The 288,358-nt window shown below is 37.0% G+C and overlaps 1 protein-coding gene across 1 annotated transcript; it reads right to left on the reverse strand.

Annotated features, from left to right (window-relative positions):
- Positions 1-23,244: 23,244 nt before the first annotated feature.
- LOC134539633 (KH domain-containing, RNA-binding, signal transduction-associated protein 2) lies at positions 23,245-207,404 on the reverse strand. The gene is made up of 7 exons (XM_063381819.1): positions 207,386-207,404; positions 206,433-206,632; positions 108,579-108,695; positions 76,578-76,724; positions 59,102-59,396; positions 55,491-55,656; positions 23,245-23,374 (listed from the first exon to the last, which is right to left on the reverse strand). Exons 1-7 carry the CDS (start codon positions 207,402-207,404, stop codon positions 23,245-23,247), a joined length of 1,074 nt encoding a protein of 357 aa, XP_063237889.1.
- Between the last annotated feature and the right edge of the window lie 80,954 nt (positions 207,405-288,358).

Consider the following 288,358-nt stretch of genomic DNA (forward strand, 5'->3'; position numbering starts at 1 on the left):
CGAAAGAAACAGTACGTTGTGAAAAAAAAACTGCGTTAAAGTGATTACATGCGGTAAATTGTACGGAAGACAGTATGACTAAATGGGAACACTTTTTTTCTTTCCCACGATTGCTCTGAATCCGTAGTGCGCATGAGTAGCAGAAAACGGATGATTTGCAACGGTTTTACTCCTACTGTTACTCGTACTCGTAACTTTAAAATACGAGGTAACACGCAGGGGCGTAGGAAACGGGGGGGGGGGGGGGGGGGGGGACGTGTCCCCCTGAACTTTTTGGATGGAGGGGACTGTCCCCCTCAACTTTCTAGACCGTGATATTTTTATTTTATAATATTATTCCGCATTTCTGTTATGCTATTTGAATAAATCAATAATCTCAGCAATTTTAAGCGAATCGGGTACCATGTATCAAAGGTTCATGTGCAAGAAATATGTTCAGCATCGAAATTATAACATTCAAAAACCAACTTTACTTTAAAGGCAAAGTTTATGAATTATAAACAATTGTTTTTAATGTTTCCAAGTGTACATGTTTTTTTAAATTTAGATTGAAAATATCGTAAATGAATTAGTTGTAGAAAATAATTTATAAAAATATAATTATGATTGTAAAATAATACTATTTAATTCCATTCGAGTAAAAAAAAAAAAGAGAGCTTGTGCCCTCCCTGCCTTCCCCCAACTTTATTTGTAAATTCTTCTCAAATCAAATTTTTTCTTAAGGAAACAATAATAATTTTTACATCGATGTATCCATTGGTTAGATACAAAAACTGCTAAAAAAGCGCTATTTTGCATTTTTAAAATCAAAATTTTCCGTGGGAGTACCACCGGACCCCCCGTCTTAGTAGGAGGGGAATGGGTTTACATGACATCAAAATCATTATTTGTCCCCCCCCCCTACTTATGAACACAGCTACGCCAATGGGTAACAGACTGGAGTCGTCCCAGCACTGAACCTCGCGCGGTGTTGGAGCTGACATACACACCCCAGGTGAACCCCGAGCCGGCCGTGGGTCGAATGGACTCGTCCCATCCGCAGACCTGGCCCCTGCCCCCGTCAAAGAGGGAAGAAAGCTCAGTGACCCACGGGTTTGTGGAACCTCGCACGCAAACAACACCTAGCAAAACAGAACCCAACCAATCCTGTTCCAACCCTTAACTAACAAGAAATTAGACTTGATGTAAGCTTTCGGACATACGCCATTGCTAAGCACTTTTTCTGTAGGAGAACTGAAAAAGTGCTTAGCATTGGCGTATGTCCAAAAGCTTACGTCAAGTCATGCACTCACATTGCACAAATATTTCAAAGATAATAAGAAATTAGACAAAGTAAAACCAGCTCTAAGACTTTAAAGACCCGAGAAGAACGGGCCCGCTCCTCGGAAACCAATATAACTCATAAAATTCACCTCCTGAAGGACGGGGAAAACCCCACGCAGTAGAGTATCATACCACCGCCTGTGCGACTCTAAATTAAAAATGTAACCTAATAGAGTCGCTTTGCTTCAACTCTTCGGAACTATAAGTCATGTTTAGGGGCAGGCAATTTTCGCGAAAAGATCTGAACACTTATTAGACTGCAACAAGGTATACCTTAACATGTGGTTTATTCCTTGTGATTGGCGGCCGTCTGCGAGAGAAGTCGTTGCCTTATTTGGCCGAGCGACTCAGGACGCGTTTGCTTCCGCACTGAATCACTGTGATTGGTGTTGTAACAATCGATATGTACCTGGGAGAAACTCACCCAATCACGAAACACAGACGATGCTATAGTGTTTTAACTTTCATCTAGTCTCGAAAACTTTTCGCGAAATTTGCATGCCCCTAGTCATGTTCCCCAAACCCCCTTAAAAAAAACGTAAAGTAATAAAGGAATCGTCGCTGGAGGTTATCGGGCTAGAGTCCGCAGCCTGGTACTACTAGCGGTCCCAGGGATCGATATTACGTTCGAGCATTCCGCCCCCGGGGTCGCCGTGGTCATGATGACATCCCTGCCTGGGATTGCTTCATTGAGCAAACTGATATGAGCCGTATTGGCCGGATTTATATAATATTTAATCTCATGGGTAGAGACCTGCAAATTTCGCGGATTCATTGTCCTCTAGGACAGACTCCACAGTCCTTTAAATACTCGCAGAAATGACACCTGTTCATTGGCTACTGACGCGTGAGACGTCTCAACTAGGCTGTCCGTAATTCGGCACTTTCTTGGTTTAGTGTTTCCCATTGGCTCACAGTTCCCCGGATAAAATGTGGGCCAATCGCAGAAGCGGCACGAAGGTATAGTTAGTTGTTTTGATGCTAGCCTATCGCGAAATGAATCCGCGAATTTTGCATGTCTCTACTTATCATGGGGTGTTTTAAATAAAGCTAACCTAACATAGCTAACCTTTCATTTCAGTTACGATAGCCCAACATAACCTAATCTAATCCAAACTCCCGTAAATTATAAAGAACTATTTTTTTTATTATATTGTTCAAACCTAACTGTACTTTTTTATTTTATTTTTTACTTCGGTAAACTTCGTAATTGGTTGGGTTGTGTTCGTGGCTTTCATCCCTGTGAACTGTTGGGTATCCGTGGGCGTGTACCTGAAATAAACTCAACCCCACTGTCAGGAAACCAGAGGCTGGACGCGTCTGCATGATCACGTGGTAAAAGCGTGAGGACACTGCCCCCCCCCCCCCCCCATTATATACATAATATTGGTCAGACTCCCAAAACTTTAGCTCAAGTGTACGATTCGCATTGTGTAAATAGTTTTAAATGACTTTTTCTTTAAAAAATGAAAGTGACAGCTTTTAACGCAGAAGATTCATGTCAAATAACCATCATTTGAAGTCATCAAGCACAATTTACCTCAATATTTTTAAGCGGTACAGTGGTACAGTGTGGTGATGTCGAAGGATAAAAAGTGACTTCAACCTGACAGTTCACAACTCCTTAAACTTGCTCGTAGACTATATAATTTACTCGCAGTTGAAATTAATTTGAAAGGGCGGGTAGTAAAAAAAAAAACTTGTTTCTGGCGTGAATATTTCACAGCGGGATGACGAAAACGCACGACAAGAAGGTCTCGTCGGTTGATGTGCAAGCGTGCCTGTGTTGTTCGCGTGAGCCGTTGCTTTGTAGCTGGGTCGTTGTTGTTGTTTGTCGACGGGACCGTCTGGGCGAGATGCTTCCTCGGGAACGGAACCCTTCTCTTGTCGCGGGGGTGTGGGGGGGGGGGGGGGGGGGGGAGAAGGATGGTGGAAGGGTGTTCTCTGGAGGGGCGCTTATGCGGTGGTAATTTCTGCGCTCCAGCAGCGAAAGGGAACATGTTTACGGTCTCGTCGGGCGGTTTGCGAAGGCCCCGGCCCACCCGTCTGCATCTCTCTTCTTCCAGCATGCTGACTGCGTGCTTATATGAACGAGAGAGAGAGAGACACACACACATCGTGTGTGCGCATGAGCGCATCGCACCACCCCAGCTGTGCGCCTGTGTTAATATTTGGAGGGATTCAAGTGTCTAACAACGCCCCAACACACACGCGCACACACACTTACTTCTCCCCCCCGTTATTAATCCAAACAACCATTTTAATATCCTCAGACAGCTTTCGTGTTGTTTGACCCTCTGTTCCGCAAGAACCTTTCGTCGTGTTTGAGTTTGGAGGGTAAATAAGTCGTTTCGCGCGGGATGACAGAAGGCTGAATCGTACGGGATTTCCCCTCTTTTTAAACGTTCGCTTCATGAAAATTTACATTGTCTTCGTCTTTCCTTGTCGCTGTGCATCGCTTTGCAGTCTCTTCACCAGTGTAAATGTAGTTTAATAATCTACACCCTTTGGTGATTTTTTTTTTTTTTTTTTTAACTCTTGCGCTCTGAAGTAACAACGAAATGTGTAAAAACAACCATTGGATTTATTTTATAAATATTCCGTAGATGCTCATGTATTTTACCCTTCGTGGTAAGTAACATTTACTTGGTCGTACTTAACTTTTACATCGTAGTTTGCAAATTTAGTCTCACAAATTGCATAAAACTACAGTTTACTAATAAAAAAAGTCATTTATTTGTTTAGTAATTTTTGTGTGTATAGTTTTACTTACTGGTCCAAAAGTCTGAATCAAAAAGTTTGTTATTAAAATAAAATATTTATTTTTGAATCCTTTACACCAATATAGTTTTCTAGAGACATTTGTGCAAAGTAACAAATACTGTACTTGATTTTTGAAACGACAAGATTAAAATATGAAACTGCACACTTAAGACGAAATTACCTGCCAGCAAGTCTGGTATATGCCAGGCTACAATGTTCTGGACGCCGCTGTACTGTATGCCTTCCCTCTCTCCTCCCCCCACCGACAAACATAACCCTTCCACAGAAGAACTACCTGCACTGTTTCCCGGAAAGGAAATACAACTGAAACCGCAAAGCGAAGCGGACATAGACAACAGAGCATGCGATCACATACTTGACAAAGAGTCAGCCTCGCATTGACGATTCCAATGCAAATTCCAGCTGAATCACAGCATCGCTCAGGGTAGCTACCTTATAAACCACTGTACGATATTCAAATGAATACTAAAAATGTAGGTTTTTCCTAATCCTAAACGACATTTAATTAAAAAGGTGAAATAGCACTCCGTTATACCGAAAAGGATCGTTGTCACAAGAAAGCGAGATTCAGCAAAATTGAGAAGTAGTTTAGTTTCGCCGGTCCAACAAGTGAGTATACTTTATTACTGTTCCCTCACGAACTCGCGGCAAATTTTCGCCAAATCTCGTTCAGATATGAAACCAATATTTGAAGGGCAACTCAATGATGGACATGAAGAAAAAAGGCTAAGTAAATTTACACAATATAATTATGACACCCTGGATTTTATGTTACAGCAAAGACGAACCAATATAAAAAAAACTAACGAAATATAAATATATTAAGACTGTTAGTGAGCAAACTAAACTGTGATACTTTTGATAAAAAAAAATATTATCCTGAAAATGTTTGTACGGCTGTGTTTGGAGAAGTATTAGAAAAAACCTTCGTAATAAAAGTTTGACCGCAAGAAAGAGAGATGCAGAATAAATAGGTCTAATTTATTAACGTAGTCCAAGCATAACTTTAACATACCGCATATTTAGTGCCGGCGCAGAGACCGATTAACTGCAACGGTGATTCTGACAACAGAATGGTATAGAAACATAAGCTTGCTGTATGCATTTCCTTCAAGAAAATTAGTATATAGATATATTTTAAAAAGTCTTCTCCAATTTTTAAAAATAGTTTAACGTATCTGTGTTACTGCAACCAAACATAATACCAAAAAAAAATTTGTTAAATTGTTTCCATACAAATATATTTTTATACTAAACAGTATAATATATACGCTTTAGTACATATAAAGTTACTTATGCCTTTTAATATTTCAGGAGGTTCAAGATTTTCAAATTGCAAGAAATCATTAACCTCACAGTAACATATATGTAGACTAAATACCTTAATTATGTTTTGTAATGTACAGTAATACCTAATTCTGTTCATTTTAAACTTATTTATGAGATTTACATTTTCAGTAATCGCTTAACTCTAGTTTTGTAGAATTTCAACGTGAATTCTATATATTCTACAGCAGTGTGTTCTAAATTTTAAAATATTTATCTTGTATTACAAAAATAATAATTAATATTTTTGTGCTTACAAAATATATATACTTTTTTTCGGAATAATTTTCACCTTAAGTCGTAAGTTCATAAGCAAGCAGTAACGTTTTCTTTCAAAATTCGCTCAAATCTGTAATAAATTTAAATAAGTTCCTAAACAGCCATTATTTCCAACAGAAAATAAGTGTCGTTCTAGTTTTGCTAAGTCATTTACAAAAACATTTTCTTTAAATCCAGCACCCATTTTAAATTAATTAAAATATTTAATACACATTTGAAATCCTAAAACGAGACAAGTATCACCATAGTCATACTAAGAGTCAGATCAAGCACACTTTATAAAACCTTTCCTGTTATAATCATCTCGGACATGATATAACAGGAAGCTAATGTGCAAGATAAATTAAAGAGATAGCAAGTACATAAATGCCGGAATTTTCTTCAATGAAAACACTTTCTGTACAAAACTCAATCAAACCAAAATACTATTAATTAATTTTTTTTTCTCACAATATATGGTTGGAATGTTCATGGCAGGAGATGAAAAAGTACACACAAAAGTTTCTTTGCTATAATTATTTATAAGATAATCTTATCACTTTGTGATAAATCGTTGCCTGTAATTATTAATTCATGACATCGTAAAATCTGGTTGCATCTGCAAGATTTTAACAATATAATTATACGAATAGAATTTCTCATCCTTACAAAAATTCCACCTAACTAATGTCGAAAATTGTTCAAAAAGTATAATTATTAAATACTGTAAAACAAAAATATGTTTTCTCCCTTCATTAATGATTTAAGATTAAATTAAATTTTTTATGAAAGTTCTTATTAATGTGACAGTTTTATACAGTAATAGTTAATGTTTAATTTAGAAAAAAATGTGAAAAGAAGACTTCTAAACTAATTCAGTTGTAAATTTATTTTCTAAGGATACAAAACTATTCATTTAATTTTTTCCTGTATTAATAATGAGTTCCTAGGTTTTGAATTAAATGTAAATAAAGACGCAGGATAAGTAATTCTAAGATCAATTTTTTTTTGCTCGTCAGCCAAAAACCTCTAAATCATAAACCTGTTTCCAAAAACTAAAATGTCAGTTCCTAACTGAGTTTCTGACAGAACCGTTACTTTCACCTAATGAGCAACAACTGAAAATAATCTAATCTGTTTCCGCGACGCCTCCATTAAACGCGAATTATAGGCAGGAAATCGCATTTGTTTCCAGTTTTGGATGGGCGCCAATTAGATGCTGCCAATTTCGCAAGCAGCGAGAAATGGGGGGAAAAAGGAAGAAAAATAAACAAAAAAATTAAACCCATCCATAAACAACTTCGTGGCTGCTAAAATACGGAAAAATATTATGTCCTCCATTATCACTATTTACTATTTCATGAAATATTTTACCGTAAAATGTTGCTAATGGACATTAAATTTTTTTAAAATCACAGAAAGGTGTTGTCTTTATCCAGTAATTAGAATGTTATTTTTTAAGTCGTGCGTTTAATATAGTGGTACTAAGTATATAAGTGCATTTTATATTTAAGTTTTTTTCAAGAGGATTTTTTTAACCTTTTTATATTTTGAGGTTCCAGAAAGCAAACAGCTGATCATAATTCTCTAAATTAATAAAACATTTAAATAGTTAATCAAAAATCATACAAAGGAAACACCAATCAAAGTTCGATACAGTTCTCCAGAGAGTTTGTGTGTTTGTGTGTGTGTGTGTGTGTGCAGTAGATACGTTTGCCAATACAATAGTTATAAATTTCAGTTTTAAGATATATTTAATAATACCATTATAACATTGTTAAGTTCAAGAGGTATTGAGTATTATAGTTGTTCATCGCAAGACAAATTTTTATCGTCAAAAAGATTGTTAGATATGTAAACTTTATTTTAGAAAACTTATTTTTCAGCGCATTACAACTCAGTTTGCGAATAAAGTAGGTAGACTCCTGTAAGATGTTTTGTATCTATTAGCTTTTTTCCCCATTTTAAAGTGAAAAGATCTAATTTTTTTACAAGACGTATATTTTCCTGAACTTAAAAAATACAATATATAACTGTGTGCTTAGTTAAGTTTAATGATACATCTGATCTTTTAAAAAAATGAGGACTTTCATAGACTAAAACCAAAAATTTTAGTGTTCTCAAATTTGTTTTATTTCTAAAGTATTTTCATTAAAATTTTTAGGCTGGAAAATTATACATCACAAACACCTTAAATATATAAAAAACAATATTACATCATAAAACAAAATCTTAACACAAAATTTATATTATTAAAGATACATTTAATATTCAATTTAAAAAAACTCACAGTAAATTGCGTTAATTCTTTACAAGTATTAATTTGTTTAAAAGTTAAAGAAAGAAAAAGAATGAGAAAAATAAATATCTAGTAAATATAAATCCAAAAGACTTATATAAATGATGCTTTAGTAATCAGACACGTCAGAGTTAAATGGGGAAAATAATTATTGAAATGTAACTAAACTGATGCAATTTAATTTATTTTTCGTAAATATAACAAAAAAATACGTGTCAAATTATAGATAGTTGTAAATTTAAATGGAAACACCTGTATCACCACATAATAGTGTTCGCAGTGATACTGGGTTCGGATTCTTACCCGAGCATTTATGCTTTGTGTTGTCCTTTTTCCTTCAATATTTAAATTGATTGTAAACCGTTCCCTGATTGGCTTTCAAATATTAACTGCACACATTAACAAGAATGATAAAACAAAATAAAATAAAATAATTGAATATTCTATAATCTTCTTCATGGTTTAAATAATTATGCGTGAATTAAATATTAAATAAAATATTAAATTATGAACTAATTTTTGTAAGAAATACTCAGTACTATCTCGCCGAATGTGTTTCATATATGCAAAAATAACGATAGATATTTGTTGTACATTGTAACAATATTTTCTTGTAGCATTATAACCTATATCTTGACAACTGGTGTCCGCAGTAATCTTTTGTGAAAGTACAGAAATATTTTTTTTTTCTGTGTGCAGTCGTACAAGGAGGAGTCATCAGCGAGTAACTGATGACTCATTGCGGACGAGCTAAAGGTAAATATCTTACGTCGCGGCTTTTTCGCAAATTTAAAATGAAATTAAGAAAATAATTTTTTTTTAAAACTAGAAACTTTTCGGTAACTAACATTTAAAACAGCGTTAATAAATACGTAATAGTTATTGAGAAATCATACTTTCAACTTGCATTACAATACCTATGCATGGATGGTGCCGTCGCCATTTATTATTTACTTACTCGGGTTTCTGTGCTCTTTTTGAAGTAGGTACTTTAGTCAACGGAGGTATTGTGTTATAATAAAAGTTGTTAATATGACGGCGTATTGCAGTTGTAGGGGAATGTTAATGTTTCTATTTTCTGTTTTCTCGTTGTTTGTCAAAATGGCATTGATATAAAAAAGTTTTTTTTTACATTTAATTTGAAGTAGAGGTATGAATCACTTAATAACGAACGATTCATAGGTTACTTTAGCGACGTAAAAAAATACTGTGAAATCATGTGAACAGTAGATTGGGTCATGACAGCTACATCTTAAATTTGTAATTCCTAAGCAACAATAAGAAATATTTTGTAGTATTTTTAATGTAGCTATACTAACCAAACCAAACGTCCACAATATTCGAAAGTATTGTTTTTTTTTTAAATTTAGCTAACCTTAACTAATCGAACATTCACAATATCTATATGAATAAAGTTCATCAGAACAAACACACAAACCGACGCGGGTGAACAATTAATGACGGCTTCAGCGACAATGCACAGGTATTGAAACGTGAGCTAAAAACCTGCGATTTCTATGAAGTTGTTACGTGTGCTCCCGCACTACGTACATGATGACGTCTACGCGTCGCCTAAGCGCGCGCCCGATGCTACCCGGGGAACAGGGATCATAAAACTGTTTGCCTAGGGAACGACGACACAGTTAAGGAAGCTTTACCAGTCGGAGTAAAACATAAAGAAGAGGGGAAAGGTTACAAAGTAGTGGGAATTTATTAACGCTGTCTTCAGGATAAGCACAGGAACGTCTTTAGTTGTTGCAAAATTGTGTTTTCTTAATTTTTATTTTATGTTTGCGGGAAAAGCCGCGACTTTGGAAATTTACCGAAGTCCAGCCGCGCCCGCAGGGCCGTGTCGATCACTGCCTGGAATTTCAAAGGAGCGACGTCGTTCGCTGGTAGACGTGTCGGAAGGGACGGATGGCCGTAATAAAATACCCCCCCCCCCACCTCCTTGCCGGACAAGGGTCAGCTTGAGGGGTGGGGGATGTTTTTCAGGACGAGCGATATTGGAAGGCCTTCGGAGTCACCGCAATATCTGCCGCCCGTCGAGACACAACGTGGAGAAATTTGACAGGCATTTTGCGACGGGAGCAGGAAGGATCACTTTCTTTTTTTATTACTATAGCTCGTCTCATCCTTAGGTCGCAGTATGCATTTTAATGGGCATTTACTCTCTCTAACTCTCTCCTTCCAATGCACAATATCTGCAATTAGCGACGTCCTTCTTTAAGCGTGCTCTGTTGCCTAATACACGCAAAGACCACAATATTTAAGACACAACTTTATAATTAAAAAATATATATGTTTTATTTAAGTGTATCAAAGGAAAAAAATTGTTTTTAAAGAGTAAAATTTGGAATGAGATTTTTGGAATTAAAATTTCTTGCTACATTTCATTAAGATCGCCATCTCTTTTCTAAGAAAATTTTATCATAATGACCATCTTTGTTTCAACCATCTTAGTAATTAAATTTAAAAAAATATATAATTCAATATAAAAGATTTGAGCTCTGTTCGACCATATAAATTAATAAACGAAATGCCTTGGTTTTAATAGAGACCGTCTGCTACACATAGTTTCTCCTTTAAATTAATAATTGGTGTTAAGAATTGATAATTTTTTCTTTCATTATGTGCATATAAAACTGTAAAAACTATCAATATGCACAATTTTATGGTCTTAAAAAATCAACAAACTGGTGAAATTTAAAATATAAAACATTGGTTGTCTGTAAAGTCGGTTTACGGATGATAGTTTAACAAAACTTTGATGCAATGATTGCATACTTTTATGAATAAAATTGAATCATTTTTATTGAATTATCATTATTTTATATGGATACAAAGAAGGAGTGAAATGAAGTTACAATTTAATTGATAAATTTACTTTTATTTGCAGTCATTAATTCAAATATGTTTATTACTTTAACGAAGAGATTATTTTAACTATAACTTTTATACATGTTTGCTATTTAACTTCTTTCAATCTGTGTTATTCTGTTAAGGATAGGACGATGATAGGAAAAGTAGAAAACGAATGGGAGTGTTTCAAGTTTAATGCGCCTCGAAAAAGTCAAATCGATGGTTGTTCCAATCTAGTGGAAGAGATATAGATGCGGCGCAAGCGTACAATGAGCGTAACGGGACACAGCGTAACGGGACAGTGTGCGTAACGGGACACTTTTTCGTGCGTGCAGCCGGTGTTCGTTGATTTATTAGACGTTGTCACGTCAGTATAATTATCAAGAGTATTTGAAATAATAATGTTAATTTTAATGAGCTGGGCAGTATTACTCTGGCAACTGAGGGTGCCATTGGCTCTATACTGCAATCTAAGAATGAGATTGACTTTAGGGGTGATGGAACCAAAGCTGAGCATCCCATAGTTGCATACTGCACGAAAAAAAATGACGTGAATTCCAGAGCGTCATACGTAGAGGCGATGCACATATTCCCTACGCCAGCGAATGCCAACTTTACGCGCAATTGACACTCAGCTTCGCACAAAAAATATGCGAAATTCCTTAACGATTATGGATTCAAAAAGATTAAATTTTATGGGACGAAAAACCCGGAGTTTATCGCCCCTTTTAGAGATTTCTAAGAAGTGTTATTGTGTGCTCTTTACCTTATCCTAATTCTCGCTACTGCGTACTTATCTGACACATCAAAAGCACCATTTAAGTGCTTATAAAAATACTTACTGCCCGACAGCTGTTATAGAAGTATAGCTGTTATAGTATAGTAGTTATAGCAGTTTCATCCGGGGGATTTTTAGCCCAAACGATTTTACTTTTTGGGTTATTTTTTCGAAGTTTAATTTTTTTAACGTGCGAGCAATTCGCGGCCTTTACATCCACGACCTTCATTCGTTTTCTCTCTTATTTTCAAGGAGGTTTCAGACGAAGATGGGCAAGGCTATCATCTTTGTACACTGTTAGAAACTAAAGTACATTTACGGACATTTCAATGAAGAAATGACTTGAAATAAACGGAGAATTCTTCGTGATTTCGTATAGCTGAATCTTCGTGGAAACTAGTCCGTATTTCAACTTCAGAGTTGTGTGTTTCGTTCTAAAAATTGGTAAAAGAGCACATGGACAAAATAGTGTTCTTTCTGTAGACTAAACCAGTATCTTAAAGTTTTGTCAACATACCAAGAATATTCTTTGGGATTCATGTATGTTCGAAGTGAGTGAACTTAGTGTCTGTAAACTCGCGAAGTCAGCCGTAATCCGTATCCAGGTCGGTTGTCTTTCTGTACTTAACTGTTCTTGTCGCAACTTTCTTGTCATTGACTGTGTTTGTCTGTGCTGTATTTTTTTCTTCTGGCTACCTTTCTTCCACGGAGTTATCTGTGCTGTCCAGGAGTACAACATTTGACACCAGCTGATGCCGTCATGTTCTCAATGTGTTACCCTGGAGAAATTTTAACCAGCGTTCTTTCGTAAATTGAAGGTGACTTTTTTAACAGTGTATCGCCAAAGTGGGCGGTACAGGGATGAAGTGCTTTTTCCTTCTGCCGCCCGTTTGTTTATGTCGTCTTTTCAAATAAAATAAAACAAGCTTTACGGCGCGCTATGAAGGAGGAACAGTTTCAAAGTGGAATTAACGACCGCTGCTACTTTACCTTCTCGGCGATCGCCCGGTGGAGCAAAAAAAGCACACACACGCTTAGTGGGGTAATGTCTGCAGGGAACACCCTTAAACAACCTTAGGTTATATGTTGCACAGCTCTCTTTAAGCATGCGAGGTGTTAAGGGTCTAGTCCAGGAATTAGATAGATAAGATAGTACGCAAAAAGATGTCGCTTCTACAAAAGATTCATTTGGAAACCGGTTGCCCAGAAGTAATATGTAATAATACAAGAATTATCGTACAACACATGGCTGACGGTTTTTTTTGCACACATGAAATAACACCTTTTTCCCCCCGTAATAATACTGAGTTATTATTTTGAAAAATTGGTGCATAATTTTATAATTTATTTGGTTCAACCAAGTTTTTTTTTAATCATTGGAAAAAATAATCGAATACTCGTCTATTTTTTTTATTACGCTTATTAATATGCGCAGTTAATACTGGAAAGCTATTCAGGGATCGGTACAAAGCATAAATGCCCGGAACCCAGTATTTATCCGCACACTATTTTGTAGCGATACAGTTGTTTTCATGTTAATGTACAAATACGTGTAAGATTACATGAATATTTCTGATGTTTTAAAAAATTTAACAGTATGTGTTTGAAATCGACCGACGGAATTCGACTGAAGATTCATCACAAAAGAAAATATCACAAGTGTTTCCCCACGGCTGGTATGCGCAATTTGAAATTGTAGCTCAGCAGCTGTTTTGTTGCAGATATTACAGAAAGTATTGTTACCGGTGCCGGTAACTTTCTTCATTGTTTAGTTAGCTTCTTTTTAATTAATCTTTTTAATTAGAAAATATTAATTTTTATTGGTTTTGACCATTTTTGTTAAAGTCATTTCTTTAAGATGCTAAAATGAAACTGAAATCGTTTTGCTAAGTGGACGCCAAGTGTTGATTTTTTTTCCTAGCCTAAATTAATCTAAGTGTGTAGGGGAGGGTCCAGGTTAGGGGAGGACCTAAGTGTGTTTCAGGCCGAAGCCTATACACTCTACCATGCGGGTTTTTAACCATGCAGGACAAGGGCGCGTGCATCGTGTGCTATTGGGGTTTACTGGCCAGCCATGGCTGCGATTGGCGCCATGACTGACGCCCCATTGGTCGCCTAGCTTCAAAGCTAGCTAATGTGACCCAGGTAAAACCTGCATAGACACAAGGAAAACCCTGGGCCGGGTCATGCGGGGATCAAATGACATGCATTAAGCAAGCAGGTAACTACTGGACAAGAGGGAAGAAGGGTCCAGGTAAGAAGAGTTGGAGGGGCTGAAAAATCAACCATGCTGGAGTTGGGTGCTTGGGCCTTGCGGCCCGCATTTAAAGTTTGGGAACTCCTGGGTTGTTATAAACCAGGGGCGCATGCGCCCCCAGGGGCGGGCGACTTCACTCGTCAGCCAAGTGTTGATTTTTTTTTTTTTTCCTAACCTAACTAAAACTAAGTGTATTTTTGGAGGGGTCCGGGTTAGGGAGGGACCTAGGTGCGTCTCAGGCCGAAGCCTATACGCCTAGTCATGCTGGGATTAGCCATGCAAGGAGAGGGTCGCATGCATCATGTGCTAGGAGGGGATTGGCCAGCCATGGCAGCGATTGGCGCCATGACTAACTCCCCTCACTCTTAAATCTAGACTATAACTAGAGATAGGTTAGGCCCAGGTAAAACCTGCATAGACACAGGGAAAACCCTGGGGACATTCATGCGGGATGAAAATTGGCATGCATTACGTGTAGGAATTTACAGGAGACAGAGGATGGTCTGGATGAAGTGTTGGACAGAGTAGAAAAGAGTCTACCATGCGGGGGTTGGGCACTTGGACTCGTGGTCCGCTTTGCTAATTTTCCAGTACTGGATTTAGTGACCAGGGACGCAAGCGCCCCTGGTGGTGAGTGGTTGCACTGACCACTCACTCCGCCGCCAGTCAGCACCTAAAAAACTAAGAAACTAAGACAGAAAACAGATAAATGACTTACAAACTAGGCATTTCGTTACGAAATATGCAAACACCCAACTCATGGATGGGCGTGCAGTGCTTAAGATGAAACTACAATAATAACTATAAATATTATTTTTTATCATTTTTATTTTATTTATTTTATTTTATTTTTTTTAAATTATTAATTTCGAAATATACCTATATTTTTTATGACTATTACTTAGTATCTAGGACTTATTACTAATTTACAAATCTCTAATATATACTACTATACTACTAGTTAAATATAGAGGAACTGTCGGTGTATAAAGTTACAGGTGAATTAAGTCAACACCTATTCGCATTTTGGTATTTGTTGCAAGCTTGCAATTCAAAATCCCATGCCTTTCAGAAACACAACCGGCACTGGAGGTGAAGCCTGCCAGGCGGGCCATGCCCATCGGACATAGGGAGTCAGCCCTAACAGCACAGGCAGTGAACTCCCGGGAGTCAAACCTACACCTGCGTGCTTCGGACCATTTTGAATTAGCAAATTATTTCATTAATGTCTATAATTTAAGTTTCAACTCGCGGGAGACTGATTGGCCGGTCGCTCAGCCAGCCACAGCACACTACGGAGGTCTGTGAGCCAAGATTGAATTTGGCATTTTATATTTTCCATGCAACTCTGGATCTTGTTCGCCCAGTGATGAAATATATGGGTTTCTGCTTATGGCACATTTATCATAGAATTTTTGCGCAGTTCGGAAATAATAATGTTTTAAAAGTTCGAGTTTGAGCTCTCTGTGCATAGCCCTTACGGGGCAATACACAGGCGCATCTGTCGCAATACGAATACTCTTATTCTGAATTCTCTGCAGCTTGATTAAGTGAGATTCCGCTGCTGTTGCCCACACCGGCGCTGCATACGTGATTATTGGTTTTATTAGTGCGTTATAAATTATTATTCCGTTTTTAACAGAGCTACCTAAACGTCTGCTCATGACGGGGTAGAGGGCCATGAGCCTAGTGAAAGCTGTTTTTCTTTTCGCCTCTACCAAGTGTTGAGTGGGAATTGGGTGTTCCGAGCAATCCCGAGGACGGTCGAAGGTGCACGACGATGACGTGGCGGAGTGACGCGCAGAGCTGTGGCGCGCGAGCCTGTGAGGCGGGACTTGCGAGCCAGCGACGACAGCAACATGGGCCGGCGAGAGCTGGCGGCCGCGACCCGCGTGGACGACCAGCTGGGCCCAGTCAACGCATATAAAGTAAGGAGTCGACGCACATACACCTTGTTGCCAGAAGGGGCCCGCCCGTGTCTTACTACTTTTGAACTGGACGTACTTTCTTTTGGATGTTTTTACGAGCGGTGCAACCTTACCCACTTAGTCCGTGATTGCTCGAGACAGACAACAAACGAGTTCATGCATAATATCTCAAAAGTTCGCGCACAGGAACTATACAGACTCAAGGACCTTTCATTTAATATTATGTTTGGCCAATCAAGTGAATTTAATGTAAAATGTAAATATAGAGTTATAGTTTAATGTTCTTAGGAGTAAGTTTGAATCATGCTACTCAGTAACAGCCATGAAAGAATTAAAGAATTTGAATCGTGCCCTTACATTGTTTGTTTTAAAGCATCTCACACTTGCGGAATATAAAGGGGAACTATATTTTGTACAGTCGCGTGCGGTGGGATCGTGCCACCCGCGTGAAGTTTGACCCTCCTTGGGGCAAGAGTGTGAGGACAGATTGTTGACCGCGGTGTTGCTGGAGTAAAGCAACAGGGCGGTTACAGTATTCAAGAAAAAAACATTAAGCGTCTGGGTAATATGTAATTAAGGGTCCCGCCTCGTCAAGGCAGTATTTGTGTTCGTGAGGCGGGATGATAAGTGCGACTGTCGCTGGTGCTTCTAGCGCGGTATCGCCTCTAAGCGCAAGGCTCTGAACTGCCGTGCAGCCTTCTCGTCATGCACAGGACAACTATAGCAGTGAAATGGAGGCCTTAGTGTTTAAAAAAAAAAAAAAAAAATCTGTATTAGGTTTATTGTGTCTAAAGATTACTCCGAAATCACGCGTTTTTAGCTATTTTCACAATTTTTGAAATAACAGTAAATTTATAGTCTTTTTCAGAATATTTGGCCTGAAATAAACGAAGAGTTATTCGTAATTTCAGATAATTCCAGCTTCGTAAAAAAAAAAAACGAATCTCGTCTTCCGAGTTCTATTTTTCGATAGAAACTGGGCAAATACACACTTAGAATAAAAATTTGTGGTTTTTTTTTAGTATCCAAATCAGTTTTTGAATGTCTTGCTTTTATGCCAAGAATATTCTTTGTAGATTCATTTCCAAAGTAAGTGATTTTAGTACCATAAATTTACGAATATAACAGTGCATTTACGAAGATACCTGGATAATTTGGAATCAGCGTTCTTCGTAAATTTAAAATAAAAATTTCTAACATTTCACACTGCTAAAAAAACATTTTAAAAACGGAAAACGAGAAACAGAACCCCCGTCCGTCCCCATCGCATTCTTAAATTATTTCTTTAAACAGATACAAATGGGATTCATCGAGCAGTTTAAAAATCACATTCTGCGTGAAAGTACTATCCAACAAACACACTTTTGCATTTGTAATATTAGTAATGATTAAATTATTTTTTAAATAAGTAATTAAAATCTATAAATTAAAACAAATATTGAGTACATTTATTTATTTTCATTGCAAATTAAAATTTATCACGTTTATTTTATTAAACTATTAATTTTACACACATGTTTATGTTAATATAAATATTGAATATTTATTAATTTTTTTTAAATTTGATTAAATTTATACTTTATCAACCGTATTCATGATATCACTATAGTCCTTTTATGATTTCAATTATATTTATTGTTTACATGCAAAATAAAGTATAATTTCCAACGCGAGTACATAATTACAAGCACAAATGTTTCTGTTTATTATATATATATTTTTAATTTAAGGCTATTTCAAATTATTGACTTGGAAACCTCCGAATCAATTAATCATTTGTGGGGGGCTGCCACAAATATTTTCGACAGGTTTGCCTATTGTAATATCATGGGTGCAAAAGGGTGCGCAAGTTTTCTTAGTTATCATCACTTGTGCAACATTATATTATACTTAGGAGATATCTGTTTGATATATTATATTTGTGGCAAAACTTCAAATGCAGGGAATGTATCAAGTTATAAACTTTGGAAAAAAAAAAAGTTAAAAAAAAAATAAGTTGTGAAGAGGAAACGGAATAAATAAACCTAGCGTGTGAGACAGAGCATTCACGCACGGGGCAGTTATGAATTTTTTTTTTGAAAATTTTTAGGATGGGTGTTAAAATTAGTTTTTAAAAAGGCGCCTACCAGCGGCGTTCATTAAAGCGGCCAGGGAAACGCATTTACTCTATACGAAGTCGAGGAAAATTTATTCTTCTCTTTCCTAACCATTTTTTTTTTTAATTTTGTTATTCTCCCACAGTCTCGCTTCTCTCGCAACTTGCCAGCTCATCCCCGCCGCCAGCGGTTTTTGGGTTCTTTCTCCAACCCCCCCCCCCCCCCCAATCGCCAACCTTCTCGCGCAGTTTCGCGGAAAACATTTCGCCCGCCCAGAAACGCAGTTTATTCCTGTGCTCAAGTTCCTCGTCTTGCAACTCCTGGTGGAACTGCCAGGCGGGCTGGCGGTTTGGAAACACCTACGGGACTCCACCAGGGATATATTTGTCTGCCCCCCACCCCCTCCCAACCCCCTGGCAGCTTCCGAGAGACTTGTTCTGCCTGCTGTGGTCCAGCCACTTTCATCCCCCCCCCCTTCTTTAATTTCTCGCTGAACCCTTTCCCTCCCCCCCCTTGTCTTTTCGGCCAAGAGATTGTGTCTGCATTCGAACGGACAACACTGTAACAATTTATTTTTTTGTAAACGGAACAGAATTATTAATGTAAAATTATACACATTTGTAAATTTTTGCATTTACATGAAAACAACTGTAGCACTGTTAAAAAATTGTGTTCGCTATTTACACTGGTTTCGGAATCTTACCCGGGAAACTGCGCACATTAATAAGCAAAATTAAAACAAAATTGGATTATCTTTCCCATATTTTAAAAAAAAATTATATGCTTGGTGAAGCACCAACTAAAATATAAAATTATGAGCCAATTTTCGTAGGAAATACTCAGTATAATCTCAAAAAACGTATTGTATGTATGCAAAAATAATCGTAGCCATGTAATGTACAAAGTTACAAGATCTTTCTTGTAGTATTACAAACTATTTCTTGGCAACTGGTTTCCAAATGGATCTTTTTTTAAAATACAGATTTTTTTTCTTTGAGCGAAGTAACCTCTCAGCTCTTAACTATGGCGGATGCAAAACCACTAAAATGAATTGAGTGGGACATTTATTTTTGATCATTATGGAAACACTGTGCAACATTCTGAAACGTCAAAAATGTCCAAATATTCCTTGCAGCCAAAATGTTTAATGTTTTCTATTCAATGCATCAGTGTTATTAAAATACTTTTCAAAAGTTTGGCATTTCTCTAAGGAGGTTGGCATTAAAAAACTTTAAATGGATGCAAAATTTGAGATATGAAGGTAGTTGTTGTTATTTAATCCATTAAAAAAAACTTACCTTATCAAAACCATTTTAACAATTTTGCCCATCAACGACCTCGAACGAGTTATTTCATCGCTTTATTTTATGCATCAGCGTCTAATTAATTCCTGGTTGTATGGGCTCGATAAAATGGATATACAAACATAAATTTAGTTTGGAATGGTTTAGAGGTAATGAAACTGCAGGTGAAACAGTTGCAAGAAATATTACTAGTATTTGGTAAGTAATTTAATGTGACCTCTCATACCGCAGTTCACCAAATGTAAAATACTATTTAAATTTGACTAAATGACAGTAGTTTCTGCACATATATCTATGATTCGACATCACATAGTTACTTGCACCATACAAAGCCTATAAATTGGCAATAATAATTAATTATGTTCAATTAGAGAATTATTTTGACAATGAAAATACTTTTTTTTTTCATTTGGTATTTCATTGTTTCCATAAAAACTTTACATTAATCGCCCGAACACAATAATGTTACACGGATTTGTAAATATTGATGGCGATAGGAATTTCTGTGTAATCTACGAAAGGTACAGGATGGGGCAAAATGTGTGTATCGGTTTTGAAAGGATATTAAAAAAAAGGAGCCAATTACAGAGATGAGGTTTATTTTATTGGAATCAGAATACATCCCCATATTTTGATCAAGTACTTAAGAGCACATCAGGAAGATGGTGGTCAGTAGCAGTGATGCATTGATGAAGGTGATTTCGGAACTCTTCAACTTCTTTTCGGCTTCATTTCCGTCTGAAATCTATCGGACGACTTGACAGCAACGTCAGGTTTTCACAAGGAAATTTTGGAGTTTTCGATTATTACTATTATTACTTGTATCAGTCTCTTGTGTATTTGATAGGCCGTTTGTTTGTCAGCACAACATCAGGTTGTAAATGCGGAAAGGAAACTGATTCCATACGAGCAAAAAATATATATGTATACTCACTCCTTTGAGCAACCACACAAAGAACTCTGACCACTAGCCCAACCATTCGAAACTGATGTACATGAAAAAGAAATGTTTCAAAGAGCCGTGGATACGGAACCTCCACGTGGTTTTTCGTTACCTCTGAGGAAGCGGAGTGTTTGAAGTGTGTGTGTGTGATTGAGAATCCATTCCCGCAGCCATCCCACGGTACAAACAACTCGTGTTTGGGGAATTGGTGGTGGGGAGAGGAGGGGGATAGTTTACTTTTTCCGGGGCCGATATCAAAAGAACGCATCCCCAGTAGGCGGTCGTCGATACGACGAGCTAATTTCCTTCGGGCTCGAACCCCACGTTGACCGAGGATGAAGGGGGTGGAAGGTTGGTTTCGGATTTGGCGAGAAGCTGCAAAAGTGGTTTTGGTGGAGGGAGGGTGTGTGTGTGTGTTGGGGAAATTAGTAGTTTGCCCGCGGGATGACGTCATCGGCACCGCGCAACCCCCCCCCCCCCCCCCCATTGGCTGGTCGGCGGCGGAACCTCATCACCTCCGGGCTAGTTGCCGCAGCCAATCGGATTACCCGGTGCAGGCGTGCCGAGTGCATAGGGCAGTCACCGGATGTGCGAGGGGGTCATCCGAGGCCGGAATCAGGGGCAGTGGCGTGCCACGATTGCTACTGCGGGGGGCAGGGAAGAAACACCCCTAATTGGAAATAATAACTACTCAAAACTAGAGATATTGTCATTATGATGCTCTCGAATAAGTTTTATTCAGTGACAACATTTTTCCAATTCATAATTCATTTTCCATTACGTTATCCCATTTCATATTTATTAACTATATAATGGCTATTTGATTTATTTTATTCTTGATTTTGACCAAAAAAATTATATTTCTTTATATTTTGTTTAACACATAATTTTCTTTGTTGAAATAAAGTTTCATTTAAAGAAACAATCGCAAACTTACCCAGTAAGATACTTGTCGTAGCCTACTATCTTATCCCGACAATGCAAGGTTGTTTTTACAATGCACGTAGAATAATACACACAAAACATCAATTTTTTTTAGCAAACTCACTTTCAATATGATTCATTTTTAAAAAAATAATAATAATTCGTTTTGTCGTAACGAAAAATATTTCATGGCAAAGCGAGCAATTTTTTTTATTGTGTACGAACAATCTTGAGTTATTTAAGCCGAGTGCCGTGTAAAAAAAAAAAGTTGCAATGTGGCTAGAAAAATAAAAAAAAGAGTGCGTTTGCTAATATTCAGCTCGGATGTTCTAAAGTGGCGGCGAGGCAGCGGCGTAGCTATCGTTGTCGCAACCCCCCAACCCCCCAACCCCCCAACCCCCCAGGCTGCACTTAGGCGCGCAATGCTCTTAGCGGGGAGATTGAATATGCAGCAGTACCTCGATACCTTCGGAGGAGGTTCGCCGTGAATGTGGTTAAGATAACCCCAACTCCTCCCCGCCTGGCACAGCTAACAAGGGGAGTTAATTTACCCAGGGGATTACACAGAAAGGAACCCACTGCGTTATTAATACGGAAGAGAGATGGTAAGGGGTGTATCTTACGCTCGCTCAGAGTGCTGTTGGCTGGACGAGAAGAACAAAGACCCGGAGAGAAAGTTAACTCTGTTGAGAGAGAGAGAGAGAGAGAGAGAGAGAGAGAGAGTGAGAGAGAATGGGACAGTAAGTAGTTTACCTCTGCCATACCATGTTTTATATCCCGTTTAGGTTCCAGTTTGTTGCAGCAAGGTATTCAAAACACATTATATTTTTTTGTTATTGATTTATAACTGGAGCTACTAGAGTTTAGAACAAGAAAAATATTTTTCTTCCTTTAGAACAAGAGGTAGGACAGTTAGTAAAACCGAATTTGTAATAAATGATAGAAGTGAACATCCTTGTTACACTTAATTGTCTAACGGTTTTTTTCTCAAATAATTAAAAAGCTCAATAAACTATTTATAAACGTGGTTGTATTCAGTGAACTAGAAAACTGAAGTCATTTTTGTGTTTGTCTAATTGCAAAGTTAAATATATCTTGAAATGGAATGTTGGAAAATGCAGTTTCATTTGACTTGATATCAAACCAATTTAAAGATCCTGCTGGCATAATTCATAAACTGTATTTAAATACTCAGATCTGTTTTCGGCTGTGAGTCGTCTGCAGACTATTCTAGTCCCTGTACAGAACTACAGACCCAAACTGTAATTTTTTTTTGTAAATGGAACAGATATATAATGTACAATTACATATATTTATAAATTTGTACATTTTCATGAAAACGACTGTCTCACTACAAAATAGTGTTCAGATTATTTCCCGGGCATTAAGCGCTTTGTTTTGTCCAATTACCTGTAATAGCTAAAAGTTGTTTGTAAACCGTTGCCTGAATAGCTTTCCATCCAGTATTAACTGCGCAATTAATAAGTATGTCACAACAAAATAAACTTAAAATATTGAATATTTGATTATATTTTCTTTACTTTAAAAAAATTATCCTTTAATGAAATATCAGTTAAAATATAATATAGTGTGCCAATTTGTGTAAGAAATACCTATTATCTCTTAAATGTATTTCATATACGCTAAAATAACCTTTGCCATGTGTTGTACAGAGTACCAATATCTTTCTTGTAGTAACTTATTACAAAATATTTCTTGGAATATAGTTTTCAAAGAAACTTTTGCTGTTGTTGTAAAAGTACATAAAATATATTTCTGTGCGCGGTTTCTCTTGCACTGAGCAGGAATACTATGCAAACGACTCTTGAGCAAGGTTAAACTAACCTATCTCACGAACATGGTGAGTTAAAAACAACTTGAGATTTGTTGTTATGCCATGCGTACTTTTACGGCAGGGAAAAAAAAAATCTTCGAAGTATAACAACGATGCTGATAAGTGTTTAAGATTAATACTAAACGAAGAAAACTCACATTAGTGTGCTTGCGATAATTTCTCTTTTAATCTCAATCCTTTTTTTTTAGAAGTCTGTCACAAAATTTCTTAAACAATCATTTAATTATAGAGTTACACACGAAGTGATTTGTTCGGATTCAATGTTCTGTAGACCTCTCACTGTCGGCTTGAAATTGAAACGCGCAGCCTAGTTTATGAGCGCCTTGCGCGTACGGTCGACTGGGCACTGGACGAGCGAGCCAGAGTCGCCCTTCTGACGCCTCTTCAGCATCTCGGCTGCAGGGAGCGGCAGGAATAGCTCCCGGAAAAGACCGCACCTGGAGTGGAGGCGCGTCAATCTCCCGCCGTCTTCATCTGGACTTCTGGAAGGTGTGTAAGGAGGGGGGCGCGTTTACACAGCAAGCCCTTGTGGGCCTTAAGGGCCCCACCTCGTCAGTCCTCATTAAGGAGAAAACCAGACAACGTCTTTCAAGAAGAATCATAAGTAAACTTGTACTTGTAACCCACCTACCTTTTGAGGTTGGTAGAAAATTGAAAGTAGACAGCAAGTGTCGGCTACAAGTTGTTTATAATTGACAAGCAAATAACTTGTAATCTTGTGATGATTCACTTGTCATCGCAAGTTTACAGAAGGGATTTAAATAACAAAAAAATATAAGAATATCTTTGTTTTTGTCAATCATCTGTAATAACTCAGAAAATGAATCTTAAGTAATTGAAACTGATACAATAAGCCAGGTACTAAACTTGACAGAAATGTATTATAATTTAAAGCAAAACTTTTTTGTGGGAGGTGATCTGACTGTACTACGTTTAATTAAACTTGTACTGCAGAAATGTAGCCCATAGTTGCCTATGATTAAGCTTCATATGCTAATACTTTTTTTTTTCAAAAGCACATCACCCGAAGTTTGTATCGTACTTAATGGTTTATCTATTTTATTGTGGTTTTAATTTAATTTTAAATTTGTATTTACAACGGCATGTAAAATATAACCTCACAAAGAACTATGTAAAAATATTATGCATCGAGTAAAGAGTTATGTTTTATTTGGCTGTATCATGATACTAGCTCCTAACTCGCGGCTTCACTAACGTAATCTCAGGGTATTGCTGATATTTTACCACTGCAACAAATGTATATGTTAATAAATAATATACGAGAATGAAATAATAAATTTCTGGAGCGATATTCTAAATACAGTTGGTAAATAGTTGTTCCATAGTTGTAGCAGGCATAATGAGGCAGTTTTGGAAGGAGGGGAAAAAGTGTAAATAAATACTCGTATTCATGCGATCTTACACAATTATTTATTTTGAAAAAAAAAAAAAATATTCAACACAGCAGGGCGGCAAGACATATTTAATGCACATAAAACGTGACAGGGAAATTTGGTGTGCTTGGGTGGAGAGTGGACAGACTGCGAAGAAGTGACATCACAGGAATCGTACGCGCATTAAAGTACAGTCAGTTTGAATACTATGACATCTTACTTTCGAACTTGTCGACAGTAACACGTAGGAGCAACACAGGTGCTTAAATAGCTGAGTAAATAGTCCACATGCGTTTAGTTACACTTGGTGTCCATGGCCTTAAATACTACTTTTAAGTGCTCCGATAAACTCCTATAAACAAAAACAAATCCAGCAATTTATGCACTATATCTCGCGTGCCTTAATCAGTCGTTAATTTATTTTTAAGCATTTCATTTTTACGTTATTGATGCGTTAACTGGTTCTGTTAAATTCTTAGTCTTTCACCCGTGAACAATTTCAAGAAAAAAATATGTGCTATCTCATACCTGCTTCACATTACTATGTTTCTTTCAGTTAAAACTTCAAGTTAAAATATGGATTTGTTTTTGCCTACTTATCACTAAAATTAGCACTAACAAACAACAATAATTTTATTCACCTCTTAACATAGATATCATATATATTTATTTGATTCTTGTAATTGATTTAATCACAGTGCACATTAAAATAAAAGTTGGGGTATATATAAGTATATAAACTCCAATAATCCATAACATTTACTTAAATATAATAGTCATTTAACGTAAATGTATTTACAATTTTATTCTTTTTGATGGATATTATTTATTATTTACAACAAATATAAGACTTATTGGAACATAATCTGACTCTGGAAGCAATAAAAAAAACATTATTTTCGAAATTTTTAACTTTCGTATGTTTTATAATTTCTAATTTGTTGATGTAATGGGATCTTTTTATTTTGTTAAACGATTTTGCTTTGCATCATTGCATTTAAAACTTCGACAAAATTCTGCAGAATATTGTATTTCTTAAATGAGATTATTTCATAACAGTTCCAAAAAAATGTAATCTAATAATTTAGAGATATCGGCTTCAGTTACTCAGTTACAACATTTTCCAATCATTATAAAATAAAATTTTTATTTCATACTTAAATTTTAAAATTTTCTAAATAATTAGATTTTTTATCGCTTAGAATGTGTAATATATACACTTTCATTTTATATTAAACTATAACGCTTGTAGAAAACACTTCTAAACTAAAAATTAACAATAATTAAAATAGCTAGTTACTTAATGTTAATATATATGGTTTGTTTACTACATTATTTACCAGCTGACAAAGCATATTAGTATATCCGCTAAAATGTTAGCCTTCAAGGATTTAAAATTCTCATGGAAAATTATTCAGATATGGCTGTCTAACATTTTATGCTGCAAAAAATACTGGGTGTCTTCGTTATGCGGAAGAGTAATTTACATTACTTAACATTTTATCTTATTAGTAAATGTGTTCTTTTTACGAATTAAAATAATCAAGAATATTACTTGGCCGGTGGTTTGTCTGTTGTTTGAAATAAGAGGCAACGGTGTGAAACACATCAATTTCAATTTGTATGTTTAAATAATTAAACGAGTTTGTGTACGAGTTCATTTCTCAGGGAGAGAAATAAGTATCAAGTATAGAACGTGAAGGATAGTATATTGAGACTAGTATAGGGAAATTTTTTTGTAAATGACTGTAACAAACTCTACATGTTGATTTACTCCATCTTTGCCAGCCAGTAGAAGTTGCTTTGATATAAAAGTTAGAAATTTAAAATTAAGCGGCTTTTACGCAAAAAATACATTTAAACTCACGTAACCAGAAAAAACATGTTCGGCATAGTAATTTTGATCGGAAATTCGTTATAACCTTGATAGTACTATCTTTCTTTCTTATAATGCCAATTTTTTTTTTTTCAATTTAATGCTTCAACCTGCGGACAAAAGTCCTAATATTAGAAAAGTGCTTTAGCTTGAACTATGCATGGTACGTTTGGCACAATTTTACTTTTATATTTCAGGTGGATGGTTCACATCTCCAAACTTTATGATTTCAGGGTTAGCGAGAGTTATTTTATATACTTATTGTCTCATAAAACTTGAAATATTCAGTCCAAACATTACAATAACAATTTTCTGCCACACAGGGAATTCAACCCAAGTCTTCCCGATCACAATACCTGCTGCCGTGCTTTATAAATCGATGAGCAAGCGCAGTAAATAGTTAAGTTTCGAATTATTTTCATTAAAATGCCCATTTTCCTGAATCAATATAATTTATAAATGTTATTAAACCATTTTTAAAAAATGAATTTTTCAAACCTGACTTAGAATAAATAACCCACATATGCTTTTACAAAAATAGTTTTTTTTATTGGTCAAGCTTCCATTAAATATTAAATGTTCAGGGTATTTTTCAGTATGTTTCTGCACGAAAAAAAATTAGATAACATTTGTTTTAAGAAATGTTGAATATTTAAAATAAAATATTTGATTATATTTTTATAAGTAATGAAAATTTATACAAAAAAGTTGAAATTTATTTCATGAATTATATTATGTTTTGTTGATTAAAATATATATATGTTTTTACGTTTTGTAGCCAATCCGCACTGAGATTTAAATTATTTCCAAACTCCTATATTATTGTGACTTACAGACTTCCTTAAAAAAAAGGATCCGTCAACTATTAAACAACTTTTAATTATTGATGCATGAAAAATTGTTTTTAATCGCTTTTGAGAAACACTTGACGTATCCGTACGTGAGTCTGTTTCTTTACAGTTTAACAAGTGAATGCTCAAATTAGCATTTCAGAAAGAGTTTACAGGAGAAAAGAAAAATGGACTGTTATTACATTGGAATATTTTTGTACTTACTGGGACGAATTTTCATTGAGGCGCAATGGAATTGCAGGGTAACTATTATCGTCAAATGGCGATTGTTAGACAGTTCTCCTTACTTACAGACTAGGCAAGCTGGAACGTGGTATGTGTCCTGTGGTTGTCCTTATGAGTCTTTTTCCTTAAGTCTTAAGGATCTTTCTCACAGGCCGAGTTTGTCATTTCATTTCCTTGCAAATACTGTTAACTAAGCACTTTTACCTAAATTTTATTTCTACAGCTCTCTTGCATAGTATGTTAAGTTTAGAGACAGGAAAAATTCGCGAATTCATTTCGCGAAAGGCTAAAATTAAAATAGTTATACCTCAGTGCTGCCTCTGATATTGGCTCACAACTCACTTGGATGACTCTGGGCCAATCGGAAACACCCGACCAAAGCTTTATCGAATCACAGGCTTCTACGTTGGGACGCTTCACAAGACAGCAGCCAATGAGTCGGTGGCATTTGACCGAGTGTACGTAGAACTATAGAGTTCATCCTGGAGGTAATTGAACCCGCGAATTTTTCCTGTCCCTGGTTATGTCTAATTTTTTTTTCCAACTTATATTTACTAAGGGCGGTATTCCAAGACGTTCGGGCGTGGTAGCGAATAAGCAGTGCCTTGTTGGCATACATCCGTAACTAAACTCAAGGTTCGTATTCCAGAACGTGTCCAAATCGAATCCCAGTCAGGAAATAGAGCGGCAACCTTTTTTTAATAAACGGTGCCCTGCGCGAGGCTAGAAATTGGTTCCAACGCATTCTAGCGGATGTTTCGCAACCATCGAAAACATTTTTACGGAGAACATACTAGACATAGCAGCACCATCGCAGAAAATTGCTACAACCTTTACAATTTTCAAGTACTTTTTAAGTTGAGATTATTTCTCGTAACGACAATTAAAGTGTACATAATGTATTGCAGGATAGTTTCGCTACTGTAAAGTATCATTTGGACACCAACACGCGTGGTACGTCCCCCGATGATCATGAAAGTATTATGTATGAGTTAGTGGCGCCAGGCACGAGTCCGCCTTCTGTACGAAATCATTAAAAAAAAGTGAACTCTGCGCATGCGCGTAATTTGGGCAACAGATCGGCCACAGATAGGAAACCAAAATCTGTTCCCTAAAAATAAGGTACTGGCCGTGTCCTATCGTGCACAGGTTGTAAGGTTAGGAAGCACAGGTGAAATATTCAAAACCTACGCCCTTTAATTTGGTGTCTTGGAATAATGGCCTGAACGTAGTTTAATAATGATAAAAGGTTCATAATTCCATGATCACTTGCGTGAACATTTCTAGCTCGAAAATAAAGTTTATAGCAAACATATGTTGAGAAAAATTTCTACCCAAAGACCAATTCGAGAGTGCTATTTTAAATAATTTTCGTTAAAAAGCCTTGTAATCACAAGAAAATGAAATTACCAACTCGGCGCGTGAGGACAAGTTGGCGTGCAAAACTTCAGGGGTTGACGCGGATTTTACAAACGGATCAAAGATTTCTTGAAAGACTCTGGTCAGGAATAATAGCATTAAAATAGCTTTTAGGCTTCCTTTTTTTACAATTTTACAGGCGTTTATTTTTTTCATGGAAGTTTTCGTGTATAAAACAAGTGTCGCATAGTAGTACAGGTAGGAGGCGTTTGAAGTTCGAATGGTTAGAACACTCCGGGTTCACTTCCTGGGAGATTTTTCGCACGTGGGAAAAACGTGGCGGGCGTTGCCGGGGTCTGTGGGTTTTCTCGGGGTGCTCCCTTCCTCCCCCCCCCTTCCCACCCGGACCAATTCATTCCGTCGCTGCTTCACGCCCCGTTATCATCTCGCCTCACGCATTCTCCAGGCTGGCAGGTCTATGTCCCTCGGCTAGGGACATCCATCCACGTGGGCCCTGCCTCAAGCGGGAAACTACATGAAGATTTTCACCTAAGTAGTGCAAGTAGTATATTGGGAAGTGCAGAGGGCCAAGCGCTTAGAGGTGTAGAGGCGTATGAATAGCGAGCCAGTGTAACCCTTAGCGCTCTCGCCCCAGCCTCCAGGCGGGCCGCGTAAAGGGGATTAAGCCGCCATTTTTTTCATATATTGCTCTAAATAATTATATTTTGAAATATCGACCCAAAATTGTTGCATGTCAATGCGTAAATAATAACTTCCACACCTTCTATATCGTGTTTGCAACCAGCTATCTATACTTACAGGCCCTAGTCTGTAAGCGTCACAAGGTAGTAACATTGTTTCCGGCAGGTGACTACAACTATCGTGATCAACCACACCTGTTCACAAGAGTTGACTCCAACAAGTAGCTAAAGCTCATTCCAATGCCATGTTAAACCAAAAAAAAAAAGTTAGCACGGAAGCTTTCTTGCAAGCGGTATGAAAATATTTGAAATGGCAAGATGGTGAGCCATATTCCCCCTTAAATTAAATCACGTGGGCTACGTGACTTGAATAAAAAAAATGCGTCTGATAATCGAAATGTAGTTATTAAAGTAATAACACGCTAGCTGTCAAGTGACTGTGGTGGGTCACTAATAGATTAAAAATGGGCCAAGACCTTTTTGAGAGAAAGATCTCATCAAGTTATTTGCACGATGAATGTATATTAAGATAAAAGTAATATTTAAAAAAAAATTACCGAATCCAGGCGAATTATTGAAACACAAAATGCAACATAAACTGGGAGTTTGTTTGTAGCTTAAATACAAATACTTTTATTAATGGTCAATGGATTTAAAATCCCTGAAATGCCAGCTTCATAAAGGTCTACGCGAAAAAATATCACCGATTGTTCTTTTATATAAACTTCTATCACTCACTACTGAAAAATACCCCACTCTTACCTGCGGATACTGTTTAAAAAGTATTCTAAATGTGTCGGCACGTATACAAAAATATAACATAATATAAATATACATTGTGGTACATAAACTGGAAGGATATATTAATCTAAAGAACTATACACACACTTGATTTACCTACAAATTTTAAAACTTTAAATTCTATATTAATTAAAGAAACCATATTTGGTGATTAACACTTTTTCTAAAGTTATCACTTTCTAAAATTGATTCGTTACATGCAGTACAGCAGTGCAATGACATTTAAATTTACTCTTTAAATATTAATTTATTATGTTACGTGCAATTTTATACAACATTACGATTCATCATTTAATAGAAAGCACAGTGTACACAAAATATTACAGCAAATAATTGACGAAAATTTATATATATAAACATAATTGCGTATATAGTTCGTTTCTTTCTTGATATGCCACAATTTTCCATTAAGTTCACCATTTTCACATACACAGTGTTTCATAGGGAATGTCTGGTCACTTTTAGATACTATATTAAGTTATACAACTGTAAATATTTTAATTTTTACTTTAATTTTTTATTAATGATAGCCAAGCAAATGACACAATTTAAATACATGTAAATTTTTTCCCAAATTTAAAATCACACTATTTTTTTTAACAAGAAAATAATTCTTACATATAAATATTTCAAAAGTAAAAAGAAATCCTACTAAAACAGAAGTCAACTAAGTAAGATGATTACATGAGGACACGTAATTCATTCCCAGAAGTTAACAGGATTGTCAGAGTATGAATGTGAACAAATGTTTACTCCCAAATAGTAGTATTTTTAAATTTCATAAAACATGGTAATGCGTTAGCAGTATTTGAGTTTTCTTCGATTAATGATTTAAATTAATTGTTCCAATATATTTCGGACAGTTCCAAAAAATTGGTCAAACTATCCTAAAATAAAATTTTTGCAAGTAAATTAATTTAAATTTTATGGCAATAAAAATTAACATTGACTAAAATAATTTCAAGCAATAGTGGCAAGCAGTGAAATCAATATAAAGCTGAAAAAATAACTCAAACATTACACCAACAACAATTTAAAATAACGAAATTTGATTTCATACGCTAAAGCTTCAATTAATCTGCATAAACTGAACCTGTTTGAAACAATTGAGACTTCAATGGTTACATATTTATGCGCAAATTAATATATAATAATTTTTGAAGCGAAACTTCTTTGGGCGCAATGAGAGTAAAATTTCAAGACCTATTTTTAATGTAACGTTTTCGTGAAACATTGTTTTGAAACGTTTCTGACGCGAAAACGATAGAGAATAGGTACTTATATAAAGACAGTACTATACTATACATCGTACATTTCTGGGTACGTTTTTGTTCTCTTTGTGCGATAATTTATCCCCGCCCCCTAAAAAAAATAGAATGAGAGAGATAGATGAACGAAAGACAAAGACAGATAGTATGCACAAGCGCTTGTTTAAGAATACAGTCAGCTGTGAATGCTTGAATTTTATATTTGCTACCAGCGCACTTGCATTCCTCCTTGTTCAACCAGCAGCGTAGAGAGAGAGCTGTTGTGACAGTCCCTGCATTTCCCGCATAGGTTGCGCCACCTGTTATGAATTTCATATTTCGTTCAGAGATTTGGCCAGTTCCGAAAGGCAGAATTGTTTGAAGAAACAATATCACGCACCGTTTTTTTTTCCTTTATGACGTGTGTATTTCACAAGTGAGTAATATTTATTTAGTAAACTTTCTTATTTCTCTCTTCACGCTCTCTCTCTCTCTGCCGTTTTACCCCTTTCAATATTCTAACGAGTAGAGGTTTGAATTGCCAAAGAAGTTTCTCTTCTATCACGTGTACTGAGTTACACGCGCTCTTTTTTTTAGTACTCGTGTTCGTGTCACGATGATGAGTTATTGGCAAATACGTTTCCTCCAAATTTATAATTTTTCCCAATGAAAGTTTCATATAATTATAGTTTGAATAATGTTATTTAACTTTATTTCACCACATTTGGCGAAAATCATCCAAGGAAAAATACTGGCTGAGAAACGCGTATGAAAGCGATTAATGTTCGTTTTATCAAAACTCATTTCAGAAGTTACTGTAGATAAATATATAATACATGGTATCAATTTTTATGTTAAAATTTCGTATCGAAAGAACAAAGCTAAGGACAAATTATCACGCTATTGTGAGGTTTAAAACTATAACCGTTTCGGTATCCATGTTAAATTTAGGTGACATTTATAAGCTATCTCGATCAATCAACGAGTATTTCGTAAACATTTAGGCCTAATACTAGAGTATTCGGAGCTATATAGCAAAATTAATCCTAATACAAAATACCATTTTTACCAAACACAAAAATGTGGATTATACTTATGGCACACTTAACTATTATATGTTTACAGTTAATAGTTTTATGCTTAAAAATTGACAGAAACCTAGAACATGACATTAAAAACTACAAAGAGATAATAGAATTTACAGTCTAAAAATCACAATGTCATGCTGGTAGCAAAGTATTCCTAAACATTCTAAAACACCAAAACATCCATTATTCCGCTAACGGTATATTCCGTTTTCTCGAACAAAATGTAACAATGTGTGTGATTGGTCCGTTGTAAACACCCATAATTCGTTATTTAACATCGTTTCTCGCTCATTGCTACAGTAAATTGCAAGATTTTTATGTGGTTGTTGGATATGATAGATAATATATTTATGGTAAAAAAAAATTGGCATTCCAGTAAAAATGTTTATAAACACTGAGAAATATATCTCTGTTACTTTCATGAAATTAATAAAATCAAAGAGATAAACTATTTTTTTTGTAATGAACTAAAAATAAAAAAAATTATATGAAATAAATAGGTTTTTTTTTTTTTGTATTTCTAAGTACACATATACAAACCTGAGAAACAATATTGGTGTTACAACCTTAAATGTTTTTCAGTTATTTTCGATCATAAAATTTATATAATTTTATCATTTGGAGTTACGTAGTTCATTAAGAAGGTACTTCGAATGTTTTAAACACCGCAATTGTTAATTTTAAACTCACATTATTATAAAAACTAAAATAATCATAATTATTCTTTATATTTGACTACAAAACTACCACGAATACTTAAACTTTTAACTGAAAGAAATGTTTTTGATAGTGAGCCACCACTGAGTTCTGATGCATTAATATTTTCAGCTCTCTCTAATCGTAGTTCGCGTGTATTCTGACGTAGACAAAACAGTTAAACGTAAAAATAACTCTCATAAATAAATTTAATAACTAATCCAAAGCGAATACCATAAATAAATTTAAGATTAACAACGTATACTTTTCTTTTTTCATGTCAAAAAAATACGGGGAGAAAATAAGAATATACGGAATACAATATACTGTTCATCAGATTTTTCTAGTCACTCCATGTGACCACGATTTTCATATGGGATTGACGGCATGGGAACAGTATATGTAACTGGACACCACATTACGTTATAAATCTGTAACACAGAAATAAAAATAAATAAATATTATTAACACCTGGAATTCCTGAACGATATAATGAATAAAATGTTAGATTCACATTTTTTTTCTTTCATTATGGATAATAATGGAACTGTTGTGCATACCTAACTGTATACATTTTTAATAAAAATAATATACCGGATACGGGAGGTATACATAAGCTTATGAATTAATGAATTTTCTTAAATTCTTATCGACATTGAGGTCATTTGAGTCGATGAGGAATAAAGAGATGATAATACAGCATTTACGGATTGACCAGGAAGAGAGAGGGGGGGGGGGGGGGGGCGTTACCTCGAAAAACCCACAGCTTTACCTCTAAGGGGACTAATCTTATCACGAAAATTTGTGGCGTGTTGGCTTGTAAACATTCGTGTGCTAAGACCAAAGCTTAACCTGTCGACAGGAAACCGGGTTTTACAAACCACAACCTCCTTAAACTATCGTTTATGGTATTTTTGTATGTTTTATTATACATGTGATCTTATGCTTATTTAAAAAAAAACATGAATTTGTTGTGAAACCGTACTTTATGTGAACTCATCGTAAACCATATAATTATTTTAAAAAATTACATTAGACCGTTAAAAATACTAAAGCAATACTGTTAAGCGGTTTGCATTTCTACGTGAAGAAATATTACTAGGACTTTCATGGTTTTAAGACGCAATATTGGTTTTCACATTTATTTTATTTTATTGTATTAATAAATATTATTGAGTACATAAATTATTTTATTTAGTGTAATATTTTTTAATGTTTCATACAACTTAATATTTATATTTGAATTATAAAAAAATTATTTCAGGATTTCCTTCCAAATTATTTTATCTACATAGTTTTGTGGTTCTGTTGCCTCAGGATCATAAACGATTTAAAACTCATCAGTACACGACTTTCCCAGAAAAAAAGGGGACAATATCTGCGCGATTGGAGCGAACAGGAGACTGGATCCCAAGACCAAAGTCATGTAGTTGCGATTCCTTGGGTCTTGCTCTCATTAGCTGTACAGTTTTACAATCCTTCGTCCGAGACGGGATTTGCGAGTCTTCTAGCGAAGCTTCATCGGAGCTGGTGAAACCGACGCGAAATTTCGCACAGCAGAAGAGAGAAAAAAAACTTGCGAAGAAGAAGAAGATATAAAATTCTCGTAATTTCTTGCGCCAGCGAGCGATCGCACTAAAGATCCGCAACAATTCGTCCGAAGCCAGGAGCAACCAGCCGCGTCACAGAACAGAAACGTGAACAGAAGCGGAAAAAAACTCTTGGCGCGGTCCCTGAATGTCTGTCTCAATACTTCCGAGGAAGAGGTCACTGTTTCATTCATTTATTTTAATGGGCTACGTCTTACTGCAGGGAGTTGTTTGCATGCCGGTTGGTGTCTGGGGGGGAGAAACGATAATCGCCATGGTTAAAAAGACTTGTCACACTCTGGCAATTCGTCTTCTTGTGCTTGCGTCGCGAAGAGTGCTGTCCGGGCTGCGCGTTTGCTTAGCTAATTATCTCCGTCGCACTTTATTCCCCACACCTCCTTTTTACAAACCCCATCCGCCAGCCCACCAATCAGCACGGCACTCTCAAATGGTGCGTCGTGTAAACTTCAGGTGACGTATAAAGCGGTGTGGAAATTTTTTTTTTCCGAGCCGTTCACCGGATCAGCCGCAGAAGGGAAGTCCTCGCGTCACCACGCGTCACGTTCGGCTGTCTTCGGGTGCGTTCGGGCGGGGGGCCGATCGGCGGGAGGATTGCCGCCGCTGAGTCGTGTTCCGTCGGGTGTTGGGTTGCCGCCTGGGCTTTCGGGAACGGGGGTTCTGTCTTCCCCGTCGCTCCTCTGCTGTAGGACTTCCGGAACCCGGCGAGGCAAGATGGCCGACTACAAGATGGCGGACTACAAGATGGCGGCGGGTGAGCGTGGTGACGTCATGGTGGCCGGTAGCGCCGATGGGGAGGCGAGCCCCTCCCAAGGCCGTCGCTCCTCCACTGTAGGACTTCCGGAACCCGGCGAGGCAAGATGGCCGACTACAAGATGGCGGACTACAAGATGGCGGCGGGTGAGCGTGGTGACGTCATGGTGGCCGGTGGCGCCGATGGGGAGGCGGGCCCCTCCCAAGGCCGTCGCTCCTCCGCTGTAGGACTTCCGAAACCCGGCGAGGCAAGATGGCAGACTGCAAGATGGCGGACTACAAGATGGCGGCGGGTGAGCGTGGTGATGTCATGGTGGCCGGTAGCGCCGATGGGGAGGCGGGCCCCTCCCAAGGCCGTCGCTCCTCCGCTGTAGGACTTCCGGAACCCGGCGAGGCAAGATGGCCGACTGCAAGATGGCGGACTACAAGATGGCGGGTGAGCGTGGTGACGTCATGGTGGCCGGTGGCGCCGATGGGGAGGCGGGCCCCTCCCAAGGTCTCCGGGAGGGGAAAGGAGGACTCGTACACGCCAGCACCTCAGGGGGTTCGTTGTCTGTGCGGGTCGAAACTTGTTCTCCTCTCTTACACCAGCCCGCTGCCTGACGGCATGCCCTCCTCCCGCAGTATGGACACCCCCACAGCTGTGCTGCGCCTGGAACAAAGCGAAAATCGACCTTATGATCTGTGTTGTCTCCAATAGTTTAAATTTATTTGTAAACCGTTCCATGAATTGCTTTCCAGTATTAATTGCGCACATGATAAGGACGATAGAACAAACGTAAGTCAAATTGTTGAATATTCGATTATTTTTTCGCAATGTTTTAAAAAAAATTGGGTTTGAATGAAACATCAAATTAAAATATAAAATTATGCATAAATTTTTAGTAAGAAATACTCATTATTATCTCTAGAAACCAATTTCATATACGGAAAAAATATCCGTATCATTGTGTCGTAAAAATTCACAATATCTTTCTTGTAGGATTACAAACAATTTCTTGGCAACTGGTTTCCAAAGGAAGCTTATGTGAAAGTACAGATAATGTTTTTTTTTGGGGCGCGCGAAATTCGCAATATTTTCTTGTACGATGATGAACCCCATGCAACTGTACACAAATAATTACAAGTCAATTATCCAGTGGCTGCTGCCGCATTTTACCTTCGGGTCGGATTGCGTGTGAGAGAATCAAATTAGTTTTGTAATATTGGAGCATGTTAAAACTATTTTTGGTCCAATGAGAAAGCAGTTAAAAGTGTATAATGAAATGGATTTCAGCTTCTTTGCAAATAATAACGTAAACTTGCAATTCTCTAGTTATTTAACATCCACAAACTGAAGGAAGCAGGTCTTGCCGTATTAATAAACTAAAGTGCACAGTTTAAAAATTTGTTGATTACTTTAACAACGAATGTCCTTGAAAACTTAGTTACCAACGGTATCACATGTAAAACTACAAGGCAGTAATTTTACAAAGCTTAGCCTTGCAGATTTACAAGTGATATCGTTGGCAACAGTTTTTTCAAAGATTTTCCTCGTAAAAGTACAAAAATGTTTTACAGTGCACGCAAAAGCAATTTCTTTCAAGGAAGATCCAAAGAGGACAATGCTTCTTCAATGAAGCCGTAAATTATGAAGATGAAAGGTGTTTATCAGCGAACTTTCTTTCTCTTTCTCTTTCTCTTTCTCTCCCTGTTAAGTGTTTCTCTTTTTATCTCATAAAAATAGAATTTCCTTTGGGAAAAAAAATTGTTGTATACTTTTAGTTGCTTTCTTAATTATTGTAGGTTCAAACTTAATGTCGTTTGAAATGAAAATGGGAACTTTATGTGTGTTACCATTTTCTCTGAATCAGACAACTATTTATAGTCGGCGTACTATGAAGTCTATGACGAAGAAATTTTTATTTCTCATTTAAAGCACTGTACTGCGACAGGTAATTTAATTTGGTTTGGAATAAAAATAATGACCCAAACATAAGCAGATAGGCGATATTAATTCTTGGTCATAATGAAAATATATCTGAAATCGTATGGTTAAAAAAATTAGCGTCGTAGTTACATAAAAAAATAGTAGGTAAAAACTAAAAACAAAATCGTTGCCAATAATTTATAGAGTTTTTTTTAGTAAAATAGGTAAATAATAATCATCATTCTCAACAAAAGCAATTATTTTAACTACATAAGATCTAACCACAAACATGCAGCTCTTAGGTCTAATGACATGTTAATTCCATTACAAATTACATGTTACTTTCATTAATTCTCTCCCTTCCCCAAAATAGCCTTTTCTACAAATAAATATAAGTTTGAAGATTAAAAAACAACACTAATATAAGAAACATTAAATACATAAATTTAAAATTGCCATTTTCTCTGCTCTTTTGGCGCTGGCTATAAAACTTACTGTTGTGAAACGTTTTGAATATTAAATTTCAGATTGTTGGTATTTCTCATAGTTAGATAATTATAACGGGAAAATTTTAGATATGATATAAGACTGGAAACCTTTACTATGGATAAATAATAGCGTTATCACATGAAAAACGATTAAGATTACACATCAAACAAAACACGACACATGAATTGAAAATAGAGTAAGTATTCACTAAATAAAAGGTTCTAACCACGGAGGTAGATGTATGCATTCACTTGGAATTTAAATAGTTTAAGCCGAAGTCAATGACCCTTCAAACCCTTCTCCATTTGAGTAGCGAAATATTTTTTTCCTATAATAAGTTTTCACGCTAATTTCTTGCTGGTGAGATATTAACAGCTTTATATAAGAATACTGACTTAATACTGGCACTTTTACGATTATTAAATAAATAAACCTTAATTTCTTTAAATGATTCATACAATTTGGAGTAATAATTTAATACAATTTCGTGGGCATACATCATAGCAGTTTTGCACTGTTTGTCACGTAAAAAACTCAAGAACGCAAATTAAGAATTCAAAATGAAAACATAAACCCACAGAAAGCAACACTAAATCAGCTTATGTCAAGCAGATAAACACAACTATTTTTATGTCGAGTTCTCTTATTGAAGGTCTTATTACCTTATTTCTTAAAAGGGGACTTGAAGGGGAAATAAGAGGTTAAAAAATAAGGTCTAGACATTAACTTTAGTTCCACTTCAATTTACTACAATATATTACTCTTGTACTTAATAAAGTTAAAAACAATATATTTGTAGATTTATTAATAATTAGAAAAATGATTTACATCCATTGATGAGGTATGAACCCATTAGCTTAGTTTTAGCTTATTTTTCTATATTTTGTTGTATGATGCATAAACGTTTTTGATACTTTACACCGTCACCCTTTGAGTTAAAATCTATAAAATACATTTAAGTTAATCAACGTGCCTATAAACCCGAACACTCGTTTTTATCCGAACCAGCGCCTTGCGTGCGCGATGACGCAGTGAATGCGTTATTAGGTCTCTCTTGTGTCCCCCTCCACGACAGAACGTTTGGAGTTGTAGACAAAAAAGACCCTGTACAACCCAGCGACAAACAGACGAAACTAACGATGAATACTGAACAGATAACACGGACAGCACGACGACAACACATCTGTGCACGCGACAAAAACAGATATTCTGAACCTCAACAGCATGTAAGTACAGCATAGACCAACGCAGTTGGTTTCCTAAAGCCTAGTACACACTAGTAGACATGTTGCGCGATTTTTGTCTCTGAGACATGTCTAGAGTTGTCTATGTAGACATGTCTATAGACCAATCGCCGTCTACGAGTCTGTTGCGAGACAAAAAATCGCAGGTCTATGGTCTACCGATTGGAATGGGAGACCATAGACTGAATACGACTGGTTGAAAAGTTTTTGTATCAAGTATAACAAATTTTTTGGTTCAACTAGTGTACTAAGAGCATTCTGTAGTCTATAAATAGGTTCAAAAAAGAGCATAAGTATCGTAGAACTGGATAATGGCCTCGCAGACCACTGGTACCATTTGCGATATTGCCTGCTTAGAGATTCTGAAGGTGTACATGAGGCTTGTGAAATAGGAAACGCAGGGTGACAGCCAGTCGAAGAGAAGCTGGAATAGTTTCTCTAAATTTTGTATATTTCTTCATTATTAGTCCTCCAACCCTCAGAAGCAAATCTTCAAAATCAGCAGATGTCAGCCGGGTCAAATTTCGAAAACCCATAGCGTCTTCCAGTCTTAATTTATTTAATAACGTATTACCGAACCTAGGTCCTTCTGCGAACACTTCACGCGTCCACCAACGTTTACGTTTTCGCGTTCTTTCGCTTGCAATTAGTACTAAGCAGGTACTCTTTCCGCACAAAACAATGTCCTCCATGAACTGACGGAGACGAGACGAGAAATTCAATTCGTAATGTGGACGCTAGACGAGACGAAGGACGGTGCCCATAGACGGTCTATAGACCATATCTCTAGACCGTCTATATACGGTCTGTAGACAAATCGCGCAACATGGTCTATTAGTGTGTACTAGGCTTAACACCACACTTGCGACGTTTCGGAGACTGACATCTCTTCCCGTCTTTAGACACAAACATATCTTAATAGAACACAGGTTATTTTATTACTGTACCTCCTTCATACTACAAGCGTTACCCTGTTATTTTCCCACGCGCCAAAACAGCAAAACGAATTTTCACGAATACAGTTAACCTTTCTTTTTCGAACAGAACAGCGTATTTTTAAGGGGATGACGAGATATAAAAAAAAAATTTTAAAAAAATCATTCGACGCAAAAAATTAATTTTGACCCATTCTCTCTAAAACTTTGGACTTCAAAAAACATCCCCGCGCAAATGCAAACAATGTTTATTAGTTATTAAAACAACCAGCTCGCAAGGGCAGCTGGAAATATATTCCCACAAAAATACTTTGGTTATGAAAACATACTCTCTTTTTCCGCGGTTGATTCTGGAAGACACTCTCCTATTAAGTTATTTTTTTTCGTAACCCCAGTAGAGGAAAATAATTTCCGCTTTTAGTTGCCCAGAATAAATAAAGTTTGAAAGAAACGGGAGGGAGGTAACCGTAAAAATTGCCATTTGGTTTTCTCGAAGTTTCTTTCCTCTTTAATAGAATTTCAAACTTTTATATAAAATGTACAAAAAGGGTAAAAGATAATCGTTATACAGACCATGGATAGCCAAATATAAAATTCCACAGTAACATTTAAAAAGAAAACAATATGTTATTTGCGCCCGGAAAAAAATTGTTACATGATGTATATAAGAAGTCATAGTTTATGTTCAGATGACATCACGCAAGATAAAACCAATATAAACCAAGATAAAGCCAAATTTTTCCCAAAAAATATAGTTTTTCAACTAAAAATTTTCTGGTAATCAGACACAACGTGTCAATTTCAATTAATAGTCAAAATGGTTGAAATCCTATTTTAGGTTTTTATTTTTGCTAGCTGTAAAAGAATTGTCCTCATATTTTAAAATATCAAGCTTTGCCCTGGGTTATAGCGCGTGATCTTTAAACATAAAAAAGGCCAGTTTAATGTCAGTTTTAAACCCAAATGTGAAACTCATCAAAACATGAATTAAAACCGGGCTTTTTTACACACTTAAAGCTTGTAAAAAAAAAGCTCGATTCTGTATCTACTTAAATACCCTTGGTATATGCATTGACGTGTTATTGTATTTTTGGAGTTTCAATGTTAAATTTTATGCACAAATATTTCCATGGAATTCATTTATTCAATAAAAGGGTTACAGCACAAACGAACACGGTAGGCTGAGAAATTTGACACAAAAACAGTAAATACAGAAAATTACAACTCCTGACAACAACCGCCATACAGGAAAATCCAGAAATAAAGAAAAAGCCAACAATATCTGGACGATCCAACGACTACAGAATAGTAGAAAAACACCGTGGACTTTTATCACGAAACAGTTGCGATGTTTTGCAATCTGGCTTCTTTTCCCATCAGCTCAGTCACAGACAGATTTGTTCAAGTATGTAAGATTTCACATCGGCTTTTTTTTTTTTTGGCTCGAACTCCGTGTGTTTATGTTGTCCATTCTTAAATTTTATTCTATGACAACCAGAATGTAAACAAACAATGGCGCATAACAGGTCAGCTCGAAAAGATATTTACATTTTTACCAATGGTAATGTAGACAACTTTTTAATAATGCACTAAAAATTACTTTTTAAAATGGTGATGAAGATAAAGTTCATAACACTATTATAAAGGAATAATGATCAATACACACTTTGTAGACATATTGAATATACATATTAATTTTGTGTTTTAAAAAGGTAGACGACTCTGTAAACATTAAATTTTGAATTATATTGCATGTGTGACTATTCACATTGTGTAAATATTTACGTTTTTAAGTCCGGGTGCGGTAGTGTCCATGTGGAATCTGTTTGAAATAATAAATAAATAAATAAATAATAATATAAAAAAATTAAAATGGTAAACAATTTTTGAACACAATATATATATAGGGTGTGATGGAATTCTCTATAAACCGCGAGCCAGGCACACGAGTAAAATCTTCTGAAGGATGCAATCCCACGTACTACATATGTGCTTTGGCTGAAAATTTGTCTCTATAATTTCAGACCAATCGCAGAAGCAGAGATAATAACTTGAAATTTTTTATTTCCAAACGCGATATTTAAAAAAAAAAATGAAAAAAAGTTCCCTATCTCTAACTACGTGTAAAAGGACGCGTATTCGCGTGACAGGAAATGTAAGAAATCTCAATGAATTCTGCAAACTTCTCAACGGAAACCTGAAACCCACCCAATTACTCTTACTTGGTCCCAGATAACCACATCTTCTTAGAAACTATACTCTCGCAAGTTCTGTGTTCCGTTGAAAATTAAAAAAAGGACCAAAACGTGCCCGTTAAGAGTAAGTATGTTTCTGCTGTAGATAAAGGTGAGCTCAGTTCGCGATTAAAATTAAAAAAAAAAAAAATTAAGACATCTAAAGATCCATAGATAATATGTAACAAGCGAGTTTATTATGAAAATTTTCTAACAGTTCGCTTTGGCGTATGACTTATGCAAGCCAGAGAGAGAGAGAGAGAGAGAGAGAGAGTAAGTTGGAATGACGGGCAAGGGGAAGGAAAATTCACCTTGGTGCACAGGGGCGGAAACGTAAGTTTACGCCCTCTCTTAGACTTCCTTGTAGGGCGTAGCTCGTAAAGTCTATAACGGGATGGTCGGGGCGTCTGTCCGTCTGGGCCCTCCAGGGGCCTAAACTCCACGCGAGACCACGAACCAGCGAGGTGGCGTACAACCTCCTGGCGGCCGAAGAGATATTGCAAAGATTTTATTTTTCTCTTTCCTCCCCGCTTCCCAACCACTTCGTTAAAAAAGAAAAAAATACCCGTCGTTTGGCTAAGAGCAAGGTCACGGGAAAAGTGTTTCCGAACGGTTTTTTTTATCCTTGCGAGGAGGAACCGATGAGGTTCAAGCCGCGTGATCCGGATCGAAAGAAAAAAAAATTGGTTTTCGGGGATGAAGGGTGGGGGGGGGGGGGGGTTGGGGGAAGCTAGCGCCGCGCAGAATTTCTTCTGGAAAATGGGGGAAGGAAGGTCAAGGTTCTTCGTAGTTCGTGGTGGGGTGGATTCGGATAGGTCGTAAACTCCCTGGCCCGCCCGATACTCCTCGCGGCATAAAAGAAACAAAGTACTTACTAAATAGTTACCATAAAGTTTGCGTTCCCAATATTTAATGAAAATCAAATTTAAAAATTTAACCCCCCCCCCCCTCGACTTTGCGTATTCTCACTTGAAGCTATTATTAGTAATTAAAATGGATTAAACACTATCGCCGTATTTTAACAATTTTTTTTAGTTTAGTTTTTGTAGTCCATAGAATATAATAAATACCTTTTTTCAAAATATTTAACTTCCAATTGAAGTATTATAAGGTTGGCTCCGCTTTGATGCAAGCATTACACAGCTTAACTCAGTTGCTGATGATACAAGGCATACATCTCTCATAGATAAGATATTTTCAAATATCTCCCACAATAACTAGTTACTTTTCTTCCAAGCTTAGACTATTCTGTCTATGTTCATAGAATCTTAGCTATAATTTCCATGACAATTGATACAGAATGTCACAGCGTTTCTCAAAATCACATTCATTAAAACACAGCTTGGAAGAAACTTTCCATTTTTACTTAATGATTTCTTTAAAAGGTAAAGGTTACTATGTCCACTCCAAGGACATCATAAATTACATTTTTGCAAAGAACACATTCCGAAATCTTTAAAGTGCTGACTTAAATAACATAAAAAAAATATAAATTGATAATTACTAACATGCTTAAATTTACACAACTATTTGTTATCAATATTAATATGAAATTGCGTAAACAACTTTTTCTTCGAGGTTGTGACCAGACTCTAAACTAACCTTAAATAACCAAATGTAATTGTATCTATTGTGTTGAATGATATTTAAAACTGATACATAAAAATATGTATATTTCGAATCAAAAATTATAAATGTACATTTACGCTTATTTTCGAGCGTCCCTGTTTGGTCTAAACCGAACAAAATAATTTTGAATGTAACAATAACCATGTAGCTGTCTCTGAGTTTCAATAATACGATTGGAAAGAATTTTTTTATAAATATCTAAAAATACTGTTGGATGTAAAACATTTAAAGGGTCTTCAAACCTCACACCTCACGTTCCACTTTCACCGCCACTGGAATCGCGTAGGCACGTTTGCCTGTTCTCTCGTTTCCCCCAAGAGCTTCGCCTACCGACATCCTGCTCAAATCCCCAAATGCTCAGCCCAGCGTCTATTTGCCGTGCCGGAGCGCGGGAACTCATTTCCCCCGGGCGGGACTAACGGGATCGCGCAACCCTTTGGGGTGCAGGGGGAGGGTGCGTTCAGCTTACCCCGAGGGTATCGTGTGCATCGCTTCCGCGGGGCCCGCCCCATTTCCGAGGGTTCTCTCCTGATCCCCTCCCCGAGCAATAATTGTGGACATCACGCCATATCCCTGATCCCCTCCCCGAGCAAGAATTGTGGACATCACGCCAGTAACCTGCTCCCCCACCGATGCCAGAATTGTGGACATGCTAGCTTCCCCCGATTCCCCCTTGTCGCAAGGATTCCGGACAACCCAGTTACGCCTTCCTTCGCATCCCCTTCTCCCCCTATCCTCCCCCTGCAGATGGACTTCTACCCGCACGACGATTATCGCTAGGTCCTTTCCTTTATCGTCACCTCTTTTCCCCCACCCTCCTCACCCTTCCCGGGCCGCGACCGAGGACCCGAAAAATACCGTCTATTCCGAGAAGGCTAAATGGCCCGTTATCGAGGCCGTCTCAATCTCTCTCCTTCCTTTCCCAAATGTACTTTCGGTTTATTTGATACCTATCATATGATTACTTCCATTCCTGGCTCCCATCTGATGGATCAGCCGTTCTGCCCGTGCTAAAGTTGAGTGTCCTGTTTGTTACCAACGTGGTTTTTTCCCCGACAAACCGCCAGCATACCTACATTCGTCGACGGTTTTTACCAATTATTTTACAAAGAAAGTCAGACACTACTTCCTTCTGAACATATTTTTTTCCTACTGAAAATCAAAGGTTTTCGCAAGTATTCATTCCAATTTTATTTTCTCTAAATTCTTAACAGTTTTAAATGACAATAACTATTTCCCTTCGCAGTATCAAAATATTTCACCACATAAAACGTAACATTCTGAAACTTTACATTATATTTTCTTTAGTTGAGTTTTATTTTGTAAAAAAAATAAGATATAAAAAACATAAAATTGTTTCATAACATTATGGATGATAGGTGATTGTTATCTGGGATATTTTGAATTTATCCATATTGCACTACGTTTTAATAATTCTACTTTTTCACATGTCCTTTCATATAGCCTAGCTTCAAATTTTTTTTAAATTCAAAGACAGCCATCAGTTTAACTATAAGAATATCTGTAGTTTTTAGCGGCTGTGAGCTACATACCGTCAATTCATACCAAGACGTAAAAGCATAAAACAGTTATTGTTAGGCAGGTTCTGCCGAGCAACACATTTGGATAAATAATTTTATATTTAAACTATATAGTACAATATTTTCACATTAAGGCAGGGTAAGGATCAATATTTATTTGATTAGAAAACACAGTACTTGAATTACATAGGTATAAAGTACATAGGCATAAAGTATAACTAAAAAAAAAGTTGCACTTCCCAGTTATGTCAAGGAAAAAATATATATTATGTACGTTTACGATAATTTTGGCTTTATTTTAATTAGGTTTTGTACAGTTATGGGTGCGATTGTATCACATTCACTTTTCGTAGTGAATTATTTACCACGTGTTCTGACAGAAATACGGATAGATAAAAACGTGTTTTGAAAGGAGTATCTCAATTGAGTTAATCTCTTTGCGTTCCTGTCCACTCGCGCAGCAGTTGATGAGGTGATTCGAGTGGGCTAATCACTCACGAGGTGATGATTATAATTCCCGGAGAGTTATTTTGGCAAAGTGTGTTTTTGGTGCTACTTTTCATCCCGCCATCTCAGTCCGTAATTGCTCCGTTTCACTGATTACGTCTCGTCTGCCTTCTAACGTCCATGTTACTCCTCACCATGATTGGTTTTTTGTGCATAAAGTTTTAGTTATTTATTTAAATTTTTGGCATGACATGGCATAAGTTATACTTTCCAAAGTTTTAATACAGGTTTTCAGAATTATACATACTAACTAGGTATGGGCAATAAAATCCTCTAATTCCATTAATTTCTTATTATTCGAAGGATTCGTTATTCGAGGAAAATGATACGAAGAAAAATGTTAGAAGAAATAAAGTAAATTAAAAAATTTATCACTGATAAACGCTGAAGTTTACTAGGTAATTTTTTTCTTAACTATCCTATTACCATTCCCCAAGATTTTTTTCCCAATATCGTATTTTAAAATTTATTATATAAATAAAATTACTATATATAGATTCTGTAAATTTAGTATGTAAAACAACCAATTAAAATGTATAATGTTTCATTACTTTTAATTTTTCATTTATTGTACGTTTATTTATTTTTGATCCTTGACACCTAAATTCGGATTCGATGTTCGGATTCGAGAAGATTGGGATTTGATCCAAAACTATTGGAATCATTTTCATGTATATACGCTATTGCTGGTTTCCACTGTATGTCATAGAGAAACCATAAACATTGACAGGAAATTGAATAGGCACAGACACTCACAAAATCACGCTCAAATCAGCAATTGTTTCGGCTTATGTATCCTACTGTGTTTGTGCCGTCGTCGTTGTTTGGCTGGAATATCTGTTTTTAATCATATTTGGGTTGATATGTTCGTCGCTGTATCGTCAAAGATTTTTTTCTGTTCTTGTTACAACTTTCTTGTTGTTTCCAGGCCACTGTGTTCTTCTGCGCCGTGATATATATATATATATTTTTTTTTCGAAATGATTCCTTTCACAGAATTATCTGTGCTGTCATTCTTGACATCGGGTAATTTTAACATGTTTTTTGTCCATTCTTGTGGCTTCACTGTGGTATACAGTGAAAACCAACAATAGCGTTTGTCCATAGAACTGTTTTAAATCGTAATTAATGCGGTAATTATTACATATGCAGGGATATAGCATTTTATTTTGTTGCGCATTAAGTTTATGAAGAACAGTCTTCAGGTTCGTCGCGACAAAATAGGTTGAAAAACTTTGTACGACTTATGATATAAAGATCTAACCCAGGCTGGTGAAATTTTTTATTGTAAACAATAGAAAAAAAATAGTATTTAAGATTGAACTCAGTCTGGATTATGTCTAATTAAATGAATTTCTACAACCACCACGAATTTTTTTTCGCTGTAGAAAAGTTATTTTATTTTCAAATAACGCGCCGCAAAAAAATATTTAACAAAATCCAATTACAATAAAATTATTGTTAGAAAGTAAATTTTAAGGCGAATGCCAGCTTTGGAAAGTACTTCAACGCCGTAAGTCGTACGGGAAGCCTTCTTTTGACAGACGAGAGAGCCAAACGCCCGATAGTGCATCTTCGTTTTTTTTTGTTCATTGTAAAAGGTTAGGTTAGCTACATTATAAATACTTTAAAACACTGTGGACGGTTGATTTGGTTAGGATAGCTACATTAAAGATACTGTGAAATCATGCACATAAACGGTTTCCTAGCCCTGGATAGCTACATGTTAAAAAGTTATTTGCTAAGCAACCATAAAATTATTTTATAGTATTTTTAATGTAGCTATACTCACCTAATATAACCAACCATCCACAATGTTTTAAAGTATTCATAATGTAGCTAACCTATCATAATCGACCGCAAAATTTAATGCCACACCAGTTTATACAATGAGATATAACGGGGGGGGGGGGGGGGGGGGGAAGCGAGCATGAACTTCGGGGAACTTCGGGTGTGGCTCTCTCGTCTGTGAAATGTAGGCTTCCCAAGTCGTACAGGTATCGAAGTTTTTTTTTTTTTTTTGCTATGAACCTACGACCCAAGTGTGGCGGTCGAATGCAGACTCACTCTGCATACTGTTCGAAGGCGGAAAAAGGTTCCAAGGGAGGGGGGAAGGAGGGGGAAGTATGTAAAGGTAACAGAGAGGGGGGGGGAGAAAGGTCCGTTGCCCTTTTCGGCACGCGCGGACGTATTTCCGTGCGGGCTCTCTCTCACTCTCACGCAGCACGGGCGCGTGTGAGTCGGTGTTGAATTATTCACGGCCCGAAGCGGCCGTATTGTGTTGCGGCTTTTGGAAAATGGTGTACCGAGGAGTGTCTGTGGCAGGGGGGGGGGGGGTTAGGGGAAACCCTCCCTTCACGAACCCGCAGCCGAACAGTTCCGAGAGAAAGTTATCCGCGCGTCCGTTGTGTCGCCTCGGCTTAGGGAGGTTATGTTCGAAGCGCGCGTCACCAACATATCTTTACCACACAGGAATATATATATATATATATAGATAGATAGATAGGTAAGCTTACGGTTCACGGGAACCTTTCTTTTCACAGACGAGAGAGCCAAAAACCGAAGTTCCCCGAAGTTCATGTTTTTTTCCCGTATCTTTAATGTAGCTTTTCTAACCAAATCAAACGTCCACAATGTTTTAAAGTATTTATAATGTAGCTAACCTAACCTAATTGACCATTAGTATCCTTTTATCAACACCGTCGTATTTATTTACAATGAACAAAAAAAAACCGAATATGCACGATTGGGCGTTTGGCTCTCTCGTCTGTGAAGAGATGGCGTCCCACGGTTCACATGGATGAGGGACACGTCCGAACTATTCCGAAGTTCTCCAAAGATGGCCGAACGCTCGTGAAAATAAAAACACACACACTCATGGCTTATTTTACAAACTTATGATAGCATACCTTAACTTCACTGTAAAAATTTTTTGTACATGGAACAGAAATATTCATGCAAATTTTTGACGGTATTTGTAAATTTGTACCTTTATACGTAAAAAAAACTGTATCACTACGAAAAAAAGGTTTTCGCTGTGTTACTGGGTTCACATTTTTATCCGGGCGTTTTATGGTTCTTGTTGTCTCAGTAGGTATCTTCAACAGTTAAAAGTTAATATTTAACCGTTCGTTGAATAGATTTCCATTAATAAATGCGAACATTAAGAAGCATTTTAAAACAAAATAAACACAAATGATAGAAATTTTGATTATCTTTACCGTGGTTAAAAAAAGTCCCCAAATAAAACTTTAATTAATATATAAAATATGCGCCAAATTTTCGTAAGAAACACTCAGTATTATCTCGAAAAACATATTTCATATACGAAAAAATTACCGTGGACATGTGTTATACAAAGTTACAACAGCTTTCTTGTAGTTATATAAACTATTTTGTGGCAACTGTTTACCAAAGGAAATCTGGGAATCTTTTGTAAAAGTACAAAAATGTTTTCTGTGTAACATACCCTTCCGGATAAACGTAAAGCCCGAACCTAAACTAATATTCTACTTTGGTTTTTTTTTTGGAACTGTTTAGGTTGTGATAATTGCTTTCATCAGTGTGAACCGCATGGTATATATATATATATATATATATATATATATATATATATTAGTTTGTATTATAGGTATATATTAATTTGTATAATACATTGCTATGGTAATTTTTGCAAATAAAAAAACGATTTTGGAAACAATACTGAATACTTCTGGTCGTGCTTACGATAATTGGCGCATAATTTTTAATTTTGCTTCATTTTTTATACAAGCAAAGCTTAATTTTTCCAAACCGCGGGAAATATAATCAAATATTTAACAATTTAGCTTTGCATGGTTTTATTATGCTTAACAACGTGCACAGTTCAATATGTAAAGCTAATTTATTGAATAGTTAATGCATGTACTGGAACAACACAAAACATTATTGCCTGGGCAAGAATCCAAACGATGTATTACTGCGATCATTATTTTTTTGGCGATACGGTTTTTAAAATGTAAATTCAGAAATGTGAAAAATATATTTTATTTTACAGTGTTTATTGATTGATTCAGTTCCATTTACAAAAAACTTCAGAGTGCAAATAAAGCATATACAACTTTCACCTTTAAGGTCCTTCTCACGCACTGAGTTATACATCACATTTTCTTGAAATAAAAGCTATTCAAAGGATTTTTTTATAAATTTATTTTGAAAACTCTCTTGAATTGGTAATAGAGTCACAAATTTTGTCGCCAGGTTTATTTTCTAAACATTGTATTGGAGATGTAGCAGGCCACCCGAGTGAACGCAGTTATGAACAACATGCACGACACTTTAAAACTACCAGATATAGGTGAATATGTGTCACAAAATTCTAAGACCAATCATAAAATGCTCTCGCGATAAATTTACAGGAAAAAATCCTCAAACGTCCTCAAACGAGACAACCCCGATGGCGTGTGAAACCAATTCTTAAACGTGTAATATCCTAAATTAATTTCATGTATAATTTCATGTTTTAAATAAATTATATCCATTATCGTTGATTTTTTACTGTAGGTTTTGGCAGTTTAATTATTTTTAATGTTTTTTTTAATTCAAAAGAATATTTATAATTTCAACCTAAAATTAAATGGAGCTATGATATTGGTATTATACCGTTTTAATTAATATTTCGTAGGCACCCCTTGCCATAATTTTTTTTAAATAAATCTTTTTAAATATATATAACAAATTAATTCCTAAATCCTATAAACCTGAGTTTTCACGTATTCAGCAAGCTTAAATCACACAAAAAAAATATTGTTAGAATTCCTCTCGACTAATTAAAATTTCTTTCCTGCAGTAAGCCCTTACCATTTATAAATTACTAACTTCAAGAGAACGTAAAAATTTACGTTTATATGGAAAACAACTTTTACCGCTTTATGAATAAAAACTGAGAATAAAATTTACGTAATTGCGAACGCAATTATTAAGAAAATGTTTTCCGAATACAATAAAAAATTTACTGTGTGAGTAAAAGGAAAATAAATCTTGCTTTATTGCTACTAAGTTAGATAATTAAAACCTGCAATACATAAAGGCTGGTGTGAAAATTTATTAATACCTTTAACGGAAATTAATTTATTTAACCTCTAATAAACAAAAAAAAATTATTGTAGATAATTTCTATTTCATTATCGTTTAATTAAACGTTCGTCAAAGCTTTGCGTCCATTAATATAAAGCACCTCGTAAGTCACATGATAATTGTTCACTCTAATAATGCTACTATTTTAAACGTTGCTACTAAGGAGCTAATGAAATTTTTTGGAAATAAAATGAGAAATTAAATAACTAAGATGACAGTGATTATAATAAAAATTGGTAAATAAGCAAACGTTTCTCCAAACATGTCAGTGACAACCAAACAATAACATTCCTACTCTAAAATTTTTAATGAAACCTTTAATTTCCTTTTTAGAGCGAGCAAACGTTTCAACTAAAACTCCGGGGTAGAATAAGTTTAAGTTTTCCATTCAAATTATTCTGATTTGGCAATAAATATTATGCATGAAACCATATTTTGTTATATACTTAATCTATTTTATCCGTCTCTATATAAGCAAAATAGAATAAATACATTGTATGGTTATCGATGATAAAAAAATCTTCACAATTGATTAAATAGTGACTTACAAGATATCTTCTCTAAAACTAATGACGGCTTTATAATATTCAAAATTCATTGATTAGGTGATATTTTTTGGAACAAACACAAACACAATAAACTGAAATGAGAACAGTTCTGAAAGTGAAAGCTTCCTTTCTCTTTCTGACAAAAAAGTGTTTTCATATAAATGTGGGTCCATTCTTAAATAATTAAAAATAAATTTGTTTAAAAAGGTTTTTTGCATTAAATGTAACGTAGTAAAATATAGTTATTAATTATTAGACACTAACGATTAAAGTATTTTCCATGCACAGAAAAAAAATTGTTTTGAAAAAGGTTTATTTGGAAACCATTTGCCAATACATATTTTGTAATAAGTTACTACAAGAAACATAGTTTTTTACAACACAAGGAAACATTTATTTAAGCATATATGAAATACGTTTTAAGCGATAACACCGAGTATTTAGCCCTATTACAATAATTGGCGCAAGATTTTATATTTTAATTTTTTTACTGTTTCACATAATCATTAATTGTTTTAAAAATTGGAAAAAGATAATCGAATACACAACAATTTGTCATTATTTTGTCGAATCATGCTTATTATTGTGCGCAGTTATTATCGGAAAGCAATTCACGGAAATGTTTACAAATAACCTTAACTACTGGTACCGGGACTCACACAAAGCATATATGCCCGGGTAAGAATCCGAACCCAGTATTACTGCGATTACTATTTTGCAGTGCTACAGTTGTTTTCATGTAAATGAAAAAAAAAAATATCTGTAATATCTGTTCCGTTTACAAAAAGAAATTATAATTTTACAGTGTGCACGTTTTTATTTTTATTTTTCTGTTAAATTATATACGTAGGACGACACTATTGACGTTAGTGATGCATTTCTGTTTCCGAATGAAGGGAGGGTACTTGACAGGTCCAGAATACCATTCCACCTGTCAGCTGCCAGCTGCCAGCTGTCAGCTGTCAGCACACGAGGGGTCACCGCGCATGCCGGTGCCGACAGGTTTCACCGCTCGAGAACCTCGCTTGGTCAAGAGAGTGTTTGAGTGGGGGGGGGGGGGGGGGGCGAAGGTATGAGAAGGGAGGGGGGTTAGTTCGAGTGCCTCCCCCCCCCCCCCCCAATTGATGATACGCGCACCCACTGACAGGTACAGACTGCACACCAAGTACGATACGGACGGGAAGCTTGCAAGGTGCGTAGTCGGAAATACGCGGCTTATTCCTACACTGTAAAAAAATATAATCGGAAAATGCATGCAGGATGTTCCATAGCTTAACGTCAAGCTGAGAAAAGTTGATAGGCCAGTAAAGTACGGTCATGAATTTAAAAAAAAATTCTGAAGCGTCTTATTTTTTGAGTTATAAGGTTTATATTTTCCCTATTAAAAATTATTGTTGCCTCGTAAGTCATGTGAAGAAATTTTGTGGTGTTCCAATTACTTAAAAAAGAACTTATAAGTGTTCACTATGGTCAATTGAGACTACAACAAAGAGTCGTGAGTGTGACACTTCTCTAAATCAATCAGAGTGTTATAAATTTTTTGAACAAATAAAGGTTATACATTTACAAATCGCTTGAAGGTTTACATCGTTAAATAACCACCAAAATCTACAAAATGATATTTATCAGAATAAAACAAATTAACATATTCATTTTCAATGTAATTTTACAAACGATGCAGTAAAATTAAATGACACTTTTAAAAATACACACCCATGCATATATATATAATTATATATCAGGAAGTAAAATAAAAGCCAACAGACTTCATATATTTACCAAATAATATAATTTGTACTTTTAAACATTCTAAAGTATTTTTACTTGAACACAAGAATAGAAGCACATCAACACATGTAGGTGTAAAATTACATCAACTTCTGTGTAAATATGCTGCTATGTATATTTTGAGTAAAATTACGGATCCTTTCACAGTGTACACAGCAAAATAAAATGTTTTGTACTTGTACAAAAGACTCCTTTGGAAACCAGTAGTCAAGAATTTGTTCGTAACACCACACTAAAGATATTGTAACTTTGAACAACACATGGCTATGGTTGTTTTTGAATAGTATTAAATACGTTTCTCGAGACAGTACTGAGTATTTCTTTCGAAAATTGGCGCATAAGTTTATATTTTAATTGATGTTTCATACAAAAATATTTTTTAAAGCTTATTTTTGTGCGCAGTTAATACTGGAAAGCTATTCAGGAAACGGTTTACAAATAATTTTAACTATTGCAGTTACTGGGACAACACAAAGCATAAATTACCGGTTAAGAATACGAACCCAGTATTACTGGGAACACTATTTTCGTAGTGATACAGTTGTTTTCATGTAAATGATCAAATTTAAAAATATCTTTTTTACATGAATATTTATGTTCCATATAGAAAACAAATCCCAATGTAAAGAGCAGTGGAGGCTAAATGTTTGAACACGCACAGACTCCTTGATCTCTTACTACACGCTCCAAAATGTCCGAGAATCATTACAACAACTGGATCTCTGAATAATGCGCCAAATCTCCGCGCTCAAAAAAGTTTGTCTACAATTTCCGTTTCAGTTTTTACTGCGCAGCTAGCGCCAGTCTCTCGCACAAAGCGAGAAGGGGACTGAAGATGCTCATCAAAATTGTAATCAAATAAGAAACTGAGGTACAGATAAAATTAAAACGAACTCGAGATAAAAAAAACTATTTATTCTCAGACATGCAGCGGTCTCTAATATGAGTTTTAGTCACTCCAAGACACATTATTGTCTCCTGAATAATTAAATAAATATTGTTTTAAATAAAACGCTGTTTTAACGTATCTTTATTCTTCCAAATTTACAATTTTAGAGATATTGGCCTATTCCTTTCTATATTTATAATAGATTAAATCTGGTCTGCGTTCCAATCATGAATAAAGTACGAGATTGTGAAGGTTTGCGACTTAATGAAAGCGCAAAATTTCCATTATCTCTGTCGTGGATTTCGAACAAATGCGTTAATGTTAAGTTCTGTTTGTGAAACTGAGACCAGAAAAAAAAGGGTCAGTGGCTTCCACATTCATCACTATAATGCGCCGCGACACTCCTTGCTTTTTATCAGCGAGTTTTTGAGCGAACAAATCCACATCCAGAAATGCTTCCGAATAACGGAATCAACATTGGGATAGGCACGCATCGCCAGCCAAGGAGTGTATTTTGAAGACGATTAATTCAAATATTCAAATGCACTGAGAGAAAGGTTTGTTTGCCTCAACAAAATATTTGTTTGGTATATGGCGAAATTAATATATTTTGTCAATTCAAACGAATATTTTGTAGTAGAAAAGATTATGTTGACCCAACAAATTAATGATTTTGTCAACTCAAATGTGTATTTGGTTAGGTGTAAGAAATTATTTTTGTTACTTACCGAGTTTGGTTAAACTAACAAAATATGAGTTGTGTATTTCCAAAACTGGCCATCTCCCTCAGAACAGTTTTGCGAGAAATCGAGGAAAACTGTTTACTCAATTCCATGTTGTGGCATTCAAGATGTTGTAATGTAGAAGTTTGTTAAAAAAAAATGCAACAATAATATTTAGTAAAAGTCCTACAAATATTTGAGTAAACAGTTTTGCTCGATTTCTCGCAAAACTGTTCTGAGGGTTGATGGCCAGTTTTGGAAATACACGACTCACATTTTGTTCCCACCAAGTAAATATCGTTTTCGCCATACGCAAACGAATATTTGCTTGATTCGAACAAACCTTTTTTTCTCTGCGTGATTCAGTGGGGGGAATGTGGACAACTGTGGCCGGTGTGGACTCACCCGTTGGCCACCGGGTGGTAGTCGGGCAGGTCCTTGGCCTGTGCGGCGCGGGCTCGGGCGAGGATGGACAGCACAGTCCGCTTGGTGGGCGACATGGCCAGCCGGGTTCCTCCGCCGGGCAGCAGGGGGCGCTTGCGGCAGACCAGCTGCGTGGAGCCCGCTCCGCCTGCGAGATCAGGGACACGAACCCTCGCCATCTCTCTCTCTATCTCTCTCTATCTCTCTATCTCTCTCTCTACTAGGGGCCGGCGTTCCTGAGACATCCTGGTTTAAGGCCAGTGAATAAGCAACTACCTTGCATGACCCTCCCACACACACATTCGATCACGATCATGTTCGATCGGCAGGGACCACAATCATCACCATCTCTCTCTCTCTCTCTCTCTCTCTCTCTCTCTCTCTCTCTCTCTCTCACGCATACTAGGGGCCGGCGTTCCTGACACATCCTGGTCTAAGGCCAGCGAATAAGCAACTACCTTGCATGACCCTCCCACACACACATTCGATCACGATCATGTTCGATCGGCAGGGACCACAATCATCACCATCTCTCTCTCTCTCTCTCTCTCTCTCTCTCTCACACGCATACTAGGGGCCGGCGTTCCTGACACATCCTGGTCTAAGGCCAGCGAATAAGCAACTACCTTGCATGACCCTCCCACACACACATTCGATCACGATCATGTTCGATCGGCAGGGACCACAATCATCACCATCTCTCTCTCTCTCTCTCTCTCTCTCTCTCTCTCTCACGCATACTAGGGGCCGGCGTTCCTGACACATCCTGGTCTAAGGCCAGCGAATAAGCAACTACCTTGCATGACCCTCCCACACACACATTCGATCACGATCATGTTCGATCGGCAGGGACCACAATCATCACCATCTCTCTCTCTCTCTCTCTCTCTCTCTCTCTCTCTCACACGCATACTAGGGGCCGGCGTTCCTGACACATCCTGGTCTAAGGCCAGCGAATAAGCAACTACCTTGCATGACCCTCCCACACACACATTCGATCACGATCATGTTCGATCGGCAGGGACCACAATCATCACCATCTCTCTCTCTCTCTCTCTCTCTCTCTCTCACGCATACTAGGGGCCGGCGTTCCTGACACATCCTGGTCTAAGGCCAGCGAATAAGCAACTACCTTGCATGACCCTCCCACACACACATTCGATCACGATCATGTTCGATCGGCAGGGACCACAATCATCACCATCTCTCTCTCTCTCTCTCTCTCTCTCTCTCTCACGCATACTAGGGGCCGGTGTTCCGAGACATCCTGGTCTAAGGCCAGCGAATAAGCACTACCTTGAACGACCTCCCCCACACACATTCGAACAGCAGGGACCACAACCATCACCATCTCTCTCTCTCACACACACGCACACTAGGGGCCGGTGTTCCGAGACATCCTGGCTTAAGGCCAGCGAATAAGAACTACCTTGCATGACCACCCACACACATTCGGTCGTCAGGGACCACAACCATCACCATCTCTCACACACACACACACGCATACATAGGGGCCGGTGTTCCCATACATCCTGGTTTAAGAGGCCACTCCAGTGTTTCAGGGGCACTACACAACCCGCGTTAACCTCATAAGATTCAATGCTATTTTAATTTTGCTTATAACTTATTAACTAATATATATTTCGAAATGATGCTTGCTTGATTTGTAAGACAACGATGCTCTTATCAAAGCCCCTTTCTTCAAAAATGTGCATAAATTATGGTTCAAACCTAGACAATACACTTATGCATATTAGTAAAGATTAGTATAAAACCATAATTTCTGCACGTTTTTGAAGAAAGGGGCTTTGATAAGAGCATCCTTGTCTTACAAATCAAGCAAGCATCATTTCGAAATCTATGTTAGTTAATAAGTTATAAGAAAAATAAAAAAAATAGCATTGAATCTTATGAGGTTAACGCGGGTTGCGTAGTGCCCATGAAACACTGGAGTGGCCTCTTAAGGCCAGCGAATAAGCACTACCTTGCATGACTTTCCACACACATTCGATCACGATTATATTCGATCGGCAGGGACCACAACCAACATCATCACTCTCTCTCTCTCACGCACACTAGGGGCCGGTGTTCCGAGACATCCTGGTCTAAGGCCAGCGAATAAGCAAATACCTTGCATGACCCCCCACACACATTCGATTATGGCCCCGGACCTAGGATGGGAGACGCCAACCCCCCCCCCCTCCCCACACACACAATTTTTCAGTCACGTGCTACACATTGTAATTGCATGGTTTTTTCTTACCTACATCAAACTTCACCTAGTGCAACGCTGGGTTCTGTAAAATAATTGTCTAAATTATCTGAAGCCAATTTAGAAAACCTTACATTCTTAACTTGCTCATCGCAGAACTTAATAAGACTTGATCCTTTACTCAGTCACAGGAGGTTAGTGCAAGGTAAGTCAAGTATGGCAGACGAAAAGCATTCATAAATAATAAATAATAAAATAATATTTAAAAAAGCAGTGTTTTTAAAAGGATTAAAAAGTAAATAATTATTTCTCATAGCTTCGTAAAGATTTATAACCCCATACGTATTCCTAATTCCGTACAGATTGTTCTAAAAATGTGTAATTGTTTATTTTTTAACAGCTATTAATTTGTAAAATTTAAAAAGGAAAAGACGTGGAGCACATGTGATCGATAATAATGAGTGTTAGAAATATCTGTCATTTTAGAAATACACACACCTGTTCACATCATTTACACTGCAATCAAATTTTTAGTGAACTAAATACATGCATCAATTATTGTCTATAGCATGCGCCCAACGTTTATGGTGCGTTATGCAATCCGCAACACTGAAGTGTTATGCTCGTAGCCTAATGCCACGAATCCGGGGGCTTTGATAAACTAAAACAAAACAAATTGTAACGAACAAAAAAAAACTGAAACAGAAGCGATTTAATATTTCACTCTCATAAGTTCTAAGCTATATTCTAAGTTTTAATATCTAGCGCATCGGGAAGTTAGTTTAAAATAGATTGCAAAATTTGTACCAAACAGTCAAGAAATAGAGTTTGAAAAAGTTTTAAAATAAATAAAGTGTGGGCAGTTTATTAATATTTGCATATAATACAGGAAATATTAACCAAATAAATTTTTGGCAAAATAATATCAAAGAGACTACAAAGTTATTTAGTATTACGATGTTTTATTTACGGCGAAAATAAATATTTATTTGTTATATATTTGAATGGAAATATATATATATTTTTTGTTATTTGCTGAAATATTTAACCAAATGTATGTCTACTTTAACACACGAAACATTAAACTTCTTATTATGTTTAAAATGCTGCCGTATTAAAAATAAAATTAGAAATTCGAATAATTAACTAGTTCCCTAAGATAGTTTTATAGCATATTATCTACCGTATCATGAAAATTGATTTAACAGTAAAATTTCCCTTTGGCTTTGTGAACTTTGGTTCGCGCCATTCGTCACAGATGGCAGCACCGTGGTCACAACATTTCCGTTCCGTTCTCGGGTAAATCACTCCCACCGACAGCTGTGATGTTACACACGAGGAGGGGTAAGGGGTAATGGGGGCGGGAGGTAGCTGCACGCACCTGCCGCCGCCGCCTGCGCCCTGGCCTCCAGCCCCCGCAGCGCCGGGTGCTGCGCCGGGGGCGGCGGGGAGGCGGCGACCAGGGGCGTGGGCGGGGTCAGGCTGCCGTTGCTGCACGGGCTGGCCGTGCCGGCGCCGCAGTCGGCCCCCGCCGCCCCCTGCAGCGCCGCGCCGCCCCCTCCGGCCCCGCCCGCCGCCCCCTGCAGCGCCTCAGCGCCGCCGCAACCCCTCCCGCGCTGCGTGTTGAGCAGCTGCATCTCCCACATCTGCTCCTGCCGGATCTCGTCGTTGTAGTCCTGAAGCAAGCAGAGGAGCAATCCTGAGCTCAGTCGGCGTCAAGTAACCAACACTCGTCCTTCACACGATTCATGCAATTCAGAATATCGATTTAATAAAAAAAAAGTGGTTGTCTGTAAAGTCGGTTTACGGACGATAGTTTAACGTGACAACGTCATAAAAAATTGATGAAATTATTGCATATTTTTATGAATAAAATCGAATAATTTTTATTGAATTATCACTATTTTTTATTGATGCAAAGGAGTGAAATGGAATCTACAATTTAAGTGACAAATTTACTTTTATATGCACTCATTAATTAAAATATGTTTATTACTTTAACGAAGAGATTATTTTTAACTTTAACTTTTATAAATGTTTGCTATTGAACGTCTTCCAATCTGTGTTATTCTGTTAAGGAGAGGACGATGATAGGAAAAGTAGGAGACGAATGGGAGTGTTTCAAGTTTAATGTGCCTCGAAAAAGTCAAATCGATGGTTGTTCCAATCGAGTGGAAGAGAGATAGATGTGGCGCAAGCGTGCAATGAGCGCAACCAGACAATGTGCGTAACGGGACACTTTTTCGGGCGTGGAGCCGGCGTTCATCGACTTATTAGACGTTGTAACGTCAAACATTTCCTTGTACATACGCCATTGCAGTTTTTGCACTGCTTGTGAGGAGGTTAAAACATAGACATCAACCCATATATATATATATATATATATATATATATATATATATATATATATATATATATCAACCCCCTGTTTCACAGTGTTCCGATATTGTTCTGTTCGTGCCTAATGACGGGAACAGACGACAGTTTCCGAAACGTCGCAGCTGTGTTCGTCTGTTAACTGCTATTGTTGTTGTTGAAACTGTCCGGTCGTTGTTAAGCCCGCTCAGTTCGTCTGTGCCTTTTGTTGTAGTTTTTTACCTCCTGGCTGAATTACTTCCACGGAGTTCTCGTGCCGTCTCGTGTTTGAGTTTGAGTTTGTTCGTATGTGCTGTCGTAGTTGTGTTGTATAGGTTCGTCGCTTTGGGTTTATATTTTTAATATTAGCTAATTGGGGCTTGTTTTCGAAGGGGTTTGTGTTTTTCTATGACAAACAGTGCAAAACTGCAATGGCGTATGTCCAAGAAATTGTATTATATCAACGAAAATATGGCTCAGTTTATTGTCACTTATGTACGATACAATACACTAAACTATTTTCAGATTTATTGTAACAAAAATGGTTAAAAAAATACTAAGTATTACAGTTATTTAAAATAAACTGTTTTTTTGGTTAAATAATTGAGATAAATTTTAATTAAAACTGAAATTCAATAAATATGCTGAATGTTTATTATATATTTTTATTATTTATTAAATAAATATGTAATCATTAATGATACAATAAATTATACACACATAAACATAACCTCACATAAATACACTTTCTAATACCTATATTCACAATAAATAAATGTTTATAATGATATGGACCAGTGTTAAATATCAATCACTAAATTATATGATTGAAAAGCACATATATAATTTTTATTTGTATGTTGCTTTTTTTTTGCATGTAGCTGTTTTTTTTCCATCCTGTGACAATTTCGCTGTGTGGTCCGCGTGCATCGTACAGATTAACTCAGAAATGTTTTCATAGTGCGCCTGAAAAAATAACTTCAATAATTTTCCTCGTAAAAAGGCACCGGAAAATTCCGCGGATTAATTTCGTGATAGGCTAGAATTAAAATATATACCTTTGAGTTGCTTCTGGATGACTATAGCCCAACGAGGAAACCTCAATCAAAGAAGTATCGAATTAATAGACTACCCAGGTAATAAGTCTCACAAGTCAGCAGCCAATGAACAGACAGCATTTGCTGGCACACACAATAATAACTGTGGAGTCTTTCCTGGAGTTCTTTATTCCCCGAGAGTTTTTCCGGTGTCTACTAATGAGCTATCGGATATATTAACGTAGAGAAAAATCTTTTTAGAAAATTTCACGTTTAAAAAATAACATCTCTTGAAGGTCATCAGATACGCAGAAATGCGTACTAAAGTTGAAAAATTTTAGTAAAACTATAAACTTCAAAATTAAAGCGTATTAAAAAAATTAAAATAAAATTTTTCGAAAGGGCATAATTAAAAAATTCAAAATATCATCAAAAGATTACCAGTGACGCTAACTTGAATTTCCTCAAAGTGAAACATTTTCACAGTTTTTAGTTTAGAGCCCTATGAATATGAGAAATATTTAAGGAGTTTTTATTTTTCCAGGAATGAATTTTTAATGACGATTTGAACGATTCTAGCTATTTATCATATCAGCTGGGAAAAAAATTATTTTCTTTCTGTTTTACGGGCAGATAATTGGGTAAAGGTTGGTAGAGAGGGAGAAAAACGGAGGAAAAAAAAGTTTTAAATTTCAAATAACAAAAAAAAAGAGGCGCTTAATGTAATCGGACCATGAATGAAGAGTGGCGCAATACTTCGTGCGTCTCGCAGGCAGCATGTGCGGAATCTGATTGCTGGTATAATTATTTTTTTTTCCCTCGCTTGGAGTGTTCTTTGCTACCCACGCTGTGCTTTTTTTCACTCAAAATGGGACGAACGACACGAGGCATTCGTTTTTGTTGGCGGTGTCTGTTTTCAGCCTGGCAAAAGAGAAGGGAGGGTTTTCAATTGCAATTGCACGGTTACGCAAGCATAGACGCGTGATGAAAAAGTAAGCTACCTGCTGTACGCAAACCGCTCGTGACATATTTATGTTATGACGATTAAGTATTATTACAAATGATTCCTTACTATTTGATTCAGTGATTTTATGAATTACGCTTTTGTTTTGAATTTTCGAGTGTCTCGTACAGTCGCTGTTTTGACTAGTCACAGAGAATCAAGAGCGTAGCTAACATATTGACTTTGAATCAAATGATCTATGTACATGATAATTTTACGATACTGTTTTTGTAAAACCAATAGTAATAAGTCAGAAATATTTATATATTTAAATGGTTTACGTTTGTTGTGTTTAGAGTTACGTTCTTGTTTAAGTTTGGTTTGCGTGTGCTGTAGTTTGTGGATGTGGTGACGTCATAGCAACAGCGCACGTAATTAATGAATGTTATGAATTTTCGTTATTAAAGTCACTTACAGCTAGCTGCTGTTTTGGTTTTGACGTCTACAGTTGTAGTGCAGCTGAAATCGTATAGTTAACTAGCACATTCAGCCATAAATATAAGGGAGAAAGAATCTGGAAGCTTTGTTTGATTGGTATACACGTAGTGTGATATCCAAAAATATTGTAATAAGGAATGCTATGAACACTTCTTGTAAAGCCTCCTAATACAAGTGAGTACAGCCATTTCTACTAAGTCCGGTAAATGAACAGCTACTGACACCAACGCAGTTACGCCCTAGTACACAACTATATTTCCCCAAAACACTATTAAACATAAAGATGAAGTAACTGGCTTGTGAATGACATATATTGAGTCGATTTAAGGATTTTAAATATTTCTAATTGAATTCTGAACTTTTCACCAGTGATCTATGGTTAGGACCACGTGATTTACGGCTATTGTAGGCCGGAACTTATATAATTGAACCATTTGAAATTATTATTTTATCGATAAATATTATTACTCATAATATAAATTCCCTGAGTACTTTCGAAACAGCTAGTGCCCAACGTAACTTTTCTGTGTTTTAATATACCGTTAAACCTAAACATACTAACTATTTGGACTTAGTCAAATAAGGAACATTTAAAATTATTTTCTGATTTTGAGATTAATTAAAAATTATTGTATAAATATTAAAAAAATGTCTTTACAGTATTTTTTATGTAGGTGGTGTTGCACCAAGTAACAATTGTAACAAGTGTTACGCAAAGAGTAACAATATCCAACAGAGCACAATTTTTTCATCGGTAATTTGTGCAATAAATACCTAGGTACACACAAGTATCCTTTTCTATTACCAGTGTAGAGTTTCCAATGCGCACGATTAGCAGCTTTCAAGATAGAGAATATTTAATTTAATTATTAATGAAACAAGTTCCACAAAATTTTTAAATGCTTGGAACAAGTAAATGCAAATGTAAAAATCAATTATAATTTATAAGAGAAAAAATCGAAAAGTTATAATATCAAAATAAGTTAATTGAACAATTAAATTAACTATTTGATGGTTTACTTGCCATTCAGCGTCATTTAACTCTGTGGCTCACTATTCTCACGTGTTTTTTTTGAAATTCAATCCGCACACAGAAAAAAATTAAATTTTACATAAGATCCCCATGTTGTCAAGAAATAGTCTTTATCAATACAACAAAGATAATGTAACTTTGTGCAAAACATGGCTATAGATACTTTTGTATATATTAAATACGTTTTTCGAGATAATAATGATTACTTCTTACAAACCGTTTTGCATAGTTTTATATTTTAATCGAGGTTTCATTCAAGCATTATATTTTTTAACAACGAAAAAGATAAAATAAAATAAAATAATTGGACTTTAATTCGTTGTATGTTGCTTATCAAGTGCGCAACTAGTAATGGAAAGCTGTTAAGGGAACGGTTTGCAAATGACTTTAACTATTGGAGGTACCGAGACAACGCAAAGTGCAAAATTCCCGGGAAAGAATCCAAACCCAGTATTAACGTGAACACCAATTTTGAGTGACACACTTTTTTTTATGTAAATTTACAAATTTACAAATATATGTAATTTCTGTTCTATTTTTTTTTTTTAAACAAATATGTACATAAGAGCGTCTCCAGAGGTTTAGAGAGTGTCAGGTGCCGTAAGGTTTGGAATTGTTAATAGGGGGGGGGGGGTGTTGGTGTGCAGTAAGTGGTCTCGACTTTAGTTCTATGTATAACCGGGCGCTCAGCCAAAGCAGTCAAGAAGACCCTTTCTCCTCTGATCCTCCGGTGTCACTACGTACGGTCCTGCGTTTGTTGTAATTGTTCGCACGCCCTTCCCCCGCGCAGCGCTTTCATTATTCACCCTTCTCCGTGCCCGACGCCTCGCGTCTTTTATTCATGGTTGTTCCTTTGTCACATTTGCGGGGGTAACCGCCCTGGGGCGATGCGGCAACCTTCGCCGTCAGCAGTGGAGCCCTCTGCACTCCAGGTCGCGTTCAGGTGCTTCTTGTATCCCTCGCGCATCGCCCGCACGAACCCGCGCGAGACTGCGTACCGTTCCCTGCTCCGTGCGCGCTTCGGTGCGGCGGATCAAGACACCCGTGTCTCGTGGCTAGAGACCGGAAAAATTCGCGGATTCATTTCGCGATAGGCTGAAAGTCAAACATGTGTGCAATTCTGCTGGTTCTGCTATTGGCTCGCAGTTTAAACTGGAGCTCTCTGGGCCAATGAGAGACTATCGACCGAAGAAGCGTCAAATCACAAGCCACCCAGTGGAGACGCCTCACAATTTAGTACCAACCCAATGAACACGCGTGTTTACTTGAGAAACGCATAGGATAATGGAGGCTATCCTAGAGGTCATTTAATCCGCGAATTTTTCCGGTCCCTACTCATGGCCGATACGTAGAGACCGGAAAAATTCGCGGATTCATTTCGTGATATGTTAAATTTCAAATAATCATACCATTGTGCTGCTTCTGCTATTGGTTCACTATTAATATGTAGGACTCGTGGCCAATTAGAGACCGTCAGTCAAAGAAGTATCCAATCACGAGTTACCCACTTGAGACACCTCAAAATACAGCACCCAACCAACAGGCGCCGTTTGCCCAAATAGGCAGAGGACCATGGAGTCTGTCCTGAAGGTCATTGAACTAGCGAATTTTTCCAGTCTCTACCGATACGAATGAATAGAGACCTGAAAAATTCGCGGGTTAATTATGTGCTATGCTAAAATTCAAATAAGTATACATTAGTGTTGCTTCTGCCATTGGTCCACTGTTAATCTGGAGGAAGGACGGCCAATTAGAGACCCTCACTCATGGAAGTGTCGAATCACAGGCCACCCAGTCGTGACGACTCACAAGTCAGCAGCCAATCAACAGTTGGCATTTGCCCGAGTGTGTAGAGGATATTGGAGTCCATCCTAAAGGTAATTGAACACGCGAATTTTTCCGGTCTCTACGAATGAACAACCTACAAATAATTTCCGAATACATAAAAGTCCATGAAATAATGTCCAAGCGTCGTAGAGTTTTGTCTCGAGCTCACGATTAAAGAATAACTCAAACAGTTTTAAGATATAGCTCTGTTTTCTTCTCCCCTGCAGCCCCGCCTAACACAAAATGGCGGCTCCCGAGCGTAAAGCAGTTTTGTGTTCTGCAATTTGCCAAGAGTGAATCTGTAATTTCATTACAACGTTGGTTTCGTTTAAACTTCGTTTGTGAGTTACCATATGGCAAAAACATCCGCCGATGTTTAAGGCAATTCGAGACGACAGAGCTCTTTTTTCGCTGGCCTCCTCGCGTTCACCTGACATAACGCCGTGCGATTTTTTTTTCCCTTTGGGGCTTTATAAATGATTGTGTCTACGTTCCGCCGCTGCCTAATGATTTCCCAGAGTTGAGACATAGAATTGAAGAGGCTGTTGCTGCCATTACTTTGGACTTGTTTGTAAACCAAAGTGTGGGAAGAATTGGACTTTTAAGTTGGACGTGTGCCGTATTACTAAAGGTGCAGATATTGAACCTTGTATATATTCCATGTTCACTGGAAACTGACGACCTTGAATGGGAAAATGTTACATTTGGTACTGCCAGTAGCCTATCTATTTAATAATTTACATTTATTCACGGTTGTATTCAAAGCAACAGTTTCTATTAAGCAATTAGTCTATTATTTTAAATAGTTAAAGTGTTTAAGCATTATTTTGTCATCATCGGCCAACAAGTGCGTTTGAATGACGGTTCTCTTTTTTTTAAGCTACAACTCAGCTTTTCAGAGGATTAATATACCGATGTATAATGTTATCTTTTTTTTTTTAATCTTAACTCATTTTTGGGAGAAAAAAAACGGTTTGTACCTTTCTGACGTACTAAGCTAAATAGCCAAACATCTGCCAAGACAAACATTCAAACTTTCACTCGCGAAAACTTTCGCTTTTTAGTACGCGCGTTTTCATCATAAACTTCGATATCTATGCAAATTGAGATCCAACTAAGCGGGAAAATCTTCTTGTGATGTTTAAGAAGATCCAGTGCTTTGTGTTGGCGAATGGAAGTTTTTGAAATATGAGTCCACCCCTCGTGATGTCGGGAAAACTCTATAGAGCAATGAGAAAGTGTGAAACAGGGCGTGAGAGAGGGTGAGATTGTACTATGCGTAATCGCATGGAGAATGTGATGTAACCTAGCCAATAGGGTAAAGTAAGGTAATTTTGCAGTAATTCTAATAAATTATGAATTATAATTGTAATATAAATTTGAAAAAATACAAAAACACTTGTTCATACAACAAACATATATAATAAACCTCATATAACAAAATGACGGCCTTAATACCCCAATTTCTTTAATTATTAAGAAAAAAGTCAACACTTGCGCAGTAAGGTAAGTTTGCAATAAAGGGGGTAATTTCGCAACACAGGTAAGGTAATTTCGCAACAATAAAATTGTTCACACATACTGAAATTACTTGAACATGCTGATGTTTAATCAGAATCGTCGAAGTCATATTTTCCACCACAAATGTCGCACATGTAGACTACGTCGTCGTTAGGACATTTCTGGAAATTTTCATGGTATAGTACTCTGCAGAAAGAACACTGAATCCATTTTGCGCCAGTCTTCTTCGAAACGTCCATTGAAAAGAACTGAGAACACACACCACACTCCCAATAATCTGTGATTAACTGATGTGTCTTCTCGATATTATGGCTAGGTCGACTCTGAAGTCCAAAATATCCAGGCTGAGGCTCAGGTGGGTTGAGACATTTAGCCGACTTATCTTTGATAAGGTGTTTAGCTACAGTCTTTATTTTCTTTTTTAGATTGACTTTCTTCTGCTGACCTATTCATTTTTGGAAAATGTGGCACTTCCAGTAATCGATTAATTTCTTCTTCCTCTGAAATAGTCCTAGGCCTGCATTGGTAATCATCACGTCTACTGCTTTGTGACTGTTGGACTATCTGTAGCCATTTCCTTATGTGGACAATTAGTAGAATTTCCCACTGAAGGCGCATGTGTGAGGAAATTATCTGTCAGTCTACTCGGAGCTAAAGCCTCACTTGCAACAGCGTCAGCATTAAAAAGACATGCTCCAGATTTCCTGAAAGAATTTACAGTATTTTAAGAAGAAAAACTTTCAACAAATGCTGGGCCTAGAATCTCATGAAAGTTAGAACCATCTGGCTTGTCATTGGGATGCAATAGCATGAATTCATTGAGCTCTTTTGACCATTTTCTCTTCAAAGGCTTGTAAACACCCACATCAAGCGGATGTAGCAAATGACTCGTGTGAGGAGGGAATGTCATAAGATAAACTTGGTTTTCTTTAGCAACTTGTATTACCTCTGGTCCGATATGAGCACTGTGGGAATCCATCAACAGAACATTTGGTCTTGCATCAGAAATAGAACTAATAAAAAAACAGACCACTCAAGAATCTTTTCTGAGTTTATCCAACCCTTTGGGGAAAGTCTGACAAGAATTGGGCAGACTGTTGTTTTTCAAGCTATCATTCCACCTCACCCCCTTAAATATAATCATAGGTGGAATAAAATTCCCATCAGCACAAGTGCAGCCGACTAGTGTATGGATCTGACCTCGTTTCCCATAAGTTCTCTTGTAAACATATTTCTTCCCTACTTGACAGACAACCTTATTTGGTTTGACCACATAAGCAAGTCCAGTCTCATCCACATTCCAGATTCTTGAAGGCTGATCTTTAATTCATAATTTACACAAAAGGGCATCTAACTTACTGAAATAGTCATCAATAATTACAGGGTTTGACACTGAAGCACGATATGCAGACAGATTTTCAGGAACCCTTAAGCAACAATTATAACGTTCCTTGAATTTTGACCCCCACCTTTTGCTGGCAATTTTTTTTAGCAGGATTTAACAAGTGTTGACGATTCACAGACTCGGCGAGGTCGTACGCGAGCTTTCTTACTTGTGTCACTGTGAGTCCAAATCCAAGTTCTTACATTTCAATAATGAAGTAAAACACATGCTGTTCAATGTCTGCAGGTTGTGCGTACGGCCTACCCAGTTTAAGCACTTGAGGAAGATCTAAGTCTTCATTATCTTTAATGAACTTTTTCAATGTATTATATGGTACACCAAACATCTTAGTAGCCTTGTAGATAGTTGTGTTTTCATGTTTCACTTTTTTTGCAACACTGAGTAACTCAGAAATGTCATAGTTTCTGTAGTGTGCCAAATTTTTATCACTAGACTTTATTGAAGACATTTTTCGCTCCACTTCACATAGGGCTACGGAAAATTCTCTGGCTGACAGACATCACACAAAGAACTGCACCTAAAAAAGGAATCGTATTTTATTAAATTCGTAAATGAAACATGGGTAATGTAAAACCATAAAACTGTGTATGATATGTTCTATATTACTTGCAATAAATCAGTTTACATAAAACAAAGCAAATGCAAATTGTGTAAATATAGACAGGTAAGTTCGCATGGCACCTTCAAATATGGGTAGGTAATTTGGCAATAGACCTAAACGTAATAACTGTAAAAATAAATTAAAAAGAAGACCTCCTTACATGCAAATGTAATAATTAAACAAACCTAAATAGCTCATTAAAGCTGGAAATAATAGTTGTTTCCGCACGTTCTACCATTACTTCAAAATTTGGCTCAGATTGCTAAGAAACAAGGCTTGATTGCTAACGCCATAGCGTCAACAGAATAAGAGAAAAAAGTTCGGAAATGAAAGGTTACAAATCTACGTTTTCGGCACTTGAAACTGTATGTATTATAGTCATTGTTACTGACATGCATGTGATTACAAAAAATATATTATTAAAAGATGTATAAAATGGTCTTCCATCACAATATGAAACGCCACCGTACATTTTCACGATTTCTGTGGAGCTACCGTTTAGAAAGAAGCGAGCAGATGTGTGCTCCGAAGCGGACAGTCTATGCTAACTGTCGGAGGAAAGACAAACTTCTAGCACGGAAGGGAAGTTAGCAATGGCCTAGTGAAAAAATGCTGCGAAATTACCTGTGCTGCAAAATAACCTTACTTTACCCTACACTCTAAAAAAATGCATTTTGTAATTTTTCACAGGATTTCTTTGGAATAAAGTTCCAATATATTTTATAATTTTTCAAATTTACAATTTTATTTATTAAGTAGTATTTTTTAAAAAAATCACAATATTAACGGAAAAATTGTAGGAAAAATTTTGTAAAATTATACACAAAAAGATCTGAAATTTGTTGACTAGATTTTTGTAGACACCCTGCAATTGATCAATTTAATGTGTTTCAGCTCCATTTGGATCCCCCAAAATTCCTGGCAACTGGATCATGGACACAAACTGGTGTCCCCCGGAGGTGTAGGTAAGTGTATTTTTTAAATTTTATTTTGGGTAATATGTCTATTTGTTAGTGAAGATGTTTCGCTAGAGTTTTAGTCCAAGGAAGTCCTGTCCCACACGTCATTTTGGGTTTAGTTTACGGTCGCGTTTCGAAGCGTCCTCATTCAATCAGTCAATTAACGCGTTATTTTTTTGTAACTATTTTCACCACTGTGAAAATTTTACTGGTAGACTGAACGAAGAACATATTTGAAGGGCATGCAAATAAAACAAAAATTTTCGTGAACACAACATTTTCACGTTATTTCCACATTTTAAAGTAAAGTATTTTTCTTCTAATAATTTTATGTTGTGTTTTATCTATTAATTTAAAGCCTTATTCCAAAGTAATTTGCCGTTTTTACTACTAAATTATTGAATAATTTTTGTAACACTTAGTAAAAATTTTTTTTTTAAAATAATAGAAAGGGTTTTTTTATTCTAACCTAATTAAATATGAAACGTTTCATATTTCAGTTGACTAGTGATAATGACGTGTTTAAAGCTTTATTAATGTCACACATTTAATTAAGATCGTAAACTAAAACAATTTTAAAACAATAGTCTAGAGTCATTCGATTATATAGAATTTAAACAATAATGCACCGGAATATTTTTGTAGAAAACAATTGTTTCTATTGTTATCTTGATTATTTAATATACATTTAAATTCATTTGGGGAAAAAGGCAAAATTACAGAAAAAAATTCTGTGCAAATATTACTGTAGGTTTAATAATGAATTTAATTTAAACTAACCCGTTTTGTCATTTTATTCATACCAATTATTCAATTTTAATAGTAAGCCTATGTATGATTATATTAATGTTAAATTAATCAACTTTAATTTATGGCGAAAAAAAGATCTTCGAGAATTCACAGATATCTTTGTAAAATTACGGATGCTCAATTAACCTAATTTGATCACGATATCGTAAAATTCATCTGGAAGTTAAAAAAACCTTTAAAAACCTTAAAAAATAAAAATACTATTTTTATCTATCTAAGATTTTTTTTACATCAGATAACAAAATTGGTAAGTCGTAATCTACACTGTAATTTTTTTTGTGAACGGAACAGAAATATTATTGTAAAATTACAAGTATTTGTACATTTACATGAGAATAACTGTACATATTATTACAAAATAGTGTTCGCAGTAATTCTAGGTTTGGATTCTTACCCGGGCATTTATGCTTTGTGTTGCCCCAGTATTTAACTTAGTTAAAGTTATTTTTAAAACGTTCCCTGAATATATTTCCATTATTAACTGCGCACTTTAATAAGCATAATAACACAAATCAAAGTCAAAATAATTAATATTCTATTATCTTTTCTATGATTTAAAATAATTATGCTTAAATGAAACCTCAGTTAAAAAATTAAATTTTGTATAAATTTTCGTAAGAAATACTGTCAGTATTATCTAGAAAAAACATATAAAACCCATATCATATATGCAATAACGACCATAGTCATATGTTGTACAAAGTTACAATATATTTCTTGGCAACTGGTTTCCTAAGGTTTTTTTTGTGTAAGCACATAATTTTTTTTTGTGTAGCGTAGTTTTAACGAAGATCCAGTTATCTTAGAACCACGAGTAACCCTTTTTTATGTGAGGTGACTTCCTCGTTTGAAAGTTCGTGAATTCACTGTAATCTTCAAAAGTGTACTACTCTCCATAATGTTGAGCTTTCCAAGATTCTTGCTCTGATTCAAGCTTTCCCAGAAAGGAAGTCGTCAGCCCAAGACACAAGTGGTAAGTTTTCTGGAGTTGGCTTTCACTCGAAACAGTTACTGCGGGGGATAAAGGAACACCTTGTTTTAAATATCTCGCATCTTGGTGATGTCAGCCAGTCTATTCTCTCTCTCTCTCTCTCTCCCTCTCCCCCCCCCCCTCTTAGTCTGTTCCTTCGTTTAACACTCGTTTCTGTCTTTTTCCAACTTTGCTTCTTTCGCTCTTTCGCTTTGCCTTTCAAAGACACGTACACCCTGTTTTGCTCATACAAGAAGAAAAAGTTATAACAATTTGTTTTGTGCACATACTGCTATTATAATTGGTATGTGTGTATGTCCATCTTGCTCTTGAATACAAATGCCATTATTTTTTTGAAAGAATAATTTTTTTTAAAAAATTTACATGCTCTTTTATAAAAGAGCGTTGTTTTTTATGACCTTTGAGGTTTTTTATGCTAAGTGTCCACTAAAGATATCCAAGATTATTTTTCTGAAATATTGGATTGATTAAAAATGAAATAATTTTGGAGGGTATCTAACGTTAACCTCGTTCGATAGTCAAACCAACTGCATTAAGTAAGAAATAAGGCACCAGGCTGACTTTATCCTTGGGGTGGAAATATAATTATACACTTAACCAAAACTCAAGATATTTTAAGAATTAACTCTAAACTCAAATGTTATTGATTCGTTTGTAAAAAAATTACTATGTTTTTATATTTAGTTTTTATACAATTTTAATTGTATTTCATTTATATAATTTTTTATGTGAGTTAGTAGCGATAAGCCTAATTTAGAGAACGGAAAACAAATAATTGTTTCAAAAATAATTTAGGACTTAGCGTTACGTTAACATGTTCTAATAAATGTTTTTATTTGTTAAATTACTTGAAGTCCCACCTTTATTTGCATTACTGTGATGTAGTCTATAATAACATTTGTTATAATATTTCAGCCTAATTACAGCGAATTCATAACATTTGAGTTTATAACATTGGATAAATTAACAGCCTTAAATCCTGGGGACAAACATCCCTATTATTTTTAACACATATCTAACTCAATCATATATCCGGTGTCTTAATTACACACGTCATCCGAAACATAAAAGTTCTACAAATTCATTCACAAAATAAAAGGCTTTTCTCGTTTAATTATCGGAATAGGAACTCGCACATTAAACAATTTGCAAAAAAAAAAAAAAAATCTCTGGCTTCACAATTGATTGCTTTTAACGTAACCCAATGTTTAAAACTTCCCCTAAAAAGAAGCAAAATATTTGGTATAGCACTGGTTGGTATAGCAGCAACCCTTTATGTTATTAACAGGTTCAAATTGGCTTAAAGCTTAATTAAATTGAATTATAATTCTTTGTCATAATATATTGTTTATTTTTAATACATTTTGTTACAATATACGATGTGAATGTTTATTACTTATGTCATGCATGTGAATGCGGCATAATTATATAAATATTGAAAAAGACAACCGTGAAAACACAACAAATAAGTAAAATAAAATTAAAGTCTTAAAAAAATTAGAAACCTTCAGAAATATTTTTTTTTTAAAATAACTAAGATACAATTTAAAATAAAAATTATTTTATTTTTTGAACTTTTTTTAAGGTTTTACATTCTACTTCATCCATGGGAGTTATAAAAAACATTCCAATGCGTCGTTGAAAATGCGTTGCTCCAATGCGTGCTCCGTAAACACACGTATGTAGTAATTCTTGTCGGTATTTCGTAACGTAAGATCATCAAGAAATTATAAGAACAAATTGAAATCAGATGCGCCCAAGTGATCCGCTGAATAATGCCTGAAGGGAACTTAATCAGTAAGCGCTGCCCGAGTTATGAATAGTTAGTTGCTTGTATCTTCAGCTTTATGCTTGACTGAGTATATTTAATTAATTCCTAGCGGTGGCAAGGCGAAGTTTGGGTATCTCTTTTTAGGTTCGCTGAAGAAGGAGGGGGGGGGGGGGGTTCATTAAGATTTTTTTTGTCTTCGGTATTGGGACAAAAACTCAAGCACATCTTACCCATTTTCCCTTTCTCTGAAGTTCTTCTCTCTCTCTCTCTGTCTCTCTCTCTCTCTCTCTGTCCCTCTCCCACTCTAGTAGAGCAACCTCTTGGGCTAGAGTGAAGACACTTGCCTGATAAATGAATTGAAGAACTTTTACGAAACTTACTTCACAATACAGCGTGTTTAAGCTAATTAAATCTTAGGAAGCCCCCCCAAAAAAATTTATATTATCTTTAATCTACAAGAGTAGACTTGCTATTCATAACACAACATTAAATTAGTTTCGATATACTTTTAACTTCTGAAAGCAGCTAATTTTGGCTTGTATTTCGTGGTTATAAATTTCGAACTATATTCCTAGATTTTATGTGGCACTAATTAAAACAGTGGTAAAATTTCTTGGGCTAAACAATGAGGAATATTAATTAATATTGAACTATCTTAACTCTCGCATCAACAAACTCACTTATTTCGCATTAATGCCAATTATGTGAGTATAAATTGTAACAAAAAATATGTTACCGATTCCAAAATGCCCTAAGATTCCATGTCGGTTGGAAACGATATATTTGGTTTTATGACGTTATGCACAAGACCGTTCGATAAAAGGGAAAAAAATCAAGAAATTAGATGTATTTGTTATGTTTGAAGTATGAATAGGTGAAGTGAAATGTGAGTCAATTTATATTTTGGTGGATTAGTGCGACAAATGAATATGTTTATAAAATGATAAAATATACTTGAATTTAGGAAACAACAAGGAAAGTCATTTTTTTATAAGTCGAATAGAAAATATATTCAGTATGAAAAATGAAATAGTTTTAGCAGTTAAATCATCGTTTTAAGTTCGTGTTCTCACGCACTCGAAGGAGTGATAGCCAAATTTAAGACGGGCAATGATTTTTCCAAGTATTTGGTTCTACGCCTCCTCGACATTAGAAACGTACACATGGCATTCAATGTCAGGGAGATAGCTGGAGGAGATTGGTCATGTCCTAACGTAAGGATTCATCATAATATTTGCCTGTAAAAGTTATGAAAAATAATGAAATAATAACTAAATCAGTATGGAAAAACTAAGATTCGAAACTGGGTCTTTCTTAACGTGTGTCCAATTCTTTCCCTTTGCGCCATATTGCTGTATCAAAATGTTCGATATTAGCTGAAATGCGCCGTGGCACTTCATTTGACATATGCTTAAAGGAACATTTGGATTTCGAAAGCTGATTATTAATGAGGTAAGACACAGCGCAATCACAGTCAAGCAGAAACAAACCAGCCTGTCATGTATCAATAATTATTTTGTTGATTTTAAAGATAAAACAAATAATTTTAGCTGTTGAAGGCTGTTTTGGTAAGAAGATCTTCATTTAATGACTATCACGATTTATAATTATAATTCAAAATAATCTTCGTTCAATTTTTTTATTTTCATAAAAAAAAACAAATTAAAAGTTTTTTTTTAAATTTTGGTTTATGTGTTATATACAACAAAGTCATTAGACACGGGTAGATACAAGTTAGGCCCGGTTAATTCGGGAACACATCGGCTGGTACTGGGACAAGGGTCCAGGGGGAGGAAGTGTATAGGGTCAATGACCGACCGGCCTCTAACGTAACGGCGGCCATCTTGGATGACCTTTACATCGTGTTTTATGCCACTAGAAAGAACGCCAAACGTTGGTCAGTTTTATAATGGAAAGTGCATTTTGCCTAAATGCGGACGTAGTGTCTTATGCCTCCGAGATACAGTTACACATTGATTTCCATCAAAACTATTTATAAATTTATGTCTGATTATTTTCTGATATAATCACCAAACCGACATAGCTGTGTTTTTGAAGGGGCCAGATGAAAAACCTCCCACTGCATTAATATTACATTGGCACGGGCATTCTGTAAGCTCCTTTGCAGCAACTGCTAAAAAATTCCTCGACCCATCTCGAGAAGAGTAAAAAAAATCCCTGTAATTTTACAAAATATTCTTTTAGAAACCAGTTGTCAAGAAATAGTTTGTAACACTACATGAAATGTATTGTTACTTTTTTGAACACATTTTTCATATATTAAATAGATTTTCGAGATAATACCTAATATTTCTTATGAAAATTAGCACATAAATTAAAAATTTAATTGATATTTCTTCATGTATGATATTTTAAAACAAGTAAAAGATAACAGAATTTTCAATAATTTAACTTTATTTTGTTTTATTATGCTTATTAATGTGCGCAATAAATACTGGAAAACTACCCAGGAAACAATTAAAAAATATTGGATGTACTGGGACAACAAAAAGCATAAATAATGCCTAGGTAAAAATTTTAACCCAGTATTATTGCGAACATTATTTTGCAGAGATATAGTTGTTTATGGTGTAAAGATAACATTTACAAATATTTGTAATTTTACATGATTATTTCGGCGAGAGTTAACTGTAGACTAAACAAAAATGTTTTTTATTCGTGGACATACACTTTAAGTATTTGAATTTAATTAATGGCGTGAAAAGTAACCTATACGTAAAACTGTAGTGAATTAATTGGGCTACCCTTTTCTAACATGTTTTCGCACACATAATATTCGATATCAAAAAAAGTGACAGCCCTATCAAAACCAAATGAAAAAAAATAATAATATATATTTATATTTAGACATATAAAAAATAAATTCAGTTTAATGAACTGCAGTTAGTATTAAATTAAAAAAGTTAGCTTTAGTTTTGACTGGATGTTTAGGCTAGGTCATAAGTGAACTATTGGGTAGTTAACACAAGATATGCGAAGGAGTCGTATACAGTGCACGTTGACTAGGAAGATACCAGGCGGCAAACTTAGGAACAAAATGTCCAATCACTTTGCTTGAGCGCATGGGCGAGGGTATCAGACTCACCGGCACCAGGAACCTGCGGACCTCGGCGAGCGCGTAGGCGATGCGCGCGTGCGCCTCGGCCGGCGGCGCGAAGGCCGTGATCTCCACGTGCAGGTCGTCGCTGAGGTGCGAGAACTTGGGGTCCCCGGAGCTCCTCAGCTCCTCCTCCTGGGAGAAGACAGAACATCACACCTCTCAGTTAGGAATCCCAAAGTGAATCTGCTCACCTCCTGGAAGAGGAAGAACATCACACCTCCCTTGTGAGGAATCCCAAAGTGAATCTGCTCACCTCCTGGAAGAGGAAGAACATCACACCTCCCTTGTGAGGAATCCCAAAGTGAATCGGCTCGCCTCCTGGAAGAGGAAGAACATCACACCTCCCTTGTGAGGAATCCTAAAGTGAATCTGCTCACCTCCTGGAAGAGGAAGAACATCACACCTCCCTTGTGAGGAATCCCAAAGTGAATCTTCTCACCTCCTGGAAGAGGAATAACATAACACCTCCCTTGTGAGGAATCCTAAAGTGAATCTGCTCACCTCCTGGAAGAGGAATAACATCACACCTCCCAGTTAGGAGTCCCAAAGAGAATCTTCTCATCTCCTGAGAGAGGACGGAACATCACAAACCCCCGTTGTGTATACCAAAGTGAATCTGCTCATCTCCTGGAATAAGACAGAACATCACATCCTCTAGTTAGGATTCCTAAAGTGAATCTGCTCACCTCCTGGAAGAGGACAGAACATCACACCTCCCAGTTGGGAATCCCAAAGATAATCTGCTCACCTCCTGGAAGAGGAAGAACATCACACCTCCCCAGTTAGGAATCCCAAAGAGAATATGCTCATCTCCTGAAAGAGGACGGAACATCACAACCCCCCGTTGGGTGTATCAAAGAGAATCTGCTCGCCTCCTGGAAGAGGACAGAACATCACTCCTCCCAGTTGGGAATCCCAAAGTGAATCTGCTCACCTCCTGTAAGAGGAAGAACATCACATCTTCCTTGTGAGGAATCCCAAAGTGAATCTTCTCACCTCCTGGAAGAGGAATAACATCACACCTCCCTTGTGAGGAATCCCAAAGTGAATCTTCTCACCTCCTGGAAGAGGAATAACATCACACCTCCCTTGTGAGAAATCCCAAAGTGAATCTTCTCACCTCCTGGAAGAGGAATAACATAACACCTCCCTTGTGAGGAATCCTAAAGTGAATCTGCTCACCTCCTGGAAGAGGAATAACATCACACCTCCCAGTTAGGAGTCCCAAAGAGAATCTTCTCATCTCCTGAGAGAGGACGGAACATCACAACCCCCCGTTGTGTATACCAAAGTGAATCTGCTCATCTCCTGGAATAAGACAGAACATCACATCCTCTAGTTAGGATTCCTAAAGTGAATCTGCTCACCTCCTGGAAGAGGACAGAACATCACACCTCCCAGTTGGGAATCCCAAAGGGAATCTGCTCACCTCCTGGAAGAGGAAGAACATCACACCTCCCCAGTTAGGAATCCCAAAGAGAATATGCTCATCTCCTGAAAGAGGACGGAACATCACAACCCCCCGTTGGGTGTATCAAAGAGAATCTGCTCGCTTCCTGGAAGAGGACAGAACATCACTCCTCCCAGTTGGGAATCCCAAAGTGAATCTGCTCACCTCCTGTAAGAGGAAGAACCTTCCTTGTGAGGAATCCCAAAGTGAATCTTCTCACCTCCTGGAAGAGGAATAACATCACACCTCCCTTGTGAGGAATCCCAAAGTGAATCTGCTCACCTCCTGGAAGAGGAAGAACATCACACCTCCCTTGTGAGGAATCCCAAAGTGAATCTTCTCACCTCCTGGAAGAGGAATAACATAACACCTCCCTTGTGAGGAATCCTAAAGTGAATCTGCTCACCTCCTGGAAGAGGAATAACATCACACCTCCCAGTTAGGAGTCCCAAAGAGAATCTTCTCATCTCCTGAGAGAGGACGGAACATCACAACCCCCCGTTGTGTATACCAAAGTGAATCTGCTCATCTCCTGGAATAAGACAGAACATCACATCCTCTAGTTAGGATTCCTAAAGTGAATCTGCTCACCTCCTGGAAGAGGACAGAACATCACACCTCCCAGTTGGGAATCCCAAAGGGAATCTGCTCACCTCCTGGAAGAGGAAGAACATCACACGTCCCCAGTTAGGAATCCTAAAGAGAATATGCTCATCTCCTGAAAGAGGACGGAACATCACAACCCCCCGTTGGGTGTATCAAAGAGAATCTGCTCGCCTCCTGGAAGAGGACAGAACATCACTCCTCCCAGTTGGGAATCCCAAAGTGAATCTGCTCACCTCCTGTAAGAGGAAGAACATCACACCTTCCTTGTGAGGAATCCCAAAGTGAATCTTCTCACCTCCTGGAAGAGGAATAACATCACACCTCCCTTGTGAGGAATCCCAAAGTGAATCTGCTCACCTCCTGGAAGAGGAAGAACATCACACCTTCCTTGTGAGGAATCCCAAAGTGAATCTTCTCACCTCCTGGAAGAGGAAGAACATCACATCTCACCAGTGAGGAATCCCAAAGGGAATCTGCTCACCTCCTGGAAGAGGAAGAACATCACACCTCCCCAGTTAGGAATCCCAAAGAGAATATGCTCATCTCCTGAAAGAGGACGGAACATCACAACCCCCCGTTGGGTGTATCAAAGAGAATATGCTCGCCTCCTGGAAGAGGACAGAACATCACTCCTCCCAGTTGGGAATCCCAAAGTGAATCTGCTCACCTCCTGTAAGAGGAAGAACATCACACCTCCCTTGTGAGGAATCCCAAAGTGAATCTTCTCACCTCCTGGAAGAGGAATAACATAACACCTCCCTTGTGAGGAATCCTAAAGTGAATCTGCTCACCTCCTGGAAGAGGAATAACATCACACCTCCCAGTTAGGAGTCCCAAAGAGAATCTTCTCATCTCCTGAGAGAGGACGGAACATCACAACCCCCCGTTGTGTATACCAAAGTGAATCTGCTCATCTCCTGGAATAAGACAGAACATCACATCCTCTAGTTAGGATTCCTAAAGTGAATCTGCTCACCTCCTGGAAGAGGACAGAACATCACACCTCCCAGTTGGGAATCCTAAAGATAATCTGCTCACCTCCTGGAAGAGGAAGAACATCACACCTCCCCAGTTAGGAATCCCAAAGAGAATATGCTCATCTCCTGAAAGAGGACGGAACATCACAACCCCCCGTTGGGTGTATCAAAGAGAATCTGCTAGCCTCCTGGAAGAGGACAGAACATCACTCCTCCCAGTTGGGAATCCCAAAGTGAATCTGCTCACCTCCTGTAAGAGGAAGAACATCACACCTTCCTTGTGAGGAATCCCAAAGTGAATCTGTTCGCCTCCTGGAAGAGGACAGAACATCACACCTCCCAGTTGGTAATCCCAAAGTGAATCTGCTCACCTCCTGAAAGAGGACGGAACATCACACACCTCCTAGTTGGGTATACCAAAGTGAATCTGCTCACCTTTTGGAAGAAGACAGAACATCAAACCTCCCAGTTGAGAATCCCAAAGTGAACCTGCTTACCTTCTGATTGAAGAACGAACCAAGTAAAAAAAAAACTTACACATTCATTATCAAACAAAACCTAATTTCTATGACGTTCAAACGAATTGCCAAATCCAGTGTAGTGGCGCTTTCTTTATCTTTTAAATTATTGTATTTAATTCTTTACAGTTGACTATCTATTCATAAAGTTTTGATTACTGCATCGATCATTTGATATATTTTCATTTATATGATTTTGTTTTTTGGGCATTTTTATTTACATCTTTTATTTTAAATTTTCCGTTTTATTGTGATTAAATGTTTTTGTCTTTCGTTTGTTTTCCGTTACTGCTTAATAGCTTTGTATGGTGATAGCTTTACACCATTAATGCTAGCCATCTCGGGTATTTCTTAAAATTATTCATGCAATGAGGAATTTTGATTTAATGCAATTTCTTGGACTTATACCATTGCAGTTATTCACTGTTTGTCATAGGAAAAAAAAAGCATGATTGCAAAATAAGTACTAAAAAATGAATACATAAACCCACAGAGAACAAGCATAAATCAGCTGATGTCAAACAGATAAACCCAACGATGAACCCAAACAGGTATATTTGGACAACGTAACGACAGAATAGAAGAGAAGAACCCATTCAAACATTCATATCAGACAGCACAAGAATTCCGTGGAAGTAATTTAGTATTGAAAAAAATAATAACAGCACAGACGAACATAGTAGGCTAACAAAAACGAGACATTTTCAACAGTAACAGTGAATGCAGACAGACAACAAAAACCTGGACACCGCATCAAATATACAAACACATCGAGAAAGCTGTATATTTACTTTGCCATTTTCATATATCTGCTCATTTAGTTATCTTTTGTGCTCAACATATTTGCATTACCATTTCCGTTTTTAATGCTCTGTTCTTTTTCTGCGCTCGATTTAAGAGTTTGAGATTTTAGGAAAATCTCTATGATAAGATTTTCCACCTGATCACTAGGGTTGATGCTTTTGCTTTTAAAGGTTTTGAATAGATTTTGAATTTACAGTAATTTTGGGCTTTTCTACTGTAGTTCTTTTAATTGGAAAATCCCAGGAGTCAAATTACCTTGAATAAAATAAACATAGCTTTTAGATATCAAAAGTTGATCCACGCACTTCTCAACGAATAATGCAACTCCAATGAACAAAGAGTTATTCGTAGTTCTAAATTAAATGTTCTTCGCAGAAACAGAGCTTTACTTGTTCTTTAGAGTCCTTTGTTCCATTTAGCACAAGGTACACAGACAATTGGAAGAAATAAAAAAATGAGTTATGTAGATGTACGAAATTTTTAAAGGATTTGTTTATCCTGAATGGCGATTGTATTTAAATTATGTTTAAAGTGTAAGCAAACACAATACGCGTAATTTCACTAAAACAAAATTAAACTTATTAACATCCCTGAACGGTAAGAAACCAGCGTTCTTCGTAAATTGCGCTCTTAAAATTAAGGTTAGGTGCATCTGCTTAATATTGTAGCTGTAAATATATATGGTGCCAAGGCAGCTCGCAAAACAATGTTCAGTTACCATTCACGTACCTACTTGCAACAATTTATAGCCAAACTAATGAACGATGCAGAGCCAAACAATTGCGCACGGCTAATACGGGCGTGAACAATCTCCCCGGCTTATTAATTACGCGACGCCGCCGTTCCCAAACGAAGCACATATCGCGTCGCGCGCTCCGGAGACATTTCCCCCGAAATTGACCCTTTTCCAACCTCGCACGAAACAAAATAACGGCCGTAAATCTTCGCGCGTAATCACGTCGAAACAATTGCGCGCCTCTTAATAATCCACTCTCGACCCCAATTCAACCCCTCTTACACCCCTCTCTCTTCCCCTTATTTCTTTTTTTTTTTGACGCCCTCCTCGTCCTTGGGAGAATTATTCATCCAGCTCTCTCTCCTAACCCTAATTTTGCTGGATTAAGAGGGAGACGTGTACATGCACGTGACTGTATCGTCCTGTAATTTTCCTGTCCCTGCGCCGCCGGCTCGAAATCTCACCCCTCCCCCCCTTCCACCGCTCTATTTCAAAACCGTCTCCCGTTTTCTACCTCACCCCTGCGTTACCTGGTGCGCCATGCCGTATTCTCCGTATATTTGAGTCCCCTCTTTACGTGAAAGGTGAAAGGAGTGAGAGAGGGTAAAGTGTGGGTAAAACTCCCCCATTTACCCTTTTTTACCTCTTTTTTTTTTCGTTCCCCTGCCTCCCACACAGTTATTAAAAATTACCCTCCCGTCAGTGACTCCAGCTGGCGTCACCCCTTTCCGTTCTCTCGACAGGATCGACTTCCATTTCCGCTCCCGAGATTTGCCGAGTCTTTATCCCTCCAGCGTTTATCCCCCCCTTCGACGTCCCGCCCTTTCACGACCTTTCTCCTGTTCCCTGGTCCGTGCGAATATTTACAAAAAAAAAAAAATAAGAAGAAAGTATCACCGTGATAACATTTGAGAAACCTGTTTTGCCATGATATGAAAAGAAGAGGGGAAAGCGAAAATGAAATAAGAACTCTCTTCCAAGGAACAGAAAAGCCGAACGAAAATTATTCTTCAGTCATAAATAAAAGGAAGAATTTTTGAAAGAAGACACAAAAGGGTTTGTGTCAATAAAGAGACGCTAGTAAATCTATTTGATGGAATAAAAATAATTTTTTTTTAACTTATCGAATATATTTATGGATGGATGGAGCTTCTTAAGGGGCCATATTTTAGTCTCATATTGAATATGACTTTTTTATGTGTACAACAAAAATTGCACACTGAATTACAGTATGAATAACAATTGCTTTAGTATGATACCCATATAAATTAAATAATAAGGAAAATTCAGAAAATGTTTTTACATTATTTAATAACCTAAGCTTACTGCGTTTTTGTCACGTTATCAAAATACATATGCAGTTAGTGACTCAAAATTCTTTAGAATTATTTATAACATTCTACCAAAGAATGTTGATATAACTGAGGGAAATTATAAACATGTATTTTCAGCAAAACATTTCATATCGTTCAGATATTATTTTGGCTATAGGTTGTTCCAAAACAAATTCTTTATATTTTTAACTGAATTTATTACACTTGACAAGTCAGCAAATTGAAAAATGTTAACTAAGGTAAGCTGAAACTTGCAGAGCCTTCTTAGGAGATCATGTCAGAATTTTACTTGATTATGTAAGCTCTCCCTGCTAACTGCATAATCTGCAGGTATACTTATAATATCTAAGCTTCAGTATCGTTTATTTTCATTTGGTGCCAAGTCGTATATTACCTTTTATCATTTACCTATAGTAGTTTTAATCGTGGTTACAAAACCTCGGAAACAAAAGCCGGTCACCAAACTAAAATAAGCAAACAAATTAAAAAAAAAAAACTTTAGAGACTTTTTTTGACTTCTGAATATTTTTTATGTGTAACATCTTATCTCTCGGTAAACAGCATTTCGTAAGAGTTATTTAGTAAATGTTACGGAAGTCGCATGGAACGGAAATGTGTAACAACGGTGCTGTCACCTGTGGCGGCTGGTGTGAACCAAAGTTCACAAAGCCAAAGGGGAAACTTAAAAGTTTTAACTGTTTGATAATTTAAAAAAAGATTATCATCATTTTAATAAAAACCTTGTCGAAAATCAGGTCCGAAGCTGGGTTTTTTTTTTTAGTAATTTTTTCAAGTTTTTCTCTTTTATCGGAGCCGTTCCAGTAAGTATATAGTTTAAAATTTTAGTGTACAAATGGAATTATTTGATGGTCAACGTAGCTTATCCTGCAGAGAATTCTAACGGTGGGTGAAGGAACTTCGTGTGATTCGCGTCCAGAAATTCAGTTGAAAACACAATTCCGTGTCCGAATTTTGCATTATGAGTGTATTTGCAACACGAGAACATATGGATTTGCTCTTTACCCAGGTTAGATATTATATATCTCTGGCGAGTACTGAAACACTAACTCGCATTTTTTTTTTTTTTGCCGTTTGCCGGAGAGGTCAGCATGGAAGGGTCGCACAGAGGTGACGACGCTATTTCCGGGCGGGGAGAGTCCGAATAGTAAAAAAAAAAAAAAAAAAAAAAAAAAAAGGCCTGGGGTTCAACACGAAGAGAGCAATCCACCGCTTGCCCTGTTCTCCCTTCTCACTCACCCCCTCCCCCACCCCTTCGTCCATCATCCTGCAGTGGGTAATGGAAGCTGGGAGGCCACGATGGGTACAGTCCGGTCCGCGGGAAATTGCGCACCTGCTGCTGTTGCTTTGGTGCGGGATCCTCGCATCTACTTAAACTGGCGCGTCTATAAGCACGACGTTTTGCACAGGAGTTGCTTCTATAACGAAACTGAATAAATCAGTGGTGACTCCAGCGGGTAGGCCTAGTCCAACCCAAAATTTTCAAAATTGAAAATTGTAAACAAGATTTTTTTTTATAAAAAAATATACACAATTCATACTAAACGTTAGGTTAATTTTGAAAATTATAAGAGAAGTAAATCCCATATTCATTCAAAACTGTACTCATCTGCCCCTTCTGAGAAGTGCAGTTTGCATTGGAATAAAACTATATACATTCGTCATTTTACATTAATGTGTGAGTTGCGTTGCAATGTTCATCTTATGTTAACGCAAGTTTAATCCTTAAAAATTAATTTTGTGACCTTTATAAGTATTTAATTGTATTTTTGTTTCCATAAGTTATTACGTTTATAATAATTGTTATGATTAATATGCTTTACATATTGGACTCCAGGGAGAAATAAAATGACCCTCAGAAAGCCACAAAACCTTCCAATTTGCATCTGAATTTTAAAAATTCCCTGGACCAGCCTCTTTATATCTACATATATACATATATACCTCCAACTATCTCTATATCTTCTATACATAAATCTCTATATGGCTCTATACATCTATATATCTCTTTATCTAACCCATTTCATTCTCTATACCTCGCTCTATCTCAGCTTATCTCTCTGTCTCTCTCTATCTCACTCTATATATATATATATAGCTCTATCTATCTCTCTTTTATATTTAAATAAATTGTGTCATGCGTGCGCACTTATACAACCAAACAGACGAAGTGCCACTATATAATATGAAATAGACACATTTTTTGAAAATATTCGTGCTCCAACTATTGCAAAATAGTTATACCGTCACAGAAACCTTCACTAAGCGGACTGGTCTCACCAAGGAGAAAAATATGTATTTGCCAGACCTTACTATGTGTATGATCGTGTGACAGAAATAGAGAAATGACACTCACTCACTATTTGTATGTCTATGATCTATGATTTTATGTCATAAAATGAAATTATCTCTTTTTTACTCACTTGGGGATGGAATTTCATATTAATATGTGGTCTATGTGTTAATCCGGGTTATGAGCTCGCTGTAGTCTAAATTTCATCCAGATCCGTTCAGCCGTTATGGCGTGATTGAGTTACAAACATCCATCCATCCAAACTTTCACATTTATAATATTAGTGGTATGTAAATTTCCCTTTTTTACAGCACATCTGAGATAGGACAAAAAGCCCTCGTATTAAAAAAAAAAGACTTAACATTCGGCTTTATGGTTTGTTTCGAACAGTATTAACGTGTGCCTCTTCTTTGCAGTTCACAAAAAAATTTTATAGTGCTGTAGTCACACTGTGTAACAATTTTCAACTTAGGTTAACATACGAAGAACGCTGGCCGAGAGTTATAACAAGTAATGAGCAGCTCAGGGAAGATATATTCAAACCTAGGAGTCCATAAGAAAACATTCAGCAACTGCTGAAATGAATTTTACAGAACTTATTTTTAATATGTAGGCCTAACTGATTTAGTATAAAGAATTTTATTATTATTGTTATAGCACCATTCTAAATGTTGGGTCAGATTCATTAGCAATATTTGACTTTTTTATTTTGGTAACTGCTTTTTCGATAAATAAAAGTATACAGATACGCTTTTTTATACAAATTATATGTTTGCATTTAATCAGGCATGAAGAAACATTCCACAATTATACATAGTAAATGAGATGTTCTATAAAAAATAATTTTATCAAACAAAAAAATAACTGCTATCAGTGTTTGTGTTTTAATTCTTCAGGACAGTAGAAAAAAAATCACTCCACTGAAAGTTTTGCATAGGAAGGTGATTAAACCCACGGTTTTATAACGTGTTAAAAGTGGATTTCTGTTGTGCCCATTCCTCTTTCGCGATGTGCAATACGGTGACACCACGGGGAAAGGAAATCCCGAGTTTTAATGGAAATTTGACGCCCCGGCTTCGCCCATTGGCCATATTTCGCGGTGACGAATATTGCGAAGTATTATCAGCGGTTGCGGCGAGAGTGTGGTTCGTTAATGAACTGTCCTGCTTGCGTCTCGTGAATCATGGCCGTGTGCGCAGTGGTTCGCGTAGCGGTTTAGACTTTCGAGTGAGTTTTTTTTTTTAAAAATAATATTTACATGATGTCACAAACTCCCTACTCCCTTCACCCCGAAGTTGGACAAATTTGAATCGTGGTTAACGAACACAGCAGGATATGAGGGGAAAAAAAGGAGGGGTAGGGGAGTAGAAATGCCGCATTGGTTATATGTCCGTTATCTCGTCACGGTGTTTTATTTCATGCCGAATTAATTATTTAAAAGTTATGAATGTGCAATGTCACCGCATGTTTCTCTGCGCCATCGTGTGTAATGAACAATAAATGATACTGTGGCTTCCCTAATGTTCCTCGCCAGCACACTCACAGTGGCTGGCTTCGACAAGTTGGTGTGGACTGAGGAGAAGCTACAGCTACACGTAATGCGCAAAAAATTTGAGTAACACAACTTGACTTAGTAATTTTCGGAATCATTTACCACCACGATCTTAGTGGATGTCTGCTTACATTAACTTATTTAAACTAAATATTCATGAAGAGTCACTATATTTTCGGCCAATAAAACGATTCGATAGTTACCGTAGCTGCTCCGGCAGGTAAATCTAGCAACGGGTGTGAAAACTACGTGTGATTTGCGTCTAGTAATTTAATTAAAAGCATAATTTCTATACTTTTTTCACGCTCGGAAAATCATGTTAAAGAATTCTACGTTAATTTAGTATTATAAGTGTATTTGCAACATGTAAACACATGAATTTGCTCGTTACCGAGGTTAGATGTTACTCATCTCTGGCGAGAACTGAGAGACTCACTCACATTTGCTTTTTTTTTTTTTTTTTTTTTACGAAGTGGTTCTGTGTTGCCAAATCATTTTACCCCTGCTCGCACTAGATAGGTGGTGAACTGGCTTTGAAGAGGGGGGGGGGGGGGGGGGTTGAAAAGGAGGAAAAAAAGTAGGTGGGATGGGATCCCAGATATTGAAATTTTGCCCCCCCCCCTTTTTCACCCCAAATCCTTTTTTCGAGGAAGGAAAAGAAATGGAGGAGGAAAGAGAGTAAGAGAGTTAGCGGGAAAGCAAGGCGCGCAATCCTTGAGTATAAGTGCATCCCAGTGGCCTTATTCCGAGCTGTATCCCCTCGTTTCCTTCTTTTCTCCTCCTTATATTTCCCTACACAGAAATATATATTTTCTGTGCTTTTACAAAAATGATTATACATTGGAGACCCGCTGCCATGGTACAGTTTGTAACACTACAAGAAATACATTGTAACTTTGTACAACACATGGCTATGCTTACGTTTGCACATATTAAATATTCATTTCCGAGATAATACGAAGTAATTAGTATGCAACTATGCGCATAATTTTATATTTTAATTAATGTTTCGTTCAAGCATATATATATTTTTTTATAAAACCATGGAAAATATAATCGAATATTCAACAATTTGAATTTATTTTGTTGTATCATGCTTATTAATGTGCGTAGTTAATACTGCATGGGACACGCACATTAAAGGACCCCTCCCACACACACACACACACCATCAGTCCAGCTCCCAGTTTGGACTGAATTGAGGCCCTCTGCACACGTCATCAGTCCAGGTACTCAGTTCGGAACGAACAGTCCGAACTGTCGGTTTGGACTGAATTGGAGCCTTCCTTACACACGATCAGTCTTGTGGTTGATGCTGCTGTTGGATGTATCGTTTCATCGTAGAATATGGTATAAACTTTGGATGTTGCAATTGCAGTTGCACTTTTAATAATGAAATGAAAAAAATAAATAAAGTAACCAAAGAGTATAAACAACGATGTCTGCCACGACACTCAGCTGATGGACTGACAGTTTGGCCTAGTGAACGGCAGTTCGGACTGAGGGGTCTCGGACCCAAAGTCCGATTTGATGGACAAGCCATCAGTTGGTTAGTCCATCTGTTCCGACTGATCAGTCCAAAGTCCTTGCTCACACACGGCAGTTCCGACTGTTCAGTTCCGACCGATAAGTCCGAACTGACAATTCGGTCTGTCGTGTGTGTGTGTGTGGGGGGGGGGGGGGGGGCTTTAGAGACGATTAGGTGAGAATGGAGCAATGACGGAAACGGGAGCACACAGAGAAAACCTCGGAACCGTTTGAGGCATGAAAATAGAATAGATAAAACATAAATCTTTGGATAATCTTTGGATATGCTTCGAGTTTTACTAGTACCTCCCGTAGTTACAGTCATTTGTAAACCGTTGCCTGAATATATTTCCAATATTAATCGCGCACATAGAAGCACGATACAAAAAAATAATGAAATAATGTCAAAATTTGTTGAATATTCGATTATCCATTTCCATGGGTTTTGAAAAATAAATTTCATGCTTGAATGAAACATTAATGAAAATACAAAACTATGTGGCCAATTTCATTTCATAGCAAATACTTAGTATTATTTTGAAGAAAACAAATTGTTTTTCATACGTGCGAAAATAACCATAGCCATTTGCTGTACTATTTCTCGGCCACTGGTTTGCATAGTAATCTTTAGTAATCTCATAGAATTTCTTTTTTCGTGTACTAAAAGCAGAGTATAATTTTTCCCGTGCATGGTTTAAATTAACCGCGGTGGCACACGAACGCGTGTCTTTTTTTTTCGTGTGCGTGTGACGTGAACAATATGCCTCGACCTTCGCCTCCCTCCCACCTCTCCCGCCCAAGCAACACGGCGTGTGCTCACCGGAGTGAACTAACGAGGTTAATAGCCCGTGGAGAGAAGTTTCGCGCTTGGTATCAACAGGCGGTTTATTACTCAATTTTGTGTTCCGCCGGCAGCCCGTGTGACGCCGAAATTAACAACGAAGACTCTCCCCGCGACTCGGCCGACCATCAACTAAACATTAGCGCGAGTTTCAACCCCTCCCCCCCCCCCCCACACCAAACATGCATCCTTTTTTTTTTACACGATTCCCACCCCCGTGTTTCGCCACAATGCTGGACTCACAACACTTTTTCTTAACTCGTGCGTGGAATTGGGGACGTACACGTTCACGTGAGATTGCAGACATTTCCAAAAAAAAAAAACATTTGTGCTTCAAGCGAACGCTCCCTATTTTGATGAAGACTTGGAGCGCGCGCGCGCCTGCAACTCTCTCTCTCTCTCTCTCTCTCTCTCTCTCTCTCTCTCTCTCTCTCTCTCTCTCTCTCTCTCTTCCCCTCTTGTGTTTCATCTTTTTTTTTGTCTTTAGTTCCCCTACTCCCCCTTCCTCAACAAACTTCTGATAATGAATTTTTACGACGCGCGTGCATTATGCCAAGAAATTTTCACACAAAATAATTCCACATAAAAATAAATACGATATGCATGTGTTTTTTTAATCTTGTACTTAAGTGATTGATATTGAATAATGGTACATATAATAAAAAAAAACATTTATTTACTGTAAATATTGGCGATAGGATTGGTTTAAAAAAAGTTTACATGTGTGTTTAGGCTTATATAATTGTGTTTAAGTTCCTAAATGTATAATTTATTTGCATTATAAATTATAACATTATAATTTAATAAATAGTTAAATAAAGTTATTAAATTAGAATCAACATTCAACATATTTATGATTTTCATTAGATATTATTTAAAATTAATCTCGATAAATGGTGGTCGCAGTAATACTCGGTTCGGATCCTTACCCGGGAATTTATGTTTTTGAGTTTTCCCAGTATCTCCAATAGTTAAATTTATTTGTAAACCATTCCCTGAATAGCTTTCCTGTATTAACTGCACATATAAATAAGCATTATTGAACAAAATAAGTTTAATTTGTGTATGTTTGATTATTGTTTTTCAAGTTTGAAAAAACATTATGCTGGAACGAATCATTATTTAAAATATAAAATTATGCGCCAATTTACATCCGAATTACTTAGTATTATCTCTAAAAGTATTTAATATATGCAAAACTAACCACTGTACAGAGTTATAATATCTTCCTTGTAGTATAACAAACTATTTCTTGGCAACTGGTTTCCAAAGGCATCTCTTGTAAGAGAAAATCTTTTTTTTTTCTGTTTATCATTTCACCATGTATTCTGCTACAATGCTTGATTAAACACTCCTTCTTAAACATGCGTAAGTATCTAGGAAGTGTTGGTATTTAAGGAAGGGGAGGGAAAAGCCAGAAAAAAAAATACTAAGAAGAGGGCAAGCAGGAGAGACATTCCACAGGTGTGTGAGAGATTTGGTATGCAAGAAGGAGTTTCCATTAAAATGCAAACGAGTGTCGTACAATACTGACTACGCGCTCATAGTCATTTATGGAGCAGAGACTTGGACTTTAGACAAGAGAGATGAAGGGAATATCGGGGCAATAGGTGTGTAGTTTATCTGAAGTATGCTGGCAGATACGAGGTGAGACAGTATCAGGAATGAGAGCGAGAGAAAAAGGAAAGGTCTTGAATGTGACCATGGAAAAAGCAAGAATGAGATGGTGTGTTCATGTGGAAGAAAACTGGGAAAACAGAGGCTACCTAGGAAAATGACGGAGTTGGAGTACACACGAAGCAGGCCCCAAAGAAGACTAGGGAGGAAGTCGGAAGAGCAGATATGTAATTAAAGACCCGGTCCGGCTGCAAACAGTTGAAGATGATGATAATTATGATGATGAAGGAGGATCAGATGATGATGAGATAATGATATGATGATAGAGGTGATGATTATGAGATGCTGATGAGATGAACACATGATGATATGGTGATGATATTTAAAAATCATGAAGAAAACCACGACATTATAAAAAGAAAGAGCAATTTTATTTACTTCCGCCTTAATTGATGGTAGTTATTTTTTATTTACTCTGTTAACTTTGTCATAAAACAGAGTGTGAAAAAGTTATTTAATTAATAACGTTCGGAAATTTTGTTTTTCAACGTCATATTGAGAAGAAAAAAGGTTTCAGAGATGCGCTCGAGCATACTCAAGCGACTAGGAGTCACATCCTGTGTTTGTCTCTTAGCACACTCCCTCCACAACCTCTTCACACGCCGACGATCTTGTCCCGGTTTTTTTTTCCTTCCCCACGTGTTGAATATCCCCCCCTTTTGTCTTCCGACCGTCTTCGTCCCGAATTTACGGCCGTTTCGTGAGGGGGGAAGTTTGGGGAGGGGGGGTAGGAAGAGAACGCAACTACGTCCGTTACCGGAATCGCATCGAGAGAGGGAATTCTCCAACACTATTTCTTTCTCAAGCGTTGGCTTGTGGTGGGGTTTTGGGGGGGGGGGGGAGTCCATCCTGACCCGCCCTTCTTGAAACTCATCTTCTAAAAAATTCCCCTCCTTCCCTTCTCCAAGAAAAAAAAAAGAACAATTTTTTCCTGCCGCGAGAAACACATTTTCCGCTGAGTTTCCCGCTCTCCTGCCTTCTTCTTTTGTCTGCCGCGGAATCGGAAGTTTTGTCCGGTGATTGAATCGGACGGGCTTCTCGCTTCTTTTCCTCCCGCGGACAATGGCAGTGAGGCAGCGGTAATAACATGCCGCTCGCACCGTACAAGAGTTTTGTGGAAGGGGGTGGGGGTAGTTGTACTGTGTTGGTTAGGGAAAAACTACGGAAAAGAATCGAAAAGCGACCGCTGCTCTCTCACGTGATCAAAACGAAAAGCTTGTGCCGCCTCTTGAGAAAAAAAAAATAAATAAATTGGTGTATGGGTTTGTAATGCGGAACACTTACGTCAGGCGTGGAACTTATTGTTGTTATTATTATTATTATTTTGTTTTTGACGTGACAACGTCTAATAAATCGATCAACGCCGGCTGCACGCACGATAAAGTAACCCGTTACGCACATTGTCCCGTTACGCGGTGTCCCGTTACGCTCATTTTACGCTTGCGCCGCATCTATCTCTCTCCTACTCGATTGGAACAACCATCGATTTGACTTTTTTCGAGGAACATTAAACTTGAAACACTCCCATTCGTTTCCTACTTTTCCTATCATTGTCCTATCCTTAACAGAATAACACAGATTGGAAGAAGTTAAATAGAAAACTTGTATAAAATTTATAGTTAAAATAATCTGTTCGTTAAAGTAATAAACATATTTGAATTAATGAGTGAAAATAAAAGTAAATTTATTAATTAAATTGTAGATTTCATTTCACTCCTTCTTTGTATCCATACAAAATAGTGATTATTCAATAAATATGATTCAATTTTATTCATAAAAGTATGCAATCATTTCATCAATGTTGTGTTATGACGTCACGTTAAACTATCGTCCATAAACCGACATTACAGACAACCAAATTTCGTTGTAAAACCTGATCTAAACGGAAAGCTTGTGCCGTCCTCAATGAAAAATAAATAATTTGGAGTATGGAGGAGTAATACGGAACACATACATACGTCAGGCGTGGAACTAATTTTTTTTTTTTTGTTTTTCGTTCTAAAACGACTCATTTGCTTGAATATACATTTAAAAACCAAATATTTTAACGGGTGCGTTTTATAAAAAGGTGTGCATGATAGAAACGAGTAAATGAAGGAAACTCATTGTAAACATCTTAGCTCTTTGTATACGACATTTGGATGAGTAGTTTCGTGAATGGGATGGAAGTCACAATAACGGAAATGTGTAACCGTATAGGTAATATCTTAAACGTTTGGAGACAAATGAAACTATGACAGTGTAACTACCCTGAAATGTATTGTCAAAGTAAAAAGTAATTGCGAGTTTGGAAATAGGTACTTAAGAAAACTGGCATTACACTGATAATACTACATATCTTCCTTACAAATTCCAATGGTTTGGTAGCATAACGGTAGAGCAAACGTTTTTAAAATTCAAGGGCAATTTTGTTGTCACATTTCAAATCTTATCAATTGAATTTTTTACTTTTTTAATAACATATTAATATATCATGTAACAATAATGTTGAATCAGCACAATACGTTTAATGTTTTTGGTAGGAAGTATTTACAGAATGATTTAATTTGTTTAAACAAAAAAAATATAAACACATACTTAGTGTTCTAATGTGTGTTTTAAAATGTTTTATATTAATATGTTAGTAATATAATAGAATTATAATTTCTAAAGTATGCGGAAACTTTAAAGTATTAACTTTTTAGTACACTTTAACAGGATGGGCAGTATTTTAACAGAATTCATTTTCGAAAACAAGGTCTAAAGCCGGGGTTATGATTTTTCAAGTCTTTTTCGCTTTTATTATTTGCCGTTTATAATAGTTAAAATTGTTGTCTGTTTCATGCTGATTCAGGCAATGAATCCTAGCGACGGGCACAGAAAGTATGACTGTGGTTCGCATGTAGAAAATTTTAATTTAAAAAAAGCATATATTTAATTTCTTAGTTGTTTCATTACGCTCGGCATAATTTTAAAGAGTTAAAAGTTTAATTTCGTTCCCGTGTTTCGTATTATTAGTTAATTTGCCACACGAACAACTTGAGATGAGAACACATGAATTAGCTTGTTGCCGAGGTTAAATGTTTACATATCACTGACCAGTACTGAGAAACTTGCTCACATTTTTATCTACAAAGCACCGATTGTCCACTTTCGGGTCGTTTTAGGTCTTAAATATGTTTCATACGCCTTGGTGATTTTTTTTTTGTTTTTTCTTGTTACTTTTATTTCAGAGCTATTTATAAAATTTTAACTCTATGCCCTCCTTCCATTTTTTGCCACAAATATGTTCAACACACAAACACGTAGTTTTATATCTTAGGTTTAATACGTGTAAGTGTCAAAAATTACGCAGTCTTGCGCGCCTTTTTTACACGTGCGATATTAGGTACACCATGTGAAATTCTGTTGAAAATTAACTGCGGCTGCGCATAAAATGCAAAGGAGGTATCGAGTTATAATTTTTTAGAAATGGCCTTTGGATAAAAGTAATGACAAAAAAAATTTAAAAAATCCATCAAGGCGTGTAAGACAGAAGCTTAAGTGTGGGACCTAGTAAATATATTTCACCATCGCGCAGTTTGCCACGACTAAGCATACTCATAAACCTCCCTCCTCGGTTTAAGCCCAGCGGTTTCGACGCAGGATGGAGTGCGTTCAAAACCACCGCTCGAAACATGCATTTCGCCGCTATTGTGTTCGAGGACAAAGGCCACGGGGTAACTATCGACTTCGGGCGGACAATCGATCTCTCATCAAACATCGACTCGCCTCGCTCAGCCTCCGGATCAGCACATGTCGCGGTGACTGCGCATTTGTTCAATGCTTCCAGGTGGGGATTTTTTCTTTTTCGACGTGGATCGCCGACGGGGGAGGGGGGGGGGGTGATTAAAATTCGCTCCCGGGATAAGCTCGCGAATATTCGCCGTCGCTCTTTCGAAAACGGGGCCGTAAATAAAGCTTGCGTCTTGTTTCGTCCGGCGGTGCCGCCATTCTGCGGGCGTTAGGGCGTTAGGGCGTTAGGGCGTTAGGGCGTTAGGGCGGCAGCGGCGACCGGAGAGAGGTGGTTTTTGGTGGATGCGTTCCCTTTCACTCCGACAGCGCGAAGCCTCGCATTGTGTTTCAGCGCTCGCGCGAGTAAATACATAGTATCCCAGCCGACGACAATGCATCTGAAAGACCGGAAACTCAATGTTTATTTTATTTTTCTGTAGGTACCCGCATACAATCGCCGATGTCACTGCCATCCATGAATCCACCAATTAACGTTATCGAAAGTGATAGAATGTAGGTATTGTAAATGAAAATCGATTGACTTTTTTTTAAAACCAAGAACGGAGGCACTAGATAACTATCGGTCTCGCACAGTAGAGTATAAAAAACAAAAAAAAAAGCCTCAATACTTGTTTATTACCAGGATGCTCGATACAAGGTTTGTTTTTGTTATATAAAAAGTAATTTTTTTACATTGTGAAATATTTTATACTTGCTAATTTAATTATCTTCAGTTATTAGAGAAACGATCAGACTCTAACACATTGTTGAGAAAAAGCAACACATTTTCAAGCATTAATATTAAATTTTTTTTTACTATTATTTATAATGGAATTCGTATATTTAATTCCGGCATAAACATTTCCATTAATAACTACTTATAATTGTAAACGCTACCTAGGAATTTACAAAAAAAACTAGCCAACTACAGCAGCGCTATCTACCGTGTCGATTTTAAACACTGCTTTTGTACAAAACGGGATATTTGTGTTGCCACCCGCTGGTACGAGCTAACCACACTATCGCCGCTTGCTATTGCAGCAAGAAGGGACGTAAATTTGGGAGGGGGGGGGGGAGGGGTTTGTGCCCCGGGCGCTACGTTGGGGGGGGGGGGGGGGGCGCTTAACTAGCAAAGCAATTCTTACTGCATATAATTTACTTCAATAGCGTTGTGCTAGAAAACAAAAACAACAAGTTGGAGGGCAGAGGAACTCTGAATTATTCGTACTGAAAGCTACATACATACAACGTATATCGTGAAATATTTAAAAAAATCGTATTTTCCGCGTACTACTATCCAACTTGCGATGTATTAAAGACGAAACGACTGGAAATAAATATATGTATTTACCATCTAATTGAATAATAATAATTTTTTTTTGCAATAGTGATATTAATGTGTGGTTGGCGATATGAGGTGTTGTCGGAAAAGGTTTTGGTTTGGTTGGTTTAAAAAAAAAAGTTGGGGGGGGGGGGGGTAGCCAAGATGAGTTCTTGTCCCAGGTGGAAACTGGTGTAGTTACGTCCCTGGCAGTGAGTGGGGCGCAAACAAACAAGGCACTGTTGCAAATCACGCTGTCTGTTCGATGCGTCCGAGAGGAGAGGAGAGAGACAGAGATAGAGAGAGAGAAGTAACGAGGAAGAGAAGGAGGGAAGGAACAGTGGAAGAAGAAGACGGAGGTTGGTCGCGGATGGCTTAACAGCGATGCCAAGCCGGCTGGAAACACCAACCCTCCCATCCGTCGCGACAAAAAAAAAATAAAAGCCACCCCGAAACAAGGAAGGCTGCATTGAAGCTCGCGTGCGCGAAAATGATGAAGTGACGCTGGGAAAGGAACATCAAACGAAAAGATAAAAAAAAAGGGTCTGCATGCAATAAAAAAAAACTCCCTCGTGTTGAAGATAATGCGGAAAAGAAGCAGCGGTAAAAATAAAATTAATAATTGCTGCAGGTTAAGCTACCCAGCTCCCGTCTACAACGTAAACAATTTCCGAAACCTGACTGAAGCTAAATAAATAAGCTCATTACATTAAAACCTTGACAACAAAGTTGAAATTATTTAATATTCCTTATGGTAATACTGTTTTTGTTTTTGTTTGTTGCCATATTCGTTGTAGTGCAAATCTTTAATGCTAACATCCCATGCTGTTCCTTTGGAAACATACTTTGGTACTTACTTACTCTGCATAGAAGTTTTTTTTTTACGATTTATTAATACCTGACCTTGATAAGAAATACCTATGCTAAAATGCTTAAAGAGTTCAAGTACGTGCAAATGAAGACAAGTTTTGAAGCTTCGTGCCTGATTAACTGGTCAGCGGTCCTGCGTTCGATTCCCAACCTGGTTGAGGCATTTTTTAAGTTGAAGAAAATTTCCCTCCGGAGCATACCTTGGTAAATCGCCGAAGAAAACACGTAGCTTAGGATGAATCACAGGATCTTTACTACAGATTAATCAACATCAATGCTAATTAAAATAAAGCTAGGGTGTCTTTGTGGTAACAAACTGGATCTGTTCTCAGGAAGATCTGTGTTTGAATTCTGTTATTTAAAATTTTATTTATTTCAGTAGGCCATAGCTGATAATTAGAGACCTGCATAATTCACGGATTCATTCGGTGATAGGCTAGAATTCAAACACATATACCTCTTAGATAATTTTGCTTTTGGCTTACTGTTCATCTGGACGAATCTCAACCAGTTATAAACCCTCAACCAAAGAAGGATCGAATCACAGACAAGCCAGTTGAGACGACTTACAAGTCGGCAGCCAATGAACTTGCGTTATTTGCCCGGGTGTACAGGGTTATGCGCAGTCTATCCTGAAGGCCATCGAAACCGCGAATTTTGCAGGTCTCTACAGTGATAACCTTTCCATTTATCTGAGGTGTCATATTGGATTGTATTGTGACGTCACGCCGGCCATCTTGGATGGACTGACCTTGAAATTTTATGGAGACAGTGACGAAAAGTGTAACGGTGACGTCATCGTCCAAGATGGCCGCCATGACGTAAGGCCAGTCGGTCATTGACCTCCCTAGCACCTCACGAGGATCTTAGCCCTTAGAGGATCTAGTCGGCCCAAGTCCCTCAGACAAAAGCCAGAACTCGCACATTCATTCATATTCTAATAATGGTTTTTGACCTTTAGTTACAGTTCAGCATGTGCGTACGCCAATTTCTAATTATTTGAATTTGGTTTTCTGTTTACATTTCATCTTTGTATATTTAGTTAACTTTCAAGTTTTATTTACATCAATTATTATCCTGCTTTACTTAATTATTTCATTTTTAAGTAGCTGATGCCCATGATGCGTTGCAATGCCTCAATCTTTTTTTTTTTTTTGGTAATTAGTTTGAAGTTGTTACACATACACAAATAATCATTCTATCCCTCTCCCTAATTCTCTATCTCTCTATGTTTACATCTATAGCGCTCTATATATCCACCTATATATCTCTTCTCTATATACCTTATTTATACATATCTCTTTATATATTTATATGTCAATCTATAATAATGAAAATATTAAAGATCTATGTTTTACTTAACCATTTTTATCTATCTTTTACATGTCACAGATGTTACATAGGTATACAAAAACTCGCGCGTATTCGAATGCAACGTTGTTTCACGATTTCAAAACAATCAGTGAAGAACTTTCTGAGATTTAAAATTTTGAGCGAACGGACATTTACATTTTTATTTATACAGCTATGCAAAGCTAATGTGGAGGTATGTAAATGATAAATATGATAAAGTGTAAGAAAAGGTGCATAGCCTTAGCTTCGCCACCCGTAAAGTCGGACAATAAACAAATAAATTTGTCAGTTTGATGGGCCTTTAGAATTTTTTTTTTCAGAGAAAAGTTTTTTCCCCCTGGTCATCGTGAATATATTTAAATATCACAAAATGAACACAGACGTTAGTAAATTGAACTTGTCCACAATCAACCAATGCGTGAAATTATTGTTCGACAGCTACGATAGCTTCGGGGTCAGAGGATAACGTTAAAAAAAAAAGAGATGATAATGATGCTCCGTCAACAGCAATGCCACAGGCGCTCTGTGGTCTCCTGTCAACCGAACAGCTAAATAGTTTTCGTGCCACGTTCAACTGAAGGTGAGCAGCCAACCCCCGCAAAAAAAAATTCCCTGATTGGACAGTGACCCACGCTGGCAGTTCGCTGTCACTTAACGTAAAAACAACGCGTTCCAGGTCGAACGCTGAGTGGCGTGATGTGGGGGCGAGATGAAATTTGGTTAGGCGCACATCTCCCGTCAATGATGAAAATTTGAAAATTTTGACCAGAACTGTATAGGCGGTTTTGTTGGTATGTCACCCGCGTGTTACTACAAAGGTAATTGTGACAGTATTTTAATTCCAAACGAGTGCCCCGATTTTTTTTTCTCTCGCAGTGATTATGCGGTAACAATTTGAAAAAGTTTATAAAGAATCCGTCTCACACAGAAAAAAAAAAGGTTCTGTACGTTTACAAAAGATTACTTTGGAAACCAGTTGCCAAGAAATAGTGTATGATACTACACAATTTATACAACACATAGCTATTGTTATTTTTTCGTACATGAGATACGATATTCTAGATTATACTAATTATTTAATTCAAAAATTGGTTGATAATTTTATATTTTAATTCATGATTCTTTCAAGAATCATTTTTTTTAAATCACGGAAATGATAACCGAATTTCCAACAATATGACTTAATTAAAACAAAATATAGTCAAAAGTGTGGAATATTCGATTTTCTTTTCCGTGACTAAACAATAATTGGCTTGAAATAAACATTCATTAAAATATGTAATTATTAGAGACCGGAAAAATTCGCGGATTCATTTCGCGATATGCTAAAATGCAAATAATTATACTTTGATGCAACTTCTGATATTGGTTCACTGTTAATATGGTGGACTGTGGGCCAATTATAGACCCTCAGTCAAAGCAGTATCGAATCACGAGTCCCCCAATTGAGACGCCTCACAAGTCAGTAGCCAATGAACAGGTGAAGTTTGCCCGAGTATGCACAGGATCGTGGGGTCTAACCTGGAGGTCATTGAATCCGCGAATTTTTGCAGTTTCTAGTAATTATGCTTCGATTTTCTTTACAAAAATGTATCGCATACATGAAAAAATAAACATAGTCATGTGTTGTACAAAGTTACAATATATTTCTTATAGTAATACAAACTATTTCTCAGCAGCTGGTTTCCAAATGAATCTTTTGAAAAAGTACAGAATAATTTTATTTTTTTCCTGTGTGTCCATCTGCAGTGACCAATCACAGCTCGGCTGTGTCGTAACACCAGGCCTTCTGTTGTCAACCACCCTTTAAGATTGCTGATAAGCCAGGAAAACCACTGTTTATACGGATGTGGTTTCAACCAGATGTTAAGTATTAGATCTATATTTAATATGATATTGCTTTATTACTATTTTCAAATAGTAACTTTTCAGTTACCTGAAATTTAAATGCAAATATTTCGATGTTAAACATTTTTTTTTTATATTATGAGCATTGTAATAGGAAATTTATTGATACTTCAAAGTATATTAGCTTTTATTTTGCGAAAACAAAGGTTTGTCACAGTAGGTTTATACGATAGTATTCAAATAATTACAATAAAAAGACAACAAAGTTTTGTTTTTTCGAAATAAGACTATAGCATACTTTTAAGGGAGAATATGCCTCGCCATTATGCAAATTACAATTATGTTTCGATACCGCTTGCAATAAATATTCTGCGCTAATTTTTTTTCCCATGCGAAATGGCATAGGACTTAGCTTGGGTTACTTGTCGAAGTGAGCACTTGTGAACTGTTGTGATTATCATGACAGCAGTAGTCGCCCGTAGTTACGCCGCTTAAAGACTACAGCCTGTTAGAAAATATGTGGAACAACCAGTTATAGCATGTCTGGGAGATACGATTGATGCATTGACATGAAAAATGTCCAAAATTAGAATGATAGCAAAAAAATGGAAGAATTGAAGATGGCGGGTCCTAATCCTTCTTAAGGAAACAATTATTTTAGAACCAAGTAACATTAAATCAATGCAAAATCATTTGATTGTATTTCAGGCAGATTGAGTTTAAAATTCCCAAACATATAAATGAAATAACTTGTCCAACGATGTTTAAATCTAAGTACTTCAAAAAATTCTAATATCCTGATTTTTAAAAATAATAATTTCAACAATTACTGAACCGAAAGTACCTCACAAAGAAAAAAAAATAGTAAATGCAGTTTTTAATTATTTACTTTATCATTTTATTGGAGTTCGTTTTTAGCACTGGTATGTATGTGACTACTAAACATGTTTTGAAACATGGCCGTAAAGGTGAAACGGTGAACCGACCCGCAGCATTAAGCTGCGGATCGGCGCAATCCCGACCTAGTTGCATAGCAGTCCCTGAACAACCCGAGAGACGAGAGACGTGAGGGGAATCAGATACAGAGAACGGGGTTAAGCCCTTTTACGCACCGACACAATACACTCAGCGGTAATTGAAACACGCTCGCTTCACTTTGTCCACCGTGAACCGCGAAACGCATTGTTACCACCTCTACATCCGAAAAAAAAACAAGTTACGGCCAGCTACATTTTTTTCTCTCTCCTAAGGGACCAAACCTCTATACCCCTGCAATGTTTACCTTAACGAAATAAATTCACGATCCTCGCTCGCGCTACGAAGTATATCCTTTCGTTTTTTTTTTTTAACGTTGGATCATCGAAAGCTTTCAGTTTGCTGTGCTACTTACACTAATATGATCACATTATTACGTTACTATTCTTTTACACCAAAACATTCCCTCCAACTGTTTGTTGCAGAGTCTCACATACAATATAGCTGGTGGAGAAACCTGGATGGTTGATATAACTGCCATGCAACACGGCTAAACATTTGAATGTATATATTTTGGTACGACTGTAATTTTTTGAACTACTTTCTGCACACAGGCATAAAATAGTTTTAGCGAGGTTAATAAATGACCCACTAAACGCCGGTAACATGACGTATCATTTGTAAGTTCACCAAACCAAAGAGAAACTTTTACAGTATTAACAGTTTAGTGAATTATAACACGACGGGCAGTGTTTTAATAATATTCTTTGTCGAAAATCCAATCCAAAGCCAGGATTTAGTATTTTTTCAAGTCTTTTATTTTCACTTTTATTGGAGCCGTTCCATTATATAGTTTTAAAATTTCGGTCTGCATCTGATGTTACACATCATTGGGGAGTACGTAAAGAATCTCTCACGTCTTTTTTACGTGACAACGTCTAATAAATCGACGAACGCCGGCTGCACGCACGGAAAAGTGTCCAGTTATGCACATTGTCCCGTTACGCTGTGTCCCGTTACGCTCATTGTACGCTTGCGCCGCATCTATCTCTCTTCCACTCGATTGGAACAACCATCGATTTGACTTTTTCGAGGCACATTAAACTTGAAACACTCCAATTCGTTTCCTACTTTTCCTATCATCGTCCTATCCTTAACAGAATGACACAGATTGGAAGAAGTTAAATAGCAAACATGTATAAAAGTTATAGTTAAAAATAATCTCTTCGTTAAAGTAATAAACGTATTTGAATTAATGAGTGCAAAAAAAATTAGATTTATCAATTAAATTGTAGATTTCATTTCACTCCTTCTTTGTATCCATACAAAATAGTTATAATTCAATACAAATGATTCAGTTTTATTCACCAAAGTATGCAATCATTTCATCAATGTTTGGTTATGACGTTTTCACGTTAAACTATCGTCCGTAAACTGACTTTACAGACAACCATTTTTTTTAAATTGTTTTTTTTTAATTGACTTTTATTCCTTTAGGAATAAATAAGGCAAGGTAAAATTATAAGTGTATTTAAAGTTTACAATTTTTTTTTGCAGTTTGGACCATCAGTGGAATGTAATTATTCCAAATCTCTCCTGCGAGCACACACTGGACCTAGTAATTTTTTGGGATGTCACCCAGACAACGTCACGTAGATGAAATTTATTCGCTGCGGGCTTGCCCTCTCTCGACCCCACCACGATGGGGGGGGGGGGGGGTGCTTCCGCTCTTCAAACTACGTGACGACCAGCGCGGGTGGCTGTCACTCACGCCATCAGCATGGTGATTAGGATCGACGAACTGGGTCGAAGTCTCCGAGCGGAATATTAATGATGCGGCTGCGCGGCAGCAGCGGCTGTATGAGTAACCGCCCAATAATACACCTTATGGGAGTAAAAATTTGTATGACTCCATTCACGGCTTGTATTTAAAAAAAAAAAAAAAACATTGAGCACTTTCTCCGTTGAGCGTGAAAACGTTCGAAATTGATTCACATCCCCAGAGAATAAGACTTCTTATATGTAAAAAAAAATCTAATGTAATTACTATAATCAATTATTTATTTTATATTATTCTACACATATCAATGTAAAATACTTTCGCTGATTTTATCTTTTTTTAAAATTTATATCAGTCCACTTTGTACGAAAATATAGAATTTAAAACTTGAAATAAATTTAAGTTTAAATTTATCACAAGAATGCTTAGAACGAATTTTTTTTTCACAGCGAAAGCGATAAATCTTGATCGAAAAACTGCCAAAAGTAACACTTCCAATGTTGAGTTTGAATGTTGACTTTCCCGACGCAACAAGACATTAGTGGGGTCGTGTATTTGTCGCAAGAAAATTTTGACAGTTCATTAAGCTGCGTTAGGTTTGCCTGTGCTAGCTATTATACCCCTACAATCGGCGGCCGTTTGCAAGAGAAACCACGGCCATATTTGGCCGGACCATTAAGGGCTCGTTTGTTCCATCCCGCTCCCCCCCCCCCCCCCCCCTCATACAAAACAAACTTGTTGGCTGTAATTTGTGCGCTGACAGTACACACGTACCTGAAATGAACCCAACCAACCACGAAACACACACAATGCTACAAAGCTTTGACACGCAGCTGGTTTGGGAATATTTTCGCGAAAAGTGCATGGCCTCTAGATGTTAGTTGATGTAGTGACAATATTTTTATTCCACAACTGACACTCTCGTGCACAATCGTTAGACACGGGAAAAATTAGAGGATTCATTTCGCGATAGACTAGAATCCAAATACGTTTACATTTTTTTTTGCCGCTGGAAAACTCTCAATTAAAGAAGTGTCGAATCACAGGCAAAACCAGTTGAGGCGACTCTCAAAACAGCAGCCAATCAACTGACGGTATTTGCCCGAGTATACGACTGTGTAGTCTACTCTGAAGGTCATCGAAACCGCGAAATTTTCTAGACCCTAACATTAGCAAATTTAAAATTACTGTCTGCGCTCCTTTTATGAAAGCAGTAACGCCAACATATGAGAAGCTCCAGAAAAAAAAAAACTTTCATCTTTTTTATAACTAGAGACCTGAAAAATTCGCGGGTTCATTTCGTGTTATGCTAAAATTCAAATAATTATACCTTAGTGAAGCTTCTGCCATTGGTTCACTGTTAATCTGGAGGACTGAGGGCCAATTAGAGACCTTCACTCATAGAAGTGTCGAATCACAGGCCACCCAGTCGAGACGACTCACAAGTCAGCAGCCAATGTATAGTTGGCATTTTCCCGAGTGTGTAGAGGATATCGGAGTCTATCCTGAAGTTCATTGAACCCGCGAATTTTTCCGGTCTCTAGTAATAACTTTATATTTTTCCACTGAAGTGTTAAATTATTATATGAAACGGATATTTTTTGCGAAAAAAAAATTAATGCCTACTGGACTGCAACAAGGTATACCCACACCAGCGGTTTCTCCCTTGTGATTGGCGGCCGTCTGAGAGAGAAGTGGTTGCCCTATTTGACTAAGCCACTCAGGACGCGTTTGCTTCCACACTGAATCACTGTGATTGGCGTTGTAACAACCGACATGTAACTAAACGAAACTCACCCATTCACGAAACACAGGCGATGCTACAGTGTGTTAACTTTAAGCTACTCTAGAAATATTTTCGCGAAATATGCATGACCTTTAATATTACTTGTTATTGCGAAACTACAAAATTCTTGACTTATACCACTACGTTCCGAAAGCACCATATTGAAGCAATAAACACCTAAAGATAATTACGTCCAGGACCTAATTAACAACGTAATCAACGCGAGCAAGTGCGTTGTTTGCTTTAAGATTCAATCTGAACCACGTGTATGTAATTTCGTAATTAATACTTGCGGGGCTTTTGACCAATAAAACATAATATCTGGTAAATATCTGATCATCACAGTGTGTAAAAAAACACACAAAATTATTGGGAGCAAATGTTATTAATAGAGACCGAGAAAATTCGCGAATTCATTTCGCGATAGGCTAAAATACAAATAGTTATACCTCAGTGCTGCCTCTGCTATTGGCTTACAAAACACCTGGATGACTCTCGCCAATAAAAAACACCCGACCAAAGCTTTATCGAATCACAGGCTGCTACGTTGGAACGTCTCACAAGACGGCAGCCAATGAGTGGATGACATTTGACCGAGTGTACGTAGAACTATGGAGTTCATCCCACAGGTTATTGAACCCGCGAATCTTTCCGGTACCTAGTTATTAATTTAGAGGAATTGGGTTTTAAATATTAGTTAAATCTTACTCCCACCTCTATACGCTATTCCTCGTACCTGTCATATGTTGTCCGATTTGCACAGTAAATACTATGTAAGAATTGAGAGTTTTGTGTTTTGTGCCAAACATTGAAGCAAGAAGTTATCTGTTATTTGTAGAGACCTGAAATTTTTGCGATAGGTTAGATTTCAAATAGGGTAAAGTCGGGTAAGAGTACGCACTTAAACTGTTTGTAGATATATATAATAAACTACTATAATTTTGCGATATGTGCACATTGTGAACTATTCTCTGCATATTCAAAAACAGTTTAACACCAAGCAGTAATATAATGAAAGTGTCCTAATTTTTATATATCAATTTAAATAAAACAATGTAAATGCGTACTCTTAGACTCAGGTTCGGGTAAGAGTATGCAAAGCATCGGGAAAGAGTACGCACTAAAAGTAGTCACAAACAAACATACTTATTCCTTCATAACTTGTGCAATCTTCATGCCACCACTCCGAGCAAGCGTCACACTGAATCCAGTCTTTAGCAATCCGTTCTTCATACATCTCCTTACAACCTGGATGATTGATTGACAGTTGAGAAGAAAGTGATACTTTAGAAGCAGGAAGAACTTGAGATGAGGGTCTTTTTCTTGAAATAGAACTAAAAGACTTTGATGGTCTAGAAAAATCCACTTTTTTCTTTAATGCTTTCTTCCTCTCCATTCTATCTCTTTTCGCCTTTTCTTCATCTACTGTATTATTTAACTTTTTAACAAGTGTATTTTTAAAAGGCGAAGCAGATGAAATTTCATATTATTTTGAAGTGGTTTTTCATGTTTTTACAACTATTCCTTTAGGCAATGGATGACGTTGCGCAACAGTAAGTTGTGTTGTAGTCATAGGGGTAGGCCTATTTGGTAAGTTTGAAACTGGCATCGTCATGAGAAATAATTATTAACCACCTGCTGGTTAATATGTTCTTCATCGGAAGCAACTGTTAGAGTTGTCACTTGTAAAGGTTCAATGGAAGCATTGTTTGCGATCTCCTGCTGGAAAGTCTGTTCATTTATTTTTTTTTGTTCACTGGCAGTAAGTTGTGATGGAGCGAAAACTTTTGGGTTGAATGTATGTATTCCAGTTGAGCGGAAAACGTTTTTAGCCTTCTCAAGTGTAGCTGTTCTTGAGTATGCAGCCCTGAATAATCAAGCAACTTACATTTATGTTATACATTTCCCTGGATTGTCTACCATAAACTGGTCAGCTTATGTACTGTAAGCAGTTTTAAGAGGCCCAAATAATCCTTTGTAGAGTGGTTGCAACATGTGACTCGCATATGGAGGAAGGGAAAGTAGAGTGATGTGATAATATCTGCAGAAAAGAACACCTTGAAGTGTGCAATGAGATGCGTGATTATTAGAGACCGGAAAAATTCGCGGATTCATTTCGTGGTAGGCTGAAATTCAAACATGTGTACAATTCTGCTGGTTCTGCTATTGGCTCGCAGTATAACTGGAGCTCTCTGGGCCAATGAGAGACTATCGACCAAAGAAGCGTCGAATCACAACCTACTCAGTGGAGACGACCTCACAATTTAGTACCCAATGAACACGCGTGTTTACTTGAGAAATGCAGAGGATAATTGAGGCTATCCTAGAGGTCATTGAATCCGCGAATTTTTCCGGTCTCTAGTGATTATCCAGAATTAACAAAACTGGGTATTTTTCAGTAGGCTTGGAATGTTGCACAAAATGTTTTAGCCACTGTACTGTTCATGAAACCTAGGGCCTCAATCAGGCAATTTATTTCAGTTAAAGGCAAAACTCTACTTACGAGAATTGATTTCAAGCTTGGATATATTTTATTGTACCTTGATTTAACAATATCATAGGCCTATGTATTTAACGATAAAACTGAATAGGCCTACTTACTGCTTTAAACCTTTTCCTCAGTGTACACTAATTTGTTCCCAGTGCTATTGCAACCTGCCTTTTACTTTCACCATTTTCTAGTCGTCTCTTAGCTTCTTCTAGGTTTTCGTTAGTGAACTCCAGCTTGCGGTCTGTTTTTCTTTTGTATTTACCCATACGTAACTGTATCTTCCAGATCCCCAAAGTAAAAACCACATTTTTTAGTGTACCACTAAAGAAATACTCACGGACAATATGGGATAAGAGTACGCACAATGTGCGGGTAAGAGTACGCGCGTACTCATAGCCTCACCTGCTGTGCGTACACTTAGCCTCATTTACCTTAGTTGAAGTATCCGCTGGTAGTTAGCATCACATGCCAGACATTTGGCTCGCGCCTAGTGTATAATAATTCACACATTTCAAGCTTTCATTTCATGTATAATAAAATTACATTCTTAATCGCTAGCTTATGCTGATGCTTAGAGTGTAGTGTCAGAAAATTATAATATTTATGAAAGAAACACAATTTTGCCTGCCACGTTGAAGAGAATACACGGAGATCTCGTATACAAGCTTGAAGATGATAGACAACTGATACACAATATAATTTATGTTTCACTACTATTTAACTCGTACACTTATTTTCCCTAATTAACATTTCCATTAATATTTATTTATAGTTATTAAAGCTCTCTGATTATTTACACAGGAACCAGCTAGCTATATTAGCGGTATCTAACGTGTCGATTTTAAACACTACTTGGGTACATGTGCTTTTTGAGTTGCCCCCCGCTGGTACCAACGTTATGTATGTCGGCAGCCACACACACACACACAGTTCCGCCTGAAAGGTCAGGCCTATTTAGGGGGATCTGAAATCCCAACTGTGTATGTGTGGGTGCTCCGTAGTCATTTACTTAGTTTCCTCAGCTGAAAATGTACCTCTTTAGTCCTTATTTTCAAAACATTTCTTCACAAAAATTCTTGAATCTGCGGGAAAAAAAATTAGACTCGTGAGATAACAAGAAACGAGAAACCGAGTCTTAAGGATAATTTGGACTTGCCATCTAGGAATTCTTTCCATATTTTTGGCATATTTCTAATTTTTAAACTATTCATCCGAATTTTTGCATGTCAAGGCCTTCTGTACCTCGTTGCGAACCTTATTTACCGCAAGCGCCACTAGGAAACAACTTTTTATTTCACGCGGGCGACAAAAACATTGTTCAAACAAGAGTTGACTTCAACAAGTAGCCAGAGCTAAGTCATATGCCACGTGGACCCAAAAAAAATAGCACGGAAGCAAGCGGGATCGAAATATATTTTGAAAAAGCAAGAAGGTGAATCATGATCCAAACCTTTTGAGGATGACCTCGGGGCTCACCTTGTGCTTGTCCCTCATCGATCCTTTCCCCAGGATCGCCATCTTGGTCATGGTGTCCTCCTGAAGCCTCTTCAGGGAGTTGCCCTTCGGACCCAGCAGCTTCCCCACGAAGTTGAACTGCAACAAAACACGGATCACTCGATTCACGCATGCTTGAAACAACACGGATCACTCGATTCACGCATGCTTGAAACAACACGGATCACTCGATTCACGCATGCTTGAAACAACACGGATCACTCGATTCACGCATGCTTGAAACAACACGGATCACTCGATTCACGCATGCTTGAAACAACACGGATCACTCGATTCACGCATGCTTGAAACAACACGGATCACTCTATTCACGCATGCTTGAAACAACATCGGATCACTCGATTCACGCATGCTTGAAACAACACGGATCACTCGATTCACGCATGCTTGAAACAACATCGGATCACTCGATTCACGCATGCTTGAAACAACATCGGATCACTCGATTCACGCATGCTTGAAACAACATCGGATCACTCGATTCACGCATGCTTGAAACAACACGGATCACTCGATTCACGCATGCTTGAAACAACATCGGATCACTCGATTCACGCATGCTTGAAACAACATCGCATCACTCGATTCACGCATGCTTGAAACAACATCGGATCACTCGATTCACGCATGCTTGAAACAACATCGGATCACTCGATTCACGCATGCTTGAAACAACACGGATCACTCGATTCACGCATGCTTGAAACAACATCGGATCACTCGATTCACGCATGCTTGAAACAACACGGATCACTCGATTCACGCATGCTTGAAACAACATCGGATCACTCGATTCACGCATGCTTGAAACAACATCGGATCACTCGATTCACGCATGCTTGAAACAACATCGCATCACTCGATTCACGCATGCTTGAAACAACATCGGATCACTCGATTCACGCATGCTTGAAACAACACGAATAACTCGATTCACGCATGCTTGAAACAACACGGATCACTAGATTCACGCATGCTTGAAACAACACGGATCACTCGATTCACTCATGCTGGACACTCCAACCAACGAGCCAAACAGACCAGACATGAAGGTGTGTACGTCCCGTTACAAATATGTTATTTGGTGTTTGCATAGTTCCACACGGTTGAACTTGCCGCCTTTTTTTTGATTGGCTGAGCTCTCACAAAATCAAAATAATACGTATCGCATCGCATCGCATACATTTTGCATAATTAGCTGACAAATTTGCCCTTGTTTTTTTTTAAACATTTTTGGTGCAGTAGGGATAACGAGAATTAAGTTTGAGTAAAAAAAAGAATTTTTAAAGTGTTAAGTCAATTTTACTGGGTGTTATGTGATAAGGTCTAATTTACTAAACATAATATTTAATTTTGCCTGGTATTTTGAAAACATAAGAATTTTAATGATTTAAAATGTAAAATAAAATAAAATTTATAAAAGATTTTAAAAATATTACGCACCAGTATTACCTTTAAACACAAAAATTTTCAGTTATTTTTTTTCCATTTGTTTTGTTTATTCAAATTCTTTATCCTTATCCATAATGCTTAAAAATGACAAAAATTCTACTTTGCCTGCTGACTATGTGACAAGTATGCACTCTATATTTTTTTTTATGAATTTCGACCACTCCAAATGTCTGAAAGTTTAACACTGTTAAACGTAGAAATAAAATGAAGACCTTGAATGGAACATACTTTACACCCATAACGAACATACGTGGTTTCTAGCTTAAGCATCCAGGGTTGCCAGGACTTTACACACTGGGGATAGGGGAAATTTTGTATTCGAAATATCAGGAAGACATTGGCGTTCTTCTCATTTTGAACGTCATGTGTGCAAATTCCCATCAATAAGTACCAACATTCTTATTTATGAGGTGGCAAAAATTGTGATGGTAGTTAACCGAAATCTCATGTAGACATTTACCTTCATCTTGTTCTGAAGGTCACATGTGGAAAATTTCATCAAGCTCAGAATAAAACTGCAGATTTTTTATTAAAAACAAAAAGAATCTATTATTTAAACATATATATGTGTGTGGCATTTTTAAACAAATCCCAACATTGACAACTAATTCGTTTATTCGTTTCAGGCTTTAAAAAAAGATAAATTACGTTCTTTAAAAATCTGCCTGAATGTATAGAATTTTTTTTGTGTGTAACAGCTGGGTATGTGGTATTTAACCAAAGTTCACAAAGCCAAAGGAAAACTTTAAAGTATGAACTTTTAAATTAATTTTAACAAGATGGGCAGTGTTTTCATCACATGCATTGTTAAAACCCAGGTTCAAAGCCGGATTTTAGTATTCTAGTTTTTTTTCACTTTTATCAGAGCAGTTTCATTTTATAGTTTAAATTATCAGTTTGCTAATAAAGTAATTCAGTAGTCGACAGAGATGCCCCGAAATTAATTCTAGAGGCTATTGGGGAAACTACGTGTGATGCGCGTCAAAAAATGTAGTTAGAAACACAATTTGCATACATTTATCACGCTCGGCATTATTCAAAGAATTCTACGTTAAATTTTGTATCAGAGTTTCGTATTATAAGTGTATTTGCAACATAAGAACATGAATTTTGTGGTTTACCGAGCTTAGGTATTATACATGTCTAGTGTGTACTGAAAGACTCGATACATTTTTTTAAACATTCTTAATAAAGCTTTATATTATCATGTCAGCAAGATAATTTGGGGGGCGGGAGCAGAGAAATCGGCCATGGCGTATAGAAATCATTGAAACATTTGCCTGGGGTGATTTTCAGAGAACTACAAAAAACAGGAAATCATGAAGGCCAGGCAGGTTTTTCAACCCGAATCTTGGAATGCGAGTCTATCGTCTTACTGCTTCACAACACACTACATAATGGAGATTTAGGTTCTAAAATATTCCAGAGCACTATAAAGCAATTTTTTTTAAAAAGTAACCCACATTTTCAGACAAAATCTAAACTATTTTCGAAATAAGAACAGTGTTAACATAATTAATTGTAGTCTTGAGTTTAATTTTTTCCGGTGAACAAATATTCAATTCCTAGAAAAACCGACTTTAAAAAACATTCTGATAATTTTATATAGCAATACTTTTTTTTAAATATTTATTTTGTTTGGCGAGCGACGGAACAGAAAGTAATTAATTATTTATTAATTAAAGCAGTATATTGGCGCATAGTTCAGTATCCAGGCAGACAGTAACATTATTAAATGAGACCTTCAGATTATTATTTTAAATTAACAAATTAATGGTTTAGTATCTACTCAAAATGTTATATATATATATATATATATATATATATATATTACAGTTTTAGATGCCATTCTTAAGGTTTCTGTTACATTTTCATGATTATTATATGGATGATAAAACGGAAACCTTTAACGTTTAATGTTCAAATCCAATGATGATGGTTATTCCATTATATAGTCTTGAATTTCTTTTAGGAAAGAAGTATTTTATTTGGCTTTTGCGTAACAAAAAATAAGGGAAAATAATAAAACATTCAGTTTATTTCTGTAACATTCTATTGCATACACAAATTATTGGTATCCATTTTTTGAACCAATGTTAGAGCATAATATAAATGCTGTGTCGGGAAAAAATACTATCGCAATGCTTGATTGGGTGTTATGTGCATAAATATTTGTGTACACAAATTAGATACTTCAATATTCATGGAATAACGAATATGCGCGGTTTAACCTTAAACGAAACATGATTAATTATCACGAAAACAAACATATTTTAATATTAAATAATTGTGGTCAAATAAATGTCACGTGATTTATTGGCCGCACACTAACAAATATTTTGTGGGGATAAACAGTATCGAATTGTTTTTTATGCCCCAGGAATGATAATGCTTCACGTAAACCAATTTATTATCTAAACGCAAAATGATCACTGCCAAACCACGAGGATTTTCGATAGTAAATTACAAGTAAAATAATTTAAAATATGGCATCGCTGCCCAAAACTTCAATCGTTGCTGTTTGTTATATTGATAAATTACCCTGCATTAAAATACTGCATTTGCTGATGTTGAATTAACACTAAACTTCTACGAGAAGACTAAAGCACAATATCTTATAAACTGTATATCTAGTCTTGGTCTATCTCAGTATAATACAATCCTATAATCCAAAAACCTCTTATATCTTTGTTTTACAAACATCTCGCAATGTTCAGTATCTCATGCGGATGAAGCACTCGTCACTGAAGACCCATATCATCCTGCCTTAATTATAAAAATAATATCTGACAGCATTCCTTATGTGGTCAGTTCTACTAGAGTCTCTAGGTCCTATATAAATGGTGACTATCTTGGTCTTTACAATGCTGTTAAAAATTATGATTGGTCAAATTTCTATGAATATACTGATGTTAACTATCTTGTTGATCAATTAACTACTTGTATATGTCACAATATTAATGAATTCATCCCCGTTTTAATTATCAAACCATCTAAATACCCTGTTTGGCTTTCAAAAGACTTAATTCAAGCTTTAAAATCCAAGAAACATTTTCACAAACTTTACAGAAGAAACAAAAATATGTACTATTATACTAAATTTTCATTCTTTCGAAAACAAATCAAATATCTTATCAAGCGTGATAAAATAAATTGGACCAGATCCACTAACAATAATATCAAGAACAACCCTAAGAAGTTTTGGCGCTATGTCAATATATGTGTTTAATAAAAAACGGTTATCATGAACAGCATTCGTTAAAAGTTAATGATGTATCTAGTAATCCAGCGGTGTTGACTAATGTATTTGCTGAATACTTTTCAAGAGTTTATGTGTCCTCTAATGTCAATTACCAAGTTCCCACCTTAAATTCATTCCCTGATACAATATCTGTTCCCTCTGTTTCTGACAGCCTTGTGCTTTGGGGCATAAGGGCTCTAAAACCCTCAATGTCTACAGGACCCGACGGGATTCCTAATTTTATTCTGAAAGGCTGTTCAAATTTATTAGTACCCCTATTAAAACATTTATTTAATACTAGTTTAAGAACCCAAGTTTTTCCAAATAATGGAAAATTGCAAAAGTCATTCCAATTCATAAAAACGGAAGCCAATTAAATGTGGTTAACTATAGACCAATATCACTATTAAATTGTCTCTCTAAAATTTTTGAAAGAATAGTTTTTAATATCCCTAATTTCCAACTAAAAAATCGTTTATCTAGTAATCAACATGGCTTTAGATCAGGAATGACCACAGCCACCAATCTAATTACTTTCCTCAATCCTATTTTTAATGAAGTCATTAGCAGGGGTCTGGTAGATGCCTGCTATTTTGATCTTGCTAAAGCTTTTGATACTGTAAATCATTCATTACTATTAGGCAAGTTACATAATTTCGGTCTTAGTGACAATTATGTTAATTGGTTTTCTAGCTACCTTAAAAATAGAACTTTTTTTGTATCTATCAACAACTTCAATTCTTCAAACTTTATAGCTAGTTCTGGAGTTCCTCAAGGTGGTATCTTGTCTCCTTTACTTTTTAACATATTTATTGATGATATTACTCAAATTCTGAATCATTCTTCTGGCATTCTATTCGCAGATGATCTAAAAATAAGTAGAAAAAATTTCTCTTTTAATGACTGTTTATTATTACAAATTGACATTAATGAAATTAATAACTGGTGTAAAGCAAATCTTGTGACCCTCAAAAAAAGCAAAACAAAAATAATATCCTTTACTAGAAAATACCTTCCTATCAAATATGATTATAAATTAGGCAACACCTTAATTCAGAAATCCTCTTCTCTCAAAGATTAAGGTATCATTCTAGATTCTAAATTGTTCTTTTACCAACATGTTCAACATTTAATTTATAGTTCCCGAAGAACATTAGCTTTAATTAAATATGTCACATGTTATGCTACAAAAACTGATTCTATCCTCTCACTTTATTTAGCATTAATTAGGTCAAAACTAGAATACTGCTCAGTAATTTGGAACAACATCAATATGTGCGATAATATGAAAATCGAAAATATACAGAATAAATTAATAAATATTATTAATTAAAAACATCTTCCTCTACCAAATCTGATATCTCTCTCAAGTCGAAGAGAATTACTTGACTCTATTTTTATTAAAAACTGTTATACTAACAAATTGAACTGTAAATATATACTTGACAACACCGGTTTAAGAGTACCTCCTTTTAACAGTCGTTTAACTTCCACTTTATGTACAGTTAATAGAAATAATGATCTTATCTTTAGGCTAATAACCAATTTTAATAAATTTGATAAAGACTTCAATTATTTTCTTTAGTTCTTAATGATCATGTGTGTTTCAGTTCTGTATTGTCTAAATTGTAACGTTTTAATTTTGTTTTATTGTCTTCGTTATGTGTGTTTTGTTTTTATATGTATTATATTGTATTGTTTTGTGTTTTTTTCATTTATGTTAATTGTTGTGAGTGTATTTTTGTCTAATTGTGTGCCAACCATTAAAGGCTTTGTCCTGTTAGTTGGCATGTTACAATTACAAATAAATAAATAAAATGCCTCTTTAATCTCAAATTTAATATTATATTTATATCGGCTACTAATTTTAAAAATATATAAACATTTTTGGCCAAATAAAGGTGAGTGAATTTTTGAAAAGAAGTTATGATATAAGTAAGAGCATTTTTTTAAATATGTAAATGAATAATACGATAATATTTTTTTTAGCAGGCTTACTAAATTGAATATCTTCTGCAGTAGATAAAATTACTTGACAGGCGCTATTTACGGAGCGAATAGAGTTTTTACGAATGTCTACAATTATTGCAATAATGTTATTTATAGTCGCAATTTGGAGGCCTACAAATTTTTTTATCCGTGTCTTCGTAGAAATCAGGTTCCTTAATGAACAATTTGAAACATTTGTTTAGTTCTGGAAGTATCTCAAAATCCAAAATGGCGTGTTTTGTGTTTTATCTTTCTTCACCTGCTCCCACCGCCAACAAAGAGAAATATTTCAACGCGGCATCGATAACGCGAAAGTAGTATCGAAAATGTGATCAGGCGGCCAATAGAGAGGGGGTATATTTCTTGTTTCGTAACATGTGTGTGGGAGGGGAAGAGGTTTGAAGGGGAGGGGTTGATATATGAGGACCTAAGGCGTGCAGTATGAGTATGCAGAGGGAGGGGGGAGTAAATGATGCGTTTTGTTTGGCGTCCGTATGCCAAACGTTCTACGAGAAACAATGCCCCAGGTGGCATAGCGGATAAGCGGGCAGTATAGATGGCTCAACATATTTCAATCATATGCAATATACAAACATTTTTTTCAGCATGGAAGAAAAACCGATACAGTGATATCGCACAAATTCCCTCCACATATTTTTCAAAGAGAGAATAAGATAAATACGAGAGAGAAACAAATACCCGCGTGAATGCCCTAGTGGTTTTGTTGGGATATTAAAAGTATGCACAATCTGTCACATGAGTAGTTAAATTCTTTTATACACACAGAAAAAAATGTGTAGTTTAATAATATGTGGCTAGTAGCATGGATTTTTTTTTTTTTGCGAAAAATTTCAAGACTAGCTGAGAGTAAAACACTGTAGAATCGTATGGGTTTTTATGATTGGGCGAGTGTCTTTCAGGTGTATGTCTAATTTTAGTTTAAACACAAATCACAGTAAAAAAAACACGAAAAGGAAAACTAAGGTCTTTAAGTATTAACGAACTGTTACACTCGCCATGAAAGTTAAAACTTTTGAATAAATCTTTGGTCCAAAGAATACTCATAAAGCTTCATCACAATAAAAATTTTATGTTCATTCTTTGGTGTTCAGTTTTATCTAAATATTTTTAACTAAAGTTTTTTTTTTTTTTTTTTTTTTTGCTAGCTGTAAAATGTCGCGTAGTTGCGAACACTTGCTTTAAAGTTTTACCGCTGTATGATAAAACTTTAAAACACACCAAGACAAAAATTTTCATGCTGCAAAAAGTGTGCCGTAATAATAATAATAATAATGACAAGAAAACGAAAAAAAAAACCAACATGGCGTCCGCAGGAGTTGTCGCAATTGTGTGCCGAGTTTGGATTACGAACCCAAACTGTAGTTGTCGGCAGCCTGCCGCGAGCGCGTGCAAGATACTGATAAGCCCTCGCGCCCTGTCGCTCATTGGTCGGTGTGAAAATGGTTCGGGGAGAGGGGGGGGGGGACAAGCTCCAAAGAGGAGAGTAAACGTTCCCCTTCTCCTAGGTCAGATACCAGGCTTGTCAGAAGAACTGTCCTTTAGTCCAGCAATTTGGGAGCGACTAGAGCCTTTTTTCTCTCTCTTAGCGGGTTTCATTCGCGAGGGCGTATCTCTTTGTCTGCCGGCTGGATGACAGTTGGGCGCATAATGAACAGCATTGGACCTGCTCCATCGCTATAATCTCCCTCCGAATTAGTCTCACTAGATCCAAGCGATATTTATTTTCGTGCTAGACACTACATAAGATTTATTAGCTTTTGAACGATAATAAAAGTAATGTGCTGAAATTCTGTAGAAAAATGTATCTTGCTAAGTAGTATACATTGGCCTGTCCTGCACCTTGAGTCGGAGTCATCTGTGAGGTGCCGACCACCATGTCACAGCGATCATCTTAGATGACCTTGGCCGTGACTGTTGACCTTGACCTTAACCCCAGAAGCCATTATGTATCCACCATCTTGGATAACGCCATTTTAAATTATGTTTTCTCTTGGAATCGAATGCCCTACTCCCTAAACGTTGTACTTTAAACTACGGCCGCCATCTTAGAAATCCGTAATTTTAATGCTAGAAAATCGGGGAAAATTTTAAAATTTATAAAAATAATAATAAAAAAATTCTAATATAAATACATGATTCCACCATTTTGAATATTGTGACATTTTTCGTTTCAACCTCCATCATGAAAATCCGTACATTTATGCTAGAAATTCGGGAGGAAATTTTTAAAATTCTAAAAATATTTTAATAATAAAATTTTAATAAAAAACGTTCTTGCGTTTTGGAGTCATTGGTTCGAACCCCAGTGAAGGCGAAATTAAAATGACGATGAATCCCTCTTCCACGATGGCAGCTGGCAGACTGACCCCCACCACCTTTTTTCATATCATATAACTTAAACTGAAATTCCCACTCCCCAACACCTATTTTTTTTTCTCGCAGACATTTCCCCCCCCCCCCCCCCCCCCGCCCCATATTATTGGCTGACACTCCGCCCCTCTTTTTTGCCATAATTGTACCTATGCTATAAATACCCACTCTATGACTCGTCACCCCTTCAGTTTGCAGCAGCTCACCGCTCAGTAACAGTTGGATACTAGAGATTACGAACATATGCAAGCCTCTGAAAAAAAAAAAACTTATCCGTATGTACTCTTTCGTTGCAATGTATTAGCGTTACAGTTTTTCCATAACTATGATTGAGCTCTACATTTAGCATTCTTAAAATTCCTGTTTGTGGTTATGTCAAATTAAGGTAGACGCGTCATTATTGTTAATAGTGAAAAACAATTTGTAAAAGTATAATTTCATTAGTACTTATTGTTAAATTAGCTGTCATGTGTTATTGAAAAAAAAATTAGGTTGTCTGTTAAGTCGGTTTACGGACGATAGTTTAACGTGACGTCATAACAAAACATTGATGAAATGATTGCATACTTTTATGAATAAAATTGAATCATTTTTATTTTAATAATAAAAGAATAAATACTTGAAACTGTACTAGAAATCATATTTTTAAAATGCAAGAATAATTAACCTTTATTGCCGAAATTGTTGTTGTAATAAGCGGCGCAAGCGTACAATGAGCGTAACGGGACAATGTGCGTAACGGGACTCTTTTTCGTGCGTGCAGCTGGCCTTCATCGATTTATTAGACGTTGGCACATCAAAAAAAATCACCCTGAAAGCCCGGAGTTAAGAGAAGGGCACTAATTATCACATCGAATTAGGTACGGCCGCGACAAGCCAAATCCCGAAGATGGAACTACCGTCAATTTCGGAGGGAAATGCGTGATCAACCCTAAGGCACCTCGCGACAGCATTAATCTTTCGACTTTACAAAGGATGAAAGTTTCGTCGGGTCTTCGCGTCCTTTTCTTCTCCTGCCTGGCATTTCCGTCGCTCCCGCGAGCAGTCCATAATCTCGCGATGAAAAATGGCCGACAGATTTCTGTGAAATATCACTCGGCTCAAATCCTATCAAATTTCACACGAAACTGCATTGGCATAGTGCAAAATAAATACCGTTTAGAGCCTTGAAAACACTTTCTGCGTACAGCTGCAACATCAAAGTAAAGTATCTGTAAACATCAGCAGAGTTGAGGAAAATATAAACCGTATTTTTCAAAGTGATATTTAGTAATGACATAATGGCCCTAAAACAGAGAAGTTTCAGAGAGAGAAGTGAGGAGGGAAGATAAAAATATTCTGTTGTGGGAGGAGACGGAAAAACTCATAGAAAACCGGTTGGCCAACGAAATCCTCCATCACGTGAACCAGACGAGAAAATATTTATGTTCTCTATCAGATATCTGCGTAGATCGTCTTAAGATAATAATTAAAACTTATACTAGTGATTTGCAATGGTTATAGAGTTTATGGGGAACATATTTTGCTAAAATAATGAGGTAGACGTATGTTTACTCCTAACGTTGTTTTTAAATATTTTAAGCACTTTTAATTTGGGAATTTCTGTGAAATTCAAGCAAAATTTATTTTAAGCTTTATTATTCTTGTAGATTTTAGTAACGTGGTTGGCTGAATAATTCACGTGGATGAACTTGGAGTTGGCATGTAAACATTTACGCTTTCTTTAGCGTGAGTCACAAACTTAACCTTTGCATAAGATATAATATAATTATAATCTCTGAGGATGCCTGATCATCTGCACTCCTCTGGTATTAACTATCTTAAAACATACGAAGAGAAAGAATTTGTACTGTTTTTACCTTCTTCTTACATTTACTCTTCTCCAGTTCCACAATGTTTTAGCAGATAATTTATTAATAGTAAAGATATGTTAATTTTCCCAGAAATTCACAAGACATACATAAATCTATCTTAGCTACCCTCACAATAACTAATGTTGTTACTGTGTCAACAATACATTTTTCCATTTAAAAAATAATTGTTTGTTATTTTTTGTTTAAAAACCAGTTTAAATTAAAAAAAAAATTAAATTTATATTATATATTGCAACGCTCTTTTGCTTTAAATTTGGTTTATTTTCCCAAATGTTTTATAAAATGTGTCGAAAAAAGTAAAGAAATTTACCTTAGCAAGTTAGACAAACATTTAAAATTTGCAATAATTAAACTTTTTAGCTATAAGAGCATATTTTACTATAGGAGATGCATTTTTTTTCATCCCCAAATTATTCCGAAAAATGTACCAAGCCAGGAAAATCGTAGTATTGTTAATAGAAGAATCGTCATGGCAACATCACTGTTAGAGATAATGGAAAGTCGTCTAAACGATATAGCCCCGAATAATCTTTATAAACACGTTTATTGTCAACGAAACTCTATAATACCTTATTGCCGACAAAACGCTATAATATTACCAATCAGCGAATTTTCACGACACCATCATTCACGTTTGTATTCACGATGGGACCAACGTGTGTTAATTTGTAAGCCATGGCCATAGACAAATACTGTAGAACTCAAAATCGGACCTAGGTCTGCTTAGCATGGAGAAACATGAACACTAGCGCTTCCTAATGAGAGATTTACAACATTTTATTTTTAAAAGTGGAGTAAAATTACGTAATTTCTTATGACTAGGAGAAATATTATTGCCACAAGCGTGTTAAGGATTTTGAAGCTGGGTACTTCAAATCGCAACCCCTAAGACTGTAGGCAAAGGTGAGGCGGCAAAAAAAAAAAAAAAAACGCTACCGATGAAGACATTCCAGTAAATTTGTGCTTCAGGTTTTTTTTCCCCCCCTGACGAAAGACTTGGTGCGTTGAATGGCGCTGTACATTCGGTGTACGCGAGCTGTATACTAAGAGATTTCTGCGCGCTCTCATCTCTCCTCTGTGCAGTGGAATGGGAAGGGTGGTTTTTGAAAAAGGGGAGGGGGGTGAGCGCGCAGACATCCAATCCTCTTAGAAGGCCCTCGGTCACATCTCCGCTAAGCCCGGACGAAATCCCTGATGCGCAAACGCGCAAAAGCAAACGGCGGAGTAAACTTTCTGGAAGTAGTTCCTCCTGTTCGTTCGATACAACCTTCCTTTCCCCCCTCCCTTTTTTTTTTTCTCTTTCCCGCTACTTTATCTGTATCTCATTCTTAGCTAGGCCCAACTGGGCGGGCGAATTGTGTCGGATGCGATGTTTTTTGAGCCGTGCATTTATCCTAAGCATTGCTCAAGAAACTACTACGTTAATTGGAATCGGTGTTTTTCTTTGCCTTACGCGAATTCATTTACTTGATAATGCTTTGTGAATAGACATGATAAATACCTGTTTTTTTTTTTAATGTTTAAACGTCTTAGCTCTCGGTAAACGATATTTAGTAGGAGTAATTTTGTGAAAATGGAACGGTAGTCGGTGAAAGGAACTGTGTAAACAAGATGGCGGACACACATGTTGCAACACAAAATTCCAGAATTTTCACTTCCGTAAATATTATAGGGGACCTACCATACCTACAGTTGTGCCAAATGAAACTTTATGATAGTTAAACTAACTTGTAATGTATTTGGTAAACTAAAATGATCACAGAATAAATTAATTTCTGTTTTAAAATACGTAAGAAATTTGGCATTTCAATGACTATAATACATATCTCCTTCCTGATTCCCACTAAGGATAGTAGCAAGCGAGGGAGCGCGTGCTTTGGTAACCTTTAAGGAAAATTGTGAAATCTTGTCACAAAAAAAACCTTTTTACAGAATTACAATATTATATATTATGTTAAATCAGCTAAATAAGGTAAAGGTTTTGTTTGTAGGAAGTATTTAAGGAATTATTACAGGCTTTTAAGAAAAATCTTATTAACAAATATATACTTAGTGTTATATTATGTCTTTCGAAATTTTCAGGTTAATGTTTTCTGTGTGCCAAAACCTTAAATTATGTACTGTTTAGTTAATTCTAACAAGACGGACAGTATTTTAATAATATTCCTTGTTGAAAATCAGGTCCAAAGCAGGGTTTTAGGATTTTTTCAAGTCTTTTTAGCTTTTATCGGAGCCGTTTCCAATAGTTTAAAATTTCCGGTTGTTTCGTGATGCTATCTGCACGTAATGGTGGCGAGCAACTTTTACCATTCAGGCCGCCAATTCTACCGGCGGGCACAGAAATAGTGTGATTCGCGCCCAGAAAAATGTTCATTTGAAAAGCGAATAATTTATTTTTCAGTATGTATTTATGACGCTGTGAATAATTTTAAAGAGTTTATACGTTATAATTCGAGTCCGAGTTTCGTATTATAAGTTTATTTGTAACACGAACAACATAAGAACACATGAATTTGCTCGTTACGAAGTGAGATGATTACACATCACTGGCGAGTACTGAAAGATACACTCAATATTTTCTTCTTCTGATGCCTGGCTGGACTCCACAAACGTGTGCATAGTCAAATATAAATTTTATGTGTTAACTGTCTGATACCACTTGTTTACTTTCTCTACCCTACAATCAACGGTTTGTAAGAATTTGTTCGGAAACTGAAGAAACTACGAATGGAAAATATATTGCTAGGGAAAGATAGCGAGACTGTAGCTGAGCGTCAAAAAAATGTAGGTATACGTAGTTGTCAGTTTTTCGCGTTTGACTGGGTTTATTTTCAGGTTGCGTGTCCACTGTCAGCACACCAATCACGATAGTTCGGCGTGGAAGGAAACGCGTCCTGAGTGGTTCGGTCAAAACAAGGCGTTGTCTTCTCTAGCAGACGATCGCCAATCGCAAAAACAAGTATTCGCTGGCGCAGGTCTTCATTACTGCAGTCTAATGGGCGTTCGGAATTTTTTTTTCGCGAAAAAAAAAATATATTACCTCTAGATATTTCCCATGCATCCATTTTGCTAACTCAATACTCACTTTGGGAAGTTCATCACGTTATGATTACAAACCTTTCACACAATTCCATTTCACGATTATGTAAAATTACCACCAATAGTTTCAAAGGTTGTTGGATATTTTATTACAGATAGGGCCAAGCGCCCACAGCTCCGAAGGTGAGGTTTCTGGTAATGACTTCATTTACCGAGGACTCATTCTCACCTGGGTGCTTCTTCTCAAGCTGGAGTGCTTCTCCCTCCTCGGGCGAAACGGGGCAGAAGCAGGCAGAAGAATAAGAAGCGGGAGGCCAGGAGGAGCCTAAGTAAGACTAATTGCCGCGGTTTCATTTAATTCCCCTTCCCCCCCTACCTAACACTTCAGCTGCGCAGCCTGAGCCAGCTGCGAAGGTAACCTTTAAACGACCCCCCCCCCCCCTTCTCTCCTTCAGGACCGACCCACCGCTCCACCGGTTGAGGATCCCAAATGAAGATTGCGGCTCGCAAAACAGCGAAGCTCTCGCGCGAAACCGCTTCTCATCAGCCCCATTTCGGGCGGGCGACCGTGCACAATGGGGCTGCCTCCCGCAGATTCGCGGATGGCCTCCTCCCCCCCCCCCTTACCATCTCACCACAAACCCTTGCGAGCGACGATAAGCGATTCGTCACGCTGCGAGCACGCGCAATCTCCCTCCCCTCCTCTCCTCAACACCACCCCCCGCTACAACAACCGCACTATCGTTTAGCTCCAGTCGTTCCCAACCTCCGGTTTTTAGCCGACGGGAATGATCGTCGCCCGAGACTGGGCTCAAGACCCTATCGGGGACGCGGCAGTTGGCCGAAAATCGCGTTCGATCCATGCTCAATGTGATTCCTTCAACTCCCATCCGAATCCGTATCTCCAATGCCTTAAAATAGTGCATTTCAAATAAGCCACGGTCGATTACGTTTGTTAGGAAGTACTTTGACTTCTTTGTTTTACATTCTTAAACTTTTTTTTTGTAAGTGAAATATTCTTGTGCTGAGGGGGCCTAACATTTTCGAGCGTTACGAAAATTCCGATCGTATATGAGGGGAAATAGTATTGATGCAGCATACTTACACACTTGTACACTTTCATACTTACACATTTTTATACTTGGATAATTGCATACTTGTACACTTGCACACATGCACACATGCACACTTGCACACTTGCACATTTTTATACTTGGATAATTGCATACTTGTACACTTGCACACATGCACACTTGCACACATGCACACTTGCACGCATGCACACTTGCACACTTGCACCTTTTTATACTTGTATAATTGCATACTTGTACACTTGCACACATGCACACTTGCACACTTGCACATTTTTATACTTGGATAATTGCATACTTGTACACTTGCACAATGCACACTTGCACATTTTCACACTTATATATACTTGAATACTTGCATACTCGCGCAATAGCGTTTCCACTTCTTTTTTTTATCTGCGACCTCAGCCAAAGAGAAACATGTTTCCTACGCCTAATAATATAACAAGCGAGAAGTTTCACTTCTGTCGCGCGTGTACTCCAAGCACACGCTTATCATTCGGGATTAAAGTCTCGTCGATAGCGAGGTTAATGCAGGCGGGTAGTTAACGACTACACAGACGGACGAAGGTTGACTGGGAAGGAATCGGAATCCTCTTGGATCGACTTCGGTGAATCTTGGAGGACCTTAACCCTTTCAGTCACACTTTGTCAATCCCTAATTTTAAATTTTTGACTGTAACTTATCTAATTTTTTTTGTGTGTTGCAATAATCTTACCCTATAATTACAATATTAATGTATAATTATTTATTATAATTAATTTATGTGTAAATAAAATTTTGTTATTTCATAGCAACAAAGAATGACGTCCTCTAGAATGTAGGTACACCTTACCCCACACCTTCATGGTTTAACTACGTGTTTCATTGAGATATACATTGTCCACTTCAGTGGATGGATAGACTGAAAGGGTTAACCAGGAGTGCCTGGACTGACATGCGAAGACTTTTTGAAGCGTGGTGTCTCGAGACACCATCGGGTGAGCTCGGCCGTCGACCGGGAAAACAGCTAGTTGCGCGCTGCTGACTCGACGACGGGTGCCGTCCGCCGCCATCGCGGTAATGAACGACGGTAAATAATTCATGGAGGCAGTCACGGGCGCAGAATGGGTGGGTGGGGGTGGAGGGCGGAGGGAGATATAGTCCCGGGAAGCGCGGGAGTAATGGCTGACCGTCGCCGAAAAGGAAATATGGTGATGAGGACGTCGGTTTCGGTGGGGGGGGGGGGGGGGGGGGGGGCGGTCGGTCCGACGGTTGCGTCGGGACGCGTATGTCATCGGTCAGAACCAACCCCCGGACACTCTGGGATTCCTCCGCCTCCCCTCTTCGCGCGCGAAAACCAGGCGCGCTATTCGCCCCAGTTCGTTCGATTGGTTTGATCCAAAGAGCGAGCTCGGAGTCAGTGCCGTAAACAAAGCGAACACCAACACTGTGATTCACGAGACATTTTTATGTCTTGTACATCTGCACGAAAACAAATCTGTCACTACGATTTTTTTTTGCAGTAGTTTCCGGTTCGGAATTATTGCCCTGACAATTTATGCTTTGTGTATGTCCCAGTACCTACTAGCGTTAAAGTTATAGCTTTTCAGTATTAACTGCGCCCACATTAACAAGCATATTAAAACATAATTAAGTCAAATGATTGAATATTTGGTCATCTTTTCCATGGTTTAGCAAAAATTATACTTTAATGGCAACATCAATTAAAATAAAATTATATGCGCCAATTTTCCTACGAAATACTCAGTATTGACTAGAAAAAGTATTTCATAAATGCAAAAATAACCGTAGCCAGGTTTTGTAAAAAAAAATTACAGTATTTTATTGTAGTAATTACAAAATATTTTTTGTCTTACCTATCGAGTAATTATTACTATTATTTTTACTGTAGTTAAACTACTTGAAAAATAAACCTTTTTCAGCCAAGCGGAAGTGCCAAGACACTTATGACAATTTCTTTAAGCAAGACAATGGCTGCAAATCACGTGGCACGTTAAAGATCTACCGATCAGTATCAAGGATATGTACCGATAATGAAATCGGCGAGAAACCGACACTATTTTTCCTTAGTTTTAACATGACCATATCAACACGGTTCAACCTACAAATTAAAATTACTTTCATTATAATTATTAAATTTTAAATTTTTCCTTTGGTACCATTAAAGATGCTTCTGCCCATGCGTTGTCTCAATGATGATCATTTTCAAGCAGATTAAGTTTGCAACTTGATTCTTTGTATGTCTGACACTTTTGACCAGCGATGGTTTTGATTGCTTGAAACGATGTTGGTCCTTTGATCAAGTGGAGCAGTATTCGTAAATAATAGCATTCACTAATATTCGAATGAGCAGTATTATCTCGTCCAAATGTGCCAGTACAAAATATTCCAGCTGTCGAAGAATGTCTTGCGCCTCGTTTTCTTCTACAAAATTTGGTAGATATGGAGGATAGAGTGCGTCCTTTTTCGTGAAGTAGACTCGGTGACCATTTTCCAAGTGAACACTGCGATGCACAACAGCAGGAAATCATTTATAATGTCAAAACCAAATATTTGCCATACAGCTTCATTTATGCTAATATAACATTCCATTTGAAATTTTCCGACTTCATTGACGGGTGCACTGGGATTTGTAAGTCTGAAAAGTACCTATATCGTTGCCTTTATTTACGTATGCATTTGATCGATTTAACTGAATTTCAGGACTCTGCGTTGATATGCAAATTGATTGATTTCGAATGTATGGGAGAGTAGGGCACAATCCATTGGTTATCAATTTCGATTTCAACGTAATTGATTTTGACTGTTGTTATGTGTCCTCCCTCATCTGGTTTTCATTTTCTGTACAACGGATATACCATTGCCACTAGTTTGTGTTTCAGTCAACAATTGATGTGCATAACTATTTGTTCATTTTCCCTCTTTCATGCATGGCGGATGTATATTATGTAGCCCGTATGGCCCGTGAATCATATTCTTTTTAACAATTTCAAAAAATTCTGGATCTTCTTCTGGTTCGGTTAGTTCAGCACTAATGATATCGTCAATTTTGGTTGGAACAATTTTTTTCAACTAACTAAATAAAGATGTAAGCTTGTGGTAAACCTCTTTTTATGCAATTCAATGGAATACATCCAGCAGTAAGTTTCTCTGTATATATGATTCTTAGTGATGAGATCCATGAAACGTACAAAAATTTTGTTTGAAAACTCTCGCTGTGAGGTCATGTCGATGTGATGGTTCCTGGCCAGGCAGAAGTAGTTAATCTTTCATTTCATCCGAAGATAGATTAAATGTGAACGTAATGAAAAGATCTGACGTCCATATTTGTGAACATATGTTAGAGCATCATGAGCATATTCTTGCATATATCTTGGTCTTCCAGTATATGAAGCCGGAAGTACAACCAATAGTCCAGTGTCATAAACTTTTTTATCATTTGGTATTGTATCTCGCAAATAAATATCCTCTTTGGCTGGAAGGTTAGATCTATTGTAATGAATTCAATTGAGTCGTTCTCTTTCGGCTTTAGCGTTCATATCAACGATGAATTATTGAAAAGGTTGACGACACTTCAGGCAATGGTTGGATATCATAATATGGTATGCATTAAAATCTTTACAACTAACCTTTTTTAGCTATCGCAGCACATGTGGCTGAATTATTTTGATAACATTCCAGATGATATCCGCCATCTGGTCGCGGAAACAGAATTGGATATTGAAGTGCGTCGTACAATTGGTGTGTTTCAACAACACGTTGCTTGGTTTGATCTCGTTTGCTTATTACAATATTTCGCCGGTTAATCTCTGTTCCGACAATTACACCTGTTACTTCAGGAGCCATTGGAGCATTGAAGCGTCTTTCATGCTCATTCGAGAGTGTTTTTTTTCTGCTCTGATAGTGAATTTAAAATCATCCGCTCTCAGATCATCCTGTGCATATTTTAAATCTCTGACCAAACAGTTGTGCACGTGGAAAAATGTTCGTAATTCGGTGATGATTTCCCGATCGGTCGCTATAATTAACGTGCATCGTCGACCAAAATTTTTCTCCACATTGTCCATGAAATAAATTTGCAAAGATTCGTGCGGAACTTGTGCAGGTACTGGAAGAAGTGAACCAATATGTTGATACACTTCTCCTTGCACTTTGAATGTGGTCATGGAATAGTCATACCTCACAATATCTGTCGCTCCAAATAACGTTATTTAAAAGCATGAGTAGTATGTCCGAATATGCTGTAGAAAGTGTTTGATGCCTGTAGACTCAATACTTGATTCATAATTTTAAAATTTTAAAAATGATTATTTGAATTTTGGGATGATTTCATCAAAATCTTTTCTATGACTTGAAAACTTATCTAAAAATGTAGACTTTAATTTTGCACAGTTTCCTAGGCCTATTATAAAATTGTTATATTATAATATATATGTATTTTAATATGTTGTAATTATATTATAATTATAAATATAATATTGTATAATGTTATAATATATTATAATAATGAACTAAGGTATTAATTATTGTAAGGTGTTATTATGGCCCTATGGGGAGTAGTCAAAACTAAGAAAAAATGTGTTGGTCGAACCCCTGTAGAGTCCTTCAACGAACCAGAAAATCTTATTTGATAAGTTCAAATTTGGATTCAGCAGCCCAAAATAACATAGGTAACGATAGTAAAACCGATTACTGGATTTTTTTTTTTGCAACAAGAGGCCTTTTTCGAATCTGTCTGCCTGGGCTGTATGTTTATTAGTACGTACTTTTTCAGAGCAATCATAAATTACTTAATATTAAACATATAAAATTTGATATCGGTTGATAAAACTTTAAAAAATAGATGGGGCTTCTTATGAACATTTTTTTATTTAAAAAAGGTGTAGTTATTTTTTCTCAGTATTGCGTTTTCATAAATAAGACAACTGCCAAATTGATGTCTTTTTTTTCCTCTCAACATCGCTTCCCTAACACATCTGAATGTAGCACGTTCCGCATTCGGCTTTTATTTCCCTCAGCCAAAAAGGACGCGTGGCTCCGGTGCAAAAGCGTGTCAAGTAACAACAAAACAACACAAAAATGCTCTTCTGCGTGTCTGGTGGAGTGGCGGCCGATGGCAACGCGCTATTTGCTGCGGCCACGCGAAGCCATTATAAAACGAACCCTGCCCTGTGAGTGGGTTTCTGATTCGTCCGAAGCCATAGCGTAGTCAAATAATTCACCAAGGTCTCCCCCCCCCCACCCCTTTTACCATCCCGCGGCAGGAACGTATTTGGAAAGAGTTTAAATGTGTCTCTATAACAGTGGTCATGCGCGTTTTTTTTTTTGTAAATAAGGGTTTAGTATCATCTGAACATAACATCAAAGCAACGTGGTGAAATAAAAAGCTTTTTTTGTTGTATAAACAATAATACACGTTTATTTTTATCCAAAGGGCTATGGTTCTAGGTATCTCATCTGTACTATGATGTATGTTTTAAGAGAAAGTTTATCTGAACTGTAATAGGCTATTCGATAAATTAATTTATGTTGTATAGTAAATTTTTCTTAGAATGTAAATGTTAAATATTTAAACACATATTAAAATAGAGTTTTCATTCGAATAACATTTCTGGTACAATTTTAGGACTCTACAAATTATAACATTTTTCTGTCTGCAGAGCGAGGCTAAGTATCTTGTACTTTCACGCATTACATACAGTTTTTGATCAATTATTCTTATTACCCTTAATGTTGACAAAACGTCAGTGCCTTAATTTATTTATCTTCTAAGTTTTATTTGATATGTTAAAAAAAATTACTTTTATGTTGTGATTACAAAACTTGTTACGTATCACGTATTCAAGTTTATACCTTGAACGCAATGGCATAAAACTGTAAATATTGATCCTGTGGTACATGTAGCTTACAGTTTTAATTTTTTTTACGTCTACAGATCCTGCACATAAACAAATTGTGATATATATAGGAATGAATTATTATCTTAAAATGAAAAATAAAATAAAATTCGTTTAGTATTCAACTTACGACCATAATCCATTTTTGTGGGCGTGTATTTTTCGCGAAAAGATCTCAACGCTCATTAGACAGCAAAAGGGTGTGCCCAAGTCAGCATTTTCTTCCTTGTGATTGGCGGCCGTCTCCAGTGAAGTCATTTGCCCTATTTCACCGCGCCATTCAGGACACGTTTGCATTCTCACTAAATTGCTGATATGATTTATTTGCCTGCAGTGGTTATATACATGCGAGAAACTCAACCAATTACGAAACATATACAACACAACAATGTTTTAGTACACAGATAGTCTCGCAAACGTATCGCGAAAAATACATGTCCTTATTCATTTGCTGCTTCACAAAAGTTTGTTATGTTCATAAGGATCTTCCGATATACTAATTTAAAAATCAATCACCATGTATCACAGAATAAATATAGGCTGTCCATTAATAAATGTCCCAGTTTCAATTGTATATTATAACTGTTTAATTTAGACTATTTAGAACAAATCATACCTATACATCATACCTAAGTTTTCTTACAAATGTTTAATATGAGCACCTTTAGTTATACGGCACTCATTTAACCGAAAGTCCAATTTTTACCACACTTTTGTTAACAAGTCCGGAGTAAGGGAAGCAATAGTCTCTTCAATTCTCAGTCTCAACTCTGAAAAATCATTAGGTAGCGGCGGAACGTATAAACAATCTTTCATAAAACCTTAAAAGGGAAAAAAAATCGGATGTCATTATGTCAAGTGAACACGAAGGTCAGTGAAAAAGAAAAGACTTCTTTCATGTGTAATCGCCTATACCATCGGCGGATGTTTTTGCCACATGGTGAATCACAATTGATTTTTTTTTAAAAAGAAACGCACTTTGAAGTGAAATTACAGATTCACTCTTAGCAAATTTCAGCACACAAAAACGCTTTACGCTCAGGAGTCGCCAAATTTGCGTAGGTGGCGCTGCGGGCGAGAAAACAAAAACAAAAACAGTAGGGGAGACCGGGGCAAGTTGACGATGTTAAGCTTTGAAATGGCCTTTAACAGATAAATAAGCATATATAATATCTAATTTGGTACCAATACGAAGTACATACTAATTTCTACCTAAATATGTTAAAAGGTTGTATTACTTTGCGTAGTTCCGAAGTTATTGACAAGAAACCAATTAGTTAGCACATTCGTCATCTTGCCCCAGGAGTGGGGTAAGTTGACGAACCTATTGGGGTAAGATGACGAAACCAAAATATATATATTTATGGACAAAGTAAACAATAGTTTTATAGATATCCTACACTAAACAACGTGCAGGATGTAAAGAAGATATATTGTAACATATTTGAACGACTTTGATATAATTCCTTGACTTCATAATTGGAAAAGTTTTCGTGCCACTACTCAGAACATGTGGAACACTGAATCCAGTCTTCATTTGGAGGTTCCACGTAAACTTCTTCACATGCAGGGCAAGAAACGCTATTTAGGCTTTATGGTTTTGCTACAGAATGATCAGAGCTTTGTTTTTCAGTTTTCTTAGTTTTTCTTTCATTTTTCTTCTCTTCATTCTGCTTCTTCTATCTATCTCTACGTCACTCCAACGCCTCCTTTTCGTTTTCCACTTATAATATGCCTAGGCATCTACAAAAAATCAAACAAAATTGTTACGACTATTAACACAGGAACTATTTATAATATTTTATAATTTCATTATTATTTTTATTTTACTTAAATGTTCGTCATATCTGTACATCATTGGTTTAAATAACACATAATACAAAATAATGCTCACACTGTCATTACCAATGGCAAGTTGACAATTGCAGGGGCAAGATGCCGAATTCGTCATCTTGCCCCCGTCAACTTGCCCCAGCAGCCGTATTTTTGCTTTACCAAAATCACGAACAACATTAACAAATTTTCTTCAACAATCTATACACTAAAATACTCCCAAAAGTCAGCATTTCATTTTACATGTATAAACATTTAAAACAAATGGACTCTTTTCTCGTAATAGCTTAACATACGTACCTTCAATATTACAACAATGGCTCACGAAACAGACTGCCTCTCAAAACTGCCACATTCAAACTGACTGGAAAATTCCGCTGCACCTGCCTAGTAGGTGCATATGGTGACACACAAGGTCACAGGTGCGCCAACCGTCTATATGTGTTTCTGGATTACTTATATACGATTCGTCATCCTACCCCGTTCGCCAACTTACCCCGGTCTCCCCTACCTCGCGCATGCGCTTATCTAAAACTGTTTTCAGTTACTCTCCAATTGTGACCATCAACTATCACTGTGCAACGCTTAACAGTCGAAATACAGGGAAATTCTTGCATGGACATACCGTATACGTGACCATGCCATCAGGATCAAGAGGAATGATATCGGATACGTGATATGTACGTAAATTTTGGCGTCGTTATTGGTCGCGTAACTACGTTCGTTAACGTGACAGCAAACGAATTTCTACCCGTTCTTGTTGACAACTAGTTTCGCAATGCGCCGCGAGTAACGTGTTTACCCTTCGTGCGAAGTCATTTTGTAACGAGAGTGGATATGGATGCTCGCTCGCTCGCTCGCTCTGGTGTCGAAATGCACGGTCGACGGAAGAGGTGCTCTCTCTATCTCTCTCTCTCTCTCTCTCTCTCTCTCTCTCTCTGTAATTAACGTTGTTTGCGTTCCGCTGATATCTGACGCGCGGCGCGCGCGGGAACGAAGTTAGCGTGATCCGTCCGCCCGACCGCTCAGAAGCGCGGTCTGTTCTGCTGGGCCATCACTTCCGAGGCGGCAAGCGCTCCGCGGTGGTTTCAGCGCGGAGAGATCTACAGCCAACACAACGGGAGCGTCCACTGCCAGACTTCACGCGCGGCCAGCAGATCTACTCCCCGGACCTCGACGAATTTACCAGCCGCAACGAACCCGATCGTAAGGCACGAGACCACAGACCGTCGAAGTCGACGTTCACGCACAGTAAAATAATTTGGAAACCTGAATTCACGAAGACCACGAGTTGTTAGTTATCCCGACGTATTCATATGGTTAATGGGTATTATGTCTTGATGTAAGCTTTTGGACATAAGCCATTGCTAAGCACTTTTGCTGTAGAAGAAAACTAAAAAATTCCCAAAAGACAAGAACACAATTTAAGCAAAAAATTGCTGTTGTCAACAGGATAACACCACATAATATTCTATAACAGGAATATGGTCAACAAACAAAGAAGAACAAAGAAAAATGGACTAAGAGAACGAAAAAATCCTCAGATATGATGACAGCACAAAAATATTGAACCCAAAAAAAATTCAGCACAACAGTTGAAACGAGACAAAAACACGACAAAAGTTTACATCAAGTAATGCACTCCCATTGCACAAATCTTTCAAAGAGAGTATTATGTGACCTTACTCTCACCTTGAACTAACAGGAATCATATTGTTTTATTCCATTTACGTGTTTCAGCAAGAATATAATCCAGCATGTGTAAAAAATTAAAAAAAACACTCCGTCACAAATTAGAGCCTTTATAATGGAAAGAAAGTTGGACAAGAAGATATTTCAACCCATTACAATACAGGATTTTAGTTTGTGTCATAGTAAAAACTTCAAATATATTTGTATACCTGCCATAATTTTGGGAGAGATGTATCTGTTTTTCATTTGTAAAATTTGTATTGAACTTTGTTACATTTTATGTGTTTGTCCGTCTGTTGTTTTGTAACACGTCTTCTCACTGTATGTATATTTGAAATTGTTTTTTGTTAACAGTGTGTTTATTGTGTAATTGTGTGTGATGTATGTAATAAATGTATGTTTTACGTAGTTCTTTTAATACATGTCATTCTGTTAATGGCCCTCAGCTGTTGAATTGCACATAACACCAAACCAAATAAAAATAAAATTAAATAAAAAATGAAACCCCGAATAAATTTTAAACTATCTAATTTGTGTTCTTTGTTAGAAATGTCTTAAATGAACTTTTAATTTCGCGGATTCATTGAATAACAAAGTAAACTTGAAATTTGTGTGCATTTGACTTTGTATGTCGATGATTGGCTTCCAATTCTCTGGACACGCCATAGATTGTAACTGGAAAAATTCTCTGTTCCTATGACCTCCAGGGTAGACCATGCTGTCCCGTGTATAATCGTGTAAATGTCGCCTGTTCACTGGCTGCTGACATGTAAGACGTCTCAACTGGGTACTCCAGGTGATTCGGCACTTTCTTGGTTCTCATTGGGTCAAATGTTTCTAGCTTAAATGTGGGCCAATCGCGAAGCTGTAAAAAGGTAAAGTGGTTTGAATTTTACACCATCGCAAAATGAATTCGTAAATAGCTCTAGTTATTGAAAGTTAGTGAACGTAACTTAAAGAAACCGAGGAAAAACATTTGCAAATCACAAACTTTTTTTTTTTATTTCAAGTGCAAACAATTATAATGCCTATACCTCAGTGTCTTACATGTTGCATTCTGCCTTCTGCAGCATTTTTATCGTAAAACATCACTCTTATTTTCTGCATTTTCACTGTATATTAAGATTCTATCACTGTTGAGATTTTGTAGATTTAAGTAGAGTATTTGGTGTTTCCGTGTAAATATTCGGTAAGAAGACGAAACATTGGCGCTGACAAAAACAAATAATTGCGCTTTTTTTTTCTCTTGGTAGATTTAATAAATGAAAAAGAGTTTTAAAAATATTTAATGCCAAATTCTACACACATGAACCATCTCAAATTTAGACGTTTGTTTTTCCTTAAAACATCTTCTTTAAGAAACAATTTTTTTATTTTTTCACGCATTTAAACACTCTACTGATAACTTGGGATGGTTACTTTTTTTTATCAATTAATTGATCTGTATTGCTGGGACAGAATAAAAAAATACTGTTTTTTTCTGTTGATTCAAGTTACCAGGATTTTATTTTGATTTCAGGAGATTGGGGTGGGTTTTATTTATTTGTCTGTCAAAGATTTTAAGTAACACTGACCGATTTTCTAGTCTATATCCTATATTTGGTTGCTTTAATATTTTTATTTTATAAAAAATCCATAAGAAGCATCTTAAAAGCCAAACATTATACAAAAATTGCCAATCAAATATTATATATATATCTCTTTCTGACTGCCAACAACCAATTTGGCGATAAAAATCCTAAAAAATATTTTGTGCAGATAGAAAAAAATACTGTTACTAACAATCCACCTCGTGAGCACAATAAACTTGCTTTCTTGTTAAAATAAGTATTCTGCAGAGTCCAAAGTAACAAAACACTTTCTACTGGAACAGTTTATTTTTATTGCAACAACAAAGGTAAATGGTAGCTACAGATAAATTTACGCGGTATTTAGGGGCAGCTGTATTTCATTTTTTTATTATTACGTTTATTTTTTTATGTGGATTAACCACGTTAATGTTTAAAAAAAGTACGTTTCAATTGACGTTTCAGTTAACATTTAAAAAATATATCCTAAAAACTGAAAACAATTTTAAAAATTAAATTACAACTGAAAAAATTAGTTAATTGGTTTTAACAGAGAAGATAATAAAATATAAGTATTAATATTTAACTAATACAATAATATTAACTACAGTAAATTTTTTTTATAGAAACAGCTAATGTCATAAAATTTTTTTGAAAATAGTTATCATTTTCTAATAATCATTCATAAAGATTCAACCACACACATCACTAGAGACCTGCGAAATTCGCGGATTCATTCGGTGATAGGCTAGCATTCAAACACATATACCTCTTAGATAATTTTGCTATTGGCTTAATGTTTATCTGGACGAATCTCAACCAGTTATAAAGCCCACAACCAAAGAAGGATTGAATCACAAACAAATCAGCTGAGACGACTTACAAGTCGGCAGCCAATGAACTTGCGTTATTTGCCCGAGTGTACAGAGGTATGTGCAGTCTATCCTGGAGGCCATCGAAACCACGAATTTTGCAGGTCTCTACACACCACTGATGCCACAGCTGTCCTCTCCTTTCAGTGTAGGTCATCCGTGGACAGCCGTCCCATTCGGTGTGGTTGATCTTCCTGTCCCCCCCCCCCCCCCCTTTTCGGGTTTTCTCCACTGCGCATGATCCCTCAATCGCAGTCGGGCCTTGCGGTCCGGGAAAGCTGCGAAATGTTTCAGTGGGGTCAGACGGTCGGTCTCGAATTTTGGTAAGGGAGGGGGGAGGGACGTGTGGGTTTTCAACGGGCTTAACCTCGCTCGTTCGACCTCTCATGCCTCTTTGGGTGCCTTTAACACGCGTCCCAGTTCGCGGTGCGGCGGCTCTGCGTGTGCTGGGCTTTGAACCGGGGCCTCTACTACCACCTTACACCCTCTCCCACTCCTACACTCACCCCAACCGACCACACTAATCGTGGTCTCGGCTGATCCCCCATCACATCCCTAACCCTCTCTCCTTCACTGTTCCCTCCCCCACCACCCAAACACACCTGCAACCGCAAAGCAGATCTACAGCTGCGGCTGAAACCTCTCTCCCCTCTTTACCCCGTCGCACTTTCTGTTACCACCCTCACCCGCCAGAGGCGCTGAAGTCGCGTCGTTGTCATAGCACTTTTAAATCATCCTTACCTCTTATCCGCCTCCCTTTATTTTATTTTTTTAAGGGCACCTTCTTTGCAGGAGGTAAGACCCCCGCCTTTAACCTTATATATATACACACACACTAGCTGCAGAACCCAGCGTTTCCCGGGCTGAACACAGGCTGAAGGGGAACTGTTTAGAGATCAGATGTAGTTAGTAATTGTCTTCTTAATTTGAATGTCAAGTGTGCATAATAATTTATATCACTTTCAGATCCCAACAGACGTTGTTCTGCCAGTTTATAGTTATTTACCTGGTCTGTATGTAATCTAGACTCTATAAAGCAATATAGAAAAAAAACTGAAAAATAAGGGATTACAAATATTGAAAAGATTCCATTATCTAGCTAATGCTTGGCATGCATTGCAATGCCTCATTCAGTTTGGTTTTGTAATATATTTGAAGTAGTTACACATATACAAATAATCTATCAATGTCTCTAACTATATATTTATCTCTATCTACATCTATAGACCTATATCTCTATGCATCTCTTTATCTGTATTTATCGCTTTATATCTACATATATACCACACACTATCTCTATGTATTCTATATGAGGGTACTGATTGCTTCGTTGTTAATATCACACGGGTGTTTTTTACTTGTATGGGAAAATTAAGAATCATAAGGCATCTAGTGCGTGGCAACAATGTTAATAGGCAATAGGAAATAAACTTCTAGCGCTTGTACTTCTAGCGCCTGCGGCATTGTCAACACACACTTCGTACGTGTATTGCATGTTGTATCTAACCCCCTCCAACGCATTTGATTCTAAATTGGACTTTTAGTAAGAATTCCTAATGTTATTTATAATATAATATAGCCTATAGCCTTCCTCGATAAATGTACTATCCAACACTGAAATAATTTTTCAAATCGGACCAGTGGTTCCTGAGATTAGCGCGTTCAAACAAACAACCAAACAAACAAGCTCTTCAGCTTTATAATATTAGTGTATATATGTATAAAATGTCTCGGTAATGTATTCTTACGCGTGTTAACAAAAGAAAACGGTGTCGCAAGTGCGTTAGTAAAATGTTCGCTGTCATTTGGAAATACATTAGGTTAATTTTCTTTTAAATTTCATTTTGATCATTTAATTAAACTTTTTCATTTTATTTTCTTAAGTTTTAGATTTTACAATGTGTATTGCTTACTTGCAAGCCACATATTACATACCTCAGTGTGTTCCCGACAAGACGACACTTCACTTTTTGTTTAATTTTTATGTAGCCTTCTTATTAATAGTTTTGAACTGCAATTAATAGAGCTAAGTGTTACGTGCAATAAATGAGTAAAGGCTGTATTAATAAAACAAAATAAGACCTTAGGTAATCACATTTTTTGTCTAAAACATTATTAAGTCACTTATTTTGTGTAAAAAGTAAAAAATATCTTACGCATGAAGGTCCTCGTAACCTCAAATACCTAGTAGGTAGTTGATTCTTACAAAATTGCCTCTAAAAAAGTAAGAATTTTGCGTCATACTTGTAAAAAAAAGAGCTCCATCTGTTTAAACTTTTTTGAAATGTAATTTAAACGTTATTCCACTTAAAATCATTAAGTGACGGTATAATAAAAATATAATAATAAAAAGCCTTTTTTGAGTATATGCAACACTTCCATCTTTTTTAAGTGGTTGGATGCCTACACATAAGAAATATTAAATGGGTTAAAGGATTCCGATTTTCCAATTCGAAAGTCAATGGTACTTATTACTTCATGGTTTTATTACATTTTTAGTATAAAATGGTTTAAAAATATGTTGTAAAAATTATAAAAAATGTAGTTTTTAATGGTTTATAATTCATTAAAAATACATTTTGTAAATTAGTTCATAAAATATACTCTCATAAATCTATAACTATATCAGTGTTAATTTTACTACCCTTCCCGTTGAATATATAAAACTAAATATATTTCACTGTAAGTGATTATTATTTTCATTTATTGTGATTAAATCAAGTTATTGCGTAAACTTATTATGTTCCACATTATTAAATTTACTTGTTAAACGTACTTTTATTGCTATTTACTGAAAATTTTGCATTTGGTTAAACTTAAATAGCTTAATTAGAGAGAAATTGATATGTTTTTAAGAAACCGAAATCATTTTCGTATATTTATAATTTAGAATTGCCTATCAATTTTTTTTTAAAATTTATGTAGGTTTTAATTGTGTAATTTTGTAAATCCGTATTTAATTCTCTTTCTGTGTTTAACTTCTTTAAACACAAATTATAATATTTATAATGTGGTACCTTTTCAAGCAAAAGAGATTGCGCTTCTGAGCATTCCTTTGTAAATGAAGTAATAATTAAAGAAAATGATTTTGCGGTCACTTCCCAAAAGTTTTAATGAAATATGGAAATAAACGTAGCTCAAATGTAATTGTCTGATTTGAATATAAATTAACGATCGAAAGAAGAAACGGAGATTTTTAAGAAGAAAAAATTAACTATTAAATTAATTTCACTGTCGGTGAGGGATTTTTGCATACTCCCTGTTTAAGCGACAATCCCAATTCATTCGCTATAGTGCCACTTAATATTTAACTTGTTACAAGAAATATAAATTTTAGACTTATTTCAAAAGAAATAAATTTTGGGTGCTTCAGCTCATAATACGCATTCTTATTTCTTCCCATTCTTTTACTTAAATTGTAATACTAATTCAATGTTTTTCAAACCAATTTTCTAACATTCAATTTATACTTTGCTATTGTGGTGTTCATATATTTATTTTTAAATTTAAAAACAGAGTGCATGAGTTAGGTTTTTGTATGGAATGTGTAGAAAAAAAAATATTAAGTAAAATTATGTAACACGTGTTTTTTTTTGGGGGGGGGGGGGGGGGAATTCTGGCAGTAATAGCGTGTTTTTATCTGCTTTACTTTATGCGACAGGGTAAAATCACAATACTGCTTGCGAGATCAGACAAATAAAACAACAATTGAATTTGAAAATGGCCGTTCATCAAAGTTGGCTGCTAAAAGTTTGTTTTTTATGCCGAATTTGACAGGATAATTTCCCATTTACCATAAAGATGATAGCGTTAATAGCGAACCAGCTATCTCGTGCACTAGACCAGGGGCGATAATTATTGAAACCAAAAAAAAATAATAGTAGGATGAAACCCATTGGAAAAGGAAGATAATATAACAAAAATGAAAGGAAAAATTATTTACGGGCGATCTAAGGTCGGGAAGTGGAGTTTTTAATGGTAAAAAACGGGTTATCTCGATTTCCGGCAAAACTACAGGTCCTATGGAAAAAAAGTTAAATAGCAAAGTTTTAGGTAATAAAAACATCTACAACTTTTGTATTTACACGTTTTATCACATAACCTCAAAATTTATGTGAAAAATTCAAATAATCAAGTCTTTTGTTTTTTATTTTTATCTTTTACAAACAAAACTTTTTTTTCACGAAGTTTGGTGAAAACCTACCTTTATGTCCGAAGCACACTGTAAAATTTTTTATTTAAAATATTTATTTTTTCACTTTAGGCCTCAGAACTGAAGAACGGACGCATCAGTACGCCTTAGAGACAGTATTCAGACTCCAGTTCCTACCCCGCACATTATCCATCGAGGAGGCCACCAACCAGCATCCGTCGAAAAACGTATGCTCCGCCCACCACCCCTTCCAAACCGGCAGAAAAATTTCATTTTTGTGGGCAGAGTGTTATCGTTATGTATTTGAATTATTATATTTGTGACATTTATACATTGGTAAGTGAATTAAGAAAACAGAATTATTAGATATTTGTATGACATTTTGGAACACATTTTTAAATTTAAAATTACGCTAGCCTTGAAATACAGCTTCCCCATTGGCCGGGAGTAAAGAAAGAGGCGGATAAGTCACCCGGCTGTTAGCACCGACGGGGTCTTCGCAAGCAGCAGGACGTATCTTGATGACGGATAACTTAAGAAGGGTTCCTTTGGGCCAAGCTGTAGTGCATGTTTTGAATTACTGAATTCTTATCATTGAATTCATCATATGTTTTAATCTAACAAATGGGCCTATCGCAAACATGGAGCCATAATATCATTAATATCTTGCAATTGTACAGATTATTATATGTTTATGTTAATAAGTAGGAAACATGTAAATACTGAAGAAACACTCAAAATAACAAAACCTAAATTACCATTTAAATATATTTATTAAAATTATTTCATCATGTATTTCGTATTTCACAGTGTGGTTTTTGTTTGAAAACTGTATTGTAAAATATGACGGAATAATTCCAAGTGATATTTAACATGCAGACCCTGAACCAACACATGACTGGGCCTACAGGTAGCCAGAACCAAGGGGTATCCAGTGGGTGTAAACAAAAAAAGGGTAACTACCCCTTTCCAAAGTTAAAAAAAATAATGTGGTAGTGTTTTGACCATGGAAGAGGGGAGAAGGGAAGAAATTTTTATAAATTAAATTTTTTTTTGTAATTTATGTTTGTCATTTTGTTATTTTTAATATGTTACCATGAACCCTTCTCCCCCTGAAAGATGAATTCCAAAAAAAAAAAAAAAAAAAAAAAAATCCCCATCTCCCAACAATTCCATTTTGAGCTGATGGATACACCCTTGAGCAGAATTGTCAACGAATGCAAGTTTTTTTTTTTTTTAAATTATAAACTAGAACAAATCATCGTTATGACCAAAAATGTTGAAAACAAGACATCGCCTTTCAGTTGTTTCCCTCGCTCTTTAAGTATTCATGACCGAGAACATGGAAAAGTTTATGCATTACGCATCCCTGGTAGCGCGCATCGACTATGGATCTGAAACACTCGGCATCCTTTTGCCGACACGCGGGACTTTCTAACGCTTTCCCTCGCCCCGTGGGGGCCACATCCTTCCGTGACCTCCCGGCGAAGGATCGGGCGCGCTCGCTGCGAGGAATTAGTAATGAAGGCATCTGTTGTGCAAAGTGCAACAGGTGGTTTTTGCCAGCCGACGAGCCAGCGGGCACACCCAAAGAGAGAGGACGAATACATCCGAGTCCAATAGCAGTCTTTCGCGACCACCGTCTGGTAAGCACAGTGATGGACAACTGTGGGAGCTGGATTCTGATTGGGCAGGACTCGTACGTGGTAGTGGTGCTCCGATCGCTTGGAGCAGGCTCCAAGGGTTCCCTAGCCTGATGCGGAGTCGACGTGGTGAGCGACGGCACAGCTCCGGTACTAGCCTGGACAGCTAGCAGGGGCTGGATAGGCCTCCACTGGACCACTGGTTCATGGGGTGTTTTGAAGGGTCCCAGTGTGATGTGGGAGATCGGGGAAGGCGCCGGCAGTGCTGATAAGGTCTTAGGGCTCAGGACACAGCCAATTGTCTGGTCAGCTGAGTGAGGTACGGGACTGAGGCAGTGACCATGCTGGGTTGGTGGCCCCAGCCGCTGGTCATTGCCGAAGCCCTAGCACCCTCCTGATCCAACAAAAGGGAGCGATCCCTAAAAGTTCTGTTAAAATTATGCTCTGGAATGTATAAACGAACTGGAAATTTCTCTTACCCTATTCTGACAGGGCGCATATGTGGGAGGGGAACGTGAGAATGCCGGCCGTAAGGTCGGAACAATCTGGGAGCTGGAAAACGGGCAGGTTTCTATACGTATTTACCTGGAATATTATTCAGGTAGCCAATAGCAGGCCAATTGCAATTCGATGCCTGATGAAGAATCCTGGAAAGTGTAAATATATGTATTTGATTTTCAACCCTGAATATGCTTGATGAAATGCAAAGCGAAACACTGGTAAACACTACCACTGCGTTGTGGCTTGACTTCAAAAGAAGATATAGTATAGAATACATTGGAGTTCCCACTGTGGTGCTATCTTCATCACTTCATGCTGCAGAGTCTACTTCAGTTGTTCTACAATACCTGCTTAAAGGACCCTTTAGCGAACATAATCCTCGAAAAGTGCATCTTAAAATAATGTCAGAAACTTTCGCTGACCTTCCGAGTAGTTTCAATAATTCTTACAGAATCGCCGATGTAGCATTTCGTGTAAGGAAGAGTCGCTCGCGTTCTTAAATGCATTCTTGTGACCTTTCAAGGGCTTGTGAGATCCCCTTTAGTATAAATGTAACAACTGTAGGTAAACTGAGGCCTGTTGTCCAATTTTCGTTGGTAATTGTATGTATATACACTTTAACCAGTACAAGAATTGATTTTACTTGGACATGTGTAGTAAAGGATATGTAAACACAGAAACATTTCAGCTGAGTTTTTCTACACGATGTTCGGACATCCTATCAACACTAGTCGAACCAAAATAAGCCTTTACTTTTAAGGAAATTTCGGTTATGATAACTAAGTAATTAGTCTAATACATGCTATAACTTATTTCAGCTGACCACCCACACGATGTATCAAATGTTGCGCAGAGATTCAGTGGGAATCGTTAACAGGGGAGGATGAACACAAGGTCAAGCTTAAAGCTTTCGATGAGCGCATCTTCGTCTTTGTGACTGCTGAGCGATAAACTCAAGCTTTTAAGTGGTGGAATGCATTTGTGAGAAAGAAGTTTAAAATGCTCATTTTCATTGCAAATAATGTTAAAATAGAGAGTCATTTCAGAGTGATTATTTAATAACGTTTACGTTCATCAGTTGAAGTTGTAGAGCGAGATGGGGGAAATGGAAAATATCTTCAATGGCATTCCACAAGACCTGGGTTTGAATCAATCACAACCCAGCTCTTAATGATTTAAATTTTCCACTATATCTCTAATTCACTCCAGACAAATGCTGAGATGGTTCCTTTCTGTAGGGACGTGACCGAATCATACTTCAATTTCGTTTGATCCTTTTTTTCTGATGACTTTGCCGAAAAGATGTAATAAAACACTTTTGAAACTAGCAGACGATGTTTTAGTCCCATTGCCTTGCTTAAATTTCAAAAAGAGAATAGTGCTTAGTTCAGCCATGCAAAGACTAACCTTGAATATGTGGTTTAGGAAAATTTTTACATGAGTGGAAGAGGGTAATCTTGTAATTAATTTATAAAATAAAAATTTTTAATTTAAGTGTTTATTTGATTTTTTTAAATTGCAAAATAAATATTCATTCTCTAATTTTTTGAAGGTTGCAATGCCTGACTAAAATGTCGCCAGCGAGAACTCAACTCCAGTTAAGCACGGAGTTTAATTGCATTTGCGTTCGTTCTTATTTCCTACTTCTCACAGCGAATGGTGGAGTCGTAATTTAAGGTAAATAACGAGAAACGTCCTAACTTAATTTATGATGGTACCATTTGCAAAGGTTGTATAGGGGTTGGCTGTTAATTTCTTCCCCCTGCTGTGTCCAGTGTGTGTGCGTGTGTGTGTGTGTGAGAGTGTATGTTTGCCCTTTGGTGTGTATGTGTCTCTCATGTTCTGTATGTGTCGGAGGTCCAGCTAGTGCCTTTCTGACACGCTCCACTGCGTGTGACATACCGCCGCTACAATAACAGACGAGCGGCTAGCCCACTTCACTTCACTCTTTCTCTTTGTTTCCTTTCGCTTCCTTCGTGCATTAAACATAGAGGGTGCATTTAGGAAATGGGTCCCTTTTTTCTTCTACCTCACCCACTCGCCATTTGCAGGGAAACTACGTCCACCTCGCCATCAAGGTTGATCACGTGTCGTTTGTTTGACTCCAGCAGCATGTCTGGGAGATAGTCCACCATACCCCCCACGCAAGTCCTTCGTAGGCTAATGATGATTATATACAAACTCATTTATTCTCGATTTTCTGACACAAAGGTCATTGCAAAGCATAAATTTTGAAGATGGTAACTCCGTAAAAGGATTGAAGAAACAATTTTTTTTATATCTCTAACATTTTAATAATTTTTACAGTTGTGATCCAAAATTATATTTTCTATTAAGATTTTTTAGTATAGAGACCAAGATGGCCAACAAGATTGTGTGTCTGACTCTCTGTTGATTGAAAATAGTGCTCCCTAATGGATGAAAAGCAAATCAAAATGGCGATCGACACTAGGATACTCCAGAATGTGAAAAGAAAACTCGACATAGAGACCGATATGAACACCAAGATGTCACATTGGTGGGAGTAATGTATACATTGGTATAAGTGGTGGCAGGTATTGCATATATGATATGTGCATTTGTTTACAAACATGGCTTAAACAAACCAACATATAATGTCGTTAAATCATTATTATTTTTCTTTTCAAATATAAATTTGGTATGGAACTTATTTAAATACTCTAGGTAATTAAATAATAAACACTCCCTTCATTGGAAATTGGACGTACAGCATGACAGGAAATTTTATATAGAATCACGAAGTAGCGAAAACTGCTAATCACCGTGAAAATTGTTTTTGACAGTTCTATTGGAAAATATTTCGTGATTTGTTGAATCCAAAAATTTCCGATTGAACAACTTGAGAGGCGGGAGTGGACCTGACCCCGCGGGGAAGGTGATTGTCATCTGAGGTGTCGGAACTGTTGCCGGTTCTAGTATCCGAGACTTGATCCAACAGGTTCGCGGAATGGGTGCAACGATGCGAATAAATAGCCTCTCCGCACCAAGTGGCAATCCTCTGCCTCCATGTGGGCACCGCTGCTGGGGGCGAATTGTCGTAGCTATGTTGGGATGGGTAGCCTCAACCTCTGGTCATAGCATCGCTTTACCTTAAGAGGACAATGCTGGGCGTAACCCTGCCACATTTGTATCCTCAATTGCATTATGGGACCAGAAATGGTGAAAGGGCTGAATCTGCGGGCAACAGCAGATGCGATAGAAACCTTTCGGGGGGGGGGGGGGTTGTGGTCCGACTGCCAAGCGACGACACAGCTCCGGTGCTAGCCCGTACAGCTAGTAGAGGTTGGATAGGCCTCCACCGGACCGCAGGTTCACTGGGTGATTGAGGGGTCCCAGTGATATGTGAGAGAACGGGGTAGGCGCCAGCTATTCTGCATCTTTAGAGCTTGGGATGCAGCCACTAGTATGGTTAGCTGATTGAGGCAGGGGGTGATGGTGGTGTCTATGTTGGGATGGGTAGCCTCAGCCTCTGGGCATAGCTTGATCTCTAACACCTCTCCTGTTACACGTATACGGCGTATTTGTAGCCACTCTGGCTAAGAGGGCTGGGTTAATAAATAAAAGGGGGAGCAATCCCTTTGACATTCGTGAACAACTTGAGAGTGTGGTCAACTTGCATTCTTAGTCTATGGAACATATTCCAAATAATTACTCTGGAATAAATATAAGAATCTAAAGATACAAGTCTTGTATTTTTATAGTAGTGTTTCTTAAAGATTACGTACACAGATACTGTATTAACTTTAGAAGTTATGTAGTGGATGGATGGATAGATATTTAACAGAAATGGTTTTACAGAATGTTAAAAAAAACTATTAAAAGGTCATTTATCGCTAAAACTAACAATAATTTAAGAGAAAAAAAACTTTGAGGTTTTTCTAGTCCCATAAATACAAACACAGTGTGGCCAACCCCCCTTATACCGGGGTAGTTGAACACGTCCGCACTCGCCACGCCAGTCCTGTATACGCGTCTCCACTGACATATTGATAATGAAAGTGTAGTAAAATTAACTTAAATAGACGCGCATGGACTGGCTTAAAATTTGACCAGTGCGCAAAAGGAATCATTAACGTACTAAATTGACCGACAGCCCTGCCAAACTTATTGTGATAGTTATAATATATATAATGAATTACCAGACATAAAATGACCAACATTAAGTACTGTAAAAAAGGAAAGGAACCTATAAATTCAATTCGTGATACCATTTAAATTGCTATAATTAAATTTAACGTATGTTGGTGACATTTGCATACAAACACTCTTACACTATACTTAAAATAAACCAAAGTCCCATAAAGTCTATTACGGAGGAGGGGAGGGTGGAAAAACGAAATAGTGACGTCCTTCAGTCTAGATAGTTCTACCAGCAATTTCCATCGCCGCACTCTGTTTTTAAACACGTTGCCCGCAAGTCAAACCAGCCGAACAAAAAGTACAAATCCAGTTCTCGCACTTACTTGTTCTAGAAGCATACCTCTGTAGTCGGTGTCCGCCGGGGTCGGATGTAAACCCCGCTCACCTTTTAGCGCCTCTAGCATCGCGCTACATTGATGGCCAGTGCACTAGGCCCACGATATCGCATTCTCATATACCACCACTGGTGTTACTTCGCCGAGGGTGTCGTGGCATTACCGTCATCTTCAATATTAATCACGTAACGTAACACTCGTAGCTCATCGCTGAAATGCAAATTCTCGTCTGCACCGAGTACTTCCGCGGCCGGTGGTCAAACACACACTTCCCGCAAAACAGCTGGCCGTCGCCTCACTTTCTCACGTCAGCTGACGTCACCCCCCTCCTCTACTGCCACCCCTCACTCCGCTCGATCGTTCTCGTTATTTCTAGCGGGTCCCACTACCGAATAAGAATAATAAGCGTACAATAACACAAGTATATAATTAAAAAATAACAATAAATAAATAATTTACATACACCATTAACTAGTATAATATTATAAATAATATTATAAAACAATTTACTCATCTTAAAACAAACTTTACGCACCATACAAGTAATAATAAAAATCAAGACGACTGAGGCCGCCACAAGTGGCCTCAACAGGATTATTTTTTAATGCATCTTTAATAACTTGAGCTCGGAGAGTCTAGACTGTGGAGTGTTTGTTAAGCTCTGGCGTGGCACTACACTACCTGTAACTCAATACTTGTCATGCCGGGAGCTGGTGTAGAATTTCTGGCATTCGCTTCGCCCCAGAAATAGTGTGCGACGCTCGGGCGAACACACAGTCCGCCCGGGGAAAGCCACATACGCGGTCCGAAATGAAGCGGAAAGAACGCACGCACAGAGCTAAACAAAAGGACCCGCGCGAGTGAAACGCGAGAGTTTCGTACGAACAACGCTACAGAGGGCACATCGATGGGGTTGTGAAAGATTGGTTATAGGAAGGGTGGGGGGGTGGGGGGCAACGGAAACGAAGTACCACCGGAATGTTCGAGAGGGGGAAGGGTATATTGAGGAGGGAGTGGGTGACCTTGAAACGGGGAATAGTCCGCCCTGCTCCACCTACTGAAGACCTGGGGCAACGGAAACGAAGGACCACCGGTTTGTTGATGGTGAGGGGGGTAGGGGTAGTATAGGTTCTGGTGGGGAGGGGGTAACCTTGAAACGGAGGAACAGTCCGCCCTGCTCCACCTACTGAAGAGTTGGGGGAACGGAAATGATGGACCGCCGGAATGTTGGAGAGGGGGAATGGTATATTAACGAGGGGAGGGGTGACCTTGAAACTGGGAACGGACCGCCCTGCTCCACCTACTGAAGGGCTGGGGCAACGAACGGAAACGATGGACCACCGGAATGTTTCGGCCGCCGACGAGATCTCCCGACCGCGGCACGCTGCCGTTCTTTTGTTTGTTTGTTTTGTGCCAGGGATATGTGCGATCGCATCGGACTCGTTCCATTTGATGTAGCTCTTCGCGCACGAGGGCGCCACCGCTGAAAAGGGGGGAAAAAACGGATCTCGTTTCCCGAGTTTTGGTGAAGCTATGCGAGGAAGCATGTAAAATGTAAAAGGGGAGGGGGGATGTTTACGCTTGTGGTGGACGCAAATTATAATTTTAGGAGGAGGGCGCTAGACCGGAGGATTTTTTGGGTGGCACGGAATACCTCCAGTTTAATAGGACGTTCGAAAGTTTTGAACTATATTAGCCCCTGAAAATAAATTATTTTATCACATTTCTGATGTCATAAACAATCATTTACTTTAAAAAAATCTCATTTTTGAATTAGATAGTAATGTTTGAAAATATTGTACAGTATAGCTTTATATGTCCTGAAACAGGTTCCAGGCTGTGAATTAAGGATGGGTTCAATGACCGACCCTCATGATGTCATTCCGGCCATCTTGGATGATCCTAACCTTTGAACTTGACCCGCGTGGCCATTTTTGATCCGCCATCTTGGAATATGCTATTTTAAATTCTAGAACATTCCGCCATATTAAAATTTTTGATGTTACTGTTTCAGTTTTCGCTACGCCCGCCATCTTTGATTGTGACGTCATGGCGGCTATTTTGGTGCCAAATTTCCTTAAAACACCACAAAATTTCCCTTTTTCGAGAGAAAATTTCCCATTTGTTTCCTCAAAAAAAATCGACATGCTTAAATACTTAAACTTTGAAAACACGAAAATTCCTCATAGAGGCTTAAATTCCCCATCAACAAGCCTCTAAAAAATCTCTGGAGGGGAACATTGACCTTGAACTTGACCGTAAACTTAAAATTCTTTAATTTTTGCCAAAAAATTCCATAAAAAATTTTCAGAAGTATAAAAAAATGGTTTATTTCAAATGTTTGGTTACGTAATTTATTACAGTCCTCGCTTCGATTCCTGACAAATGTAAACATGTAATTTATTTACAAAAATATTATTCAAATTCTTAATTACAATTGAAATAAAACTTTGTTAAAATTTTATTCGGCCATCTTGGATTTTAGAAAATTTCACTTTTCGTTATGGCTATCATATTGAAAATCTGTAAATTTAATGCTAGAAATTCGGGAATAAATTAAAAATCCATAAACAAATAGTTTGAAAAAATTTTAATAAAAAACGCATTAACGTCATGAGGTACTCAGTTCGAACCCGTTGAGGTGTTTTGATTAAAAATAATGATGGATCCTTTCTCCACGAAAACCAGCGGCAAACTGACATCCCACCACTTATACCGAGGAATATATTACATCAGCCAGTAAAACGTCAGGGCAGCCATCTTGGGTCACATATTGTTGTCTAATGGAGGCCGCTATCTTATTTTCGTCTGCTAGAGTGTGCTTTTGCTATATTAGTTTAATTTTTAACCGATAGAGTGCAGTATTATTAAATTATTTATTACCTTGACATCCGACATCTTGTCGGTCGTCGAGGCCAACATCTTGAAATTCTGGAATTAGTTAGAAATTTGGGAAAATTTACAAAAATTATAAAAAAAAACACTTATTAAAATAGCGATTGTTTCGATCGATTATAGTGCTAAGTTTGACGACAGGTTAGAGAATCTTAAACAACAAAATTACAAATAAACAATTTATTATGTAAATTATACAAGTAGAAATAAAAAAAACAAGCCATTTACAAGCGTTTATCGATTTCTACAGTCTTCTTAGAAGGCGAAACGAGACCTTTACATGCTTGACATGTGTTTTCAGGGCATCTCCACCACACGACAGTTTATTAACCAGGCAAGTCAAGTTGATGGTTAGGCACTCCTCGTTTGTGGTCAGTATAACACGACCAGTTCGTGGCCAGGAAAATCCATTTGATGGGCAGACACATTGAGTTTGTTGGCCACGCACATCCAGTCTGTGGTCAGGCACGGCTTGATGTAAGCTGGTCAAGTCAATTTGGTGACCACGCACATCAGTCGGTTTACCAGGTACCTACATACGTTAGTCCAGTCAGGTTGGTCAGACTAACACGTCCAAGTAGGTGGCAAGGCGCATCCAGTTGTTTTCCGTAGTTTAAGAATGAGCTATTTATTAGTTTAGTATTTTTTTTTAAGTGATGACTTCTTTGTTTTTCTATTAAATGATTTATTTACTCAGTAAAATATAATATATTTTTTTTAAATTTTTGGTTAGCAATAAAACAAGGCGGTGTCCACGCCTCAACATTCCACGAATGTAATAAATAAATACGAGCTTGCAGCCAGCCAACACCATACCCCCCCCCCCCCTTTTCCCGTTTCCCTTGAAGCCGCTCTCGACCAATCAGGTGCGCCAGGATTCGATGTGAACTGAAGAGCAGCCCGTCGGGGTCACGCGGATATCGAGATTTGATTGGCAGCGCGCACGAGGAAACGAGTTTTGATTGGTTCCGCCCTTCGTCGCTTCGAGTCGCCACGGCGCGGGGACTAACAAAAAAAAGGGGGGGGGGGAGAACGGTAGATATATCCAAGAGATGAGAAAATGTTAGCGGCGGGGGAAATGGGGGTTAGCAAAATTACACAAAAAAAAACCTTCATACATTTTCAACCAAATAACTCGCTTCGCTTTAAAGTCTATTTATTGGCTTCTACACGGCGCGGGTATGTATGAAAAAAAAGTCAATTAAACGGCGCAAAAGGCTTGTGAAAATCTGAACGTCTGATTAAAATTTTTAGCTCATAGGACATTACAAATAAATAAGAAAAAAAATTCGTTTAAAAATCTAAAAAAAAAAAAAAAGCTTTAATCAGATACACACTAAAAGGTTCCAAGAGTTCCAGTATCCACCTCCTGGCTCCATCATCAGATCAATTATATGGTACCAAATTATTGTATTGTCATCCGGATTACATACGTATACTTCCAAAGTTTCAAATCGATACGACAATTAAAAGTAGGTTAAAATCGACTACCAAGATTTGTTTACATACGTATTTCGTTAGTTAGTTACACACATTCATCCCCAATATTTTCTTAAAATTACATACCCTTTAATATACATCTCTTAATGAAAACGAATTCATTGTCCCGAAGGCCAAAACCATGGAGATATTAAGATGACGTGGCCGGAGAAAACCAGACGATGGCGCTGTGGTCTATCATCACCTTCCGCAGTTAATTGAAGCGAACGTCATCCAACACAACACCCATTCCTTGACCCGGGAAGGAAAGTATCCACAAGTGAAAAGGATGAGGATCGAACCCGGTACCCTCGACTCTTCAGCCGGATTCTCTTAAGACCCGTTCTACATTGGCACGTAAACGTAGACGTATCGCGTAAACGGAGAAGGATTACCCGGGACATCTCACTATCGCGTCTCTGCTACTTCCACAATGCACGGAGACGTAACACACGGCAAGCCAATGAGTAGAGACCGGAAAAATTCGCGGATTCATTTCGCGGTAGGCTAGGCTCCAAACCCGTACACCTTTAAGCTGAGTCAGTGATTGGACCACCGTTTATCTGAAGGACTCTAAGCCAATGAAAAACCTTCAACAAAAGAAGTATCAAATCACAAGCATCCCAAGTAACGCGTGACACGAGTCAGTATCCAATGAGCAGGTGCAATTTATCCCAGTACATAGAGGATTGTGGAGTCTATCCTAGAGGTCATTGAAACCGCGAATTTTTCCAGTCTCTACCGATGAGATTGCATTTCGCAAAGTTTCATTTGGCATACCGTTATGCTTGTTACGTCCCTTAAAGTTTACATAAAGGGACAGTGTACGGGTTTATGTTGCTGCACGTGAATCCGCCATATTGACGACTTTGATTAGTGGGTGTAGCAGATGAATAGATTACGACTTCTGGTACAAACAATTTTGATACCCAGAGCCAGACCCATTGGAAAGGGTGCTGGAATGTTACCTACACGAGAGAATCCAGAAAATAGGCATGGGAACTGCTAAGGAATTGGTTAGAGGTGTAAAAGTAACGAAAAAATAGCGTACCCGTATGTATTCGTTTCTATAACAATTAGTACTCGTTACTATCGTATCGTTACGTTACTCGTTACTTCTGATACCTCATAACATGCTATGCTATGTTAGAGCAACGAATCGAGTCGTATTGCGTACGCGTACGCGTACGCGTATAGATTATACACCAAACTGCGTTAGGTGCATTCTTTTTCACATTTCCGTTTTTTTTTTAACCAGACTTATGTTTAAGTCATTCTAAATTTAATTTGATTTAATAGGTAAAGTGTGGAACTACAAGTGAACTAACTGTTGACAGAATCTACTAATTTGCAATGGATTTACTATTTTGAAAATTTTAACCGTGAGCTTATGTTACATCACAATCCATTATGCGTCGATTATAATGAAAAAGCAACAAATTGGCGTAGAAAATTATTTATTGACAATAAAATTTAAACAACATTCTAACGATAAATCCCATACTACGAAAAATGCGAGTAACGAAATGCGTTCGTGTGTAACGTTTCGTTACTCGGTACTGGATGGCGCACCCGTTACTCAGTACCGAATACATATAAGGTTTTGCTACAGCTCTAGAATTGGGTGTCGGTGCGTGGGGCCTGGCTTTAAGAACCGTTCACGTCAGTCACACACTGAGCCAGGCTCGTGACAACTGAGCCGAACTCCTCGACGAAGGATTAACGGTGTCTCGACGCGACGTAAAAAGAAGGGGAGCTGAAGGGGAAACACGACAAGGCTCTCCGCGAGTTAAGGTGGGAAGTGACGCCATTGTTGATGGGGGAGGGGGTGAACCACATCTGGGACTTGCCCAATTACCGCTGTCAGCAGGAGCAGGAAAACAATCCCGAGGTGAGGAAAAAAAAAGTTAACTTCTTACACGCAGGTTTAAGGCTCGTCTTACACGCCATTTCGATTATTTTTGAAGTGAAAACTTCTATAGGTAGGTTTGGATAGAGTAAATTCATGTACGTCGTCATCGACATGGACACGTGACGTGAATGTATATATATATATACACACACACAATTATATATAGGTACTCAGTGGTGCGCGCGCAGCCAGTACGAGTCTTCAGTCGCTGTACATCAGTGCTGTGCATATTTGAATCGAATGTGTGTATACAGTGTTCAAATTGTGATTTTGTTCAATATTTATTTTAAATCTTAAGTATACGATTACTGTGCAGTAAAATGTGAGTATAAAATATATATATATATGCTCATATAGATATATAGTTTGAATAACGAAGAAAACGGAGTGTTTGTAGCAATATAACCTAAAAATTAAGAACATAATTATTTTTTAATACCTACAATAACTATGCAATGCGTATTTTATAGTAATTTAGGAGTTATTTTACTAACGTGATGAAACCAATTTGTTGTTTGATAATATTTTTTCGTAAAAATTGCGAAAACGTTTTCACTTCTGTCGGCAGTCCTCATGACTGCTTTGAAATTTTATTTGTTGGTTTTTATTTCACCAATACCTTTTTTTTAAGGTTGCTTCTAGAATTTGTATTCGATAACTCTCTTGCATTTCTTGTTCTGCCACAGATATTTTCGACAGATATTAACATGGTGTAATTTTAGTGGTGTAAAAAAAACGCACATGTGATGATAATTACGAAAACTTAAGCGAGTACAAATAAAGTTAAAATCTTAGAAATAACCCGTAAAATTAAGCAATGAAAAAAAAATCAATATGGTATGTTTGTTTAAACAGAAACATGCTTCCCCCATTTTGTGTGAGGTAATTTTCTTTATCGTTACAATATTTTAAATTTTCGTCCTAATTGTGGCTGGCATAACATATGGAAACCTGCAAATTTTCTGTCATTAATTTTTAAGAATAACTGAATAATTCAAGAAAACAAATTCACAGAGACAAAAAAATTCCGTACTATTACAAAAGATACAAAAGATTCCTTTGGAAACCGGTGGCCAATAAATAGATTGTAATACTACAAGAAAGATACTGTAACTTTATACAACACATGAATATGGTTATTATTCATATTTATGTAATACGTGTTTAGACATAAAAATGAGTATTTTTAACGAAACTCAGAGTACAATTTTAAATTTTAATTGATGATTTATTCAAGTATATATTTTTTTTAATCCATGATAAATATAATGGAATATTCTACTTTATTTTGCTGTATTGTGCCTAATAATATGCGTAGTCAATATTGAAAAACTATACAGAGAAAGGTTTATTGATAAAATTAAATATTGTAGATACTGGGACAATACAAAGCATAAATTACGGGGTAATAATCTGAGCCCAGTTTTACAGTGAATACTATTTTTCAGTGATGCAGTTGTCTTCATTTAAATGTACAAATTTAGAAAAAATATGTAATTTTACATGAATATTTCTGTTCCATTTAAAAAAGAAAAAAAATTACACCAGGCTGCGAATGTTGACTCCGACAAAAGTTGCAAGCTATATCCTGTCGTTATTTGCACGCTGTGAGTGGTTTTCTAAGGGCGGGTCTCACTCGTAATGTTGGGATGTTCTTGTTTGGAATTCCTGATTTTGTTGAAGAACTATTTCCAAAGTGACTCTTAGAAATAAATTTATATGCGTTTCCAACCCGTGAGGACAGGAATCTCTGTAAATGACAACGAAAAAATTAGTAAAATTTTAAAGTTCTAAGTTTGAAAAACTAGCCTAAATTTTTCCACGCAGCGGTTAACTTATATGATAAATCTGGCAACCTTCTTTTTTCAACGAAAAGGATTAGTGCTTACGCAGTGGAACGTTAGTATAAATTTTTGTAGTTTAAAATAATGCCATGAAAATTCGAACCCTAATATGAAAGGTGAGGCTTTGCTTCGGATACCTCTTCTTTTCCATTATCATACAATATTAAAATCCCTTCAATCATAAGTTTATAGCGTACACACACAGCGTCAAACATTTTTTTTAACTTTCTACAAACAAACAAGACAGGAAGTTATAGATCGTTTGAGAAATTCATGTTCAGCTGATATTATAAGCTTGTTATTTCGTTGTGTTAACGTTTTAAAATCCTTTTAAGTAGCCACTGACTCGAATCAAAACTCGTGTTCAGAACTTGCGTGTATTGTCGGTAAAATAGTTTTAAAGAATGCCATAAATTGTAAGTCACGTGTTGTTGAAGTAAATACTTATCAGGAAATTCATTCGCTGTTCTGACATTTTTAAATATGTAGTAGTAATGTATTGACTCAAAACATGTATTGCGATACCCACGCGAATTTATTTATATGCATTATTTTTAATATTCCGGAAAAGACTTGAATGGAAAAGCAAAATTGGTGCAGATTTTAATATTTCCGTGTCTATTAAAGTTCTTGTTATCTAAAGTATCGTAAGATTTGAAATAAAAAAAAATAACGTAAATTGATTTAGTGTAAAAAATTAAGCCTATAATTAAATTTTTTTGTTAAAGAAATATGCTATATCGAACCTGCGTTTTGTGTGCACAGATTGATTTTTTTTTTCTTCTCGTGCGTGGCGCCCAACCGGGACAGGCGGTGCCAACGGAACGGAAACAAAACAAACGAGACAGCCCTCTGACGAGATGAGCATCTCGTTACGTTAGAGGGGTCGATTGGGCGGGAAAAAAAAAATTAAATTAAAAAAAAAGAGGTCATGGAAAGAGCCATCGCTCACTTCGAGTAAACATGATTAAAGAGGTTTATTTTTCACTGAAGGATCGGAACAACGATGGAAACTTTTTTTTGTTTTTATCCGTAGAGCCCACCTCTTGTCCCAGCTGTGGCCCCCCTGGTGGCCGGATAAACCCCTCTCTCTCTCTCTCTCTCTCTCTCTCTCTCTCTCTCTCACTCTCTCTCTCTCTCTCTCTCTCTCTCCGTGTGTGTCTACGGCCGTAGCGCGGTTAAAGAAGGGGGTGGGGGAAGGAAAAAAAAAATAAAAGAACGACTCTCTCTCCAAATTGGCAATTATCGGCACACTGGCAGCGGTGAATGGCGCTGTTAATGAGATAACGTGATGAATACTCTTGTCATCGCGCGACTGAGCTGTGATCGATACCCCGGTGCAACCGCAGTAGCGATATATATGCGCATCTCTCTTTCTTCCTTCTTTGCTTCCTCTTTCTGTTCGTCTCTTTCCATCCCCCCCACTTTTTTCTCTCTTACCTGTATTTTTCTTTCTCTGTCTTAGGTAGATTTGCCATGGTGCGACTTCCGGAAAAATTTAAAATAGTTTTTTCGTTTATGATCCATACACCCCAAAACCATTTCGGACTCAAAATTATATATATATATATATATAAATTTTATGGACGCGATAACTACTGTAATTGTGCACAAATCACGTCCGAATTGATACATGAAATAAAGCAATTGGAAAATCTTGGTCGAGATCGTTAATGGGTAAAATACGACAAACGGAATATAAATAGTAATTGATTTTTTTTTTCGAAAAACAAAAAAATCGCTATAACTCCCTTAATATGACAAAATTGCTTCCGTATTAAGTTATATATCCTTTATATGATAAAACCCAAAAACGTTTGGCCAATTAAATTTTTCATAAGATTAACCAACAGGCGTTGGTGGGCAAAAATATCCATAACTCCTTTAGTAGGCGAACCATAAAATACTTCAAAATTATTTTAAACGTTACATATATTAATTATCCAAGACTTTTGTCCGAAACAAATTTTGATAAGAAGAACCATTTATGCAAGTGTTGGTAAAACATGGGCAGATATCCAAAATATATTGGTAATTTTCGTAGTATGTACACTATTAAATTCATTCTTGTTTAATTTAAAACTTATAAATAAATTGTATCTACAAATGTTGCCTTAAAAAACTTTTTATAGGACCAAACGTTACAGCAAGGGATGAAAAAAAAAAACACAGTCGTTGAAGGATAAAAAAAATTCTTTAGTCGGTTTACCCTCAGTTCTATTTAATTTATTCTAAAAATCCTGAACAAACCTAAAACTTTCAGCTAAAACAATTTTTGATGAAAAGAAGTATTTTGCCAAGTGTTGAAAAAAACACGGGTAGAAATAGATGAAATTCAAAACTTTCTTGCTTCATAAATTATCATATTCGTTTAAACTTATGGTTAACCATATAAAAATTATATTAAACATTGGTTAAAAACAAATTTTTAAATGACAACTTATTAGTGGAAGGAATTAAATATTTTGTTTGAACGTCAAAAAATTCATAATAGCCTTAGTTTACGTAGTATGAAGTATTTTCTAAGTTATTTACTGTTATATGCATTCAATTAAGAACATACGGGATATTTTTGCAAAATGGAATATGAGAAAATGTATGATCAATTTTGAATATTGGAGAACATAGATAGGATATGTACATTAAGTTCTCAAAATATTACCGACATTTCTAGAATTTCCGGAAAATTCCCGAAAAACGGGTTCTTCCAAAACCATCTGGGCATTCAGATTTTGGTGAAAATGAGTTTTTTATTTGTTTATATATATGTATATATGTGTGTATATATATATGTATATATGTATATATATGTATATATATATATTAGCTGGAGTACTCGGCGTGGCCCGGTGTGAATCACCCTAGGGAGCTGGTTTTTACAGTAAAATAACAAAACAAAGTCAAAATAGATATTTATATGCACAAATAAATCGACAAATCGAACCTGAACTGCAAGGCACCGATACATTGGCCGTTGAAATGGAGACACAGAATGTATCAACAAAACAAAAGCACGCTGCCATGGATACTTAGTATGAAGAGGTAATTACAGAACTAGACTCCGGATCTATCCCACAGGAACCGTGCGTTTTTCCGGGATAAAACTAAACTTGTGTGACTCTCCGGCCCATATTCTACCGGTGTGCAAAAGAATCATAACGATCCGTTGCTCCGTTGCTGCGTGAAAGAAGGACGGACCAACAAACCTATTAAGACGAAGCTTGTATGCGCAAGTTCTGTGGCTCCTAATTGATTTACGCAGAGACCGGAATAATTCGCGGGTTCATATACCTATAGGATGGACTCCACAGTCATGTGTAGAGACCGGAAAAATTCGCGGATTCATTTCGTGATAGGCTGAAATTCAAACATGTGTACAATTCCGCTGGTTCTGCTATTGGCTCGCAGTTTAACTGGAGCTCTTTGGGCCAATGAGAGCAGACTATCGACCAAAGAAGCGTCGAAATCACAAGCTACCCAGTGGAGACGCCTCACAATTTAGTACCCAATGAACACGCGTGTTTACTTTAGATGTGCAGAGGATAATGGAGGCTATCCTAGAGGTCAGTGAATCCGCGAATTTTTCCGGTCCCTAGTCATCTGCGCGCTCGGGCATTTACCACCTGTTCATTGGCTGATGACTCGTGAAACGTCTCAACTGGGTTGTCCTCCGTAATCCGGAAATTTCTTGGTTAAAGGTTTCTCACTGGCATACAGTTCTCCAGATTGAAATATGGGCTAACCACAGAGGCGGTACAAAGATACATGTTTTGGTGGGGAAAAAAAGAGGGGAATGAAATTTTGAGCGGCTTTTTAATGTCGGTGTTGACACCTAGATATCTGCCATCTGAACTTCACGTGAGAATCTTTCACGATGAACGAGGATGACAAGGAGGGGGTTAAGATGGACGAACTGTGTTGCCGGCGCATGTGTGGTGCGTCTCACGCGAGTGTTTATTTCCTTAAACTTTCCCCAACACAGTAGTTGTTCAGTGGAAGAGCAGAAGGAAGCAAGTTTTCTTGCCCTTCGTCCTTCGCCCACTTTCCCGCGGTGACCCCCTGAAGGCTTCAGTCACGTCCCACGGCGACTTTGGAATGCACACAACTCCCAGACGTTGAACCCAGCATGTTTGTGTTCGTGCCATGGAGCTAATATACAGTAATACATCTGGAGAGGACAAGGGAAGGCCAGCAAAGGATGCGAGGTGAAGCCGGGTATCGGCGTTTGTTCCCTGCTTCCTACGCTGGAAGAAAACGAAAACGAGCCAAACTTGTCTCGCGCGGCGGAAAAATCCTCCAAACTAAACTCGCAACAGCTCCGAAACTATCAAAACAATCAAACTGAAAATTTTACTGGATTATCTGTAAACATTCTTCCCCACACCGCTTTAATATTTTTTTCGAAACATGAATACTTTCATTTTTAAAAATTAAATACCTATTTACTGCCAAATTTTTTTGTGAATACGCAGAGTAAATTTCAACATCGAGGAAAAATTGTTGTTTGCAACTATAGGTGGGGGACACCTGCGAATGAAATTAGGAAGAAGCTTCAAATTTTATTTATATACCACTCTAGACGCATTCAACCCAATACTTTTATTTTTACAGAGAGTTGAAGTGGGAATAATGTTTCAGTGGGTAACACTACCGACATATGTCTTCGTAACGCACTTCTTTTTGTTATTATACTTCTCAAATTTTATAATTTCATACACAACGTTTATAAAAAACGAATTCTTACTTATTTCATTTAATCTATTACAAATCTCTTGTAATATACGTGTATTAGTAGAAGTTAGAAGTCGTTTCAATATCATGTTCATGTTCCAGTCTACTTACTCAATCAACGTAACATGCAAACCTTAGCTTAACACTGGTAGAGAATTGTTTGTAATAACTGTAATGCTATGCATATACTGACAATGTAAGAAACTTTCAATTTTATTAATTGTTTGCATAAGAATTAATAATTTTAAAAAAATCATAGAATAGGCCTTTATAGACTGAAAACCTTTCACGTAGTTTCAAGTAGCGTACATAAAAGTTTTTAAATATATATAATTACCAAATATTGTTGAATATATTTAACATTTTTATACATGTTACAACACACATATAATAACAAGCCTATATAGGATATAAAAAGACAGACGCCAAATTTTAGCATTTTGTATTTCTTTTCTCTGTGTGAATAAAATAACAGTTCTTAACGTAGTTGCTAATACATACTGTACTATATTTCTAAAAAAAAATACGAAAACCCCTGACATCGTCACCATAACAATGATAAATTTGCAAAATAATTAAGGCACGTCTTTTAATGCTACGAAGCACACGCTTAAGAGAAATGTTTTAAACTTATGTTGGGATTTATCTAATATCTTAAAAGCATTGTGAAACCGTTCCTTTGAGGGAAACCTTAATATACCGAACACCATATCATCCTTTAATCGAGTTAGATTTTCGCTTCTTAAGACCCATTTGTCTTCAAAATGCACTGTACACAATGCATGGTTCGGAGACGCAGTCCAATTTTTCCGCTTTGTCGCTTTTTCCCAGATCTGTCGTTGATCGTCACGTTTTGGAAATCTATGAAAAAAGTAAAGAATTATACAACTGAAACTACTTCTCTTTGTTAAATAGTTTTCTTAGGTTTTTCAAAAAGTTCGAAGATTAGTTACTTCTGTTTAAAACATTTGCCACTTTTTTCTGATGCTTCAAAAGTTTTGGGAATTAATTTAGTTAACAAATGAAAAAAAAATCTTTAATACATGTGAAAAGCAACGCCATCCGGCTTGGAATTCCATCGATTTGTACAGCCATATGCGCTACAGGAAATCACCATTGTAGCCGCACACCAGCGCCACTCAAACCTCAAGGACAAGTGGGCTGGGGCTGCGTTTGCAGTAGAAATACGCTCTCCTCCTCTTTCTTTTCAACCCTTCTTCGCAACCGGCTGGCTTCGCTCTCGCCCTACACATGACCACTCCAGATCTTCTTACATGCTCCTTGGTTCGTGCGTACAAAGAAAAACACACGCTTCAGACTCTACAGCAAAGGAATCTCTAAGACAATGTTTTGGAAGTCCCGCAGCGAAACAATACTGTAAAATATTCATGCTGCTCAACGAAAAAAAACAAAACAAATATAAGCAGGAAACTCGATGGGTAGGCAAGATGTCGAGCGGAAATATACCAGGAAAAAAAAAATTTGACGTGAATATGGGTAGGCATTTTTTTCGCGCGCGAGAGAGAGAGAAAAAATATCTGAACGCGCATTTAGACTGCAGTATGTTATGCCCGTGCCAGAGGTTTCTTCGATGTGTTTGCCGTACGTATCCAAGAGAGGCCACTCGCTGCCATATTTGACCAAGCCACTCAGGAGGCGGTAGCTTCCGTACGGAATTACTGTGATCGGTTTCCTAACGGTGGACATGTAGAAACTCACCGAATTACGAAAACATAAACGATTTTAGAGATTTTTTTTTCTAAATCAGCTACTTTAGAAATATTTTCGCGAAAGAATACATGTCCCTACTCATGTATATATCCGATAGACTTATTCTAGAAGTTATGTAACTGTCCAGCGTACTTATGGAGTGATATTAAACTGTTTTCGTTACGTATCATTGACAAAGACATTAAAGAAGACAACACTTAAATGAATTTATATATAATGTCCATAGTAAAAAATAACTATCAAAGAATTTGAATCGAGCGATTTCGGGAGGCCAATAAGAGCTTTTGACAAGAAAACCAAAACCCAAATAATTCAATTTTCGTTTTTTTTTTTGTTTCAATCTGTGGTGATCCCTTGTGGTAATGCATAGATTAATTAAAAAACAACCATATATGATATTATAATATGTACGATATGAAGCTCTGAAATACAGAGCTTTCAGCAAAAACAACTACTCTCCACTTATTTTTTTAACAGAAATAACAATATTTCACAGTATTTTAAGCCAAAAAAAATCATTGAAAACAGTATTTTAAGTAAAGAGAACTATGCGCCCATAGTGTTAGTAAATTATCTATCCATAGCCTACGTGTTGCTATCCTGTACATATTGCCAACTTTTTTTTAACTTTTAAGTTGTTAACCTTAGTTGGTTTTTAACTGCTCCCTTATATCAGTAGAGAATATTGTTTTCCTTTTTTTACAACCTATTGAATTTGTTTTGGCAAAAAAAAAACTAAGTCCAGAACGAAAAAGTTTCAAGCCTGATAGTTTTACCACATTTGCATATTGATGTTGAATAGGGGGAAAGAAAATATGATTTGTCTTCCAGCATAAGTTTCACATCATTTAAATACCAAAAAGCAAAGGTGAAACAATTTTTATTTCTTCTGAAATATCACAATTTAGGAATATTGTTGTCTTTGCCAAGAACTCTTCAGTTTGAAAATCGAAATGAAATTGGCCTGACCGGGATTGAAACACGGGTCCTCCGAAATGCGAGCACAGTGTCTTACCACTACACTAGCTCGCTCTGTGACTGTCAGTACATACAAAGTTCTTAACATGTGACGTATGCGGGTTGTTATAGTATCGGCAGATACGAACCTCATCGCAGTGTTTTACTTCTGCAACAGCTCGCTCTGTTACTGTCAATATTGACGAAGATCCCAATGTGTGACGTAAGCTGAATGTAATTGAATAGCAGGTATGAAGATCTGTCAGCGCGGGGAGGAAGTACCGAGGAGATATTTATTTAACGAAACGATCTGAGAACCCATTACTCTAACAACATCGAACGTAAAAATAAAAGCAGATTTTAAATTAAAACTGACTTTAACTCTGCTACGTTTCCAAATGTCATCGAATGTCCAATTTTGGCACGCTGTACAAATAAAAATAAGAGCACCGTAGTTGAAGGGGCTTGATTTATTTTCAAAAAATTTTTAAATCGCATCCTTGTTTTCAAAAATATTTTAGGCAACCTAACCACATAATAATTGTCAACGTTTCCCTTACACAGCTTTAACGTTAACACATTTATTTGCAAAACACTTATTTTTAGCGTTATTTAATAACAAACTAAGGGACACGTTAAGGCTTGATCAACACACGAAATTTTAAACATTTTGTTATATTGGCATTCCTTCGTTTATGGGCTATTCTTGTAAAATTGTTCTGTTTATCTCCCTAATATATTTTGTTCCTTCACAGTCTTTTTCCATGAGATATTTACTAAGATATGTAACAGAGGAAAACAAGACCCGTGTTGTTAAGCTACTATCAACATTATTTACTGGACATTTAATAGCTCGCAAAAAAACTAAGTTGAAATCTGATGAAAATGTTTGGGACCAAATACGATATGCAAGAACGGTACTGAGAATAACTTTACACCAATATTATGTAACTAAATGTTTTAACAAAAAAAAATAGAAATATCCAACATTCGGTGTCAGATAGAGCATTAAGTTAAAACGTTTCGCCGAATTCCAATATAATTACGTAGATATATTTCTTTAAAATACGATCATTACATGCGTTTTAATTCAAGTCAGAATTTGTATTGTAAATAAATTTAACTTTGAAAAATATTTCAAACCAATATGCCAACAAATTACAAAGAACTTTTTCTTAAATTTAAGCCAGTACCGACCAAATTTTAGAGCAACATTTAAGGGCGCCGCGCCGGTTGATCGTTTGGTGTGTTGGTGAGACGGGATGATAAGCGCGACGCTCGCTGGTGCTTCTAGCGCGGTGTCGCCTCTGGACTGGCGCGCAGTCTTCTCGTCGTCACAGGATAACTGTGAAATTTGAGCGGTGAACGTAACGTTATGTGGTATAAAAATGAAGATACAGGTGTAATGCAAGTCCCTTAAGTGCTTTCAAGTATCTGCACAGGTTGTTTCACGCATAAAAATGACTCTGAATAGACGGTTCTTAGCCATTTTCACTCTTATAAAAGCACATTTTAAAAACTTAATACGAAATCAAAAGTACTTTTCGGCCCTCAGCGAATTCTTAAATGCGTATGGTATACAGGCCCCACTTGGATATGTTGAGTAGTTATAAGATCGCGTTGTTTCTCCTGAAGCTCTGCGCACCGTGTGTGCACCCGGGTAGGCGGGGGCCTTAAAACGCCCGCTGAAGAAATATTTTAATTATTGGCTTAAACATGGACTTAAAAATAAATTTACAGATTTTTGTATGTTGAACATGACGAAATGCAACAGAGCTGGTAGAATATTTTCATGTGAACAATGCGTTGGTTTGTATCCGGCAATACTTCAAGACTGTGCTTTTCTTAAAATTATAAATGGAAATTTTGTAACTGGACTCAGGTTATGAGGAACACATATAGCATAAAAAAGACTGATTCCAAATCGGAAACACGTTTTGTGATTCTGATGAAATCTGCATTTGATTAAATACGGCTGTATTATATTCTCTCTTTTTTCGTGAAAACGTGGAACGTTTTTTGTTTTACTATTTTCACATGATGTAGTACATTCATTTTTTTTTGATGCGGGAAGCATTAATCAAACACGAGAAGTGATACGCAATAACAATCACATTTATGTAAATGTCATACGTTTGCACTTCTGCAGTACAATTATACACAGAATATCTGCTACATGGACATATGAGTTTGGTTTATTTATTGGACACGTTAAATGTAGGGGCACAGCTACCCGCCAAGAGAAACAATATATTTATTTTTATTGCTTATTAATTTCATGGATAAGGGCTAAGTTTATCAAAGCGACTATTAATGACTTTCATTGTATAATTATAAATAAAAAATAACATTTTACTCTCAGTAATGATTTTGTACATCTTAAACTTTATAATACTAATTAAAAATTATTTGACAGAAAATAAGTAACAATACCAGTAAAGATTTTACACTCCACAGTGCACATAAAATGACGGCATCCAATTGCCACGAAAAAAAAAATTATGTACATTTTCTGTGTACTTACTTTTAACTCATTTGCCAAGTTTTTAATTTAAAGCCGCATAAATATTCTCCGGAAGATATCACTCACGCAAAAAATAAATTTTGTTACTTTATCAATATATCCCTCTGTTTAATTATGATTTTGATGTCTTGACATTCTCGTGACTATTTATTGTGCTTGCAAATTGAAACAATGTATTTTTAAAAATGTATTTGGAAATATGTGATCGTAGATTTAAAAACAATAAAATATTTGGGCTCTTTGAAGTTTATTTAAGCTGTGTGAACTTTTAGAATGTATTTAACATAAAAAAAAACACGCACGTTTAAATTTATTGAATTAGATTTTTCAGTTAGCTTTAAAAGTTTACGTCCCGTTTTATGTAATTATTTTGATCTACGTTGAAAACTGCAAAACTTGCAGACTTTTGTACATTTACATATTGCACACAATATTAAACTATAAAAATTATTTTAACTTTTTCATTAACAAATAAGAAGAATAAAATGGATTACAAAACCGAAACTTTTTAGGTTTAAAGGCAACTCTACTGAAAATGTTATGCATGTGTTTTAAATATTTTTTTCTTTTTTTGCCATCATTTTGAATATTTATTTATTGCGGACCTTAATTAAATAAAACAATATTCCTGAGTTCTCTTCAATTCTAAGCAGTTTTCGTGTATTTCAAATTAAAATCATTTGAAATTTCAGTTTTCAAGAGTGAGTACTTGATGAAATATTCACGTTGGACCATAAGACGTATTGCGATTCACGACCTTATAGTTCAAGAAGAATCGCCAAACTGCGCTATCACCTGGATTAAAAAAAAAACAACCTGTCTGATTAATCATCCTTCAGAAGATATAGGTAGATATATAAAAAATAGTGAGTGAGTACCGCCAGTAATGTGTAAACATCTAACATAGGTAGGAGCCTTAACAACAATGCTTTGAGTAGTTTGCTAATAAACAAAGATTAATTTTGTGTATTCGTCTTCAAAGTAAGTAATCATAGTACCCCTTAAATTTATGAAGGCAACAGTAAACATACAAATACCTTGAAATATTTTTTAACTAGCGTTCTTCGGAAATTTGTAGGTGAAAATTTTTTTTCAATGGTCCGATCCTGCCCCCACCGGAAAGGACACAAGCGGGGAGAATCCTCTTCTCAGAGCTGGGAGTTGGTCCAAAAGTTGCAGCTGACTCCTGTGCCTACAGCTTTATCCCCCTGCAGGAATTTCCGCTGAGGGGGATCTCAGGATCCCGCTGGGAAGATAGGTCTCAAAGGCAGGAAGCAAATAATCCGAGCGAGGCCCCTACGACCACACGGGTAGGAAAGGGTGGTTTTTGGGGGGTAAGTAAAGGGGTGGTATCCACTCCTGGTTTCACTCGCAGACGCGACGCCGAGCTACGTCATAAGTTTGAGGGTGAAGAGTAGTTGGGGGAGAGAAAGGGGTTGGTGCGCTGATGCGAACCTCCCCAGATGTCGGATTTGGCGCCGAGTAAGAGGGTGGTTGAGGCAGGGTTCGGAAGGGAATGGGGGAGGATGGGGTGTGTGTGTCAAGAAAAGACCGCCTCCTGGAATACTCTTTGTCTTTCGGGACGCCTTCTGTGGTTCAGGCCTCTTCTGTGTGCGCGTGATCTCCCGGCCCATAGCGTAATACGCCTATGTTTGGCAGTGCATTCATTATTACGAGGCGATTCAGATAAACTAGTGACGAACACCGGACAGTTTCGTGCTTTAATTAAAGCCTAGAGTCTTCTTTGAAAATTTAGTAAGAATTTAAACATAAACGTCCTTTCAGAGAAATTATTTGGTGCCAAAAACCAAGATTGACAAACAAACGAAATTCTATGTAAATATTAATAACCAAGAGAACATCTAAATAGTCAAAAGAAGGAAGTATGCCAATAAAACAAAAAAAACACGATAATAAACTTCGCAAGTAAAAAAAACGGACAAAACAAAGATAAACATTTACTGACAATAGGCAAACAGTTCTAAATGATGCAAGGAGACAGCACAGACGAACACACGTGAAAAAAAACACTTCTAAGACTAGAAACGGTAACACAATCTGGTATTAATATCTGCTTTATTTCGCAATCCCTAATAATTAATTAATAATTACTTAAAATGTTTCTGTTATTCACACATTATTGTGATTTTCAATGAATCCTTCTACCCATAATGTAAATATACCTTTAAAATAAACAAGGAAGCATTAATAATGACTCTAGCATGCACAATATATTTCCAATCATTTTTACGCACAAGTGCAGTGTCTGAATATTTCCGCATGCAAGTATGGAAAACGAACTGTTGATTCTACAAGTCCTTCATATAAAATTTTCCTTACATTTGTCAATTGGGATGTGTGTGTTTTTATTTGTGTACGTGAGTGTGTACATATATATGTATATATGCTTATTTCAAAATGAGCGTAAAAAAAAAACATATTTATCGGTTTTCTCAAGCAGAGCAATATAGTTAAAAACAAATGCTAAGCTAACTCTTCTATAGAAATTTATAATCTGTGTAAATATACTGGAAATAGTTTTAAAGGAAAAACAGACGCAATAAATTCATGTTATACCCAAAAATCAGCTATCAATGATATTAAAACGGGAAATATGTATAAAAAACTTTATTCTTTTAAAAACCTTTTTTTTTTCATTTTTCCTTGTGATATATAACCCAAGTGTATTTTCAAAAGTGTGCTTGCAGCACCCCACTAAAAACTGTTTCGGAATTTTTAACTAGAGTCGTAGCATTCATTTTTTTTAAGTGGCAAAGTAAAAACTGAAGGAAAAAAAAACACTGGAAGGAAAAAATTAACCGGCGCTTATAAACCGTGAAGTTAGGCGTGAGAGGTTGGTAAGGAAGTGCGTGTATTGGCACACACCCATTTACGAAAGTTGTTAAAGTAAAATATAAAAAAAATGGATACCTATTATGCGCGAAACTTAATGAATTTTTTTTCCCTTCCGTGGTCTACGTAAAAAGCCGCACGTACTAACGCATTCAGATAAGCAACAACGCGAGGAACGTTTACTCTTTTCGCTCGTCGTTCCCAGCATATCGCAGAAAAACCGGGCGAGAAAACTGCGTTATGTTCGAAAAGGCAAGGACTAGGCCGCGTCCTATCCCTTTATCGGGCAAGGGGGGGGGGGGGAATTAATATATTATTTCTTTCTCGAGCTCACTGTACGCTGGGCTGGTCACGTGTACGAGCGCGCATATGTCTATCAGTCGGTAGAGACTCTTTTATCACGTGTCCCCCTGGCTGGGAGACAGAACGGCGTGAAGAGATCCAGTCGTTAAAAGCACCATTTAAAAAAACAACTCAAGATTTATTAAAAGGCTCCGCTTAAGAATGGCATTTAGATGTGCATGTCCTGTTCCAAGTAATTATTTTATTTTCACTTTTAACTTGGGGCCTATTCCACCAATAAACTTTGCAACTTTTCACTTTTCACTTTGCACTTTTCTTTCTTACTTCTGTTCCACGAAAATTATAATTCGCAAAGCAAAAATTGAAAAGTGCAAAGCGAAAAGTCCAAAGACTTTGCACTTTTGAATGTGTTTCTGTTCCACAATAATCTCTCTTTGCATAACTCATCTATAAATATTTGCTAAGTTTTCAGAGGTTTTGCAAATGTCATTTTGCTTTTGCAGTTTAACTTTTTTTTGTGTGATCTTATTTAAATAATTATTTTGAGGTGGTTAAAAGTGTTGTTTGTTATAAATTTAGTATATAAGTAATTATTTTATTTAATTTAAGGTGGTTGAGAGAAATGAAAACATAGGTAGTAGTAACATAAACACATAACCTACAAAAGTAAAAGAAGGAAAATGAGGAGGCGTATTTTATTGCATTCAAGTGATGAATCTGATGAAGATGACAGAGTTCCAGTAAGGAATGTGTACAGATTAAGAATAATTTTCATGATTGACAATGATATTCATAGTGCTTTTAAAAGAACGTCAGTCCATTCCTTCTCCTTTTGTTTCTGTGTTACTGTGCCTACTCGAGACACTTGCAAATAATATATCTTTTTTTTTTCTTTTATAAATTCTAATACTGCTAATTTTTTATGCATAACTTCTATTTTCTTACTCATCATGCACTCTATAACCTACAAACTAGACAACAGTAATGTAAACAATGAATAAAATAATGCAAAGACTTTGCAGACTGGCTGTAGGAATGCAAAGAGGTTAAAAATGTTGGTGGAACACATTTACTTTGCACTTTTCAATTATATGCAAAGTGCAAAGTGCAAATTGAAAAGTTGCAAAGTTTATTGGTGGAATAGGCCTCTGGTTAAACTTGTAGACTTATTGAGTGTCCGAAATTCTGAGAGTTTTTCAGCGGTGTCCCATGTATTTCTATCAAAAGTTTATATCTGTGTGAATATTTATCATTTACTAGCTACCCGACCCGGCTTCGCACGGTTGTATTAATTGAGGGGGGGGGGGGAGAAATGAGACCAAGTCTCTTATTTACAGTTACAATAAATGAAATAAAATGAAAATTAATTAATTTTGACAGAAACTTAATACAATGCTTTGTAATGTACCGAAGAAAAAACGAATAGCACCGATGGTTTCCCGACTCTCGAGCACGCAACGTTGTCATGGAGACGAAGTACCCACTGTTTCCCGGGCTTAAACACCAATCAGCATTGATAATCAGTTTATTATTAATTATAAATTATTAAGACCATTAATCGAAATAAAAACTATCCTATCTCTTAAGTTGGAAAAAATTACACATAAATGCCAATTTTAATCGAAATAGGTTGACTTGGTGAAGAGTTCACTGGAAACAAACATCAGGACACTGGATTTATATATGTATATTAATATGTTATTAATTACACACGAGCCATAAAACAGCTGTGTTAAACCATATATTCGGAAATATTTTTACCTATGTTCCTAACTTAAAAAATCATAATAAAACTAAGGTAAAAGTTTATTCATCCTTTCTTTATCAGCTCAAAAAAAAAAAGATGGTCATACCTGTTATGTGAAGCTGAAAATTTTCCTAAACAAAAGGCCCTAAAATAATGTCCTGATGACAGTCTGTTGCACTGTGACTGGTTTCTGTTATTTTCATTTCTATTGTTTTGCCAGTTCTTATTTTTACAGTTTTGCCAAGGTTGATACAAAGGCACTGGATGAAAGTTATGATATTTTTTCGTTACTATCTTTCTGAATATTTGTTCTATCTAATTTCTCTAACCCACCATGCATCAATAATTGTTCCATGAAGTTTGCTGTTCCCGAATATTGCCTGCCAGATAATTGCAACAGGTATTTTACCAGTAACTTGAATAACATTAATGCCACCAACTCCTCGTTTTCCATTTATTAATATATATATTGTGTTCATTCGTAAATATAACTAATATGCGCATTTATATTACATCCTTTCTTCAGATCTTTATCTTTTTTTCTTACGTTACTCTGAATTTTAATGTTCAAAAATACAAACTTATACAATTGCTTTACAGTAAGTTACAAACCGTTTAAATCTTTATGCAGTTCGAAATATACGTTAAAGGTTATGGCGATTATCATTTTTCCAACACCTCAATGTTGTCACAACCCTCAACCGAACGTCTTACTGAACAAGATGTGTTCTCAATACGTAGCAGCAGAAAGTTCAGTCTATTCTAGAACACCAAATTATACTGAAGCATGTCTTTGGCGTATTCTCGTAGCCGAGATAACTCATGTTTAATCTTGTTTCAACTACACTTACAATACAAAACACGGAAACGAAAATTAACGCACAATTCTTTAAAATAATGCCGAGCGTATTAAATATACGAAATTTTTTTCTTCAGCTGGATTCCTGGACGCTAATCGCACGTAGTTTCCGCACCCGCCGCTAGAATTCGCTGCCGGAGCAGCTACAGTGTCTATTGAATCATTTTTGTTTCGCAGACCAAAATTTTTAATTCTACATATAATGATACGGCTCCGACAAAAGTAAAAAAGACTTAAAAAAAATACTAAACATCGGCTATTGACCTGATATTTGACAAGTAATTTCATACAACCATTTTATTAAAATCCATTAAAAAGTAAATGCTTTGAAGTTTGCATTTGTCTTTGTGAACTTTGGTTCGCGTCATCCGCCAAAGATGGAAGCAGAGTGTTTACACATTTCCGTTCCATTTTCGAAATTACTCTTACCAAATGCCGTATACCGAGAGCTAAGATGTTACACATCACAAATAACGTCTACAAAAAAGTAACGTTACGTCTTACAAACAACACGGCGTGCAAGCGCAAGGAGATAAGACGTTTTATTCTCATTCCCTCTTCCCCTCTTCGTTTAACACCAACCAACTTATTATCCCAATTGGTTGCCATCCTCTTATTTCTACCCCTATGCCTTGCGTCTGCCCCCACCACCGCGATTATATTTACAATGCAGATTCTTTAAAAAACAAAATAGCTCCCTTGTTTGAAATTCATTTTGCCCAACTTCACGGAAGAGTTGGCTGTATGAGGTACACATCCCTCGTATTTTAATTAAAGCCCGTGGCCTAAAGGCAGGCAGATTATGTTGTGTATCCGTAAACGCATGAGCTCATTTTGAGAACTTACACGCCAACTATAAATTTTTAAGATTATGTATTTATGTTTATTCAGAGAAAATGCATTGTTAAAAATTGATGTTTGAAATATGGGAATCGAAACTTGGGCAATATTCTGACAGCATACCTGCTAAATTAGGATTTTTAATGCTTTATTGGTATTCGATGCGTAACTTGATATGACGGAAATTCATACTACTTCTTGTAACTCAAAGTCTATACTAAGATTATGCTCCTCGTTTAAATTTCCGTCAGGACAATATGGGCAACTTTTACAAGTTTTCATGTATTTAAGAGCTTATTAATTTTAATATGTGCATTGTACACGAATTGTACATTTATGTTGCTTAGCTACATTGTGTGAACAATTTTTTTAAGAACTACTGCATTTTCTGGTATCAGCAAAATAATTAGAATAAGCCAGAATATATATCGTAATACGTCTATGACCAATAGTGAATGAAAACAAAAAAAACGTTTGAGAGTTTTATTTTGTTTTGAAGAAGTTATGACACTACTGTTAAGTATGTATGCAGCCATATAAACATAATAAATCTTATATAACTGTCTGTATTAAGTGTCCCAGATAGCGTAATTACCAGAGCACTTAGCCCATAAGTGAGGTTTATAATATAATGAAAGAATGAACATCATTCAAGCTAACAAGTGGTTGGTTGTAATCAACTTTAAATTTAGAGTTGTCGTGGCCTTATTATTTACACGCTCATCCAGGCCGTGTTCAATTATTAGACCTTATTTGCTTATAAATTTTCGATCATCAAAAAATACTACCACCTTGACGTGTTGTGTCATTGTGTTATCATGCAATTTAATTTATATCTGAGGAAATTTCTACAGATGTCCCATGATCAAAGCACCGAATTTTCTGCAAACAAATTAAGTCCCTTTATATACGGTAGGTAATTTTATTTGCTGTTTTCAAAAAGTCAGGCAACTAATCATAATTTAAAAATCACTTAATTTCCCACACATTGTCTGAGGTTGCTTCAACTTTTTTTCTATCCTCACAGACAGAAAAAAAAGAGTTTTTTCGTAAATTCAAGTAACTGAATATTCGTGGAAACTACGACTTTTTGCGACTTCCAAGTTGTATGTTTCGTTCTAAACAAAGTTGGACAAAGAATAGTGTTCTTGCTGCAGACTTCAAACATAGTTTTACTAAAGATAGCCGTAAGCTACGAAGATCCCTGGATAATTTGTAACCATCTTTCTTCGTTATGTGAAGATAAAAAAAAAACTTTCGAACAGTGTGGAGGGTCTCAGACGACGGATCTTCCCCTTTCAAACATTTTTATGATTCACAGAATTTAAATTGTACTTGTGATAAAAATACAGAGTTTATGAGTCCGACCACGCTGTTTACGTTTGAAATTCACTGGTTGAAATAATGTACTACTGTAAATTGTCGAAAATGGGAACAAGTTGGATGAATGGTATTTTGGAGGATGGTTTCGAATCCCCGTAGAAGCAGCGCTCTAGCTGAACTGACTGTATGCGGCAAGAACAGAAGCATAGTTGCTTACTCTCATCGTGGAAAATTGGCGGAAAACTCTCGAAGGGAAAAAAAAATGAAAAATAAACAAGCGTCGCTCCAAACGGGTATAATTAGGCGGCTTACGGTTCGTTTATCTCGGCCCGAAAGCTTTAATCGGATTAATTAAACGGTTTTTGCGAAAAGCTAATTAAGAGAGAAATACATGGTAGTTTTTTTGTAAATGGAAACGAATTATTAAAAAAAAACTTACAGATATTTTTAAGTTTGTACATTTACATGAAAACAACTGATATCCATTATACTGGGTTCGAATTCTCTCCCGAGCATTTATGCTTTGTGTTTTACCAGTGCCCACTAGTTAAAGTTGTTTGTAAACCGTTCCCTGAATAGGCTTCCAGTATTCACTGCACGCATAATTAGCATGATACAGAAAAATAAAGTCAAGTTGTTGAATGTTTGATTATAATTTCATTTCTTGAAACAAAATATGATTGAATGAATCATCAAATAATATATAAAATTACACGCTAACGAAAAACGTATTTCATTTATGCAAAAATAACCATAGCGATGTGTTGAACAAATTTACAGTGCATGTCTTTTAGTATTATTTCTTGGCAACTGGTTTACAAAAGAATCTTTTGTTAGAGTACAGATAATTGTTTCCTGTGTATATGAACGAGTCTAGGAAAAACACATTAATATGGTTTCATTCCCTCCCCCTTGAAAATACACAACCCTCTTACGACTAGAAATATTTTAACAAATATTTAAAAGCGATAGGGATGTTTCAGTCGTGACATACTTTCAGTAGTTTACATGGTTTACGAATTTTAATTTCCATCTTAAATGTAAAATTACGATACAAATATACTGCCAGAAAATATTTTCCGTTTGCATACATTGAAATTACTCTAGGAGAGAAATTACTTAATTTCATTTCAATGACGGGTCAACCCAAATTAATAATTTATTGAAAAAATTTCATTATCACTCTGTCCCTACAAAAAAACCTTTGACACCATATTAGCACAAAAACTCGAATTGTGCTAAAGCGGAAAAAATTGTGAAACCCACTTACATTTTTACTCTATAAGTACTTTTAAAAAAGCGTGTTGGTAACATTTCTATCAACATATTCTGAATAGAGTTGAATCGTTTTACTGAAAATTTCAAGTAGATAAAAATATGACCATAGTATATGTATAGTGCAACGTTATTTCTGGTCACTTTAGCAGTCTCAGGAAGAAAGGTTTATAATCTCTGAAATTTTTCTTAAAACAAATTCACTCTATAATAAATTAACCAATATATAATTTCAAATATGAGATGGGTAACTGCAGTAAACTTTAAAATGTGCATATTTTTCAAAAAATAAACCAAAATTCAAGGGGTTTATGGTTACTGTTATAAAACGAATTTAGGGGATTTCCAAAACCCTGCCCTCCTTAAATATCGCGTTGCACATAAATCTAAATGTTGTAAACCTAGGGCTGCGAAACAATTATAAAACCCACTAATCTTACTCTAACACTCCGTAAATAATGAAAAGGCCGAGAAAGTGGCCGTTTATTTAAGGAGGATTTGGTGCCGCCATCTTGTAATTTATACATATATTTGGCTACATGTTACAATTAATTGCAGCAACCGGGTTTCATTTATTTTTGTAGCTGAAAGTACATCTGCTGGATATTGGAGTAATTAATGTGACAGTTGTAGTCACTCTGACTAAATAGTTACTTATTTTGCCTCAATGATTGCAGTTCGTAACCTGTTAGTAAACATCAGGCTGTAATTATATACAAAAGCTTTGGAAGATGTGCCAGAAATTTGGATACGTAACTTAATTATAAAATTATAGCAAAAAAAAAAGCAATCTATAGCTGAAAAGGATGTAAGAAGGAAGGCGTAGGCCTAGGCTAGCGCAAAGTAAAGGATCAAAAAATTAATATACTAACCTTTCTGACTTCCTTATTCTGCTATAGCCTGATCCACTGCACAATCACTGCCCGCTAGTTTGGATCTTTACATTTATACAGACGATAACGTATTTATTTTACTAGGGATATTCAACCTTATAAACTCAATTCATTTTCTCTGGGCCTCAATTCAGCCATACAAACCTACAAGTATGTGGAAGAACCTTCAGTAATAAATAATTTATGTATTTTCGTCCTTAACAACCACTTGTGTCTGCATAGAATACACAGGTTACTTCAAAGTAAACACAACATAATTAATTATGGTCTTAATAAGCAAAGAGCTATCTAAAGTTGTTTATGGCCGTCAATTTGGGAACAAACCGAAAATTATCGGCAAACTTCCGCATCGTACTTTCCTTTCTAAGTTTTGAAAGCACTTAATCGAGCCAACCCTTGAAAGCTTCAGAAATTAATTTACAACCACAAAATATTTTTTTGTTCGTCTATGACAGTGTTCTACACAATGTTCATTCAAGTACTAAAAAACCAAAAGTTATACATTGATTTAGTAAATTTTATACTGAGTGAATGTACATAATATGCATTATTGTATTAATTAGTCTCTATTAACTGACTTAAACGAATACATTCAACCCTATGACTGCCTCTTATGTTGAAAGGAATAGTGAGGAATTTACTACGTTTCAAATTAAAATTATTCTCGTGCCTGAGACGGAATTACAACTCATCACTCCTATAAATTATCATTCACGTTTATTGAATTCTACAATCTGACTATTGCTAAAATTCAACGTCGCATGCAAGGACATAGAATGTTAAAGTGTCACAGTGAATATAGTGAGTACCAAAAACACTACACAGAAAAAAAAATGTTTAATGTTGTTTTACAAAAATATTCCTTTGGTAACGAGTGGCCAAAATATAATTTTTAATACTACAAGAAAAATATCGTCAGTTTTTACAACAAATTGCGATGGTTAATTTTGCATACATGAAATAGGTACGTTTTTTTGTGGAAATGAGCTGAATATTCATGTCACGCTTACGTAAAATGTGCGCCTAATTTTTAATTTATTTTCTCGATGTTTTACAAAATCATATTTTTTAAACAATGGAAAATATAATTAACTAATAATAAATATTATTTTAATTATTATTTTATTAATGTGCGCAGATAATTCTGGAAAGCTATTTAGGAAACGGTTTTTAAATAATAACTTTTATTAATGTAGCTACTGGGACATCATAAAGCAAGAATCTGAACTCGGAATACTGTGGACATATTTTTGTAGAGATTCAGTTAATTTCATTTAAACGTACGAATTTACAAAAATTCTGTAATTTTACTTGATTATTTCAGTTCCATTAACGAAAAGGTTTCTAACAAAGTAGGTCACTTCGTGGATGCTCGCGAATATGGTTCGTGCTGGGAGTTGGGATCAAACCAAAGACACGCAGGTACTTCACCGAGGAGTCCGCTTATACTTTAGTGGGGAATATCTGTGCGTTGCGCAGGGGCTGTGTTCAGAAAGTAATTTTCTGTACTTTTATTACAAATGTTTCCTTTAGAAACCAGTTGCCAAAAATTAGTTTGTAGTACTTGAAAGAAAAAGTTTGGTAACTTTGCACAACATAATGGCTATGGTTATTTTTGCATCGTGAAATACTAAGTGTTTCTCAAGAAAATTGGCTTTAATTTTTATATTTTAATTGATGTTTCATTCAAGCATGTATTTTTTTAAACCATGTTAAAGATAATCGAATGTTCAATAATTTGAATTTATTTTGTTTCATCGTGCTTATTAATGAGCGCAGGTAATACAGGAAAGCTATTCAGGGATCGGTTTGCAAATAACTTTAACTATTGGATGTATTGGGACAGGCAAAGCATAAATGCCCGGATAGGAATCCGAGCTTACTGCGAACAATATTTTTTGACGTGACAACGTCTAATAAATTGATGAACGCCGGCTGCACGCACGAAAACGTGTCCCGTTACGCACATTGTTCCGTTACGCTGTGTCCCGTTACGCTCATTGTACGCTTGCGCCGCATCTATCTCTCTTCCACTCGATTGGCCTATGCGTCCGAGGAGAAGAAAGACAGCGGCAGCACACAACTTACATCTACACGTGAACTGTTTCGTCGACTGGTTATAAAGTGAAGTGAAAAGTTAATGTGGTTTTCATTGCTTATTACAACAACAATTTCGGCAATAAAGGTTAATTATTATTGCATTTTAAAAATCTGATTACTAGTATTATTTCAAGTCTTTATTCTTTTATTATTAAAATAAAAATGATTCAATTTCATTAATAAAAGTATGCAATCATTTCATCAATGTTTTGTTATGACGTTGTCACGTTAAACTATCGTCCGTAAACCGACTTTACAGACAACCAATTTTTTTTACTGATACAATTGTTTTCATGTAAATGTAAAAAAATTAACAATGATCTGTAATTTGATAAGATTGTTTCTGTTGAAAGTGCAAGTTGTGTATAGGAGAGCGATCGAAATTCCTCACCCGGTCGCTATTTTCCAAATGTTGACCTACAACAACAACAACAACTTGCAGAGTTCCTTCTCGTGGAGTCGTGCAACGCAAACTTCTTCCTTGGGAATAATGTTGTTTGTTCCAGTCACCCTTGCGGAAAGTTTGCCGGCGGGGATAAATTCTCCTCGAGCTGTTCTCTCGCAAACATTTGCAGAACAACCAATCCAAACTCAAAGTGACGATGCTGCTATGTCTTTCACGGTCCGTAGAATTTTTTTTTCCCTTGGCCACAGTACTGGCATTTGCCTTTTCGACGCCACCCATTTCAAGGTTTTAGTTAGTATCGAGTTCGAAAAAACTACACGTGGTATTATTCCACGCTAAGTTGAATAATAAACGAATTTCGCGTTGAAAAAAAAAATATAGTTCCTTTAGATGTAGGTATCAGAATATTCACAAAAAGTATTTTCACAACAGTTTTTAATTTTGCAGCATACCCAGCATTTGATGAACAAACACTTACTTCCTGCGTATTTCGTGAAATTAAATAGAGCCAGGGTTAGACTCTTTACCAAAGTGTGCACAAACACATGTCAAATTTAACCATCTCTCTGTGTCGCACAAGATTCGGTCACCTCATCAGTTTGTATGATTTTTGTCTTTGCCTTCTAGACCATAAAGGTGTTTTAAATAACTTGCTATCGAATGATAAGGGTCATTTAAGTGTCTAAACTTTGCAATCTAGACTGTCGGAACAAAAATCTAAAAATCACACGTAATTAGAAAATAAGCCGTTAAATTATGTAAATAAAAAAAACAATTCTATGAAAGGAATAAATTCAGTAAGAAATTTCTTTAAGGACAATTTTTATTTTTTATTTATTTATTTTATTTATTTGTAAATTTGTCACATGCCTACCAACAGTCGTAGACTTTAGTGGTGGGCACTAGATTTTGATTTAATATTGAATTAAAATTCATTATTTTAAACTACTAAAAATGGGAAAGAGTTTATCTCCATGAAGCAGCAAGAATGGGCATAAATAATGTGGATATTAAAAAATAAAATTTTTCTTTCCGACATGACAGATCCTAGAGGGTACATAAATTGATAATTCCTATAATGAATTGCCTATACTGGTTATACTTACTATATAGGATGACCCTAAATTCGATTAAATAACGTCGGTTGCGAGTTCATCACGACAAAATATGTTGAAAGCTTATATGTGTGTGTGTGACGTATGATTTAAACTTCCTCAGGATTACTTTTAATTGAAAGCATTTCTTCAGCCTTAGCAAATTTTGCCTCCGTAAAAAAACTTATTTGTGAACCGTTCCTTTAATAGCTTTCCAGTGTTAACTGCGCACATTAATATGCATAACAAAATAAAATAAATTCCAATCATTGAATATTCGATTATCGTTTCCTTGGTTTAAAAAAATATATACTTGAATGAAATATCAATTAAAATATAAAAGTATAAGCTATATTTCGTAAGTAAACCTCAGTGTTATCTCTAAAAACGTATTTCATATATACAAAAATAACCATTATCATCTGTTGTACAAAGTCTCATTATCTTCATCCTAGTATTGAGAACTATTTCTTGGCAACTGGAATCATTTGTAAAAGTACAGAAACAAGAACGAGAACTATTACCGATGAGTAGAGACCTGTAAAATTCGCGATTTCAAATCCCTAAAGAATAGACTCCATGATCCTCTATGCACTCGTGCAAATTACATCTGCTGATTGGTTACCGTCTTGTAACACCTATTGACTGGAATGATCGTGATTCGCTAATTCTTCTGTAAAAGAATTTTCATTAGCCCAGAGTCCTTCAGATAAACTGTGGCCCAATCACTGAAGCAAAATAATGCTAAAGTATTTGGACTCCATCCTATCGCGAAATGAAACCGCGAATTTTGCAGGTCTCTACCGATGAGATACCTTTCGCTCTTAAGCAATAACTTTTTAAATTTAATGTGATGATTGCTGTTTTGAAGCACCCATTTCCATTGAAAAATAATATGGAAGGATTATGTTTTTTTTCCTCAGGTTTATCAGTAACGCTCTTATTTTTCACCTTCACGACGCTTTAAAAAGTTTTAAAATTCGTTTATTAATTTTTTTTATATCTTAAACGCTTAGTCAGATAAAAAAACATGTGATAGTAAACGTGGTTCAGACGATGTTATTTCGAAAAACCTGCAGTAAATATATTCTCATGCTATAACTAACACTTAAGTACTGGACTTACATGCCACGTGAATTATTTCATTTTACTGTCATTACTAATATTTAAAGACCTTTCATGTAACATTTTTGCAATAGCCCTGTTTCACTTTATCACCACACCGTTTTTCTTGAAAAATACTATCCAAACCAGAGCTAAACCCAAATGGTTTGTTTTTGTTTCCTAGGCTAAAGGTCGCACTCTGAGGACAGAGCTTTATGCAGAGACTTAGAAAAATTATTGTTAAAAAAAACTGCATGTTTAATATGGCTGAAATTTTCAGCTAGTATATACCAAAGCGTAAGCAAACACAGTCTCCAATTTGTGTTGACGATTGCTGCCATTTTCATTTTGAGGTCGGAAACTTTTCATAAAACCCTCGTATATACCAAATAGCATCAATAGTGTTAAAAAGTCATGCAAGTTGTATGATAACTTGCGTGAAAACAACGTTTATTAAATTTCTTGTGAGAAAAAAAAAAGCCAAGAAAGCTATCGTGATACATTGTAAGGTAAAAGCTTAAAATAAAAGTAATGACTAGAGCCCTGTAAATTTCGCGGTTTCATTTTGCGATAGGATAGAGTCCAAATACTTTTGACATTATTTTGCTTCAGTGATTGGGCCACAGTTTATCTGAAGGACTCTGGGCCAATGAAAAATCTTTAACAGAAGAATAAGCGAATCACGATCATTCCAGTCAACAGGTGTTACGAGTCGGTAACCAATCAGCAGATGTAATTTGCACGAGTGCGTAGAGGATCATGGAGTCTATCCTTTAGAGATTTGAAATCGCGAATTTTACAGGTCTTTAGTAATGACAAAAAAATTGATAAATAACTCAGCGAGTGAAATCGAGTCTTTAAATGACGAGGACTTTGCCGTACTTTGACTTCACCTGACAGTAGCTTCAGTGGACAATATCGCCAGCTTCAGTGGACACGGCGGATCGAAGCCCTACTTGGGGGCCTTGTTTTTCCTGCCGCTAATGCGTCTCCTAATGACCGGAACCACCCATGCCGAGTGTAAATATCTTTCCGGCAGCTAATGGCCAGTTAGTTGTTTCGGCGTCTCGGTGAGAAAGCTTACGCTGAAAAAGAAAAAAAAAAATTGTGTGTACGCCAGTTGTTGTTTGACATATGGCAAGATGCATGTAATTTTTGGCGAAAACAAAAATTGATCGCTCATTAGACTGCAGCTGAGTATGCCTGCGCTAGTGGATGTTCCCTTATAATTGCCAGCCGCCTGCATAGGAAGCCATTGCCCTTGTTTTGCCGGGCCGTTCAGGACGCGTTTGCTTCCGCTCTGCGCGGCTGTGATTGGTGTGATGACGGTAGACACGCACCTGAAAATATACCCAGCCAACCACCACGAAACGCAGACAATGCTGCAATGTTGTTAGCACACATTTGGTCTGAAAATCTTTTCGCGAAAAATACGTGGGCCCTTCTGACACGCCGCAGACCATTTTCTAACCCACTGAGTCTTCAGTGGTAGCCCCCCCCCCCCCCCCCCCCCAGAATATACTACTCAAGTGCTATAAATCGTTTTAAACCAAACAAAAGGACACATCCTTACAAAAGATCCATTTTCGGTAGCTTTGATTTTACTAATACAGAATGCGGCAGAATTCGACTTATGAACTTGAACTGCAGGTTTAACCCGAGGATACTTTACTAAGACCTAAGTGCCTATTCCCACTAATTTTTAAGTAATCTGACTTCCTATAAGAACACATTACATGGCCTATAGGGCAGATTCAATTAAAATGGAACAATCACCATCGCAGGCATACCTTATTGCAGTATATTGAGCGATCAGATTATTTCATTAAAAAATAAATGAAACATATATTTTACTGATGGCTCAGGGATTCCAAGGGCGTTTCGAGATCATTAACTTGTTAAATGTTACAAGTTAAATAAATAGAATTATACAAACTTTCGAGGGAAGACTGTGTCTTTCGGATCTTCTCTTTACCCTTTAAGGCCATTTGCAGATTAGTTTTTTTTTTTTGGCCCTAGCAACGCAACGTTGGCGAAAAAACCTATACGAAAGAAAGAAGGCTATTCTGCACTGGTATCTACTCGTTGTACCGGAGGTGGTAATCGTTGTTTTAATATAAATTTAAAAACTTTCAATTGCTTAACACTAGCCCACGAAAATACCAAAAGAAACGACAACACAATGGAGCGAAATGCAGGGAACAAAACCAAGCGGGATATGTCTAGGGATGAACATAATCTCAGCGGACAAAAAGCCCTCTTCATGTCTGCTTTCCCATTCAACGAATTCGTTAGTTCAAACTTATATATATAAATAAAAAACAGTTATTATTTGGATTCAGGATGAAATGCACAACCTTATACACGCGAAAAGCAGTGTCATTGGACGTTGGGTGGTTTCAACACACCTCTAAGGATAACGAACCAATAACAAGATCCATCCGGAAGTAAAATGTGGCAACAACCAGTGAAAAATGAACTCCATCTCATCTTTTTACACACACACACACACACACACACACACACACACACACACATATATATATATATATATATATATATATATATATATATATAGATATATATATAAAAATTAGTAATTGCTGAGATAAACATGACGTTTTAAAACATACACTGTAAATTAATTTGCAAAATTAACTAAAATATTCATGTAAAATTACATGTATTTTTAAAAAATTTACATCTACTTGAAAACAGCTTTATCACTACAAAATAGTTTTTGCAGGGCATTTATGATTTGTATTGCCCCAGCTTGTCCAATAGTTAAAGTTATTTGCATAATATTTCCTGAATAACTTTCCTGTATTAACTGTGAACATTAATAAAGTATAGGTATTTCGTAAGACCCACTCAGTAGTATCTCGAAGAACGTATTTCACATACGATAAAAATAACCATATCCATGGGGTGTACAAAGTCTTTCTTGCAGTATTATAAAACTAGTTTCTTGGAAATTGGTTTCCGAGTACAGGAAATGTTTCTTCCTGTGTAACGACAGTTGAAATTCGCACCGACGGGATTTTCCACGTCGCTAGTTATAACTATCGTGTCTCTTGTGGTATGACGCCCGAGTTCTGCTGACGGTGGCTTCCTTGACGAAGGCAGTTTTCGGGGACAAAGCAATATGCTCTTGTTCCCGGGGAAATCTTCCCCCGACGTGACAAGAGTCTTCGCAGACGCAGACAGCTAGCTCCGTAGACCCGGCTTCGCTTGTTCGCGTCGTTACCCCCCTTCTACCCCCTTCCCAACCACCCTGACAAAAAAAAACCTCGGTTCGCGGAGAATATTCCGTCTATCGCTTCGCGTCTTGGCGCGAGGCAGGAACGGGAAATGCAATATGCCTTAAACGCTGCGTGTACGCATGACGGAAGCGTGCGAGGATTGTAAAAGATGACTTCCTCGGGGAATATTTTTCCCTGGCGTAAACCGGAGTTTACACAAGCATAAAGGAAATGAGATAGGTTACGGAGAGACGCCGTCTTATATATAAAACTGTTTTCATGCAACAACTACTTTTGTTTTTAAGTTTGATATTGGTGAGCATGGTTTATCCCTTTGAGGCACACAAAACTATATCAAAAATAAAATTATAATCTATTGTGTAACTTTTAGCAGACGTGGCGGAAGGAAATATGTTGCTTCTTCTTGTTATGATCGCCAGATAGCAGCACAAGGCTTACGCGAGGTATTTCAGCAATACCACTTAAACATTGCGAATAGTAACATTTTTTCAAAGTGGTATCATAGAAATACCACTATAAAACAAAGGGTTATCTGAATGTAATGTTAAAAACGCCGTTCATTCATTTCGACTTTCTGTGACCCGGAGGATCTGTGGTTAAAATTGAATACACATGCCCCTCCTCTTTGCTAACTAATGTGTTTTAATTGACATGAAAGCATAGTGTTCACGTTGTTTGAACATATGAAATATCTAGAAAAAAATTAAATATTTGGTTTAATATTGGTAGCATGGTTAAAGCATGGTTGACCAAGGGAATGTATTTTTTCACAAAAAAATATTTCGAGTCTAGCTTTGTGTAATAACTAGGGATTGGAAGGGAAAAAAAATTCGTGTGGTTAAGGTCGCCTTCTGGTCGGGGTGTGATGATAAGCGCGACGCTCGCTGGTATTTCTAGCGTGCTTCTGCGATTGGCCCACTTTTTATCCGGAGGACCGTGAGCCAATGAGAAACACTCAACCAAGGAAGTGCCGAATCACAACACAACCCAGTTGGTACGTCTCACAAGTCAGCAGTCAGTGAACAGGTGACGTTGCCGGAGTTTACACTGGAGAGCGGAGTCTATCCTGGAGGTCACTTAAACCGCGAATTTGTTTCCATTCCATAGCTGTAAGGTATCCCGTGCTAGTGATTGTTTCTTTGTAAATGTCGGTTGCTGCAAGAGAAGCCATTGCCCTATTGGACCGGGCCATTCATGACGGGTTTGCTCCCACAGTGGATGGCTACAATTGGTGCGCAGACAGTACACATGTGCCTGAAAGAAACCCACCCAACGACGAAACAGAAATCGCCACAGAGGTTCAACACATATCTATTCTGTGAATCTTTTCGCGAAAAGTGCAGGACCATATTTATTGATCTTTTCCAAATTTCGAACACAATCAACATTTTTAAAAAATATAATTTTTTCGTCCTTTATTATATTAAAGGAATAAACTACAGAGGTACAGACACAAGGGGTTTCAATGATTTTGGACAACTACCTAATGACATTAAAACATAAAAGACAAACAGCTGAAAACTTATTGTGACAGTATTGTTATCGAGGGAAATTTACTGACTTATCATATAAATGTTTAAAATGCACGTATATAATTTGTAAATTTACACTCGTTTTACATGTACTTAGACTAATATTTAAAGCCATGTGTTGAATATGCTACATCTGTGACCTAACCGTACTTATACCAAGTGCACAAAACCGCTCGCAAACCATTAGACAGGACACGGCTAGGGAACTGATTTTGGTGTCCTACACGTGACCTATCTGTGGCCTAAACTTCCGCGCATCCGCAGAGCTCACTTTTTTGGTGATGGTGTCCAGACGGCGAATCCGCGTCCGGCGCCATTAACTCGTAGATAGTCACTTTCGTGAACATCGGGAGACGCACCGAGCGTGCTGGTGTGCCAAATGAAACTTTCTGGTAGCAAAACTCTTTTGGAATACACTATGTAATTACATTTTAATGGCCATGACAAGAAATAAACGCAACTTCAAAAAGTACTTCAGAAAATTAAAGAAAAGGCGGTTCCATTTGTGTGCGATGGTGCGGCTATCTCCGAAGATTTTTTCCGTAATCACTGCATTTATGTTTGCAAAACTTTCGCTGGAATGCGTTGAAACTAGAGACCAGAAAAATTCGCGGATTCATTTCACGATATGCTAGAATCCAAATAACTGTACATTTGTATTGCTTCTGTGATTGGCTTACAGTTACCAAAAAACGTATCGAATCGGAAGCGTCCCAGTTGACAGGTGTCACTAGTCAATAGCCAATGAGCAAGTGGCATTTGCCTGAGTATGAAGAGGATTGTGGAGTCTATCCTAGAGGGCATCGAAAGCGCGAATTTGTCCAGTCTCTAGTTGAAATCAGTTTCTAGCCTCACACAGGGCACCATTTATTAAAGCGGTCACCGATCAGTTCACCTAGCTGGGACTCGGTTTGGACACGTTCCGGAATACGGCCTGCAAGTTGGTATACGTTTGCGTTCCAACCAAGACAGTGCATGTTCGCAACCACCCTTAAATTACGGGTGGAATCATTTGTGCCGTATGTTTCCTTCGAAAAAGAAGAAAAAAAGCCCCAACTTTGGCCACTGCGCTGTAATCAGGCCGTATTTCTGGCGAGTGATCCAGCATCGCACTTCTTCCTACTCGCAGATTGGAGGGTCGCGTCCTTTGCTGTGTGGGTGAAGAGGGGCCCTGATTGGCTAGGGTCGAGTGGGGCGCAACCGCGGAACACCCTGTAATCTCGACGCCGGGCCCGCGGGCCCGTATTACACGAGCGCACGAAGTCTCGTCCCGTCTGGAGTCACCGCGCCGCCAAATAGAAACCCCCCCCATTCCCCCCATCCCTTCAGCTCATGTTTGATTAATCTATACGTCACTCATCTGTTCACATACGAGTAGACTTGCAGGACTAAACTCGGCTTTGGAGCTGGAGTCGTGCGATCCACGCTAAAGATGCCTGCCGCAATACAGAGCGAAGGAACTATGAAAAAAAAAAAAAGTCACAGTAGAGAAGAACACAGTAGGTTGACAATGACGATACATTTGCAACAAGAACAGTAAATAAACGAAAAAACCAACCTTGGATAACTGACAAACAGAAGAATCCAAATATTCCTGTCAGCAGGCACAAACTGAATGATCATTGACATTCAGTGTAACAAGCAATGGCTTATGTCTAAAAAATTTTTTTAATTAAACAGGAGAATAAATTGTGCATAACCTCTAATACGCAGAAAAAAAATCATCTAAGCATTTTCCTGGCGTTATTTCGGCAAACAGTGCGAAACAGAAATCAGGATAGATATACCAGAGATAAAAATACAGTTTTTCCTGAACATCGAGTGGAAAATTTACCGTTAGGGTATCTCGCTCAGTTAGTTAATTTAAGTGTTAAAGATTCACTAGTGAATTTTTGTGTCGTATTTTCTGCCGCCTTACTTCGTTGTTTATTTTAACCGCGTAGGTATGTTTGTTGGCTTGTATAGTGTAACTTAACGTTTCTTGTTTTCTGATTTGATTTGTTTGAGTCGATACATTTTTACCACGATAAATATTTGCATAGTCATTGAATATCTTCTTGACATTTTATTTCATCAATAAGAGTTTATTGACCAGATCTTTAGTTATATTTGTGTGGCTCAATGTTTCGGTTAGTTGAGTAAAGTTAATGATTTATCTTTCTAATTTAATTAGTTAAACATTAAATTTACGTTAACCTGATTAGCGAATATTGTTTTACTTTATAACAAAAAAACGCCTTTCACGAAAACTTGAGAAAATAATTTTTAATTTGAAACGCAAATGTTTTTATATGGAAGGTATATTTAATTTACTTCAGAAGGTAAACGCATTTTGTAATATCAAGCCAACAGCATTATTTTTATTTTCAGAAATATATACCGCAAATAACCACGTGATTTTATACCGTAATTTATTTTTGTTTTAACTTTAAACAATACAGGAACAAAAGTATGACAGTGTCACCAAATGTCCGGGAAGATACATTAAAATTTTACTTCCTAAATTCTGTCGAGAGCATTTCCTGTTTCTGATGCGTTCTTGCCTTGAATGCTAACTCCGATACATTATTCACGTAGGTTTGAAACACTAAGTGTATTGTAGAGGAGCAGGGGATAAAATATGTGGCAATATTTATTTATTTTTTTACGTTGAAAACACGGAAACTAAAGGGAGCTTTAAATCGCCTCCGACACGTATTCCACATCCTCCATTCTCCTCGGCACGCACGCTTCCACACTTCCTCGGTTTTTCCTTTATCTCCTCTTCCTCCGACTGGCGATGCATTTCAATTTACCCCCCCTATATATATATATTCTTCCTCCGCCGTAGAAGAGTCATGGAGTGTGTGTCGAAGAGTTGGGAAGGGGTTGGATGCTAAGGGAAGGGAAGGGGGGAGAATAAAGGTTCGCAGGTTTGCCAACCTTCGGCGGAGATAAGAAATTCCGCGTCACGCCTCACTCGCGCCGCCTTGCGGCGTTCCTCGGAGAAGCTACAGTCACGTGCTGAGATTCCAGGGGTTCGCATGCCCCTCGCCCCTTCACACCCCTTTATCAACCCCCGCCTCCTCCTCCTCCTTTTTCAAACTCTTCACACAGGGCCTTGGCCGACATTCTGAAGTAGAGGGACGAACAGGAAGACAGGTAGGCCAACGGCGAATGTATGAATTTTTTTCCCATTAATTCAGCGTCGCCCCTTTGTTACGATTTAAAAAATAAAAATTAAAAACAATAAAAAGGTGAAATTAGGAAGTTGCCAATTTAATCTCAAACGATGGTAATTTTATACTCCAAAAAATTGATAGAATCGAGTATATTGTTACTATATCAAAATTATTTCGTCGAAATAAATGGGATTAGTAGCACGCCACAAAATTTTGTGAAAAATATATGTGTTCTCAAATTATTTCAAGGGAATAATTTTGATAATGAGAAATAATTTGCGGTGGTTGTAGAACTTCCTCTAAATAAAAATTATGCAGACGCTTAGAGTTCTATCTTAAAATTTGCATTAAAAATATTGTTTGCTACAACTTTTAAATACGTATAACAGCCGTGGAGAAGCACTTAAGACAATGAGACGTATATATATAGATATTGTCAACATATTTTGTTGGGATTAAACTGCAGCAGAATTTTTTTTATTTTAATAAAAACTAATACTGTATGATTGGTTATGAAAAATTAGTAAATTAAGAATTTAATGTGTAACGGTTGTAATTTTCTGCACTTGACAAGCTAAACAATTTATATATTTGAAAGAAAGAAAAAAAAATTGTCAACAAACTCCTACCTGCTACAAGATATTTGTTGAATCAAATTTGGTTTATTTCACTATTAAACTAATCTGGGTTTTATTCTTTGATGAATTCGAATTCGAAGGCTTTCTGTTACGCTTGGCTATGTTTTAACGTAGTTTATATACATTGTTTTGATCACAGCTAATGTCCGCAATATCATTAACATTTAGTATCAGATAATATCTAAATTTATTTAAAATACATTAAGTTACTGTTAAATATAAACTTAATAATAATGTAGATCAAATGGTTACTGAAACATTGAATATAGGCAGTAGGCTACTCCATGCTGCTATCACTACTGCCAACCCGAGGTAAACATGCGTTACCGCGTTATGGAAACATATCTGTAAGGGTTTTCTCAACCAAATCTAATAAATATTCAATTTATTAGGTTCCCCCCCCCCCCTCCGCACCACCGATTTGAGTTACAAACATTGATAAATATTACGAGAATAGTATTAAAAAATAATTCAAAATTCAAAAGTCCATCTGGAATACTGTAGTGATGTTTAAAAACATATACCTATGGCAGAAGTTTTGACATTATTCCATTTTTTTTTCAGAGTTGACCTCTCACGATCAAACATATTTTAGCTTGGATGAATAATTTGTTGGGGTGAGCAAATGTTGACGGTGCGCGCTAATGAAGCGCCCGTTATGCCGCAACGGCAAACGTTGCGGGTTCATCGGCAAGAGCAGAACCCGCTGCATGATCCTCCTGCACGTCCGTAATCCCCCGACGTACCGCACATACGACCTGAAAGGTGGTGAGGTTGTTTGGTGCAGGGGGGGGGGGGGGGAGAACACTTTGCAGCTGACCGTATCGTGGGGGGGGGGGGGGGGTGGCGGCCCATGCTAATGCTGCGGCGGGCGGACCAATAGCCTCTCTCGCGCGCCAAACACCAACCTCCCTTTCTTCCCGTCGCGAACCCCGGGAGAGTTCAGCGGGGCGACCGAACCTGGCGGCAGGATTACGTCTACATCTCCGGGCCGGAGAGCGCATGCGCAAACACAACCCGGTAAGCGGAGCGCTCTAAACCCGTCTGCACACCTTCCCCTTTCCCCCTCTGGCGCCACGACCCTGACCGCTGTCCGCGACACTTAATTTAGGCTTTGAATATATATACTGTATAGAAGTCGCGAGTGGATAGGATTTACTCTACGTTTATCAGAAGCGTACGATGAGCAGCTTGGGGACTTCACCGCTGCAGTGCGCTGCCGTAACGCCCTGTATCGTCCTAGTTGTTATTTATACGTTAGAGCGCAGCACTGTCGCCCACTGTCATTCCCCGCACCCCTGTTACATCATTCACTGCAGCTCTAGGTCGTTCAAGGGGAGGGGGAAGGGGTGTTTGAAGAGTTCGACACTTGCCCGCTAGGGACCACCACAAGTCGATGCCCTAGAGATGGTGGCGATTGCGGCGGTGAATTAACCAACTACCTCAAAACCGTATTAGAAATTTTAACCTGGGCTGGCGACTTCTATACAGTATATATATTCAAAGATTTAGGTTCACACCTCATGAATACACCAATACTCCCCCAGGCATCTGAACCCACTAGGGTTTTGACCTGGTTAGGAGAAAGATGGATCTTTTAACATGCCTGACAACTGTTGCCAGTGTCCTACGTGGGTTCCGGGAACCGGGAAATAGATTCGCCATTTTCCAATCGCGGCGTGTTACTGGCGAGCGCACGGCTAAGGTCGAGAGGTTGAGGAGACCCATCCCAACTTCGGCCCCAACGACCCGCCGTGAACCCCCAGACCACCTGCAAGAGCTAGCCCCCTCTGGGGGATCTTAGTAGCACCTTTGAATACATATACTGTATAGAAGTCGCCAGCCCAGGTTAAAAATTGTAATACGGTTTTGAGGTAGTTGGTTAATTCACCGCCGCAATCGCCACCATCTCTAGGGCATCGACTTGTGGTGGTCCCTAGCGGACAAGTGTCCAACTCTTCAAACACCCCTTCCCCTCCCGTTGAACGACGTTGAGCTGCAGTGAATGATTGATGAGGGGTGCGGGGAATGACAGCGGGCGACAGTGCTGCGCTCTAACGTATAAATAACAACTAAGACGATACAGGGCGTTACGGCAGCGCACTGCAGCGGTGAAGTTCCCAAGCTTCTCATTATACGCTTCTGAAAAACGTAGAGTAAATCCTATCCACTCGCGACTTCTATACAGTATATATATTCAAAGTAGCACCTTCACGGAACCATACCTCTCACATCCCTGGAACCCCTCGGTCACCCGCTGTCCGCGACAGTGGGGCGCAGGTCTCTATGGACGCTTGGGCCCAACGACGACCGCCGTGTTTCGAGCTTCCACTTCAGATCTCATCACACCTCGCCGATGTACTCACATCTCTCGCCACCTCCACATCACCTCGCAGGCACAACGCACTATGTAACAAACACCGTTGGCCAAACAATTTGAAATAGTGTCTCACCTATTTGCTCAACCATTTTATACCCTAAATATGTGAATTTTTTGACGTGATAACGTCTTATAAATCGTTGAACGCCGGCTGCACGCACGAAAAAGTGTCTCATTACGCTGTGTCCAATTACGCTCATTGTACGCTTGCGCCGCATCTATCTCTATTCCACTCGATTGGAACAACCATCGATTTGACTTTTTCGAGGCACATTAAACTTGAAACACTCCCATTCGTTTCCTACTTTTCCTATCATCGTCCTATCCTTAACAGAATAACACAGATTGGAAGAAGTTAAATAGCAAACATGTATAAAATAAACATATTTGAATTAATGTGTGCAAATAAAAGTAAATTTAACAATTAAATTGTAGATTTAATTTCACTCCTTCTTTGTATCCTTCAATTTTATTCATAAAAGTATGCAGTCATTTCATCAATGTTTTGTTATGACGTTGTCACGTAAAATTATCGTCCGTAAACCGACTTAACAGACAACCCCCCTTTTTTTACATACCGCAGATCTTAGTGTTGTATGCCACTAGAAAGAAAAGAAGGTCAAACGGTTTTCAAGTTTACTGTTAAAAAGTGATTTTCACCCAAAAGTGGACATAGTGTCTTATTCCTCCCAGGTACGGATAAAAAAAACACTTGCATCTATCAACCTTAGCCACTGGCCGATAGTGCCTACTTACTTACGCAAAGCTACTCAATTTTCGACCAACAAATTTCTATGAAAACCGCAAAAATTTGTCACTGACGTAAAATGATTCCATTGAAATAATTTGCATGAAGAAAGTATCTTGCTCATAAAAGTACCGAATAAAATTTTTTGAAACATTTAGTTGCCGATACATTTCTTTAGATAATTAGTGTTGATTTTCATATTCAATTTATAAATTACAAAAACCTGTCCGCTTGAATTTTTGATTGAATTGTACAAAATAAAGATACGAACTAAAAAAGCGAACAAAACGAATACGCTCTTTCACTCAAATTTTGCAAATAACTAAAGAAATCAGTGGAACTTTGTGTAACTGACCTATACAGTCAGAGTTTGTATGTGTCCTTACCCATTTTACTAAAAAAAACTTACGTATATACGTATGATTAGTCGATACGATACCAGCTAAAGAGTATGATATGATAAAAGTATCGATTTAATTAGTATCGAGTACAAAAGCATCGGTATCGAAAGAAGACTGTCGATACATTATCCCGTGTTCCTAGAGGTAGAAACCGCGGGCGCATGAAAGAGCGGAAGTACCGTGGTACACAATGCGTGCGAGAGAGAGATGGAAAGGGAGTTCGATGAATGACAAGGTAGAAGGAAGAGGGGATGGATAGGGAGTGAACCGACGTCAAAACCTCGCTGGCGGGCGTCGATAGCGAAGCGTCCTTCTTTTCCACGGCGGACGCCACAGCGCCCCTTACGTCACGTAGCGTCGCTCGCTTCTGAAGTGACCAGCTCAATACAATTTTTAGGGGTGAAAAAAAAATTGAATATATTATTTTTAACTCGTTATTTTTGAAGTGAAACTTCTAATGCGACTTCCAACAAGGTTGCCTTAAAAGTTTAACGCTACCACGGAGGGGGTATGAAAGCACTGTTGCGTTAAAAGTTCAACGCTCCTGGGGAGGGGGAATAGAAAGAGACAGAGCGTAGTATACCTGTTACAGGCCAGCAACGAGTAGCAATCCCATTGTAAAAGTTATAGATTTGGATATTTCTCCACTCGAAAATGATAATTGAAAGATGTGATCAATTGCGAATTGTAAGCAATGTTAATAAAGTTTGTCTTAAAGAAACAATATGATTTCACTAGAAATCAATTTCTACCCCTTCCTATTTTCATTTACACGTTACGAAGTTTCACTTCTTCCGCGCGGAGGGACTCCACGCACTATTTTTTTCCCCTATAACCTCTATATAAGCTCTTAAATAATCTAGCTCCATCAGACAAAAAAAAATTGCTTCAAAAGTGCTTTTTTCAGATTAAAAGCAGCTCAATCCAAGTTCTCATGTAATTTTGCATATTAAATATCCGCTGTGGTTGATAAAAGTCCCTTATAAGGATTTACAACTGTTCTGTTTCATAAAAAAATTATATTTTTAAATTATTGTGATAAAAATACAGTTTTAATCATGGAAAAGATAATCAAATATTCAAAAATTTCACTTCATTTTGTTTTACCGTGCATATTATTTATCCGGAGTTAATACTGGAAAGCTATTCAGGTAACGGTTCACAAAAAAACTTTACCTATTGGAGGTACTGGGAAAACACAAATCATTAATGACCGGGTAAGAATCCGAACCCAGTATCATTACCAATAATATTTTGTAATGTAATGATACAGTTGTTTTTATGAAAATGTATAAATTTACAAGTATCTGTATCATTACATGAAATATTTTGTTTCATTAAAAAAAAAAGTTTGCAATTGTGCTATATATAACACGTATCCGAGATGTTTTTATTAACTTTCATTGTTACTATGTGTCGCGTTTACAACAATTGCACTGCCAAACTTTAGTTTGTCAATGAGCTTAAGTCGTATCTATGACGCTTAAACTCTTTGCATCATGCTGGGCCGGTACAGATACAATGTATTCTAAATGTCCAATCGAATGACAAGGGACTTCTTAAATAGCATTTTTATACGAATTATTATAAATCCCAAGTAATTTTTTGATGAAAAAAACATTAACTTTGCACACATATTATACAGTATTATTTACGGTATAATTGTGTGTTTGCTATAATTAATTACATATTTTGATCAATGCGGCTTGCCAGCCAATCAACAGGTGAATTAACCAAAATTTTGAAAAATTCTTAACTCTACGACAAGAACTTGCCCTTTGAAGGAAGAATAGTATTTATTTTTTTGTGGTAAACTTAAGAATTTTTTGAAAGTTTGGTTAATGCTGCTGGGTAATATCTATTCAGTGTTATTTGTTAAATAAATGTGCGTTCTCACTCGTCATGTTGATAATTTTTCTTCTTTATATTTTCTTGTCGTTACTTTTACTTAAGGACTATTTCTGTAAAATCAACACTATACGTGTATTTCATTTGTTGTTCTGTAACTAATATTTTCAAGGGATATTTACCACACATGATATCATTACTTTAACTTCGCGTGAGTCAAAACTATCACAAAACGTACACGGCTTTTTGCACCAATTATGTAGGACTTAGAAAACGTCTTTCGAAACAACAAAAGCCAAATATGTAAGGTTTTAAATTTACATAAATAACCTTTAAATACTATAAATGATAAGAAAAAATACATTGCATGTAAGACTCCACTTTAAGGTAAAAATTCTTAATTATGTCCCACAGATCTACTTTTTAAACTGGTCACCCACGAGTCATTTACGAAGTCGCTCAGCTGTGGAGACAGAGTCATGTAGGGTTTAATTTTTAAGGCTTTAAAGTGTATAGGACTTTAAAATGAACTATGTTGGATATTATTCTGACAAATGATGGCTTATTTGAAGATAATGAAGAAATCATAAAACATATTTACCAACCATAATTATTTTGACATAGATCAAACCACTTCAAATGAGTAACAAATTTTTTTATATGGTTTCGTCGATCCAAAAAATAAATTCTTATCACCTCCAGAAAATTTATTCAGCTATAAGTACTTATTAGCTGTACGAAACATAAATTATATGTCACAGCCACAGTGATAAGCTTTAAATGATATTATGGGTATGCTTATAACTCTGCCAGCAAAAAAAAAATAGTTATTCGATAAGTTAGAAAAATTTTCTCTATGCTGCCTAAAATCATGCCAGAAGCGCGTCCTGCTACGATGTACCTCCGTGGGTTTCGCAGATGAACTAAAAAAAAAAGTCTCCCGTCGTGGGGTCTAGGCGAGCGCGCATTCGTCCACTTGGTCCGACATCGCGGCAAAGATATCGAGGAGTTGAAGAACTGTCGGGGATTTGCATACCGCATCAGCCGCTTCTCTCCCTATTCCTCGCTCTAGGCGGCAAGCTTGCCGTCGTCACATACAGGATAAAAAAAAATACTGCGATTTCCATACAACTTGCTCGCTGGCAGCAAGTGTGCTTCCAGAATGTTTATATTTTCCCAGCGAATGTTATCTTGTAAACCGCGCTTCAGAGCGTGGTAGCTCGCCCCCCCCCCCCCCCTTTACCGCGCGTGTAAACCGGCAGCGGCGCGCTATCTTGTTTTATTAGTTTTATGGTAAAGATGCTCCTGCGGTAGTTTGCTGATGTTTTTCCATTAAACTTGCCGTGCACGATATTGGAGTCGCCCGTAACGAACAAAGTGATTCTAAAATATGCAGGAATAAAATACATGTGTATAAATATACATACTTTACAGCTCCAGTGAATTTTTTTTCAAACGTCTTGTATATTAAAATTAAAAAGAAATAAACTAAAAAAAATTCTTTGAACTCGTGTTTCGTTGAAGAAAAAACTTTAAAAAAATACACATATTGAGTAAAATTTCGATTAGCCATCACTCGTTTCTGTTATCATTTATAGTCTTAAAACAAAAGTGTGAAAATCAAGAGACACACATCTTAATAATTGTTCACGGATTACTCTAACCTCAAAGACACAGAAGGAAATGAAAATTTACTTTTAATTGACATAGGTAGGTATATAGAAGTATATGTGTATGTAGAATATAGCCTACATATATTTCCGAACATTATTACTCTTTTATGATTTGAAGTGTATATTGATGGTGTATATATAATGGTTTTGTAAAGTTTAATAAAACATTCAAAGAAACATTTTTTTGTACTTTTAAAAAATCTTATTTTGCAAACCCTTTTGCCAAGGATTATTTTGTAATGCTCCAAGAAAACTATTGTAAATTTGTACAACACATTGCAATGGTTATTTTTTGCATATATGAAATACAATTTTGGAAACAGTACACAATATTTCTTGTTGCACTTATGAATATTGGCACATAATTTTCAATTTTTAAAGGAATTTTTTTATACAAACATTAATTTTTAAATATGGAAAAGATAATCGAATTTCTACCAATTAGGCTTCATTTTATTTTATTATGGTTATTAATGTGCTCAGGTAACACTAGAAAGATATGTAGGGAACGTTTCATAAATAACTTCAAGTAACGTAGGCACTGGTACAACATATACAACCCATTAGTACTGCGAACATGTTTTTGTAGCAATACAGTTGCTTTCATGTAAATATACAAGTTTACTAATTAATATCTGTAATATTACATTATAATTTCAGTTCCATCATTTACAAAATATGTTTGAATTGTGTATGGATTATTTACATTTGAAGGATTTTATTTTAATATTCGTCTCAAACTCGCAGTGACTTTACATATGTGTTAAGACATTTCTGCTCTCCGCCTGTTCGGTTATCAGTAGGGGGCATGCAGATTTCGCGAAAAGATTTCGAGACTAGCTGAAAGTTAAAATACTGTAGCATCGTCTGTGTTTCGTGATTGGGTGAGTTTCTCCCAGAGACATATCGATTGTAACAACACTAATCACAGTGATTCAGTGCGGAAGCAAACGCGTCCTGAGTGGCTCGGTCAAATAAGGCAACGACTTCTCTCGCAGACGGCCGCCAATCGCGAGGAATAAACCACATGTTCGGAAATACCTTGTTGCAGTCTATTAAGCGTTCAGATCTTTTCTCTAAAAACGCCTGCCCCAAGTTATCAGTCACATCCCTGGCCGTGATGGTGAAGTTTAGTCGAAATTTTACTGAAACGAAACATTATCCGACAATACATGAATATGAGAAAGTAACAGAACAATACCAGTTACTGTTTTAGCGGGATCCTATGAATTAATTACCATTTTAATTACATTTAGACGTAAATTTTCGTCAAATTTTTGGAGGAATTACCTGCCAAAATCTGTGAAATAAACTCTTAGAGCTGTGTGGCAGGCGCTCAGTTTTGCTTAACGTTCTTTGTTAATTTTTATTTATGGCAAACTGTACGCCATTTTGAGTTGTTAATGTTTTTCTGTATAATTTATTTATATTTATATGTAATGTAAGTTCCATTACTGATGTAACATAAATGTTTCAGTCATGTAATGTTGACAAATTCGTTCAATATTTTTTCTTTTGCAGTTCAGGTTAAAATAACCGTAAGATTAAAGAGTATACGCTGACTGGACCACCAAATCACCGATAAAAAAAATTAATCAATAAAATACAAGTAGGTTGTTTTTAAGATATACAGAATTCAAACTAAGAAAATAATAATAGGTTTAATCAAGGCACAGCGAATTTAAGTTCCAAAAGAATGCAATAAACTCTACATTAAATCTGAGTCAGCCCATTTTTTTATTTCGTAAAAACAGTAAATATAAAAGTGAAGCGTTATTTTTCGAAGAGCCTGGGATTCTCCAGTCACTGTTTCAAAGTTTTGAAGTTACGAAAGCGCGTCTAAAGAATGAGCGTGAAAAGTGACATTTAAATGTGGCAGATTGGCAAACGTATAATTTGGTTTTATGTTGGAAACTTTTTTTCACCCGCGCAATGTAGCCGCATGATTGCCCGTGATTGCCCTAATTTTCGTGCTAACGTTTCATTTCGAAAACTTTATTTTGTGGCTTATGTGGTCCGAACCTGTTTGAAAATATGAAAATAGCTCTTTACTTTCATGCTGTGGACCGTACACACGAACGCACGACCTGAAAAAAAATAAACTCATTCCTTTCAAAAAAACACGGTTTATTGAAAAGTTTAAAACATTCTATGTGTGAATTGCTCAAAAAATATGTTTATATAAAGTTAAGACTTTTATATTTCACGTATTTTTTTTTGTGAGACGGACTGGACACAAACACATGTACAATTAAAAGGCATGTGTCGTTGTCTCACAGGTAGATCTATCGTGACATGATGTCAAGGGAGATAAACAAACTTGTAAAAATGCATAATTAGAATTTTAAATTTGCCCGAAATTTAGACGAAGAATACAGTGTTGTTTGCATTACCTTGTAGATGTACCTTCTTAGAAAAGATTCTGAATTTGGACTTCCGAATTCTCTGCGTTGTTGCAAACGTGAAAAGAAGAAAGAAGTTTATTTTTTCTTTATAGACAGAAAAAAAACAGTTCTTTTACAAAAGATTACTTTGGAAACCAGCTACCAAGTAATTGTTTGTAATACTGCTAGAAAAACATTGTACCTTTGTGAAACACATTGCTTTCCTTATTTTTTTCATGAATGTGATACGTTTCTGAGATAATTCTGAGTATTTCTTACGAAAATTAGAGCATAATTTTATATTTATATTGATATTCATTCAAATATAATACTTTTTAAAACCTGGAAAAACTAATCTAATTTTCAATAATTAGAATTTTTTCGTATCTAGCTTATTAATGTGCGCAGCTAATAATATGAAGTTATTCAGGGAAAGGCTTACAGATAACTGAATGATGGAGGTCTAGGAACAGCACAAAGCATAGATGCCCGGGTAATAATCCGAACCCAGTATAACTGGGAACATTGTTTTGTAGTGATACAGTTGTTTTCCTGTAAATGGACAATTTCACAAATAACTTATATTTTTCATGAATATTTCTGTACCCATTGACAAAAAGAATATAGTGTATGTATGCGTTTTAATCAGTCAACAGACTGTTTTTTTTTTAAATATTTGATTTAGACATGTGGTCTGTTGCAAAATGAGTAAAAGAGGCTACGTTGAAGTAGAGGTTTGTAGAGTTGATGATGGAAATAACTGTCAAAAGAAGATTCTAAAAGTTTAATGTGGCTGGACCGCTCTTGACTTGTTGGATTATCAAGTAAAGTAAATACAACTATATGTATATATATTTTAATATTATTTTTACGATATCTCAATTATTTTCGACCCTGAGGATGGACAATTAGTAGGTTTTAACATAATGTGTCTAAACAAAATAGTACATTGTAACACATGTACCAATTGCGATAAATTTTACGACTAAAAATTAACCTTTTACGTTCCCTGTCAAAATTTCTCGCCCTGAAAGTACGTTAAACTAACGCCTATATTGTTTTAAAATCTGCAGGTTTAAACGAAACGTCCACAAATTCACTGGTCGTACTAATTGAAACGGCGCATCCGGGTTGTACTTTAAATGAAGAGATATCGTCGGGACATCGTCTTTTAGCCGGGTGATAAAGGGGAGAGGGGTGAAGGGGAGAGAGAGGAAGTAAAGTGGCACTTTGCTAACAAGGGTCGACCTTTTTAGCCAATTATCTGGTGGCAGAGTGGCGCTCGAGTGTGAAGGAGACACCAACTCTTCTTCACCGAGAGCAATCCGCACTTCCCTCGGAGATCTGTGAAGAACCACGCTCACGATCTTGCTCAACAATCATGAATAGTTACCCCGAGTATGGATCCAATCCACAAATTAACATTAAAAAAATAACTTAAGAGAACCTTGCAGCATTTAGAATTGATTTTACTGGAATGCCAACTTTTCAACAAACACTAAAATTTTCTTTTGTAGGAAATTGGGCTTTGCAAATTATTTGCATTGTTACCTGTTACTATGAATCACGCTTCCAATAAATGCAGTTTTCACATTTCATAGGGTTGGATCTTTATACGGAGTAGCTAATAAATTATGAAATGGCGTATGTAGATTTTTCATGACACGTGAAATAGTTGCGCAAGTGTATATTTGCGATATTCGTTTTTTTTTTTTTCGTGCATCTCACAAGTTTACGTTGACGTTACGCAAAAGTTTCCCTATACCAAGAAAATAACTTTTGAGAGCGTAGCGTCAAGCTGAGATGTATGATTTTGGCTTCGAATCAGGTGATTGGTTGCCAGTATTTCCTAAGCTCTACCGTTAGTAACGGATTCATAATAACCACATTTATAACTTCATTATCTCACCAAAAAAATGACGTGGCGTATTGGAAAAAACCTAGTTAGAAGTTGCAGGTTCGTTGCATATTCTGACTGTTCGCAAAATTGTGTTGATTAACTAAACTTTTTTTTTTACGAAACATTAAACAGCGTAAATGTTCATTTTACACAGAATTGTCAGTGATTTCATAAATTACATAAAAAATTTATGCAACTTTGATTCTTCACATCAGCGAACTTTATTTCACCAAGTAATGCTTTGCTCGTTTTTTTTTTCTTCCAAGACTTTTATATGACTTGAATGCCTTTGTGCTGAGAAAAATGCCTTTAATTTTTTTTATTCTTTGTTCTTTGCTGCTATTTTGTTTCATTTTTTCTTTTTGCGAGAAATAAATTCCTTTCTTCGCCGTGCTGAATACCGTAGACCGTACACACGCATTCCTACCGGAGGAAAGAGTCTTGAATAAAACACTGGGTTCGAAAGCACTCTGGAGCGAGCCGGTATATAGAGATGTATATTTACCTGGAGGGAAGCCACGAGTGTTCTTCTTCCGGCACGGGGTTTTGATCGCGCCTCGTTTTCCGAAATTTGCATTCTTCTTTGAGCCGGGTCGGAAAAATTGTTGTACGTTGGTTGGCGTCGTGGGGGTTTTGGGGGGGTGGGGAGGGAGAAGCGAGTGAAGAAACCGGGGCAAGAAATATTTTCTTACTCGATGGAGCCCTGTCTCTCTTTCGTCCGCAAAAAAAAAAAAAAAAAATATCACCTTCCGTCATATCCGTTTTTCGTCGTCATTGGAGGACTCGGGAAGAACGGGTCTGAAATCTCGTCAACGCGAGACGAGTTCTGATGCGATTCACCCCGTGACTTTGGCGGTGGGGTTGGGGAGAGAGAGAGAGAGATAGAGAGAGAGAGAGAGAGAAGAGAGAGAGAGTGGTGCATCAAGAGGAATGGAAATGACGGCGAAAAGCCCAAAGAGGGTTGTGGAGGAAAGAATGTTTTCTCGGCCTATACAGTTGTTCGCCAAATGTGACCCTTCTTCCTTTCTCTCCCCCACGTTTTCCCGCATCTCTCGTTGTTGCCATTAACCAGATTTCTCTCATCAACGTCGTGAGGACTTCCATTCAACATTCTGCCCACCCTCCCCCTCCTCCCCTCTTCGCCCAGTTTTCCAAACCCCCCTCTGATCCACGGTTGAGTTTGCGAAACACAATTAGTGTCACCGCAATAAACGAATCCCAGGTCTTGTACACGCGGCAAAAGCCAATTCATTTTCAGAACCAAATTTTTGTGGTTAGCGAGACAAAGTCATTCTGCGAATTTCACTTCACTGTAAATGAAACTGTGCCCAAGCTTTTAAGATGGTGTGTTCTTATAAAAAAACAAACGAAAGTTTTGCGATGATCGGCTTTTTATTCGCTTACACTACATCGGTTTTTTCAAAGCGACTTCAGATTCGTGTTCATGACGAAACAAGCGACGATTAAAATATAATTTAAATAAACTGTTTGAGGAATGAATTGATATAATCAACAATTCCTCAAAGGACAAGTAGAATAGTGTAACAGTATATTACTTTTATCCGACCCATTTCGTGCAGTTTCTTTTTAAGGTAGATGTATTTTGACTAAATTTTCTACATGGTCTTTAAATGTTTCTATTAGAGGGTAGCTGAATAAAGTAAATAAGAGCTATGCTGAATATCTAAAAAATATATTATCATGACTGCTTTTCAATTAGACTTGCCAAAATGTAAAGGAAGTCAAAAACTGACAATGAAATATTCATGGAAGGTATGGTGGTGTAATTATGATCCCCTAAAATTAATTTACGGGAGTGCTTCAAGCTCGCGTTCAAAACATATGTAAATTATAAAACATAAAAAAGGAAAATTAACACTGGGCTGATGAAACCTTGAAAAGCACGGAAGCCCACAGCAGACACGAAAAGAACCACATCAATATATTTAAAAAAGAAAAGCACGTATAGTAAGGCAGGAAAATTCTGGGATGAGTAGGGTATGCGTGTACTTCCACTGTTGCCATATTATGAATTTAAAAAATATCCCTAACAAGATTACTCGCTAGACGTGGCGGCCTAAATAATAAACTCGGTGCATAACAAACAGAGCATAGCCTCGCGTGGTGTGCAAACTCTGCGAAGCTCGAGTTGGACACAAGAACACATGCTACCCTGCGTAATATATGAATGTGTATCGGAGAACAGAAATCCTAAAAAAAAAAGACTCCGTGGATTAAAAAAATCAGTATTAAAAAACAAAAACAAATTTAAAGCAACTTGCTAACCGACCACGAATTTTCTTGCAAATATTCGGCTAATATGTGTATTTTTTTTATTATAAGGACCCAATATTAAAAATATTTTTCTGGCAATATTTCAGATTTCTAAATGCATACCTACTGCATCCATAATTCATGTTCAAATGCAATTAATTTAACATTGGGGATTAATTAACTTTCTTTTATTTTAACGAAATAATCTGTTCCCCTCGTCGGACTGCAAATAGGGCATGTCCGCGCTAGAGTTAGTTCCTTTTTTACTGGCGGCTGACTATAATGGATTCTATTGCCCCTTTTGACCGAGCCAGTCAGGTCGAGTTTGCTTCCACACTGGACGGCTGTGATCCGGTTTGCCGACTGTTAACTCATACCTGAAATAAACCCTGAAACACCGACATCGCTACGATGTTTTAACTCGCAACTGGTTTGGAAATATTTCCCGCAAAAAGTGAATGGCTCTAATCATTATCTCTACACAAGGTTTTTTTTTACAATGCTAAAGGATTGGTGCCAACCTTAATTTACCCCAGGCAGGCGTGGACACTACCTAAATTCACAGATGGTTTGAGGGTTTTCTTTTCGGCTAATGAGAAACGATAATATGAAAGCACAATTTTTACGAGATGAACATAAAGCATATTTTTTTCTCCTTCACTATCTAAGGTTGATTATTTATAGAAATATTTATAGGTAGATATCGGAAAAATTCACGGATTCATTCAGCTATATGCAAAAATTCAAATATAGGCTACATAACTAGGGACACCTGTATTTCGCGAATACATTTCGTGTCAAGGTATTTCACAAAATACTGTAGCTTTTCTCGTGTGGTTATTGGCTAAGGTCGGTGAGAGGTGTCGTCCCGCTCTTGATGGGGCCATTGAGAATGCTGAGAATGCACCGTACTGCTGCACCCTCACAATTTTCCATGACTAGGGACCTGCAAAATTCGCGGATTAATTGACCTCTAGGATAGACTCCACAGTCATTTAAATACCCGCGGAAATGACACCTGTTCATTGGCTACTGACGCGTGAGACGTCTCAACTAGGCTGTCCGTAATTCGGCACTTTCTTGGTTTAGTGTTTCCCATTGGCTCACAGTTCCCCGCATAATGTGGGCCAATCGCAGAAGCGGTACGAAGGTATAGTTGTTTTGATGCTAGCCTATCGCGAAATGAAACCACGAATTTTGCATGTCTCTAGCCATGACTCTTAGAAAAAGCTACAGTGTTTTCTGAAATACCTTGACATGAAATGAAATCGCGAAAAACAGGTGTCCCTGTACATAACTTTTAAACTGATTTTGCTATTGGCTGACTCTCAACCAATTATAAACCCTCTACCAAAGAAATATCGAATCACAGACAAACCAGTTGAGTCAACTCACAAGTCAGCAACCAATGAAATGGAGTTATTTTCCCGAGTATACAGAAAACTAAGGCCATCGAAACCACAGAATCTTTCGGTCCCTATCTATAAGCTATTTTACGAGCATAATATTATTCCAAGCTTTATGGGTGTCATGTCCTGTTGTTAAACTTAGTAATTCAGCCATTTCGGCAATTATTGTTGGTTCTCAATAATACGCCCCCTGTTCTATGCTTAAAATTGGAAAACATTGACTGTCCACGTTCTATAGAACGAAGGTATCTTTCTCATAGCCTATATCAAAGAGAAATTTTATGCTGTATATTTTATTTATCGTGCTGCAGATAATATTTAAAAAATTTTACGAGCTGTTTTTATGTGTCCCGCAGACTGTTTTGGTTGGTGGTAAGTAAGTCACCACTCTTTAGTAGCGGGTTACGCCCTCGTGTATGCACTTCGCGTGGTCTGGAACACGGGTATCGTGTTTTTTTCTCAGAGCAACAGGCAGTTTGGTGGGAGGAGGAGGGGGCATTTTTGCAAATGTGTCGCATGGCGTGACGCGATTTCTCTGCAAACGGCAACAAGGGTCGTTGATGCATTGCGCTTGTATTGGATGTCCAAAAATGAATGTCCCAGTTTCAATGGTATACCATGACAGTTTAATTTTGACTATTTACAACAAATTGTGCGACAAATTGAAGGTGAATTATCCTAGTATTTCTTTTAAAAAAATGTTTAATGTGTGCACCTTTAGTTATACGGCCCACATCCAACATAAAGTCCAATTCTTCCCTAGCTTTGGTTAACAAGTTCGGAGTAATGGAAGCAATGGCCCCTTCAGTTATGAGTCTCAACTCTGGAAAATCATTAGGTAGCAGCGGAATGTAGACACGATATTTCATAAGCCCCAAAAGAAAAATATTGGTTTGGCTTTATGTCAGGTGAACGTGGAGGCCAGCTAAAAAGAGCTCTGTCGTCTCGACCATTACGACCAATCCGACTGTCAGGGACTTCGACGTCCAACCACTCTCACACGAAGAGATTCCAATTGGGAAGGGCTACATCCTCTTGCCAAATAACGCTTACAGGTTCACTCTCTACTAATTGGGATATAGCCATTCTTTCAACATAGGTGGCACTGCAAGCGAGGAAACAACTTAGCAGCACTTGCGCATGCGCTTATCTAAATCTGTTATGAGTTACTCTTTAATTGTGACCTTGAACCAACACAATATTACGCGCACAGATGATACTATTAAAATGTATAACTGGAACATTCTTTTGCGGACATAATGTATAAATATAGTTACGTAATTTAAGGCATCAGCAGAGCTTACTATAGCAATTAAATGTAATTACGTTTTATAACACCCGATAGCAAATTAAGTTTTAGAAACACAAGTCACCAATAAAATATTCCAGAAACATGTTTACAGTTTGTCTTACACCCCAAACATAATCGTACTAAATTTTCTTATTAACATTCTCATAAACACAACCACAGAAAAAAAAAACTTTTTAAAAATTATATATAGCCTAATTATATTTCAACATCACGTAAAAATGAATTTAGCATAAATTCAATTATGAAAATTAAACTGCACAGTAGTTTGTTTAAAGATGATTTTAGACACAGAAATATTCCTTTCTCACTTTAAAGAATGTAACAAAATTAATAATGGAGTCCAGTTCAAGATTCTTAACTAATACAATTATAATATTAAATTATTTTGACAACTTAAGTTTATCTACGGGTGCTTAAAACAAGAATCTAGATCTCTAGAACGAGTAGTTTACGTACTAAAGTTTGTCTTTGTCGAAAGTTTTTTTGACCGACTTTTCTATAGTATTTATTTTCGGTACTGTCCTGCTAATCTGTGAGAGAAAATGCAAAGTTCTACATTACTTTAATTCAAAAGTATTTTATTATTGGGAATTTCAGTTCATTTTCTCACTTATAAATAATGGAGCAAACTGTTTTAAGGTAGCACAAAGCACATTCTAAAAGCGTCAACATTTTGGAAAATTAAACCTATTTTTAAAAACAAAGCTTTAAATTATTTTTAGTTCATTTGTCTTAAAAATGGGAGATGGATGTCGCTATTAGTTTTTCAATAGTTTTCAAATCCCCAATCACAAAAATACTATTTTTCAAATAATTCTTTATACTCTTTGAAGGTCTGCTTTTGGAAAACATTATTTTTTTCATGTACAAACCACAAATGTAAATACAATTATAATAATAATATCAGATAAGGGAAGTTCTTTTAATTTTCAGTTATAATATGAAATGAGCCTTAATTCGTTACAAAAGAAACAAGAGTTTCTGTATTTATCAATTTTTTTTTCTGAAATGTTGTACATATTATCATGTATATTATTTAAGTAGCACTGATGTGAACATTAAAAAGATTAAACCATGATTACGTATTCTAATTCAAGCAGGGTGAATTAAATTGTGGAAAAAAATGATAGAACGGACGCTTGATTATTTTCCATTTCGCTCCTTGAGTCACAACGTATGACGGGTTTTGCTATCAGTGTCTGCGCTGATGTAACAAGTTCGCTAGTGCGGTTGACAGGATTTGACGGGATCTCTAATCCCGTTACTGCGTAGTGACACAAACTTAATTAAACGAGAAATTGCAACCATTGCCTTACAGGGCCCCGTTGAAACTACCAACGAAAATAGCTGCGGGAAATGGGGAAAACTTCAAATAAATACGTTACCTTTTGATCCTTGAGTTTCAGCGAAGCTCTGGTTCGTTTGAGCTTTGAATATCTGATACGCCTGTGCCATGATTGAGTGTCAAAAAGGAGTTACTTTCAGATAACTTGCGGTAATATCAAAGTGAAATGAAATATCTGCTCAAACCAATTTTCCTCAAACATGAAAATTGTATTACTTTTACCCCACTGGTTTACAACTGTGTGAAATTTGAAATCCATACTTCAAGAAACTTTATAAACTTATTGATTTTTTAATTATTTAATAACATGCGCTAAAAGTTTATAGTACCCAAAACTAAATATCATGTTGTTTTAATTTTTTTTTCTCAATTAATGGGTAAACAGTCGTCGATCCAATACTACTATAGTGATTCAATGCTTAAACTACTTGGAAAACTTTCAGTAATATGTTTGTTTTTAATTTTTTTTAAATAGCATGCTAAGCACACACAGTCGTCTATATTAAGCATTTAAAAGTTTTTGAACCCCGTAACTTACCAGATACTAATTCCTATCATTGTAAAGTTGCAGAGATGACTAAAATTATATTCTGTAAATAAGTACACGCATATATACAAACACACATACGTAGTTATATTCTCGTCGTCGAACCAGATTGCTTCTACCCGACCCTTTCCCCCTTCCTCGCGGCCGTCTTCCTCCCCTCTCCACCTAAGACGCGGTCAGGCAAGCGTCGGCGAGTCAACCTAGGGTTTGGAAATGCGCCGCCCGGGGAGTTTTGAGAGCAAGAAGAAGGGGGGAGAGGGTTGGAGACTGACCTTGGAAGGCGCGGTCAACGGGAGCGCATTTCAGGATAGCGTTGGCGAGTCAACCTAGGGTTTGGAAATGCGCCGCCTGGGGAGTTTTGAGAGCAAGAAGGGGGGGAGGGTCGGAGACTGACCTTGGGATGGTCGCGGACGGGCACGACGACCCTGACGGTGACCTTGATGGGCTTGTCGCGGGTGATGTCCACCATGCGGCGCTGCTCCCCCTCGCCGAGACGCCGCGCGCCCGAGCCGTTCAGGCTCTTCTCGCTGCCGCTGCTGCCATCTGCAACACAAGAGTTGGCGCGCCGCTCGTCAGCCCCGGTGGCCTCTGTGCCTGGTCGTACGGCCAGAGAACTCGTGAATCATTCCCGCTCACCAGTTGCTAGCCTTGCATGCATAAGCACATGGATACTGCGTGCACGGTAAAAAAAAAACAACACAAAATTTTAAGAATCAGTTCCCAATATTTTTTTATAAAAGTACAAGAAAAATGCCGTAAATTCTATTGCATGTTGGTACGTACGCATGGGGAAACTTTTTGACCCGGGCAATTTTACATAACTTGGTAACTACACCTTCTATGTTCAGGGAGATAACAAGTTATTATAATGTGTATTCAACGCGCAACAAGCAAAACATATTACAACACAGTATTCTGAATCCTAATTAACATTAAGTGCCATCTATCCGCGGTGGGCGGAATTTCCCTAGTCCATTAATCCTGGTATGGTCGTTTACAGAAAGCCTGTATCAATACAAAAAAAATATGTTTTCGTAATACTATTGTTACTTTTCTCGTTACTGTTCAGGAAACTGGTTTACAGACAATATTTTTGTAACTTAACAAACAATTATTGTACTTTTACAAAAAAATATTTCAGTTACAAATACATTATTATTATTATTATTTGTTTACTGCTTGAAGTCCTTTTTGTTCAGCTTATGGTCTTCACCATTTTTGTGGGACGCCTGAAACAATTCATTGAAATGTGTAGTGTTTGCATTGTGGGAACAGTGTTAAAGGATCATATGTTATGGAGAGACAGGTAAATGACGGATATTCTATTACATACATATTAATCATCACCAGGCTGCTCAGGCATCATCCTTGCAATGTCTTGTTATGGCGCCGTAAAAGAAAGTCTTCACCCACTTCGCAGTATGACATCTTCTGACAATTCCTTGCACGGACGTGATGATAGACGCTGTCCGATTCTTGCATTCCGCGTGCGTTTTGTAACAGAATTGTCGAATTCGGCTGTCGTAAAAAAATTGCATGTGCGTTTCTTGCAAATTGTACTCCAGCAGTGACACTTAAGTTTTATTTTATCGCAGAACATGAAATGCCTTAGTATTTACTGTACTGAAATTCAGAGATATAATTATAAGTTTTTTTTAATCGTCAACTCACCAACAGAAAAAATTATGAACCTCAATTTTGACAGTTGCAAGTTTAGTAGTATAAACATAAAAAAATAACAATTTCTTGGTTTAACACAAAATTATTTCACTTTGCTCTCACTTATTTTTTATTTTAGATCAATTTTAAAATAATAAAATATTTCATGGTAACTTCCGGTGAGAAATATTAACAGTTAAACTGATCTATTGATGTGGGTATTTTAACACGTATTTAACTCCTATAGATATTTCTATTTTTTTTTTAAAAAAAAAGTAGATCAAATTCTAACACGTGGTTTTAATCCATTCGCAAAACCATTATGTTCTTAATGCCCCAATTTCGTTCGTCTGCTCCTCCGGGAAGCTGCAGGGGCCATCTGTGAGGGAAGGTTTCGAGCGAGCTCGGGAGCCGGGCAGGTAAGGGCGTAATTCCTTGCACCTGTTCCATCCTTCAGGTCGGTAATGTCCTTTTGGCAGAAGGGTGGAAGCCCCCCCCCCTCTCCACTTCCGACCTTCCTTCCCCTCCGTTTCCGCCAGGTCCCCGGACGAGAGAGTCTTTGCGCGAGAAATTAAATCGCGGACGGAGATCCCCTTCTGTTCTTTATCCCCTCCTCCCCTTACATCTCTTCGTCTCCCATAACCTCCTCCTCAACCCCTCATGATCCCTCCCCTACAGGTCGCTGCTGATGGGACAGGGCATTGGAGGATGCCCGGAGATGCAATTTTCAAGCCTTCTTACCCCGGCGACGAGAGAAAAATGTTCTCTGCAAAAAAAAAAAAAAAAGAGCACTTGTAAGATGTAGGTCAGGTGATTACTCGCATGTCTAGAGACTGATGCCTGCCTGCAGTGACGTCATGTTGGTTGCACCGAGCCCCCCCCCCCTCCCGAACAAAATTACTTTCTCCGTTCCAAACATCCCCCACCCCCCTTTGACGATGGCAAATATCTGCCGGAAGAATTTACCGGGCAAATTTTATTCTCTCAAATTTTGTCATGTTGCATATATGTATGAGGAAATATATGCTTTAAATGATTTTATCTATCAGATAAAAGTACGACACCACCTGGGTACAGAATCACACCAACCTCGTAAATCAAAGTGAATTATGGTTAATACTTGGCTCAAACTTTTGAACAGTAATTTACTCTTCTTGGTGTAAAGTTAGTTATATAGGAAAACCCTTGAAATAGGATACTATATAGTTGAAGGAACAGCAGGATATGCATAAAGTTATACTACTGTTTCTAAAATTTTAAAAAAAAACTCGTACTGACCCATTAACAAAATTTTCAAAATGTTTTGCTGTAATTCTCTCTCTGCAATGTTATTTTTTTCGCATGAAATAAGTTTCAGGTACCTTTTGTAACGTCTGTTACAAAGTACATAATATATTTCATAACAATTACACTGCAGCGAAACAGGTATTAATGGCTAGATGCAGCCACTTAGATTAGTGAGAAGCAAAACTTTACACTTCAATTTTAAAAAAAATATTTACATAATAATTGTGTTAATTTAATTGCTATAAGACACTTTTGTCATTAAGTGTATAAAAATAATCTCAAACTAAATAGAAATAACAATTATAAAACCTTACAAAAAAGATATTCTTCTAGCAAACGGAATGCAACACCGTTTAATATTTAATAATGTAAAAAAAATCACTCCTGTTTTAGCACAAAGCCTAGATGTTTTTATTTACTTGTAATAGTGTTGCTAGGGAATAAAAAGGAATAAAAAAATTGGATCCCAGAAATATCTGTGTGTGCAGAGTTACACGGAAATTTTTTTCAGGAGCTTAAACAAAAAAAAATTACACAGGGATGCGCATTGTTAATTTGAGGTCACGGTCTTAATTAACGACACGTGAAACCAGCTTGCTTCGTACCACAAGTTATTTTTTTTTCTTTCTCTGCCTAGAATTTTGCATTTCTCTCTCTCTCTCTCTCTCTCTCTCTCTTTTATTCTCTCTGTGTGTGATGCAGCGAGACCGCGGGCTGGTATTTGCTTAATTTATTTGCGGAGCTCAAGGGAACAACTACAGTCGCCGGGAATTAAAGAATTACGTCGCGGGGGGTTATTTTTGATAACGTTCCCCTCTCTCCCTCGCCCACTCCCCTCTCCATACCCGAATGCGCGGCACATCCGCGCGGTTTTTGCAACATTCAGGGCATTTTTTACGTATTTACGCCCGACGACGTCATCGCACCGGGCAGTTAAGCCCCTCGGAGTAAGCTGCTCAGAGATCAGAGTCCTCGAATTTTTAAAATGAACTAAAAGCTGCTGTGTCCCACGATGTAGGCCAATGTATCAGACGGCATGCCGAAGGTTTTTCATTTAAAATGCATCACAGGACATTAAATCTGATTCATAATTTTTTTTTTGACGTGTGAACTTCTTAACTCTTCGGTACACGGCAATTTGGTTTAGAGTAATCGCGTGGAAATGGAACGGAAGTCGATGAACGGAAATGTGACCACAAGATGACAACCTAAACATGTTAATAGTCCCTTTCGTAAACATTAGGGCACAACAAACGTATTCATGTGCCAGTTTCGTAACCATTAGGGTACAACAAACGTTTAGATGTGCCAAATGAAACGTTACGATAGTGAAACCACCCCGGAATAAACTTGGTAAACTAAAATAGTCATGGTAAAAAGTAAGCTAAAGTTTTTAAATACGTACGAAAACTGGTATTACAATGATTGTAATACATATTATCCTTCTAAATTCCTAAATGTCTTAATAGCATAGAGGTAGAGCGCGCGCTTGGTAACATCAATTGACGTGGTTTGAATCTGGTGACTGATTTGTTTTACATTGTTAATAACATTATAGTATAATATATTAATGTTGAATCAACTCAATAAGATTAAAGTTTGTATGTAGGACTTATTTATATACTGATTTCAGGCGTTTACGCAAAAACTAACAAACAAACACAAACTTTGTGTTTTAATATGAGTTTTAAAATGTTTCAGGTTTATATTTTATGAGTGCAATAGAAGCCTAATTTATAACGTGTGAGGAAATTAAGTATTAAGTGTTTAAAGAATTTTAACAATATGGACAGTATTTCAATGGCATTCCTTGTCGAAAAAAAAGGTCCAAAACCGAGGTTTATGAATTTCGCAAGTATTTTTCGCTTTTATCGGAGCCGTTTCTAATAGTTTACAATTTCGGTTTGTTTCGTGCTGTAATCTTTGGTGATGGTGGCAAGCAATGTTTACGATTCAGGCAGCGAATTCTAGCGGCGGGCGCAGGAAGTAAGTGTGTGATTCGCGTCCACAAATTTTGATATGTACTTTAAACGCGAATTATTTTTTATCAGTATATTTATTACGCTCGGCATTATTTTTAAGAATTCTGCTTTAAATTTCGTTTCCGAGATTACATTATAAGTTTATTTGCAACATTAAAACTTTAAGAACACGTGAATTTGCTTGTTAGCAAGGTTTTAGATGTTTACTCATATCCTGCGAGTAGATACTAAAGGACTCGCTCACATTTTTTTGGCGTAAATACATCTTAGGATTGTAATGCCACATTTAAAATATTTAATTCCGCGCTGGATTACTGTGATTAGTGTGCTGGCAGTAGCAAGAAACTCGACCAATCACGAAACACAGGCAATTCTACGCGGAAAATAATTTTTTTGTAATTTTACAAAAGATTCCTTTGGAAACCTGTTGCCAAGAAATAGTTCGCAACACTATAGAAATATATTTTAACTTTGATTTATTTATTATATATGAAATACGATTTTCGAGATAATGCTATTTCAAAAATATATTTCCGCATAATTATATATTTTAATTCACGAATCATTCAAGCATGATTTTTTTAATAAGTACATGGAAAATATAATTTAACATTGAACAAATTGACTTCGTTTTGTTGTATCATGATTAATGGTGTGCGCAATTAATACTGGAAAGGTTTTCAGACGAACGGTTTGCAAATAACTTTTAATTATTGGAGGTCCTGGGACAGCACAAAGCAAAATTGCCCGGATAAGAATCAGAACCCAGGATTAGGGTACTGCAAACACTATCTTATAGTTGATATGCTTTGATTTCATGTAAATGTAAAAATTTATGAACGTCCGTAATTTTACAAAAAAAAATCTCTTTCATTTACAAAAAAAATACAGTTTAAAGTATTTTTAATCTCCGCTAGTCCCGAAATAGTTGCGCGAAAGACGTACGCCTCTAGCCGCAGCTAGTGACGGCCCATTGGACTGGCGATCTTGCCAACTTGTCGATCGCATCCTCGTCTGACGACGACGCAGGGGAGACGTGTTTATGGGTAGGAGCAGGCATTTTTTCGCAAAAAAAAAAAAAAAAAACAAATCTTAACGCCTATCAGACTGCAACGAGGTGTACCCACACCAGTAGTTTCCTTCCTTTGTGATTGGCGGCCGTCTGCGAGAGAAGTCGTTGCCCTGTCTGACCGAGCCTCTCAGGACGCGTGTGCTTCCGCGCTGAATCACTGTAGCTGGCGTCGTAACAATCGGTGCTACTCAGATCCCTCAGAGGGGGCTGGCTCTGTAGGTGGTCTGGGGGTTCACGGCGGGTCGTTGGGGCCGAAGTTGGGATGGGTCTCCTCAACCTCTCGACCTAGCCGTGCGTTCACCAGTAACATGCCGCGATTGGAAATGGCGAATCTATTTCCCGGTTCTCGGAACCCGTGTTGGGCACTGGCAACAGTGTCAAGGCATGTAAAAGACCCATCTTTCTCCTAACCAGTATAACACCCTAACGGGATAACATGCCTGGGGGAGTATAGGTGAATTATGAGGTGTGAACCTAAGTTACATGTCGTAACAATCGACATGCACCTGGATGAAACTCACCCGATCATCGGGAAACACAGACAAAGATCACTTTTTTTTTTAACTTTCAGCTAGTCTCAGAATCTTTTTTTGCGAAATATGCATGACCCTACTTATGGGGCTGGTCTCCGCTGGGACCTCTCGTGCGAGAGGTGTCTATTTAAGATGTCAACTCTCAAGCCACGGTCGCCGCTGATCGCGTCTTGTTTGTGGAACAACAACAACTCTCACCCCACCTCCTCCTCTTTTCACCAACCCAATCAACAAACCCCCGAGTAACCACTTCACGTCTCCTCCCTCCCCCTACGCCCATAAAAACTTGCTGGGCGAAAGAGCCCCCGAGCCGACGGACGATGCCTCAAATTCGATTACCCGCCTGCGCCTCGTTCCAACCCCTTTCCTCTTCGCACACCCCCCTCCCCTGTCCTAGAATCATCCCCGGTCCGCTTCATGGAATATGCATCGGGTAATTTTGGGCGAGGCTTCGGGAACACACTTCAAACTTACGGGTAGCGTCCACTTCGCAGCCTACGGCTTGTGTGCCCTGCTGACCTCGAGTCCCGGGTTCGCGAGATGCCAATTAAGTTGAGCAACGGCGATTTACGGGTGTCCGTTTGTAAATCTACGCAACGCGACCATCGCCCGGATGGCTTTCGAATTCTTGCGTTGAACCCTTCCACGTTTGAACTGAAGTGAATGCTGTTAACGATGCAAACGTAATTCGAATAGAAGGCTAAAATTTTTATTGCTATCAAACCCAAATAGGAAAAATAAATATAAACATTAAACAACTTCTTTTTGACGTGATGACGTCTTATAATTCGATGAACGCCGGCTGCAAGCACGAAAAAGCATGACTCATTGTCACGTTCCGCCTGAGCCGAGCGTGCAAGAACCGGCCAACCACCGTGCGAGAAAATCTTCTATAATATCAAACAGGTTAAGGTGGTTTTTTTAAACTAATTGTTCGTGATTATTTTTAACAAATTATTTAAATTAAATTTGCAAAAACTGTAAATAATAATTGAAAATTAAAAAGTATGCAATTTTTTATAAATGTTTTCTTATAACGTTATCACGTAAAATTATCGTCCGTAAACCGACTTTACAGAAAAACCCCCTTTTTTAAAATTTTACATGTTTTCGTGGAAAAAATATATATTCCCGGATAAGAAAATATTTCTGCAGTTTTATCATGTACACGATGTAGGGTTGGTGACGTCATGCAACTTGCGTTATTTATAAACTACCGTAACTAGTATTTGTGTTTGTTGCGTGTTTTATTCTAGTGCACTCACGTTACTTGTAAAGTTTATTAACCCATCATGATATTTAGCTTGCCCGAGTTATAAATATTGAGTAGTTTATTTTTTGCCGATTACAGATTTTAATAAAGATATATTAAATATATTACTTTGTAGTCCAGATATGTGTCAATACCCACCTGTGAAAAAAACAGAACAAAAATCTTTCAGTGAATGACAGTGATGCGATTAGATAGACAGAGCATAACTATAGCCTATCATAACAACAAAGCTAATGGGGATCAAATTTGCTGTAAAACATTATTTATAAATAAATTGGTAAATCCATGCAATGTTGATCTAGTATTAAAGTTATTGACTAGACAAACTTGACGAACTTCAAATTTAGTCTCTATTGAAGTCACCTTTATTGGCCGTGTGTAAATATCATGCGATAAAGAACCCGCTCACATTAAATAATGAGTTAATTTCCTTATTGTAGTCTTTCGTTACCCGTGCCGCCAACTAAACTGGCAGGTGGATATTTACTCACTTAAATTAGAATTTATATATCAAACACAACGTAATTTTTTCAGACATAGCACAGAACCATAAACAAACAGACAGGAAATGCAGTCCACTTTTACCAAGTCCAAACACGTTATAAGCATTGCCAACTACACAGTTAGAAATTGCAGACCTATATTAACGGACTTTAGAACAAAGAACTTTCCTGAAAAAAAAAAAAGAATATTTCTTCGTAATCTGAGATAGCTGTTTCCTTTGTAAATCTACGCCGTATTCAGACTTTCATTGTAAATTGTAAACAAGGTAAACACACACTTGGAAGGAAAATAGATAGCAGTAGTATAGGATAGCCAGTCCGGCGTCGGGGTGCTGGGTAAGGTGTGAGGTGCGGGCAATGACCGACTGCTATAACGTCACGGCGGCCATCTTGGATGACCTTGACATTTAACTTTGATCTTGATCCTGGTGGACAAATTGGATTCCATCATCGTTGTTTTCCATCATTTTTTTTTGTTATTTTTAATTTCGCAATTTTTTGTCATCGAATTCCCTACTCCTTAGTGTTGCAATTTTTTGTTACAAACATCATCTTGTAAATCTGTATTTTTTCCGATTTTAATAGGAAAATGTTTAAAGTAAATAAAAAATTTAATTATAAAATTTTTAATAAAGACTTTCCGCCATATTGGATTATAGAAACGTTGCACGTTTTGCTACGCCCACCACTTTAAATTCCGTAATTATTATCCACTTGTAACAGAAAAAAAGTTTAAAATTAATATAAAAATTTTATATAAAAAAACGTACTTGCCTCATTGAGTCATCGGTTCGAAATCATTGAGGGTAAAATAAATTTTATCATACCCCTGTTTAGTCAGCTGGCAGACTGATCCCCACCACCTTTTTCCAAAGCATATATGAACTTTACACCCTCCTCCCAACCGCCAATTTTTTTTTCTCGCAGGAATCTCCCAGCCACCATATTATTGATTGACTCCCTATCCCCTCTCCCATGGTATAGGTATGCTATAGATACCGGCTCGCTAGCCCAGAACTCCTTCAGTTTGCTGCAATTCCTCGCCCTACACCAGTCGTAAATTTACGTAAATCCCACAATAATTTGCAACCAGCGTTCTTCGTAAATTTTAGGTGAGAATATTTTTTAACAGTCTACAACCACACGCTATTACGAGAAGCCATAAATATCAGAAAACACCCTAATAACTTCAACAAAGAAGATGACTACAGATTAGGTAATATTTGGAATACTCGCTTTTACGACTTTCGTGAGATATCATCGTTGAAGAATCAGCTACAGACAAGCTCACTGCGCGTACAAAGCATGTTCTCCCTGATTGGTACCGAAATTATGACTTCCAGCATATCAGCTTGTTATCGGCTCCTGCATAAATACTGCGCCAGAACGCCATTACTACGTTGTAAATCTTCTCTTGAAGATGGTGGAAACACCGCGTGCCGAAACAGTCAGGCACGCCATAATTTCTACGAACGTGGCGTCAATCCAGCAGCCAAGAAGTGATCAATTAATTCCTCCGGCGATTACGTGATAAAAGGCTTTCATTACAAAAAAAACATTGAAAGTTTTAAAACATTTTGGAAAAAAAAAAAATATGTGAGCGAGTATTTCCGAAACCGCAAGTGATGTGTATGAAGATACGAAAATTGTGTTTTCGACTAAATTTCTGGACGCGAATCACACGTAGTTTCTGCAAACGTCACTAGAATTCGCTGCCAGAGCAGCTATGTCGACTAAAGAATCATTCGATGCGCAGAGCTATATAATAAAACGGCAACGAAAAAGAATTTAATGAATACTTAATCTCGGATTTGGACCTGATATTCGACAATGAATTTTATTATACATAATACTACTCATCTTATCCTAATAAAAATTCACTAAACAGTTAAATATATAACATTAACCTATGGCTTTGTGCACTTTCGTTCGCGCTATCCGCCACAGATGGCAGCAACGTGGTTATACATTTCTGTTTCATGCGACTTCCGTTTCATTCTCGAAATTACTCCTACCAAATGCCGTATACCAAGAGCTTAGATGTTACATTTTAAAAATAATAATCATTATCGTGCCAAAAGTATACATAATACGTGTAAAATATTATTTGAAAATTTTTATTTAATTGACCGAAAAACTTTCTACAAAACATAGAAATTTTCCAGCGAGTTCTACTTTCATAGAAACACACGAATAATTAATTTTAAAACATTTCATACAAAAACAACTATATATAAAAAGACGTAAAGAAAGATAAAATCCTACTATACATATGGTATACTACACATACGGTAAATGTACGTTGGTGTTGAGAAAAGAAAATTTTTTCTAAAAAATTCGTGAATATATTCCAGAATTCCAGAAAAATTTCCCATTAACAAACACATACAGATATATTTCAAAATGTGGAATATAACATAAAAGCAAGGTTTAGTCAGATTGCAAATGTTCAGACCTCGTACGGTTTATAAAATGCTGAAGTTTGATGACATCAGTTTTTTCAACTTTATTAAAAAACTTTAATGTCGGCATGGTCAGTTCCTTTCTCATGTTTTATTTATTACATTTTAAATGTAGAGTAGCAAAAATATGTTTTGAAAATAATTTTTGTACATGAAAATTGCTGTTACGTACCTTGAAAGTACTTCAAGACATGTTCATTTCACATTTAACTTTATTTCCAATGCTTTAGATACAACAGCGAGCCTCAGACTTATCAGTTTGGATCGTTTTTTACAGATAACACCCTATCGCCAGAACAGTTTGAGGTGGTAAGAACTCGGATTCGAATCTTGTTCCAGAACTCCTGATTTTGGATTTTCGTTGTCTGTCCCTGTATTCACACCACGCTAACACTTATGCCATGTCATACGGCTTATTCCTTTATTACTTTCCTCACGTTGTCATCTAATAACCTCTTGGTTGTCGAGATTTGAAACATAAATTAAAAAAAATAAAACCTCTAGATAGACAAACTCCACTGGAATTTCACCCAAATTCCTAGAATTCCAACATCTTCGTCTTATTCCTCATCATGATCATAATCAACTGCTTCCATCATACGGCCGGGTCAGCGAAGTAAAATGCCTCCATCTTCCTCTATCCTTCCACCATTCCTCTTCCTTCACTCAGTTCCATTCTTCTCTCGCCTGCTTTAACTATGTGCAACCTTTAACTATGTGTTTTTTTCACCTCCTCCTTGGAAGACCAATGCCTTCTTCCTGTGTACTTCAACTCCCATACATATTTTCCGAGGCAGCCTCTCTTTTCCCGTTCTCTGGATAAAGTCGTACCATCTAATTCTGTATCGTTTTTTTTTAATTATCTCATTGCTTGCACCGTTTCATTCCTGGTCGTTTCTGACCCCGTAACTCGTGAGTTTCGACACAAAACGTTATTTTTTAAGGCACAATTGAAAAAATAAATGATCGAGGAAATAAAAAGCAATCAAATCATCAACTAGTAATAAAGATAAATTCAGTGACAATATTCGTCCATTTCTATGATCAAACACAGCAGAAAGCTTCGATTTAATTATCTATGGGGCTGTGCTCCTAATGTATCGTTGATACTGACGTCATACGAGACGAATACTCTAGAAAATCGAAATCGAGATATGATTTCAAAGAAACGTGGGAAATAAACTGCAGTTTATATAGTAAGGGAACTTTCCATAATTTGCCTTGTGTGATTTCGGAAAACTTCGGAAACTCGAAATCAGGACTGCTGTATTGGATATTCCACCCCAGGTGTTGTTTGATGTGACACAACACAGATCTGATAACAACTTTAGGACTTATGGATTGGCTGTGAATAGGAAGCCCTAGACGCTGCCGAAAGTAACCAAGCAGACGACAATGCATATGTCGTTTTCATGATTTAAGATGTTGTTTGGGACATACGTTATACTTATTACACTCCGTGTCATAACAAACCTCAGTAACAGACAAAAAAGACAAATATACAAACAAACAGAAAACAAGCCTACTGTGTTCGTCTGTGCTGTAATAATTTTTTACTAATTCCTTCCATGGAATGTACAGTGATGTCTACATATTAATTTTTTTTTAAAATCGCCTGATTTTGGTTTTTTTTTTCTTTGCATATTTGTCGTTTTTATGTCTTGTATTGAGGTTTGTTTATAGTATACATTGCCATCAGCCTTTTGGTATGTTTAAAACAACATTTTTAAATTAATTTCTTCACAGCAATAAACATTCAAAGAATGGATCGTTTTCATTATCCTAAAAAAAAGAGTTCAGAATAAGAAAGGCGAATTACAAGTAGATTTTTCATTTCAGCTTCGGCCACTTTAGAAGGTTGCTCTTTGTCTCCAATAATTTCAGCCGAGACGTGGTGGCTACACCACTACTCTGTCACGACTGTAAGTTGAAACAGCAAGGTGGCCGTTTCAATCCGGACAATGACCGTGAAGTTCTGCGGACTTTATTTGTGAAACAATGGTGGTCTTGAGTGAAGTTTCGAGTCCGGGCTTTGCCTATTCCTTTTTTGCGTCCTTCACTGCAGCCCCCCACCCCCCCCCCCCCACCAACCCCCAACAAGCTTTGTGCGAGGTTTGTTACGCGGGAAGAGAGACACGCGAGAATCGCGTTACTGGACGGGGAAATCACACCCGAAATGGGGGGTGAAAAACAAAAAAGGCACGAGAAAGAGAGAAATCCCCCCGTTTTGTCTTCCTCCAGCCTCCCAAAGGGATTCCCTTCGCCATTCCATCAGACACACACACAAACACAAACACACACACTCGACCGCAAAGTGGCTCTCGTGGTAACGAAACAGTGGCGTCAACAAAACATGAGCTCGTCATTAGGGGGAGGGTTCGCCCCGAGGCGCCATCTCTCAGCGGTGCGGCGGTGTGGTCGTAATCACTCCACCCCGCTCGCAATTAATTATTACCGGCGCTTTGGCCGCACCCTAGGGGGGGGGGGGGGGTTGTGGTGGGGAGATTGTAGTAAGCAATGCTTGTACTGAAACCATCCAACGGGTGGCTGTAATAGAATGAATGATGGAGTCTGTAGGTACAGAATGAGCCATAAAAATGTTTATCTTCGACATCAGTTTCCCACTGGAAATAAAAAAAACACCGTGAGCAATTATTTCAGCACTCGCCAGAGATATGTAACATCTAACCTCAGTAACGAGAAAAATTCATGTCTCTCGTGAATACTTCGGACACAATATTTAACGTAAAATGTTTTTTTTAATAATGCCGAGCTTGATGAATAGACCTATAAGTAAATTGTGTTTACATTTACTGACGTGAATTACGCGTACTTTTCGCAGCTAGAATTCGTTGCCGGAGCAGCTACGTGGACTATCGAATCATTCGATTTGCAGAGAAAATTTTTAATCCATATAATGAAACGACTCCGATAAAAGCGACAAAAAGACTTGTTAAAATACTAACACCTGGTTTTGGACCTGATTTTCGACAAGGAATTTGGTTAAAACACTGCCTATCTTGTTTAAATTCATTAAGCAGTTAATACTATAATTTTTTTCCTTTAGCTTTTTGAACTTTGGTTCCTGCCAACGACTACATATGGAAACACAGTGGTTACACATTTATTTTCCATAAGAATTCTGTTGCATTCCTGAAATTACTCCTACCAAATACCGTATACCGTGTTACACATTTGTCATTTTTTTTACTTCCCCAAAAGAAAATAATTCATCTGAAAAAATTAGAGGTTAATGTTTTTCAAATAAATATGCAGATAAAAACGAGATTATAAGTGCTGTTAACGTCAATCCTCCAAGTCATATCTTCATCTTCAAGATTCACTCTCTTCAGGAATGCCATATTTCACCTTTTTGAAAGGTCTGTTTACGGTAAATTTCCTCTATCAACGTGTCTTTGTACCTTAATTTTCTCTTTGAGTGAACGTTAAGCATTTTTATCGGAGATTTTTTTCCCTGAAAATACACTTCAGCGATTGTCACTCACACAAAAAAGAAAATATTGCGGGTTTTCAGGAAAAAAAAAGTTAGCATGTCTCGATTCTGAAATCTCGTGTTTTGTAATAACCAAATCCAGAAGAGTTCATGAAGTGCAGAGCATATTTCTTCTGGATATGTCCGATGATAAAAAAATAAGTGGAGTTAATAAATTTGGCTCTTTGAGGACAGCAAAATACTTGCATTTGTTTCTATTTTTCGATTTCAAGACATTGATAGTTAAGAAAGAAAAAAAATACGATGTAATAAATAAGAGAGGCACTAAAATTACCTAAGCTTTTACATCATAGATTTTTTCCCGTTAAACCAACGTTTTTTATGTCTCGAGAAAAGAAAAGAAGGTATGGTGAAAAGCCTTTAAGCTTAAACTACAAGATAGGATTCGAATATGTGTTGAATAAATGCCCTGGTAGAAGGAATGATTGTTTGAAACTTATCATACAAAAAATCTGGTAAACTGAACCCAAGCACATAAACAAATATAGTTGCATGAGAATGAGATACTAAAGAATTCAGTAACTACGCAAGTACAATATGTGCTTACATAAGGAAAACAAAACACGATATAGGACTAAAAGTTTTACTGGTTGGTACGATAGCAACAAGCGAGGATTACAATTTGTTCTTAATTTTGAGATGACATGAAATAAGATTTTTTTATTGGACAAGAACCGTTTGCCTGGCAGTCTAATAACATCCACGAAAAAAATACCGGAATGGGCATACGTGCAATTGGTTTATTATTTAGGAAGATTTTTGGAGATTAATGACTGTACAGAGTGTTCTTGGGCAAAAGGTTTATATTTTAGGGTTATTTTAGTATATCTGCGCTATAATATTTCAGTAACGATCACTTCAAACCCTTTCTGTTCACACCGAATTCAGTGTTAAAATCGTTTGTACTGGTAAATTCATAATCACTAGTACTCTTCCAACTTAACGTACACTGTAATACAATTTTAAAGAAGTTCCTAGAAAATCTTATGGTGGTTAGTAATCCACAACCTGTGATTTTTTTTGTAAATGGAATATAAATAGATATATAAAATTACAGATATTTGCAAATTTGTACATTTACAATAAAATAACTGTACTCAAAAAAGTGTTCGCCGTAATACTGGGTTCGGATTCTTACCCGGGAATTAATGCTTAGTGTTGTCCCAGTACCTCAAATATTTAAAGTTATTTGTAAACCTTTCCCGAAATAGCTTTCCAGTATTAACTGTGTACTCCATAAAGTCAAATTATTGAATATTTTGGTATATTTTCCTTGAATGAAATAAAACATAAAATATAAAACTATGCGCCAATATTTGTAAGAAATACTCAGTAATATCTCGAAAAAAAAAACGTATTTTATTATATGCAAAAAATAACCATAGCAATGTGTAGCAAAAACTTACAGTAGCTCTCTTGTAGTACTTATTACAAACTGTTTCTTGGCAAACTGGTTTCCAAAAGGAATCTTTCTTATATTTCTGAGGGATTTGCCATACAATTTCGGTAAATTTAAGGTGGATTCTGTAGATTCGTTAATAATTGTTTCCCATAAAATCATTATTGTTTTAAAAATTGGTTGTCTGTAAAGTTGGTATACGGACGATAGTTTAACGTGAAAACGTCATAACAAAACATTGATGAAATGATTGCATACTTTTATGAATAAAATTGAATCATGTTTATTGATACAAAGAAGGAGTGAAATTAAATTTACAATTTAATTGATACATTTACTTTTATTTGCACTAATTAATTCAAATATGTTTATTACTTTACCGAAGAGATTATTTTAACTATAACTTTTATACATGTTTGCTATTTAACTTCTTCCAATCTGTGTTATTCTGTTAAGGATAGGACGATGATAGGAAAAGTAGGAAACGAATGGGTGTGTTTCAAGTTTAATGTGCCTCGAAAAAGTCAAATCGATGGTTGTTCCAATCGAGTGGAAGAGAGGTAGATGCGGCGCAAGCGTACAATGAGCGTAACGGGACAATGTGCGTAACGGGACAATGAGTCATCCTTTTTCGTGCGTGCAGCCGGCGTTCATCGATTTATTAGACGTTGTCACGTCAAAAACGTTACAGAATATATTTTATTAGAATTTAATTCCGTTTTCCCTGCGTCTCGAAGCAGGCCAAAGCGTGAACCCTGCGTCGTTCACGCGTGATGAACGTCTGTGTTTGTTGGGCGGAGGGGAAGTTTAACGGGAGAACAGTTGGTAGAACTGTCACGGGACACTGTCGCCGGGAGAGGGGTCGTGTCCCAGACAAGCGACAGAGCGCGCGGGGGGGATTAATATTAATGAAGCGAGCGGCGGCCGCTCTTCTTTTGTTTGCCGAGCACGCTAGGGAGACCTAAGATGCACATTAAGTTTGGACCCTGCCCGAACTCACCCGAAGAATAAATTCACCTTTCGGACAACCATTGGTTTATTTTCATTTTAATGTAGCTATACTAACCTAACTAACAGTCCATAGTGTTTTAAAGTGTTTTTATGTAGCTAACCTAACCGACCACTCTTAAGAGGCCACTCCAGTGTTTCAGGGGCACTACGCAACCCGCGTTAACCTCATAAGATTCAATGCTATTTTCATTTTGCTTATAACTTATTAACTAATATAGATTTCGAAATGATGCTTGCTTGATATGTAAAACAACGATGCTCTTATCAAAGCCCCTTTCTTCAAAAACGTACATAAATTATGGTTCAAACCTAGACAATACACTTATTCATATTAGTAAAGATTAGTATAAAACCATAATTTATGCACGTTTTTGAAGAAATGGGCTTTGATGTCTTACATATTACGCAAGCATCATTTCGAAATCTATATTAGTTAATTAGTTATAAGCAAAATGAAAATAGCATTGAATCTTATGAGGTTACCGCGGGTTGCGTAGTGCCCCTGAAACACTGGAGTGGCCTCTTAATATTTGAATTCATTTTTGTCCCGCGCAAAAATAAAACAAATCCCGAAGTTGGCCGAAGGTGAATTGTTCGTGTGCGTGTTCGGGCAGGGTCCAAACTTGATGTGCGTCTGAGGTCTCCCAGCAGGGCCACGACGCGCCGGGACTCCTATGGGCTGGCACGTGGTCGCGTTCAGCCGTCGACGTCCGAGCGCCCCGTGGAGAGACACGAGGCACCGCCTCTCCGCTCGACGTGACGGGAACAAGAATCAAGATGGATGCAGTGAAACCTGCCGTGCCTGCCTGAGACATAAACACCCTCCCTCTCCCTTCCTTCCTCTTCACCGCGCACGTCTTAAAACACTCGCGCCGTCCGCAACACTGCTTGCGAACACAAATTAAAAATTTTTTCACTGCGAAGTTAAAAAAGCGTTTCTACGTACGAAAAAAAAATTTGTTTTCTGTAAAGTCGGTTTACGGACGATAGTTTAACGTGATAACGTCATAACTAAACATTGATGAAATGATTGCATACTTTTATGAATAAAATTGATTCATTTTTATTTTAATAATAAAAGAATAAATACTTGAAATTATACTAGTAATCAGGTTTTTAAAATGCAAGAATAATTAACCTTTATTGCCGAATTTTGTTGTTGTAATAAGCAATTAAAACCACATTAACATTTCACTTCACTTTTATAAACAGTCGAGTGGAAGAGAGATAGATGCGGCGCAAGCGTACAATGAGCGTAACGGGACACAGCGTAACGGAACAATGTGCGTAACTGGACACTTTTTCGTGCGTGCAGCCGGCGTTCATCGATTTATTAGACGTGGTCACGTCAAAAATGGACAGAAATAAGTTTTTCGAGTTTTTATTTTTTTTAATTTTTACCTTTTAAAATTTAACCGCTAGACAAATAAACACGAATTAATGCAGATCAACTCTTAACTTTTGTCGTTAAACTTCTTTAAAATCACACCGAAACGTAAGGGGAATCTGGACAGAAATTAATTTGTACCGTAACGGAAAGGTATATATAGACTTGCTTTAATAAGTAATTGCGGTGTCATTATCTAACGTAGACAGTCAGCTCGCTGAATACGACCTTGAGTCTGCGTCGCTGGCGGGTGGGTTGACGGGGGGGGGGGGGGGGTAACCGCGCTGATTGGACACAACCGTTGCTCTCGCTCCTTTCTACTCAGCGCATCTCGCGACTCAGACGTCATACTAAAAAAATGTGTCATTAATTTTAAAAAAAAGACTTGTGGCAAAGTATTTCATATTTTCTATTGTTCATTTTTCAATGTTTATAAACACAGTAGATAAAAGGGTCATAATTCGTTCAAAAAATTTAGATTTTTATTACAAGTTTTTATTTAACTTCACATGTTTGTTAGTCTGTTTAGTTCAAATCTTGCAAGTTAAATTCAGAAGACCACTCCCGTTTGAAATAGAGAGCTGAAATTTTACAAACTTTTCATTTCTGATGACCATAAATTTATTTGCTACACACGGATTCCGACATTTTTAATTTTGGCCGCCATATTTAATATCCGTTATTATCATCAAAAAATTTCAAATTCATAAAATAAATATTTTATTTTATAAAATTTTTATAAAACAGCGGTTCCTTTTTTAATTATGTCCGCCTCTTTTAATTCAGTAACTACTTATCGGAAAAATTGAAAAAAAATACTAAATTATATTTTAATAGAATTTGTTATTAAATATTATAAAAAATTTAAAATTTTGTTTAAAAAGCATTTTTACATTACATTTTCCGGTTATTTTTCTCTTGCCAGTGCAGTAGCAATATAGCACATTGTATACGTTCCAGAGCGTCCTTTCCAGAGGAACACTTTGCCGCGGTATTGTTCTGGATCCATAGTCAGACCTCTATCGGCGAGTGAAATTCGCAGAAAATCCGTCACGACACCTACAGAGAGGGTTGTTTGTTCCCAGGACATTGTTCGCCCCGCGCGAGAGGGTGAGTCCACCCCCTCGTTGTTCGCGGGAATAATCCGTTGTGTTCGCGTCGCGTGATCCGTCGCAGCAAACTCGGCGACAAACAAGCGGAGGGATGGCAGTAAAATTTAAAAAAAAAAAAGCTCTTGCGACACGGAATAACAACTCCGACAGTCCTATTGAAAAGGTGTGCTTAAAAAAACGGCGAGAATGACATATCGCAACAAAGGGTCACTTCGTGACAAAGTTTACGGATGAGAGCAACATTCATTCATGACTGCTGGGTGGTTTTCTTAGAAATATTTCATGCAGAGAAAAAAAAAAATATTCTGTAGGCCTAATTTTAAAAACAAAACCTTTTGGAAATCAATTGCCAAAAAATAGTTTGTAAAACTACAAGAAAAATATTTTTACTATTTACAAAACATGGTTATGGTGATTTTTTCGTATGTGAAATACGTTTTTCATATTCATAATTTTATATTTTACGTTATGTTTCATTCAAACATAAGTTTTTTGTACCATGTAAAAACCATTAAATATTCAAAAAGTCTACTTTATTTTGTTATAGCAGGCTCAGTATGTGCGCAGATAATACTGGAAAGCTATTCAGGGAACGGTTCACAAATAAATTCAACTATTGAAGGTACTGGGACAACACAAATCATAAATATTTTTTTTCGTGATATTGAGTATCGTATTATATCAGTTATCTACTCAAATATACTGTTTAAACAGGGAAAAATAACTTAATGTAAGATAGGCAAACAGGGAAATATCAGGTAAATTGGCTGTAGGCCTCCTAATTTTGTAAGAATACTTAAAAGAAAAAAAATCTGTTATTACACATACTATCAAAAATAAGAAGAAAAAATAGCGGTACAGTGTGACTTTGAAACTTAAATCAGATAAAACTCATTTAATACGCTGTCTAATATTTTCAGAAATTATGAAACTTTAAAAAATATTGACCGGTAAACGTCTATTTGACCGTTACAGTGATAATCGTTTGAACTTTCTTGTGTGACAAAATGCCGCCAGATTTTAATGGCAAATAACTACGAGACAAATAATTCGTCAAACAATGATTGAGCCCATAACGGATTTGTCATGTCTGTACGTGTTTGTCTCGGAGTAATTTCCCGCCGAATTACACACCACCATTGCAGCAATCTCTCAATTAACGCATAAAACTGTAAAAGCTCCGAACTGCGCTTAGCTTGCTTCGTAAACGGAATCAAAACGAGCTGCGATACAAGAACACCCTATAGTTTCCGTGGTCAGAGAAATAGTCAACACCGAAAATCGTCAGGGGCGAAACACAACCCCGCCATGCAGAACTGTAGCGCGGTGCGGTATAGCGAGCAGGGGCTGTTGACGTAGCCGGCAGTACGTACGTCACGCAGGACTGTTGATCGCGGAATTGTGCTGCATTGTGGTTTGCTCGTCCGGTACGCCCCATTACGTCACATAACGCATCCACGATGCAACCGCGCGCATCCATGGTCTGTCGCAAGCTACAGGTCCGACGAAACGTTTGAGACCATTAGTATATTTCAGATGATAATGTTGGCTACTAATCTTCGGGTGCTAATTTACTTCTTAAACGCGATATTTGTTATTAAAAATTACTTTCGAATTGCATTTCACGCGCATCTAACCAATTTTGTATAAATAAAAATAAAGTCATTAAAATGTTTTCTCTGGGCTACTATTTATCTCCACGGCTTTATTTGCAAAAAAAAAAACTCATTTTTGAAACAGTACAATGTATTTTTGTTTCAGGATTTTTTTTAAATCCAAGACAGATTTTCCTAAATATAAAAACATTAATTCTAACTTTATTAATTAAAACTATTCTTTAGAAAATATTATTTCTACTTTAGGAAATATTTCTAATTACTCCCAAAATTCTATTGCTTAAATTGATAACTTATTTAGAATTTGTAGTAAAATATTAACCAAGAACTATTTCAATTTTATTATGATGACCAAGCAATGTGTAATATACTACGAATATTAAAATATCAATCCAAAATCTTTTGGTGTAATCTGTATGTTTGCTCTTATAATTTTCCGCTGAAATGTAAATGAAATTATTTTACCATTCACTACAGACAACAAATCAAGTTCCTTGCAAAATTAAATGAAAAAAAATAACAAATATGTTAGTTTGAATTTAATTATATAACAATACAAAAGTATATACCACGTTATACTGGATTTCAATTAGTCACCACTGTTTTTGTTGGGTGGGACGTACTTAACTTTTTCTTATCTGCTTTGGATTAATTTGTATAAACGGGAGATCACGTAAAACCAAACATTTTAATAATAGCTGAAAATGTGTTATGTAGTATTAAAAGTTGTCAGTGAATTTTTTTTAAATCACTAATATTTGATAGATATCAAAAGTCCCAAACACTCTGAAGTTGAACATGTGTTTCTAACTTTTTTACTTACTTCGTACAATGATTTTCTATACTTGTTATTATTCTTACATCATCCACTAAAATTCTCATTACTTCAACCACATGAAATTTAAAAAAAAATTAAACACCTGATAAACAACAAACTTTTTGTTTTAGAGAAGTCAAAAAATAATTTGTCTACGACAAAATTTGGTTTCAAGTACAAAGGTTTTATGACTACTTTTAATAATTTCAAGGTGTTTATTTCTGTTTCATTGTTTTGTGAACCTTTTTATCTTCCACTCCACACATACGAGTATCAAACCTAGAATTTCTTACTTCCAGTTTAATGAGGTTTACTATGTTAATGCACGCACTATTGACACCTCTGGTAATTTAGAAAACATTAAAACATCACACGAACTAACATTTGAATGAAATGTTTGTGCTTCGAAAAGTTTTTAAATTTTTAATACAAATACTTTCGATGGCCACAAAAAATTTACATGGTTGTAAAATTTTACGTGGTCGTAAAAGGATGCTTCGAGAATTATCACAAACCAAACTTTTTGCAGCGGAAATATTCATATTAATTTTTTTCTTTCTCCGAGTTCAGCGGCTTCCACCTTGTTACTGGTGGGAATGGAGGACGGACGCGCCAGGCGAACAAGATGGTCTCGCTTTATCTTGGTCTACCACGCGCTCAGCCCATTGATCTTCCTCTTAATTGGAGCGCTTGTAGATGAGCTCTTACTCCAAATGCCTGGCTCCAGACTCCTCCCGCTTCCATTCCCCCCCCCCTTCCCCTCCTAGCCTACCCGAACACTTCAACAAACCACTCCTGAGGGATCGACAATGGCTGGAAATATTTAAATTCCCTCCCTTTACCCCCTTGTTCTACCCAGTAAGGAGTCCTAGCTTGGCTGTTAAAGCTAAGACGCCGCGCTCTCTCGACATAAGGGAAGTATTGCAGAAGGGCGTAAACTGGGGAGAAAAATCTATGCATGGGCTTTCAGAAATGACATAAAAATTGAAATTCGAACCAACCTGCAGAATACTTCATGGCGAAGTTTATGTGTTTGTGTGGTCACAAATTAAGTGTAACGTAACGGGGAACACAGTTCTGCGATTGATTTTCTACTTTGGGGATGAGTCGGTACAAATAAAATGTGTCCAGTTGGCTTGAGATAGGATAAAGACGTGTTGCTTGTACACTCACACACACACATATATGTGTGTGTATATATATATATACACCTAATTCTTAAATCATTCAAGCTGTATATGGTATTTGTACTCACAACTTCAGCGGAATAATCCCAGAACATTCAAACCCACACTATTAATCTAAATCAGTGGAAAAAAATAATTGAACTAATACTAAAGATTTGTTGTTTACTTGTATATCAGTGGACCTTACTTAAAATCTGTGCTTAATAAGTGGTATTCACTAGAAAAATTAGTAAAAAACACGAATAAAATAACGAGCTTTGTTTACTTAAATAAACAATAGTAGTCAAAAGGAGTTTAAATTTTTTTAAACCAAATCCCACTAATGTTGAGCAGTTATAAATATACAGCTCAAAAATATTTTTCCAACGCATGAATTTCTATGCAACTGAGTGACAATTCATATACGGCCAATAGTGAGTGAAAATACACATTTTATGACACCTAAACACACACTTAACAAACCAAAATCAAGAAAATCCATAAACATAGAACTTGTACAAATCGTGCCTGTATTACTTGTGAAAAGAATAAAAAAGCTTGTTTGGTTTTAATTTACTGTGTCCATGAAATTATCACGTAAAGTTAAAAATTGTTGTCGTACTAACGCTAATTACCTTTTGGATTCAATTTTGGTGAATAATGATTCAGTTTTTTAAAAATGAATTCGCGATTATTTTTACAGAGAAAAAAAATAAAAAAATATATACATCTCTAATAATTACAAAAACAAATAGGCCTATAATCTTGAAAGTCCCGTTGTTTAAATCCTATTGGACCCATAGCAGAGCCGAGAATTAGAAAAAAAAAACAATATTTTACATTTTCTCTCTTCGTCCTTCCTCTTGTCCGAAACCAGGACCTGTATTACTGCGCGCCCGGTGGCCGGATGGGCGCTGCGCTGTTCTAATTAGCGCCTAAGCCGTCGCGTAAACAGACGTGACGCTTAAACTTGCGCTCCTCCTCCGCTTTCCGCTGCCCTGCTGCACGCCCAAAGGCTTTACGTAATTTATGGCATCACCAGAGGCGATGTGAGGATGAAAACTTAAAAAAAAAATGGTTGTCTGTAAAGTCGGTTTACGGACGATAGTTTAACGTGACAACGACATGACAAAACATTGATGAAATGATTTCATACTTTTATGAATAAAATTGAATATTTTTTATTGAATTATCACTATTTTGTATGTATACAAAGAAGGACTGAAAGGAAATCTACAATTTAATTGATAAATTTACTTTTATTTGCACTCATCAATTCAAATCTGTTTATTACTTTAACGAACAGATTATTTTAACTATAACTTTTATACTTTTTTGCTATTTAACTTCTTCCAATCTCTGTTATTCTGTTAAGGATAGGACGATAATAGGAAAAGTAGGAAACGAATGGGAGTGTTTCAAGTTTAATGTGCCTCGAAAAAGTCAAATTGATGGTTGTCCCAATCGAGTGGAAGAAAGATAGATGCGGCGCAAGCGTACAATGAGCGTAATGGGACACAGCGTAACGGGACAATGTGCGTAACTAGGCACTTTTTCGTGCGTGCAGCCGGCGTTCATCGATTTATTAGACGTCACGTCAAAAAATGTCAGCGAGTCTTTCAGTACTCGTCAGTGATGTGTAGTAAACATCTAAGCTCGGTAACAAGCAAATTCACGTGTTCTCGCGTTGCAAATACACTTGCAGTGCAAAACTCCAACAGAAAAGTTAACGTAGGATTCTTTAGAATAACGCTCCCCTTGATAAACCAACCTTCCAAACAAAATTTCCGGACGCGAATCACACGTAGTTTCCGCACTTGCCGCTAGATTCCTTTGCCGAAGCAGCTTCGTTGACTATCGAATTATTCGATTTTCAGAGCGAAAATTTCAAACTGTATAATGAAACGGCTCCGATTAAAGCGAAAAATACTTGGAAAATAAAACTAAACTCCTGCCATGGACCTGATTTTCCGACAAGGGATTTTCTTAAAATACCGCCCATCTTGTTAAATTTCTTTCAATAGATAATACTATGAAGTTTACCTTTGGCTTCGCGAAACTTGGCTCGCTCCATCCACCACAGATGGCAGCATTGTGGTTACAAATTTCCGTTCCATGCGATTTCCGTTCCATTTACAAAATTTTCAAATAATATGATGGATTTTTTAAAATCTCTCTACGTTTATCGCGGTTTATTTACTGTTCCGCTCGGAAAATTTATCTGGCACCGTAGAATGCAACATTCCAGACTCTTTAAACTGGCTCAGGGTCGTCGAAGACGTGTAGAGAGCAATGCAGCACCATCAACAACGTGTATGTGATTGACGTATATTTTTTAAACAAATCAAATCCGCGCAATAATCATAACTATAATAAAATCTCATCGTCTCGCAAGACCACAATGTTAGCGTAACGTTAAGGACCCCGTACGTTGTTTAATGTTTTATGTGAATACGTTTAACAAACTGGGATGACAGTTTGAGAAATCGAGTGTAACGAATAGATTATGAAACGTTAAAAATATGTAAAACCAGGCTCAGTATTTCCAAAAGGCGAATTTTTGTGCCACATAGAACAATTTTTATTTACAGGTCATTGCGAGTAAACGGAAAGTTTATCAAATGGTCTATTCAGGGTGAATCATCTACTTTGAGGGCAGATATTGGACACACGTAATAAACATAGATTGAATCAAATAAATTTAAATTGGTCCCAAAAATTGATTCGTATTTAAAAGGTTTTACGCCATCGTAACTGTGAGACGAAATTACAAAAAAATAGTGCAAAAAAATAAAATGTCGATGCATCTGACGAATTTATTTAGAATCGGAATCCAAAATACGACCACTAGAAGAAAGAGCAGCTTGTGAAGTTCCATTAAAAAAAAAGGGGCCAAACGGACCGGATTATGCAGAGAGAGAAAGAAAGCTTAGTTGGCGGACATGTGGCCTAGTACGAGCGGAGGTATTACTGCAGTGATATGACTTCCAGTTATAAAAAAAGTTGATTCTAATTACTTAATTTTTTTAACTTCCCATTTACGCGACGTATCACGTCAGGCCGTGTCTCGACACAGCTTAAACCATTTTTCTTTTTCATTTATTTAATGGACGACCATACAAGAAAAATGAACTTTTTGTACATTTTACAAAAGTTTCCGTTGGAAACAAAAATGGCCAAGAAATAGCTTGAACACTACAAGAAAAATATTGTCAAATATTATAATACATTTCTATGGTTATTTTTGCATACAGTATGAAATACGTTTTCAAAGTTAAGTGATATTTTATGCAAGCATAAATATATATATATTTTTTAAATAATAGAAGAGATAATGAATTTTCAACTCTTAGACATTCTTTAGTTTAAAAAAAAATGCTCCTTAATATGCGCAGTTACTACTGGAAAGCTATTTTTGAAACGGCTAGCAAATATTTTTTTTTTTAAAACTAATGTAGAGCACTGGGACGACACAAAGCATAAATTCCCGGGTGTGAATACGAATATATATTTTATTTTGTAGCGATGCAGTTGTACTGCACAGATATTGATGTATTTTTAAATGATTATTTCAGGTCCATTTAGGAAGAGGTTTTTTTTACGGAGTGTGTGGGGTGCGACGAACAGGCGATGAGGGTTAGAAGAGAGAGCAGGATGGTCAGTTGGACGAATGTCAGAAAGAAAGCGGGTGCGTGATTTAAGCGCGGAAGGAAACCGCCCGACGCGACGTGCCCGCGACTCTTGTGCGGGACGTACCTCGGGCGTGGGGATCTGGGCGCCGTTAAGCACGAGACTGATGGGGTCGGCCGAGCGGTGGAGGGGGGGCGGGTGTGTGTGTGTGTGGGTGGGTGGATGGGGGAGGAGTGGGAGGTAGTTCCCCCTCAGTGGGGCACGGCGACCGGAGCCCGGAATCGAACCCGGCGGGCATCCATCACCCAGGTGGTTCCTGGGTTCCTGCGGGTACCCCTTCCATCCCCCCCTCCCTCCTGCTCTGGGTCTCTTCAACCCCTTGCACATTTCCGCTGCCGAGGCCCTCATATATATAAATATAAAAGACCAGGTAAATTTGAATAATTGACCAGTAAAATTGAATCAGAACAAATAAAGTTCCTGTTACATATTCCATTTCATTATCCTTGTCCATACTGCACGAAAATGTAAAAAAAAAATGCAACTTTGCCAGCTAATTATGCAAAAAGTGTATGTATATAAATATGCATGCATAAATACACTTTTTGCATAATTAGCTGGCAAAATTGCATTTTTAACATTTTTGCGCAGTATGGACAAGGATAGTGAAATGTAATATATAACAGGAACTTTATTATTTGTTCTGATTCAATTTTACTGGCAAATTATTCAAACTTACCTGGACTTTTAAATTCCTCAGAATGTTTAAATGATTTTAAATGGCTGAATAAAAATAAACAAATAATTTACTGTAATAATTTCAACTATGCCACGCATTAGCCACCGGACTTTTAATTTAAACCCAAAAATTTGCTGTTGTTTATTCTATCCATAGTGCAGAAAAAAAATTAAAAAATTCAACTTTTCCAGCTTATTGTGCAAAGATTAATATATGTTTACCTATACATGTGTATGTTTTTTTTTTTTTGTTGAAGTCCGGCGTCTCAAAAATTTGTATTCAAGTTTAACTGTGTTCAACTGAAATGTCCATTAATGAACTGGAATGGGAGATACAACTTCACTACGTTTTATTCCTTTTTTTTTTTTTTTCCTGTCTCCCGCAGCAAAAGGAAAACTTTCTAACAGAATTCCGCTGCTTGCGGAGTTTCAACCCTATTCGTGAATTCGCTCGGTCGCCACTTACTTTGTTACTATTCGTTCCGCGTCGTCCTTCCACCGGAGTGTTGCACTTGAACTTCTCTTCTGTCTCTGGGAAACCGTAGAAGGTGGCGCTCTGGCGACGTGTACAATAGAACGTTCAGGACGGACTCACAATCATGCTGCCCAGTTCCATGCAACACGTCGCTTGAGATTACGGCCAGCGATTTGGAATCGCCAACATACACTTTTATATATGTATATATATATATATATATATATCTTTATATATATATTTCTTGTGTGCGTTTGTATGTCACTGAACTCCTTCTAGACGGCTGGACCGATTTTGATGAAATTTTGTGTGTGAGTTCACGGGTATTCGAGAATGGTTTAGATTCACAATTGGATATTTTATCTCGATTCTGAGTTAAGAAAAAAACTAAATAAACACGCTTTAAAAGCAAAAAAAATTTAAGCATTGTTGATAATTAGCCTCCATGGCAACGGGCTTTTGCATTGTTGTTGCCTTCTGCGTAACCATGGGAAAGGTTTTTGGAAACGGCAGTGGCGTGCCCAAGAGGAGGGGTATGTATAATGAGAAGATACAAAATGTCCAGCGTAGAAATACTTACCGCCATATGTACATTTGGGCAGGACAATGTCTGTCGGGTCCGCTAGAAAGATATATAGAGATATATATGTAGAAAGATGTATTGAGATAGAGATATAAATAGAAAGATAGAGAGAGTTATAGAGATATACATAGAGAGATAGAAAATTAGAGAGATAAAGAGAGATGCTTAGTATACGTTTAAAAAATTACATTATTAATAAATTAAAAAATTGATTGAGGCATTGCAACGCATGCCGGGCATTATCTAGTATATATATATATATATATATATATATATATATATATAAATCTAGCAGAAACATTCATTGTAAAACAGCTTTATTTATACAAACTAGTGTTCGCAGTAAAACTAGTTTCGGGTTATTACCCGGGCATTTATGTTTGGTGTTGTCCCAGTACCTCCGATAGTGGAAGTTATTTGTAAACTCTCTTCCACCACTAACTGCGCGCATTAATAAACATGAAATAATCCAATTACTTAATGTTCAATTATATTTTTTGTTATTTAAAAAAACTGTGCTAAAATAATATTGGGTTAATTTTCATAAGAAAAATTCAGTATTATCTCGAGAAAAAAAAACCTATTTCTTATATGCAAAAATAACCATAGCCATATGTTGTTCTAAGTTACACTACCTTTCTTGAAGTGTTAAAAAATATTTCGTGGTAACAGGTTTCTAAGAAAATCTTTTGTAAAAGTGCAGAAAATTTTTTTTTCTATGTATACACGTATTTCAAAGAATCTCGCTCAAGCACGGAACAAATAATTATCCCACCAAAATTTTAAGACTATAAAATGATAATATCTAGGAATACATTTCTGGTATAAACAATTTTAGTTTTTTAGCTCTTGAAATTATCGATTAATACAATATTAAATAAATAGTTTATCGTTTCTAATTTAAGTTATTTTTGTTAAACATCATAATATATATAATTACAGAATGTATATATTATATTAGAAATTAAATTTTTAAGGGTTTTTAAATAATAAGGTATTTGTTTAAATTTTTGTATATTAAAAAAAATTGAATCTAGAAAAAAATACATGTTTCAAGACATTTTTTTATATAATTTGTACTAAGAAAATACTGTTATTTAAATAAATTGTAGTTCAGAGAATTCCGTCTTTATTTTACTTTTTATGGCAGTTGGTAACAAATGGTTGAAAGCCATTAAAAAGTAGTTTCCAAAATATTTATCGCGGCTAGTCAGCAATTTATAGCATAATTTTAGAACCAAATACTGGTATTATTTTATTAAAAATTCTAGTGTTGTTTAACTTTTTTTTTGGGACTGTGCAAAGCTACAATGTTTTCAGCAAACACTCAGACACGAAATATTTTCGCGGAAATATCTCTGCCTCTAATTATCGTATATTTTACTTTATGCACCTTCGTCGTGATACACACGTCCTTCACCGAACGTGGAGGTATTGTTCGGAAATGAAATCGCGGAAGATATAGGAGCTCACGTATCACAAAGCCTTTAAAGGTACGCGACAATATTTTTCCCTGGCCAAATGGTGTTTTTTTTTTTCAAAACAAAAAAAAATAGCTTTCGTTTTATTTTTTCCCTCCTATTCTCTCTCACCTGTTTCTACTCGTCATACATAGATGTACTCATGTGTCATGCATTGTCTGTACTGCGTGTGAAGCTCAGTGAACAGCGAACATACAGCAACACGGACAACGAAAGCTTCTGCGCCAGATATTTTTTATGGAGTTTTTATTCTATTCGAAGGCAACACGCGAGGAATATATAGCTTTCAAGAAGTACAGGTTAAGAGCTAGCCGAACTTGTTAGCCTACGGGTGGAAGATAAATTTATTTGTAATTTTTTTACGTGAAACTTCTTTGCTGAGAGGGATAAAATTTTCGAGCGTTACGAAAATTTCAATCGCATGAGAGGAATACGTGGTGGCGGAAGAGGAGACGGCAGGAGAGAGTTAGGAATGTCACAGCATACTTGCACACTTGCTTACTTGCACACTTCAATTTATGCACACTTGCATTCTAGCACTCTTGCATTCTTGAATTCTTCATACTTTTACGCGTGCATTATTGCACACTTGCATTCTTGCACACTTGAATTATTGCACACTTGCATTCTTGCACACTTGCCTTTTTGCACGCTTGTATAATTGAACACTTTCATACTCGTACACTTACATACATGTACACTCGCATACTTGCATCTTTCACACTTGCATACTTGCGCAATAGCATAATTTAGTACTCGCATACTTGCATGTATATTTTTTGATGTGCATCCTTAGCCAAAGTGAATTGTGTTTCCTATAGTTAGTAATACAATACGCAAGAATATTCACTTCTGTCCCGTGAGGACAGAAGTTTTAATGTTCGGAATGCGTACAAAATATAATGGACATCATCAGATAGCGAAGAAGACACAGCTGAAAAACTAAGTTAACTGACTTGTGGTTTAAACTTTAGGCTTAAATAAACAGGCCAATTGGTCTAATAGGAACTATGGAAAAAGTCCAGCACTCTAACAAAAACAAAGTGTTAGAACTATGTTGTAGCACAAGATTTATATATTTATAGCTTAAGTTCGTGATGGTGAATAATGAAGTGAATATCTTGCGTTAATGCACTTTTAAAAATTCTGTAGCTGGAAGGTTGGAAAGAAAACAATATAGTTATTTTGAAGCACATTATGGACATTTTACATTATGTCAGATGCATTTTCGTTATTCCAGTCGAGAAGGTTACGAGCATTTTCTTGATTATCAGATCTAGCCACGTTAGGAAATTACAGCCATGAATACAGTATGTTGAAGCCTAAAACAGTAAAGGTTTCTGCGTTGAACCAACATAATATGCAGAATTTGGGCTAGTAACCGTGTTTGGCTCAAAAACATTAGGAATGTTCTAGTTCAAATCTGCATATTTACTGTGTATCCTTAACATTTCTTAAATTATAAAATGTTAAGTTAATAACTCTATACAAATTTAGATGTCATTAAATAATGTAATACAGTATAACGTTTAATATGTTAAAATTTTCGGTATAATATAATTTATAGCTTAATAAGATGTTTTAGATCATACAGTAGACAGTAAACTTGAAATATAATCTTGTCTGAAGCTTTTTTCAATGACCTGTCGTACTATCAAATCGGCATTATGAGTTGTAGCTAAATACTGGAAAGATCAGAAATTGTGGTGATAAATAGTCTCGCTAGGTGTATATGAATGTGGGACAAAGTAAGACGGCCCAACTCTGCGTTTATTCATCATGCTCGGCATTATAAATAAAAATTCTACTTTAATTTCCTTTCAGAGTTTCGTATTATACGTGGATTTGCGACATGATAACACATGCATTTGCTCGTTTACGAGCTTATATGTGTGCAAATCAATGGCGACTACTGAAAGACTCACTCACATTTTACATACTTTCATTGTATTTCTACGTAAATAGCGTATGTGTAAATTTACATTGAAATTAGTAAAATCGCACATTCAACCCTTGTGAAAATACGCATACAATGTGTATATTATTTTTAATGCTAGATGGTTAAATTACCTGTCAGTTATGGGTAAATTTACATACTTCGTTGGCGTAGGTTAAAATGCAAACGCAAAAACTTGTGGGGAAAAAATACACCTATGTGGATAGAGTTATCTCCACCCACATCAGTGTATGTTTACAAAAAAAAATTACGACGTAGCTGAAATTGATCTCTATATTACCAGTATTATTGGTTCATAAGAGTAGTATACGAATGTATGTTCTGGAACATGGCTTCTGGCTGTGGAGCCCGTGGAGCCGACCGCCATCTTGGATTGTGACGTCACGGCAGCCATCTTGGATGACCTTGACCTTGACCTTTGACCTTGACCTTTAATTTGATCCTCAAAAATCGCCAAAATCCGCCAAAATTGGGCAAAATTTGCCCAAAATTCCTCAAAATTCGCCAAAATTTCCATTTCTGTGGAAAAAAATTCCGCCAAAAAATCTCAAAAAATTCCACAAATTAAAAATTTCTCTTTTCGAGGGAAAAATTTCCCGTTTCGAGGGAAAAATTCCCGTTTTTAGTCCTTAAAAATCCCAGCGGCTGAAAATTCCTAAAACTGGCTTAAGCATCCTTAACTCAAACCTCAGTTAAGCCATTTATAGGATTATGACGTCACCGTTGCATTTTCCGTTACACCCGCCATCTTTAACTTTTTTATTTATTATTCGATTTTAATGAAATTTTTTTTAAACATTATAAAAAAATTAAATTAATAAAATTTTAATATATTTTTTTTAAAAATTGTACTTTTTAGACACGGAGTTCGGAGTCCTCGGTTCGAACCCGACGAGGGCAAAAAAAATTTAAAATGGCGACCGATCCTTCCTCACAGTGGCTGCAGGCAGACTGACTCCCATCACTTTTTTTTTTCAAAGCATATATAACGTCACCTAGTATGACGTCATGTCCGCCATCTTGTCTTCATTGCTGGAGACCACCATCTTGTTTTCATCGGCGAGAGTGCGCTGATGCCATGTTAGTTTAGTTCTTATCCGCCAGAGTGCAGTAATCATTTATTATTGCTGTGACACCCGCCATCTTGTCATTTGGCCGCCATCTTGTAAATCCGTAATTATTTAGCTATAAATTTGGGAAAAATTCCAAAATTCATTAAATAAATCACTCATCATTTTACAGATTGATTCGTTCAGTTTCAGTCCTTGGTTCGATACCCGATCGATACAATAATGTTTAATTTTATGTAAAAAAATAATAATTTCAATAAACCATGTTCATCATTCTTAAAGAGACTTTAAAACCTCTACTACCATCATCCTATAAGCCATCAACACCACCATCTTGGAAAATTCGTAATTATATTGCTAGAGATTCGGGAAAACGTTCAGAAATCATTAAATAAATTTCCAATCAATGTACCGATTAATTAGATCGACTTAGGTCCTTGGTACGATTCTGAACGATGAAAAAAATATTAGATATAATATAATAGTGGCAGGTCCGAGAAATAAAGCAACACAAGTTCTTTTACAAACATAATATTTATTACATAATTTCTATTCTACTACAGGATCACTTACGAAAGCCAGCAACTTTATAATCAATCATTTAGTTCCGCATCGGTGTGAAATGACTAATTCTTAGCTCCAATCGGTTTATACTAGACAGAGTCCAACCAGAACCTTTACTGACATAGTTCTCCTCTTCTTGACAGAGTTTCTGGATACCGTTTTTAACAGTTTGCTTCACATCGTTAGAACTGTAAATTACTGCAGCCGATGTCTTGAATGCACACTTCTTCACTTTGTCATCTAACGGATATGGCTTTCCATATAAACAGTCCAACCACAAGTTATATTTTAATGGTCCGTTTGTTGCTACGTCATCAGTAAGCTGATTGATTATGTCCTGTCTGATATCATCAAGAAAATTACAAATGTCCTTCGACTCACCGAACGTATTTAGATAATAATAGTCTTTCAACGTTCCACGAAATGCAGACTGCGCCAAGTAGAACCCATTATCGTTTACTTGTAATGCACCGAACACAGTCTTAGGTTTATTTTCATGTTCAGACGTCATAGCAATCGGTTTCTGCACATCTGTTGTTTTGGTTGTACGCTTTCGTGTCTCCAATCTAAAGCGAGGAGTCGAAATGTCGGCAGGTAGTTCAGCAGTAGGAGCACAGACTCCACCTTTACATTTCTTCGCATGATGTCGCAAACTGTCAATTCGAGTAAACCATTTAAGGCACTCATCACAGCGAAACTTCATGCGAGAAGGATTCTTCATGCATTTGCTCCGCTCATGTCTTCGTGCGCCATGGGAAAATGCGAACGACGTATCACAGTAGCTACAAGGATACCGTGGTGATGAAGACGAGCCTTTCAGACCTAATCCAGATACAGGCGTTGCAACAGTAGTACCATTTCCAGGCATACTCTTATGCACATCGATGCATCGTTGTTGCGCCGAAACCTTTACTTTCTGCCGCACGGCAGGACCTTTGCATGCCTTCATGTGCGTTTTCATATTATCTTTTCTAGCAAACTGCTTATGACATTTCTCACAAACAATCATTTTGCGATATAGGTTCTTGGCACATTCTCTCTTCTCATGCCGTCGAGCATTGCTGCTGTTTGAGAAAATCTTGTCGCAGTAACAGCACCGATGTTCGTTAGTTGTTGTCGATTCGGCATCCATTGAAGTCTCCATCGAGGGCGAAACGAAGTTCGTCGAGTTTTCCTGCACAGCCAGCACTACCGGGATTAAAGTCTCTTCTGCTGGTGGTATCGCGTCTGTTGGAATCTCCTCCAGTGTTGTCGACGTGGTTGTCAACGGGATCTGCTCCTTCTCCGTCGTAGCTGTCGTAAAGGTTCCCGTAGACGATGGTACAACCTCCATCGAGTTCGAGGTTAAAGTCGGTAAAGATGCCATCGAGTACGCAAGATCAAGTAATTACGTGATTAATGCACCAGAAGAAATAAACTAGGTGATCCTTACAACGTCGTCAGTAACAAACTGAGCGACCCGATGTCTAGGACTCGCTTATATACATGCACCGGATGGAATAATACGCTAGTCAAATCAAGAACCATTTACTATAATACTAGAGTCAAATCTACAAATTAAAAAAGAGGATCATTTGATCGAAAAAAAAAAATTCGATCTCTCCAATATACGCCAGGCTCCAAGAGCTACAATTCACATCAACAGATCCATCTAAATTTTGCTCCTATGCTTCAATTGACCATTAGCTGCAAGTGCTCCAACAGATCCATCAGCTCCAACACGTAATGTACGCAATGTACGCACAATACGTGCAATTTACATGCAATAAATGTAATGATCACTCAGTACACACTGGAAACGAAACGTACACACAGTACACACAGGAAACGGAACGTACACACAATACACACAGGAAACGAAACGTACACACAGTACACACAGGAAACGAAACGTACACACAGTACACACAGGAAACGGAACGTACACACAGTACACACAGGAAACGGAACGTACACACAGTACACACAGGAAACGGAACGTACACACAATACACACAGGAAACGGAACGTACACACAGTACACACAGGAAACGGAACGTACACACAGTACACACAGGAAACGAAACGTACACACAATACACACAGGAAACGAAACGTACACACAGTACACACAGGAAACGAAACGTATACACACAGTACACACAGGAAACGGAACGTACACACAGTACACACAGGAAAAGGAACGTACACACAGTACACACAGGAAACGGAACGTACACACAGTACACACAGGAAACGGATCGTATACACAGTACACACAGGAAACAGAACGTACACACAGGAAACGAAACGTACACACAGTACACACAGAAAACGGAACGTACACACAGTACACACAGAAAACGGAACGTACACACAGGAAACGAAACGTACACACAGTACACACAGGAAAGGAAACGTATACACACATTACACACATGAAACGGAATGATCACACATACATTAGCGGAAACACACAGGCTTAGTTGGAAATCAGAATACAAGAAACAAAAACATTAAATTTTTACTTTCAATATTTAATTACTTCTCAACATTACACAAATACAAGTAAAAGAAACCATTATTGTATGTAGCCAGCTTTCCTCAGTTCTTTGAGTATGAAGGATATTTCTTTGATGCACGAATAGTTTCCTGCACAAAGCGAGTCATGTAGAAGTCTTAGCCGGTCAACCAATATGTTTGGATCTTTCCATGATGTGTAATCAATCTCTTCTACCACCATCTTACTTGCTTGTTTATTATAAATACTGTTAATATCACAATCGTCCCAGTGATCATAATAAGCATTATCAGATTTATTTTTTATAACACGACGTTTCCATCGTTTCGGTCTCAGGACATCGCCACATTCTTCGATCTTGTCAGCTCTAGGTGCTTCATCACAGTCTATGCCTTTGTCAACAGCCTCAGAGTCACTGTTACAATCACTGTAGAAGACATCCTCTTCACCCATATTACCGTATGAATTCGCTATCGATGATGTCGAAGTGTCTTCATCGTCTTCATGCTTCCTTTTTAGGAGTCCATCATTTTTACAAAGAATGGAGAATCTACTGAATATAGGCTTGAATGTATTCTCACTTTTCACGGTGTTGATACTTCCATTAGTTTCAGTCTTCCCGAAGCCATTAGCATCCTTCAATTTATGTTCTTCCTCACAATCGGGTGAGCTAATACCATCACGCTCAGGACAAGGAAAATTATTGTCGTAATGCAGATCACTCTTCTTTAGTCTAGTGGATCCATCGGTGTCCTCTATGCCGTAAGTAGTCTTAACTTTACATGTTCTACCATGTCTTTTTAAGCTGTCAATTCGTGTTAACAACCTGCTACAACGATTACAGCTTATCATGTTGCGTAGTGGGTTTCTAGCACAATCATTCTTCTCATGACGTCTAGCATTCCTTCTCATGGCAAAATCCTTGCCACAGTATCTACAGCGGCTTCCTTCCGATTCAGCTGCAGATAACAAACCACGATCCATGGTAGCTTCTGTGACTAATGTTAGATACAAACTGACAGTTTTCTCCAATTGGAACCATTTCTTAAATAGAGTTTTTGAAATGTTTCATCAGCGAGAGTTAAGTTATCTAATGCAAAGAAAATTGATGCAAGTAGTTCTGGCTGTCGTCAACAGATGTCGCTACGTGTTGCTTGTAGGTAAATAATATCTATTTCATTAATGTGGGATGCGTAACGCTCACTATCGATCGCAAAGGGAGGTTGGCTTCGATAGTATCCAAGGAGAAAAAAAGTTCGTCCTTCCTGCTAGTGCTTCTCAGATTTCTCACGGTCCGCCATCTTGGATTGTGACGTCACGGCGGCCATCTTGGATGGGTGTGACCTTGACCTTTGACCGAAACCTCAGGAATGATCGCAAGCACACGGATTAACCATCAAAATATTGATAAGAATAATCAGGAGCACACGGAGAAAACCGTCACAAGTTTTCTTTGATATCATAAAAATATAAAAAAAAATTAATAAAAAATTAAAAATAAAAACGAAAAAAAAAAAAATCAAACATTCTGCTAGCTTGTGAACTTCTCATTGTTGAGCAAAGATAGAGTTCTAGTACAAGCCAGAATGTTTGATTTTTTTTTTCGTTTTTATTTTTAATTTTTATTAATTTTTTTTATATTTTTATGATATCAAAGAAAACTTGTGACGGTTTTCTCCGTGTGCTCCTGATTATTCTTATCAATATTTTGATGGTTAATCCGTGTGCTTGCGATCATTCCTGAGGTTTCGGTCAAAGGTCAAGGTCACACCCATCCAAGATGGCCGCCGTGACGTCACAATCCAAGATGGCGGACCGTGAGAAATCTCAGAAGCACTAGCAGGAAGGACGAACTTTTTTTCTCCTTGGATACTATCGAAGCCAACCTCCCTTTGCGATCGATAGTGAGCGTTACGCATCCCACATTAATGAAATAGATATTATTTACCTACAAGCAACACGTAGCGACATCTGTTGACGACAGCCAGAACTACTTGCATCAATTTTCTTTGCATTAGATAACTTAACTCTCGCTGATGAAACATTTCAAAAACTCTATTTAAGAAATGGTTCCAATTGGAGAAAACTGTCAGTTTGTATCTAACATTAGTCACAGAAGCTTCCATGGATCGTGGTTTGTTATCTGCAGCTGAATCGGAAGGAAGCCGCTGTAGATACTGTGGCAAGGATTTTGCCATGAGAAGGAATGCTAGACGTCATGAGAAGAATGATTGTGCTAGAAACGCACTACGCAACATGATAAGCTGTAATCGTTGTAGCAGGTTGTTAACACGAATTGACAGCTTAAAAAGACATGGTAGAACATGTAAAGTTAAGACTACTTACGGCATAGAGGACACCGATGAATCCACTAGACTAAAGAAGAGTGATCTGTATTACGACAATAATTTTCCTTGTCCTGAGCGTGATGGTATTAGCTCACCCGATTGTGAGGAAGAACATAAATTGAAGGATGCTAATGGCTTCGGGAAGACTGAAACTAATGGAAGTATCAACACCGTGAAAAGTGAGAATACATTCAAGCCTATATTCAGTAGATTCTCCATTCTTTGTAAAAATGATGGACTCCTAAAAAGGAAGCATGAAGACGATGAAGACACTTCGACATCATCGATAGCGAATTCATACGGTAATATGGGTGAAGAGGATGTCTTCTACAGTGATTGTAACAGTGACTCTGAGGCTGTTGACAAAGGCATAGACTGTGATGAAGCACCTAGAGCTGACAAGATCGAAGAATGTGGCGATGTCCTGAGACCGAAACGATGGAAACGTCGTGTTATAAAAAATAAATCTGATAATGCTTATTATGATCACTGGGACGATTGTGATATTAACAGTATTTATAATAAACAAGCAAGTAAGATGGTGGTAGAAGAGATTGATTACACATCATGGAAAGATCCAAACATATTGGTTGACCGGCTAAGACTTCTACATGACTCGCTTTGTGCAGGAAACTATTCGTGCATCAAAGAAATATCCTTCATACTCAAAGAACTGAGGAAAGCTGGCTACATACAATAATGGTTTCTTTTACTTGTATTTGTGTAATGTTGAGAAGTAATTAAATATTGAAAGTAAAAATTTAATGTTTTTGTTTCTTGTATTCTGATTTCCAACTAAGCCTGTGTGTTTCCGCTAATGTATGTGTGATCATTCCGTTTCATGTGTGTAATGTGTGTATACGTTTCCTTTCCTGTGTGTACTGTGTGTACGTTTCGTTTCCTGTGTGTACGTTCCGTTTTCTGTGTGTACTGTGTGTACGTTCCGTTTTCTGTGTGTACTGTGTGTACGTTTCGTTTCCTGTGTGTACGTTCTGTTTCCTGTGTGTACTGTGTATACGATCCGTTTCCTGTGTGTACTGTGTGTACGTTCCGTTTCCTGTGTGTACTGTGTGTACGTTCCTTTTCCTGTGTGTACTGTGTGTACGTTCCGTTTCCTGTGTGTACTGTGTGTATACGTTTCGTTTCCTGTGTGTACTGTGTGTACGTTTCGTTTCCTGTGTGTATTGTGTGTACGTTTCGTTTCCTGTGTGTACTGTGTGTACGTTCCGTTTCCTGTGTGTACTGTGTGTACGTTCCGTTTCCTGTGTGTATTGTGTGTACGTTCCGTTTCCTGTGTGTACTGTGTGTACGTTCCGTTTCCTGTGTGTACTGTGTGTACGTTCCGTTTCCTGTGTGTACTGTGTGTACGTTTCGTTTCCTGTGTGTACTGTGTGTACGTTTCGTTTCCTGTGTGTATTGTGTGTACGTTCCGTTTCCTGTGTGTACTGTGTGTACGTTTCGTTTCCAGTGTGTACTGAGTGATCATTACATTTATTGCATGTAAATTGCACGTATTGTGCGTACATTGCGTACATTACGTGTTGGAGCTGATGGATCTGTTGGAGCACTTGCAGCTAATGGTCAATTGAAGCATAGGAGCAAAATTTAGATGGATCTGTTGATGTGAATTGTAGCTCTTGGAGCCTGGCGTATATTGGAGAGATCGAATTTTTTTTTTTCGATCAAATGATCCTCTTTTTTAATTTGTAGATTTGACTCTAGTATTATAGTAAATGGTTCTTGATTTGACTAGCGTATTATTCCATCCGGTGCATGTATATAAGCGAGTCCTAGACATCGGGTCGCTCAGTTTGTTACTGACGACGTTGTAAGGATCACCTAGTTTATTTCTTCTGGTGCATTAATCACGTAATTACTTGATCTTGCGTACTCGATGGCATCTTTACCAACTTTAACCTCGAACTCGATGGAGGTTGTACCATCGTCTACGGGAACCTTTACGACAGCTACGACGGAGAAGGAGCAGATCCCGTTGACAACCACGTCGACAACACTGGAGGAGATTCCAACAGACGCGATACCACCAGCAGAAGAGACTTTAATCCCGGTAGTGCTGGCTGTGCAGGAAAACTCGACGAACTTCGTTTCGCCCTCGATGGAGACTTCAATGGATGCCGAATCGACAACAACTAACGAACATCGGTGCTGTTACTGCGACAAGATTTTCTCAAACAGCAGCAATGCTCGACGGCATGAGAAGAGAGAATGTGCCAAGAACCTATATCGCAAAATGATTGTTTGTGAGAAATGTCATAAGCAGTTTGCTAGAAAAGATAATATGAAAACGCACATGAAGGCATGCAAAGGTCCTGCCGTGCGGCAGAAAGTAAAGGTTTCGGCGCAACAACGATGCATCGATGTGCATAAGAGTATGCCTGGAAATGGTACTACTGTTGCAACGCCTGTATCTGGATTAGGTCTGAAAGGCTCGTCTTCATCACCACGGTATCCTTGTAGCTACTGTGATACGTCGTTCGCATTTTCCCATGGCGCACGAAGACATGAGCGGAGCAAATGCATGAAGAATCCTTCTCGCATGAAGTTTCGCTGTGATGAGTGCCTTAAATGGTTTACTCGAATTGACAGTTTGCGACATCATGCGAAGAAATGTAAAGGTGGAGTCTGTGCTCCTACTGCTGAACTACCTGCCGACATTTCGACTCCTCGCTTTAGATTGGAGACACGAAAGCGTACAACCAAAACAACAGATGTGCAGAAACCGATTGCTATGACGTCTGAACATGAAAATAAACCTAAGACTGTGTTCGGTGCATTACAAGTAAACGATAATGGGTTCTACTTGGCGCAGTCTGCATTTCGTGGAACGTTGAAAGACTATTATTATCTAAATACGTTCGGTGAGTCGAAGGACATTTGTAATTTTCTTGATGATATCAGACAGGACATAATCAATCAGCTTACTGATGACGTAGCAACAAACGGACCATTAAAATATAACTTGTGGTTGGACTGTTTATATGGAAAGCCATATCCGTTAGATGACAAAGTGAAGAAGTGTGCATTCAAGACATCGGCTGCAGTAATTTACAGTTCTAACGATGTGAAGCAAACTGTTAAAAACGGTATCCAGAAACTCTGTCAAGAAGAGGAGAACTATGTCAGTAAAGGTTCTGGTTGGACTCTGTCTAGTATAAACCGATTGGAGCTAAGAATTAGTCATTTCACACCGATGCGGAACTAAATGATTGATTATAAAGTTGCTGGCTTTCGTAAGTGATCCTGTAGTAGAATAGAAATTATGTAATAAATATTATGTTTGTAAAAGAACTTGTGTTGCTTTATTTCTCGGACCTGCCACTATTATATTATATCTAATATTTTTTTCATCGTTCAGAATCGTACCAAGGACCTAAGTCGATCTAATTAATCGGTACATTGATTGGAAATTTATTTAATGATTTCTGAACGTTTTCCCGAATCTCTAGCAATATAATTACGAATTTTCCAAGATGGTGGTGTTGATGGCTTATAGGATGATGGTAGTAGAGGTTTTAAAGTCTCTTTAAGAATGATGAACATGGTTTATTGAAATTATTATTTTTTTACATAAAATTAAACATTATTGTATCGATCGGGTATCGAACCAAGGACTGAAACTGAACGAATCAATCTGTAAAATGATGAGTGATTTATTTAATGAATTTTGGAATTTTTCCCAAATTTATAGCTAAATAATTACGGATTTACAAGATGGCGGCCAAATGACAAGATGGCGGGTGTCACAGCAATAATAAATGATTACTGCACTCTGGCGGATAAGAACTAAACTAACATGGCATCAGCGCACTCTCGCCGATGAAAACAAGATGGTGGTCTCCAGCAATGAAGACAAGATGGCGGACATGACGTCATACTAGGTGACGTTATATATGCTTTGAAAAAAAAAAGTGATGGGAGTCAGTCTGCCTGCAGCCACTGTGAGGAAGGATCGGTCGCCATTTTAAATTTTTTTTGCCCTCGTCGGGTTCGAACCGAGGACTCCGAACTCCGTGTCTAAAAAGTACAATTTTTAAAAAAAATATATTAAAATTTTATTAATTTAATTTTTTTATAATTTTTAAAAAAAAATTCATTAAAATCGAATAATAAATAAAAAAGTTAAAGATGGCGGGTGTAACGGAAAATGCAACGGTGACGTCATAATCCTATAAATGGCTTAACTGAGGTTTGAGTTAAGGATGCTTAAGCCAGTTTTAGGAATTTTCAGCCGCTGGGATTTTTAAGGACTAAAAACGGGAATTTTTCCCTCGAAACGGGAAATTTTTCCCTCGAAAAGAGAAATTTTTAATTTGTGGAATTTTTTGAGATTTTTTGGCGGAATTTTTTTCCACAGAAATGGAAATTTTGGCGAATTTTGAGGAATTTTGGGCAAATTTTGCCCAATTTTGGCGGATTTTGGCGATTTTTGAGGATCAAATTAAAGGTCAAGGTCAAAGGTCAAGGTCAAGGTCATCCAAGATGGCTGCCGTGACGTCACAATCCAAGATGGCGGTCGGCTCCACGGGCTCCACAGCCAGAAGCCATGTTCCAGAACATACATTCGTATACTACTCATAAGAATATTTATTTTTCATGCAAGAGTCCAACACACACACTGAAATTGTTTTTTTTTTTTTTTTAATGGAACTGAAATATTCGTGTGAAAGTGCAGGTCATTGTAAAATTGTCCATTCACTTTCAAACAACTTTATCACTACAAAATATTGTTCGCACTAATACTGGGGTCGGATCCTTACCCGGGAATTCATGCTTTGTGATGTCCCAGTACCTCCAATAGTTGAAAGTACCTTTTAAACCGTTCCGTGAATATCTTTCCAGTATTTAATACGCATGATACAACAAATTCAAGTCAATTTTTTTATATTAATTATCTTGTCCATCATTTTAAAAAAAGTATTATATTCTTAAATAAATTACAAATCTTTTTTTTTAATTCAGCGACCATTATGTTAAGATATACTTAGTGTTATTTAAAACAAAACGTAGCTCGCACATGCAGAAATAACCATAGCCAGGTTCCCGTGCACAGTGTTCACAGTAATCGATCTGCAGGTGTATTCAAATGGGTACTCAGGGGTTCGTGTTAGGTTTCGGAAGAGCCGCGTACAAATTCCCCCCTCGCGAGGACTTTGCGGGCAACCCCGCTGCGCCTGCGACAGTGATCCCTCCAGGGTTTCTGCGGTGGGGGTTGGTGGAAGGAGGGGGTGTTAGGGGGATGATTGTGCGGGGAGAGGGAGGAGGGGGATGGCAGCTCGCAATGCTCAGAGGACAAGGCCCTCGCAAATTGCCTGTCAGCCCAGCGGCGGCGGCGAACGCCAGCCACACGTCTCACCCCTCCTCCACCACCCCTCAACCAACCAAGCAGGAGCCTTCTTCCAACGGGGCGTCAGTAGCGGGGTGGTATCTCTCTCTCTCTCACACACCTTTGAGGGGTGGGAGCGGTCGGGAGATGGTACCCTTTGAAGCACACGTCGCGTCGGTGTGACCCCGTGGAGGGGGGGGGGGGGGGGGTTGTGGGCCAGAAGCGACGCGATTGGACCGTGAATGGGTACCCACCCTCGTGGACCATGATGCTAGGTCATGTGACCTGACAGGTCAGGGGGTTGAACATTGAAGCGACTCCCCCCGAATTCTCATTACCGGGCAATCTGCACATTTTTTTTTATTCTTTGTAAACGCAACTCAAATTATCATTTAAAACTATACAGATATCTGTAAAAAAAATTTATTTTTTACGTTCCGAGTGAGAGCAAATGATTCGCTACGAAAAAAAATGAAATATTCGCAATACTACTCGGTTCGGATTCTCGCCCGGGCATTTTATGCTTTGTGTTGTCTCAGTTCCTTCGTTAGTTGGAGTTATTATTTGTAAACCGTTCCCTGAATAGCTTTCCAGTATTAAATGCGCTTCATTAATTATGATGATTAAAAATATCAGGCCAATTTTTTGGGTGTTGGATAATCTTAACAATTCTTTAAGAAAATAATGATTGTATTAATCATTAATCAATATTTTTTTTAAAAAATTGTAACCGTGTCTATATGAATTTAATACTGTTTTCAAAAAACGTATTTCATATTATATGCAAAAATAACCATAGTAATGTTTTGTACAAAATTTACAGTTGTTTTCTTTATGTATTGCAAATTATATTTTGGCAACTTGTTTATAAAGGAATCATTTGTGAAAGCACAAAAAAAAATGTTTTCTGTGCGTAGGTGGAGCCCGGAAAATGTCGCTGTTTCATTGACCTCTAGAAGAGACTTCACAATCGTATGCATACTCGGAAAAATATAGTTGTTCATTGGCTGATGACCTGTAAGACTTTTTAAATGGGTTTTCCATGATTCTGTACTTCTTTTTTTAGGGTTTCTCGTCTGACCACAGTTCTCCAGATAAAAATCGGGAAAATTTCTGTACAATGCATACTTGTTTTGATTTTAGCCTATTTCAAAATAAATAAGCGAATTTTTCCTGTCTTTAAGCATACGTTAAATTTAAGCAAGTGAAATTTTAGTTAGGAGCTTGTTTATTCTTAGAGAAAACTCCAATAACAGTTTACCTAAAAATGTTGACTTTACAAAATGTTTTACCTGCAAATTCAACTATATTAAAAACTGAGAGAAATGTCACATATTTATATAACGTATATTCGTACAGATAAAGTTTTATTTAACTGAAAAAAGGCCGAGATTCGAGATTACGTTTCTTTATTTGCTATGATAATTATGTCTGATAAAAATAAACAGGGAGATTATGAATTCGATCGATAAAATTTGACTGCAGGTTTATTACTTTATACCCTCTTCTTTTTAATATCTTTTTAATATCTTTTTAATTTCTTTTTAATATCCAGTGCCTTAAACTACTCCACCGGAGTCCTTTTTGCAGACAATTTGAAAATTTACAGGAAAATTAGTACTACTAACGACTGCTTATTATTACAACATTATATTAATAAAATCAATAATTGGTGCATACACAATTTAGTTAGACTTAAGGATAAAACTAAGATAATATTCTTTACGAGGAAATATTACCACGAATTTTGTCACTGTAGCAAAGATATCCCATTGAAATAATTAGGGGTAGTATCACGTTACAAAATATATGGAAAATAAAGATAATACTCTCAATTATTTCAATGAAATTATTTTGCTACAGCAACAGAAATCACGGCGGTTGTAGAACATCATTAAATTAAACATAATCCAGACGCACAGAATTCAATTTTTAAGACTCTATCAGTTATAATGAAAATGTTGTTCAGCACAAAAGAACAAAACAAAACGTATATCAGCCTTCGGAAAATACTTTAGACCATAAGTCTTATAGATGTTTTCAACTTATTTTATAGTAAAAAATCTGCAGCCGAAATTTGTTAGTGGAAATTCCACTCGTCATGTATTAGGAAATCTAGTTTTAGTTGGAAATCAAAATTAAATTACGATACATCACAATTAGTATTATGGTTAGTAATACACCTCTGTTTAACGATATGTTAGATTTTCTTATTGTGAGATCAACTTTTATTATCTCAAGTGTGGAAACGTAAAAGTTTCTCTTGCTTTTGTAAATGCCTCCCGAAGTACGGGGTTTCAGAAAATTGTATGAGTAGTATAAGTTGATTGGTTCTGGCGCAGAAGTTAGCGTGAGAATCCGGGAGCAGGCAACCAGATTAAATCTGTGACGTCACCGCCTCAATATCACAAGAAATAACGATCTTGGATGACCTTGACCATTTACCTGAAACCTTGGTACTGGTTCCTTGATCTTGAACGGGCCTGGGTTTTTTTTTCTTCAAGCCATATTTATATAAAGTATAGATTTCCTCATCAGAACTACTTCGTTCCTTGTAATCACATCAAATATCTTATTTATTTTACTAATCAACCCTTCAAATAGGTATACCAATACACTTCAAACATCTAGGCTACCAATTTTCGTTGTAAAATTGTAGTGACAAAACCAGTCACTTTTTTCTTCTTTTTTTCCCAAAAAGAAAAAGGGTCACAAATTCCAGCATGGTCAGAAACGAAAGTGGATTTTACAACTTTGCAACGGCCATTTTCCCCTTAGATCCGCCAGTGACCCATCAAACCTTATTGACGTGACGTCTAATAAATCGATGAACGCCGGCTGCACGCACGAAAAAGAGTCCCGTAACGCACATTGTCGCGTTACGCTGTGCACCGTTACGCTAATTGTACGCTTGCGCCGCATCTATCTCTCTTCCACTCGATTGGAACAACCATAGATTTGACTTTTTCGAGGCACATTAAACTTGAAACACACCCATTCGTTTCTAACTTTTCCTATCATCGTCCTATCCTTAACAGAATAACACAGATTGGAAGAAGTTAAATAGCAAACATGTATAAAAGTTATAGTTAAAATAATCTGTTCGTTAAAGTAATAAATATATTTGAATTAATGAGTGCAAATCAAACTGTAGATTTCATTTCACTCCTTCTTTGTATCCATAAAAAATAACAGTGATAATTAAATAAAAGTGATTCAATTTTATTCATAATAGTATGCAATCATTTCATCACTGTTTTGTTTTGACGTTGTCACGTTAAACTATTGTCCGTAAACCGACTTTACAGACAACCAATTTTTTTTTGTTAAATTTTTTGTTTCTAAATTTCCCGATAAACAGCCTAACTGAATCTCACTGTTAACAATTGCTGTTCCCGGTTCGACGAACTCCAACCGCGACGTGAAACGCGCTATGGAAACGCGAGCGTGATCTCTGACGGGGAGTCCCCTCGCTTCCACGCAGCGAAATACGTCCGACGAACAGCTGAGGCCCGGTGCTAAAAGTCACGCCCGCCGGAGGGCTCCACGTGACGTCAGGGATCGAGGGAGGAGAGAGAGAGAGGGGTGAGTGATGAGCACACCCGCGTCCTGGCGTCACGGGCGTCAGCGGGCGACGGCTGCAGGCGCCGGCTGAAGGTTTCGTGACGCCCATGGCAAATCACGAACCAGCGTCCGAGCCTCGCGAAAGAGCCGCTCTTAAGGGCCCCTGCCTACCGGGGCACACACACGGTGTGCAGAGCTTCAGGAAAAACAACGCGATTTCAAAACTACTCAAGATATCCGAGTGGGGCCTGCTTACGAAAAGCATTTAAAGAGTTCGCTAAAGGCCCAAAAGTACTATTTTGATTTTGGATCAAGTTTTTAAACTGTAATTTTTGGAAGAGTTAAAATTTGCTAAAACGCAGGTTTTCAGAGTAATTTTTAGGTGTAAAACAACTGGTACAGATTCTTGAAAGCACTTAAGGGACTTGCATTACAACTTCATCTTGATTTCTCGGCCATATAATGTTACGGTCACCGCTCAAACATCACAGATATCCTGTGATGACGAGAAGACTGCGCGCCAGTTCAGAGCCTTGTGCTTAGAGGCTATATACCGCGCTAGAAGCACCAGCGAGCGTCGCGCTTATCATCCCGCCTCACTAACGCACATACACCCCTGACGAGGTGGGCCCCTTAAGCTTTGCTTTATAAACTTCGCAAGAAACGCAACGACGCAACGACGGAAAACATCAACAACACAATTATATAAAATCATTTAATAAAACGCGCAAGTGACAATACATCACCAACCCACAAACTTGAAACTATAAAAATATATAAAATAATTTTTAAAAAATTCTTTTTATAATTTAATGTTAAATACTTAATAATTTCCTTAATTATTCCTTTTCATTTATTTCAGTGTGCGATATTTTAATAAGTGAAAACGTGATTGATGTGTTAAAACAAAAAAAATCTTTGCCTTCTATGCACATGACGATTGCATATTCAAAAAAGTTGGCCGAAGAATAGACTGTACATATTTTTTTTTCGGATTCATTTTGTGATAGGCTGTCAACCGAACCCATTTTTATTAGCGCTGCTTCAGCGATTGCGCGCAATTTATTTCAAATACTTTCAGTCGGTAAAAAAAAGAGCTATTCCAAATAACATGCAATATAGTGCACACGTTTCTCAAGTATGTAAACAAAATTTTTCGTTTAGTCCATCCTAAAATTTTTGTTTTTCATTTCCTAAACTTTAATGAAGTAACCGGGGTTAAACTTGTTTCTCTGTACAGCCGTTTCTCTTTTCGTGCAAAATTCTAACATGTTACATAATTTAATATCTCGGTAGAAACAAGCGAGTGGATTCATTGAACAAGAAAAGTGGTAAAAAAAATTTATTTTCTATCATAACATAAAATAATGTTTCAGTGGGCAATTAATATGGATTTATTGCAGAATAAAATCAGAAAATACGGCCAAAACTACCGTCCGTGGAGAACATATATAAAACATATTTGCTGGTCATATAATTTTTTTTTTATTTATTGCGCGAGTCGCCCAAAATGAACGATGAAGTTAGTGTCCAATATTTCACGACGGTCGCATCGGTGTTCGCGCCGTAGGGCACCAGTAGTAGCCCTGCTGGCCGGAAGGAGACTCAAGAGTACACAGCAGGGCGTAAACCAGACAAATGGCGGATCAATTAAAAGGAATGCTTTACTGAGGGCCGTAAAGCTGTCTCTTGTCCGGGGTGTTTCGTCGCGTGTCCGTCGTCGTCTTTTACGGCCTACGTCGATGTCGCGGCCGTCGCCGTTCGCCGAGCGTCCGTAACGACCTCGTAAAATGTATCGCGTTTCCTTTGTTTTGTTTTTTTTTTCCCCGTTTTTTGAGCGTGTTTTGTTTGTGTTTTATTCCTCGGGTCGTTCGAATCCGTGCAACCCACTCCAAAACGCTTCGTTTGATTTTTTTTTTTTCTCTCTTTTTCTCTCTCGTGAAAAACGTAGCGCAGCCGGAGATGGCACAAACGAACGCCGGAACGTCAAAAGCCGGCGTTGCCGAAATTTTTTTCGTCGTGAGATTCGTGTTGCAAAACGTGTTTTTGAATTCGTTCAAATATTTGGAGCGTTAGAGGTAAATAAATAATATCTACACTACATACTCCTCAAAAATATTGTTCATTGTCTATTCAAACTGTCGTTATTAATTCTATTTCAATTATTTGAAAAACGCTGATACCTGATTGTAAGGAACCGGACGAAATTCAAGTATGTATAATTTAAACCACTCTCGCCATTGGCACACAGAGTACTCTCGGCCAATAAGAAATCCTCAACTGAAGAATTGCCTAGTTACAGGCAACCAAGTTGAGATGCCTCGCCAGTTACCAGCCAATGAAACAAGTGACACTTGCCAATTTTTCCAGTCCCTACTAATTGCCAAGGATCGTTTAAGTATTGTGTATACCTTTAACACATATATAATAGAATTTCACGTCATTAAATGGAATTTTTGTTTGAGGACGATAATTTTTGTTGCACTACTATCAAAATTTTGCATTTTACGTTCTCTTGCCGATTACGTCTGAAGATATTTGCTTTGTGAAAATTCAGACATGTCACTTTGTTAGTAAAGGTAATTTTTTTTTCCGACAGCTGTGCTATGTATTCAAACTAACGTTTGCACTAACATTTCATGAATATTTTTGTTTTCAAATAAATAATTTTTTAGCAAAAAAAAGAGAAGATAATATAGATACAGTGAGTTCGGCATGTGCTTCACATTTCCTTTCAAAACAAAGAGATGCTGACGTGTTTTAACTGTGAACAGTTCGACGGGTTTCCGTGTTCTGCGCGTCCACTTGCCGAGAGCTGTTTCCGCCGGGCCGAGTGGATTCCAGTCGGCTTGTGATTGGTGGTAGCTGCTAGGTTATCGCCAACCGCGGACCATTTAGTGACGTCCTCTTCTGTAACTGATGCTGGTTCTGACGCACCGCTGGACAGCGAAGCAGGCAGCCACTGGAAATAACTACTATATAATGGGATAGTCGTTAGCCGTGAATAAGTGGTTGCTTTGTTTATCTTTTTCTTCCATCTGTTCGGTTTCCATTCTCAGTAAAACAGTTCAATTGTTTGAAAGCTCAAAAACTTCATGGGGTCGTAAATATATTTTTATTCTGAGTGAAACCATTTCTTCAACGATCCGAGTTACTCGTGACAATATTTTTAATCTCCTACGTAAAGTACGTTGTAATAAAAAAAAAGGAAATCTATTACAATACAGGAGATACTAATCAGATGCTACAATAGATTCTTAGAGTTTTTTTTTTTGCTTCAAGGCACTTTAAGAAACATGACACGATATTTTTTTTTGCGAAAGAACTTTATGCATGTCAAAGGATGAAAGGAAACCATAGTAGAGTAAAAATAGCTTTGAAAAAAAATAATCTTCTCTAAGGGAAATTTTCCACAAGGTACGCTGTGAAGATATTTAATGTTAAAATAATGCAAACTTCGTTAAAATCAACTTGTCTAAGTTTCCAAATAGTTTTTTTTTTTTTACTTCTCTGACTTTTATTCTGAAAAATGCGCTCTCTAAAAGCACTAAGCGGGGAATGCGAAAAGAAAATACCAGGAATAATGCTTCTAAAAGTTTTTACGTAATGTACAGAATAATTTCAATCTTGGTTAGTGCCGTCTAACGACCCTATGTTTTGTGGTGTTCTTAACTTTGTACTTCTGTTTGGGATGTCTCAGGTTATAATTTTAATCTGACTAGACAAATGTAACCATTTTAATTTTCTTGCCACATCAGAAGAGACATGCAAAATTCGCGGATTCATTTCGCGATAGGCTAGCATCCAAACAACTATACCTTCGTACCGCTTCTGCGATTGGCCCACATTTTATCCGGGGAACTGTGAGCCAATGGGAAACACTAAACCAAGAAATTGCCGAATTACGGACAGCCTAGTTGAGACGTCTCACGCGTCAGTAGCCAATGAACAAGTGTCATTTCCGCGAGTATTTAAAGTACTGTGGAGTCTATCCTAGAGGTCAATGAATCCGCGAATTTTGAAGGTCTCTACACATCAGTCTTCGTAAACAGACACCACTCGTATATCTCGATCAGTTTTCAAACAGCGTGGTTTTTTCTGAAACTCTGCACACCGTATTTTCACCTTGTTGGAGGGAAAAAGAGTGGGGGGGGGGGGGGGGGCATAATTCGTTAGCTAACTTATCCAGTTTTTTTTTACAGTATCACTAGTCAAAAGTAGGGTTATTTATGATCGTGTTGCAAAAATGTTTTGTCGTTGTAAATATATTTTTTGGTGCAGGATGGGGGTTTGAAACCTTTTTGGTAAAATTCCCATAATTCGAAAACCACGGTCGAAACTTTTTGAATTTTGATTGCTTGATTTATTACAGTAATTTACTGGCGCATCGATGGTTCTCGGCTTGACGTTGAGTTATGGGACATAATGTTTATATCACAGAAGAGCGTAAGAGACCTCCGATTTAATTTTCATTCCATCGGATGATGCGAAAGGATAAAATGGACGGACTAGAAGCGGATGTAGGAGGCAGGGAAAGTTGGGGAGAAACTGAGACAGTGGTTCAAGAAGTATGTATGAGAGGAGAGTGAAAGAGAAGGGCACGAAAGGAAAAGGGAAGAAGAGAAGGAGAGTTCTCGGCGACATACGCCTCACAGGTGCGCGGTGCAACTGGATTGTCAGACCATGAACGCGAAATAAGAAATTATATTTAAAGAAAATTAAAATCATTATTTTATTATAATAATGTACTGAAGGAAAATATAAATTAATTATACATAAGGGGAACATAACCTTACTTATATTAAAAACACTTTAAAGTACACATGAAAAAATGTATAAACACAATTTGTTTTACACATATTCACAATAAATTTTAATCTTTTTAATGATATGGACCAGTATTCAATATAAATCACCAAAGTACAAGGTTTTAAAGAAAATACATGGTGATTATTTGTCTGTAGCCTTTTTTTTATTATGTGAAAATTTCGTTGCATGGTGGCACGCATCGTAAAAATCACTTTCGTAATTTTATTTTCCATAAGGCACCTAAAAAAGTATAACTTCAAAAATTATATTTAAGTCATTTGTTCAAATGCGATATAATGTACCACAACAATGTACCTATAACTAATGTTTTTAATAAACATAAATACGAATTAAGTACCTAATAAACTAAAAATTTAATTTTAAAGTGGTGTGCTTGATATTATTTGTCTTAAATTTTCTATCATAAATGGATATTCGTTAGAATATGTTAATTATGAAAGGGAATAAAGAAAGCACACAACGCTTTTTTTTCAATAAAATTGTTCGTTTGGTTTATTTCTATATTCTTATTTTATGTTTATACAAAAACTCTAAGTATACAGTATTGTGGTAAATTATATCGCTTTTATACAAATTACTTAAATTTAAAATTATTTTTGCCTTTTTGGTTCATATTATAATAAAAGCGTGTTTTTTTAGTGATTTGAATATATATTTTTAATTTTTAGGTCATATTTCAAATAAAAAATATTAGATTTTAAAATAGTATTTTTATTTCACTTTACAATAAGCCTCTTTTAGTTTTTTAAATCATTTTATTTTAAATTTTTAGTTCATATTGCAATAAAAGCAAGGATATTGGTATTTTTAAAATTTGATTTTATATTTGAACGTTTAAGTATGACGATATTTGTCTTAGAATTTCATGTGTGACAATGAGCTTTAAATTATTTTATTCATTCTTGCGAAACCTAGCCATTTACTCTTACGCATCAGCATTTTTGGTATTATTGATATCTCTTGTCATATATTTTCTATCACTAATGGATGTTCGTTAGCATAGAGTCATTAATAAAATTTAACATGAGAGCACCTCACGCTTCATATTAGTTGACTTAAATTTTCTAACAGAAATTCATGTTGATCCCTTCTCGAGATAATAACTGTAAACTTTTTTTTTTCTAAGTGTTTGTAGCTGAAGTCCGATTTTCATAAGCTTTGTGCTGGAATCGCTTTAACAGAACAAGAAAACCAAGGTCACGTTCAGAGTAATTATGCAGACTTGGATGTAGTGCAAGCTATCAGTGTTCAGTATGTTGAAAAGTGTAAGCAACGTTTGTCATCCCATGAAGAGTAGTTTTCTGCAGTTGATACTAAAAATACTCATTACGTTAGTTCTTGAACGGCACATTGTATGGGGAAAGACGCAATAGGTTTTTAATTACATAATGTCAACGATAAATGCTTGGATGGAAGTTTTCAAATAATTGAAGGATGGATTTAAAGAGATGTTCCACTGCATCCTATTTCTACTTCTTTTTCTCAAACGTATAGCTATACAAGACCATTCACTCTATTAAATTACTGATTTTCATTTGCTAAATTCTGTGCCAAACTATAACAATGACAGCCTCGTCTAATTCGCTCCAGTCTCGCAAAGACCATATTATCTCGGAGACATCAAAGACACAACCATTAACCTCCTGGCCGATAGCACCATCATCACCATCGTATAGCCAAATTAAAGCTTGTATTTTTTTTATCTGGCCTTAATTTCGAACATCAAAGGCCCCCAAGAACGAGTCCCAATAGAAAAAATACTCATGTAAAATTGCAGAACATTTGTGAATTTTCTACGTTCACGAAAACAACTGCATCACTTCAAAATAGTATTCGCAAAAACAAAAGGCAATGTAACTCATCCTAAAAGTTTTAAAAAAAGGAGGTGTGGCTGTGTCATGGACACGGCCGTGTGTTGTACGTGAATACGTGTACGTAACAGGTAATATTTTCTATACGAAATATAAAATACACTATTTTATATCTGTTATAAACATGTTTGAACACTAAGAAGTCGCGTATACCCCGACATTATATATACCTATGTTTTATTATATATTTTTTATTTTAACACCATATATATTCACTGTAACTATTTTACACTAATGTTTTATATATGCAATCGATATATTTTGACGAGAGCTGACGATTGAAACTGAAACGAATGTCGTAGCTTCTCCCAGTCAAAAGTTATATTAAATGGAAATCTCGAAAACGCAGCAAAATGACCTCAAAATGGCGGCGCTTCCCCCTCCACCGCGCGCGATGCGTCACGGTCCTCACTTAGCGTAAAGAATTCTTTGACCCTTTAGCTATCCGGTGGTGTAATTAAATTTTGGATTGATATGATAGATATGTAGCCGCAAAACCAAACGTATCCCCCTATTTTATTATCATTCGTTATTTTTTTTCATTGCTTCCCACTATGGAAGCAATTTTAAAGACGTATTCACGTCAAAACATTTACTCCAGCGTGGTGACAGGTCACAAGCCTTCGTGGTCCCAGAGGCGGAAGTCATTCCCAACTTCTCACGGTGGGACGAAGCAGTATTTCAACTCGTTTGCTTTCCGAGTTGTTGTTCGTTTATCTTTGTGTTCTCCAAAAACACTGCACCCACGCCAAGCGACATTCTATTATTCATGCACTTACTTCCCTGGGGCCCGATAGAAAGTTCACCTCTCATATTTCTTTCATAACTCGGGTCACCTGTTGCTCGAATGTCGCGGTGATAAGAATTTATTCACCACGAAAACTCCGTAGCGTCAGAGAATAAAATAATGTTGGTGTAAGCAGAGATCGTTGTAATAACTTGCAATTTTTTAAGGAACTTTACTCTTGAACGCTCAGGATATTTTGACGTGGTTAGAACTGACTAATTTAAATATTTAGTTTTAATTTGACACACTCACTGCTCCCGAACATTTCAAGAATTAAAATTATTAATTAGAGGGTTTTCCCTAATGGCCTTTATAACTAAAGGTTTACAAGGCGTATCTACAAATTCATTTCTGTCGTCTAGTTGACACAGTGATAATTAGAGATGAAAGAAAGCATCGATTTATTTAAGAGAAATTTTGGAAGACGAATTGGCTAATGTTTTCCAGTGACTTGATAACTGTTGATACTCTCAGAGAATATAGTAACAAACAAACAAAATCTCCTTTCACAGCCACTTATTGCACAGCTGTTGTATCCAAAATTGACTTAAATTAGCCGATCACTAATTTAAACCTCTAAAAAAACTAACAAATATATAAAACAAAAGAAAACTATTTTTTAGAAGCGTTAGCGAATGTTTAAGTGAAAAAAAAAAAATTTCTCTAATTCATCACGTCTCCCCAATTTTTTATGTTTATCTAACATACATAGACATATAGATACCTACTTTATAACTTTATCTCTTACAAAATTTCAAATTTAAAAAAAAAATATTTAAAAATAATAATTTTAGTGTACAATCGTAAATAAAAATAAACAGGTTACGAAAATAAACTTTTGCCGGAAATTTGGTATTTCGGCACGTTTTTCTTTTATTGTTTATATAATTTTAAATTGTTTTTGGAAATTTTTATTGTCTAAATAATTTGGTTACTTTGGATGATTTACTCTTTGTTAGGCTAGTGTACCCCCTTTAGTTAAACTTTGTGCCAGTATACCAAAACACCTTTCCCAGAGACGTATCGGATCTGTGGCAGATCTAAGACTTCGTTGCCAGCCCGTTTAACATTTCCCTCGCTTACAGGCACGTCCCAGGCCTGTAACATTACTTCACTTCATGACTAAAACTGCACACAACAGCTCTGGACGAGTTGTTACCATTTCTCAGAGACGAGCTGACCATAGCCTTTACCGTCACGAATACGTATTAGGTTCACTCCTTGAGAGTCACGTCATGGACGCTCGTTCCCAGCGTCGTTGCACTTTTTGTCCACCCCCCTCCCCTCTCGGTTCTAAGAATTCGCCTAAGACCAATGACCGGTCATAAACCCCAGCAGACAGCGACCGTCTCCAAGGACGACTTACATAAAAAATGTGAGTGCCAAGATGAACCGCCCACGATATCTAGCGGCAAACTCGCTAACCGCCCAGCCAACTTACCCTGTAGGCCGCCAGAGCACAGCACCATACTGCGCCCTTTAGCCCTAGGTTAAAGCAGACGTCTTGAGCGAGTCGATTCTTTTTTATTTCAGACACCCCTCAACAGGTAGCGCTAAAGTCGGCCAGTGCTACCAACTTCGAGACATCAGTCAGAGTTTTTTTATGACGCCCACTCGGGGAAATTCGGAACCATTCGGTCCGGACGTCTCAGACCCTCCCCTCCACTTTTGATTGAACCTTTACTTTTAATTACGAGACGCGGTTCTTCGCGTGACACTTCGTGTCGCGACTGCAGACGGACCGTTTGCAATTATCGGCGAGTCGACGAGACACTGCAAGACTTCCATCTGACCGCAACCGGCGATGTAGTCGCTTAAATAAGGGATGCTATCCCTGTAATCTTTTTTAAGTAGTTTAGTCCGTCTGCTTAGTACAAGAGTAATAGTTATTTTTCTTTTAAATTATTTCTTTTGAAATGATGAAAACGACCGCGCCCAGCCGCGTATTCACGGGATCCAGTTCCTGGCTGGCGACGCATCGGTAAATAGAAGCCAACTTCCCTGTCTGACAGGGTCCGAGAGCCGAACGCCGAATTGGCATTTTCATCTCCCTTCCTCAACAGGACACAGGCGCCCTGGCATCATGTTCCCGCGTGATCTTCGGGAAACGAAGCCCCGACCTCCGGTGCTACTGTACCTTTCTACCTTTTTTGAACTTTCCTAAATTACGCCGTCAGACGAAGTTCATCAGATAAATGTCACATCTGGACTTTGAGAATACTGGGATTATTTAAATATATTTGTGTTTTTTATTGGTTTAAGTATTTTTAGTAAATGAAACTTTTTATAATTGAATTCAGGGTCGACCCTTATATATTTTTTAATATACCTGAGATCTGTTTAAGTACTTAATTGATATTGTATGTTTATATTTTTTGATAACTGTTATAAACTTTCTTTTAATAAATTTGACGTAATTATATTCAGACGGAATCACACCTTGTTTCTGTTCATTTCTAATAACACTGTGAAACCTTAAAGATCCCCAGCACAAACTTACTTTATCGAATTTTGGTTTCATATAGTAAAGCTTTTGCTTTAGGTCGTGTAATTTAAGTTAATATAGCAATCTTGGCTTTAAAGTTTATTCATTTACACAGTTTGAGTTGCTTCTTCAAAATAACGGTTAAGTGATTCCATCTCCAACTGCGTCTCATAATGGAGAATAAATATTTTCTTTAGTGTGTTGAAAACGAGCAGTGGTGAAATTTAAAACAGAGCTAAATAAATTAACACCCAGCGAAGAAACTCCGATACTTGCCTTTACTTCTAATTACAATTATTGTGTTTAAATTGTTGCGTTTTTAAACCGAATGTCTTTCTCATAAACAGATACAAATAGCTGTCGCTGTAAGACTTCTGTTTCTAAAGACTAAAAAGTTTCATACTATCAAAGATTGGATACGATCCACGAATCGTAAGACTCGTGATGTATGATGGATTTATACATTACATGACCAAAAAAGATTTAGCTAGTATTTTAGTATTCGCCAGTGATTTTTAACATCTAACCTTGGTAACTAGCAAATACGTGTATTCTGTGTTGCAAATAAACTTATAATACGATATTTGGACACGAAATTTAATGTAGAATTTTTTGAAGTAATGCCAAGCGTGATACATATACGCAAATTGATTTTTCAACTGCATTGCTTGACGCGAAAACCACGTACTTTCATCACCCGCCTCTAGAATTCGCTGCTGGAGCAGCTACGTCGATTATTGAGTCATTCGAATTGCAGAGGGAAAGATTAAACTATATAATGAAACAGATTAAAAAAAACTAAACATTGGCTTCGGACCTAATTTCCAATAAGTAAATTATTAATAAAATAATGGCCAAATTGTTCAAATTCATTAAACTATAAAGTTTCCCCTTGTCTCTATGAACTTTGGTTTGCGCCATCTGTCACAGATGCCAGCACCGTGGTTACATCTTTCCGTTCCATGTAACTTCTGTTCTATTCACGAAAATACTCCTACTAAATGCCGTATACCGAGGGCTAAGATGGCTTCACATCAAAAATGATCCTAAGCCAGGCTTTCCTTGTCTGCCAGACTAACTTTGAATCAATTATAACTAAAGTGCGATTCATAAATCTCTTCGTTAATCTAGCTTAGCGGTAGGAGTACGTGTTTCTTCTTGCATATGAAAAAAATGTCTGCCTGGTTGTGACTTCAACCAGTTTCCAGCCCTCCTCTCAAATACGGACATGAAAATTCATAACCTCATTAAGAAATGTCGTGACGAAGTTTCCAAGCCGAAACTTCGTAAGCCAATTATTCATTTCCTTTTCACAAAGTTACCAACGAAATCACGGAATAATATCTTACTTCTGTAGCTTTCCCGTCGTCAGTTTTCATTACTATCATAGAAAACTTCTCAATTCATGCACAAACAATCTCTTCAAGCGTATTTATGAGTTAATTAATGTAACCATCATCTGTAATTACCCTTTTCAGTTACCAACCAGAGCCTTCAGGGTAAATTTTTACTTTTAGAATGAGTAGTAATATCTTTATGGGTGCCTGGGATACACGTGGCTTTTTGGGTATCTGGGATACGCGTGAAGTTTGGTAGAATGTTGTTTTTGGTTCATTTAGATTAACACTCCTTACAAGAACGTCATTCATGTTTGATTCTGAGATTTATCATCAGACGCTGACAGACGTTCATGTAGCAGTTTGCTTGTCATAATCAGAATAATGTTGTAGTCACTCTTACCACGTGTTGTTGTGCTGAAAACTTACTGGATTACGAAGTCACTGTTTTTTGAAACAAACGCGCATTTTGAACAGAATCTTAATCATGCGGGATGTTCCAACCGAGCCGACAATTTTTCCCGAACCTTTCTTCGGTCAGGACACCTGTCACAACCATGGTAACCATTAAACAATATGAAAATATGAAAATTCATGTGACTATTCTGATGAAATAATATATATATTTTAGAGCATCATGATGTTTTCTGTAGAGTGTACTAAGTCAAATTAGCTTTGAATGATGGGGGGGGGGGGAAAAGTTATTTTATGTAGGTATTCAGGTAAAGATGGAAAAAAATAATTGTAGTTTCCAGTGTTGCTCCCCTACTTTGGAATAAACGTCAGGTTAGAATTTCGTGATGGATTGCCGGATGTGAAGTTAATACAGGAGGCTCCATCCGAATCCTGACGAGCACGGATAGCCGTGATCGCATCCGCTGCACGCGGCTCCTACAGCCCGGAGAATTCGGCGGCTGGTGATTGGTCAACAACGCTATCGAACACAACCCGCATGAATAATTCCAGCGGCGCTTGCGGCGGGCAAGCGACGGGAGCCAATGGATCGACCCGATCCATCATCCCCGAAAATTTCTCTTTGGACGCGCGCCCCAGTGCATACCCGCGGCCTCCAATGAGACGATCTCCCTTTCGCTGCATGATTATTCACTGTTCGTCAGTCGACTGCGGGTTATTTCCGGCATGGTTATCGCGGATTAGCTGTGGAACGACTCGCCTAGTCTGAATGCTGATGTGTAGGGCCATGCATATTTCGCGAAAAGATTCCCAGACTAGGTGAAAGTTAAAACACTGTAGCATCGTCTGTGTTTCGTCATTGGGTGAGTTTCTTTCAGGTACGTGTCGACTGTTGCAACACCAATCGCAGTGATTAAGCGCGTAAGCAAACGCTTCCTGAGTGGCTACGTCAAACCCGGCGACGACTTATCTCGCAGACTGCCGCCAATCACAAGGAAAAAACCTCTGGTGCGGGTATACCTTGTTGAAGTCTAATAGGCGTTCAGATTTATTCGCGAAAAATGCCTGCCCCTACTGATGTGCTCCAAATGCGCCGTTATCATCAAGGTTTTGTGCTTAGAGACATGAAAATTTCACGGTAGGCTAAAGTTCAAACAAGAACACCCTTGCACCGCTACTGAAACTGGCCCGCAGTTTATCTGGAGGACCGTGAGCCAATGAGAAACACTCAGCCAAGAAGTGACGAATCACAGGACTAACCAATAGGGACGTATCACAAGTCAGCCACAAGTGAACAGGTAAAATTTGCCCGATTATGCTCGGGGCAGCGAAGTCTACCCTGGAGGTAATTAAAACCACGATTTTTCTTGTCCTAAGTTATGCTCACTTGGCTAAGTATTTATTTACACTTTGTTATATTATGAACAATGGTTTTTGATACATTAGGAAATAGTTTAATTCTGTTAAGTATAATGGAATTTATTAATTATTTTTATTACAACAAAATATTATTTATATTTTATTTCAAGGCTTATAATTTGAGTACACTTACTACATAATCTGAAAAGGTTTAGATCCGTCAGGTCGATTAACTTATGATTTTGGAAAACACAAATATCGTATGCTGGTATGAGCATGAACTTTTGAAGTAACAATCTGAGATTCGTTCCTATGGTTATGGCAGTATTCATTCTATATTTAACCATAAACTACAAAATATTTTTTTTAATATGTTCTCAAATTGACTCAGTCAAGTCCACGTTCTATATAAAATAGCAACCGAGTATTCCCTCGTGAATGAGCAGTTTAAAAAAAAGGGGGGGGGGGGAAGCGTGAATGACAATGTCGCACGAAAACAATAACGTCCATTGACCCAGTTTTAATGTTCGTATCCTGAGATGACGTCTGCTCATACAGCGGACCCATTGTCCGACTCTATTTTTCCTGTCATCCCCGAATATCGGCTCCCTCCGAATATCCCACCTCTAAGCCTCCCCCCTCCTTTCCCCCTTTTGCAGGGTACGCCAGAAAATGATTGGTTCGCATAAAGATAAGCCCCGCGCGCGAAACTCACCGCAAATATTGCCCGCGCGTTTCATATCCTCCCTGCCTCCTGCCCTCTTCTCCTGACGCCATCTCGTATTTCCGCGCATAGGCACGTGATTAAACACGGAGCGCGCAATTACTCTCCATGGCTCGTACACTCAGCCGCGTAAAAACTGAGCGTCCCTTACGCGGCGTGCTACGCAACGGCGTCGCGTTTCCGAGCCGCTTATCTCGGCCATGCCGGGGGGGGGGGGGGGGGCGTACTACGATCCTGATTGGCCGTTCCCTCCCTCCCCCCTTCCCCACTATTTTCTCGGGCTCTCGGCCGTCATGAACATCGGGGCAGTGCGTGCGCAACCGCACGAGGTCCGCAGAGCTTTTCACGATGCATCCGTGCGTTCCAGAACAATCACGTTGTTCTCAAGGGGGACCGGATGAGGGCTCGTCTTGGGATAGCTTACAGTTCGCAGGGACGAAAGCCTCAAGCACAACCCGAACATTTCCGAAGTTTACCGAGGTGAAAATTTAGGTTATATCAAGTCTGTGTAATAATTATCAGTTCTTTATTTATTTTTTTCCTGGGAAGTAAGGTTAGCTTAGGTTATCGCAACTAAAATGAAAGGTTGATTAGGTAAGGGTTAGCATTATTTAAAATACAATATGACTGTAAAATATTTAAATCCTTGCAGTGAGATTTTTTTTTTTTTCACGAGCGATCGGCGGAGAAATTTGGAACTTTTCGGGTGTGGCTCTCATCCCTGTGATATGTAGGCTTTCCTTCTTCAGCTTGACTCTTGCAATTAATTCTACTCGAAAACTTTTGCATATTCATTCAGTTGTGCGAAGCAATTAACCTAATTTCTAAAGTATGACCACGAAAAATTAAGTTGACACTCTTCTTTCCTAAACAGTTATGAATTTGTACGTACCTATTCGTTTGGTTATTGGTGATTACACTGCATTATTCAGAATACCATATGGCAAATAATACGTCTATTATAAACATTTAGGACAGTTAAAAAATAATAATTTTATTTGCTGACTACAAACATTTGCATAGTATGCCGAACCGACACAGTTGTCTCGTAGAAACCTTTTTTATTTATATCAATAATGACAGCTAACTATTTCTTATATGATTTTTCTGGTATCATTATTATGTTTTAGATGGAATACGTGTCTACGACACTAAAGACTCTATGCCTACACGTAGTTATGCAACAGTTCAATTGTCTATACCTATCTGGGAGGGAATGATATATGTTATTATCCGAAACAATCCACTATTTAATACATAGTGTTGCAAAATCAAACAATAGTATTTAAAAAAATGAAATTTTTTTTATGAATACAGTTTAATCATAATTTTCAAGTTCTGTTGTCTGAACCCATTTTTTTTATAAAACGAACATTTGCAGATATGTGATTTAAAAAATGGGTTAGATTAAAAAAAATATTTTCTCCACAGCTTTGATGCACAGAGATTGTGCTATCAATGGGACTTGAAAATCAAGATTTTCCGTTTTTTTCAAGTGTACCTGTATATCCTACAGACTTTGAAATCGGTAGTGATGTTCCTTATATTATGATGTTTTTGACCCTGGCAATGCCGGGTACTTCAACTAGTAAAAAATTTAAAATAAAGTATTCAAGAGGTTCAATTCAAGATTTCAGAATTTTTTAAGATATTTTTAACTTTTGATTGGGTTTGGATATCTAATTTTCTCACAGTAAAAATTTAGTAATTCGAAAATCATAATCAGGTACACTTCGATTGAATTTATCTGTATTGGCGTTTTATCAGCAACATCCGAGTGCTAATTTACGGATTGTGTGTTTAATCACTAAGCAAGCTTGTAGTCTTCATTTGAACGCGAAAGCTTGTTTTCTTTGCATTTTTTTTAACAAAAAGAAACCGATCTTCAAAGAAAATTTCTCTGCCTTCTTTCAACACCCGTTGTTCTAATGGGCCGACCTAATTAACGCCCGAGTAAGAAAATGAAAGGCAAACTCGTTAATGACGTAAAGAAGGAAGACAGCGCAGGACCTCAGGAGGCAATTTTGCAGTTAGTACTAAGGTATATTACAGTACCTTGTATGTATATTTTAATTAAACAGTTGGTATGCCTGAGGATGGATATGAAAATTCTCTGTTAATGAAAATTATTTTCCAGCATAGACGTGTTACTTTCATACTATGGAATTTTAATGTTAACACTAAACATGCACAAAAGCTTCGCTTACTTGCTCATTAAAAAAAAGAGAAATTTATTTTTAAAAAAATCGTTTTTACATATGACGGAAATGACACAATAAACTTCATTTATGTCTAGGTAAATGGTCTGAGCTAGATCAGATACGTAGTTTAAGTCCACAAAATAGTTTATCACACATTGCTAAGCAATCTGAAGATACCATTTAAAGTTGTCAAGCTATACCATATCTATTTATCTTTTCTGTTCTGTGTGAATATGTTTGTTAAAATAACTTTTGACATAAAAAAAATAATATTTTCAGCTCCGTTTACAAAATTTATTTGCTGCTTATCCTTGCATTTGTCTTGTTCAACTGTTTGAAATTTCAATAAATTTATATACTTTTCAATAAATAATGCGTCTTAAATAAAGAAGGATTTTTTATAGTTAGAGACCTGTAAAATTCGCGGATTCATTTCGCGATAGGATAGAGTCCAAATACTTTTGACATTATTTTGCTTCAGTGATTGTGCCACAGTTTATCTGAAGGACTCTGTGCCAATGAAAAATCTTTAACAGAAGAATTAGCGAATCACGATCATTCCAGTCAACAGGTGTTACGAGTCGGTAACCAATCAGCAGATGTAATTTGCACGAGTGCGTAGAGGATCATGGAGTCTATCCTTTAGGGTTTTGAATTCGCGAATTTCACAGGTCTCTGTTCATAGTTATATTAACATAATTATATCTTGGTAGTCCAACTTGTTAGATATGTGTTTCCTTTCAAACGGTCGCAATTTTGTTAACTTTTCGTTAATACTTTAAGATGATTCTTGTGAAATCGTGTTGAAAGAAAGTTTGCTCATTACTTGGGACAATATTGTATGGTGGATTGCGATAAAACCGAAACCAATGTCAAACCGCTGCGTAACGCAGAAATGCATGTCGATACACCATTCAGTAATTAAATGCAGTTTGTATCATGGAATTAAGTAACCTTTAACCAAATATAAATTAAAATCATAAAAAAATTAATCTTTTAATGTTTGAAATTTAAGGGATACAATTTCGGGACGAAACAAATTGTACCAAATTGCATGGACCAGAAAAACTAATTAATTTTTTTTGTGCATCTATTATTGAATCACTTTTAAACCAAAAATGCTCGCTAATTTTATTTTAATTGCTCTCAATTAGTCTGTTTGGACAAATTCATTACCAATTTATTTATTTTTTCGTAAAAATGAAGCATGTCAATTTTACCACTATTTTAATGGAGTAAGTATTAAAAGGACAGCTTTTTATTAAAAAAATTAACACCGAAATATTCTCTTTTAGAAACGAAATTAAACTAAATATAAAATCATAAAATCTTTTAACTACTCATTTCATTAGTAATCACAAACCAACTTTGATCGGTAACAACACCACCCAAAAATATAATTTTGCAGCAACAGGATTTCTTCGCAAGCATGCGATCAACAGGATTTTTTTTCTTCATTCGCTGTTCGGAGTACACATTTTATGAAAAAAAATCTGTACACATTTATTGTACAAACATGAACAAAACAAAGCCAAATATCCTGAAATAGTGGCACAATAGCATGAATAAAACACTCGGTTAAATAAAACAACTCGTTTCCCCGCAAATAATAAAAAAGTATAGTGACGTCACAAGTACATAATCGGATAATTCTCCGTGTGGCATGACCAGTGACGCGAGCACTTTAAAAAAATTGACTATGTGAAGAAACTTAAAAAAAAAAAAATTGTTGGGAGATACGATGGGAAAAAAAATCATTATCTCGGTTTGGTGGCGTTTGGATATTAAAGAGAGGTGAGTGTTTGCGTGGGGGGAAAAAACTGTAGGTGGTGTGGATGAGCTCGTCATGGGGGAAGGGGGGGGGGGTGTGCCTTGCAAATGGCGTCCGCGCACGGGGTGGTATCGGTTCATCGGCAGCTGATTGATGGGTCCAGGGGTTGGGAAGAGCAGAGTGATGGAATCGCGAAGGGAAAATGGAAAGTGAATAAAATTGTAGAACCGGGGGGGGGGGGGGGGTTGTGGTTTGCTGTTCTGGTGGTATTCCACGTATCCAACACGCCACGCATTAACACAACCTTTGTAGGAGCCGCGTGAAGTGTCTGCCTCTTCTATATATATATATAAACAATAGAGAAAAAATAATACCCATTGTATTAGGGCTCTTTCGCAACGATTTTAGTTAGGTGAGAACCGAATTCCACAAATTGCTTTCCTTTTGATAATAGCTCGTTTCGGAAATGCCATTTTTTTTCTCCCTTCACGCGTGTTTATTTTTTTTTCAAGCACTGTTCGAGTTCTGTTTCTCTTCAGAATAATAAATAAACATTTAGCTGTTGGCGTTTGTAGACGTATTAAGTTTCGTTATTATGTATCTACGGAAAGCAAAAACATGTGTTTAAATATATATTTAAAGAATAATAAAATTAATAACCGGATAACCTTATAAGTTACTTTAATGGCTAGGTTAAGTGCCATCAAACGTGATTAATAAAACTGTTCATATGGTTCAGTTTATTTTTTTTAGCCTAGATTAGCACTTAATAGCAGGTTCGTTAATAATCTCAACCGTACCTCTGGTAATCGCTATGTCATTAAAATAAATGAAGCATTACGTTTTATGCGACTTGTGCTACATGTGAATGGAAAGGAAGAAGTCCATGCCAAATTAAATTTTGCCATTCCCTAGTTCCCGGAGTCTGAACTGGGACAGTGTTTAAAGGAACGCACGAAAGTTATAAGAATAATTACATTTATTTAAATTTGTTACTTATCTCATATTTTCGTTTGACATTGCAAGAGATTTTTCTCAGACTGTTAAGAGTTAACTTCTGTATTAGCTGACTTTTTTTTTCTAGAATTTTATAAGTAATTCATGTTGAACTTAAGCACAGGTACTGTCATGTCGTCACTTTAGAAGGTTTTAAATTGTCAGCGAGTACGTCTGTTCAAGATTGTAACAGTTCACTTAGTTTCAGAAATATTAACGAGATCAGCCCTTTTAGAGATAGTGATAAATCTCGATCCCACTGCTTACTCTTCACTCTGAGTTGGAAATGGTAAAAACTGCTCTAAACCAGAGTAATCTCTCATTAAATCTAATGCGCCGTAAATATTTTAGTTGTACTGAATGACCAAAATGAAAGATTAAAAAATTTCTAATGTTCTATAATGCTTCAAACAAACGTATAATATGAAACACGGACACGAAAGTTAACGTAAAATTCTTTAAAGTAATGCTGATCGCGATAAATATACAAAAATAGTGTTTTCTACTACATATTACTGACGCGAATCACACCAAGTTTCAATGCGGTCCTTGCAGTGACAGAGAAGAATATCCCTTGGATAAAAAAAAACATTAAAAGATAGCATCCACCCTGATGGTTTTTGTAAATTTACTGGAGTCATATTCAAACCGATTGTAGTACCTACCCAGAGCTGATGCATGTCGTGGTTATGTTGTTAATACTGCAGAACTGCTGTGCTGATTGTCCTGACGTGGTAGTGCAGAACTCTTAAAATAAAACTTCCATGCTGCTTCGCTCTTTTTCTGTTTCATATGTTTTTACTCCCGGTGGAATATATAAATTGATGATTTGATACAATTTCTGGGACGTACACCATTGCAGTTTTGCACTGCTTGTCAAAAAAATTCATAAACACAAAATAAGATAAAAATGAAAAAAACTTAAAACCACATAAAACAATCCTAAACCAGCTGATTTCAAACAGTTAAACTCAACGATCAGCGATTTTGTCTGGTTTTCTTTGTTTGTTTTTTTAATTTATTGTTTGGCATTTATAATATTTTTCCCATGACAAGCAGTCTAAAACCACAATTACGTATGTCCAAGAAATGGTATTAAAAAATCAATACACGTATTTAACCAGGAATGAAATCATTTAAAGATCGTATGTAAACATCAAACGCAGATAGTACCTAGTAGCACGAAACAACCGTAAATTTTAAAAACATTAGAAACTAGCTGCAGTACCCGGCTTTGCCCGGGCTGAACACCGGGTGATATATTGTCTGCGAGTTACAGCAAAATGGATAGCGATATGTCCAGTGTGGTGGACATTAAGAAATGACACATTATTACTGTTTGTGTATCTGTGACCTATGGTTTTCTGTTTACCCATGGCGATCGGTGGAAGGGTTTAGAAGTTGCGCTACAGCGCCATCTAGCGGCGATTTACAAAAAAAAATGGTTAGCATAAAAACCTTCTCCATGATAAAAACACTTCGATGTGCCAACTTTCATGGCGATCGGTCAAACGGTGTAAGAGTTTATCGACGACATACATGCCAACATCCAATTTATATATATTCTTATATTTCGAAATTTTGGGGCTTTAACCACCTGGGGGGGGGGAGGTTGACGTTGAGGACCCCGAATGGCTCGGAAACACTCCAAATCGAAAGAGATATAAAGGAATATAATAATGTAGGCATTTACTGTACTCCTATCTACCATAATGACAATATTGATAAATAGAAAGCTTATTACCTACCTATGAATAATTATCTAAATAAATTCATAAATAACTCTATGTTTAAGAATTTACGTAGGATTAAACTTCAAACTATACACACCAAAAAAACTAAGGATGTTTGTAAAACTATTTTTTATTTGTCATAATGTTTAAAAAATTTGTAGGATTTGTTTATATGTAAAACTGTAGTGGCAATATTCCGCTTATCCAAAGGAGTATAGAAATCAATAGAGATATCACTCCTTGTACACACCACAAATCTTTGAATTAAGTAAAAAAAAATCATAGTCCAAAATGAAACAAAAAGTATAAATAACAATTAATTTGACAAAAAAAAAATTGTACAACTCGAATGACATTGAAAACATACACGTGAAATTTAAAAGAATTATGAGTGTCCTAGGTAAGGAGAAAAAATATATATAGAAGAAATTAAATAAAAAAAATGGGTGCGTGTACTTAGGTACGCGCATGAGAAGTTATACTTCTTTGGCATCATTAAAAAATAGTTTTTAATTGCATGCAAAAATATTGCGTGGAGTACCTCCGCGTGGAAGAGGTGAAACTTCGTAATGTAGAAATGAAAAAAGGAAGGGGTAGAAATCGATTTTTAGTGAAATCATATTGTATCAATTCAAACTAAAAAAAATAAAGGAAATAAATTTGTAACGATTCATAGATTGATTTTCAGAGAGAGAGACCTATTGAATGTCTATAAAACTAAATTTTTTATGAGAGCAGATTTTCATGAAATAAATCATGAAATCATTCAACGATTAAAGCTGTTTATTTAATTATGCGGACGGGTTCGCCCCAAGAAGAAAATAACGCGGCGAGACCTCGTGGACATATAGAAATGACACACTCACTATTTATGTGTCTATGAAACATGATTTTTTTCTGCAATTTAAATTGTAATATACAAAAACGGTATTGAAAATTGAAACAAATATGGCGACACTACAAACTGTCAGGATCTTTATTTTTTTCTTACTCTCTACTTAGTTCCTTACAATAGCAAAACGTAACGTAATGGCTTGAAAGCTATTGCTCGGCAGACATAGAGGAATGACACTAACAGTTTGTATATCTATGACACACATTACATAAACTTAATATATATATTTTTTTAATCCGTTTAAAATTTATTTTTTTAGACAAAATATAGCCTATGTCCATCCCCAGGATATAATATATCTCCTTGCCAAATTTCATAACGATCCGTTCAGCCGTTCAGCCGGGAAAAGGTAACAAACAAACAGACAGAGAGACAGACAGACAGACAGACAGACAGACAGACAGACAGACAGAGTTACTTTCGCATTTATAATATTAGTAAGGATGGCTGTAATAAAATCCCGGCTATTGACCTAATTTTTTAAAAAAGGAATTTTATTAAAATACTGTCAATCTTGTTAAAATTCACCAAACAGTTAATACAATAAAGTTTCTGCGCACGTAAGAAGTTATACTTATATGGCGTTTAACCTGAAACTTTCTAAACATACATTATAAAACTAAGTACAGGTTTGTGTATTTTTTTTAACTCAAACGACTGAAATCTGTCTGTAAATATTCCCTATAAACAAACCGTAAACTTATTGAGCTGATTCAACATTATTATTATATTATAAAGAACGTAAAAAAACCAGTGACGAGATTTGAACCATGGCACTTGAGGTTACCAATCACGCGCTCTATCGCTTTGCTACTAAGCTTCCTCGGAATTCATAACGAGAATGTGTATTACTAAAATTATAATGCCAGTTTTCTTAGGTATTTAAAAACCTGTGATTCTCTTTTACTATGACTATATTGAAGTAGCTTGGCTCCCGGGTTGTAGCCGCGTCCGAGGCGAATCAATCACTGACGTTTCGGTCGACATTGCAGTCGCCATCGTCAGGGTAGAGTTACCTGCGATCTTTATCACGACTACATTAGTTTTCCGAATGTATTCCAGGGTATAGTTTAATCGTCATGACGTTAAATACGTTCTCTATGTTCCCCCCAAATTTTCACAAAAGTGACTATATACAGGTTTATGTTGCTGCGTGTGGGTCCACCATTTTCTTTCCGTTTTCACCCAACGCCCGTGTACCGAGAACCAAGGAGATGTCTACACTGTAAAAAAAAGTGTTTGTCTGTAAAGTCGGTTTACGGACGATAGTTTAACGTGACAACGTCATAACAAAACATTGATGAAATGATTGCATACTTTTATGAATAAAATTGAATAATTTTTATTGATTTATCACTATTTTGTATGGATACAAAGAAGGAGTGAAATGAAATCTACAATTTAATTGATAAATTTACTTTTATTTGCACTCATTAATTCAAATATGTTTATTACTTTAACGAAGAGATTATTTTAAATATAACTTTTATACATGTTTGCTATTTAACTTCTTCCAATCTGTGTTATTCTGTTAAGGATAGGACTATGATAGGAAAAGTAGGAAACGAATGGGAGTGTTTCAAGTTTAATGTGCCTCGGAAAAGTCAAATCGATGGTTGTTCCAATCGAGTGGAAGAGAGATAGATGCGGCGCAAGCGTACAATATGTGTAACGGGACAAAGCGTTATGGGACAATGTTAGTAAAAGGACAATGAGTCATCCTTTTTTGTGCGTGCAGCCGGCGTTCATCGATTTATTAGACGTTGTCACGTCAATAAAGGTTCGTCCAGGCATTTGCACAATGAGATGATAGTTCTTGGAAGCGGTTCGGGAGACTGCGTCGGCGAGGCAGGCTGATGTCTGCCTTTCGCCTCGCTCGCTATAGAAAAGGGGGGTGTCTGTTCTTTATTTCGGTCGGTCCAACGGGCGATCCCCTTCGTCATGCATTATTCACCCTCACGCCTTCAGCAGACCAACCCCTCCCCTCAGGAGCAAGGGGGTGGCTCCGTCCCAATTAGCCGACGGCAGCGCCCCTGGCAGCCAGACCGCGACTTCCAGCAGTTTTTATTTCCTTCTTCTTCTTGTTTTGTCTGTCACCAAAGTTCGCGAACGAAAAATGTGGATTAGCCGCGACTCCAGTCTAGCGTGAGTGCGACGACGCTGTACATTTTTCTTTTATTTTTTTTAATGGAACAAAAATATACATACAGGGGCGTGGCCAGGGGGGGGGGGTTTAAGGGTTCAAACCCCCCCCCCCCCCCTAGCACCAAATCTTTAATTATTTTCTTATTCATCACTCGAACAAATTACATATTAAAATTAAAATTAATAAAAATTTTACCATTACAATATTTAATTTTAAGAACCGAAAACTGCTAAAATAGCACTATTTTACACCTTAAAATCCAAATTTTTCCGGGGGAGGACCCCCGGACCCACCGCTTTAATACTAGCAGGGGGGGGGGGGCATGCTTCTTAACACCCCGCGTACACAAATCCTGGCTACGCCACTGTATACATATGTAGGTACATTGACTCTCTTCGTAAATTTTGTACATTCACGTGTAAACAAATGTATCACTGCAAAAATATAGTGTTCGGCGGTAATTCTGGGTGCGGATTTTTTTTTTTTTTTTACCTGGCATTTTAAAATATTCTGAATTTTAATGATTAAAAAAAAAGGGTAAATAAAATTAAATAAATATTTTCTGAAAGAACTTTGGACCAAAACACGTATCAGCCAAGAATTTCCAGTTATTTATTCCGTTTGGTTCTCCTTATCCATACTGCACAAAAAAAATGTTAAAAATTCAATTTTGCCATCTAATTATTAAAAAAAAAAAGTAAGCACTATGTGTGTTTTTTTTTTTAGTTTTGTTGAAGTTCTGCCACTAAAAAAAAAATGTCTACAAGTTTAACGTGTTGAAAGTTAAAATGAAATAATGATTTGTAACGGGACGTGCGCGCTTTGACAAGGCCGACCGAGAGTGTCAAGCTCTCGGCACGGCTCGGTGGTGACTTTGTTGTGGAACACAGTTTGAAGTAGCGACACCTGAGCGTCCCCTTTCGGCCTCTTTGAACCACCCTCCTCCCCCCTTTTTTTTTATTTTCCCCCCTCCACCAACCTCCGTGACCTCTTAATTGGCAATCTCACTGGGAAGCTCTCAGAAATGCCCCCCCCCCCCCCCCCTCTTCTCCAGCGCCAACCCAAAAAGGGGGCACTTTCTGGTCTCCTGGATTTCATTGGCGCAGACTTTAGAAGGAGTTGAAAGGGGCTGCGGAAGGGAGAGAATCTCGAAAAACTCCATCCCCGTGGATGGGGGGAGGGGGGCGAAATGACCGTTTCCAGCAGGTTCTTGCGGTTTTTATGGTTTTGGTTGGAAAATTGATCAAAAAAAACGAGCAGACTGTGAAATCGTCGCTGAAGAAATTATTGGTCCATGACATATTTGTGTTATTTCAATTTTTTTTGGAAGGAAGCCTTTTTTAAAAACACTCTACCCTCAATACTGTGACTCTGTTTGATTTTCATTCCCTCCGTTTTCACGATATTTAGGCGTTTGGAACATCTACGTTCATGTGTGCAACATTTCTTGTTCTTTTAGTTAAATATCGGCGACAAGGGATCATTTCACACGTGGTTTTATTCAGTGAGAATGTTGTCACCGTGCTTCAACCTACTAAACCCTGCAATGAAATGTTTCAAGCAAACCAAATAAATAAATATGGACTAAAGTGTCATGGAAAATGTCTCGGAACGTAACCATTTTCGCGAAGTAGCCTTAACTGTTATCTACGTGTACACTGTAACTTTTTTTTGTAAATGGAACAGAAAAATTCATCTAAAATTACCGATACTTCTACATTTGTAGATTTATTTACATGAAAACAATTGTATCACTGAAAATTAGTGTTCCTAGTAATACTGGGTTTGGATTCTTACTCGGGCATTTATAATTTGTTTTGTCCCAGTACTTCCAATAGTTGAAGTTATTTGTGAACCATCCCCTGAATAACTTTACAGTATTAAATGCTCATATTAATGAGCACAATAAAACAAAATTAGGTTGAATTATTGAATATTCTATTATCTTTTTTCCATGGTTTAAAAATTTTATGCTTGGATTAAAAATAAAATTAAATATAAAAAAGTGCGCTAATTTACGTAACATATACTCAGTATTATCTCGAGAAAAAAACCTATTTCATTTATGCAAAAATAACCATAGCAATGTGTTGAACAAAATTACAATATGTCTCTTGTAGTATTACAAACCTTTTTTGGCAACTGGTTCTTTTTTTTTTTAAGTACAGAGATTTTTTTCGATGCGGGATGTGTCTGTGTATCACCTGAAGGAACTGCAGAGTGATTAGTTATCAGAGTTGGTGCCGACGCCAGTGTTTCGGAACGCCGAATCTTCATACCTAACCAAGACCGGAACAGAGGACGTATTTCCAGGCCTGGAATTTAATCTTCTTGAAGGTCTAGCTGATGGCCGGCCGTTTTCCAGGCGGTGGATCTGTTTGGAGTATTGGCTGGTAACTTGACGCGAGCGAGGTAGGTAGGGGAGACTTCATCCCACCTCCTCCACCCTAAAAAAAGCCACTTTTACTCTAAGGGAGCGAGGTTAAGTAGAGAGCTCCGTGCATGAAGCTAACCGGTCACGGCGTCGTAAAGAAATTTACGATCTCGCCTGGAAGGCTAAGGACCACGCACACGAACTGAGAAGTGTTAAAAGTTGAGGGAGTGTGCGGGAGTAGTTATTTACGGAAGTGCGCCATTTCATCTGCAAGTCTCGCCGAGTACTCATCTAGAGGCGAAATCTTCCACAGCTTCATTCGTCGGTTCTTCCCAAGATAATAATTCTTCTGCCTAACTCTTCCCAACTACCCAAACCTGCAAACATATAAAATAGTAAACATTTAAGCAAAGAACTACTAGATATTAAATTGAAATGTTCATCCAAGAATCTTTGCATTGGAAACTTTTAACAACATCAATTTTTGAACAATTTTTCAGGAAAGGTTATCATGTTACTGACATTTATGTTGTCCGGAGGCTTCTATATATTTATTCTTTTTAATGACTGACAAAAGTCTAACACATATTGCTTGAAAAGGGATCAGTAAACTCAGTGACAGAGCCAATTTTCAGTTGTTTTTTTTATTAATTTTCCTATCGCAGTGTTCATGAAGGCATGATTCAACATGGGCTGCTACCACCGCGAATCCAGCTAACATCGTATACGCAAATATTCTAAAGACTTTTATAAGTGCATAGGCTACATTGTAGGTACATGGTTTTATTTTAAAGCATTTTCGAAGTATAACATTGTGGAAGTTTATTTTAACTGAATACTTCGTTTGTGAAATCTCAATAAATTACTAGTTTTCTTTTTTTCTTTTTGCAAAACCAAGTTTTATGGAGAAGGAAAAACGAACCTAATTTAGTGCTGTATTGTTTTTTACAACTCTTAGTTTGCTCAGTAAAATATCCGGTCTGATTATATAAATGTGTGTTTGTTAGCTCTTTTTTGTTTGTCTTTCTTTCACTCAGAAACATACCAACGGAACATCGACATGATTTTTTGCATAGAGATAGTTTATGCATGGGGATAGTTCATGCTATAAAATGGCTGAACGGATTTGGCTATTGCATTTTTTAAGCTTTATTTGTATCCATGGTCACGTGCTTTTACATTTTCGATACCTTTTGCGTCTCCATGACAACGGTCATTGCATTGGTTGCTTGCAGTTCGGATTGGATTTGTCGATTATTGAAAAAAAAATCCGTTATCCTTTCTTAAAACCACGAGAGCGAAGCCGCGGGTAAAAAAAGCTGTAGATAAATAATCGTGTAAAAATAAATTTTGTAATAATTTTTATATTATAACAATAATTAAATAAATGACTGTACTATGTAATATTTTTTACATTGTTTCTATTGTTTTTTCAACCTAATGGTTGACATAAAACGTTTTATAGAGTATCATGCTAATGTTGCTATGTAGTTTTTGTCAATAGAGCACCAATCATGGGCACAACTACAGCCAATCGGGAAGCACTCCCGTCTCAGGCGAGAGTATATAAAAAAACAGAGCAAGGATAACTTCCAAGAACCTCAGTAGGTAACAGCTACCCTGATGATGGCGACTGCAACGTCGACCGAAACGTCGGTGATATTTTCGCCTTCAACGCGGCTTCAACCCAGAAGCCAAGAAACTCCATGCAATGGCCGTGAAAGCCTGTGATCTTTAAATTAATATACTTTTTAAAATTTAAATGAAAACATGATTTTCGACTTTTTATTTTCAAATAAAATCATTCGTAATATAAACTGTGTATCTCCAATGGTTTACTACTGACTTCGGGCTATGGAATTAAAAAATGGACACACATTTAAAACGCCAAAAGGAAATTTTCCGCGTTCGATAAATGGGAGACTCTGCTGGGAAACAATTCAGTAAGACGTCCTGATACTGCATTCCGTTTGTGGAAATGTAACGAAATAGAAAATGACTTCGTCTATCTTCCACTATTTTATCAAAATAAAAACGTTGTCATTCTATCTACTCGGCAAGCAACCAGGACACAAAAATGTAAAAAATAATTTCACCTCCGAAATGTTTTACCAGTGTCTGCTTTCGGCCACGGAATTCACAGGTTCAGCTGATCGCTCAAGGCTGCATCCAGATGAAATTAATTTGAACGTCATTTATTGTTTTTCTCAAGGACTCGAAGTAGGAAAGCGCCAGACAAACAAACAAACAAACAAACAGAACCGGAGGGATTTGCACGTCGACCGTGAGAGGACAACAAAGGGGTTGAAATCGTTGTTTTCCGCAGGAAAGGCCGCGGGCAAACGCTTTGGCTTTTGTTTATCCGTTCTTGCAGGGCAAGCGGCGTGCCTTTCGGAGCAGAAACCGGACATGCGCCCAGTTTCCTCCTGCATCCTGACTGTGAACTACAGGCACAAAGATCTTGGCAGTAAGTAGACGTGAGTTTTTGAAGTGAAAACTTCTATAGGAAGGTTTGGATAGGGAGTAAATTCATGTAAGTCGTCGTCGACATGGTCACGTGACGTCAGCTGTGAATATATATATATACACACACACATACACACACGCAGTGGTGCACGCGCAGCCAGTACACATAACGCAGGTCGACAAGTAATGCACACGACATATACCAATACATATCTTATTAATACGCGTCGTTCAGTCCCTGTATATCAGTGCTGTGCATATGTGCATCGAATGTGTGTTTGGAGTAAAACATGAGTATAAAATTTATTAGGGGTGTGCGAAGCTTCGAGTATTCGAAGTCGAATCGAAGATATTTTTTTTCTTCGACTTTGGCTTCGACAAAAATAAACTTCGAGTGGAAAAGTCGAAGATTTTTACCAGAAACGTTTGGCCCACTATTTTGATCAATATATATATATACTGCGAAAATATAATTGCGGCGGGTAATTATCCGTTTATGTATACAGCAAATTCTCTCTAGTACGTCTCTCTTGTTAACGTACAACCCAGTATAACGTATAAAGCCGCCGGTCCCTTGAAACGCCATGCAAATAATAGGCATAATAAATATATAACATACGTTTTTCAAAGCCCTGGACGGTAATTTCTCGTTAATACGTATCGTTTTGCCGATATTAATACACAAAATATTAAACATTTTCTCATTTCATTCACAATTCTATAGCTTTGTTTAACGACAGGTCTTGTGGAAATTGTTTACATACGTTTCTTTATTTCGTTGAGTAAAATGGCAGTTGCAGTGCTGGTAACCATGCGGATAGAAATTTCATTCGTATAAAAAAAAAGTCCGTTTTTTTTTGTGTGATCGGTGTAGCAACATAACATTTATGCGGAATAATCAAGAGTTATAAAAAATAAACGCTTAACTTTTTCAATTAATAAAAAACGATTCGATTATAATATTTATCCTACAAAACGCGTATTTTCGCGTTTGGATTTGTAGCAATGGATATTGGCGGATGGCGGCCATATTATACGATGGCCAACGACTGCTAATGCGTTTTTTGTTACCGTTGGTTTTGTTACGATGACCTAACCTATAATTTGTTTGTAAACATCATTTCTGATTGACATTTTTTGCAATCGTACACAAATGTAATACGTATACAACATTTATTTAACAGATCTAGTGGCACACAGTTTCCGACGCTAGTGAACATTTTGTGACGTTTCGTGAAGCTTGTTTAGTGGCGACGTGACGACGTGGATAACTAGTTTCTATTTTTATATTTAGTGTATTACGGCACCATATGTAGGTAGGCCTAACCGTATAAGTTATGAGTACCCAAAAGCGTGTGGGTATCAGCCATGCAAAAAAACTAGAGATTCTTACAGCTGTTGACAACTGCAAGAAAAAGTGTGATGTTGCAAAACGCTTTAATATTGCACCTACAACTCTGTCCACAATAATAAAAGACTGAGCAAAAATTGAAGAAAATGCTGCAAAGCTGCACCAGAAGAGGTAAAGATATAGCAAATGTATCGATAATGACCTTGACAAAAATCTTTTTATTGGATTGTGCAAGCACGCTCTAAAAACATACCAATCTCGGGCACAGCACTACAAGAAAAAGCACGAATGGAGGCACTAAGGCTTGGAATTGACCATTTTCAAGCCTCAAATGGCTGGCTCACACGCTTCAAAGTCAAGCGGAATTTAACTTTACTAATGAAAACCAGATGAATGAATTTTACAAATTTTAAATAAATGAAAAGTACTTATTTTTCCTGTGGATTAAGACATTTAACAGTACGTATGTAGTATAGGCCTACATACATTTTTTGAAGATATTTGGTACAATGGAATTTTCTTTAGTCTATATACAATCATGATGAAACATATGTAACAATTTTTTTGTATTAATAATTATGTTATTTCAAATCCTTCGACTTCGATTTTCCTTCGACATTCCTTCGCACAATATAAGCTTCGATTCGACTTCGCTTCGCATTTAAAAAGAGACCTTCGCACATGCCTAAAATTTATTAATATTCTCATATATATATATATATATAGTTTGAATAACGAAGAAAACGGAGTGTTTGTAGTAATATAACCTTTTAATACCTACAATTACTATGCAATGCGTAGTTTATAGTAATTTAGGAGTTATTTTACTAACGTAATAAAACAAATTTGTTGTGTGATAATATTTTTTTTGTAAAAATTGCGAAAAAGTCTCTGAGTTTTATCAAAAATTTAATTTGATAACCAAAAATAACAACTGTTTGTTTATAGTTTTAAGTTTTCACTTCTGTCGGCAGTCCTCATGTCTGCTTTGAATTTTTTTTCCTCTCTTTAACTATGTGTTTAAGGGTGCCGCCTTCCCGGGCACCCTCGTGGTGCGAAGAGCTGCAGAATCAACCACGTGACTAAACAAATAACTACCCAAGATATCCGAGTGGTGCCCATTCACTTAAAAAAACATTTAAGAATCTACCCTGATAGAGCGTATGAATTGTCCTTTTCCCGTATTTCGTTTCTAAAAGTTTTTTTTTTTTTAGAGTGTGAAATTGGCGAAAACGCGTGTTACCAAATTAAATTTTAAACACGAAACTCCCGTGCTGAATTTTTCGAAACCACTTTAGGCACCCCACATCAAATATTTATCCTCGTTTCTTCCCCGTAAAATGTAATGGTTACCGTAGCAATTTCACAGTGGCTCTGTGCACGACGAGAAGACTGCGCGCCATTTCAGGAGAAGATACCGCGCTGGAAAGCGTCGCACATATCATCCCGCCTCGCTGACATAGGTATACGGGATTCACCCCTGTCTAGGCGGGCCTCTTAAGTATTTGTGTATGGATGTTATTAATTTTTTAAATGATGACACATTGACACTTTAACTTCACAGGATTATTTTCCGTGAGATGGATTTATTTCGGATATAAATGTTGATGATGGCGGGAGTCAAAAAAATATTTTATGAGGATATAGAATTTTGGGGTAATACTGCGCTATGGACGTGACTGCGGGTGATGCGGATTTTTGTACGGAAGAGAAGAAACTGTCGGCTTCGAAAAACAAGTTCATGATAAGGTGATCATTAACTGTTGTTGACGTGACGTCTAATCAATCTACGAACGCCGGCTGCACGCACGAAAAAGTGTCCCGTAACGCACATTGTCCCACTACGGATGTCCCACTACGGATGTGTCCTGTTATGTTCATTGTACGCATGCGTGGCATCTCTCTTCCACTCGATTGGAACAACCATCGATTTGACTTTTCAATCATATTTTCGTCGTTTGAATTATTAATATTAGGTAACTTAACGATCGTCCACCGATTTTCAGCACAATCGGTACGGTTATTTAAAAGTAATGTTGAATATTCAAATACGTTTTTAACGAACAATGGTGTTTTACAATTACACATAATAATTCAAATTACACCCGGGATCATTTGCACAATGTTTTAAAAAATATTGTAACACATTATAAATAAGTTTGGTGTATTTGGGATGCGTATTTGTTATAAAATCTTGTTATAAAAACGGGCGGAATACATACGTTTATAAAACTTCCACAACACAAAAACAAATTTTTTATAAATATATATATATATATAATCTGAAACAATTGTTTCTATTATGGCCTTGTGGCCGTGCGGTTAGAATCGCTGACTACCAATGCAAAGGTTGACGAATCGAATTTCGGCCGCTGCGATACTTTTATTTTTGTACTTGTAAAAATAAATACGGCGCGCGCGACACTACAAAAGTAATAATAAATATATTTGAATTATTGAATGCAAATAAAAGTAAATTTATCAATTAAATTGTAGATTTCATTTCACTCCTTCTTTGTTTACATAAAGAATAGTGATAATTCAATAACATTATTCAATTTTATTCATAAAAGTATGCAGAGGTAGGTTTTATCATACAAAAGATAGAAAAATAAAAAAACTAATTTCTTCCTCAAATAATATAATATTTTAAATGACTAAATGGTTTGGTTGCAAAAACCTATTACGGCTCAGTCTCAGGCCGAATATGATATTTCATTTTCTTCTGGATCAATAATTTCATCAATGTTTTGTTATGACGTTGTCGCGTTAAACTATCGTCCTTTAACCGACTTTACAGACAACCAATTTTTTTTGTAAATGGAACAAAAATATAATTGCAAAATTCCAGATATTTTTTTAATTTGTACATTTACATGATAACAACTGTATCACTACAAAATAGTGTTCGCAGTAATACTGGGTTCGGGTTCTTACCCGGGCATTAATGCTGTGTGTTGTCCCAGTACCTCCAATGGATTAGTAAATCTTTCCACGAGTAGATCTCAAGTATTAGCTGCGCACATTAATAAGCATAATAATAAGAAATAAAAACCAATCATTGGTAAATATTATCTTTCTCCTGGTTTAAAAAAACTGTTCCAATAAATCATCAATTTGAATGTAAAATTAAGCACCCATTTTCGTAAGATATACCCAGTATTATGTAGAAAAAAATTCTTATTTCATATATGCAAAAATAACCATAGCCATGTGTTCTACAGAAATACATTGTCTTTCTTGTAGCGTTGCAAACTGTTTCTCGGAAACGGGTTCTTAAAGGAATGTTTTTTTTTTGTGTGTGCAACGCTTCACCGAAAGCGAACCGAAGGCTAGATTATAAAAACTGAGTAGGATTTCGAATGCTTTTGGAGAGAAGTGAGCCCAGATAGGGCAGCAGTGCAGAAGGAGAGACAGTATGTAAATGAGGAAGAGAACTACGCTAGATGGGAGAGGAAGCCTTATGACACTTGTTGAAGTACTGTGAACCAGCTACAAAACAGAGAATGGCAGTGGAACCGAATCATGTACAGAAAACCAACCGCGTTAGATTTGCAATTTGGCCAGATCATTTAAAGTCAACATTGTTTTAATGGGCATACAAAAGAAAAAAAATGATAGTCAAAAATTTTTGTGATGAGAGGTTTTATGAGTTACCTACTGTTTAAAAAAAAGTCGCTTTATTCGTGTCAGATTATAGAATGTGTCTAAAGGAATAATGCCGGATTAAAGAGACCCCGCTCTATAATAAAAAAAAACTGCAAATGATGAAAAACCTCTGGTTATGGTAGCAGTCATTAATCACACGATATTGGCTTAGATATCTATAGAACAGTTGAGTCAAGTGTGTAGCAAAAATATTTTTCGAAGTATTATCTTTGCTGTAACTATAATAACGTGATCAAAACTGGGTAAAATTTGTTGTGTACAAACTATCTACTTTCCTTTACAAAAAACAAGATACCAAACAATTTACATGTTTTAATTAAATCAATCTTACATAAAATCGGCGATAATACAAAATAAACATATAATAGGTACAGTATAAAATTATGGTATTTTTATACGTATTTGTTTCATTTTGACATTAATGTTTAACTATTTCGATATTTGTAATACAGTGGTAGCAGCTAACTTTGTCATTAAGAAAGATGTTGAACTAATTTAGTTACAACAGAAGTTTTCTTGTAGGTTGCATGCATTTAAAACCAAGGATTATTTCGCACTGACATAACTTGGCAATATTTCGCTTTCAACGAAAATCTTTCTGTGAAACAACAAACCGGTCGTAGCACTGATCATGAGTACGTCGTAGTGGTGTTAAATCATGCAACTATTCAGGCATATGTCTTTGCAATTCTCGGTTTGGCGTCGTAGCGGCGTTCATGAAAGAATAGAAGCGGTGTTCAAGAGAACATCGTAGCGGTCGCCAGAAGTGCATCGTAGTGGCGGTTATGAGTGCGTCGTAGCGGTATTCATGATTGCGTCGTAGCAGTATTCAGTATGGCGTCGTAGCGGCGTTCAGGAAGGAATAGAGGCTGTGTTCAAGAGAAAATCGTACCGGCGATTATGAGTGCGTCGTAGCGGTGTTCAGGAGTGCGTCGTAGTAGTGTTCAGGAAGAACCTACTTCGAATTCTTCGACGGAAAATTTTAAGTGAGGCTCACCCTCTTACGACGGCGGAGGCTGCCAGGAACAGATTTCTCTTCTCGTCTCTTTCGCCTAGAATGGAGCAACTTGAGAGTCGCCCCCTGAAGATGACAGGCCAAGTTACCGCTGAAACTTCCAAAAAGGAAAAAAAAAATAACGAGATGAATGTCATTTTATAGCATTCGGGGTTCGAACCGTAATTTTTACCCCCTGGCCCTCCTATAGGAAGACCCGTGGAATAACTTCGTTCCATTAAACATCACGACAAAACGGTGGGTGGGTGGTTCGGATCACCCGCTTCACCCAAAGGGAATCCGGTTTCGAGTTCGCAGTTGAGAGCCGTGGAGGTCCTTTGCCGTGAGTCGGTGAGTTTTCCCGCAGAGCTCCCGTATCCGCGGGAACTGCATTCCGCTACATTCATCACGATCTCGCGACCACCCCTCATCAACCCTGTACGACTTTCGTGTGAACGGGACGTTGACCACCGATTATAGTCATCGCACAACACTCGCTGCTCCGCGACAGTGAGTGGTCATTGCGTTCAGCTACATGCATGATGCTCCGTAACTGAACGGCAAAGCCGAGAACAGTCGCTTGGACAATTAATCAAATTTCCGAATAAAACAAAATTATTAAGTGTCGTAGTATTCGAGTTACGGACATATTTTCAAAAGTTTTTTTTAGTCCATACCCTGCACCAAATTATTAGATAATTTGACTAGAAATTCTTGCTAAGCAAAAATAAATAACTCTACTATTGATAACAATTCAAAATAAAATGAAACCGGGGGGAGGGGGTGAGAGTATTCCTTTCACAACCTAAGCGGCAACAATGTTTAATCTGGTGACTTTCACTGTGAATACAAAAATAAATATAGTTTAAA

The sequence above is a fragment of the Bacillus rossius genome, chromosome 15, assembly GCF_032445375.1.
Source record: "Bacillus rossius redtenbacheri isolate Brsri chromosome 15, Brsri_v3, whole genome shotgun sequence".
Taxonomy (NCBI): domain Eukaryota; kingdom Metazoa; phylum Arthropoda; class Insecta; order Phasmatodea; family Bacillidae; genus Bacillus; species Bacillus rossius.

Excerpts from the sequence above, each read along its gene's own strand:
- LOC134539633 (XM_063381819.1), bottom strand. Across the intron at positions 76,725-108,578 it reads CGATGAGGGACAAGCACAAG|GAGGAGGAGCTGAGGAGCTC; the intron begins GTGAGCCCCGAG and ends GTCTTCTCCCAG. Across the intron at positions 59,397-76,577 it reads TCCGCAGGTTCCTGGTGCCG|GACTACAACGACGAGATCCG; the intron begins GTGAGTCTGATA and ends TGCTTGCTTCAG.